Source organism: Aythya ferina (assembly GCF_964211825.1).
Source record: "Aythya ferina genome assembly, chromosome: 2".
NCBI classification, from domain to species: Eukaryota; Metazoa; Chordata; class Aves; order Anseriformes; family Anatidae; genus Aythya; species Aythya ferina.
In genome coordinates, this window is record NC_140297.1 from 3,616,342 (window position 1) to 3,904,699 (window position 288,358).

At 40.8% G+C, this 288,358-nt stretch overlaps 1 protein-coding gene and 3 long non-coding RNA genes across 4 annotated transcripts; 2 read left to right on the forward strand and 2 right to left on the reverse strand.

The window, feature by feature from the left end:
* Window positions 1-3,676: 3,676 nt before the first annotated feature.
* LOC311432764 lies at window positions 3,677-7,897 on the reverse strand. The gene is made up of 3 exons (XR_014690300.1): window positions 7,695-7,897; window positions 7,014-7,139; window positions 3,677-3,887 (listed from the first exon to the last, which is right to left on the reverse strand). It is a non-coding gene; the product is annotated as an uncharacterized lncRNA (long non-coding RNA).
* Window positions 7,898-13,755: 5,858 nt separating this feature from the next.
* Window positions 13,756-18,850, forward strand: LOC311431813. The gene is made up of 4 exons (XR_014689655.1): window positions 13,756-13,902; window positions 17,637-17,728; window positions 17,818-18,141; window positions 18,281-18,850. It is a non-coding gene; the product is annotated as an uncharacterized lncRNA (long non-coding RNA).
* A 6,281-nt stretch (window positions 18,851-25,131) lies between these two features.
* On the forward strand, window positions 25,132-25,888 carry LOC311431812. The gene is made up of 2 exons (XR_014689654.1): window positions 25,132-25,192; window positions 25,416-25,888. It is a non-coding gene; the product is annotated as an uncharacterized lncRNA (long non-coding RNA).
* Window positions 25,889-51,054: 25,166 nt separating this feature from the next.
* Window positions 51,055-166,795, reverse strand: VIPR1 (vasoactive intestinal peptide receptor 1). Its single transcript, XM_084508726.1, has 13 exons — window positions 166,626-166,795; window positions 128,321-128,417; window positions 111,012-111,119; window positions 96,840-96,940; window positions 91,768-91,868; window positions 90,024-90,156; window positions 72,983-73,136; window positions 70,853-70,913; window positions 68,365-68,434; window positions 65,293-65,384; window positions 60,427-60,556; window positions 58,968-59,009; window positions 51,055-57,475 (listed from the first exon to the last, which is right to left on the reverse strand). The coding sequence occupies exons 1-13, from the start codon at window positions 166,674-166,676 to the stop codon at window positions 57,284-57,286; spliced, it is 1,332 nt and encodes a 443-aa protein (XP_084364852.1). The 5' UTR covers window positions 166,677-166,795; the 3' UTR covers window positions 51,055-57,283.
* Between the last annotated feature and the right edge of the window lie 121,563 nt (window positions 166,796-288,358).

A 288,358-nucleotide genomic window follows, 5' to 3' on the forward strand; every position in this document is an offset into this window, starting at 1 on the left:
GGAGATCAATGTCTTGCTTGTTTTCCTTCTGTGTTCCTAACAAGCGTGGAGCAAATGCCCATGTCAGACACGACTGCACAGGGAAAAACTGCTCCTCCTCTGCCTGTGAAGTGCGGTGACTTGTAATTCAAAGCCTCTGTGAAAAGGCAACCAGAGCTGTGAAGCTGGCTGTTAGGAGAAAGCAAATTTTACCCTGTTTGTGGGAGGTGGAACAGACCCCGCTGCATTTACCAAGCGTGATGCAAGGCACCATAAGTATTTGTAATGAATAAGCAAGAGAGGATTTCTGCTGCTGGAGACAGAGGATGAATTAAAAACATGTGCCTTTCCTTGGAGGGGTGTCGAATGGAGCCAAATGTGCCCTAAACACTGCTGACTTTTCCTCCCCTAGCATCATCACCAGGACACCCTGCAGGGAGCAGCATAATGATGGGAGAGGATCGACCCCAGGTGCTAATGGTGCTGGTTACCCCATCTCACTTTCAGCAGGACCTTTCTACAGCCATGACCAACGCTGAGCATTTCAAGCAGGGGAAACTGAGGCATGGTCAAGAAGCCCCAGTCACAGGTTTTTGTGGTAGAGGGGATAAAAAGAGAAGCAACACTTCTGTTGGACAGGTCCTTGAGCTACGTAGCAGTCCAAATTTCCCCAGTCTGCCTTTACTCCCTCTGTAACGGAGCTGGGCTCTCGAGGATGGATGATTTCCCTCTTCGGAGACCTCGGATGAGGCTTAGCTAAAGCAAAGCACACTCTCTCCCTCTGTTTCGCCCTTCAAGGGACAAGACATCCCTGACATGCCACATACGCTGATTCTTTTCTGTACATTGCCAGCGGCTTTAAGCGCTGGCAGACCTGTCAGGGCCTCTCTTTATTGTGCTTGTCAGTGCCAAACAACGCTTTCTTTCTTAATCCAGAGGGATGCTTAAGCCTGGGTGATCTCCGGAGGGCAGATGCTGTAATTAACTGCTGTGCATGGTGGGGAGGAAGCCGGTGTTTTGTGAGCTCCCAAAAGAGCAAAGCTGAGCTCTCCTCAGGCCTGCCGGAGGACATTTTCTCTTCAGAGAGGCCGAGGAGTGAAACTCTGATGTCTGGTAGCAGCCTGGCCTCACAGGGGCTGTCACCCAAATGGGGCAGGCAACAGCCCCCTTTTGGGGCAGGGTGTGGGGTCGTGTGGGGTTCGAGGGAGCCAGCGGTCAGCAGAGCCCTGACTGTCTGCAGCTTTGAGGGATGGGTTTTGGTAAGGGACTGGGGGTCACTCCTGTGTTTGGATGAAGTTTCAATGTTAAAAAATGCATTATTATTTATTTATTTATTTTGGTGGTAGTGGTGGGAGAGAATGGGGAAGAGCCAAGGCTTTCTATTTCTCCATCTATATTTCTCTACAAGTACCGTCCCCTCTGGAGATACAACCCATAGTGTCATTTCTTGATTAGGATTTCATCGCTGGCCTGGGCACTTCCAATTAAATTTTTCATTAAAGAATAGCCTTGGAGCACTAAGCACCTCCTGGCACCACAAATTCCTGCTCGGGGTGCATTGATATGATGCACACTGGAGATCTTTCAAACCATACAGCATCACACCTATCTGCAGGAATATGTCAGCAAAATTATATTTTGGATGTATCTAGAGTGGGATATTTGCACGGCTAGAAGCATTGCAAAAAGGAGGAATATTTTTGGGGAAAAAAAGGCCCAAGAACTTGAGCTTAGATGCCTTGCTAAAAGGTGAATGAGGGCAGATAAGGTGACGGCTTGAGATTGTCCCCAGATGTACAAGGTGAAGACCTGTATAAGAAGAGGATCGTATGACTGGTGGCTTTGTCTTGGTTGAAGGAAGGAGTCAGAACATCCCAGTGCCATTAAACTTCTGTACAAATCCATCTGGAAGGGCCTGGCTGTGCTTCCCCTTGACCTAAACAGGTAGACACGCAGGTGAGTCCCACGGGTGCCTCCCTGGGAGCCTGCTCCAGCACACCGGTTGTACGCAATTACACGGGACCTAAATGCTGTTTTCTTGCGTGCCATTAGGTGGAGTTGGAGGAAGCAGGACACAGTTTCAAGCTGCAAAAAATTCTTTGAACTCGTGGAGGAAATATTCCTCTGTCAGCAGCTCAGGGAAACGAAAAACTGACATGGGAAGGTGATGCCATGTGTGTGCGAAAGAGGGAAAGGGGGAGGCAAACCAGTAAACCAAGACACTGCTCTCCAGCTCTTAAAGCGGGCAGTGAGGGTCTGCTGGGGAGCTCCACGCTCTTGGTGAGGGCCTCCAAGAGAGGAGAGGGAGCAGTGATAAGTCTTGTCTTCTCAGCCTCGTGCTGTCCCATCACCAGATGAGGAGAGAGGATGGGTACCGAGAGCATCCCGTGGGGACTGCATTTTGCAGCATGTAGCATTGGTGGCCTCAGTGCCAGCACTGAAGGACCAGAGCCTGAACACCCTCCTTTTAGCCACTAATTTCAGTACAGCAGCTAACATTTGTGTCATTTTTCAACTTTTTAAAATTTTATTTATTTATTTATTTATTTTTAAATCAGCACTGTGTACATATTTGCATTGGATTTCACTGTCTTGCTAAATGAAACGCACACAGGGATTTGCAGACATTTACAAGGAGTAGGAGCTCCCAAACCATGGCATTTAGGCATCTGTCCCTGAAACCCCCAGCCTCAAATAGAGATTTCAGTGCTGAGCAGGTGATGGGAGTTTTCACCTCAGTGGTGGGATCAAACCAGGGTAAGAAACCACGGCAGTCGATTTTGCCATAGCATGTCTCATGTCTTTGCCTGAGCCTTTACCAACTGGGAATTGAATTAAAGCCTGAAAAGTACAAATATGAAAAGCTTCTGGTGCTCCAGAGGAAAATCCTGGAAGGAAACATCCTTCCCTTTTCTGGAGCTGACCCTAAGTTTAACCCCATGGCTTCTCATGGTGTGTCTATGTGTCCTGGCTGCTGGCAAGCTGCATTTTTCCCTTTTTCCCTCTCTCAGAGCTTTTATTTTTGGGTGAGGCAGCAGCAGCCCCTCTGGGCTGGAGGAGCATGCCTGGCTTGGAGCCTGCAGCCTGTGTGGAGCTGCTCTGGTGCACCAGGCTGGGTCTTTCTTAGAGTTATAAAAGCCATTTGGAGAGTGACAGGAGCAACAGAGGCCACACCAAATTGCACCAGGCACTCATTGGATCTCGAGTACATTGTTGCTTCATTTTTAACACACTTTTCTCAAATTTCCCTGTGGAAAGAGCGGATGCTTTTAAGACACCTACCATGCCCAGAGCCAGACGTGTGTCGGTGTGTGTGTGTTTTCCTGTACACTTGTCTCAGCAGGCATTCAGCAGTGCCTTCATTTGCTGATCTCGAAGCTGACACCAAGCTGTGGCCACCACCCCGATTCCCTGATTACTTCCAGGAGTCTTCATGGGTCAGTGGGCAGAAATGGGGCAGCTGCGTGCTGCCAGCACGTATCATCAAGAAATACTGTCCCCGTGCTGCTCTGGAGAGACGGGTGGCAGGAAAAAGCTCAGGTGCTGCAAGTTTCACCAGTTGCCACTGGGTTAATTGGGATTTGTTTGCATCTTGGATGCTGAGGCCAGTTTCTGGTGCTTCCCATTGGAAATAAAAAGGACACAAGGACACGAGGCTCTTGCAACAATCTCTACAGGTTTTCTTCTTTTTTTTTTTTTTTTTTTTTTTTTTTTTTTTTCTGTTTTGTTGGCAATCTCTGCAGCATGATATTAACCTGGTTACTCTTGGAAGGAATGAAATGGGATGCAGGCTACCTGGAGTTGTTAAAAAGACGATTTTATCCTGTTACAGCATTAACAATGCTGCTCAGGCCCAATATGCGTCCTGCTGGAGGTGTTCCTCATGGCCAGGAACAAAGCTGCTGCACCTAAGGGTAGGTTGTTTAAAGAAGAGTAAATGCTCAGATACTCAAGTGCTGACACCCACATAAATATTTGGACAGACAGAAGCCTCCCATCTCAGGGGGATATGCGAGGAATGCCGAGTACTCAGAGAAGGATATAAATGGCTGGCAGAGCAGTTCACCAGGTTATTCCCGATGTAAACACAGAAACGTGTTTATAACCCAGCCACTGATTCTCAATATTTCAGGGAAGTTTTATCCCAACACTTTGGTGTCTCTTCTGTGAACCAAGGACAGGTCTGGGACAGCAGGAGGTCCTGGGGCAACGCCTGGGCTGTGTGAAGCACTCGCTGATTTTCACCTTGCTTCTGCTTCAACTCTATTTTGCTAACCCCTGACCTGTGCATGTTCTGCCAGAAGTCACCCGTCCTCGTTTGCAGCCATGAGAAAGGAAAAAACTTGCCATTTCACTAAACCCAGTCCCACTCCCCATATCTGTTGCTAGTTCCCAAATTAACTTTGTCCAGCTTCAGTTTCCACTCTGTTTTTCCTGCCAAGGTTCCCTCTGCAACCCAGGGTTACCATGAGGTCTTTATACACTTTGGTCAAGTCTCCTTTAATTCTCCTTTCTGGTAACTGAACAGATTCAGCCCTTAAATCTTGTTCTAAGGAATTTTCTGCTGCCTGTGAATCACTCTCAGGGTTATATTTATCTTCATTTTTTTTTGATCAGTCTTTTAAAAGCAAATGCATCTGCTTTTTCTTTTCTGTTTTCTTTTCTCTTCTGGCTGCAAATTGTGACCTTTGGGCCACATGAATGGCTTCTTAGTGAGATCTGTGACTTCGTTTGTCTCTGCTCATTGCACTTTTCCCTCTCTCAGTCAAAATGTAAAGTTGTCGAGACTGCCAGTCTGTCACTGAGGTTATCGGCATCATCCTGACCGAGCCAGGACCTTCCCGACTTAAATAGCCAACCTGTGACACTTCAGGCTGATTGGAAATGCCAAAGTGCTCTGAAGGTGCTCATTTTCCCTCTCTATTAGCTGGAAAGACATTCCTGGGATGCTGCTTTAGCTCCGCAGATCTGAGCCCCTCCTCTTAAGGACTTGGCAGAGTTGTTCCTGACCTTCCTGGGGGCTGCACTGAGTCCCTCCAAGTCTGCAGCTGCGATAATGAATGGCAATGTCTTCACCTAGGAGGAAACTCAGAAGCCTCTCTTGGTCTTTCTGGTGCTCTCTTTGGTGAAACCAGCCCCAAAGAAGAAATCCAGGGATTGGAAATGTCCATGTATTTATACTCTAAATGAAGAACAAGTGTACTTTTGCTTTTCTCTGTTACTATGGCTTGCGAAAACCCCTCTGATAGGGACTGGGAGATCAGAACGGTTTATTAATGGCATATTTCATGGCTTGGAGGCTATTATTTCTGGTAGAGAAAAAGCATTTGTCCTCAGCATTTGGTAGGACTGGAAATGATTTAGCCTGTTGGATGTCATTGGAAGCTGCACGGATCACTCTTGTGCTGAGGAGGATTTGCCTTGCTTTGTAGCCCTGGAGTGAAGCCTGGATTTAGGCTTTTGTGAGCAGGAATATCAGAAAAAGGCAAAAGGCTGACAAATGCCTCTCTGCATGCCTCTGCTAATGACATTAAATTGCTGTGGCTAAGATAGGAATCTTCATTTCTTTGCTTTCTGGAAAATCCCGTGACCTGTATCACAGCCAACAGCAACACAAAGGCTTGAGTCCTGCCCTGGGATGAAGGGACCCAGTGGTGTAGAGTCATTATCGGAAATTTCATCAGTCTCATTAGCTAAGCGTCATATCTCTGCCCTGTGGTTTTGGACGGTATCCTCTATATCTGCACTATGCAGAGAGCTTCAAAAAGTTGAGAGATTGTGGCTGTGTTGGATGGCAGCAAGACCAGAGGTTCAACTCTGACCACCTGCATCTTCAGAGTCTGCTCCATTCTCAGCTGCACTCTGTGCCAAAGTGAATATCCACAGCTCATTTAACTTGGGGTATCACTAATTATCCTCATATTAGACTGCATTTTCCAGGGATTACGGGTGGCCTGAGAGGACTGGTGGGGTGCTGGTGTCTCTCCTGAAGTGCACACTAATTCCTAGGGAATGCTGTCACTTGGATCCCAGCTGTATGGCTGCATGGGGAGATGGAGAAGATGCTCAGTGGTTCTCTGGCCTGTTGTTTGAAGCACAAAGGCCAGCCTGGCTCAAAGCAGGTGCCTTGGCCAAAACTTTTGGTGGATTTTGGGTCAAGGAATCTCTGGATTTTTGCCATGACCAAGCCAAAGCCATTCTGCTTCCACTGTAGGACAAGGAAGGAGAGAAGCAGTGTGTGGTGTGAAGCTGCCTGCTCCTTCTGCTCCCAGAGCCAGCCCTTGCTCTGGCCTTAGGGGAGAAATGTCCCTGTTGAGAAGCTCAGGAGGAGAACTGGGCACCATTTGGGTTTCTGCAGCAGGAAGGCGTGATGGAGAGAAGGTTTGCCATTTTCCCAGGACTCAGGACATGGTGACCCATGGCCCTGTGATGCCACAGGTTTCCTAAGCCAGAAGTCAAAACTGGATTGCTTTCCCCTCATTAGAAGCACAGGAAAAGGCAACTTTCTCTGGCAGCAGAAGGGGATGTCAACAAGGGGTGAACAAATGCTAAACTCAACTCTCACAGCCTATCCACGTAGTCCTTAGGCTGTGGGATGAAACCAAGGACATCCTTCCCAAGGAGTGCTGGGGAAGTGTCATTTCTGAGGGCAGGGCATAGCCAGCCCCTCAAGATAAGGGGCAGGCTGATGTCTGTGAGGCGTCTATCAGTCCGTGGGCAACGAGATGTGTGGGAGCCCTATCAGCACGGTCAGCATTTGCAGACATCTTTATATCTTAGGCTGCATCAACTGTGCCAGCTGCATTTTTTTTATTATAATTTTTTCTTTTATGGGGGTGGAGGGGAAATGCTATTTCTTTCCTCCCCCACCAAATCTTCACAGTTACAGTTGTCTTTGCAAGACAAGGTCTGCTTCCTATTTTAAACTTGTGGTCAGACAAGAAGGCTGGAGGAAGTGTTGGTTTAAAATCTGCTCTGAAGCAGCATGGTTATAACCTCAGCCTGCCATGCTTGGGTCTCAGTCACATATTTACCTCCAAAGTTCACCTCCTTGCAGCATTGCTTCCTCCTGGACATGCATCCTCCATCACCAGGTTGCTGCTCATTGCATGGCGCTGGCAGCTGACCCAAGAGGAACAGCAGTGATGCATATTGCTTACCTCAGAGACAGAAACAAAGCCATTAAGACAAACAGATACGTGTGTGTGTGTGGGTGTTCAAGCTTTTATTTCAGTCATGCACATGTGACTGTAAGCCACGATCCTGAAACACACAATATATCCTTGTGGTGAGCTTGCTCAGTGCTTTCAAAGATAACATCGTGCAGCAAGCTGATGAGTCTGAGAAAGACCAAGACCATCCTCCCTTTAATTTGTGAAAGCTCTCTGCTCTTCTCTCTCCACTTTGTTGTCCATCACTTCAATGGACATCTTCTTTGCTGCTCTCCTTCTTTTTGGTTTAGTCCAGGCCTATCCCTGCAGTGCCCCATGTGTCATAAAGTAGGCCCTGAAAGCCCCCCTACAGAGCAACAGACCAGGATGACATTGTGGATGGTCACTGGAGAGTGTCTGTGCCTCAGTGTTATTTGCTTACCAGTGTATAAACATCTTATTTCAACAGAGAGGTCATGTAACCTCAGGTTTTTAAACACCCACACACCCTCTTCTACTTCCTCCCAGGGCCTGGAGCACCTCCTGCCCTCCTGCTGCACTCACCTTTGGGGCTGCGGGGCTGCTTCTCTCACATTTCTCTCCCCTCTCTTCCAGCTGCTGTAGCACACCTGATTTTTTCCTTAAATCTGCTCTCCCAGAGGCCCAACCAGCATCACTCATGGCTTGGCAAGTCAATGCAAGTGGTGAAGGTAAATGCCTTCAATAAGAAAATATGTTTACAGAGAAGGGAAAAGTCATTTCTTTGTCATGACAACAGCAAGGTCAGGAAGGAAAACCCAGCTGGTGCAGGAAACCAAACCTGTGCATGTGCGTGGTGTGTGATGTTCTCACAAGAGTCAGATTTGATTTTGCAGGAAACAGACATACTCATAGAGACCACCAAACTGACACTTCTGTGAAAGGAGATTGTGAACAGGCATTTCTTCCAGGCTTCCCTGGGGCAAGTATAGAGTCACTCTCCTACCATCCCATCTTCTTGATGGAGAGTTGAGGCTGCTCCAGCTTAGCAGTGTTTTTCTTAAATTCCCTACTAAATCAGTTTAGCTGTGTTAATCTCTCTGATTTTGCTTTCTGTGATGTGAGGGGGCTCACACAAGAAGCCTGGCCGACCACCAGTGGCCTCACCCGAAGTGGAGGAGAAAGGCTGGTGGGGTGGTCATCTCACCAGCACAGCTACATCTGCTAGAGCACAGCTGCCTATAGCTTGAGGTCTTATGTTTAATCACCAGAGCTCAATGTAATCAGAAATGATGGAATTATAGCTCTGTAATTTTACCCACAATAGGGACAGTACTGGTACAATGGTCCAGGTGTAGTGAAAGACTACTGCATGACCAAAATAGGTATATCCAGTAGCAGAAATGGGTTGCCACAGATGTTTATACCACAACAACCCTTCCTGCAGCACCAAACTAACTGTGCTGGTCAAACTGGAACCATACTGGCCTTATATTACAACTTGGGGCTTCGAAGGACAAAATTTCATGACCATCTCCACCACTGGTTACACTGGTACAAACACTGTATTGTCCAGGCCTTATAATATGTTCCAAAAAATCATTTGCTTTCTAAGTCACATTTGAAAGAGAAGAGATTTTCATCTTTTTTGTTAACGATTTTCACAGACTGAACCACTCTCTTTGGTGCCCTTTGGACCTCTTTCCTTACTCTGCACACCCCCTATTAGTTACTGAGTCCAGCAATACAAAGAACTGCAAAAGGGATGAGGGATGAAGTGGATAAGTACTGCAAATCCTGATTTTTACATTGTTTGAATCTTTAATGGTTCCTGGCAATATTCCATTTATATAGCATCTTTTATCCCAAAGTGTATTACAGATTCCATAAATAAATGCAATACTGTGCTAATGAGGTCTAAGATCTGCCAAGAATGAAGCCTGAGGCTATGTAACTGTAGGTATTTCTCATCAAAATTACTTTGGTCTTTTTCTAACCCTCACTCTTTAACAAAGTGCTCGTTAGGCTGTCTTGAGCACAGGTAGACCTCTGGCTAGGACCAACAGGAAGGATGTTCACAGCGACACAGGGCAGGAGGAGGGAGGAAAAATGCTTAGCTGAACTGAGGGACCAAGGAAATATGTGGCAGTGACAAAGAAAGAAATGCCCCAGCCAACCCTCATGATTAAAAATGTGCTTCTCAGAGGTGGTGAAAAGAGAAGGGACCCACAAATCAGGGCTGGCTTCTTCCACCAGTGAGACAATGAGAGATCAGATCTGAGAAGATGGTGATTGTGAGTGGAGGGCTATGGGGACAGTTATGTGAGAGGTGGGCAGAAATGTTAAATTTTACTGTTTGGATGTGAACCTATTGACCCCAGAGCCAGAGAACAGGACCTAGAAAGCACCTATAGACATAAAGTCCTCAGGAAAGCAGACATTTCCCTCACTTACTGGGTCACCACAGGGATCAGTGCACTACAACCTATGGTCTACCACATACCTCAGTGGTGGGACCACCTGTGAGTTGCCGTAAGGTAAGAGATAATATGAAAAAGGACCAAGAGAGGCTGAGCTCTAGCTCTGAGAATTTCTCATTTCAAACAATGATGAATTAGAAATTGAAATGTTATTGCCTCCATAAAATCAGCTGAGATGGTATGACTCCCTTGCACTTTACTCCCTCCATTTAGAGGTGCTTTAACTTACATTCATAAAGGCTGTAGTTATATTAGCAGCAGCGTTTCAGTTATTAGGAGCTCTCGGAAGAATCTTTGTGTGCCAAGCAACCGTGCTTTTTATTAGCATTGATGGTATGTGTCAGTGGTTGGCCTCTGTTTATGCTGGCATTAACAAGCATTGGGAGGAAATTGTGTTGTCAAACGCAAGTCAAGCAGAAATAATGGTACTTGAATTTGTTCTCTGCATCCATGAACTGATGGCGTTTATGGTCTTTAGCATCTATTTTATGCATATGTGTGACAGCAGAAATCTTGCCTTACGATATTCCTGTTTCCCTAGGATGAGTTTAATTTCATCTTCTGTGAAGACGTTTCTGGGGTTAAGAGCAGATTATGTGCAACCTTCACCTCCTCTCTGAATGCAGTCTCTTTCTCAACATGTAAAATCTAGCCTCTGTCTGGACTGCAGAGCTCTGATGTGATCTTCTGCAATGCTGCTCTTTCAAAAAAGTCTCATTGTGTTAAGGAAATCTCTCTGAATGCTCAAGGGAAGCGATTGTTCCACTCTGCATGGGTGCTGTCTTACCTTGAGTACTGTGTACAGTTTGGGGCACCACAGTGTAAGAAGGACATAAAAACTATTAAAGAGTGTTCAAAGGAAGGCTATGAAGTTGGTAAAGGGTCTAGAATGGAAGACGTGAGGAGCAGATGAGGTCCCTTGTTTTGCTCAGCCCAGAGCAGAGCAGACTGAGTGGAGGCCTCATGGCGGCCTGCAGCTCCCTCACGAGGGGAGTGGAGGGGCAGGTGCTGAGCTCTGCTCTCTGGGGACAGCGACAGGACCCAAGGGAACGGCATGGAGCTGGGACAGGGAGGATCAGGCTGGGGGTTAGGGAAAGGCTCTGCACCCAGAGGTGGTCAGGCACTGGGACAGGCTGCCCAGGGACGTGGGCATGGCCCTGAGCCTGCAGGAGTTCAAGTAGTTTTTGGACAGTGCTCTCAGACACAGGGTCAGGTTTTGGGGTAGTCTTGTGTAAATCCAGGAGTTTGACTTAATGATCCTTGTGAGTCCCTCCCAACTCAGGATATTCCGTGATTCTGTGACTTCTCGCTTTATCAGGGAGTGTAGTGACAGGGCAAGGAGTAACGGCTTTAAACTAAAAGAGGGGAGATTTAGATTAGAAAAAAGGAAGAAATCCTTCACTCCGAGGGTGGTAAGGCCCTGGCGCAGGCTGCCCAGAGGAGCTGTGGCTGCCCCATCCCTGGCAGTGCCCAAGGCCAGGCTGGATGGGGCTGGGGGCAGCCTGGGCTGGTGGGAGGTGTTCCTGTCCATGGTAGGGTGTTGGAATTAGATGGGCTTTGAGGTCCCTTCCAACCCAAACCATTCTGTAATTCTATGATTCCATGATTCTATCTCAGCTGATGTGCAGCTGCATTTTCAAACCATAGATATCTGCCCTTATTACATGTCTGTGTCATGTCTGGAAAGGACGTATTCAAGGTTTCCATACCACAGCAGATTTCAGGAGATCCATATTTGTGCTGCTAAGGCAGCACATTGACAGAAGAGCTGTGAAGAGCCAGAGTCAATGATGTGAGGTTCCAGGGCAGCCACAAAACGCTCTGGGTAGATCTCTGAGGGTTTCTGCTGTGCATCCTCCCTGATGCCAGGTCATGATCAGTCTGTGCCAAGAGTCATGATAAATTATGTACTCTGGAGAAATGTACCCCAAGGCCCACAAAAATCAAAATCTGGATGTGGCTGTGTCTCCATATGCCTTCATGAAGGATCCATTGCATGCAAGTGCCAGAAATGCCCATAGTCAAATTATTGCCCTAATGAATAACCCAAGAACGTCATCATTTTAATTCTTTTAATTTTTCTTAGCTCTTTATTTAACCTGAAAGACTAACATATATCCAAAACTCTCTTTAGTTATTCACCCCTCTTCATTATTCTCTGGAGAATGAGCAGTGATATATCCCTCAATTCAGTTCTGAATATATGTTTAAAATCAATCATGAGCAAGTTCTGCTACCGCTTTTCACTTTTCCTCAGGTGCCTGCCTGTACAAATGCCCAGGCAGCATGTACCTACTAATGCATTTGCTCGATAAGTTTAAAGAACCTCAGTGTAATTGATTTTTCACTGCTAATATTAGAGCAGGAAATCAGAGCTCCTATCCGTCCTGCCAAATGAGGAGGATTTATGGTTAAGGCAGCCTGGTTTCAGGTCATTCCTGACTTTGGTTGTTTCTCTGCGGTAAAGTAAAGTAAAGTAAAGTAAAGTAAAGTAAAGTAAAGTAAAGTAAAGTAAAGTAAAGTAAAGTAAACTCTCAATTTCTTTGCTAGATCTGAGTGTGGAGCGTTGTGGTGTCCTGGTGGATGACTCCAGAGTGACAGAGGGGTGTGTTCAAATCAGGAGATGTGCTGAACCCTCTGGGGAGGGAGGCCAGGAACCTCTGCGTGCCTGGTCCTCCTCAGGAGGAAGAAATAGCATGTGTCCTTCACACGAAACTCTTTCCTCAGGGCTGGTCTCTGCACTGCAGGTGACATCCTGGTCCTACCAATGTCTGGTGGCACTGCCTTGAGAAGACCATCCCCTGGCACCATGTGGAGCTGTGCAGGGTATGCTCTTCCTCCATCCAGGAAGAGTGGGACGTGTGAACTTTGAACCAGGTCCTCAGGTAACATTTTACATGCCTTGAGTTGGTAGGCAGTGTTTTCTTAAGCATGACAGCTTTGAAACACCTGAAGCAAAAGCTAATGTGCTGTCAGAAAGACAACCTTTTCTTGCTCCTGCTCTATTTGTAGCCACAGTTTTTCCAAGCCATTGGATTTCTGTGGCCTGGCATTTAGCATAAACTCTCTCTTTTTTTTTTTTTTTTTTTTTTTTTTTTTTTTTTTTTTTTTTTAAGTGCTACCTCACTCACAGCCAGTGCCATGCTAACCTCCTAGGAGCATCCAGCCTCCAGGACAGCCAAGGATGGCCAAGGCAGATATTCATAGCAATGTCATTTATTCTACTTCTTCTACTGAATTTGGTCAAAAGCCTGCCTCAATCCATGGTGCCAGCTTTATTAAGACACATATATTTCCATTAATCAGGGTTGTGCAGTGGCACCATGTGTCCAGAATAACTTTTGGCCCTGTTTCTCACAGAATAGGTGAGCTATTTGCTCACACCTCAGCTGACAGTGTAAGGTGTAAGCGTGGCGAGACATTCAGATTTACACTTCTGGATTTAAATTGATTCATCTCAATAATGCTACCATTGTTTAAAGTTTATGAGAACGAGCTATTTTGCCACACTCATTCTTGCATTGTTATGCCCAAACTGGACTGAGGGGTGTTAAATAGCTTTAATTACAGTGATCTGAATCAGCACAACTTGCCCATGGACAAGTTGTTTATCAGCTGAGTGAAGGCGACTTCTCACAGGTGGGTTTTCAGCAGGGAGCAAATGTGGAGCAAGGAAACAGGTTAGGACAACTGTCGTTGTCAGGGTGGGAAAAACTTGATTTCCAGCCTCCTTTCGATCCTGTTTGTTGGGAAGCTCTTGGCAAAGAAGAGGAGCAGGGGGCTGCTGAAATACACCTGCTGTGGTGAAGAGTGGTTTCACCCGTCCCCTCTCATACAGACAGGTAGGAGAGGGAAGAGGTATCTGATTGATGGGTGAGGACTTATACCAAATGCAGAAACTGAAGCTGTTTCCCTGAGACTTTACTTTTTTATTACAACAAAAGCACAAAAACAGTTAGAAAATCAGCAAGGCACACATACTCCTAAGCTCAAGCAGTAGGTTCTATTTTACAGGCTCATCCTTTTCTCTGTGCAAGTGGTCATCCTATCTTTCTTTCTGAAACAAGAAGGAAAAGATACATTTCACCTGTGCTCTCAGATGGATAAAAGAGAGGTGATAATTTTAAATTATTCATCCAGGGTCTTTCTATTCCAGCCAAGAGAAGTAGATAATTCCAGAGGGTGGTTCATTCTCTGACGATGTCCTAGGCAGTTGGGTGGCATTCAGCTGTAAATCAGCAGGTTTAAGTCCTTCAGATAAAATTTAGAGGTTGGACTCACGGACTGCACATGTCTAACAGGTCTCGGGCCAGGTACTCTATAATCCTTATCATTTAGATTTCTCTCCCTCTCCTTTTTTTTTTTTTTTTCTTCTTTTTCTTTCCCAGGGCAGCAGTAACTTCTTGCACCTCTGTTCCTGAGATTGCTGGTTCAGTTCCCTTATTTGTCAGTCACGAGGACATTTGTCACCTGTACTCTGCTAAAATGCACTCTGATGTATTGCATGAGCTAATTCCTCTGACTTTGCCTCACAAATCTCTGTTTGTCTTGTTCATTAGCATAATTACTTCCCTGCATTAGCTGACGACTGTAATAAATGTCTCTGTTCCTCCTGCTGAAAGTGGTAGAGGTTGATAGCATGGTAATAAAAGCCAACAGTACGGGTGACTGAACAAATGACTTTCCCTTCAACTATTTGGCTGTTTGGCAGAGCTCCCTTCCCCCATGCCCTTGGCATCAAGGGAACTTGGTAGTTCACATGCTACCTTTTTTTTTTTTTTTTTTTTTTTTTCCTAGTTTTACTAGCAATTCCTTTAGAGAGCTCACCTTGATTGCTTACCCCATGGTAGCTAAGAGCAGGTTAGAGCTGAGATGAGGTTAGAGGAGACTATTCACATTGTATGGAGCAAGATTCATTCCTGAATGCAAGAGTGACATTCTGTGCTAGAAATGATGCTTTGAAGGGGCAGAAATTGGTTTTTAAGCAGACTTTATTGTATACTTGCAATTCCGAGTCCTGTGAACTACGTGCACTGACTGGGAATTAATTCCTTTTAAGAGCCAGTTTCCATTCAAAGATTATTTTTGCCCTACGCTGCCTATTGCTGCTACCCCTGGAAATGATCTCAGAACTGCAAAATAGATCTTACTACAAGACCTCACAAACTATCTACCCTGCTGCAGTCAATAGGGGGATTGATTGTGGTCTTTAAAAGTACATCACTGAGAGGAAAATATTGGATGCTAATGGGCTCTTTAATCTCGACAAGAGCACAACACAGCAAGGAGAAAAATATTAATGGTGAGGGTGATTCACTTACTGGAGCAAACTCCTGAGGGAGTTACTGTTTTCTCCATCTCTTGAAGTTTGTGATCAGCTCTGTTCAGTTGACTAAACATATATGTTTAGGGCCTTCTTACACGTTCTCAGGTCTGAGACATCTGTATGAGGCTGGCTGTACCTACAAGATACTCAGGGTCTTATGAAGGAGCAGTTAGGGGGGAGGTGGGAGAGCTCCATGGGTCTTAAATGCCACTTTAAGTCTGCTTTTAGGCAACTAAACTATGTCTCTAGCCAGGGATTACCGACTTAAGGGAGAGGCTGCTACTTTTACAGACTGAGATGTTTGACCTACTTATACATCCTCTTTAGGATGAGGTGAATTACCCCCTTGACTGATTTCATTTGGGACGAGGAGCTCAGAGAGAGGCAGCTAAGCCTACTAAGATGGATGCCACACAGGATGCCTAAGAAAGGAAATAGAATTGAGCCCTGACTCTCACGTCCATCTCCATTGTCTCTCTCACAAGACCAACCTTTACAGAAAATAAATTAAAAATAAAAAAAGAATACTGCTTTTATCCTACTCTGGACGTTGTGGTGACCTGTGTGCTTCAGCTCTGGCTCTAGGAGCAAAAAGGCCATTTGATACCTCCTGCTTTAGGTAGGCGAATTGCCCTTCCTCTGCAATTAGAGCAATTAGAGTAACAATGTTTTGAGCTACTAGCAACCAAGAATAAAACATTTCATTTGAATCAAAGTGCTCTGATCAAAGTTTGAGTACTCAGATAACAATAGAGCAATTAAGGAAAATTTGAAAATGAAAAGCTCGTGTGGGTGGAAATAGTTTCTTTCAAAAATGTCATCAAAACATCTGAACTCTTTAAGAATGCTCCTTTTCCTTTTGTTTTGGAATTGCTCATTTAGGAGAACAACATAGCAGCACGGCCGTATCATAGGCTGGTATCACCTGTTCTTCTCTTTTTTTTCCCCATTCCCCAGAACATTACACCACACTGTTTGTACTACCTGGGCAGGCCAGTTTCTCAGGCCTGAGACCAAGATTTAGCTGCTGAAATTTCCACCAGCCTATACACAGGAGTGCTTATGACACATCTGGGGGCAAGTTCAACAAGTTCAAACAAAATGTTGTCCAGCAAAGGTTATTCTATCGGACTCTTTAAAAAAAAATTAGTGGAAAGACTCACAGGGACTGAAAACTTATCTAATGGGCTCCAACAGTGTGTGAATTGTCCCAGTCTGCAGTGGTTTTGTGAAAGAAAACCTGAGGGTGGAAAACAAAGGAAACGATGCCTGGAAAATAGTGCAGATTGCACCTAGCTTCAGGCAGCAAGGTATTTACTGTAAGACATCCTGTCTGAGGCTGATCAAAAAGGTTCTGTCGTGCTGACAAGTGAAATGATTTCCTGGTACTGAGGAAAAAGATGAACTTTTAGAGAATGCCTCCAAGCGTAAATGAATGCAGAGCATGGGAGCTGCTCTGCCTCTGTAATGAGTCCAGCTCAGGCTGAAATCATCTCGCCGCACAGGTAAAAATTCAGGCGTGCCACCTTTGTCATTGTGCGGTATGAAGAAGCGCTCCCCTGACGGGGTGTGATTCAGCCGAGATCAGCCTCTTATGCAATTGCGATGATCTTATCAACCTATTCCCAAAGGAAAGTAGAAAGGAAGGCATTAAATAAACCAAACCAAGCTCTCTAGGAAATACAGGATTTCATCGTATGTTCTGTGAGTAAGGGCTTTGGATGTAACTTAAACGCAGGTAGCCTTCACTGGTGAAGCCTCATTTGCTTTAGTGGACTGATCCAGGGGGATTATTGGTCTCAGATTTACTCTTTTCTTCCCATTAACCTCTAGTTTGTGCTTCTCTTGCTGTGGCTGAACACCCACGTACTCTCACCACATTGCTGTGGGTTGCTTCCTGAACGCAAAACACAGAAAAGAGTCCACACCTGATGTTCTTCAGGTTCTCCTGAGGTTTCCAGTATCTGCCAGTGAGCCCTTCCAAAGGACCCTTTCCAGACAGACCTTAGACTTTTATTTTACAGTGAGACAATTTGCCCTCTGGATGTGCCCATTTCTCCATTTTGATTATAGGAGACGGGGGTGAGAAGTTCAGGCTCAAATATCTGCATTTTAGACTTATCAGGCCCAGAAGCAGGTTCCTATCTTCACTTTTGTTGCTGTCACCAGAGCTGCCCTCACCCCAGGTCTTCAGGAGAGCAATGGTTGGAGAGATTCTGGCCCATAGCCACATCAATGCATTCAAAACATCCATGGTATTTTAATCATTGCGAAGCTGTGTGTTCATGCATGTCTATACAGATCATGACAGCTTCTCACAGGGGAGAGATATGCTGACAAAAAGGTGCTGAATACCAGTTTAACTCCTAATCTACCTCTTTTAGGAATATGCTAAACTGGGTATATATGGACAAGCCCAGAATTACTGTGAATTGTGTTGGCATGTGAAGAGGTGTCATAAGCTGGAGATGGTCCCTCTGTGCTTATTCTGGAGGTGTTAAAGCTGTTCTGGACACATTCACTGCTTGATCTCTATTGCTATTTTATCTGCCAGAGTTTGGCATACCCAGCAGTCATGAGCAAAACTTTATCAGTTCAGGCTTGAATATGGAAAAAAGATCTATGTGTCAGTACTAAAGCAGTAAAAATATAATGAGGAGAGAACTTCACAGTTTATAATTTTGCAGATATTAAATGGAGAATAATTGAATAATTTTCCAGTGATTCAACCAAGGGGCTACTAGAAGTGACAGGTGAAAGCACCATGTGTGGAATCCTGAAGTCTGGGTGACAAAACCTGAACCCTACCAAAGGTAAGTAGCTTGTGGGAAGGGACTAAGAATCTGACTGGCTAAAGAGCCACATCCGAAAGGTTGATAAACTGCCTTAACCCTTGGTACAGGGAATGGGAAAGAGAATCTGTGATTCAGGAAAGAATGGCATTGGCAATGAGCTGAATTTTAGCATGTAAATGGAAAAGAACAAGGCGCATGCAAGTCCAGCACAGAAGACACCTGAGTGTCTCCCATCTCAGAGAAAATCAGCTGGTTCTCCCTTCCTAAATGAGACCTGGAGCTCACAAAGCCATCTGGGAAGCCTTCCTGCTCTTCTACTTTATTAAGCTGAGCCTGGTGACCAAAATGTCATCACAGAGCCTGCTATGAAGTATCATGTGCCTTGGGTCAGAGCTGATGGAAGTTACCCAGCCCAGCCAAGTAGACTGCAGGTGAGCTTATGCTGAGAAGATCAGCCTCCTGGCTGCTCATGTGAAATACCAAAAATTACATGAATTACAGCGAGAACATGAGGATTTTTTTTTTATCTTTTTATTTTTATTTTCTCTCTTCTTGAATTTTCAACTCCAGACATTTAACTTGGCAAAAGAAAGACCCTAGGCTAGACTCATCTAACAGGACAGACCCTGGCACCATGCTGAGGTCCACCCCTAGGCACACCGGCAGAGATCCATACCACAGTTCCTGGAGGTTAACCATGCCAGCCATGGAGCTCAGCCTGTCCTAAAGAAGGCATATAAAATAGATGAGAAGAAACACTCAATGAATGTGCCCATTTGCCTCCATCAGCTGAAGTCTGCAGTGCTTAGTTTAGCTGAAGATAATCTATGCCTAGCATTGCGTGAACTGAATCCCAATTTCCGTGGGCCCCTGTTTTTCCCAGCCAGGCCACACCTAGGGAGTAGGGCTGATGGTCTCAAATGCTGATGTTGTGATGTTTTGTGCTGTTAAAATTACATCAGAGGACTGGGATTAAATTACATCAGAGGACTGGGATTAGCTGCTGTCGCTTTCCCTCCTCTCAACAGTGAAATCTGAATTTTAGTGATCAAATTTGTGGTTCACTTTTGGGTTTGGGTTTCCTCCCCCTGCTTATTTCAAGCAATCTCAGTAGCACCTTAGCTAATATGGTCCACAGCTTACTGGGCAAGCAGGGTACTTTCCCTCTAGATCCAATAAATATTTTTTTGCATTAATTTTATATTTCAACTGTGTCACGACACAAGTCAATTCCTTTCAGAACTTGCACTGGCTGTTGCTAAAGCTCAATAAATTGCACTGGTTTACACCAGAAAAAACTTCAAAAGCTTAGTTGATATACACGCATTTTGGAGCACAATTTCAGACAAAGAAAGACCTTACTATTATCGTGCCTACTTAAATGTGGCACTTTGCTCAGGCTGGATTGTTACCCAGGTGCGGGAGAAGGGCAGCCTTTTGAACTTTCACATTTAGCTTGATAAAAAAAAGACACAGTGTTCCACAAATGGTGATAAGCGGTTCACGTGAAAAAGAGAATCTGTCTTGCTCACTCATTTTTCTTCCTCTCTGATTGCATACTTACACATTCAGTGTTCACAAAACATAAAAGTCAACCAAAGTCTAATGAATGCAACAATGAAAGTTGCCTGCACCTGCCCATCTGGGGTAGAGCTTCAGGATTCATCAGCCTTCTGCCCACTTCTCCCTCTTTCCTTATTTTCTCATTAGTGATAGTAAAACTGGCAAAGGAAAAAGAGAGCTGTGGAAGAGAGGAAACAAAATATTTGAAATGCTGAATAAGCAACAGCCTGTCCCCTCCTGAGACCTGCAATCAGAACTGGGTTTAAATAGACTCCAGCCCCCCTCCTTGCCAGCTGCGTGGCTCTGCTCAAAGTGCATTTGGTTACCTGGTGGAAATTGTGATTTTACTGCTGGAGGCACATCTAGCAGTGGTGCATATCAATCCTAAACTTGCCTTTCTCTGCTGGAAATATGAGATGGGCTTATCCATCTTAATCAAAATAAATCAAGAGCCTCTGTTAAAAAGATTTTCAGCCATAGGTCACCCAGTCACCTTGAAGCTGCAATTTGGGAAGAAAAATGTGATTAAATTTCTGGCAGTTTCATATATGGGGGTATGTGAAGGAAAAGTGTTTAAAGCCATGGAATTACACACGGCCTCAATAGGCCTTGAGGCACTTTTGTGTGTCCCCAGAGGAGAAACAGCAAAGCCGATTTTGTTACTCCCCTGTTAATTGCATTAGAATTTGGGCCTTGCTGCAACCGGTGTTATTAACAGTGATCAGAGACTTTTCAGCAGTGGTAGCCAGGAGCTAGGAAAACATACTGCGCTATTTCTTTGATTGCATCAGGCCGAGATGACAGGAGGCTTGGGCGAATACGGAGCTGAAGGGATGGTAGGCATCACAGCTCTGATACATTATTCAGACCTTAAGATACTGGAGTTGACGTTACACAGAGAAAACGAGACTTCTTCCTAGCAGGGCATCTGCTTCTAGCAGCTGTTTGAGCGCCACCAAGAGAAAAATAACAAGTTCCTGTAGGCGACTGTGAAGACCAAACAGGGGACAGGCCCATGATGTGCTTGCTGGGGAAGAGTCTGGCTACCAAATCTTCACTGAAGAAGTATCTGACTGACACCCATCAATCTAGTGATGGTGAGATGCTGCAAAACTGGGTATTCACTGGTTCTGAGAGTTTTCAGGAGATATTTGAGACTGAAGCTGAAGGAACACAAAGAACCAGCAGGGTTTGGGCCCTCTGTGTATAGTGGGGCAGATGGGGAGAGGCAGGGACTTGGTGAGGGCAGGCCTGACTGGGCTGAAGAGGAGGAGGAGAAGTCGCCCCCTTTGCTGAGCGTGGGTGTAACTGGGAGAGGTTTGATTTATAAGTTGTTTAAAGTTTTGGGGCCCTAGTGCTGGTGATGCAACCTTGGGTGGCAACTCCACAGCATCCTCTGGCAACAGGTTCCTTGCCTTTTGCTCTTTGTGGTTGGAGAACTCTGCTTAAAGCCTGATTTGAAACTGCCTCTGATCAAATTCTAAAACTTGGACAGCGCTATTGACTTAAGTCAGTTGTGCCTATCTTCAATGGATGATGGTTGTCTTCTTCTTCCTTCTATCATATATCTGAGCAAACAAGGATGAACTATGCTCCTCAATTTGCTCAAGGTAGAAGCCAAATACCTCCTTCTCCCTGACTTTGTCTTAGTGAAGGGAGTTTTGCATGTAGGTGCTGTCCCTCACTCAGACAGAAAGGGAAATGTTTCCTCATAAAAAGCTGGAGCTGCCTGCTCTGCCCCACCTGCTAAAGGAAGAGCAGATGGTTGGGAAAGCCCCATTAAGCCTCTGTGATGATATTTTAGGATCCTGTTGTGCAGGATTCACAAATTCATATTACTGGGGCTCAGGCTCCTCCATTTTCCTTGGTGCAGAAGCAGCCGCGGATTAGATGAGTATTTAGTCATAAACACTGGAGGGGTACACACAACATAATTTTGGATGGGTGTGGTTGGGAAGGACACAAAGGCCCCTGGAGAGCATCCCATCATGGAGGAAGGAGCAGTGCCATCTATCAGGGCATTCTTCCTCCTTCCAGCTCGTGGGTGCAGCACCAGGAATGATGGGGTCAGCTGATTTGCACCTTCTTGGACTAATACATTTGCACGTATTTTAATTCTAGGGCTGATTTGCCATTTGAATAGCTATTTTCTCCCACCCTCACTGTCCGGCGCTTCGGTTTCTGTTGAATAGTGCATTTATCTCTCTCATAGACAGGGTTGAGGATGATACATAGATACCAGGCTAAGAAGTGTACTGCAAACTCTGTAGACAGTTAGTATGATAAATGCATAATGTTTCCTCAGATGAAAAGTGCTGTCTGTAGAGATACTGTCACAGTGATAGATGGGTGCATTGGTTTATTCTCTTTCCCATCACTGTTAAGGGCAGGCCCAGAAAGAATTTCCCAGCACAGACAGAATATGCTTCTGATCTGATGCCTTTGGCTTTGCTAATACTTTTCCACATCAGCCACCCGTTTCTGTCCAGGTTAGCAACCCTGGAGTCCCTCTACTTCCACAGAGATTTCCAGGAGTCTTTCAAAACCAATAGTTCAGTCCCGTTCCACCTGTGATCTTGGGAGCTGCTGAAGAATGAAAGTAGCCATGAAAAATGAGTGTGTTTGCTGGCACCAGAGAGGTAACCTGGCGTCCTGTCCACCCCTCTGCAAGTTGGCTGTTCAAGAAAATAACCCCATATTAGCTATTTTACCATTGGGTCTGAGGAGAATTCAGCAGCTGGAGGAGGGTGGACTTTTTGCAGAAGCACAGGTAGCCCCTGCTGGGCCAGAAGACAGTCATGAGCCACCTTAGATGAAGGAGCAAACCATGGGCAGCAGAGCTAAGATCTCACCTCCCTCTCCTGGGGACAGAGTGCACACATTCATTTTGCATGGGATTGGCATGTGGCTTTGCAATGCATTTTTCTCCAGTTCTACCTGCATTCAGCATGTTGGAGCAACACGTTTACCCATGGATAGCACAGTTGATCACAATTACAGGTCTCTAGAGTCCACTATGAAATAGTTGAAGGTTGTGGCTTCTTGACTGCTCTGAGCTGATCTGTGTGGCTAATTTCGGACTGCACTACAATACACTTGAAAAAAAATAAAACTGCAGCCCAAGTACAACCATTCTCAGCTTCATCACTGTTGAAAAGACCAAGGCAGCAGCAGACATGGTTGTTTTTTAAGGCTTCTGAATCTTTCTGTATCCCCCAGCCTTGAACAGAGAGTTCAGGGACCCCCCCCCCAGGAAAACAGTCTCTCAAACAAATAGAATAGAAAGGAATATTTGCTTAAAATGTTAAACATATCCTAATTAGTAAATAAAGAGCAATTCAAATAAGGCATGAAGAATTCCTACATGGCAGCTTTATGCCACTTGTGAAATTCCTGTGTGCAGTAGAAGAGAAAAAAAAATAAAACAGATGCAAATAGGTGGCAAAGGAAATAAAGCTGTAGATTCAAGTCAGAGCTAGAGATTCCGATTTTTTATTGAAGATCACTTAAAATCAATGGACAATAAATCTTTCTGATTTTACCCAAATTCAAAGACTGAGTTTCCAAAGAGTTGAGCCTTTGCAGGCAGGAATCTAAGCATGGACACAGGTCCCATGCCACAGCAATGACACCTCAGGGTCCCTGTTCTGCTATCACAAAGATCACATCTTCATCTGCTAAAGACAATTGGATATTACAAACAGAAACCAACCTTCACCTCTGTGAAGTACATTCATATAACTCTTTATAGCACCAAGTTATCTTATTTTGTGTAAGTCAAACTGTTAATCATTGAATTGAGTCTGCTTTCTGACCTACGATCACAGAAAGTCCTTGGCTTGGTTTTTATTCCTGAACCTTTTGCTCCTGGCAGATGACTTTCTGTTGGCATAATTAAAGGCAGGGGAGGAACTTATTACCTCTTGTGTTAATTCATGCTCTCCTAAGTCACTAGTATAGCTGGGAAAGGCTGCTAGGTGTGACTTTGATCACCTCCTCTGCCTAGCGGGTCACTGATATCTCAGTGCTGGGTGCTTAGTGCTTCGTGCAGGTGGAAGGATGCTGTGGGAAAGGGGTGAAGGAAGGCAGAGCACTGAACAGGCAACAGGAGCTTCTGAATTATCTTCTCCCACATAATTTTTGGAGATTTTTTCCCACTGTTTCTGCCACTGAAAAAAACCTTTTCACTTTGGACTCCACATCTCATAGCTTTATTATTTATGAGTCTCTATCAGTTGAAGAGAAGCAGATTATGTTTTATTTATGTTCCTCTCTCAGATTAATCACAGGCTATCTGGCATTTGAAGCATTTCCATTCCTCCTCTTTGTCAGGTTTGTGAAAGCCCTCCCCATTGCAAAAAATGTTGAGATTTACAATGGTGTTTTGGTGGGAGATATTAAAATAATTTTCTTTTAAGAAAAAAGAGAAAAGGAATGAGGGAAGGAAGGAAGGAAGGAAGGACGGACGGAAGGACGGAAGGACGGAAGGAAGGAAGGAAGGAAGGAAGGAAGGAAGGAAGGAAGGAAGGAACTCCAACAAACAGCAGATTTTTTTTTCCCCTTTTCTGATAGTTATCATGATCTGGAACATACTCACACACCCCTATTAAAAAATAGTAAAGAGAGAGAGAAAAAAAAAAAAAAGAAAATAGAAAAGGAAAGGAAAATTAAAGGAGAAAGGAAAGGAAAAGTAAAGGAGAAGAGAGGAGAGGAGAGGAGAGGAGAGGAGAGGAGAGGAGAGGAGAGGAAAGGAAAGGAAAGGAAAGGAAAGGAAAGGAAAGGAAAGGAAAGGAAAGGAAAGGAAAGGAAAGGAAAGGAAAGGAAAGGAAAGGAAAGGAAAGGAAAGGAAAGGAAAGGAAAGGAAAGGAAAGGAAAGGAAAGGAAAGGAAAGGAAAGGAAAAAGAGAAAACTGTGTCAGAGATCCCTTTGCTCCATAGTGTATCTGCATGTGCTGCTCTCCTGCATGTGATCTTTAATTTTATTGATTTCTAATGGATACTCCTTTACCTTGAACCAAGTAAGAAGTTGGTAGAATCAGGTAAATACGGCTCTGGGAGGTGCCCTGAGGCATTTTGGGACTGAAGAACATTTTGTAAAAGCAGTCATAGATTCAGGCTTGCTTTGTACCTGGTCCATATAAAACTGGTGCTGCTGCCCTTGCTGTTAGGGAATAAATGGGGAAGAGTGCAAGAAATCACAGCTCTGTACTCAGACCACATCAGTTTCTTAGAGACTGCTGTGTGCCAAATACACTGAATTAATATGCATATTATATGCATATGTATTGTGCTTATTAATAGTCAGAAAGCAGCAGCTTATGCTTCTTTCTCTAGAGTTGTATTCTCAAAATAAAAAAAAAGGCCAAAACTTGTGTGACTGCAGCATGTAGCTCCAGGCGTGTGACTTGTACGGGCAAGAGCAGCAGGACGGGGTGGCACATGGGGTGTTCCCGTGCTGCTGCCAGGCACGGTCTGCAAGCCCACAAGTTTCTTTCTGCAATAAGAAAGAAAAAGGCCCATCTTATTTTCTTAAGAAGTTTGCAGCACCAGGAACTGCCTTTTTGATATTTCTTTGCAGGCTGACAGCAGAAGTTATGCACACAGATAATGATCCTGCAGCTGTCCTAGTTTCTGGCAGCGTCAGGGAAATGCAGGCAAGAGAGGGACAGCAGGGTGCTGTGCCTCATCTCCACCTTGCTTTTCACCCAGGAGAGGTGGATGGGGTTAAGGATGGGCTTGTTTAGCATCAGTCGGGCTGTACTGGGGGCTCCTGAGGTCTCTGCAGGTGTGTGGCTTGGGCAGGAAGTTTCTACTCCAGGTGACTCAGTGGGGAAGGTGTTAATTTATGGCAGGTTCTGCCAGCCTTTGGTGGGCTGCAGGACAGCACTGGAAGGGCTGGTGGTGCCTGCAGGGAGCCCAGGTGAGGTGGGGACCACCAGACATTGAAGCTCCTTGCTGAGGCTGACCTGAGGGCATCAGCTTTGACCATTGCTGCTGCAAAGCAGATGGAGGGTCTCCTCCCAGAGCCCAGCTGTGAGCTCTGGGGCACGGCTCCAGCAGAAGAAACCCATCCTGAGAGCTGTGAATATCTCTCAAGAGGACTGTTATATCTAATCCTAGGCTGCCTCTCTTTTCTCTTGTAGGACACAGCTTGTTGGCCACTTCTCCAGCTGGCAGCGCTGCCTGACAAGGCTCTCCAACACTCATCATTGATCCGTGCCAATCCTCTCAGGGCTGTCAAGTCTTATGAGCTGCTTGCAAGCTGAGCACACCCTAACCCACGGTGAGGACAGTGCCTGGTGCTGTGCAGAGGTGGCCTTGTCCCTGGTCCCTGACCTGTGAGCCAGAGGGGCTGGAGAAGGCAGGAGCAGAGCTGTGGCATGGTACAGCTCCTGCTGGGTCCTGTGCCCACCAGCACCTCTCCCTGTGCTTCATCCCACATAGAGCATTTGGAAGATACAGCCCATTAAAGCTGTCATCCAGGGGGCTTCACATTTCAGGGAAGAAGCAATGTGAGGAGTTTGGGGGCTTTTGGTGCTATTCATTGCCAAGAAACTAAGTCTGTCCAAACTGCCTGCTGGTCTGAGATATGAAAATAAACACCCTGAACAACTCCCAGGCTGTTTCTGTGCTTCCCCAGGCTCACGTGCCTTTGGGATGTTCCCTTGTAGATGAACTTCAGGGTTTTGACTCAGTGCTCCATCCACTCTGAGCTCAGCAAGCTTTTTTTCCCCAGCAGGGAGCCTGCCTTTGTGCAGGGCTAGGGGCAGCATCGCTGTGCATCCTTTACTCAGCTAACAGAGCGAGCGTGCGTGAAGTGAGCAGCACTCAGGGATTTTCCCATATGCACCCAGCACTTGCACTGACTTTTATCAGCGAAAAATAGTCATCTCAGGAGGGCGTTTATTTATTTCCTTTTGGACTAGGGCTGGAGTGCCTTTAGTGGGCATCTTCAAAAGCTGCGGTAGCCCCGACTGCTGTGCAGATAATGATGAGTCGTTCTTTGAAGCTGGGATCTGCATGCCTGGCATGTCAAGGCTTCATAGCACTGAAGATCCTTGCTTTGGGATCAAGGGCTGCTCTGCATCTGGTAAATTATATGCCAGGCACGAATCTGCATCCCTCTTAGAGTAGAAACAATACAGACTGCAACAGTCCTGCTGAGCAGCTTGGACAAGAAAAGTCTAAGAAAATGAAGAGGAACAGGCTATTATGTAGGTCACACTCATGTCTGGCCAAAGGTAGTAACTGGGCAGAGTAAAAAGGGGAACTTTGCAAATATCTTATTGCATGAGGTGCTTTGGTGCCTCCCTGGGATGGGATGAATGGCCAAACTTCCCGACTGAAAGATTTTAAGGTTATGTAGAGCTACAACCAGGAGGAGATGCCATCTGCTTCTTAAAATCTGCTTTCAAAAGACATCCTGTTCTACAAAGCCCTTTTTAAACTCACCTTTTTTTCTCCATAAATGGGGCTAGCTTGAGAAAAAAGCAACATATGGCAACGCTTTATTAATTCAAGGTCTTACAGACCAGCTCCTCCTTGAGGAACTCATCCAGTGCATCCTGCGGCAGTACTGCAGCAGGGTAGGTGGTTATACCATGTAGGATTTTGAACTGAGTTCTCCTTTGTGTCTGGAAAGAAAGACAAGCATCAACATTGTGTGACAAGCCAGGTTTTTAAGCATAGCCAGCAGAACTGCCCATCAGCCCAATTTGAAAATGCTCTAGTTCTAAATGTGCAAGCCCAAACCACTGCAGACATAAAGTAACACAACTCTACAGGCTTTGGTAAGGTAACACCAGCTCTCCTGGCTGATTTTCACTGGTTAGGATCTTTGCTTGGAAAAGAAATACATCCATTTATACCAGTGAGGAACCAACATTACTTCTATCTAGCTGCTTTGACACTCTGCCTTGACTTCGGTGGGTGCAGATCTGTTTTAGCTTGGGATCTGGCCTCTCACGGTGTTGTGCCTTTCATGTCATGGCCTTTCATGGTGTTGTGCCCTTCCAGCTTGTCACCACCATATAATTAACCAGTTGCAGGGCTCAGCTTCAGCTCGTAGCTGGTGAGAGGATTCACAACCTTCAGGCTGCCTAAGTGCTCGCACTGCAGCCAGCACATTGTCCACATGAACTGCCAGCACTGTTTGGATTTGCTGTGCTGGTTTTGATGGTCTCCCTGCTAAGTGCAAGCAACACTGCAACCACCTTACTGCAGATATGTGAAGATCTTAAAGATACCACCATATGTTCACCAAATGCCTTAATTTCTGTTTTGGAGAATACTAATGGTGTGAACAGTTGATGCACATGGTGGAGGGTAAGCATGATATCTGTATGAAGTTAATAACATATTTGTAATCCTTTATCTTTTTTTTTTTTTTTTTTTTTTTTTTTTTTTAAATAAAGTTGAAATGTTTTTTTTTCTACTAGTAGCTTTTGCAAAAAAATCTCATAAATCTTTAATGCTAGTAAAGAGCTCTAGTCAAGCATCCTTAAAGAAGTTGAGCTGCAAGTAACTGTGTTAGGTCCTCCTTTAATGTGAAATTCTCCGTTCTTCCTCCAACAGAGCTGCAGGCAAAAACACAATGCTTTGGTTATTCTGAGCATCTGTGCATTTGACCCAATTACTGTACGGTATCTGTCAGTTGAGAGCAGTGTATAATACAGAAATGCCTGATGCTGGAAGCTAATTACTATTTCTTTTGTAACTGATTTTGGAGGGGGATGAGGAGGAGGTGGGAAGAAGGCGATATGTTGAAAAAAGTATTTCAGGAACTTGCAGGAGTTTTCATTTCAAGTATGACTAAGGTCATTCCTGCCTGCAGTTGAATGCTGAATTTAATATATATATATATATATTTATATAAACACGTGTGTGCTTATAAAAAGAAAGAAATATAACTGGAAAATCTGTACAGTTTGGATTGACAGCATATAATTAAAGAAACAATCAATCCATAGCATAATAGGCTAAGCTGCCAGTGAAAAGAGAGATTTAACTTTTTCTGAACCAGAAAAGTGGCAGTGGCAGAAATCTTCCCTATGCAGCTGATTTCCACTGGTAAGGGAATTGCTTTGAACACCAGGCTAGAGAAAGCAGTTCTGGGAAGAGCCAAAGTGTGGAAGTTCCCATAATTTCGGCTGTAATGCTGTGGGAATCATGGGTTGCACCCCAACCCCCCTGGCTCTGTAGAACAGAAACGATTTGCATGCACCCAGCCAACACAGTGTGCCCTGAGGGTGCAGGTCTGATGGACCACGAGCTACAGGGTCCAGCATGGCCAGGATGTAGGGGACTTATCCTGCATATGGTATAGACACAGCCTATGTGTCCTAGAGGGCCATTTATCCAGGTTTTATCCAGGATTTTGGGGGTGACCTACGCTGGAGGAGCTGGTATTAAGTCTTAATTGATAGGTGGCTTCCCTGCAGCCATCCAAAAAAACCCAACCCAACACAATGGAGAGGCAAAGAGAAGGCAATAGTTACGTGAAGAGCTGCCTCTCAGACCAGACGTCAGCCCAAAGCTCTGATTTCTGAAGGCACTGGAATGGCAAAGTCCCTTCTCAGAAGGATAATGGCCATTTGGCGGAGTTCTGCATTAGGTAATTAATTACTTTAAGGACTTCTAGAGTCTTGACATGGACTGCTGGGTGCTGCTACACTTACTGCAGTAGTTCTGAAATTCTCTGTGCTAGACAGGGACTACATAGCGAATGGCTTTTCATGGCGTTGCCAAGGCATTAGTGTTGCTACTACAGGTTTCTCTGAAGTCAATTCATGCTCCAGTCCCAGCTCTGGAGCAAGCGTTCTGTTTGCTCAGCAAAGCTGAACTTCTGTACTTCTGGACGCTGTGCAGTTTGCAAATGGTGCCTTTTCTCAACGTCTTCCTAGGTAGGGAAAGGTGCAATGAAAAGCTGGACAACATTTCATGGCTAAACCTTTTTCTAGGGCAAACATCCAGATTTAGAGGTACCAGAAAGAATGCTGACTGCTGGAGTTGTCACTTTGATTGTGTGGAAAGCAGACAAGCATTAAATTTGAAAAGATCTTAAAATGTCCCTTTTCCTGCTTTTCAGAACTAAATCCTTGAGCTTTTTGATTTGATTGGAATTTTGTATTTTCACACTGACATTTAAATAAAAAGCCCTTTACTCAAGGATCTCCAAAAGAAAACATTTGAAGCTGAGACTGAAAGTGTTATTTACCTCCAAACAATGTTTTTGAACCATTGATAATTTTGAATTTTTGAAAAAAAATATTGAATTTGTTTTATCCTGAAATAATATATTTTTTTTCTTCTCTGAATTGTTAGCAAGCTGAGAAAGCAATGCTCTCTGAGCTCTATTAATAAATGTTATGAGAGGATGTGGGTTGCAGCTGATGAAAAGCTACTACCTAAGTAGGATTCTGTATTATTCTATATACATATGAAATCTAAGTATTTTTTCCCCTCTTTGATTTCTGCTATTTATATGGGAAGGTGGCATATTCTGCTCTAAGTACTAGAGCTGACTTTAAAAAAAAAAAAAAAAAAAAATTATTTATTTATTTATGCTTGCTAATTTGGATCTGTCTGGCTTGTCACAGATACGTGCAACCCCTTTTTGAGGTTTTGAGCTCCACGCTTCTATTTCCTGGAGTCTGAAGGGACACTAGACCTTCAAATGTAATTCTGCTGACATCACTGGCTGCATTAATAGGAAAAAAATTGAGCCTGCAATGGGTTTCTGGCCACGAAACAAACATGAACATAACTCTTTTTCATGCATCTGAGCATATTTATTCTCCAGATGAGCACAACGCATCCCTTAGAGCCATGGTGGCTCCTGATGGTGCCTGGACAATGACTGAGGGAGTGCTGTGTGGCGAGCTGTCCTGAGCCAAAAAGAGCTTTTATATGGGCTTAGCAGTATGGGGAGCCTGTGCTAGTGTTTGGCTACTGGTAGGGATCTTGCTGGAGTGTTTCTCCCGTTTTATTTTATTTTATTTTATTTTATTTTATTTTATTTTATTTTATTTTATTTTATTTTATTTTATTTTAATTTCACTTGAGTCATGTTTCTCCAGCACATCAACCTCCTCTGTAGGGTTTATTTCTGTAGCTGGACAGGAAAGTATCTTCTATCTTCTAGTAACAGCACAGGACATGAGCTGGAGACATTTGGTGTTAATACCTACACCATTCAGAGTCAACACTTAATTTGGCAGATTACATCATTTGTAATTCCTTCTTTTTCTCTGTGAGATCTATGGTATAGGTATCTGAGGGTGTCTGAAACATCCATAAGAAGGTGGCAGTTATGATGTGGAAGAGATGAGAAATTTGTGTCCTTCTGGAGCAATACTCAGAGCTTGGTGAGATACCCTGAAGCATCTCAAGTGATGCTGGACAATTCAGTGCAGACAGCAGGGCTAAGCTGTTTCCCAAAAGCTGTGGTCACGTCCATAAAGATGTAGCCAACAGGTGAGATTCATGTACAAATTAAGATATTTCAAAGCTTTCCAAGGCTTGATGGAAGGCTGGGCTGTGAAGCAATCACAAAAATCCATTAACTCAATGGATTCAAAATAATAATAATAATAATAATAATAATAATAATAAAATTACTGATTCATTGAGTACAAGAGGCAAGAGATTGCTCTATAACTTTTCTCTGACAAGAAAGTCACTTGCAAAATTCAGCTTAATTCCAGAGCAGCTCAGACTGATGATTTTATTACAAAACAGTCATGACAATGCATAATCATAGTCTTGAATATATTTACAAATGCACAAAAGATGAGACTTTTTCCATGGAATAATGGAGGGCCCAGATGTATTCAAAATGACTCTGCCTTTCTTTGAATGTGTATTTAAAAGAGTTATACTTATCCCAAATCCCTTAGGATTATTATTATTATTATTATTTCATAGGAGAATAAGGGTTTTGCTCAGGTTTCTTGAATAAAGGCTTTTTCCAACACTTGCATATCGATGCCCACAGCATTACAAATTTAATGTATGCACCTCATTTGTACGAACCATTTAAGAACACCACTCTGTAGGGGAATATCTGAAGATTAGCCTCTATGTTTGCTCCAAATCCTAATGAGGCCAATGGAGAGACTCTTGTCAGGCATTCCTCCTAGACCATTCCTGTCTTATAACTGGAGAGGTGATATGGGTTATTTCCTAGAGGTTACTGTGTTTGAATTGGGGTGCAGAAGGTGCAGTATTTATTCCTGTCTTTGACCACTGGGTAACCTTCAACCAGTTATGGTGCTTCTTCATGACTCCATCTTGTCTACCTGTAAAAAGAGGGAAATGTAGTGAATTCCTTGGAAAATGATTTGGGGTGGATCAGGTTGATTACCTTCTCCTTAAATGGAAGTCATAAAAATTAACACGCAGGCAGTGATGGACGTAGTCAGATGTTGATGCAACATAAAGCTGTCTCATTCAGAATTAGCTCTCTTACCTGTAGGATATGTTATTTTGCTGTAGAAACCTGCTCTGAATTCCATGAAGAAAGTCTTCAGAAAAGCACTTCTACTGATGGCAACATGTACGACCTCAGAAGGCAATGTAGCCCTTCTGGATTCAGTAAAGGAGGTATTTAATTATTTCCTATTCTTGCACAGCCTGATCAGTTTGGCCTGCTGGGAAACCATCTGTTGGCTTGGGCTACACACGAAAATGCACCCAGGAAAGAAGCTGTGCAGTGTCGCCATGGGTAAAGCTCTCTTTTAAGCCCTGTGAGACCAAAAGTTTGATCCCAGCCTAAAACTTTCAGGCCAGAGATCTGAATGCCCTCATGCCTCATGTGGCTTAGCTGCCAGGGTGGATGGTCGACAATCAGATTGAAGTTGATTTATTATTCTAAATATTGAAGGAAAAATATCAAGGGAGTTTTTTTTTGTTTGTTTGTTTGTTTTTCTTTTCTTTTTTTTTGAGTGAGAGAGCACTTTTATATGCTATGTCTTGCTGAGAACTCACTAACAGGAAAAAAAATACAAAAAAAAAAAAAAAAAAAGGCAAAAAAGCAAGTGCCATTGATTGAGTGAATGAAACCATAAATAGAGAGGGAAATGTCAGTGCTAAATTTGTTGTCTGTATTATCTTCTGAAGTGTGACTTCAGCTGATTGAGCTAGAGTTCTTGCTATCTGACGAGAGCAGCACTGAATATTTTTTTGTGGCCCAAATGACAAAATAAGAAAGACTCCGTACATGGCAAGATCCAAAGCTACAAGATTGGGGTCAGGAAGAGATACTGGAACTAGTGGGGACTCCACACCAGAAAGCTCACAAAGGACATTGCAGAACCATGTAGATTGACCAAGATATGCTCAATCACACTTTTGGCCAAACAGACATATTTGGCCAACATGTTTGAGAGAAGGAACTTGGACTGAGAGCTCACGTTAGGTGAGTTACATAGGTGAGTAGATCTATCTGTCTGGTGGGATCCATCTATTCAGATAGATCTGTGGTTGTTATTATGCAACCAGGATCCCTGTAGTAACCGTACACACATCAAAACAAAGCATAAGGAGCCTACTGAGAGCATTTAAGCTTCCACTTGGCCAAAATGCTCTTTTGAGGTGCCAGAGACATCACTGAAAAGTCCAGCCAGAGCTCCAATTAGTGCCATGCGTGCAGCCGACCCCCACAATCTGTCTCTTATGATTAAAAATCATCAAAGACAAGTGGTCTGGAAGGCTTAAAACAGGGAAATTACAGGAAAAAAATACAAAGTATGTAACTATGTAGCTCTCTAATACAGTATTGCTGTTGCTACTAAAAAACCATAAGCTTTGCACTGAGTTTGCAAAGCCTCCAGATTGAGGCTTCTCAGGCTTGTCTGAACTTTTCTTGACCTGCCTGCAGCTTTGATTTACTTTGTTTATCTGTGAGAGCAATTTCTCTGTCTATTGTAGTGTCTATGGCTAATATATTTTACCTTCTTAATTACAGTTTTATATAAATAACAGTAACAAGCAGAAAGCAAAAAGTCAATTAAAGATCCTTCTCAGAAAACCTGTGCCTTGCTTTCTGAAAGCTCGGGGCATATCTCAGATATAGGAGCTTGGGAAACAGCTCATAAAAGCGTCTTCATCTTCCTGAACTGTGTCCCACAGGGCTGAGTCCTCAGTCTGGGATGCAAATCAAATAGTGCTTTCTGGGGCTGGATGGAAGAAGGGTAACAGGTTGATTATTTTGGGTGGGTTTCATCTGTATCTGCTAGACACCTCATTGTCCAGCACAACCTAATCTTTTGGAGCTCTGTGCTCTTGCTAGGGTCAATGGAAGGAGGCAGATGCAGTGAATCACCCAGCTGAGGCTTGGTAGGGCTTAAAGCAAGTTGGCAAGTAGGCAGCTCTCTGCTCTGGTCCACAGGTAGCCTAAAAAGTTGGTAGACTTAACAACTGTCTTTTAGTCCCAATTTTAAGGAACTCAGCCTCTGGAACTGGACTTCTTGCTCGCTCTTTGCTTGTCCCTGAGGGTGTCATGGGTGGAGAACGAAACGCAACATTGGGGTAGGTCCCTTCAATAGCAAAACAAGCTTTGCTTTGAGCCTGCTGGAAGAGGTCTGGGACATGGCCACGCCATTTGGAGGGTGGAGACCCACAAGGGGAAGAGCTCCTCTGCTGGGGAACAAGTACATGGGCCAGACCTGGGGCTCTGAGCAGGCTGCCACCACTCTCAGCACATGTAGACATTCAGAGGTGTTGTATAAATTTACCAGTACAGCAAATGAAGAAACAGTTTTAACACAGTTACTGATGTCAAAGCATTTTACTGAAGCACCAAAATGCTTTGCAAGGTCTCGGCTCCGCACTGCATCAGGCCAGCGCTCAAAAAACCACCTGCTCTCCCTCGGGAGAGAGCACATTTGATTTCCCATTGTCTGTAAAAGCTGCCCTGTGGATAATCTCATTTACATCCCTGCCCTGCTCCTTTGCAAATGGTACTTCACAAGCCCCCCTTGCCTTGTGATGGATGCAGACGGCAGAGAGGCTGAAGGAGCAATAACCATTTCCTCTGCCTAAATGGAAGCAAAGAGGATTTCCAAACTCAGCAATAAAAGCACGATTACCTCAGCTTCAGGTTCGCCTGTGAATGACTGGCAAAGCTGCAGCTGCCTCGAAATTTTATCAACAGTGCAGAAAAGAGTTTGCAATGGCCTTTTTAATGTGCTCAGCAATAGTGGGGAAGAAGTGAATGGGCCAATCTGAGTGTGTCATAGTTCAGAGCAATGCAGGTATGTCAGAGCTGGGAGGTCTCCAGAATGGTCAGATGGGGTTTGGGGATGCTGATGTTGTGTCATATAGTGCAACATAATTAATCATAAGTCTTCCATGTATGCAGGGTTGAAGGAATATGCTGTATCAAAAAAAAAAAAAAAAAAAAAAAAAAAAAAAAAAAAAAAAGAAAAAGATCTGGCACAAAATAAAATTTCCTCTTTTGTTCAACATCACTTGGCCTTGCTTAGCATGAGGTAGATCTCATAGTCTGTTTGCCCATACCTTCTTTTCCAGGAGGGTTCTCAGTAGGAATCACAGGTGAGAAGCAGATCCCAAGTGGTGGAAATAAGCCAGACGACCCTGGATCTACTACCTATTTCCTGTGTAATATTGGGCAATTTTTACCTTTTACCAGATGTTCTTCCTTACCAAATAAAATGTCCTGAAATCTCTCAGGGTAGCTCAGACACTGAATATCAAACCTGGGAAGTAGCTCTGGCAGATGAGGAGGCAAGCACTGGGTGATTTCATTGCTCAGGTGGGCTACTTTCTCAGCTACCTTTTTGAACATGACACCTGAAGATTTTTTTGCCACCTAGACACAGCAAACACATTTCTGGCTTTGGTGCATGCTGCAGCTTTTCTTGGTTTTCTGCAGTGACAAGCCTGAATCGGAGCCTTTGGGCTCAGGGGGATTCACCCAGGTGAATCCTGGCAGGTGCATGGTAGGTCTCCCTGTGTGCACAACAGAGACAAAAAGCAAGTTGCAAGAGACATCTCAGCAGAGCCCGGCTGATCCAGCAGCTGTAGCATTCGCATTCAGAAGAGGCTGTTCTCTCCTTGCTGAAGAGGTGCAGTGCCTTGGCTGAGAGCCCACACCGAGGAGGAGGGCCCGGCAGCTGCAAGAGGCACTTGAGAGCTGACAGTATTAGAAAAAAAAAGAGATCAAAGTCTATTATTTCATTGTCCTTCTCTCCTTCGCTATTTCCACAGTGTCCCAGAATGAAGAAAAACTTTATTTTCCCCTCTGTGAACAAAGCAGTGAGCAGGTGTCCATAACTGCAGGAACGACCTTCTTTAGGGGGAGAGCTTTCACTCAGTCCTTTGTTGAGCCACAATGGAAACACGAGGTGATGAGCAGCTTCAGATGTGCTTTGGGTGACCTGAGGGGGCTCTTTCCTTGCTCTGTCACTTGTTTGTCACACGGTTTTTGCCATGTCTCTGCACAAGCCTCAGCTTCCCTCTGTGCAATAAAGGACTGCAGTCTTGGCCTCCTTCAAAGAGCCCTCTGAGATTTCTGCCTTGCAAGCCCCGTGCTGCCTCTCTGCATTAAACCTGATGAGTCCCTTAGACCATCAGGAAGAGAAGAAACAAAATGAATTGAGGTCTTGCACTGTAGCCCTACAACTCCTTCTCCAAAAAATGTTCTGCCATTTTGGCAAAAACAACATCTTTTTTTGTCCAACCCCCTTTTTTTGGATGTCTGTCTCTATTTGTCCAGACAGACACAATACAAAAATCACAGTGCATTGATGCATTGACATAAATCCCAGCTACAGTAAAACAGGTTTGCAGATAGTTAGCCACATAGATAATCTGGTGAATGTTTGAGGTTATGGCTACAAAATGCCTGTGAACATTCCCAGACATTGGAACTGATTATCCATATTGTGAAATTATTCTGATGCTCCTTGATGTGCCTTGTGCATGGGTTTGATTAATTCTTTCCCAAAGAATTTCTGGGAGTGGCTCTGGTTCACAATTAGTGTGTCCTGATTGCATGTTATGAACTGGAAGCTAGAAAAGATATTTCCTCTGTGTCAGGTTTGTAGAGATAACTGGAATGTTTGCCTCTTCTTGGGGTGTGGGGTACGGCTGGCTTCCTATCACCACCCATGAGTTTTCTAAAAAAATATATCTCTGCTATTGCAAAGACCTCCTACACTTTTCCTATACTAGTCTCTCATCTTTTAGTAGAAGCCTTAAGTTTGTGGTAGATTTTGAGAAGAGTCTCTAGTGTACAACACTTGAGGACCTGGTGGAAAAGGAGGTATATGGGTTGGCTGCCTATGGCTGAGGGAAACTAGACACCAAACTCCACATGCTCTCCACTGATTTTAAATTCCTGTCCTCAGGTGACCTTTCTGACTTCCTACAGAGCTGTGCAGATCTCAGGCACACCCCTGCTCTTTGTTTCCAGAGCTTTCTGAAGGTGAAAGCCCAGGCGACATGAAGTTAGGCAGGCTGATCTGCAGCTGATGGCAAGCTCGTGTAGGTACTCTATGAGCAAGTACCCATTAAATTCCCAACAAAGACAGCAGCCAATTAACTTTCAGCTGCTCATTTAAGTGATAGACGATCAGGATCAACCCATGGTCAATCCTGGAAGATTTTATGAGCTGCAAAGTGCACTGGGACTAACTAGGTCTTTAGACAATCAATATCAACTGAATAAAAACTGTGACAGTTGTGACAATGAATAATTATCACTCTCAAGATAATTTCACATTTATAATTAAACATGGAACTAGAGTCAGTAAGATAAGGTATAAAAGGATAGGTCAAGGACCCCACTGGCCCAGTACCTTCTCTGGGTATTAAATTCATCCTTGGGTGTAATTCCTGTGAAATTTAGTGGCATGACACTAATGACAATGAGGGAGACCTCACTGTAACTTTTCAGTACTTTTTTTTTCAAGAAGTCAAAGAGTGACTTCTTGCTTGGGCAGATAATGATAGGACAAGGGAGAATGGTTTTAAACTGAAAGAGGGGAGATTTTTGTCAGACTTTAGGAAGAAATTATTTGCTCAGAGGGTGGTGAGGCACTGGCACAGGATGCCCAGAGACATTGTGGGTGCCCCATCCCTGGAGGTGCTCAAGACCAGGTTGGATGAGGCTCTGGGCAACCTGACCTAGTGGGTGACATCCCTGCCCATGGAATCGGAGTTCGAACTGAGTGATCTTTAACGTCCCTTCCAATCCAAGCTAGTCTATGATTCTGTGAACCATCTGCCATTCACAAAGCATGGAAGGGAGATGAGGAAGAGCAGCTGAAAAATTACTGAATTCCATTCTGTTGTACATTTCTGGTGCAGATTGTAGGGTTGGGAATAAGCAGAACATTGACCCAGTTTAATCTCTTGTAATTGCAGGCAAATATCTACCAGGTGGGTAGTTTAGAAAAATGCCTGAATGAATTTAACTACTTTTTCCATAGTCCACAGCCAGAAAAGTACACTAGTGTCATGCAACACGTTTGACTTATTCTTACGCTACCTTACAATGCAGGGGATTGATATATTTTAAATCTGTATATCTGGAAATTTCAGTTATCCTTCTAGAGGAGTTCAGCTTCTTTCCTTTTTATTTTGTAGTAGAGGGATGTCTAAAATGAAATCTCCAGATCTGAGCCAGTTCTGTCCTCAACGATCCCAAACCTTGAGTATTAACAAATGTGTGTGAGGCTTTTCTTTGAGGCAGGAAGTTTTGTCCTGGGTAGGGGGCTAAGCATGATTTAAGGCTAACAGTAGAAGTGTTTAATTAGTTAATTATTTTAATTAATTTATTATTATTATTTTCCTGGGTCACTTGTGAAGACTTCTTTCAAATAAAGTAAAAAAGGCAGGGAGATTTTGTTGACCTTTGGTTAATGCTGTGGTCACCCCTGATGAAATCCAATTTCTACCACTGTGGGTGAAAGTACTGGGAAGGAGCAAGGGGATCTTGGAAAGACACCTTTTATAACCAGCTTGCTTTTTTAAAAACATATTTATTTCTTTTTCCCATCTCTGCTTTAACAGTCTACTTGTCTTTTAAGACTTTTAAGTTCCCCTTCTTTCTGTTAGGAAACAGGTAATGAGAGATAAACTATTTTTCCTGAAAGATTCAGGGTGATTTTTCATCTATGGTAATATTTTTCTTGTTGTCATTTTCTGTTAAGGAGCCAGTGCAAAACTTCTGATTGCTGTTGCATGTATTAGGGAAGGAGGAAACTACTTACAGGCAGAGGAAAGCTCAGATTTTAACAGTATTCAAACAAACAAAGAAACAAACCTGACAGACCTAAAATGCATGTATTATTATGGGTTTTTACAAATTTCATTCTCTTTTAAATGTGACAGTTTGTAAAATTTCTGTGCTATAGCTTATGAATCCTAAAGGATATTATAAAACTGCTCTAAGTTTGTTCTGCCACTAGCTATTCGGGTTGCAATTTGTCTCCCAAATGGAAGGTATCATAAATACAGGATGCTTCCTCTACAGCTGAAAGACTTGCTTGGGTAGCTGGTATCCAGGAATACCAATCCAAGGAGTTTGGCTCAAATTGACTGAATCTTGGATAAAATTAATGAAAGGAAAATATATAGATATATATTTTTCAACTGATATTTACTATTGTTGCTGGGTTTGAAAGTGAGGGAATGAATGGCTGCCTTTGAGACTATGTGAGAGTCAGGTGCCTAGTCCAGTAGAAAGCTACAGGCAGCATAAAAACCTGATAGACGTATAAAAAAGAAAATGTGTAAAAAATGCTTATTGTCCATTGTACATATTTACCTGACCAAAGATGAAAATTAACAAGAATGATGGATCTAGTTCTATTCGCATTTTCCTGAAGAAATAACACACTGATGGGGTGGTGCTAACACAAAGGACACCTCTCCATGCTCCAGCAAACTGGCTAAATAAAACTCATTCTGCCAGGACGAGAGACACTAAAGGAGGCCTAGAAGGGACATTCACGTGCAATAAACTTAAACAGAAAACAGGTAGAACTGGGAAATCCTTTTATAGGATAAGGTTTTCTTTTCAGGATTGATCTTAACTGTCGGATAAGTTAGACCAAAAGGAAAATTATGTAGAAGTGCATGAGAATAGCTCCTCTGCTGAGAAGAAACAGCTGAGTTTCAGTAATAGGATTTTTAGTGCCCAAAAGCTGCTCACAGAAGTGCAAAGTTTGTTACAAGGAAGTGAGGAAGGGGAGGAGGACCATGAAATCTCTCTTGACTTGTATGTTTCTAATGCCATTTTCTGGAAACTATAAGACATTGGTGAGTCTGCTTTCTCTGAGAAGGTAAATCTGGAGTGCATATTTTTCGAAAGTCAGGAATCAGTATGTCAATGTGTATGTGTCGCTTAATGTGAATGCTACAGCCTGACAGGTACCTCATGTACCCACATGTGGGGTGAAAACTTCATTTAATTAAGTACCAATTGGAGTGTTGGGACTCATTGCAACAGTTCTTATCCTCTGCTTATCAACATCTTCTTTCTCCAGCTTAATTCCCTTTCTACTAGAGAAAAATTCTAGTACAGAATGTTTTTCTTTCAATTAAACTTGTTCATTTAGTCCATTTCAGTGAACTACAAAAGGGTGCCCATAAAGGCCTATGTCATTCCAGCGTCTAAGGATCAGAAGGCTTCATTATTAATGGATGTAAAATGAATTAATAACAAAGCCTTCAAATGCACCTTTGCAACTGTCCAGGTGTAAGAATGCTGTGTTTCTCAACATAAGGCAGGTTTCACAGAATTCAGGGAAATTGAAAAAAAACAACAATCAACCTCATAAAAAGCTATCTGATAATCACAAATGTTTGCACATCAGGTCATGTTTAAGAACAAGCTGCTGTGACTTAGACAAATGGTGTCTCCTTTGTCCAGTTGTTTGCACAGAAAGCAAGGCTGGTTTGGCTGGTCGGCAGAATTGCTTCTTTACACTGGTGACCAGAACAGGACAAATCAAACTGTTTTTTTTGCTGCAAACATGGACCCACCTTGCTTATCTTGGATGTAAACAATGTTATGTGACCCTTGAAGTCTCTGTTCCTTTGTCTTTTTGTTTGGCAGGTGGACATCTCACATTCCCAAGCAGTGCTTTGAAATCCTGGGGTAAAAGGAGGATAAATGCAATGAGGGTCCAGGGCAGGGGGAAGATGAGTGAAAAGAGAGGGACAAAAAAGCAGAGAAATGTGACTGGCTTTTACAGCGTTGGTTGTGAGCTTGTCAGTGCCTGGGGCTGTCATTTCTTTATTTTTTTTTCAATCAGACTTCTAGCTTAGCACTACTAGAAGCCATTTTTCAGCCACTGTATGTTATCACCAGACCAAGACTTTAACAGAGACACTCTTTGAATGTCTGCATGATCAAGAAGCTGCTGGTGGCACCCATCACTGGGAAGCTGGGAAATATCTAAATCTCAAGTGGCTGACGTCTAACTGTTTATTTATTGGGAAGTCTTTGTGGACATGTTCGTGGAAGGCAATACGAAAATTTAACTTCTTCTGGAAAAAACAGAGTATTTATCTGTAAGAACACAGATTGTCCTAGGCCATTTTTCCTCAGTGGCAGAAAATGACACCTTGACCCTTTTATTTGGTAGCACGGCCACATAAGCATGCTGATGAGGGCACTGGTGACATTGCACAGTCATTCTCTTAATCAGTGGGAACAGCTTTCTCCATCTGTGCTTCCTCTTCAGCAGCCAGTAGTTTTGTAGACACTGTACAGTGACACCCTCTGATGTTTTCAGGAGGCCAGGACTACTCTGAAGAAGTGTCGTCAGCACTGACATAGGCTGCTGCAAGAGGGACTGGCAGGCAGTAGCAAAGCAGGCAGCAGGACTATGTCCGTTTTTGCTATCTAATAACATCTGCTGCCTAAAGTGACTGACCCTTTTGTATACTATCTTCCTAGATACCTTGAGAAATTGAGCTAGCAAAAAAACTCCCAGCAACAAACCCTTCTGTTACAAAACATCCTCATCTGGCTTTTGCTTCTGAGTGTGATGACTTGGCTGTGCAAGGTCATCACCTCCAGGAGCAGCCACTTCTCTTCCCCTCATGCGTCTCTTGTGGTTATGAGCAGTGATGTCATGTGCAAGAGTGTTTACATCCTCCTTAAGGCTAACAGGCTATGGAAAATAAAATATAGGGAAAAAACGATGCAATCCTAGCACTGTTGCTTTAGTTCTTTGATAACCATAAGTAAGGAAACGCAAGAAATACATTCCCAATACTCACCAGCTGCAGACACCACAGCTGAGATTGAACTGGGAATTGGAGTGCTCTGAAAACGATGCTGAAAATATAGGTGGCAGCAACTAACCATTCACCGTCCCACAAGGAGCAAGCAGCACTTGCGATTAGTTGTCTTTTCCAGAGAGTCATGCAGAAGTAGCAGGATCAAATGGTTTGAGTCTCAGTGAATTACTCCCAGAATAATCTCTGCAATTTTACCAGGCATTAAAATGAGACTGACAGGTCTGTAATGACCAGGGTCTTCTTTCTTACTGAGGGGTGCTATGGCAATGTTTCTCTCATAGTGGCAGCTTTGTCCAGAGTTTGAGCTATTTTATTATTACTATTTTATTTTATTTTTCTCTTCAGAAGCTTGGAAGCCTTAGCGTTGCCCTGGGCTGCACCCCAACCAGGAAATTCTGATAAATTCCATACCTATGGAAAAAGTCACCTTGTTATGTACACTTTGCAGTCACAATAAATCAAGATATGCATCTGAGGGTGAATTGGCCTGTCATAGCTTTAGACATCTCCAGTGTTGACACATGAACCTGAGGTAGTGCCAATAAACCCTTTATATTCAAGATGAGAGATGGGCACTCCAGGTGAGGTCCAGCTGCCTAAACACAGACTTGTAGAGTTGTTGTGGGGTTCCAGGAGTACCATTGCTCTTACAAAGCAGTGTGTGTCTGCTGCAAGTCTTGCGTTACATCTTTTGTTCCCATGTAGATGTCTGTAACACCTTGGGGGTCTCACATGGCATTAGACACAATGAAATGCTACCATCTAATGTGTAATTAATCTGATGTAATTTAGCTGTCTACTTGAGATGAAATGATTATATCATTGTTGCATTGCTTATATTAACCAAATCTCCAGTGACTATTAGGAGATCTCAGCTATAAAAGCGCAATCCAGAAAATCAAAATGACATGATTTCAGCTTCAATAGATTAATAGCAAAATTGAAATTTGGGCTTGGGAAGTTTGCTCTTCATAGCCAGTTTCACATAACTCGAGCTACATTACTTCAGCTTTTTGGTGGTCAGGAAATTCTTACATGAAAAATTGCCCCAGTATAACTCTACATTTGAGAGCAGAGAGAAGGAAGCAGAGAAACATGCATCTCTCATGCAGGAGTCAAAACAGAGCAAGCGAAGGTCTGATTTGTTGTTGCTCCTATCTGGAGGGTAAACCTGACATTTCTATCTGCCAATAGCAATTTGCTGTGAAGCAGCCCCACGGGAAAGCTTTCTTCATGCTAAATCAACCAGCAAATGAAATGAACCTTGTGTTGCAATCAAATAAGAAACTTAGTCACAATGTACATGGCTGGGTACATAAATAATTTAAATGTATGCAGCTGCAATTTCAATATATTGAACCAAAACCTCCCTAACAACCTTGTAAAAGACAAAAATTAAAACTCTGTTAGTAAAGAAGATGGATATAAATTAGTGCATTTTTGCTCTCATTTAATCTTTGTGGAGAGAAGTAAATTTTTATGACCTACAAGGAAAACTACTCTTTTAATGATCATCTTGTGGGTGTTCTATGCCAGCTAATATCTCTTTACTGGAGCTATAGTCAAATTCACTTCCTGATGAACCTAAGTTGCCCCCAAAATTGTTCTAAAGAGTACTGTCAATGAGCCGAGGTTAGAAGTGTAAACTAATGGAGGTAGCAAATGCTTTCTGTACTTTTATTGAAAAATTCTTGATTCCTATTTTACTTACAAATGGTAACCTTCACTTAGTGCTAGTATAGTGAGGGTAATAATGATCTTAGTGACAGCAATGTTCTTTTTGGTCATAAGTATATTTTTATAATACTCCCATATTTTTCGGTCACTAAAAGATTCTTATTACAATAATATTTATTGTTTATTAATGTTTATTAATAATGTTTATTAATGTTTATTAATAAATATTAATAATGTTTATTATTGTTTATTAATGTTAATATTTATTAACACAGAACATAAACAAATAACAATAATATGTTTTTTAAGGAAAGAATATTGAATGTACTCTGAGGCTTACAAGTGTGTATTTCAAGCAAAAATACAACTGTTGCCTCTTTTCTCCTCCAAGTTTGAAATGAAAAGAGTTTCTTATCATCTTCTTTTTCATCGTCCTGTCTTGACTGGCATTTCCCCCTAGTATATACATTTTTGTTCACAAGAGCTTGTTACTAATTTTTTTGTGTTCAATGACTTGACAGGAAACAGAGTAGTTGTATTTCATAGGGCCGAAGGGAGCTTTGGGTGCTGGTGATCTAAGCCATTCATTGAATGTCCAGATTCCCTTTGGCAGTGCCTCTGTAGCCATCACCTTAGACCCTTGCAGAGCAGTTCATATCCATCAAGCAGCTCTAAATCTCTTCTTGACAGTTTACGTGCAATGCACTCTGGAAGAGGAGGACTTTGGGTTGTGGACCTTTCCCCCCTTTCAAAGAGGAGAATTGGTAATTTCAATGTCTGCTTTGCCTTTTAGTGTCCAGAGTCCTAAGTCAGACAGCCTGGGGTTATTTGAGAGTATTACATCTCTCTGTTGCTACACCTGGACAGATGAATATCCCCCTAAACTGAATTAACTGGATTGACAAGAGCTCCCTAGAAATGAGTTCAATCTAGTAGCTCCAATATTAACAACTGCATAATGGATACAAACATTGAGTGAGAGGAATTCCACCCAGAAAGTCAATAGTACAGTAACAATTGCTCTTTGCGTTCTATTTACAAAGCTGACAATAATTTTTCACACTCTGACCCACTTCACAGTGAGAAAACAGATGTGCAATGCAATGTAGTTTTTCAACTTCTTGTCTCCACAGAGGGGCAATGACTTTCAAGAGCAATTGGGTGGAAGGTTTTTCCTCATTTGATGGCAAAACTCAAGTTGAGGTTGAATGGGGTCTATCAGATGGACTCTCCTAGCTGATGCTATGAATTTTTATCTGTCCTGATAAGATTAAATGAAGAAATCAAATCTATTTAAGTGAAATATTCGCATCTGAGAAGGTCATAATAGTGAGAATCTGTATTCCCCTCTCACTGAGATCCATTGTATTTTTTATTTGCTTTTCTTTTGGTTCAAGAAAGGAAAAAACTTTGGTAATGAGTTTCTTCAGCCAATTTCTCAGAACAATAATAAGGATTCTGTCATTTATCTTCAATGTTTCATACCTTTGTGTCACACTACACTTCTCCAGCACTTTGCAAATCTTTTGCCTTCTCAAGTACTTGTTTTTCTTCTGGCAAGAGATGTTTTCTAGTGTGACCCACTTACCCACTTGTAACTCCTCTTAAACGATCCCTACAAATTTCTCCCCTGCTGGAGTAACTATTACCTTGCTCACATCAAAAGATAAAAAGTGTTAAAGTTTTTTTTTTTTTTTTTTTTTTTTTTTTTTTTTTTTTTTACTGTGAACTGCCCATAGCACTCTTTGGACAATATTGAATCTGCAGAATTTCACCCTTGTTCAAGGCTTGGGCAAATTCCAGAACTGGAATATTACTATGGATCTGGGCAGCTCTCAAAACAATGATCTATTAATTTTTATTCTGCAATGTAATTTGATTGGCATTTGTATAATGGAAGTTGCTAAATTATATACAGCTATTGTTGATGTTATAAAAAGTAACCAACGACTCTTATCACTTCTTACCTCCACAGAGGTGACCTTTATGCTTCTAGTCTGTCACAAAAGTTGTATGTTAAAAATTACACACAAAATTAATAATTGTGTATGTAGAAATAGCGAGCTGCTGCAGTAGGATGTTGCAGCAACAAGAATTAATTTTGATCATTATTTTGGAAATACTACTTATGTAGAATGATTACTGTAAATAAATTAACTTTGCTAAGCCTTCAAACAAGTTTAATTTGACTTACATGTTGCCCCCCTAGACCATATAGGTTAGTAACCCAGCCCAGAAAATATTCTGATATGGTGGCCAGCTCTTTGGGTTTCAAATTGGAGAGATTTCATTTTTTTCTATTTGATAGCGGTTATTGCTCTCACCCTACCTGGTTTTCTGGTTATAAGGTGAGTTAATGGAAGGGATTTTTTTTTTTTTTTTGGGGGGGGGGGATATTTGATTTTTCCTTGACTTTTTCCTTTTTTTTTTTTTTTTTTAATAATTTCTAAAAGCAGAAATGAAAATGTCCCTTCTCACATTACTATTATTTTTTCAATTGGGATCTTAATGTTTTTCTTTTCACAAGAAATAAAAAAAAACCACACTCATAACATGTCTATTGTAATGTTTTGTTCAAAATAGACTACGTGGTTATTCTTTTTTTTTCCAAATAAATCATTTTTTTTTTTTTCTTCCCTTCCTTTCACTCTTCAACAGCCAAACAAATACAATCAGTTATTCACACAGGTCCTAATAAACATGACAAATGATGAAAGCCAAAGATTTCCTCTGACACTGGAGAGCTGGTGAAAGTCCAGCATTGAAGATTCTCTATAATTCTGATTCCAAGCTTTATCGTTGTTCAGCTCTGGCCACAGTGACAGCAATCCTCTCAGAAACGGCTGGTCCCTGGCCAGTAATGAAAGTAGGAAAGAAAAAACTGGCCAGTGTTCTTCTCCAGTTCTGATAAATGATGGTGATTTTAAATAACCTTTTAATTTACGAACAGATCCTTGGAAATGTAACCAGCATGACCCAAGAAAGGGGTGAGTTCAGACTCAGCCAAGAGGACAAGGCTGGACATGCTTTGGCAGTGGGAGGACCAGGCTGAGTAACGTGCACCCGTGCTTATTGCTGTCTCGGGGACATCTCTGGGAGCTGTGAAACCTGTGTGGACCTTCTCCCATCATAGGCCAAACCAGATGGCATTTTATCAAAAGCCAAAGTGCCTTGCTGGAATAACTCCAATGGAGCCCTCTGATTAGACTCCTATCTATGAATCAAATGGGACACAAGGAGACAGGGCTGGAGTTTAGCAGAGAACTAGATCATACAAGTACTTGGTGTGAAATTCATGATGGGATGCAGTGAAAAGCTGCACCTAGTCCAAACCAGACATCACATCGCATACAACAATATAATTTCCTCCAACACTGTGGACGGAAGCTACATTTCTATCAGATACCAATAATTATTATCTGGGAGCGGACAGGTTTTAATGAAATATTATGGCTTCTAGTTGTTTTATGTTGAAGAGCTTAGAGTTGGGCAGTTGATAAGAAATGATCATTGATAAGGCATCCCAGCAGCATAAGTCTGTAAGTGCTGGAGTAGGTAGATTCTTGGCTGCAGTGACCAACCCAGTATTGAACTCCTTTGTAAAGTAAGATTCACATAAAGGTTCGGGTAAAAGGTGATGATAATTGGGTGCCATCAGGACCTGCCAGAAGGCAGGGAAGGATATACAAACCTGTAGGTGTTGGTATGACACTGTTCCACCCTAGTTTTCTTCATATCACGCACATACAGGCATCACTGTGCTTTAAAAAACTCTGCCCATCTCCCACCCACACCTCTCAGTTTCTAAGGACTGGAAAAGTGCAGAACTCTCTATAGCTAATGAGATGCTTACCGTTGTCACTCTTGTCACATTTTGGCTGGAAACCCAGCTTTGAATCTCCTTCTTCCTTTATTTTGAGCTGATAAGCGGCAGGACTCCTGCTTGTCACCCAGGATTTCTAATGATCAAGGTACTGAAGTTCTGAGTTGAAGTAATTGTCCTGTTAACTGTTGGACAACTAAGAGTGCTGCAGAGTACATGTTTGGTCTTGGTTCCCCAATAAGCTTACTAGCCCTCAGGCTTACAAGTCAGATGTTGTTTTCCTTTCTTCCTCTCCCTCTGTCCTGGTTGACAAGCAATAGGGATGTCCTGTAGAGTTGCTCTGAAAACCTAGAGCAGGACTGATGATATCTGGTTTCAGCACACCACACTCCTGTACCCTTAGGCTGTGTGTGATAAGGGTGCAAGTCCTTGATCTGCAGTGGGCAGAGCAGAGATATCCCCAAAGATATCTCCCAAGGGGAGAGGTTCAAGTAGTATTAGGCAGGACTCTAGGAGAGGGTTCATCACTGAACATGCTAATGGGGAGATTTAGTACCATGTACACAAATCTCTTCCTTCTCTAGTCTTTGTTTGCAAGTCCAATCTGGTTCTTAGAATACTACTATGTAGGAAATGGCTATTTTTAGGTGATATTTCAACTTTTGTCCACATGATCCAACAAAACGTTAAGTGCATAGGGAGTTATGCTGGTAGGACTCAATCCTCTGTGAGCAGTGCTGGAGGAGGAGCTGGTAAGCCTTTGAATGCATATAGTATTATAGCAGTGACACAGTGCCTGGGCTTTCTGTGCCACACTCCCTTGTGATCTGCAGACAATCCAGAGTCTTTCTAAGCTTGTCTGAAAGCAACTGGACTCTTTCTATGGATCGCATTGAGTTGCAGTTCAAACTTTGTGTCCCCAGTGGGAGAGAATGAATGCAACCGGTTGCATGTAGAGGGAAGATAATTTAACAGCTAAAATTGATTCACTACACAGGAAATTGCTTTAATGTCGTGGAGATCACTAAAGTCCTCATCTTGGCATTTTGCCATGGAAACCACAGGGGATCAAAGGAAAAGAATGTCATTGCCCATTTTTAATCACGGCTCTTTTTTTTTTTTTTTTTTTTTTTTTTTTTATTGAGTGATGTTTTTGCAGCCATGAAAAGCCACTTCACCACTGAACTTACGCAATGAAGCTTTAAAAGCCAAGCTCATGAATTTCCAGGTATATGTGACCACATGTTCCATCAAATTCAGAAAGACTGTGAGGATCTAAGCAATGCTACACTCATTATTAACCAGGAAGGATGGCTCTTGCACAGAGGACACTGCAGGCATTTGGGATGGCTGGGTTTTAGTGATGATTTTTGCCTCAGACTTCTCAGGTGACCTTCATTAAAGCTACTTATGTTAATTAATTTCTGGGCAGTGATTGGAGTTCCTCACATGGAAAACAGTTTTTGGCAGCAAGTGATTATCCTTGCTTCCATAGATAATAAATGCAATTGGCTGAGCTTCCCTTTCCTCAGCATTTGTATCATGTTTTTATGATTTCTGAGTTCTGATTTAATCTGTAGAGGGATCCAGTGAAAGTCAGTATGCAATATCGTTGCTTCTCAGAAAGGCCTAGAGCATTAGACCCTTTGCTTTTAAATGAAAATGGTTAATTCACATGGAAAGGAGGGACAGATATAGCAAAGACTTGTCATCCTTAGTTGTAGATTTGGCCTCTACCAGTCATGTGAACTGGTGTAAATCAGCTTAAGAAGGGGGTGATCCGTGGAACTGGCCCCATGGACAAGGAAAAGCTCACTGATCTCTCACTGAGATCTATTTTTCTCTGCCTGATATTCAAGTGCATTATAAAAGACACATTATAAATGTGTCTTTTATACGAATAATTACTGTTCACTTGCAGTTGCCTGCTAGGCATTTCTCCAGCACAGAGGAAGCCTGATGCTTTGTTCTGAGCAATAAAGACCTGAAAAGACAGCACCACTGAGCTGGGCACACAGCAAGGATGAAACACACCCACGATGCAGGGGCAGATGAAGCACCCTCAGGAAAGCTGGGGGGAAGATGCATGGGTAAGGCCACCATGAGGCTCAGGAGGTACCTGGTCACCGGGCAGGGTGGGAAAGCAGCCAGGGATGAGCACAGAGTGCCTGCAGCCAGTGACCAGCACACAAGTTCATGGCATATCAAGGAGGCAGGCAGGCCAGGGCTTTGCATGCCTCTCCATGAAGGGACAGTAGAAATGGAAAGAAAGAGTGTTAAGTCTCATTAGCCCTACTGGGCAATTCTGTGCTTGAAAGAAATATTACTTTAAATGGCTTGCTAATGAATTTAAATCAATGAGCACAGATTTTGATGCCTTGCAAAATCCATGTTAAAAGACTGGTCCTTTTTTTTTTTTTTTTTTTTTTTTTTTTTTTCCCATGGAGGGTGTTATTTTCAACTCAAAGTGCATGTGAAGAGATTTAAGTGGACAGATTTGCACTAGACATCAAAAAGTTACCATGAACTCTGCATTTCCAGAAATCAAAGCATTTCTTTTGAGCTGGATAAACAACACATTTGGGAGATTCACTTAACCTAGCACTATATCCCAGTGCTGAACTAGAGTAGCAACCAAGCAGCAGGATGCTTAACCCCAGACCCAACTGATTTACACCAGCAAGTCATTAATTACCCACTCGTATAATTATTTCTACAGTCAGATCTATTGTGTTTGCATCTGCATGTGCAGGAATGGTGTGCTGAAGCGCTCTCTGTGGTACTTAGGTTGATGGATTGTGGGTGGATAGCTGCAAGAGTTGTGTGCAGGATACCATTGAATCATAGAGTCATCTAGGTTGGAAAAGACCTTCAAGATGAGCAAGTCCAACCGTCAACCCAACCTGATGAGTCTCATTATTAAACTATGCCTGTCAGTGCCACATCCACATGTCTCTGAAATACCTCCAGGCCTGGGGACTCCACCACTTCCCTGGGCAGTCCGTTCCCATCCTTGACCATCCTCTCTGTGAAGAAATTCTTCCTAATGTCCAATCTAAGCCTCCCCTGGCACAACTTGAGTCCATTTCCTCACATCCTATCACTTGTCACCTGACAAAAGAGACTGATGCCCTCCTTGCTGCAACCTCCTTTCAGGTAGTTGTAGAGCAATGAAGTCTCCCCTCAGCCTCCTCTTCTTCAGACTTAACCCAATTCCCTCAGTCACTCCTCATGCCTTGTTTTCTAGTCCTTTCACCAGCTTTGTTGCTCTTCTCTGCACATGCTTGAGCAATTCATCATCCTTGTAGTGAGAGGCCCAAAACCAAACACAATATTTGAGGTGCGGTCTCACCAGTGCCACATACAAGAGGACATATACTCATGATGCACAAATCTAATGAAATTTGTTCCCACCACTACTGCTGCAGTATCATCTGGTTGTGACAAGCCCAAGTCAAACCACTGCCCTGGGCTGGAAACTGCACTGGATGATGTCCTAGGCCATTATATGCCATTACATGTCTGGCATTGCCAGACAGTTGCAGGATACTCCAGCGCTCAACCCTACACTTGCAATAATATACTTACAATGCAGGAATCATTTAACAATTTTTTACCATGGCAAAAGAACTGTAATGTTTTAGTAGTTGCATGATTATTACCTCTATACATGAGTCTTACCTAAAAAATAAAAAACAAAAAACAAACAAAACAAAACCCACATCCAGCCATCTAATTCTTGCAGTGGTGTTGCCTTCACTGTGGTGGTTTTGGGGATCACATATGGTACTGATGCTTCTACTGGCACAGATGTTTTCAATGGTCTCTCATTTTGAGAGTGATGTGGTCTAATTTTGTATGAGGTTGTCATGCTTAATTTTAGGCGACCTCCTTACCAGCTCACTGCCTGTCTCAGCCTTTCTTCCTCCACTGCCTTTGTCTGTGTCTTCCTCAGGACCAAGGAAAATGAAGTAAAATATCAAGTGGAACATCTTAAGACATGATTTCTTCACAATGGTTTTATTGCTTGGTTTCAGCAGTGTCAACCACAGAGAAGAACCTCCTCTGAAGCAAGGAGATTAACCAATACAAAGGAAAAAAAATAGCCAATTCATTGCATATGTACAGAGTCAGAACAAAATAAATAACATCAGGCAAAAGGCCATGAAACAAGGCAGATTTCACCTGTGCTGAGCAAGCAGGCCTGGTCTCACTGGCATGGAGAATACATCACAAGCACCTAGATACATAACAATCCACAGAGATGTGGCTTAACAGTGATTCTCTGTTCACAGCCAGTTTTCATCACTCTTTGCTGTCAAAGCCTATTTACAGGAGGGCAGAGCAGAGGTGCTTACAGTTTGAGTGAGAAGAAAAGAGTCAGTTGGCACCAGCTACTGAGAAAGAACAGCCTGAGCTGCGTTTGAAACAGAGTATGAAAAATACACTCTTGAATTCAAAAGTGCCTTTTTAAACTTAATTTATCATCCACAGAGTATCAAAAGTGTTTTTTTTTTTTCTTTTTTTTTTTTTTTTTCTTTTTTTTTTCAAATCTGCTATTCAGATTTCCTCTACGTACAAGATTACAATATCCACAAAACTAGGGTATAAAACACCAAGTGCTCTGCTGATGCCAATCTGCATGTCCTAAAGGCTTGGCCTTCAGAACCAAAATGGGCATTATTTCCATTAGAGATCCGTTACAGACTTTCCAGTCCCAATGACTATCTTCTTCCCTGTGATTTCACAGTATGCTAGAAATAACTAGGGTTTCAAACCCAGGGCTCTTCAATACATAATGCAACACCATGCAAGCAAACAGGACTTGGGACTTTCAGACAGTAGGGGATGGAAGAGGCTGTCCATTGGCCCAGGAAAGACATGGTCTGTGACTTTACAGATCTCTGAGGGAAATAAGATCAGTCACTGTAATTATATCTCATCATGCTGGTATGTAAATAATGGATTTGGCAACTGGGTGAAAAGTTGACTGTCTGAAAGAAAATGGATAGAAATCTACTCTGCTCTGGATTCGGGGATGTCTGACTCCAAGTACTAGTCCCGGACTTTATTCTTTTTCCTGTTACACCAGTTTATATCCAGAATGATACCATCAGAGTCATTCCAGATTGATATGGGTATGTACGAGGCCAAGAGCTCGGCCTCCTACTCATCGAGGGTCATCTACAATCAGGAGGCGTCATGGTCCTGTAAGCACTGGTCTGTGAAAAGTGCAAAGTTGCATTGCAAGTTGGGGAGCTCAGGACTGTGGTCCTTGTCCCCAAGTCTGGCACATTCGTCCTGGTGCAGAGATGCCATGGGAGGCCAGAACACAGCAGAGAAAGGTCATGTTTTACACGGGCTGTGGTGGTAAACCTAGATTCCTCTTCCATATGGGAGCTTCTCAGGCTCCTTGATTCTGGTATGACATGCAGTCCCAGAGAGCACTAATCAAACCAGGTGCAAACATGACAGAATAAAATGAGCTTTGCTATGGCACATACTGGCACTTCCAAGTTTGAGGAACTTCCTTCTAGTCTGAAAATATCACATATTTCCTGCAGAAACCCAATGGTTTCTGCCTTGTTTGAACATTATGGTGATGGTAGAAGGAATGAGGGCAGAGGGATGCCACAAAAATCTGCTAACCCTTACAGAGCCAAGCAACATTCACTCCTGAGCTTTCTTTGTAACTTCATTTTGCTTTATAAAATCCAACAGGATTTTTTCTAATCAGAAAAAAATAATAAAATCAGATGTTTCATCTCATGGTCTTGCTTGGGATCCCCCCCCCCCCTTTTTTTTTTCAAAACTGCAGTAATGCTGCTGCTGCACATCTTTCTGTTTTTAAAACCTAATTTCAATTTAATGCTCTGAAATTCTGCCACAACCTAGAATTTCTTTACTGCTCTTTTTCAAGCCCTAAATGTGGTCATATTCTCATTTCTAGCTGCTTATGAGAGGGCCACCGAGCTACATAGGTCCCAGCTGAATAGAAACATCTAGTCTAATGTTAGCATTGAACTTTGTACGTCTAGACCTTAAGAAAATAAATTATTTTTTATAATTTAATTGTTCCATGCATATTAATAATTAAGAGTTTAATCACTGAAACCTTGAGTGACTAATTAATGGGATTGGATTTGATCTCTCACTGGTATAAAGAAGGGAGTAAACAGTTCCAGGCTGAAGATAAAGGAATTCTTCTAAAGTCAAATTCCAGTTACAAGCTTGTGTACATCAGGAGTCACTGCAGTGAACTGATAGATGCATGTGGGATCAGAATTTGGCCTGATTTCTGTAAAGTGTTTCAGAGTCCAACTTCAAGATCCTCAAACATGTCAAAAAGCTTAACACATCCAGTTATACCTCCTCAACTTCTTTTGTATTGAAGTAACTCAGTTGCATTCACCGGAGTTGTTCCTGTCTTACCATGAGTTAAAGAGGTCAGACTTGTGCTTTGTGACAAACTGCAGTAGCTCTGAGCACAGTGTTGTGTTTTCTGCATTGCTTTAGCACAACGCGGTTTGGGTTGCCATTTGGGGTTGCAGCAAGGTCCATGAACTCTATGTTATTGATGCGTTGGGTGAAAAAAGAAATCAGAGCAGAGAGGCCAAGTTATCCAGCCAAATTCCTGCACTAAGTCACCTAAACAAGGGCCTGATCCAAAAGCCAGAGCAGGCATGAGAAACATTTTTTCCATCAGTCGATTGTTCATATCCCCAGAGAGAAAAGCTCTGATTTCATCCCCGGCTCCTCTGTTCTCCTGAAATATGGGGCCATCACAGCTGGGCTGGCAGCTCTGCCCTGTCTGCATCCCTGGGATTGCCATGCCTGTCACAGCAGGTATTCACCACATCCATGTCAACCTTTCAGCACCCCTGACAGCATAATGGCAATGCCGTTGGATTTTCAGTGATTAAGTAATTGCAAGCAGGATGCCTGGGAGCACTGTTGCTGGCATGTTAATGTAGTTAATTTCTGAAGGAGCTCCTCAGTTTAGGCCATGGCCTATCTTCAGGCTGGTGGTGCAGCTCAGGGGATGCAGAGGGGCCTGTTGCATGGATAAACGGCCAATTTTTTCCCTGTTGTGTTTCTAAAAGGCAAGCCTCTTCCTGCTGCCTTTGGCATGTGGTTGATGCTGGTACAGCTAAGCACAGGGATGAAACTCACCCTGCTTGTGGCTCTCAGGCAGGGACCTTCTCCCACAGAGATGCTGCCTGAGACAGATGGGACACGTTTCCCTCACGTCTCAGGCAGGAGGCTGCTGCCAGTGGTGCTCCACTTGCACTCAACAGCTTTGGGCTTAAAGTCCCTGCTTTGCTTCTCTGGGACCTGGGATTCACGTTCACACCTTAGACACTGACAAGATTAGGCAGTTCTCCTCTGTAGCCCACCAAGTTTGCTGGGCATTGAGAGCTACCACCATGACAAATGATGAGGGCATGACTTTGTGGCCTGAGGACTCAGGTCTTTCCCAGACTGACACTGCTCCCAGACTCTGAAACAGTTTACAACACCAGGAAACATTTTACAGCAAGTGTGAAAACTTGGAAACCTAATGAGAACTTTCCCCCTCTTCTGCCGGGCATCCCAGCAGCTGGCCCTTCACGTGGTGAAGTGCAGAGCTTTGCAGTCCCTGCTTTGAATCACACATTGGAGAATTGGTTGTGCTTGTGGGACTTCTCCAGCAGGTTCTATGTGAGTCCTGGTCCAGGTCTGATTGCAGTCACCACAGCAGCACCAGCTCCAAACAAAAATTCCCTGCCTCTGAGATCCACAAGGGGACTTCAATGGGGACCTTGCTCCTCAGGGTGTCAGGCCATAAGGGCTTTGGTGCAAGCAACATGTGGGAATTTTAAACACCATATTGGTTTTTCTGGATTTGGGGAATTAGAGAACTGCTAAGAGGATTTTGAAGACCTCATGGCACATTGGTGTTGGATTCTGACTGCTCATGATATGGTTTCAGTGCAGCATAGCCATAGAAATGATAGTTTGTACCTGGCTAGCATTCAGTCTTATCAGCGGTTTAATTCCAGGAGCACGGAGCTCAGTGTGACTATCTTCCTCCACAAATATCTACCTATTCTCTTATTTTTTTTTTCAGGTTGGATAGCCATGGTTACACTGTGACAGCATCTGAGCTAGCTTGCTGGAAACCCATGAGTACACGTCCACCCCTCAGAACAGTTGTATCAGACTATCTGGTGCCCCTTACTGACTTCAGCCCTCTCTGCCATCCTCAGTCCTGCATGTGGAGAAATATTTTGGCAACATCCAGCTCAGATGATGACAAGTATGGCTCCAGAGAGGGGTATGCAGTGGAAAAACAGCTCCTCAGAACTGAGAAAGGAACGGGATGTCCTGGATATCCTGGTCTGCAGCCCTCCTCCTGGGCTCAGTGTGTTTTTCTGGCAGCGAATCAGAGACGCTTCAAGCAAGCAAGCAAACAAGCAAAACAAACAAAACAAACAAAACAAACAAACAAACAAAAACAATCCTCAAACCCATTAAATAAAGAAGTTTCCCTTCAAGGAACTACAACTTAATTTTGAAGAAAGTCCATTTGTTGTTAATACCTGGTGGAAAATTTGAGATCTTGGATTTTCCACCACTAGTGTATAACTGGTATAACCCCAAATCAAAAGCAATTGGGTGAGACACAACTGTGAGCATCTGCATCTTCGTGCTATTTTCTAAGTTTGGATTTGTGGAATTGCCTGTGAGTGTGCGCTGTGATGCCCTATGAGCTGCCAGCTCAGCATATTTGAACAGGATTTGGTTTCTCCTTTCTCCTTCTCCCCTCCATTGAGAAAAGAAAAGAAAACATAAACAAAAAACTCTCCACTATTCCCTTGATTTTAGCAGGCTCTATGTATATTCCTCAAATAGGGATTGCCCCAATATGGAAACTAATAGACCTTCAAAAAAAGATGTAAAATGCACATGCACATCTTAAAGATCTAACAGTGCCTTCATCACAGGATGAAAGCTCCCTGCAAAAGCTGAAGAAGAAATCAATTTAATAGCTCCTTTGCTCCTTCCTGACTCCTGGAGTGCCAGTTACGTGCTGAGCCAACCTTGTTTTGATGAAAGCAATTTTGCTTGCTGCTGTGAAGCTAATTTTTTTCATCTGGAGAGTGGCTCCTTATGGCAGGTCTGATTCAATTAAGGATTACAGGGTTCTACATCTCCCTTCCCTGGCAGTGTGTGCTAAGCAAGTGCAAACGAATTACAGACCAATTGCTTTCCCCTGATCCCTAATGATGCTGGGTGCAGTAATGCACCAAGATCGATGGGCGAACTTAAAAAGAATGAAAAACACAGCCGTTCTCCGCTTTTGGCATCTGTACCTGGTTTTTATACATGCAAATCGAGTTTCCTGTTCATTGAAAACAACCAAACAAGACACGATGCCACGAAGGCAGTGCAGAGAAGGACATTTGTGCTGCTCCTTCTCAGCAAACTGCATTTCCAGAGGGCACCCAATAATGCTCCGAAACCTTTTGCTAATGAAGGTGGTGAGCAATTAGCAGAATTCGCTCCAACATTGGGGCATCCTCCAAGGGGCATTCCTGGTGCCGCAGCTTCTTCTTCGCACGGGTAAAACACAGGGCAGGGGTCATGTGCTGGCCTCTCCCCTTCCTGCTCATGTTCCTCCTGTCCCTTCTTTCCATCTCCAACTCTCTTTGGTGCCTTATCACCACCTCTTAACTGGGCTTTTGGCACATTCAGAAGTTTGTTTTTTTTTTTTAATTTTAATTTTAATTTTAATTTTATTTTATTTTATTTTTTCCACTTCTTGCCTTCCTCTCTCCTTTACTGGCTCATTTCGTAATCTTTTAAAAAGTGCAATTTATCTGTTTCAGAGATGCCGGTTCTGGTAAAGCCACCAAGGACTCAGGCTCTCCCCTCCCTTTCCCCCCTTACTTCAGTATTTATAATAGGATCTCCCAGGCTCTCCTCAAGTGACAGGGACCTTTACTCATAGTTATCAGCCCCTGAGGGCACCAACTTAGAGCGAAAGGTCTGAAAAGAGGGAGAGGAACAGTATTTCTCTGCCTCTTAGCTTGTCTGATCTTGTTCTGGATGCCAGTGGCTTTTCCAGTACTTTGTCCTGTTGGCTCATGCAGAGCACATCATTTCACATGGGTTTGTCAATGTGTCACTGGTTCCTGGGGATCCTTCTCTCCCTTGGATGCTCAGTACTTGGAGAGCCTCTCCCCGTCACACCAGAGAGAATTCGGCCTGGAAGCTGGAGCACCGGCGTGTCTTTGGCGAGCACTTGGTCAGCATGGAGATCTGGGTGCTGAAATTGGTGCCGTTGCTGCCTAAGGAAGGGTGGTGATACTTCATGTCTGAGTCCAGGAACCGTTCCATGTGCCACCTTCGCCACTTTCGCTTGAGCTCAGCTTGGACCTAGGTGGTGGAAAGACAAATATGTCAGCAGAAGGCAGTTTTCTATTGCTCTTGTTTGTGTGAGCAGCAATGGGCAAGCCAAGTACTTGGGGGCCAAGAATTATTTTATACAGGTCACTAAACTCAACCTGGTAAGAACTGTTAGCCACTTAGAGGAGAGGTGACACTCCAGTCAATAAACTAACAGTGCAGAAATTCCTGAGCTTCAGCAGAAAGGCCAGCAGAAAGTTGATAATCTGACAAGGTGAAGGTGTCAGACTACTTAACTTCAACGGAAACATGTTCTATACTTTGTGTGCAATTAGGATTTCTTTTTACTGCCCTGTTTTTGCCCAGATACAACCGATTTAACTACAGCTTGTTTGTACAGCCATCAATACAGCTGCGCTTTTTTGACAGAAGCTCCTTGTTCCTGCTCAGAGAGTTTACACACATCATCCGGTCTGCACTGTTCAGATTCAAAACCTGAACAAATCTGGCCACCGTCCTGTCCCCTCATACAGGCTTCCAGTGCAAAGATTTGGATAATGGTATGAATTAGACAAAATAGCTGTGTCTGAGGGTCTCTGGGATCAGCAAGCACAGGAAGAGTACAACAACACAGATGCAAACCCCAGGACTGGAATTGTGAAAAAGTCAAGATCAATTTCTCTAAGGTAGAATCATATTCTCCTGGCATTGGCCTGTGCCTAACAAGTCACATCAATCCTATTTGGTTTTGGCATTGTTAATAGGTTTGTGTGGCATTGCCCTGCTCTGAGCAGGCTTACCAGCAAAGGTCTCTGCTGGAGCTGCATGCCACTGCGTGATGCACACATGGCATCAGCATGGCTGAGAGAAGAAGCAGAGCTGTAAGACAGCAAGTTGTGATTCTGGACACTCTTCCTCTCCCCAGGAAGCTGGAACACAACCCAGATCACAGCTGTTTCTTGTCAGTTTATTGAGCTGAACGTGCTCCAGCTGACAGCAGCAGCTCCAAGCTCTCAGCTGCTCACACCTACTTGGTAGACTTTGCAGTTTGGGTTTGCTCAGTCTCTGCTGAATTTCTTACAGGCAGATGGAGCATGGTACAAAAATATCAGTGGTAACAGGCCTCCATCCTGGCAGTGGGCCTGAGTCTGTGGAGGTTTCCTTGAGAGGGTAAGCATGAGTAGGACTCAGAAGATGGGCTTTATCACCTGCTGAAGGAGATCCCTTCAGATCAGGGTTTATACAAGGTTATATATGAGTTTTGCTCATGCTGTCTCAAGAGTAAAGGAAAGACTCAGTAGCAGAAATACTAAAGTGCACATTAAAGACCTAAAATGTTTATTAATTATACTGGAAACTGTCTGCCAAATGGCTGAGTTGTTTTTGTGGGGTGAACCATTTGACTTGGAAACGTTCCCCCAGTGTGGTAATATCAGAAAGGGGACACTCCTCAATCTGCTCTCTGCAAGCATTCAATTTGCCTCAGCTGCAAACATTAACCGGAGAACATTGTTGATCTTACCTCCCCATTGAGGAAACAGTACAGAACTGCCACCACAAATCCCTAGGGGAAAGGAGAGAACAGAGTTTTAGCACATCATAGCTTATACTCCTCAAGACCGCAACTCAACCTCACTCCAGCCCTGCAGAAAGGCACTACTGAGGTGCCCCTTAGAAACCACTTGGTTGCATCTTCCCTGTAAAAGCAGCAGGGGAAGATTGGTTAGGGGACACTGAAGCATGGCTATGAGTCCAAAGCTTGCTCCAGATTGATGTTTAAAGCCATCAGCAGTCAGCTCAGCTGTAAGTGGAGCACTTGGTCACTCTGACTTGGATGTTAAAGGCAACTGCATGGGATACCAGAGCCAGATTGTTTCTCACAGCTAAAACTGGGGAGATCTAGCCATGCTCACTAGTGTGTTGTCAAGGTCAGAAATATCTTAGGCACAGAATAGGGCTAAACTGTTCCTTTCCCATCACCCCTATATTTTGAGAATCTCACTTTTCATTGAAAAAAAACAAAATTCTCTCCAGCCCTTATGTTTGCAAACACTAAAGACAGGAACTGAGAACAGGTCCGTCTAACTCTCAGAGTTGCCAGATGTGAAGTGATGATGTAGGCAGGGATGTTAACAAATATACTGAGTTAACATCTAAGCACATCTCTGACATGTGTATGGTACACAGCGAGGGATTCTGCCTGGAGGCTGTGCCAAAGTGGCTAGAGCCAACCAATGGATGGGTACAAATGTACATTATTTTATTTTATTTTATTTTATTTTATTTTATTTTATTTTATTTTATTTTATTTTATTTTATTTTATTTTATTTTATTTTATTTTATTATTATTATTTTTTTCTCAATGCAACAGCAAGGCCAAGGTTAACAGCCCAGTTCTGGAAGTGACTGAAGTGAAGTGTGTGAGAGGTCTTCAAAGAAAACTCTGTCAGGGTTTCCTCAAGATTAATGCATCCTCCTGTGGAATCTGCCTCCTTCACCTGCCCCTTGCCTTGGGCAGGATCTAGAGGCAGGACTTTGCTAACAGAAGAGATGGTGCACAAAAGTCAGTTTGTTGAAAACAGAGTAGAATGCCATTAATGACCAGAAAAACACTCTTGCTGAAGGGTGTTTATCTCATCTTACTGTGTTAGTGATACATAAACTGAATGGAGGTGCTTGATTTTCTCTGTTAAGTAAAACAAACAAACAAACGATAAAACAAAAAACACCTAACAGGGGACTAGCTTATAAAGATATATTTTCTTTCCAACTGCCTAAAATGAGGAGAGAGAATCTCCTCCTGGAATTTCAGGAGGCAAAATATAACATTATCTTCCATCCCTGCTGAGCAGGAGTGAGGAGCTTTTTCCCCAAAGGCATAAGAACTGTATTGGGTACATCCAAGGAAAACCCAGCTCAGATGTTCATATATTCCCGTGACGGATGTGGTGACTAACTGGTGGTCCAAAGGGTGACTTACCTGGAACGACCCAACCACGAGCTCAAAGACCAGCTTAACTTCCGTTTTGAAATTGTCAGGGAAGAAAGCAAACATGATGTAGTGAATGCCAAAGAGAGGGATCAGCAGCAAGGTGGACTTGGCCAGTCTCCTGTTGGAAAGACAAACATGAGTCATAAGGGGAGAGGGAAGAGGAGCTAAAGGGTAAGCTGATGAGAAATCCTGCAGCTGAGCCTTACGCAACCCTGAAACTTTAATTTGCTGCTGTACATATTTGCCGATTGCCAGGATCACGATGTTGTCGCCCGCATCACGAACGTTAAATGTCTTTGTTTGTTGTTAGGCGATGTGATACGGGCCATTGACCCTGAGGTCCTGGGAACATCCAGGTTTTCAACAGCAGCCTCGAGCGAGCAATGTCAGGATGTTGCCCTCACCTACTGGGCAGAAATGTCTGGGATATAGCAAAGCGAGGGAGCTGAGATTAGCTCCTCACAGCTTAACGTCCCTAAGATCCCCCTGACAACTTGGGCTGGGATGCGATGAAATGTGGAACCAGACCCTCAGCTGGGCATGGTTACTCTATGCCTGATCACACGAGCCAAGGACCATTATGGGCACATTTCCACACGCTTACTTTCCTTCTCATTAACAGCTCTCAAAGAAATATACATCTTTGGCTGAAGCAGTGATCAGCCCTAGATCATTTCTCCTTGGCCTGCAGACTGCAGATGGCTGGTGGTTTCAGATGTGGTGACAAATTAAAATGTGATATCTTTATTCCCAGTAACTTCAATGGAGGTATTTCTTTCTCCCCTCCTCTCTTCTTCCCCTCCCACCAGAGATCTTTTTTCATCTCTACAAGCTAAATCATCATCTAGCGCTTTGTTTGCTTAGGATTTCTGAAAATTACAGCTTCTGGGAGAGAAATGGTATGTTTAGCTCAGAATAATGACAGGCTATCGCACAATGAATGTCTCCAAAGGAGGGGGATGAGCAGTATTAGTGCTTAATGGCATCAGGCTGGGTAATCAGTGGTCTAATTAGGAAGAGATGATAATTTATTAAATCTAATCATTATTAGAATCTAGCTGACAAAAAAATAAATAAGGATTTAAGAAATTAAGAATTTAAGGTTGCTTAAGGTGGTTTTGGCTCCCTTGGTCACCTACATCCTCCAGCTTCCTCCTCTCCCAGAGACTTCTGGAGGAATTGAAGGTAAGGCTAAGATGCTGGAAATACTTGTTCTTCCATACACAAACCCTTCACCTCCCAGATCCCATAAGGCTCAATCCCCTCAGATCATCTTCATTTGTTTTCCATCTGTATAAGCCCACCGGGAAGGCTGCTGTGCCAGCTTTATGCAGATGATGTTCATCACTGTATCTCCCAGAAGACATTTCCAGCTTTCCCTGGGCCTGGCCCAAAGACAGTTTGATGTTAAAGCTCTGGTTGGAGGCTGTGGTTCTCCAAGGAAATCCTGCTGGCTGCAGCTCATTCCAGGCAACATCAGTGCCTGCAGGAAGCTGAGGAACTTTCCAGGAATATGCCTTTTTCTCACCCCATCCCACACTAGCAGGCACATCTCTGCTCATAGTTAAAACTGACATAGTTAAATATGAACATATCCCATGCTCAAAGTTAAAACTGGACTCAAAATCTGAGTTTTCGTTCATGTCTTGCTCTGCCAGAGGATGTCCTGTCCCCAGGAAAGCAAGGACTGTCACTGTCATCAGTGACCATCAGAGTTCCATGTTACTTGCTGTAAGATGCAACTCCCTCCATTACCTACATTACTATGATCCACCCCTAATTACCCCCAGCTCCTGACAAATGAGAAAGCAAGTCATTTTCTGAGCAAATCTCATTTTTCTATCAACACTGGCTTTGCAGAGATCTCTCCTCTCCCGTCTTTCAGGAACAAGTCAAGCTAAAGGAATCTGAAGTGATGCCACTTTCATCTACCCTATTTGTAGGGGAGCTGTTTACAGCCTCCAGTGGATTAGAAAATTTTGTCTTATAATTTCAGACAATGTTGAGGTCTCAGGTACAGCTTTTTTTTTTTTTTTTTTTTTTTTTTGTTCCTCCTGGCTGAACTCTAGCAATGAGCAGTGCCTATATACCTGTACGCTTAGGAGCTCCCTCCTCCAGTTTGCACAGCACTTTAAACCAGTCTCTTGCTTCCAGCACTTAGCTTCCCCAAAATACCGCGTGATGTTTTGTCTCTTCTGTCATCTTCAAGGCAAGCTCCCTCTTGTCTGGCCTCATAATATTAAAAAGACCTCCCTGAAAACCACAACAAGGAAAACTGCTGTCCCTAGTCATGGTGTAATTTCTCCGATGAAGCTGACTGTGAAGGAGACAGAACTGCTTGAGAGGTTGTCTCAAGTTGGTTAATGTTACCTGCTGGAAGCCATGGCTTCTCAAAAAAATTAACTTCCACTCCTGGCACAGGTTACATGTCTTATACCTTTCCTTTCTGACAGATATACATGGTGACAGGTAATTTAGGAAAAACAAGTTTCCACTACCCTGCACCAAACCTACTCCTCCCAGTGGGAGTGGTAAGAGTGAACCAACATTTTAGTCATGTTCCTGAACGCATAATGGAAAGTTGCCCAGAAAACTTTGATGGTGATATTGATCTATGAACATGCACAGAATAGAGAGAGATGAATTTTGCTCAACCTTCCTTTTGCAGAAAACAAGATGTTTTCTTCTTCTATTTCCCTGAAATATTGCTGTCCTGTTCTTGCACAAGTCTCTGTCATTTGCAGAAAGCTGTTTTGGGAGACTTGTTTTCACAGTCTCTGATACATTAAAGCCTGGCTCAGTGTGTATGGCATTAATGAGTGAGTCAGTAGCATACCTGAATTTCCAGCCTGCAGCTAAAACCGAAACTGGTTGGAATTGAACAATACGATCAACATATCAAGATGTTATTTTTCAAAAATAAACAATATAAAATAAACAAGAGAAGGAGGGAGAAATTCAGATGAGATATCCCTGATCTTGTTAGTTTAAAACATATTCATCCCAGATTTGGCAGGAGGAACCAGCACTTATCATTAACAACACTTTTTGGTAAGCTCTCTTGGGTCGTGCAGGCCAAACCCCCTGAAGCAAGCAGCAGCATTTCAGATAATAGGGGTATGACATATAAAAGGACTGGAGATCACATGCTGGATGGCATTTATAAAAGGATCTGGACCCCAAATGTACCTAGCTGTCACTGTATAAAAGTACAAGTCTCCCGTAAGTCCTGTGTCCTAGATGCCAGGCGTAGGCAAGTATATCGTGTCCTACAGCATTTCATATGGACTGGACACCTATATGTGAGCAACTGCTTCATGCCCTAATGGAGCTGAGATGCTTTTCCAGGATGAGGAGGAAGGTGAGGAACTGAAGACATGAAGATCATTCATACTTCAGCAATTGGTTCCTGTCTGGCAGGCCAGTGAGGGGAAGTCTGAGTTACTTACTGCCATGTCATGCTAGGCTTGTTTACCAGGCAATGAGAGATTTACTGGCAGCTCACACTTCACTGGAAAATGTGTAGAAAAAAGCCCTGAACTCAAAGCTCAGCATGACCTGCTAGGTAATCTGGGCATAACCCTTCTGATGCTTGTTGGCAGCACTTCTACAGAGATGAATGGGAGCCAACTGCTCCAGGCTGCTGCATAGTGCTAGGACATATTTCAATATGCTGATTTAATCTATCTACCTGGCTAAAGCTGTTGTAGTCCTGAAGGCAGGATGATACAATGCCCAACTGGAAATACATAAAGAGACGTGATAGAAAGCAGGGGACCTGGTAATGTTGGCGTGTTATGATGATGGAAAAAGAAATAATTGGTTTTGGCAGCTGAAGGAAGAAGTTCAGGTGAAATACTGGAATTTCCTTTCATAAATCCGAGAATCTCTAGGAGATGAAATACATCATTTACCATCACTAGAGAGAAAGACTCAGTATTATGGTTGGTTGATATTTAAGAACCATACTGATATTAAGTCTTCCATCTTGCAGAAGGATGAACTGAATTCATATTCTTCAACGTACATAGCTCCCTCCAAAGACAAAGATTTTATGAGCCATGACCAGGTAGACACTGTACTTTTTTCCTTTTCAGTTATTTTCTAGAAATCCTTCAATAAATATCCAGGATATTTAAAATGCTAAGCCAGGACAGTGGCAGGAGACAAAAATGAGGTAAGTCTGAACTTTTATTTTGTTTACTTTGAAGTCATAAGAAATCCATACATATAGACTGATTCTTACAGTCTTAAAGTGCTGCACCTAAGACCAGTCTTGCACACAAAGGCAGATGCTGATCTCACTTGTTGTTCATTACAAAAAGTCCCATTAGGGTCAATTTTTATCCTAGGATAAAAGTGCTACACTAAGCAAAACTTTTAAGACAATGTTAATTATCAACAGTGAAGAGAAATGGGTATATTAGGGATGGATTAATTCAATCTGGTTCAGGGGTCTTCCTTAAGATAGGGAAAATTTGCCACAGGTTGTACTGAATGTATGAATTTTCTGGATCTTTCTTTGAAAAAAGTGTGCTGAGAGTAACTATTTCATTTTAAAAAGCACCTCTACTGTAGATTTTGCTACTTTTTGTTTTCCATCAGGATTTCTTGACCTTCTGAATCCAATATTGAATATACATTGAAAAAGGCCTTTTTGTTTCATGACCATTATTGTTGCTCTCGTGCCCAGCCATTTAGGCAAATGTCCCATTTCCTGATTTCTGATCATCTTTAGTCAATTAACAATTATGAGATTCTGGTGAGTAAAATGCAGACAGGTGCAATACTTCAACTAAGACCCAAACAGGTTTTGCAAAATCATACAATACAATTGAAAAGTCTAGGACTTACGAATATTGGCTGGTTTCATTGTGTCCAACGTCTGGGGAATGCAACTTCTGGACTAAGATACGGATGATGCAAATGAAGAGGATGAAGTTCACCTGTTGGGCCGGGGAGAAAGGAAACAGAAAAAGAAGTAAGAATTATGCTCCTGCAGTATTATTCTCCAGTGAAAAGAGATGATCATTAAAGGGGATTCCTTTCACAGCAATATTTTTGCCATGGAGCAAGCCGTTGTTAACAAGCCATGAGCAGAGAACCCCACTCTAGGAGCACATAGTTAACCGACATAGGATGGCAGCCATCTTGGGCCTGACATCAGCCTGCTTGGGACTTTGTGTCATATATCCCAAGTATGATGATGTCAAACCCATAGAGCACAGCTATGCACGACGTCCTGCTGCGCGGGGGAGAGCCGACGACAGGGTGGGAAAAGAGCCTTGGGAGTTAGCGGAGCGACGGACGTCAAAGCCCTCAGGAAACGGTGACATGGGACCGGCTGCTGAGCATGTCAAAGACTGAGGCGGAAAGCCAAAGAAACCAAAACAAAACACAAAGCAGGATCCACTTAAGCAGGCCTCTTCTCAATGCTACTGGGCATTTCTTCTCTGGAGAGAAGTCAGAGACCTTGTATAGCAACGGACATACCTCACCAACACAGTGGTGGAAAACGTTATCTTCTACAAGGTTAGACCCCACAAATCCAGCTAATACCTAGCTTTTAGATGGTGCTTTTCACTTAAAAATCTCAGAATGCTCCATTAACATACTCAAACAATCCTAATCTTACTTTATAAACAAGGTGTAGAGCTAATAGATGGCAAGAGTTGAAGGAAGATCTACTTGCTTCTAAAGTCCTATCCCTTGAACCATGCTGTTTTTCATGCAACATATACAACAGAAAAAAAGTGATTGTGGATTTCTGTGGACTTAGTTCAGTTTTAGTTTGGCAAACAACCTCTTTCTTTATCCTTTCATGTTTAGTGAAGGCACATATAATTCTGATTTTCAGAGATTTAAAGGCTGGTAGGTGTTGTGTTAACCAGCCAATTTCATTTTCTGCAAAAAAAACAAATTGTGACATTTCCCCTAGCAATTCCTACATTTATCTCAACAACAGGTGAATAAAGTAGATTAAAGTATCTCTCATTTAGACAATCATTCTTTTTTTAGAAGTTTATGAGTGATTGAAATTAATTGTATTTCTTTGTTATGATGCATTACTTAATGATTCTTTATCTACCCCATGCCATTTATTATAGTTTCTGTTCATATTTATTTGTTTATAAAATGGTTTGCATCTGACTTGATGGCAAGTAAAATTTATCAGTTCAAAACAGAATTACTTAGATCAATTACTCTAATGAACATTAATAGCACACAAGTTGCAGCACTGCAGGTAGGATTGGAACTGCTTCCCAGTTTCCTGTCATATATTAAATATTGACTGTGTTGGCTTGTTGTGGCTAAGAGTAAACATGGAGAAAGAAATAGGGCAGTTGTAAGCAGGTGGGGTGTGACTTAAAGGTTTAGTATGGCCTTAGCATTGCATGGTAGAAGATACAGCTGTCAGGCAACTGGAGAAGTTGTTCAGCATATTTTTCAACTTAGAATACAATTAAAGGCACTTGACCCCATTCCCAGTGCTTAATATCTTTAGGTTGGACAGATTTTTCTAACTTTTAACTTATACATATGTATTTCTCCCTTCAGTTGAGGTCTATGCTTTATTTCAGTTGACATGCAGAAAATGTTGCATTCCTCCCTGCAGAAACCTGCTATTCATCAGATAGCTGTTATCATGGCCTTCCTTTGTGACAGATTTATATGATATCTGCAAAAGTAAAATCAGAAATTGCTGGGTAGATTTTGTTTGGTAATGAGGAAATGATTTACTGACAAAAAGAAAACATAGAATCATTGATCCTAGGAGAATAGGGTGTGTTTCTTTACCAAAAGGTTATCTTGGGGAAGGGAAAACACTATTTTATCTTTCTATGGTGACATAAATATTTTGAGACATGTCATTAAGTATTTTATTTCTTTTCAGTAAGGTGAATAGAGTAAAAAGTAATTATTCAAACTACTTCAGTTTGGAATCTCTGTATGACAAATGCTACAGAAAAGGTCTCTGTGCAGTGCACGTAATATATGTGGAATAAGAAGAATGTAAGTCTAAGAAAAGATTTCAGTTTAAAAAGAGACACATTTAGTTTGATTTCTGTTGTACTCTTTTCCTTCCCTTCCCACACATTTTTCTTGATTTGAGAAAACTCAAAGATAAGTTTAACTCAAGTTCATTTGATTTCAAGTTTTGGCTCGATACCTAACATAAGAAACACATAATATTCAACAAGGATGGAAGTACTCAGAGTTCCTTAGAAGTGTCATGGTTTCTGTGGTCAGAATTGATCATATCCAGAGAAGCAGGGAGTGATGCTTTTTTGCTGATCTGTATGGAAATCAGCCAAGCTTCTCAAGAACTTTAAAAACACATAGCTGGAATCCAACTTTGTATTGGATGCTATTACAAAAGGCAAATACCTGGAGGATTTCATCTATCTTCTTTCTAGCTAGGTAGAAATTTAGGGTAGGACTCATCCCATATTACTTTATAGTGTCGACACCTACAACTGAACAAGTCACCCTGGGTTCTGCATATGGTGAGCTCAGAGAACAAAAACATTAATGGCAAAATTCATCTGATCTCATTTAGACATACATTGATTCATTACACAAAATGAGTCTTTCTGGGTTTTTAAGCACGTTCCTTGATCTCCTCTGGCTGCAAATTCCCATGGCTACTGCACCAGAATGCCCAGAGCAACCAGATGAGATGGAGCTGGTCTGAGTTAAGTGAGCTCCACTTTGGATGCCCCAACACTCAAGCTCTTCCTGCAGTCAATGGTTAATGGCAAAGATGTTTATCCAAAAGGTGAGCTTCCTTATCCCAAGACAGATATTCAATATACATCACAGTGTCAGTGCCTTTCTTTGGATTTTTACAGAACACTTCTCAACACGTTTCCACCCCCCGACTTAGTATTAAAGATTTCTTTGCAGAATGTGCTGATACTTTACCAAAATAGACACCAAAATAGGAGCTTTAATGATCCACCAGAAGGGGGATTCTATTATTTCCTCCCAGCACCTAAAAAGAAAAAGAAAAAAAAATCAGACTTAGAATGTCAGGAAAAGCAAACAAGCAGCTGTGTAACCTTCTCAGGTAATTTGTTTCCCTAAATGCTGAAGTTGGCTGTGACAGGTTATATGAAAAGCACTAAACCTGGCGTGCACGATCTGGGAAGGGCTGACAACTTCCTTTGTAGTGGCTTTGAGCACTGGTAGGTAGCATTTGCCCAGATATAATGCTGTGAGAACTTCACTCCTTGGTAATGGAATGGGCTGGAAGATGTTATGTTGGGGTGATAGTGGGGGAGGGCGGATATTTGCTTAATTTCGCCTGCACTGAGGTTTCCTCCAAGGAAGAGTTACCAAAATCACAGATTAGTAAGGCCTCTAATGCTATCCACAATCATGGATAGGGATTTCCTTAAGCACTGATTAGTCAGCACCATCAGGAAAAATAAAATAAAAATCCCCTTCTGAAAAAGATAACAGAAGGCATATGGTGGGATTTGTCTGACTAAATCTAGCTGGCTGCATCTGAGCTATGGATCTAGTCAGACATGTCCATAAGATCCAGGGTGCAATTTACCTCCTCCTGAATCAGAATGATCTGCAAACCACACCACTCACCTAGGTCATCTGGAACTGTATTTAAAGGCAACAAGGAAAAAACAAACTAGGAATAAATTAGAAATGACTAATGCAGCTAGGAACACATTTTTGTGCAGTCCTCAAAACAGTCAGGTGATTAAGGGAACATTTTCAGGAGAGCATTCATGAAAATTGGTCTGCATTCATGTTTGAAATAAATTGTTGGAACCCATTGTAGACAGTTTTGGCTGGATTCAGCTCATCTAACTCAAAATGCTGACAGAGCGAGTAATGGTAGATGGAGAGACTCACATTTAGGGCACAGTTCCTGAGACCTATTTTAAGCATCACCTTTAGGTTGAGAAAAATTACTGAAGAACTACCGTCCATGGACCACACTGGCTAAATCTCTACTGGCTATTAAAGGAGGCTAGAGTGAATTGCTCAGATACAGATATTTATACTTAGTCAGGTGCACACTGCCCTTTCATTTAGAATTAAAGTGGCCCTAATTATGTCTAGTGCACTTCATTTTTAAAATAAATTCAGGCAGTCTGAATGAAGGTCACTTTACTTTGGAGTTAGAATATCTCAATAGAGGCTTAATGCTGTTTAACAAATCTTACATAATTAGATTTTATTTAATCTAGGTTAATTTCTTGTAATTTTTCTCTGTAGGTCATTTTAATATAAAAATAAATAATCTATATTAGGTACTAAAATATCCTGTAAATTCACACTCTGTTTTACTTGGTGCAAAAATGTAGCACTTTAAAGCCTCCAGAAAATGCAAAGCAGTCTGTATTTTTATTAAAAATTGCTGGAGCTGAGTGGGAATATATAGTAAGAAGAATTGGTAGTCAGAGTGGTTAAATCCTTAGGTCTCTTTCTCATTTTAGAGGGTATTTATTAACACAGTAAATAAGGTCAGTTTTATGCATATAGAATGAAATCTTAAAAGAATTCAGTAGCCCTAAGGAAATGTGTTAGCATGACTATATATCAAAAAATGCAATGAGAAATCTGAGCTGCTTCTCTGACTGAAATAAGGACAAATCAGGACACATTTGGAGAGAGAGAATGCAAGGGAGAAAATGGAGTTAACCATATGCTGTAAATGCAAGATGCCAGTGTATGCACAGTGAGTACATAATGAGCACCTGATTCTGTAACTCTCCAGAGTGTTTTCTCATAAAAGCATTTCAAATTACTCTGGTTTGACTGCTTGAGTCAAAGCATGAGGGAGGGCTGCAAGATCAGATCCTGTTTACTTGCATGTCTCCTTGGGTAGCTCAAATATCTGTCTCATTTACTTATCTGTATTCTATCTATTTCATATATAAAGTATCAAAGGCAGTTGTTAGGTTAAAGAGGATGAAGAACAGATCCCAAGATTCGTCTGGAGAGAAAAAAAAAAAAAAAGAAGCAGAGATTTTAAAGCTGTTCTATGGGAGGAAAAAAGGTGTGTTTATTAAGTTTGTGCTGTGCTAGTGTATGTAGGGTCAGTTCTGCAGGATGTCAAGTGCTGCTCTGAGTGTGGGGGACCTGCTAAACTTGTGCACCAAACAGGACCCTTGGGGGCTGGCCACAAATTCTCTGCAAATATCCTCATCATCAGACTGGGAAACAAAGAGAGTAAGCCTAAGTTCATGTAACAGCGTGTCTTCATGGAGATCTGGGAGAATGTCCTGGTGTGTGGTGGCAGGGCAAAAAAAGCCTCTGTTCTGACTGCCTTTGGGGTTACAGAAGGATGGCTGGATTTCTACAACTTCAGGCATTTCATTGGCCTTCCTTGGAGATTAAGGAAGGAAGAATTATACAGAAAAGAGAATTGAGTCCACAGGCTTACCCAACGTTGAAAAAGTAAATCTTCACAATAGTCCAAGCAGTGATGAACACGGAGGGGGCACCTGGAGAGAGAAGAGATGACGCTACTGTTACAAATCATCGTTCACATTTTGAAGGCTGCTCTCCCCCACACTCCCTCTCTCCTGAGTGACTGATGTGATGCCTTCCCTTAACAGTGGGCAAATGTTTCATGCTATCCATGCTCACGTGCCTAGCACACAACATTCTGCCTTTCTCTCCCACTGGCCAGGTGACTTTCCTGTAAATTGCTCCCTACCTGATTTATCATCCCACTGTAAAGCCAAACACAATCAAATAAATAAACAAAAGCAACAAAAATGGCGATGGTGAAACACAAGGAGCACGAATCGTTTTAGACTTCCAGTGTGGACACCAGTAACTAAGCCGGTCACCACATTAGCATCAGTGGAGAGAAACATGCAGTTTTAAGACAGAGACCTTCTGAGCTACTTTAGATGTTTCCTTTAGGGCAAGGAGTATTACCTTGGACTCCCTGACTGTGTTGCCTGAATCTCCATTATCAAGGGAGCCTGCACTGACAAGTTCACATGGTAATGACAGCAGCTGGCCATATGAACCTGCCTTCTCTCCTCACTCCATAATCTTCTCCCTGACTAAGGTGGTCCTGTTCCATCCTTGCGGTCCCTCTTTCCTCTTTGATTAGATTTAGATTGGAAATATGCCAGGAAGGAACATCTCTGTTTTGTGTTAGTCACAGTATTGTACATTGTGTATTACTAGTGATTTCCAAATGCAAACAGAACTGCAATGAGTGTGTCCAAATCATTATTTCTTGCATGATCCATTTCAGACACATCACTGATGCTCTTGCAAATGATGGATGACTGAAAGGCCAAAAATCCTTCAAGCACCTGTCATTTCCTTGAATTCCCCTTCCTTACCCTAGCAACCTCTGAACACATTACCAATGCAAGACATTTCCTTTAAAATCATACATTTTTCCTTAAAATCTTTCAGCTGTACTGTTCCAAAAGGAAGAGTATCTATGTGCAAGGCAGGTTTAAAGAAGGTCTAACCTGATTAACTGCATCCGAAACAAGGCCTGCTAACATCACCTCTTCTTATGCTTATAGTGTGGAGATTCGTCTCCCTTCTGCAGTGTGAACCCAAGCGTAACTCCTGTCACTTTCAATGGAAGTTACTGTATGGCTAACTGCTCAAATCCTGAGTCCAGGCATACCCCCGTAGATGACAGAAATGATTTTTTTTTTTTTCATTTCTTTTCAAGATTACTCCCTGCTCTAATTATTTCCCAGTTTCAGCTATTGAGAACATGGAATAGAAAGCCATTTTTGCTTTATACATAAAACTTTATCTAAGTGGCTTATAATGGAAAAGAGATCTGTTTCCTCTTCAGAGAATGGAGTTGATCTAGTAAGATTAATTTGTGTAAGTTTGCAGTTCAGCTCTGGGCAACTTTGTAAGGAGTTTCACTTTGCCTTCCTCAGCATTTTATTTTTTATTTTATTTTATTTTATTTTATTTTATTTTATTTTATTTTATTTTATTTTATTTTATTTTATTTTATTTTATTTTATTTATTTTATTTTTGTGTGTGAGACTGGATTCACATTAAAGCTGGAGAAATCATGAATGCAGTGGGCAGAAGGTTATCAGCTTTAGCACACAGGTCATGGGATCTCAGGATAGCTACCTAGCTTGAATTCATTAAGACAAGGAGAGCAAGGGACTGCAGTCAGGTTCAGTCCAGGAGTCCTGTTTAGTTGAGACCCCCCTTTACAATCTGAGGTCAATGCATGATACAGCCTTGGGACCCCAGCCAGGATCAAGTGGGAACAACTCACTATAAAGGTGATGAGGAGTCAACAGTTGTGTAAGTTACTGAGGTGGCCAAGTCTCAATGAACCTAGCACAAACTGAGCTCTGAAATACCTTTGAAGATTTAGGCTAATACTGTTAAACTCCTCTAGTCACCCAATCTTGCTCCTGGTTGTACTGAATTCTAGCCTGCAATGTAACATATGGGACGTCTCTGTCCCCCATGAACCTCCAAGTCTGGGGATTAAAATGCTGTTAAAAATGCCTGCCCAGATCACCTCCTGGAATTCAGGTTTGAGAAGATGCGTACCCCAGCCAATCAAGATGTACCACCAGAAGTACTTCCTCTCCGAAAAGAAGGAGATGACCAGCAGGGTGTGAAGGTACAGCCCTTCCACCAGGAGCCAGAAGAAGTTGGCCATGACACAGTATTGGAAGAAAACCATCATGGCTTTGCAGCCTACCTGGAAGAGAAGAAAAAAAATGAGTGGTGAGCTGCAGCATGTTTCCATAGCAAAAAAAAAACAAATTAGCAGTAGACATCTGTATAGGGAGCACATCCTCCAGTGAGCCAGCATCTCTGGGCACTGTTTGACTGTGTGAACCTGGAGATAGAAGCACTCAAGCCTGGTAACCTTGTTAAGCTGTGACCATGATCCCTACCAGCATGGTCCTTCTCTCTGTAGGGTTTGGGTCTGGGGAGCTGGCTTAGTGGCAGAGTGGACACTGGAAGGTCTTGCCCTGATGTGCAGTTACCAGCCCCTCTGCTGGGCTGGGGAGGGCTTGTGGAGTCGAGCTGTGAGGCAAATCATTGCCCTAGTTCAGAAGAACCCTCCGAAAAGGTGTTACTTTGAACGGAGACCAACCCAGGGACTGGTTTATGGTGCAGCCTACAAACTCTTGATTCTGTGCAATGGAGGTGATCTGCACTGGAGAGGATTTTTTTTTTTTATGCTGCTTTTGCCACCAGAGTCAGTGTCCTGATGAACAACATCTTGAGTGATTTTGGCATCATGGTCCCCCCACCATTCTCAGTGGGACTGCTTGCTTAACTGCCTCCCTGAACCCAAAGAAGCAAAGGCTCTGAGTTGAACAAACTGACTGCCCAGGATAAAAATAAAAACAGCAACAAAAATAAACGAATTTGCCCTTGAAAGCAAAGTCCAATTATAATCACTCTGTGGCCTGGAAGATAATGCAAAAAACGAAGGGGTCTGAGACAGGGGTTTGAAGAAAGTCAAGTCTACAAAGAGCTGTGAATGCTCAGTAAAGAAAAGATCTGTGACACATCTTTTTTAAATAAATAAAAGGATAAGGAGACAAAAGAGGGTAAACACTAATGAGCATGGACAGATTTGATTGCATTGGAAGGGGAGAGTTGAAAAGGGAAAGAGGATTATTTTTCTTCGGAAAATGAATAATTAAACGCTGCAACTTGCTGCGAAGATTTCACTGCAGCACAGAAGTAGAATGATTTACAGGCAGTGGGAACAGTCAGCTTACAAATGAAAAAAAAAAAAAAAAGTGAATGGGAAATTTCTGTCTGGCACTCAGGGTGAAAACTGCTGCAAAACACCTGAAGGCAGAAGTCAGATGTCCCAAGAGGTATGGGAGCCCTGGCCATTGCCCCAGCACCTCATGGATGCAGGTCCACAGCTGGGTCCTTATTTCCTACAGATTTACAGAGAATCATTGGTTGCATCATTACACATATCCATGTTGTCTAAACATCCTTGAGATGCTGATTCAGCTGGCTTCAGTGAGTCTGCTTGGGTTATGCCCTGCTCTTGTTGGGACGAGGGCATGAGGACCAGGCTCACAGCACTCCCTGGTTAGCAGCCTGCCCTTGGTGCTCTGCGTGTGCACGATGGAGAATTTAGAGTAGTAATTGATTTGCACCAGTGACAAGCTCATACATCCTCCTGCTCACCTCTCCTGCTGAAAACAGTTGCTATGAAACCCACCAGCTAAAAAAGAAGTGTAGAAAGTGTTTTCTCGGTGCAACATGTTTTGGAGAAAGACTTTTCCCCGCTGATCACTCAAAATTAATTCAACCCTCTCCTAGCACCCGCCAGTATGTCACGCTGGGGGTTCCTCACGGGCTCCTGCTAATCAATTTATATGCACTTCAGCTCCCCTCTGTGAGGCAGATGGCATAAACAGAGACTTGCTGCAGGGTGGCAATGGGGGAAGGTGGAGGCAGAGCAGGCACTTCACTCGCAGGCAGTGAAGGTGACATGGAGCTGAGCTGACAAGGGCTCAGGATGTGGCATCCTCCCCCCTGTGGCATCCCTGTGCTCTTCGTTTCTCCCTGCCTCTGTGTGCATATGGCTGTGTGACACTGACACACCTCATTTCTTTTGCCTGAAGCCTTGGTGTGTCTGCAGCCAGTGGGGATTTGCTGGTGTGAGTGTGCTCAGCAGTGTTTGGCCCTAATTCAGCAGCTTGCAGGTGAGATGTGAGGTTTAAGGGAGCAAACTTCATGCATCTCAACCGCACGCTCCTCAAATATGAATTTGCTTTGGGGAATGAATTTTTGGGGGAATCCTTTCTGGATGATCGTGTTGGAGCTACAGCAGAGTCCTGTGACTGGAGCATGCCACAAGGGGCTGGGATGGTCTACAGAATCGGGAAAAACACCTCACAAAAAATGTGTGTGATTTTTTGTGTAAGAAAGGCTTTCTGACAGAAATCCCCAACTTGAGTTTCCAGAACTACTGCTGTCACAGAGAGGAAACTGCACTGAAATCTGGTTGCGGCAGCATTCGCCCCATGTAAGGGTGCCCAGACCCATCATCTCTTCCCCCATGAGCAATGGCAGCTAGTTTTGTGGTAGTCTCTGGCTTTCACCTCCTTCCCTAACACAGCACTGGTGCCTTGTTACAGCCTCGAGGCAAATTACAAACATGGGCAACAGCTGTTTTTTCTCAACTCCTTTCCTAAGGGGGCTGTAGCTTTGCAATTCTCTGATCTGTGTTGGGAGATATTGGGCTATTTGAGCAGTTGCTACTACACCAGGCATTTTTTACTTTACCTGGAGAAAAGATATTTTTATGCATCAATGCGAGCACATGGCAATAATGTTTTGCAGCCTGGAATCCCCTTTGACACAGGATTGTCCTGCCCCGGAACAGTTTTGGATGCACTGGCATGGACCAAGCTCATCTGGCTGCCTACAGTGAAGCTCTATCACTAAGTCATGGTACTCATGATACTTATGGTACTTCCTTGCTGCCTGGGTTTCTTGCTACCTTTACCTAATGGGTACGATTAAACCAGACCATCTATTTCGCAGAGAGATGCAGTTTCACTGTTGACTGCAGTGTTGCTCTTCCCTTGAATCCTCCTTGACAGCCAGCTCTGTGACACATTCAGAAATCAGTCCTTCCTGGCTTTTGAGAGACCTCTTCATTATTACATGCAGCACTTGGTAATGGGTCTCTGCCTTTCTCATCAGCTGTATTCAGCCTCAGAATGGCTGTTACAATGCTGGGAGACAAAATCCGTGTTTACCTAAGAGGCTTTACCCTTTAGATGACAGGCACTAGGCAGACATGAGCTATAACATCTCATAGATGATTTTTTTCATTAAAGATCAGACCTCACAACATGTCAGTGTTGAAAGACCAATACAGGTTATGTTTAGAAAAGGCATTTCAGCAGGAAAAGCAGCATTAGGAAGAACTTCTTCACTGAAAGGGTTGTGAGGCACTGGAACAGGCTGCCCAGGGAAGTGGTGGAGTCACCATCCCTGGAAGTCTTCAAAAGACGTTTAGATGTAGAGCTTAGGGAAATGGTTTAGTGGGGACTGTTAGCGTTAGGTCAGAGGTTGGACTCGATGATCTTGAGGTCTCTTCCAACCTAGAAAATTCTGTGATTCTGTGATTACAACACTTTTTTTTTTCTTCTATTTTTCCTTCCACTACCTCACTTGAAAAAACCTATTTCCCTGTCTTTCTCCAGGCAGCTTGTCCTGCTTGTGTCCATTCAAGATGTTGCAGTGAGATGATCTTCCCTGGCTTTGCTGGTGTGATATCTACCCAAGTGGCTCCTCTCTGCTTTCCTTCTTTGGGACTGCATTAGACATGAGATATTTGCTTTTCCCATGAAGGTCCCCTTCCTTTCCACATGTGCTACTAGCCACTATCTGTAGAGACTGATTCTGCCTCCAGCTAAGGAGAGATGGAAACCTCTTAACCCCAGACAAGCACATTTGTGCTTCTCTTTAAATTCATCATAGACAATAAGAAAATTTCATCTTAATTATTACAGAAGTTTACTTAAGGATGAGATGAGGCATGCCTTAGAGCTACTGCATGGGCCTCCCTTGCTTTATTGCGGCCAACCATCTATGTTGGACTCTTTAACTGAGGACTATCTGAAAAAGAGAAACTTTGCAATATTCGGCTGCTTATCAGTAAGCTGCTTATGACATCGTAGGCACTGTCACATATTTTGTTGGGCTTCCAGCTGCTGCTCCAGAAGGATGGAGAACTACAGGCTCTGTATCACTTTCCTGTGTGCTGTGTGATGGGACAGTGATATTATTTGGATATTCACAGGTATTCTAAAGGGTATGAGATTTCCATTGTCAGATGGCAGATGTCTGCCCATTATGGAGAATCCTTACAGGTGCTGAGCTAGCAAGTAATGGAAAAATCTTATTTATTGCAGTGCTGAATGTCCTGAAGTACACTAGAAAGAAAGGCTAGTCTTCTCAAATTTAAACACATCTTTGGTCACACCTTTTTCTATTATTATTATTATTATTATTATTATTATTATTATTATTATTTCTGTTATGAACACATCATTTTCTATTATTTTTCATGTTAGTTGTGCAAAACACATGCAAAATGCTGTCTTGCTGATCATGGAGTGTTTAGCATTTAGCTCATATATGGGTGTGAATGTCTGCTTTCTGGATAGGAAACAGGCTCATGGCTTTCAAAGCAATGAGTCCATGTCATGCTGGGCATTTATTGCCCTCCTAGACAGAGCTGCTCTGAGATAGTACTGATTTAGACACGGAGAAGTGTAATGGTCTAAAAGCTAAAAAAAGAATAGAGAAAGTAGAAGACATTACATTTGCTTTGAAAGAGAACATGTTACAGTCATTTTAAGGAAAATATTTAATGGGCTTTTGATACTTAGGGATGTAGCCTGTCCTTCCAAAAAGGAAGGGGTGAGGAGAGATGAAGCACATGAGTGTTTAGACTGCTGGTGTGACTCAAATAAATATATTTAGTTGAGAAGCTGGGCAAAAATTTTAGGATGTCAATAGTGGGTCAAATTCAAAGCTTACTGTAATGATGGTAAAACATCAGAGTTACTCACAGCCAGAACATGTGCTACAGTAACTGCAAAAACCACAGCCCACTTTGTCAAGTCACAGGAAAAAAACACTCAAGACACAACCAGGCTTTCTGAGAGAGGGGTAAAGAGAAAGGGCATAAGGGTGGAAAAAACAAGGCAGAGCAATGACCACAGGCTACCAGGCTCTGTACTACACCTAGCAGCTTTTTGCTTTAATGTTAGCCCTGAGACAAAAAAAAAAAAAAAAAAAAAAACACAAAACTTTTTTGTTGCAAAACTGATGTAATGACTAGCTGACCTACCTAGAGAAATGCAGTCCAGATAAAGGGGGCAGTGATTAACACGGATCTGAACCTGTTGCATTAAATACACAGATATCCTACTCACCAGACATAATAACTCTGCTCAGGGTATCTCTGATCATTATTAACTGCTAAGCACTGGCAGTCTTGACCAGCTGGTCAAGATTTCTGTAGCTCAGTACAAGTAGCTTAGTTGGACAGGAGTTAATCTGAGGTGGATGAGGTTTTGAAGGAGGTGTACACACAACATACACATATGCATGCAGCAGCCTCCCGTGAATGCAACAAAACTTTACAAAACAATAAGTCAGGTAACTAAAGATACGCTGCTGTGCACCAGAGATCATCACTGCACAAGCACAAGTCTCTCTTGGCTTCTGTTCTAGGGATATGGTGTGCTACAGGTTTAGGATTGAGGTTAGAGAAAGATCTAAATCCAATCAAGTGCAAAGGTGCACCACAATGATTGATCATTCTCCTACCCCACACGCTACAGATGGCCTGGGGTGATGTAAATGGTTTGCCTGAGTCTCATCACCCCAGGCACTGGCCTCCCCATCAGGAGACCTGACCTGACCTCCCCATGGTCATGCATGTATGACCATGTCCCCGCATGGATGTGACCCCTATGCATCCCCTGTGTCCTTGCACCTTCAAACTCTGCATCCTGATGCAGTGTGGAACACAGCTTGAGGGGTTTGTGGCAGGGCACCAAGATATATTTAAGTCACCTTAAAGATATATTTAAGTCACTATATGCAATCCTGGGCAATGCCGCGGCTCCCGGCATTATTTATGAAGTTGGAACATTGCCTTCAGCCCAGTCCCTAGTGCCTTTGGCAAAAGTATGGGCTCAGATTGATTGCTATTAATCATGAAATGTGGAAGCCTCTAAATCTCCTTTAAGGTACTTGGGTCCTTTTACCTGGGCTACCACCACTGAAGCAGAATTAAGAGATTTATACAGAGATTTCTGCTGGTCTCTTCAACAGGAGACAGATGAAAACTCATTTTCTCAGTGATAGATTTATCCAGCACTTTTCTTTTATGTTGCCCAGAAGACATGACCTGTCTGAAAGGCTAGTTGTTGAGTGACTCATGCTGAATTTGCCCACAGCAACAGCTGCTCTTCTCCCCAGCCTGGTCAAGGAGGCTTCCTCGATGTTATTTAAAAGCTTTTTATAGATCCCAATTGTGATCCTGTTTCAAAGGTATGGCTGGAAAATGGGGTAGCACAGAGCAACACCACCTGCTTTGTTGAAGCTGAATTTTGGGTCTCCAGGCACAGGAATGGCCTTGCCCTACATCTCCATAACTACAGTGCCATTTTAGTCGTAATCATAACTAAATGCAGGAGTCTTGAACTGATTCCCGCCCCATATGCCCAAATCAGACTGAATCCCATCCCAGCTCTTCTGTTGAGATGTCCACCTCAGCTAAGGCAATGTGTAATTTGTAACAAAGATGTAATAACCACATAGTTGCTCTGCTTGTTTGATTGTACAATATGATTAGTTCCTCATCTCACTATCATCTGGACACTGGAATTCATACAGCTATCCAATTACCAATTGTTTTACAACCTAAATATTTTATGCCACTATCTGTAGCTCTGCATGGCCCACTGAATTCTGTGCATGTTGCATGGAAATGGCAGGATAGACTTAGTTTCCAAATACATGCTTTTGTTTTTCACAGGGTACTTCTCTCTGTTTTAAATTTTCCTTTTATGAGGTTGGTTACTTTCCAAGACAAAAATGTGCTGATAGGAATAGATACACTTTACAAGTCTAGATATTACTGCCTCTGTTAAGAAAGGAAAGGTGAAGGTGATGTTCAGTGAGCTTTTCGTTTAGGAGGGTGGTTACTCCATAATGACTTGATCCTGGCTTAGACCTCTCATGAGGATTTGGCAAAGATGCAACGTTGTATCTTTAAAGCCTACACCTATTTCTTGTCTCATTTCCATGCGTAAGGCTACTGGCTTTTATATATTATCTTTTCACTACTTAGTTGGCTTTGACAGAAAAATGGAAGAGCATGCCTCATCCAAGGTCCTAAAGGAGGAACTGCAGTAGAGAAGACATTTCCAGAAGTTGATTTGGCAAACTGAAAATGTGAATACCAATTGTTATCTCAGCCTTCTGCTGCTGTGTCTAGTCTTCTTCAGAGACAATTAGGGTGATGGTTTGACCCTACAGAGGCCAATGGCAAAGCCCCTGCTGACTTCAACAGGGCTTTATGCTGGAGGCCTAATTTACAGAAATTCTGCGTGACGTCAATGGGAATTGTTGACAGAAATAAAACAGCTTCTTACTGGGTGATTCTGTTTCTCCGAAAATGAGCACCTAGGTCAAGCCAATTTGCTTAGCCACAAAAAATAAAAGGAAAAGAAATTGCTAACTTACCCCTGGCACGCTCCTGCTTTTGTGTAACAACAGAAAAATAAAACAAATTAAAAACACAAACAAACAAGACAGGCTGGCACAAAGCCGCTGCTTATTTCTTCCCTCACTTTAATTGCAGCTGCAGACTAAAATCAAACAGGTAATCAAATAAAAAAAGACCCGCAATGTTCGTGTTCTACCACGAAAGGGAAGCAAGATCTATTCAAAGAAGACTTCTAAGCCACTTGGGTGTATTTCACTCCTTTCTTCCTCCCCTGTCATGGAGTATGACAAGCAAGCAATCTTAAATGCTAAATTGCTACATTAGTGGGCGGCTCTGCAAGCTTTCGTGGGAGATGCATGGAAATTTTGGGTGTTGAGTCCTAGCACTGTCTATGTGTAAAGAAGTTTGATGAAGGAAATTCTTAAAATGTCATCTTGATAGAGATGATGTGGCTTCTGATTGGAGCTTGTAACCTTTAGTTTGTGAGGACCTAAACTGTCAAGTTTAAAGCCTTGGTTAAAGCAAATTTTCATCTTTCAGGAATTAAAATAAAGAAAAAAATGTCTTTAGAGACCTTCATTAGAATAATAATTTTACATCTTGATAACAGATTCTTCAGCTCTTGCTGCCCTAGCAGCTTCAATTGTAAGTCATCCCTACGCAATGTACAGCAGACAGATCAACGTATCTGAATTCAGAGAGGGCTCATGATAACCATCTATCTCAGACACAGGAATAGTAGACCTCAAACACGGATTTTCCCTGTTAACATGCTGCTTTGCAACACCGGTGCCCCAGAAACATTATGTGGGAGTGCTCTTAAGCCTTAGCAATAGCAAATTAATTCAATTTATCTTAACCTTCTTTCCTCTAGGTCACAATGCATTACATTTTCATGCACCCATCTTTGCCTAAGAGCACACACTGGAATACTTACCGAATGTCAGTTGTCACAGGGCAATTTATTAAGCCATTATAACCTGGATTTGTATGTAAGCTTGTTGATTTGTCACTGCCTTCACAAAACAGAAATGCTATTTCTAGACTGATGAGCTGTGCCACACAGCAATATGCATGCACACGCACACACTGCTTCAGCAAACTAAGTCTTCCTGGCTTCCAGTATGACAGTGGAAGGATGTTCATATCAGAAGGAAGGCATTGGGCTCAATCTCCATGTCTCTTTCCTCTGCCCCTACTTCCACTTGTGCTGGCTGGGCTGGGCCAGGACTGAGCCTGGGTAGGGTATTATTTCTCTGGATAGAGTATCATTGCTCTAGCAATAGCCAAATGCATATGGGCCCAAAAGTCCCCTAAGGTAACCTTGTCTTTTTGTGGTGCTTCACGTCTTTAATGCAAATTGAAAGCTAGTTGAAAATGGTAAGGTATTTAAAAGTCTCTCTCTGCTAATACAGAAGTTACATAAAACAACCTCTACTTTATGTGCTTCCAATCCAGCAAAGCACGGAGGGTCAGATCCTCAACTGGCAGAAACCTTGCAAACTCTGCTAAAACAAATGGTGCTATACTCATTTACTCCAACTAAAAAATGTGGTCCAAGTGACTACATTTTATGCCTAGCCCACTTCCCACGAAGGCCTCCTCAAACACAACACTATCTATTCAATTCCGTAGGCAGCTCTTATGTCTGCTGTACATCACATAAGAAGCAAGTTTAAGCCCCGTGACTGCAATCCTCATGGCTATTTAAGCATTTCTCTTCGGCTGACTTTAACAAGGGTTATGTAACTGACAGCCTTGAGGGCCTGGACCTTTCTATTTTGTCTCTTAGGAATATTGGTTTGATTTTTTTTTTTTTTTTTTTTTTTTTTTGGAGGGGAGGGGAAGTTGGTCTTGTGAATATTTGTAAGATGTTGATTAGTTCTAGATGGTCTAGCCTCTGTGTCAGATGACTCAGAGTTGAGCTTAAACATAAAAATAGAATTGTCTTGGTAAATGGGGTAACTGTCCTTATTTCACGCTCATCAGCTGAAGAATGATAACGGCACTTCTGAACGCATCTTCAATAATAAGGCAAGTGAACCACAAGTCAGCAACTAAAGGGAGAAGGTGGTCAGAGTTTTAATAATGTCCTTCTCCACATCTGCCCCATGTTCTCTTGTTGTTCTGCATTGCTCTAAAGTGCCTGCACGTGACTGGGGCATTGCAGTGTCAGGCGAGATAAAGTCACTTTTTCAAAGGAAGTTCCTGCTTCAGAGCTCTCCCACAGTCTAACTTGCTACCTTCACGCCTGGGTTATTTCCAGGAGCAAAGGAGAAAGGTAAGGGATAACTCATTCAAGTAAAACAATATAAAACCATGTTAGAGCTTGGTCTGCAAGGTCTAGACCCTCTCAAGGGTTGCATGACAACAGTCCAAGGAGCAGAAGGGGCATGACCCAGAATCTAATACTTTCTCCTTTAAAGAATGGATCATTGCATCCATGGACCTTCCTCACTTTCCTAGGCAGGCATGCCTCTGGTGCCACATGCCAAGCACCCAATTTTATCCCCCACTGCCATTCATTACCTCCCTGTCTCAAAATGATTGTTTTACCTCCAGCTTCCCTGACACTCAAGGTTTTCTTCATTCTCCAACACTGCACATTCTCTTCTTCCCAAACTCAGACATATGCTCCCTTCTTTTCCCACATCATTTTAGTGGATCTCCATCTCCAGACACCACAACCCTTCTTCCCAACCCATTTTATTCTTTACTTACTAGTGCCAGCCCTGATCAGAGTTGTGTCTTTGTGCAAAGATGGGGTTGCCAGAAACTGCTGTCTCACTAACAAAGAAGGAAGTTACTGTTTGCCAGCAGCTTCACAGCAATTATCTGTGTGCATGCCCTCTTCCTGTGGCATGTATGAGGTGGTTTATGTCTCCTTCATAAATATCAGAATGGTGGCTTGTACAGGTGGAGACCTCTTCTATTCTAGAAGAGATGGTAAGATATCACATTCCTGTGTGGAGTGTTTCTGGCTAATATTAAATTCCAAACAAGAACGTGAAAAAGATGAGGTAGATGGGTTGCCCATCTCTCATGCTGATGGCTGCTGCTGGCCATGGGCAGTACACATCCAAAACCTATTTATAGCTTCTTATAGCTTCTCATTGCTTCACACACCCTTCATCACTGAATTTGCCAGTAAAACCTCAGATTAACTCTGGCCCTGATTTTCAAAGTGTACTTGAAGGCATTATTTTTTATTTTTAGCTTTATTTGCGCATGGGTAATATTTTCACTGTTAGGCCTCTGTTAATTAAAGAATGTAGCTGTAGCCTCTTTGTCTCTCCTTCTCCCCCCACCTCCTCTCCATTTTCTGATCCTTTCTAGAAGTGCCTCAATACCTTTGGTGAAGTGAACCTTGAAATGCTGGTGTGAGATTTGAAAGAGATTTGGCAAACATAAAACAGCCCCATTTCTTTCTTTCTTCCTTTCTTCCTTTCTTCCTTTCTTCCTTTCTTCCTTTCTTCCTTTCTTCCTTTCTTCCTTTCTTCCTTTCTTCCTTTCTTCCTTTCTTCCTTTCTTCCTTTCTTTCTTTCTTTCTTTTCTTTCTTTCTTTCTTTCTTTCTTTCTTTCTTTCTTTCTTTCTTTCTTTCTTTCTTTCTTTCTTTCTTTCCTTCTTTCCTTCTTTCCTTCTTTCCTTCTTTCCTTCTTTCCTTCTTTCCTTCTTTCTTTCCTTCTTTCCTTCTTTCCTTCTTTCCTTCTTTCCTTCTTTCCTTCTTTCCTTCTTTCCTTCTCTCTCTCTCTCTCTCTCTCTCTCTTTCTTTCTTTCTTTCTTTTTCTTTCACTTTTTTTTTTTTTTTTTTTTTTTTTTTTTTTTGTATCACATACAGGAGCTTTCTCTAGTTATTTTTCTTTCTCTGTCATTTACTTTGCTGTAAAACTTCAAATGTAGCAGTGCTCAGCAGATACAGGGATAGCAGCAGCTATGGGGATATCAGATAATATAAAGATTATATTCCACTGCCAGGTACAAGCAAATCTCTCTATCTAACTTAGTGGTAAAAATGTAGACCAAGGAAATGGGTGTGTTAGGTTTGTGTTGTGACAGCAACACCACAGACATTCTCAGGAGATCATAAGTAGAAGCCAAATGCTGTCAAAAAGCTCAGAAAGAACTGAAGCCAGTGTATTTCAACACCTGTCCCTGAAGCCAACAGAAACTGTTTGGCTGTGTTTCACAAATTTTTTTTGGACAGGTAAAGTGGTTCAGGTAAGACTTGAGTGGAAGAGCAGAGTGAGAAATATTCCGCTAACAGTAATTTTTCTTTTTCTCCTTGTGCTGCTCCTTGGGATGAAAACCAAATGTGGCTGCTATCTATCAGGTGGGAAGGCTGAGGGTCTTCATCACCCTACACAGCTGAGCAAAAAGAGGCAGTCCTCACTTCATACCGGGTCTCATTTTCATGGCAGAAGAGACTTTAAAGCCTTTCCTTATCTCAGGCAGCATCTTTGTGCCTGATTTGTCCAACTGAATTCAGTGGATGGGGAGCAGTTCTGCAGCAATGAGCTGAACTACTGAAAGAGTGCCAGCTGATGAATTTACACATTTTGGGGCCTGACCCAACTCCAATTAAAGTCAAGGGAAAAATTCTCTTTGTCTGCAGACAGAGTAGTGCCAGAATCTCCCCCCAAGCCAGTCAGCCAAAGTTCATCAGACACCAGTCTGTGATGCTAAAATGAGCTTGCCCTCTTTTGTGTAGGTGAGAGTAGATGTCTATCACAGAGGATGTAACCCAATAAAAGGGCTGTGTCTCTAATTTCCAACTCTCCCTCCTTCTCAGACTCCTGCCAACTTTTTTCTATTTTTTTTTTTTCAGAGAGTAGAGCAGGGGACCTTCTGTCCTATAAAACACCACTAGATGAACCAGGGTCTGTGTATATGAAGGACTTAGAGTGCTGGGTAAACCACAAGAAAAATCCTTGCAGCAGAACCTGGCTCCGTTGCTCCCTAGTCTAGAGGTCAGATGCAGTCTCCAACCACTAGGTCAGAAACTCTTCATACCTATGGCCTTCTGAATATCAGCTTTATTTTTATACAAGTGCTTAAAAAGATACGTACTCTTCCAGTTTTCACAATAGCCTGCATATCAAAGCACTCTCCATGAAGTTGGATGGATTTGAATCCAGATGGGGATGTGGTGGAAAAGAAAATGTGTCTGTCTTCAACTTCCATATATAAAGTTTATGTAGGAGCCCGTAGCTTTTATCAATTTGGCCTGAGGCAGCTCATATTAAAAAACTAATTTTCTACTCTGAAAATATGAGACATATATATGCTCACTATTGCTAAAGGTCCTGCCCTCCTTTGCAAAAAAGAATTTCTCATTGGAATTTGATTGTCTTACTGGAATGCAAAAGGATAAAGAGAAATGATCCCTCCCTTGGCTGGATTCTCAGCAAAGGCAAATTTGCAGAGCTCAACAGAAGTCTGAATTCAATCTGTAGAACTGAATCTTTATTTATATCAAACTGTTGGCTTCTTTGTCTCCAGCTAGGCTGGAAAAATAAGTGGTTCATCTTTATGCTATCCAGATATTACATTCGTGAAACTAAATCAAAGCTTAGCCATTAAAACACACTCACACACAAAATCAAATGAAAAGACAAGCAAAGAGTTCAGTTCAATCCTTCTACCAGGTTTGCTATTTTGGCTACTGAGCTTCACCTGACATTTTCCAGAGAGAGGAGGAAAGAAGAAGACAAAGTGTGGGAATGCTTAAATGGAAGGTCACAAATCGTAGAGAAAACTAATATGAAAAAAACTAAAATTTAAGAGGGCTCTTCAGTCTGGCAACAACAAAAAAAAAAGAACACAGAAAAATGCAGTCAAATACAGACTGGAAAGTGATGCAAATTTTTGTGCATTATGAGTAACTGAAGCCACATGCCATAAGTTTTCCATCAGAAATGATTGACTAAGTGAAGACTAAATGATTGACTGAATGATTAAACTGAATGTATTCTGAATGAATTGTAACAAATAGTTATTGGAAAAATCGGTGTGGGCGATTTCACAGAACCCTCCTAACCTGATCGTCTCTACATCTGGGTGCTTAAAGCCCATATTCACTAACACATGAGCGTATGCCTATCTTAGAGTAATTTAAGCCAACGTGATGATTCAGTTTCACATAACTACAAACATTACGACTGAGGGCATGACAAAGAAAGTGAGGTTCGGTCTACTACTGACTGCTGGCACATTTGGCAATAAGCTGTGTGTATACATGGGCATGAGATTTCTCTACTGTTTCTACCTCTCCAAAATATTCAAAGTCTCTGGTGCTGCTTTGTTTCCCACTGGAAAATCCCAATGTGTTTTTAGAGCCTTCTCTAAGGGTCAGTCTACACGCTGCTATACGCCTAAAGACACACCTAATTCATTTGGGCAGCTGGGGAGAGATGAAGGAGTGAGGGACATTTGCAAAGCTGCTATTGGTGATCCTTATAGCAGCAGAAAGGGCCTGGGCCACTTTGTGTAGGACTTGGGATCAATGGTCATTTAAGCCTGCTACATTTGCTTATGCAAATGAGCCTTGCTTGTCAGCTCAGGGTTTCTGCCCCATGAAAGGCAGGGTACATTTTTCACTGAAGCAGGAAGACTTTTCTTTCCCTCAGGAGTGAATCTATCAAGGAAGATGAACCAAGGAATTTAAGCAGTTTACTAGTACCACACCCCAACACCAAGTGCACAGTGCATGTTCTGGCTCATGTGATAGCTCAGTGATTGGTGGCATTGGCCCTGAGTCCCTGAAATGCTTATGGCCACATTCTCTCTGGTCATAGAAATACCCAACACACTTTATTTTTCAGGGCATTCATGTTGATCTCAATGGTAATGGTTGGACTTAATGATCTTGAAGGTATTTTTCCAACCTAAATGGTTCTATGAACCTGTGATTCCATAACCCAAAACTACATGTATTTCAGTTTAAATTGCCATAGAATTAGCACTGTAACTGAGCTTTCCTATACTAGATAAAATGAAGTAAAAATGCTGCTGCAGCAAAGCCCATGAACATGTTTTTTCAATTACATATTCATCTATATTAAGTGGAATTCCTAACAGATTGGAGCATTGGCACATATGTTGGTTGTGAGCTTAAAATATTTTTAGGTGGCTAGTGCATAAAACATAATTTTATGTCTTTGTACTGCAACAGTTAAGGTTAAATTCGGGAAATAGATCCCTTCCTCAGTAATGCTGGGAGAGGTTGTAATTCATTTGGATTTTATATATCCCTGAATCTGTTTCAGAAGGGAGATGCTTTTGTCCTTTTTTCCTCAAAGGAACTAAGTGCAGTACTTTCTCTTCTAATAAAAAGACCTCTATTGCTTTGTTTCTCCCCTCTTCTGAAACAGCATAGTGGTGACAGCATTCAGTAAATTAAATTGTTTGTTCAAATCTCTCCTCAGACTGAATGAGCTCAAGGCCATATCTTGCATTATCAGTAGAAACATGAAACCTTCCATAAATCCTATAGTAGGCCCTGGATATATCAACTAGTTAGCACCCATGTGCCCCAAGCCAAAATCATATCCTGCAAGTTCAAAGCACAACAATACAATTATTTCACCTAGCTCAATCCAACCTAATGCAACCAAACCCGACATAAATTCAACAGATTTTATAACTGTTTGCAAGCAGATGAATATTAGGAGAGGCATTGTGATTGAATTCCATACAGGTATTTTTTCCTTATGGCCTAAAATATCGCCCATATTCTGCAAAGGGTAAGCTCAGTCCTGTGTAGTGAAGACATTTATTCCACATACTTTTGTAACCCTTCTGTAGGATCCAACCATTCACCATGAACTGGCATTTCCCATCAAAATCCTCTGATGAGGAGAAACACACAACGGTGGTAGCCGTGAGTCTGGCTTCCAGGAACGACAGATTCTGCAGGACAAAGCCCAGTATTTATACACAGAAGTGCTTCAGGATGGACTATTGCAGCAGACACTTCTCACAGAGCCTTCTGCAGTCATGCCTGAGTCACGTCCTGGTGAAAACTCCCGCAGGAGTGAGAGGTTAGGTCAAACTCCATGGTTCATTGGGTTCTTGGCTCCTCTGCCAATTAGCATTGACAATTATCTGTGGCAGCAGACACCAGCCAATTGTTCATCCATGTTTATATATCATTGTAACCATTCATGGGCCTACATAATAAAGTCCCATTGCTGAAGAATACACATCCCAGTGAACCACAGAGGAAAAAGAAAGAAAAGAAAAAGCAAAGGGTGGGTGGTATGTGGTCACTGCAATGGGGACATGGTGTAGACAGTTCTCAGGGAAATGATGGGAGTAGGCTGCTCTTTGATATTAACTGGGAAGTGCTCAAGCAGAAAAGCCATTACAGCAGCAGGGATGGGACTCAAAGTACGGATACAGAAAAGTCAAAAGACAAGGAAGAGATTGGGTGGTGAGATTGGGAAGAGAAAAGACAGTCTTTTCTGTTGCTTTATGATGCAGAGAAACACAGGTCTTGGAGAGATCTGTTGGACTGCTGTGTCCAGTCCCTTGCTATCGTCAGCAACACTGCCATTAGATAAACAGCTCTCCTTAATGTTTGCTCCTGTTGATTACACTGAGTCTGAAGGAGGAGAAAATACACCAACTCCTTTATTCTCCTCTTTTTTTCATCCCAGAGGAGAAATATCACAGTTCCACGTTAGTGTGGGATACAGATCCAGATGAAAAATAGACAGGGACGTCTATATATAGAATTCCTGCCTGAACTCGTGCAGAAATCTGGTCAATACAATCAGTGGAGCTCAGAGAGCCATCCACCTCACCAGATGTAGGTGCCTTCTTCAAAATGAGGGGGACAGCTGTCTGGACCCTAGCAGACATATTGGTTAGATATCAGCTGACTGTGATTGCACTTTACACATGGAGCTCATGTGTCGGTATTTAACCTGCGAAGTTACCTGAATCTGGATCTCCTACCACCACTGAGGGGAAAGGCTTTATTAAACCCTTAAGCAGAGGATGGCAAGTCTTTGGTCAGAATATCTAAGAAATTAGCACAGAATTGGGAGGTAGGCACAGGATTGACTGGAATCCCAAAATCTTGCAGTGACTAAGTTGTGGGTTTGACCTCAGAAGGGGCTAGAGGTCCACAAACCTTTCAACCTGGTAATTTATTTTATGCCCTTCCCACACAAATTAAGCTTGAACAATCAGCTTTTTGTTTCTTTTCAAATTTTTTTAAAAAATATTGAAGTCTTCCCAAGGTAGTGTCTTACATACATTTGCAAAGTTATTTTTGGTGCATTGTTTAAGAGAGGCAGCAGAACACGGCAGAAACTTCAATGTGCACAGCTACTTACTGAGCTCACAAAGCAGTGTTCAGATTCTCCACTTTCAAATAGGATAACATCTTTTATGAAGACTGCGATGGCTCTCATTATGAAGGACATGAAGAGGTGCATATGAATATAATTTCGAGTACAGTGTAGCTTTCTGTTGAGGAGAGATATAATAACATTTCTGAATAGTAAGGCTTCTCAAAAACATTATTTATCTATTTACATGTTTCTTCTGCCAAGATATAGAATTACAATCAAACATTAGAAACCCTGACACAGACAATGTTCTGATGTAAATCACTGCAAATTCACTTAAGTTTTTTAAAGCCACAAAAGATGTGGCATTCCATATATCTGTAGCACTGTTGCTTCTTTTCCACTTCTCAGAAAAAAAGGTCAAAAGATAGAATGATAGAAAACAGGTCCATCATACTGCTTTCCATTGGAAAAGAAATAGCTTTGACTCAGTAAACTGCACTTATGATAAAGGACTGTTTTCTACAGAATGTTTGTACTATAATAATTTTTTTAAAGGTAAAATATTTCCTCAGGGGGAGAAATAAATTAGCAGCAGCTGCCAAAATTAACACATATTGCAGGTTTTTTGGAGCAATGTGAATAATATATTCACTTAAAATGGCTAGTTATTAATTATATTAAGAACATCACAAGGGTTTTTCTTTCTTGCCCACCAATATTTTGAAGATGAATTTTCATCAAACAGGTCTGCTTTTCAAGTGTATTTTGTTCAGTCATCAGAACCACAACAGACCTCACTCAGCAACATGATCGAATTACCACTTTTTAATGAGTTACTGTGCATCGGCAAGTTTATACTCTTAATCTCTGACGATGAAAGGATAAAGGGACTGAGCTGAGTCCTCTGTTCTTGTGGCAAAACCAAGTCAAATTACACTGTTTCCCACAGATGAGGTGTGTGAACCCTGACAATTTCAACAGCTTTTCTGGCACCTTGTACCTTGTTGAGACAATGTAATTTGAATATGTCTGATTCACTGTTTGGGGAGCAGAGAGAGCATGCATGCTGAGAAGTGCAAAGGAAGCGTTTATCTCTGCTTAAGGATCATGAAGCGTGAGGCCAGTTGTGTACACAAATATACATGCCTGAATCTATTGCAAACAACAGGAACTGAGGATGAATTCAGATGCCATAACTTAGGCATTTCATGCCATTTAATTTGCTCTATCATGTCTACCTTTCAGTCCATAAGGGCCTGTGGCTCCTGAAGGTCCTACATTACACCTGTTCAGTTTGTGCATGACTCAAAGGCTCTAGCACGTCTAATATGGTTCTGGGTGACTCTGTTTTGACCTAGATCTCCATAGGCTACAATAGGAAGTATTTCTGAAATGCATTTCTGGAGGTAGATTTGGGGTGAGAATCATCTATCCCATTCTGAATGCCTACTTTAGCTGAAATTCATCATTAAATATACTCATCCATACTATTCTGACCCAGTCCCTGTATTTCAGATACAGAGATCCACCATGTAAAAGTGTACATTTAGTCAGATGAATCGCACCTTAAATAATTGGACTGGGGGTTGTAACTCTCATAAAAATGCCACAAATCACATATCATAAAACGCCGATACCAAAAAATGGAGGAACATCCCTCTCCTGTCTGTGTTTTACATTCAATCATGGTTTATAGACAAAACAGTTGACTTATTCATATTTAAACAGCCACTATTCCCTTTGAGTCATCCCCTTACCTCTGTCTTTTTTTTGCTCGTGCTCTTACCTGAAGAGACATAAAATGATCATAGCAGCTGTGAGAGCAATGAGCGATAAGGTATGTCCAATGGTGTAGCCGGTCTTGACTGTGCCATAGAATGACGTTTGCTAACATGAAGGAAAGAAGCAAAAAAAGACTTTCAAAGAGCTGCCAATATTTGCCTAAATACCCATGTCACTGATATTTTTCTGATTTTCTTGGTGAAATAAGGGAACCATCCTACTCCGTTATCTTACAAAAAACTTCCTTCACCCTTTAAAATCACATCAGCCAGGCTACATGATTCAAATACCACCAGTGTGAATAAGGGGAATGTGTCTGGTTCCAGCAGAGCTTGGATTGCACCAAAACCAGGTTAATGTTACACGAGGGAAAGATTCATAGAGGAAGGAGTCTGTTTTGACACTGGCAGAGACAGCTACATGGTTATAACCTTGTGAAACTAAACTGACTAATGTTCAGTTAAACAGTGCACGGACATGTCAGCTCTTAGGCAGTGAGCATGATCAGCTTCATTATAATAATGAATTTTGAGGACAGGACTGGTCTGGAAATTGGTTTTGCTTTTGTGGAAGCTAAGCATTGTGTTTTAGCAAGAAAAAAAAAAAAAGAAAAAGAAAAACAACAAACAACTAAAATATCCTCACTGAACACACAGAAATATATGTTAAGTTGGAAATTAGTCCACAGTTTTCTCTCTGATTGCATACAGAGGGAGTCTCTGAACATGGAGCACCATGGGTTTTAAATCCAACAGGGAATCCTGGTCTAAATAATATTGGGGAATAAGGCAAAAAAAAAACCAAAAAAAACCAACACCTCTCCTAAGGCTCACTAGCAACACTAAATCAATATATTTTGATCCTCAGCTTAAAAAGAAAAGATCAGTTGGTATTCAGACATCTGTTTTATCAATGAAAAATCAAAATTTTAATGAGAATCCAACTCAGCTTGTAGAAAGCCTTATTTTTCTAGCCCTTGATTGACCCTTCTCTGCCCTCCTTGCCACCATTTTCTGTAAAACAACCAACCAGCTGTAGTGGGTTTACGTGGCAAGGTTTTGGTAGCAGGGAGCCATAGGGGTGGTTTCTGTGAGAAAGATCTAGAAGCTGCCCCATGTTTGGGAAGGGCCCCATTGTTTTCCAGATCCGAGCCAATAAGCGATGTTGTTTTGCGCCTCTGTGAGAGCATATTTAAGACAGGGAAAAAACGCTGCGCCACACAGCAGCCGGGAGAGTCAAGGGAGTGGGAGAACAGCCTTGCACCAAGGTCAGTGTAGAAGGAGGGGGAGAGGTGCTCCAGGCGCCGGAGCAGAAGTCCCCTGCGGCCTGTGGTGAGGACCATGGTGAAGCAGGATGTCCCCCTGCAGCCCATGGAGTACCACGGTGGAGCAGGGTTCCACGCTGCAGCCCGTGGAGGAGACCACGGTGGAGCAGGTGGCCCTGCACCGACGGAGGCTGCCGCCTGTGGAAGACCCCTGCCGGAGCAGATTCCGGGCCGGACCTGTAGCCCGTGGAGAGGAGCCCACGCAGGAGCAGGTGACCCGGCAGGAGCTGCTACCCGTAGGGGAGCCAGGTTGGAGCAGTTTTCTCCTGAGGGATGGACCCCGTGGTACGGACCCATATCTGGAGCAGTTCTGAAAGAGCTGCTGCCTGTGGGAAGCCCACGCCGGATCAGTTCATCAAGGACTGCATCCCGTGGGTGGGACCCCACAGCACAGGGGACGAGAGTGACCGAGAAGGAGCGGCAGAGAAGAAGTGCTGTAGACTGACCATAACCCCCATTCCCCGTTCCCCTGCGCCGCTCGGGGGGAGGAGGTGGAAGAGGGTGGATGGGGGGGAAGGTGCTTTTGTTTTTTTTTCCTTTGTTTTCTCACTTCTCTCGCTTGTTAGTTGTAGGTAATAAATCTTACTATCTCCTTATGCCGAGTCTGTTTTGCCCGTTACAATAATTATTGCGTGATTTCCTCATCCTTATCTCAATCCTTGAGCACTTTTCACATATTTTCTCCCCATTCCTCTTTGAGGAGGGGGAGTGAGAGAGCGGCTGTGGTGGAGCTCGGCTGCCCACTCGAGCGGAACCACGACAAGCCAAAACCACAAAAAGCAGTTTTGACAGAAAATCTAAACCCAACCTTATCTGGGAAAACACTCTTTAATAACAGTAAGAGCTGAAATTTTTTATAGGTTATTTTCATGGGCCTTGATAAGCACTAGGTGCTGTTCAGGACCAGTGAGGCTGAGATGAGAGGTAATCCTCTAGAATTTACACAACCCAGCTTATAGGGGTGTTAAGACAGAAATTTCAGAGAATGCAGAGGCTACACTGGTCATGTCTATACTGCTCCTTGGACCACAGAGCTCAGAGAAGATAAAAGCACAGTGTCTTTGTAGCCTCATTCAATGAATCCACATCACTAAGCACTTTGTGTCATGATTCATAGCAAGGGCTTCTTTTCTAATTTATTTACCTGATAGACTGATGGAGTCTACAGAATATGGCCATACCTATGCTCGCCCACCTGCAGAGCATGGAGGGACTTGCACTGCATTAAGGAACAGTTGAGGTTCCACCTTGCTGTACTTGCTAATGACAATCACCTCCTGTTTTACAGATATCAAAGGAGATAATTTTATTCAAGATCATAAATGGAACTGAAATTTCACTGTTAATGTTCAGATTACTAAAATACTAATCCTAGAAAGAACAGGGATTTAGAGAAGTGAAGGAAATGTACGTCAGGATGCCTGTGTTCTGTTTCTAGACCTATAGTGATTTACTGAATAAAATTAGACAATTTTATCATTCCCTCTCTGACATCTAAAAGCCTGTCCTTAATTTCACTAGAATGTGATATGAACGATTAGTTAAGGTAGATGCTAAACTCAGATTAACTGAGAACTAGCTTCTTTCACTTCTGTTCAGTAGCCTCTACATTTGTCCCTTGATGAATGGAATTAGAATGTGAAACATTTACATCTGTAAGTGCAAAATAACAGAAACGCTGATATCAAGTCTTCAAGCAGCCCTGCATGCAAACTTGTTTTGTGTTTACATCACCTGTGCTAAAGCCTTCTGTGTTTCCCCTGGTAAATGCAAAGAGGCCCCTCTGGAGAGAACTGTGGGGTGAAATGATCTGTTTTCTTCATTGCCTCAGAGAGAGCCTACAGGGACAGTTGGGTGGCTCCTATCTGAGCAGGTGGGGGAACGGAGTGGGGAAGCTATGCGTCATGCCTAATAATGGGACAGTAAAACAACACCCCATTAGCTAACATATGGGTTTTCAAGGTCAGATTGGAGAAGGAAACGTTACCGTTTCAGACATCATAAATGCACTACTTTGGTGGCTATGTCTTCTATTTCATAAGGACTGACAGAATTTATAATTGAAATCATAGTCACAGCTCTTATTTATTTTTCAAAAATATTTTGCTGTTTCTGACTTGAGACCAGTAGATGTTTAAAGTTCACGAAGTGTTTTAGGCATGGATAGTTATCAGTCTGCTCTGGACCTCATGTTCCATACAGCCTGCAGTTCTCCTTTTTTTCTTATTCCCTTTATTTCTTCCTCCACAAACTGACAGTCAATTCAACAACAACAGAAATCTATTCTTCACAGGCTAGGACTGCATGTTCACCCCCCTCAGCCACCTTTCACACAAATTAGACTTAAACGGCATGACAAAACTGTGCAAATCAAGAGAAAATAATTAAGAAAGAATTAAAAGAGCACAATGCATGTTCTCTTGGTAACGCAGCACTCTGGCAGCGCTGCAATCCATTGGGTTGCCAAAGCATGTCCTAGGAATTCCCAAATCCCTTTGCAGCTGGAACATAAGCTAGAGGTCTTGGTGGAGGGTCTTCCCAGAACAGACCCGTAACGATGGCTTTTGCAATGTGCAACTGGTGCCACAAAACTCCATCTTAGGAATGGGACAGGAGGATATGAAAAGGTGGCTGACCTCGAAGGCAAACTAAAGCTCTCTCTTCAGTAGATCCCTGAAATTCTTTGTGTATCTTTCCCTTTGGTATTTTCCAAATTCTTTTACTCTTAAGGCTGGTAAAGTTCAGCTCAGATTTTCTGTTAACTCTTCGAGTGCCTTTGTAATGTGTGACAATACACAGACCACACACACTAGATATATATTCATTATTAAGTTTCCTATGTCCAGCATTCACAAACACTGGGAAATGTCATACAGCAGAAACAAACAAACAAACAAACAAACAAACAAAAAAACACACATGGACCTAGGTTTAATATAAATATATGGTTGCAGCAAAAGATAATATTTTTTCTAGCATGAGCTTTTTCTGGTTGACTATAGGAGAGCTATAGGTGACTAGTTTAGACTGACTAGATGTTGAACTTTTAGTTGCTTGAGGTGAATACCGCTTCTAACAAGTTTGGTTATCTTCTTTAGACTTTACCCTTCGTGCCTAAGCATGCAGCAAAGCAGTAACAAATTCCTTTCTGTGCAATGACAATACTCTATAATATTTGAAAGCTAATTATATCTAGTTCAGTGATTACTAATTTACCTGCAAGTAATATGCCAGAGAGTTTGTGGATTTTCTTTCAAAATTCAATAACATGGCCTGAAAATGTGTGTGTTGCCTACCTTTCTAGAGTTTATCTGGTTAAGATCAGCACAGCTGCACTGATGACAAATGAGTTATATTGGTTTATCCCTTCTGATCTTTTGATGATTGTGTTTGGCCTACAAATACTGGAATTACCATACCTACTCAAGGCTAAATATAAATAACTCAAGGAAGGCCTTGTTTCAAATTTGAACGTGGAACATGAAGCACCTGAAGTTACACTTGGGCATCACAGAGACACTGGTCTCATTTTCTCAGGTGCTGAGTTCCTGCCACCCCCTTGGAGATCAAGGGGAGGATCATCTATTTGACCAGACACTGATCTCTGCTTCCAGAGATCTTCCAGGTGATCCTTCATTTTCAGGGAATTAGAATAGGAATGGAAAAAATAAAGGATCAGAATACCACATGATTCTGCTATCTATCTACTAATGATAGTAAGTCATGATATACACTTATCCAGCTCTACAAACCTCTTCTGGAGTGCTGTTGGAATCAAATCCACAAGCTACAGCATATGGTGCAGGGTACACATCTGTCCAGCCCTGACTTGTGCAATTCCTGGTCACATTTCCTAAAAAAAAATAAATAGAAAGGTATGATTAACAGAAGAAGCATTGGGCTTGCTCTTAAACATATGTTTGCCTTTTCTTAATTTAAATGTCAGATCACATTTCTTGTAACACAGTAAAAGTCTCATACATTTTCTCTGTTAAGAAGTAAGCATCTTACACATAACACATAGAGTGGGGAGACCAATTTGGTCATATATTCAGTCTTCATATACAAATAGCTTTTAATATTGAGGTGCCCACAAAGCATCTCTTCTAATGGTACCATAATACCACCTGGACTCAGTCTCTTGGATGCGGGCAATGCAAGGATATTGTCTGAGAGTGTTATTGTCTCCGTTCCTGGAAATTTCTTCATCTAACCAGAGCAGTGAAGTATTTACAGCTTTCATTTTGCTTGTGAGAAGCCAAGGCAGGGATAGATAAAGTGATTTTGTGTTAAGGTGGGAGAGCTGGGAACTGAACCCAGTCCTCAAAACCCAGACCTTGCCTATAAAACGAGTCCTGAACTTTATTCAATGCGATTCCCATGAAATCTACTGCACTGGTGCTTGAGAAAAAAAATACTTCAAAAATTGTCTAAGAGGGAAGAAAAAACAGATACTCACCATCTGTATTGCCTGTTCTAACATATGTACAAGACAGATGTTTGTCAGACAGAAACAACAAAGAACCAAACCATCAAAAGTAAATTGCATATTCCCCCAGCACCTTCTCTGACCACTGATCCCTAACCAGTCCATCTCAAATGAATCACATGATTGTGTTATCAACTAATAAAATTTCACAAATTGAATGCTTGGCATTCCTTTGGTGTCTTTTATCACATAAAACATCCTGCCATCCCTGACCGGAAAGCTGGTACAATAAACCAGTATACGCAAATGGTAAACAGTCAAAACTTGCTTACGGCTTTTTAGTTGAAGAATTACATCAGTGAAACTCAAGAGCTTTGCAAACATTTCCAGCAATATGGACCTTTGCACACAAGAATAATAAAACTGCACACAGGAGAAAATCAATTCTGCTGCTATGAGTCATGAAAATATCCAAGCATCACCTACAGGAATTTCTGACTGTTGAGTCATCTGAACATCTTCCTAACTATATAGACCTATCTTGCACTGAAATCATCATCAGCTTATCACCTTACTTAATCCACTTCTTGAATCCCTGTGATAGGTGGATTTTGACACCGAAACTTGCCTCTGTGATTCTGCCTTCTGATTGATCTGAATACAACAAAGGCTCTGGTGCCTTTGCTCCTTTCAGCAGCTGCTCCAAACGCAGTTAACTTGAGCAGTTTGGTGGGCTGTTGTTCCCCAGGCTTTTCCTGCATGGCCACTGTTTACATTTCTTTTTCCAGGGTTCATATCAAGATCATAAGAGATCATGTGCAAACAAAGCAAGGACATGACTGTTCACTATTTATTTATTTTTTAAGGTGTTATGTAATTTCTTCATTACAATGGATCCCATTATCTGAATTTTTCTGCTTCCTATTTCCTGCTCAAGACTTCTCCCTCTGTCTGGAGATGTCTTTAGTTTTCATGGTGGTTTTGCTTATTCTCAGTGAATTAAGGAGTGCCAGTTTCAGTTTCATTCATTTCCTTGTAGTTCTTCTTTTCAAGCGCACTTCCTAAAACCATTTGATACTTTGTAATTCTTGTCCTCCCTGTTCACATGAGTACTTTTCAAAATTGTCTTAATGGTTTAGCAGATATGTAAACTACGGCAGAGGGAAACAAAATAATGTAGCATCACTGAGATTAAAAAAAACAAACAAACAATAATCTGCCTAATTTTAGGAATTCTCACCTCCCTGATAAGTTTTTCTACCACCCTTTGCTGCTCATTTTATTTTTTGATGCACAGATTCGAACACATGGTCTGATACAACACATCTTTATAACTCTCATGTTCTGTGCTAGATGCCTGGGAGGTGCAAAAAGTACAAGGTTAGAAGATATAGATTTTACCTCACTACCATTTTGGGTCAAGTGCTGGATGATATCTCCCCTCAGAGCAAACAACATTTCTAATTACTACTTGACATTAGGTTGATTACTTTCTACTGAAGATGTGCACAAAACTTGGAAAAATGCCTCACAAGCTTAGTACTTACTCTGAGGTTTACCTAATAAACAGGCTGTGAACTTTAGACTAAAGTATTAAGCTGAGATTTTTATGCTACAGGCTCAAAGCTCAGCTCTATCACACACTTCCAGTGAAACTGCAGCCAGTTCATTTGTCCTCCTTAGATTTCCATTTCCTCACCAACAGCAGGGCTTTAGAAATAAAGTCTGCTCTTCTGTCAATGGGAAAGCAAGTGTTTGAAGTGTCAAGATGTTTCTAGGCTATTTTCCATAACAGTTTCTTAAACTCTCTCCAGAATGGTGCACTAATGAAGTACATTGAAGATGCAAAATGTGGCAGTAGTGGAAAAGGCAGAGCTTCTGGACTTGGTATCTTCAATCTGTGAAAGTTCACATTTTTTCCCAATCTTTCCTATTTCCTATCAGACTGAAGCTAAATCTTTTCAAACCGTTTTTCCAGAGAATTAATGAGAAAGGGGATTGGGGCTTACACCTCAGTATCACGTAATTAGCAATGTACAGTGGAGGAGATCCATTGTGAGAGCTGGAAAGCATCCTAATACTGGCTGGAAAGTGAGGTGTTTTGTGTGCCAGGCTCTCCTCCTGAGTTGTGGAAAAAGGAGGTTCAAGTTCCTCGTGCGAGCAGAGTTTATTTTTTTAGAAATTTTTTTAAGAAGGAAAGAGGGTATACTCGTTAATAGCTTTTTCCCTGTCCCTGTCATGAAATTAAGATTTTGTAGGTTTTGTATTTCATTTTTGTCAGAAGCATTACAACTGTCAAACTGGTGCACCTAGTCCTAAAAGCCACAACCATTTCAAAGAGATGAGGTTTTCTATTTAAAGGGGAAAATAAAAAGAAAAAAGAAAAAGCCGCAACTAACTTTCATCTATGATAACAGTAACCTCACAACATGTTTTGCCAGAACTCAGCTTCCTGATTTCAGAGAATCACAGACTGGCTGAGGTTGGAAGGGACCTCTGGAGGCTATCTGGTTCCCTCCTGCTCAATCAGGGCCACTTAGAGCTGCTTGCCCAGGACCATGTCCAATGGCTTTTGGATATCCTCAGATATCTCCTCTCCAAGGAGGGAGACTCCACATGCTCTCTGGGCAACTTGCTCTAGTGCTTGGTCACCCTTACTGTAAAAAAAAGCATTTCCTTAGGTTGCAAGGAAATCTTCTGTGTTTCAGTTTGGTCATGTTTAGAAAATGCAAATGCAATTAGAAAGTGCAAGAAGGGTCTCATTACTTCAGAAGCTCACTATGCATGGGAGCCTTGCATGTAACTGAAGTCCTTTGCTAGGTTCTGCCTTTTCTCTTTGCAGATATCAGGACAAATGTTTTTTAAAGGCAACAAGATGATGACCTTTTCATACGGCTCCCTGCCAGGTAGGAGGGGATGGATGTAGAAAGAAAGGAAAATAACAGTGCAGAAATCTCGGGAAAAAAAAAAAAAAAAACAAAGTTCTCAAGCTGGCAAATATAATGTGCAGAGGTAATCCTTACACAAGCTAAAGGAATTATAGCTATTGCTGGAGAACCGGTAACATAAAAAGCTACTGATTATAGAAGAGAATGACAAGTGTAAATATGAGGCTAGACCTTTGGCTCGTTTATATCAGTGTTTATGACAATCAAGGCATAAAGCACTATTGAAAGGCAAGGGGTAAAGCCGCAGGCCTGAATAACCAGTTTTCACAAAGTTTTACAGCAGCAGCGCCTTAAAGACTCATGTGTAGCATGATGGGCCGTAAATGTTTAATCAAACCACCATATCCCTTGATCCAGCCCCAGATACCAGTAGATGTAGTGTATGAAAGTGCAAACATGTCAGTGGCTTCAGGCTGAGCCCCAGCAGGATCAGCAGGGTCTCTCTCAAGACTTACACAAGCACGTTACACGTTACCCAACCGCAAATTTAATCTTCTGTGGTGGCAGGAAGGGTTATCCAAGCCTACATAAACTGCTGGGCTCCTCCTCATGTGCTCCATACATGGCTCTTCCTCATGTGCTACCTCTGCCTATATTCCTTGAAAATCTGCTTGCAGTGTGCCACGGCAATTAACAATCATCTACATGAAGCACGAGGAGCAACTGCATTTCCTCCGTACACTTCTCGTCTTTCTGGTAGTACGTCTGCTATAGGACAGGACTTTGCCATCTGGCCCAGCAGCTGCTCCTGGTCTAAGCAAATGCTTCCTTAGAGTTCACAATCCCCTCACTAATTTGCTAATCTGCACAGTCTGATGGTATGCCTATTATGAAAATGGAATTGATGGTTGTAAGCAATTAGCAGAATGCTTCAATCTTTCCTTCTGATTAGCTTGTACTAAATCTGGCACATGCCGCACACCTATCCTGAGTAGCTTTGCCTTGCTTGCAGGGTGATTCAGAAGCTCTCTGCTCTGGGAAACAAAGAGAGAGGGAAGGAAAGCCCTCTCACTGAAAACAAGCAGGACTGGCTGAATTCAGAGACACTTTTTGCCTTATGTTTGTTAAAAAAACAAAGCAAAACAATCACAGAATCACAGAATCACAGAATTTTCTAGGTTGGAAGAGACCTCAAGATCATCGAGTCCAACCTCTGACCTAACGCTAACAGTCCCCACTAAACCATTTCCCTAAGCTTTACATCTAAACGTCTTTTGAAGACTTCCAGGGATGGTGACTCCACCACTTCCCTGGGCAGCCTGTTCCAGTGCCTCACAACCCTTTCAGTGAAGAAGTTCTTCCTAACATCTAACCTAAAACTCCCCTGGCTCAACTTAAGCCCATTCCCCCTCGTCCTGTCACCAGGCACGTGGGAGAACAGGCCAACCCCCACCTCGCTACAGCCTCCCTTGAGGTACCCATAGAGAGCGATAACAAACATATTTCTTTTTAGCATTAAAGAAGCAGTAAAAGAAAAAAGACCCAAACCTGTATACTAATGAAAAGATTGTCCAAATATTCCTGTTTTTAATTAAGTTTTTGCATATTCATATTTTGTTAGTTGTTTTAATTCAATTTCTTCTATGGAAAAAAAGCATTCTTCTTGCCTCTTTCTCTCTGACACTACTTTTATCCTTTTTCATTGGATCTACAAATAACAATGAATAGACATTATTGATACTGATCTGGAGACAAGGAGGACTTCTTTTTATCTTTTTCTTCCCCTTGTTTTATCCCAGTTTGGGTGAAGAGCTGTTAAAGATCCCTATGAAGAAAGACAAGTTAAGCAGCAAAATAATTTTACAATTTTTTTGCTTTATGAAGCAAACATCTTCTCAGCTCCCTCAAATAGAGGTTGGGTACAGGCTAGTGTTCCATACATCTAATCACCAAATTTATTCCTATACTCTGAATATATCTTACCTCTTTCTAGTGATTCTGATAGTGCTTTCTACTTCTGGCTTCCACTTGTACTTTCCAGGTCTATCAGCCTTACAAGTTTTTTATATGTTGTGTGAAAACATACCCCTCTATCCTTATTTTAGACCTGCTGATGGACAGTTTCATTTTGTACCTCTTCTCTTGTACACCATGAAACAATCATTCCTCACCTACTTTCTCCACAATGTTATGACTTACATCCTTTGAATCCACATTTTTCTAGTCTGAAGAGTATTAATCTGGATAATCCTTTCTTGGAGAGAACACAGTAAGGTAAAACTTTTAATTCAATTTCCTGATGTATAAACGTATTTGGAGATGATGTGGAAGAAACACGAATCAAAAGAACCTTTCAGATTGTGTTATACCCACCAGTAAAGAGTCTTGTAGAGGAACGACATGATTAATTCATGGCATAGTGAAGGAGGAGTGAACAGTCAGTGCAACTGAGATAGAAACAGAAGATTTTCTTTATAATTTAAAAATAATAGTTAATATATTAATTAATAAAAATATTAATATAAATTAATAATAGTTTGATCTGTGTAGAAGTTAAATACTGAATAAATGAATGGAATAAATACAAAGAGATAACTGTATTATAAGAAATTTGTTGCATATGTCCCACTCTCATAAGGTTTTTCTCTTTCTTAATTATTTTTCTCTCTCATCTGTTTCAAATACACTCCTCAGACTCAAATATATCTGAAAGTTTGTGTCACAGGTGAGATTTTAACACTTTGATCTTAGTGGGAGAAAACTTCTTATTGGCTTTTAATGGGAGCTTAAGTTCGTTCAAAGAGATCTGAGGCCAGTCATTGCTAAAGGATGTTCTCTTTAGTCTTCCTCTTGCTTCTCTTGCCCTCTGTGTAATAGCTTCTAAAGGAGAGGGAAGGTCTGCTCTAAGTAGCTATCTGTCCTGCTGGTCTGCCATTATCTTGTGGTCAGAAATTGATTTTTTCAAGCAGAAGCTATTAAAGCAATAGCAGATCTTATCACTTTTCTTGAGATGTTGCTGAGCCCATTGGAACATGTGTAGTTCCATTTTTATTATCGATCTGCCCTATTGTTGTTGGGAAACACCTGAGACTTCCAGACAGAGCTACAGCTTGTTTTTAACTGGACACAGAAGTGGTTAGATCTGGGAGAAATTTGCGATTTGTCAGACATAGAAAAAATATTTTCCAAACTCGCTTTATGTGTCTCAGCCATGATTTTGTAAAATCCTTCTTTCAGCACAATTTCTGCCAACATGGTGTATCGAACAGACAAACAAACTGTGGCATAGTGTCAGCACATCACGTAACAGTCACAGCCTTTGGTTTCTTCATTTGTTCTTTTTCATATCGCTTGGTCTGCAGCTTGGTCTTACTGTCACAATTCTGCTGCCCTAAAGCTTGCCGCACCTGTGATTTCAGGAAATCTCCCATTTTCCTCTCTCCTCCTTTCCCTTTCCTGCATGTCACATTTCTCAGTGTGAAGATCTCGATCCTTAATAAACACAGATAATTCCTCTCTTCTTAACAGCACATGTTCCCCTTAATTAGGCACCTTTTGCAAACTCCATTTGTTCCCTCACAATAAAAGCAGAGCTGTCAAACTCTAGGACAAATTTCTCATTAGCTCTTTAGACATTGCAAGTACAGTACACCAGGAAGTATTTACAAGAATAAAATGAACAGTTCTGGCTAAGTGGAGGTATTAACTCCACAAGCCATGGGCTGACAGCAGGCTTTCCATCTGAGGATCTCACAGCACTGCTATCCCTGGGTGTACATGACCTTCTCAGCACCAGACCTTCAGAGGAGCAGGGCAACCGTGTCATGACACCTCAGCTGCAAACAAATCTCAAAGGTCTGAAGCAAAACTAAGCTTTAAATAAGCTGCACATCCAGATAGCCACCTGTTTCTTCAGTCAGTTACACCACTGCACGTAGCTGGAGCCAGCTGAAGTGAAGGGTGCACTCTTAAATGCAGATAAAAGATCAACACTGATCTATGGAAACAGAGTAATCCAGCACTGAATTCTGAGCTGGGCCTCCAGTTGTCCATGACAAATGAGCAAAATGGATGTTAAGGAGTGCCGGGAGGCTGCCCTGACAAGCATGGGCAGCAGCAGCATTGGCTGTCCTGTCCCCTTTTCTGTGACTTTCAGGGTGGACTATACAAATAACAGCCACAATTCCATGTGAAAGAGGACGTTTCCTGGCAATTTTATCTTTGTGACATGAAGGCACATTTGGACTGGGGCTGCTTGGCACCTGAGGACATTGACAGATCTCAGTGAACAAACCTGCAAAACAGATAGACTCAACATTTTTTTTTTTTTCTCCTTTCAAATGAACATTGTAGTAAATAAAGAGTGGTTTTGGTTCACTCATTTGGTCATCCCTCTCTCTGTTTTGATCTGTTTTCTTTTCAGTTTCAAACACAAGATAGAAAAAAAAGGAGGAAAGAAAATGAAGAAAATAACCCTGGTTCAAGAGAAGGAAATTAAAATGTTTTGCAAGTAAATGGTAATCATTTTTTGAAGCTGGGGAAATGAGTATCATTCTGCATTTTTGTTTGTTTTTGTCTACTCATAGACCTCCTTTGCATGAGAAAAAGATTGGGGTTCATCTCACTGAACTTTTGCCATTGAAATGTAAGGACGGTAGACTCAGTTTTCATGTGGAGGTTATATCAGACCTCCAAAGGTCATCTCATCCCTTTCTATGACATGTTGTGGGATAACTCATGCCCTGTAAGTGCATCTCTTTCCCACTGGCTAGAGGACAAATTAGACAAGGAGTTAAGATTGGATGCCTAACTGTTAGGTACCCATGCTGTGATGGAAGGAATTTGACTGTTCATTTAACCAACTGCAAAGAAAGACAGCAGAATATCAGATCTCTGTGCCTGTATCCATGTCCTTCTTAGGAATTTCATTTGATTCTCCCAGGACATGGCTACACTTGCCCCAAGATCCACCTTGAGAGACTCAGGTGTTTTTGAAGGACTCCTTGTGGGTCATGCAAAGACTCCACAAGATTGCAGGTGACATCAAGGAGTTAACCCCAGCAGTCTGTTCAACCACATGCTTAAATATCTTCAGGTGGCTCATTCTCATGTTATTTCATGGGCAGCTCTTCCCTTTTCTCTGTGCAGTTGTGTCAGTGTGTGTGCATGCCACAACTGGAGGGGTGGGAAGCTCTGACAGTTGGGAATTGCTTCAGCCTGCACCACTAAGACCTGGATGTTACCAGTGAATTACATACATTGAAAGGATTTGACTTGATTGCCTCTGCACTAATGAGATTAGATAATGCTACAAGGGATTAGTTCATGTCTTTCAAGGTGGAGGTATGGAGAGGGGATGCCATTTCCAAAACTCTCTGCAGATGAATCAGGAAGAAAAATGAGATGACAGAGTTAAATCTTTGCTGTCCATCATACTGAATTTGTTAAAAGGCCATCAGTAAGATGGCAGAAATGAAATGAACCATGTCTTGTGTATAAGTGCTCACATTAACTCGTACCTAGGATCAAACAGTAGTTAAAATAACTTTGGGCACAATACCAAAAAGCAGAATGACAAAAGATAACCAAAAAAAGCTTTTGATTGATATTTGTTGAATTGAAAAGTGCCACAGAGAGAAAGACGCCTTTTAAATTCAAAAGGAAAAGCTATCTGACAGATGATTATGAATGTGCAAGTTTAAAATGATGGAAGACATGCAAAAATCAAAAACCAAATGAAGACTTAATCTTCATGATGGATTATGATTTAAAACATCTACAATAACATAATAAGATCCATAATTTCTCAGGCAATTACTGGGGCTCTGCTTAAGCAGGAAAGGGCTTGTTTAAGGACTTTAAGTCAGATTCTGAATGCTAATGCTGTCATGAACTTTAGTTACTCCAAGTTTAAAAGACTAAACCCAGAGAAGATTTTGTCACACAGTTCTTTAAATATATGCCAATATTCTTATAACTTGCAATAATATTTAACACAAACACTATTTAGCTAAATCTGAAAATTTTACCTATTAGTCTGTGGATGAGCAGATTTGGTCTCCCTATAGCTGACATTTTAAGTGTCTATTCTGAATTACTCCATAGAGCAGTGAGGAAATCAGAGGCTGATTCAAACCACAGAGAATCACCTCCAAGATAAACTGGAGATGTTTCTCTGTTGACTTCAGGAGAAAGTTCACACATCTGGGATTAAATGATGAAATGTCAACCTTTCATATAGCTGACATTAGGTGAGATTATTCTGACCATGACTATACAATATAGACAGAAAAGAGCAAGGCTGAATAGGCAGAAAACACATTTTTATTAACATACACTTTTGTTTAAATTCAGGAATTTATAAATCCCATGACCAGATTGAATCATCTTTCTCAAGCAGCCTGGAACTTTTAGATCCCAGTCATCATGTAGAAGAATAACAACTTGCTATTTTCATTAATCGATGCTGATAAATACCCTTGTCATTTCCAAATTTCTGTTTTAGAGAAAAGACTGCAAACCTAAACACTGTGCACAAATGTGGACCTTAGAGATGCTGCACAATACAACTGCCAATTTTTGTAGTTGGTGTCAGCCACATGAGTATGGTGACATGACTCTCATCCCACTCTAATTCTTGCCTGGAAAACTGCGTGAAACCTTCTGAATGAGCTCCATGGAAATCAGCCTAGCAAACTGTGAGTGCATGTAAAAGCTGTCAGTGATAAGCACAGACAGCTTTATGCTTATTCTAAGACTACAGGTAGCCAGTAAATGCATCACCTCCTTGGACAGCCAAAGCCAAATATGACTTGGAGAATTTGCTTCACAGCATGCAGCATTTGGGATTGCTAAACAGGACGGAGAGAAGCAGCTTGAAGCCAGGAAATTGCCTGAGCCAGATGGTCAGCATTCTTAGTAATGACATTCAGAGGAAGGGACATAATTTCACTGAGACAACAACTCAGGATTCACCTGAGACTAATATGAACCAAGTCTTGGCTTGTTTTATAGTTCATAATGCAGAAATCATAGCCGAGTATTTGGTGAACAGGTGCGGAACTGAGTCCCTCACTGTGCTGGCAGTCAGCAAGCTACACGGTCCCATCTCTTTCTCTCTCTATCTCTTAGGCTCACTGCACATGAAATGTGTTGGGTCCATCAGAAGATCTTATAGAAAGAGTACTAGGGATGTCCCAGATCTTTAACATCATTTAACCACTTTAAAACGCCATCAAGCAATATCTCCAAATCAGTCTTTAATTTCCCCACAAGTCCCCATTGGAGCCTTCTTCCAATTTTCAATCTGACAGTTTCATGGCAGATTGCAGATCGTTTTTCAGCCAGTGTTGGATTTGGCCTTCAAGTACTCCTTTCCCTTGATTTTGCTCTTGCAATGAGAACTCCCACTGTTTGTTTTACTAACCTAAGCAGGTGTCACTGAGCCATGCCACAGTTTCTATTGGAATGACAGACCAGAAGATCTATCTTGTACAGCTTTAGTTTATCTTTGTCACTTACATGCAAGAGGGAGAGACTAAAAAGCATCAGTAAGATTTTTGGAAAGCCATTTCCTATCCTCTTGTATGCTGGAGGAACACAAGGAGCATTGGAGCACCTATCCTGCTGTAGTGGATGGCAGCTTATCTCAGGAGCCTACCAGGTACTAAACTTGGTCCAAGAATCAGACCAGTATGGGGCACAAGATTGAGGAATGATGATTTCCAAGAGGAAATCATTGGCTAAAACCAGTGAGGTTGTGCCCTCTCCGCTCAAAAGTATTTGGAAAAAAATTAAATTCAAGTTATGGGATCCATCAATGCCTACAAATTCTTTTTCCCATTATCATCTGTGCCCAATGTTTGGCAGCACATTTTTAACGTTGTTAAAGAGTTGGTGTTTGGTGTAAAAGTGATGAGGATGAACAAAACAAACAATGAGATGGTGATGTTTTTTACTGGATATCAGGGAATCGGGAAATCAGGAATTCTTGGAACAGAGGAGGGATGATACAGGTAAAGCTATGATGATACCTCATACCTGTGGTGGCATTGCTTCAAGGTATTTGACCAATATTGAAGGATTTGTTGAGCTGAATTGTGAAAATGCATGCATGTATTTAAGTGCACAGGGAAACTACCATGCCTTGGTAACTCTAGAAGTAGGCACTGCTCGCCTGCAGAAATGCAGGATTCAGACAAGTCAGTTTGAGATTACTTGAATATACAAATAAGTAGAATTAACGATGAACTGCAGTTCATCAGGATCTCTTCCTTGCTGAGTGCAGCAATCCTGGCTATTCCCACCCCCACCCCCTTAAGCAATTCATCTCATAGCTGAAGCTTAAAAAATGTCAGTGCTAGTTTTTACTGTTTAACTTGTGCAGAATGGACAATTTGCTCTTGGAGAAACTGTGGGAAACAAATCTCTATTACAAATGTCACATTCCATGTATTGAAAGAAACCTGGAACACTCTGGTGAAGAGATAGCAAGTAGTGCACTTTAATAATAAAAGGTGCCAAAAATATTTTCATCTATCTCCTTCACACGGTACTGACGAATGTCATAAAATAATGAAAATCTTCTGTATTTGTGAATGGCAGAAAAATTTAATGTCAAATGACGTCAGGACTATGCTAGGGATTTTAGGTTTTCTAAATGCCACATGATATTTTATCCTTTATTTACCATGAGATAGCATATTAGTCATTTGAAGAGTATATTCTCCATTAAATGGAAAAATCACATTAACTCTTTTTTTTTTTTTTTCCCAATATCTCACCCTTTTCTTGCTTTAAGTATAGAGAAAATCTTTTATTGCTCAGAACTTTGGTATAAGCTTTCATGATTCTGCAAAGGGATCAAAGCATAAGACATAAACATTTGCTTGATGATTGATTTCCTTGAAAGCTATTTGATGATACTACTACAAAGCAAGAACTGCTTTACAAACTTCAATGACATTAATTTTGCAAGAAATCTTGTAAAACAAGAGGCACTCTTATCCTGCCTTTATTTATGATCATATCTGCTTTACACATTTGTATATGATTGTCCAAAGCACAACGATTGCACATTGCCAGCTGCAAGGCCAGATGACATCTGCCGAGCTCACTGCTCACAGGACAGCTCAAAAGGCAGCAACATGGGTATGCAGAGAAAGGGCACAGGTTGGCTTTTCTTTGAGGCTTGCTCCTGGCCTGGCACATTGCAGTAGGTGCACAGAGAGCCCAGGTGATGTCCTGGTTTATCCTGGTGGAATCTGGGCTTCTCCCAGAATAGGGAGATAGGATACTTGTGTTAAAACAGGTCTTTTGAGATGCCCTTAAGTGCCTGAGATATTCAGAGATATGGGAGAGCTGCACCCTTCTTCAGGGAGCCTGGAGACTAGATGAGATGCCCTAAAACTCTCAGAGAGCAGCAGATGCTTCTGAGTAGGCAACTTGATTGTGTCTCATAAGCCTGTGCTAGTACTCTATTAAAAGCATTACCCTTAGCTTAAGTTCAACACAATCCCAATGACACATATATGTATATATGTATGTATCATACATATGTACACATACCTCATTGTTCTGCTGTGGTGGAATGAAGTATTACAAACTCTTCTCAGGGAGATTTTTTTCTTCCTCTTTAACTAACTGCTGGGTCCCTAAAAACCAGCAAGTGCATGTTTTGCTCAGAAGAGGAGGGTACTAAGCACCGACTACAGGCAATTCTTCCACATGTCTGGGCCAAGGCACAGGGGTTTTGCCCAGTTTTGGATTTCCCTTCTGGCTCTACCAAGGCTTTTGGTGTGGCTCTGGGCAAATCATGTAATCAGTTTGTGCTGGTTAATCAATATAGTGTCCTGCTCTGCTAAGCAGGGACAATATTGTATCCTTACTCCCGTTCATAACCTATCCTGTGTGTTTGTTTATAATTCTGTAAAAGTGAAGACTTGGTGCATAATGTCCACTGAAAAAAAAAAGGCTTCTTTCGCTGTGGAGGCCTGCAGGACTACTATAATAAAAATAGAAAGTAATGACTATAATCTAGAAGGAGACAAAGAGTCCTGTTGCTGCATTGCCCTTGAGACCTGAGTTTTAAATTAAAGCTTCCCAGAACATGCCAACCGGTGTATTAAGCTGCTTTCTCCATTAACCTTCCCTGCCCATTATTTGTCAGCTTAATTTCTTGGCTGGTGGCCAAATTAGTCATTTCTGTGGAAAAATACTTTATTACACACAGTTTCGGCTTGTTTATTTTATGTCAGAGACTTAATTAATTGCAGTGCTAAACTGTCCATTTTGTACAGCAAACATACTATTACACATGTTGATTAAACTTTTGCTGCAAAACACCCATATTATTGGATTTCACCAGGAGCCTCATTTGCATCCCTATGATACCAAGTAGTATGTTGTGCTGGAAGAAGACAGGAAGGATGATTTAATGGTTTGGGCATCCCTGTATGGCTTGGGAACCTTCTTTACCTTGTGCAAATCCTTAGTCCTTCTGAATTTGTTCTCCCTCTGATTACGCCAGAAGCTTTACCCGCAATATGATGTGAAACCCTCCAGGCAATTAAGCCATAAAACCATTCCAGCGAGATGAGCTGTCTTACCAACGAAAGTGGTGAGGAATCTGAAGTACTTTGGGCATGGCTTCACCACAACTGCTCCCACCTGCGCTTCAGGCCAGCATGTGATGTTGTCCCATTGCCTCCTGCAACCTGGGGAAAAGAGAAAAGCTGATGATAGAACAAAAACAAGCAACTCTCTGCTGTCTCTTGTATGGAGCAGAGGAAACCAGCTCTGCAAAGGTGCGTTGAGCATTGGTGCGAGCACCTTTTGTAAGGAGAGTTACAGAAATATCTTGTTTAAACATAGAGTTTTCAGCTACCCCAGTCCCTGAATTGCAGCACTGGTGATACCTGTAATTTTCCCAGAAATTGACACAGAAGGAAGAGAACCAGACAAATCAGAGTTAACAGTTAGCAGTGCCTTTTTAGATGAAAAAGGCAGAAATGCTTAATTAAATCTCTCTCTTCCCTGCCCTTATCTCTCCTTGTTGCATTAAGACACCTCTCCTGAACATACTGAGATGCACAAGCCATACTCCCACTCCTTTTCCTCTCTCCCCAAAGTTTTGTCACCAGTATTTCTTCCCATTGCAATGAGATGGTTCTGCATGGGGTGAGCTCAGTTGGATGGGGACACGGATGACAATCAAGGGATCAGAAGTCAAATTCCTTCTCAAGAAGCAATTTTTCTCTTTAAAAAGGGAGAAGGCACAAAACCATCCTGGAGGCAGAGGAGGGACAGGGCTGTCACCAGGAGTGGTTCTCTATGGGAGGGTGGAGCAAGGTCGTATAAAGCCCTATCTAAGCCAGGAGGGATGGCATAACCAATGGAGCTAACTTTAGAGAGAAATGATGGTGTTTTATTAAAATGAAACATTTTACAAGTTTTTTTGAATTGAATAAATACTTTCTGGGAGAAACAATGGCCAGGCATGCCCTTTCTGCAGAGCTGCAATATGCTCTTATTTTGTCCTTTTATTTCTGCTTTTTCAAAAGACATTAAGGATATCACACATGTACCAGAGTAATGAATAATGTAATATTAGCACTGAAGACAAAAGGAGTCTGCAGACAGGAATTAATAAAATTTCAGATGTGTTTTTGCCAACGTGTTACACATTTTAGAGTTCTTACTAAAATTTTGAAGATTTTTCTTCTTCTTCTTTCCAACAGAAACATTTATGGCTGCCTGGGTTAGACAGATGGGTTGTCAACAGATCTCCCTGAGTTCCTTCGTCATAGCACCTCTGCTCTGGGTTACTCTTTGTGTCCCATTACGTTGTGACACTTCCCCAAACGTGACTAAAGTGTTGCTGTTAAGGTCAACTGCCTAACAAAAAAAATGGAATATGAAGAAAAAAGCCTTGAGAAAATGCTTTCCACATGCAAGTAAAGTGAACTGTGAAAACCACTCTCAAGCTGCAGTGCTTGGTGATGACATCCTGATCAGAATTTCCCCCTTTAAATAATCTTTTAGGCCTTCTGCTCAGGAAAAGGCTGGTGTCATCGTCAGTCTGTTCAGAGTGAGGCAGCTTGCTGTCTCAGATCAATAAAGAGAGCACACAAAAATACTCCAAAGCTGAAAAAGAACCCTCAGCTCTCTTTCAAATTTATTTTACAAGTTTTTCCTTAATTCTTTCATGAGCAAACAGAACTTTTCAAATGAAGTCCTGAGGTGGGTTTATCACAGCCTGAAAAAGGGAATAACTGACGGTATCTTCTTCATGCAAGCTCTTCTGTAGCATTCATTAAAATTCAATTTTCAGATTTCTAATATCAGTTGCAAAGCTCACTTTTCACAATGTCTTACTTATCTGCTACCAAACAGCCAGCAGCTCCAAAAGTATTAAGATATTACATATTCTGCCCCTGGAAAATAGATGATTTCTTGACAAGACCTTTCATGTTCTACAATCTCCATCAGCATCAATAAATTATAATGGGCCCATTACCCCAGGACAGGTTATAATGCAAAATAAAATAAAAGGTGATAGTATCAGATGGCTTTTTAAATGTTCTGTATTAGGCACTTTGAGAATTTTTCTGATCCTCATCTTTTTCCATTATAGCATTTTTCACCACCACCTGTGGTGCATGAAAAAAGCTTTTAGTTGTTTTTGTAACACAAACTCTGACTAAAATAAGGTGAGGACACACAAGACTGATTTTGCAAGACACACAGAGGGGACCTTTAATAATTATTGCTTCTGCAAAGACCTCTCATATCTGCCCATCAGCTCTGCCAGTGCCATTCTTCCTCGTTGCCTCCCCGTATTTGCTGATGCTATTAGTGTAGCTGCCTGGAAGGGTTCAGGTTTCAATTATGGGGTTAATATCCCTGCTTTTACGTGTGAAGAAGCTGGAGGTGTGGACTTGAAGAAGTCAATGGATACCGGAGTTCCAGAAACTTGACTTTAGCTAATTTTGAAGCATTTGAAGTTCAGTGAGATACAATTTACTCGTACTAGGTCTAAGGCAGGAGAAGAGCTTAATGTCTAACACATTATAATAACTTTGTTTGAATAATTTATAATAATAATTTAAAGTAATTTTGTTTGAAATGTGAGGCGGAAAGAACAGGCCTTCACATTTTTAATGAATTGGAACGGTTTGAAGATCTGAGGCAAAATGCTTTGCAGTTGGAGTTTAGCACTCACCGCTTGCCCTGCAGTCAGCCCACTACAACTTCAGGCACAAGTTTGTGCCTGTCCATCCAAATTGTGACACAGACAGCCATTATCAAATAGCCTTGGAGAAATTTGTCTTCTCTCTCCAAAGCTTACCTTGGCAGACTGCTGAGAACACAGGGTTGGTGGGCAATACTCAGCTGTGTCACTGTGACAGATCAGTATCCAAGAAAACTATTTGAGGGTAGAAACAGCTGCACTGGGACTTGGAGAAGGGAAACCTGTCTTCCCTGTGACATCACTTGGCCCTCACAGATGTAAGAAAGACGACAATTTGTTTTGCATGATCAAATCATGTTTGGTGATTGCTAAGTGCTTCCCCATTAATTAATTACAAATGTTTTCTCTGTTGCACTGAGTACCTGCAGGAGGGATGCAAATGTATTTATCTTTCCTTATCCAAGGCAGCAGGTGGAAATGACCCATGGATGCACCTTTCATAAATACTGTGATCCTGAAAACAGTTGGGCAAACCCTTCAATACCATTTCATTCAATGTGACTGTGCTGCTCATTTGCTTGTTACTGCAAACCAAGGAATGCACACTGCTAAGGATTATCCTCTGCTTTGGAAATGATCACTAGTGAGTTGTAAGAAGCCCTGTGTGAAAACAAGTGTGTGACTTTTTCAAAGATGGTGGCATTCACAAATTCTCTGGATAATCAGGCAAACTCTTTAAACTCTTGGTATTATAAGTATGCTCATATATGTAAGAATCTTTCCCTTTTCAAATTTTTGACTGTGACTTCCAGACCTTCAGCTTTGTCCTGATGTTACCTGGTAAATCAGGAAGTGCTCTCTGGAGCCAAGTAACTTCTTCTGGAGGGCTGCGGGGAGAAATCCTTCACAACTTTAATGAAGCTGGCTTTTAACCTTTCTTCCTTCAGCTCAGCACATCAAACTGCTCATCCTCTCACTATAAGGCATGCAATTAGTGTAATTACTAGCAGCCAACTCTCTCCCTCTTTAAACAGGCTCCTGAAGCACTGCTCAAGTACTGTGTTCAGTACTCAAGTACTGAGTTCAGTACTACTACTCGAGTACTGTGTTCAGTTTTGGGCCCCTCGCTACAAGAAGGACATCGAGGTGCTTGAGCGGGTGCAGAGAAGGGCGACGAAGCTGGTGAGGGGCCTGGAGAACAAGTCCTACGAGGAGCGGCTGAGGGAGCTGGGCTTGTTCAGCCTGGAGAAGAGGAGGCTCAGGGGTGACCTTATTGCTCTTTACAGATACCTTAAAGGAGGCTGTAGAGAGGTGGGGGTTGGCCTGTTCTCCCACGTGCCTGGTGACAGGACGAGGGGGAATGGGCTTAAGTTGAGCCAGGGGAGTTTTAGGTTAGATGTTAGGAAGAACTTCTTTACAGAAAGGGTTGTGAGGCATTGGAACAGGCTGCCCAGGGAAGTGGTGGAGTCACCATCCCTGGAAGTCTTCAAAAGACGCTTAGATGTACAGCTTAGGGATATGGTTTAGTGGAGGGCTGTTAGCGTTAGGTTGGAGGTTGGACTCGATGACCTTGAGGTCTCTTCCAACCTAGAAAATTCTGTGATTCTGTGATTCTGTGATTCAAGGAGTGCCATCAATGAATGGGCCGGAGGCTGTCAGCCACGTGCTGAAGCTCAGGTCTTTACATCCAAGAGCTCGGACTCCCTCTTTGCAAGCCAAGCAACTAGGCTGCACCAACCACAGCTGCCTGGGCTTTGGAGAGCCCACCTCTAAGAGGTTCTTACTCAGAAGTCTGTCTTGGGGTGGTCTCCACCCTGGTAGGACATGCCTTTTCTTCCACCCTGGTAGGACATGCCTGTTCCCTGGCTGCCACCACAACAGTGGCTAAAGGCACTGGCAGAGTCCCAGCTGCAGTGATTTAGGAGACCCCACCACAGCTACAGAAGGTGGTAACCTTTTCCACTGTCACTGCTAAATGTGAATCAAAGCTTGGGCTCTCATTTTCTCTCCCTTTAAAAGGTTAATAAACACAAAACATGTCAATTTGCATGAGGCACAGGTATACGGTGCTTTGCAGAAGTGGCAAAGCAGAGCACGAAGAACATTTATTTGAGTTATATCTACACTTACAGAAAATATACAGTCAAAGCTTATCAGGGAAGCAGCAGAGAATAAGTTCCCTTCATGAATAAACATGAATCTGCAGAGCTCTGGCGTGGCTCTGAGACGTGACTGGGTTTGTCTGATGAAAGAACTGAATGGCAGTAGGCTGGTGCCAAGGCATGGTCTTAACCCAGCTGAACTCCCAAGTCAGAGAAAAAGCCTTTCAGCACATCTGTCATTCCCACCGAACACTTCCCAATGAATGGGGTCACTCCTGGCCTCTCCTGGAGGACATGGGCACAGTTTTGCTCTTTGAATCTATGTTCAGATGCAAAGATACCATTTTTTTGCCTGGGACATGTCGGGATCTCTACATGCCTCTTGCTACCCACAAGCAGAAAACAGCAAGCCAAAGGTACAGCTACATTAAACCATGCTGAGATATCACCCAGTACCATCAGAGGCAGCGATGACCTGGTGTGTTTTCAATGGAAACTGATTTTCACTCCAATCTAGTATCAGTAGGCAGTTTCCATCCTCTCTGGAGTTAGGGCTGTAAAGAGCTACCAGGTGACATTTACTCTCCCACTGACATCTTCTGTAGAAGTTATTATACCCAAAGATGCTCTCCCCTGTTTGCCAGTTTGATTTCCTTACAACCAATTATCTTTCTGCTGACTTTCTTGTCCAAGTTGGGTATTATATTCTTTACCTTACTGAAGAAAACAGACCCCAAAAGATGGTCCCTGCAAGGATTTGTTAATAGTGCCTCAGTTCCAGACAGGCAGCTTTAGTTCAGTCTTGGTAGAGAGTGAGAGAGCCCACCATGAACCTCACAGCTATTACTACTGCCCCAGCCTCCAGTGAGCCCAGTCTTCCTGAATCAGGGACGGTTTTCTATTTAAATTTTAAAAATTGTGCGTAATAATAACAAAATTCTGGAAAGATTCTTTTCCTTACATAAATCATTTACATTAAATGTGATTCGATTTTGCTTTTGAACTCATGGAAATTTTTCACATTCACAACCTCCTGGGCCAAGGAATTGCACAGTTCAAGTGTCTGCTGAAAGAACATCCTTTTCTGAATTTGCTTTGAACCTGCTCGTTGCTGGTTTCATTAGGAACCTAGTTCCTTTATGAATACAGAAATATTTATAACCTAGTCACAATCTCCCTTTCCCTGGGGAGGAAAACCATAAAATCCTCTTTTATATCCCTCCTCAAGCATCTCTTTTTCAAGCTGAAGTGTCCTAGCTTATTTAATTACTTTTTGCATGGAAGCAGTTTCCTATCATTTCTCCCTTGTGTCTTTTCTGTTTCTAATTCTACCCCATCTTACCCTGCCTGGACTTACAGAATAGGGCTTTACCTTATTTTTCTGTGACAGATTGGTTTTGACCAGGGCTTGCTTGGCTCAAAAGTTTAACTGCAATCCTCCCACTCTTGTCTGTAAAATTCAACCCTTCTGTCCTGTGTTCACTGCTGTGCCCTCCGTCCCCCAGCCCCACTCCTGCATCCTGTGTGCATTTCTCCTCTGCCGCCTCCACCTCTTGTGGTTTTATTTTTATCAACACTGATGATCTCTTCCAAAGCAAACCTGTCCCCTCAGAGTTTCCCTTTCAACTTTTCATAGCTTTGCATTCAATTTGGATATTTTTTGCCTATCGCTGCATGCTATCACCTCAGCGCCGTGGGCAGGATGTGACAGAGAAACCACTTAGCTGAAGGAAAACCACATTACTGCCAGAGCAGGCAAACCCCTGGCACTGTTGCATTTTCTTCCCACCACTGCTTTGCTCTTTGTGGCACACGTATGCTCCTTTATTCTCCCCTCAATGAGGGGTTTGCAGTACCAATTCAGGAGAAAATGGACTTGGGAAATCACAGAAGGCAAAACAGATCCCCTGTGAGGATAAATAACAAGAGTTTATTGTGGACTTTGTCTCTGTATGTGTGGCAAGACAGAGAGATCAATTTGATTTTTCCCACTCTGTGTACAAGCTGGACAGAACACTGCTTCTTGCTATAAAAATTGATTTGCACTTCTGCAGGGGCTTCCCGTAGAAACTGTCCAGGAACTCAACAGGAAAAGTAAAAAGATATCTTTTACAGAATATTTGCAGAAATTTGACTCAAAGACATATGAAGGAAAACTCACCTTAAGCCCCCAGACTGAGTCATTCTAAATAAACAGCATGAAAGAAATCACCAGAGAGTATTTCTGAAGGATTATTTTTAAGCATGAAAATCCTACGAGTTTTTCCATCATCAACATCAACTAGGAAACAAATTAAAAAAAAAAAAAGTTTCTAATCTTTCAGCTTTTCTTTAAACAACAAACTAAATAAACACTTGACTTTTTTTTTTCATCCCTCCAGATCACTTGTTTCATAAATCAAACTTGTGAACTGAGCCTTTCTGCTTAATTCCGGAATCCATAAACTGAAACAAAAAATGCCAAGACATGACGAAGATTTATAAAGTGGGTTGCCTCAAATATCACTTATGTCCTCACCAACATCTAAACAAGAAACAGTTCTTTAGTGCTCTGACATGGAGGATGCTTAAAGGATTGATCCAGGGCTTCCTCGTTCACTGCTCATTGCAAATGCCGCTGCATTTGCAGAAGTTATGAGAAGTTAAACTGTACCTGCTGTCTTTGAATTTAGGTCGCTGAAGATGAGTAGGCTCAACCTCAAGAAATGCTTTCTTGATCATTAAGAAGGCAACAGTAAGTGCAGTGATAATGTGAGATCTCACATGGGACTGACTGATGCTGAGCTCCTCCATCCCTCACCATCTCACTGACCAAAAAGAGACATGAATGTTCTGAGGAGAACATCAGAGATTTGGTGGGGTTTCATAATTAAACAAGTTCAGGAAAGACAGGACACAAATGCAGCAGCTTTCACTGATGGTTCAAATCCTGTGAAAGCCAGGAGACTTTTCCTCAGCCTTACAACGTTGACCTTGATCTTTGTAAATTCCTCGCCATTCTGGAAACATAGGTGGCAACTCGAATGGTAGCACCAAGAAGAGAGCTCAGAAGACCTGGCCACTTGAATGAAGTGCCAGCCATTCCAGTGACCAGCTCATTTGACTTGCTCATTGAAGGCAAACAAGCAAGCAACAGCCCATTTTATCTTGCTCTTCTTCAGGTAAATGTTAAATATGGTAAATGTGGGTAAATATGAAACCCCACTAAAAAAGGAAGGGGAAAAGGGAAGTTACCTCAACAAATCACAAGCCACAGATTGCATGTCCTGCTACTAAAAAGCTACTGCTGTTGTTGCACAAGCTGGAGTGTGCTTTATCAAGTAAATTCTTCCTGAATTGGTTCTTGCTTATTGAACATGCTGGGAGTGTGCTTCTTGCCCATAGCGCTTGGGAGCATCTGCAGAAGAAGAGAAGTTTTGTAGGTAGGTAGGGGCAAGAGGGACAGCAATGCATTTTCACCTGGCCTTTGGTTTTACTTGGAGGCATATTTAATGGTCAGAAGGGAAGAAAAAAAAAGAAAAAAGAAAAGTTTGTGAGACACCAGTAATTAGAAAAAAAAAAAATCACAATAGAAGCCCTGCTTAGACCTTGTATAGCACTTCAGACTTCAGCTTCTGTTCTCCACAATTTCATTTTCCTAGGTTAGAAGCTCAGGCTATCAAGAAATAAAAGCACCTAAGTTACAGAAAGTCCAGTGCACAGTAAAATCATAGAAAAACATCCACTAGTTGCAGCAGGTTTTGGATCTTAGCCATATACTGTAACAGGAGCTTGACATAACTTATGGAATATGCAACATTTTCCAGTATACTTATTGTACATAAAAAGGCTGGATACCATCAATAAAGTGCCCTGACACAGTCAGTAAGAAAAATAAAATTAAAAAAAAAAAAAACGAAACAGCAGGAAGGAGATATTTCCTAACCAGAAATCTGATGGGATGTGAGGTCAACAAATACACTGTCAGAAATAAATTTAGAGCTCTGTATAGATGGATTTCATCTGAACAATTAGCCAAAGCTTTGAAGATGTTTTGGATTTGCTTTCCATTGGTCTATAGTGATGGCATTTTTCCTTATTTCTATATCCCTTGCATAACTAATGCTATGTGCATTTATATATTATAGCATTCTAAAAGAAAAATAACCTAAGAGTCCAATGGTATTTCCAAATGTCACTTATTCTCCAAGCTAAAATGTCTTTTCCAGTACAAGATTTATGCCACTAAATGGTTGTTAATCCCAAAAAGCTACAGGACAGCTGTTCCCGAGTCAAATAAACACGGCTGTTTGTTAGAAAGCTTGCAGCCAGGACATGTCAGCAACAGGCAAAACAAAAGCAAAGCCTCCACCCCTACAGCATATTAAGGCAGAAAACAGATGTGCTAACATCTTATCTCATGACTGTGTGTCTAGAAAGATGAGGTCAAGGGAAAAAAAAAAAACAAACACAAAAGCAAAAACAGAAAAAACAGCTTTTAGCCGTACATGGAAGATTGGTTGGGTGCTGTGTAGATCTGTGCTTGAATTTCATCTCTACAGAGGGCATCCTGAGAAGGCACTGCACCTCCGCTGGGAATTGCCAGCCCTTGGCAGAGAGCTTGAGCTGGGGGTTACCATGCACAGCCAAGTAACAGTTTTGTAGGGAAACCACCTGTGCTCATCATTTCTTGAGGAAGAGCCTCCTTGTGTGGGAAAACAGCCAACAGCTTTAGGCTGTGTTTGAGCAGCCAATAGGAAAGTTGTGTGGGCTGATCACATCTGAGGGTTGAAGCTGGGTTTACCTCTGTGGTGACAACATGCTTCCTTCTCGTGTTTCAGTACCGAGTTTCCTAGTATGGCAAAGGGTAGATGATCCTCCAAGAAATACAGGGCTTTTTAGGTTTCCAAGAAATACCGGGCTTTTAAAATTTCCACAGAGCAGACGCCACTGCTGTAAGAGCTGCAGCACGATGTGTTGGTGGCAGGGAAGAGTCCCAGAGCAGACAAAAAAAGCGTTAATGAAGGAAGACCATTTGGAGGTACCACAGAGTGGCCCATCCCAAGTGAATATCATGGCTTACATCCGGTAACTGAAAGAAAATTTTCCATTACATAGAAGGCTCCTTGACTCTTCTACTGATCCTTTAAGACAGACAAGTGAGAGTTTAAGGTCTTGATGACACACGGCTGAATATTCTGCTCTTGTAGGAGAGCCACGTTTCCAGGAGTGGTAAGGACTGATATCCAATCTGGCAGCTGGACCAACACTGCTGCTTGTACCAAGACTGAAATGAAGGAGCTCTCCTTATCCCCTGGACTGGTGTTAGAGACTACAGTAAACAAAGAAATTAGGAAAGACAAGATAGAAGGAAGTCTTGCAGGTCCTTTTGTCTTTCAAGAGATTGTTAAGGACAAATGACTATTTTAACAGACTGAATTGGTTTGCCCTCCAGTCTTCATTGAATATGTTGACTAGATCCTCAGGGCTTGATTTAGCTCTCCAGAAGGCAGCAGTCATTCCTGGTGTCCCAGGATATATGGGATTTTTGGAGATGCTAGTAGATATGAGATAGGACTTAGGGGAGCCCTTCCCACTTCTGAAACAACAACTGGACAACTGGAGGCCACATTACTTATTCAAGAGCATCTGTTAACATTTTTGATGTGCGGCTAATGGCTTGCAAGAGTCAGCCACTGTCCAAGGGCTTTCTTTTCTTATTTTCTGTAACTGCTCTGAACCACCAGCACAAGCTTGTCTGCTTCTCTCTGCAGACATCCTCAGCCTAGGGGCAGGTCTGTCCTCTGGCTGCACTAGTGCCATCTGACAATATTACCCTGACCACCCCTTGCATGTCTGCCAAGGTGTATATTCCCCCTGAAAGCTACCAGCCTTCAAACCTGCCAGCTCGCTGGCTTGTCTGAACATTTCCTCCACTACTGAGCTTCAAGCAGTGGCCTTTTGCTGACAAAACCATCCATCCAATGCATGTGAAGGGGTAAGAAACACCTACAGGAGCACTTGGCAGGTCTCAGGGATGCACCACCACTCAACGCAGCCAAAATACGTGACACATACAGCCTTGGGTGAGTGGTCCCCCTGCTGTGTTCACTGCCTCGTGTGCTTGTGCTGCAAGCAGCCACCTAGTGCCTGCTCTAGCCACGGTGCACCTGGAGAGAGGCTGCCACACAAACCTGACCTACACATCATCTGTCCCAGGAGGTCTTATGCAACCGGGAAGGTGAGAATTCGCTTGAACTTTTGCAAGCAAGGAACTATTAATTATTTCTTATCTTACTGCTCTATAAACAGATGGTGATGAATAAACAGACTCCTCATTTAAACTTCATTAACGTTTTTCCAGCTTGACTTTTAATTTCCATATGTTCGCTGCTTCTTCTCTCGTCAAACATGCCTTGACTTCTTCAACGGAGACTGCAAGAGAACCCCAAGCTCCAAATTTGGCTTTTCAAGCCAGCCTCTACTGCAGGTCTGTGGAACAGCAAATACATTATATAAAGAATAAACAACATGGGCCATCCTTCACCTGGGTTCATTTGCATGTGGCAGTGATGGTGATGGGATCATAGGACTCACTTTTATTGCCCAAAGCAAGCTGAAGCACGTACAACTTAATTGTACGTGAAGCGTGGCTGGGAGGGTGATTGGGACTATTTTTTTTCATGTAATCCACTTTTCTGATTTTTTATTGAGTTTCAAATCATGCTTGTAAGACAGATAGGTCTAGATTTCAACTACAAAGTGCAGTGCTGAAGTACCTAAGGTATCAGAAGCATCTCAACTGTAGCAGCTCCTTGATGGCTACTGGCAATACTCAACGACACTTAAAAAATCACCTCAGCTATCTCTTCACTACTGAACTGTGGCAAACAGACAGACAAAATGTTGATCTGACTGCCTCCAGCTGAGCTGTTCTGAGTTCCTTTCACTTCCTCTTAACTTCTACAGGATTTTAGGATCCAAATTGAGCAGAAGATCTTCCCTTTTGGAGGAAACCAAACAAACTGAAAAACCATAAAGAAAAGGAAGTTCAGCAAAGGGAATGCAAAGACTTTTACATGGGGAGCAGTAATGCCAAGTACCTATATAGGCTGGAAAGTGGCCTGGCAGAGAAGAACCAGGTGGATTCTGAGGTGACCACAAGCCAGTAACGTGCCCATGCCTTAAAGGCCAATGGTGTCTTGGGCTGCATTAGTCAAAAGTATCACCAGCAGGTCAAGGAGGGGATCCTTTCTCTACACTCAACTGGTGAGGCCGCACCTGGAGCACTGGTCCAGTTCTGGGTTCCCCAGTACAAGAAGAGAAGTTGCTCCACAAAGACCATTTAATGTATCACGTTGTGCTTTCCTGCATAGAAGCACTGTCACCAGAGCTGCTCATCCCATCCAACCATGAGTCACACAGTACCTCATTGAACTGTCATCCCCAAATTACTCTCCCCCTTCCAAAAGGATATCTGATTGCCGAGGGAATTGATTAGCAGTAATGGGATTAAAAGAGAATGAGTGCGGTCAACTCACCTAGACCTGATTGCTTTTGTTGACTTAAGAAAGACAGCCAAAAAAGTCAGGATTTTTAATTATTTATTATTTTATTTGGGTGCTTCAAATTAAACCCAACTATTTCTAAACTGCATCCATGGAGGGAGAAGCTTTCATAAAAAAAAAAATAAAGGCAGCAACAAACAACAACAACAAAAAAGGTCACTCTCTGTGCTCAGGGATAAAAAAAAGCAAGTGGAAGTCAGCAAGCAGCCATGTGGCAGTGAGACCTGCCTTGCAGCAAGCCTTTAGGGGTTCTGACACACTTCACATGGAGAGAGATTTGCCACCATCTGTGGGCCTGGAAAGCAAAATCCCCTTCAGCTATACTCTCCTCCTAACCCTACTGCTGCTAAGTGTATTATTAGCTGAGCAGTCTCCGCATTGCATACAGATGTCTTGGCTGAAAAAGTATCTGGAGTAAAAGCCTGGTTTTCAGTGGGGCTGGGATTGCATTCTTTGCTTTTGAAATTTGCTTGTAAGCATTTTCAAAGTAATGCAGAGGACTGAGGAACTCTATTCATCATTAGCTCCTACAACAAGAAAGTGCCTTGGAGAACCCCAGGCTATGGAATTGCCTCATTTATTTATATTGTAGTGGTGGGAGATGCCACCAGAGAAGCAGCCCCACACAGCTGGAGAGCAAAGAGAAAGGAAAAGACAACAGCCCAAGGCAGCTACCGCGCATCCTCCTATTGCAGCAGCTTCTGGCTGTGTGGGAACAGTTCTGTTTGCAGAACTGTTCTCAAAACTTCTTGTTGTGCTCATCCAGTGGGGAAGCAATCACTGAAGGCATTCAAATCTTTGGGTCGAACTGATCCAGTCCAGGCAGGACTTGCCCAGCACTGGCTGACGAACATTTGGGATGACCTGGGAGCCCCATGAACTCTGCACCTGAACTCCCAGAGCTGACGTGCTACCCGTTACATATAGTGCACCCACGGTGTAGAAATGATGTGGCTTTTCTCTTTGGGAGTGTTATTTCTCCTCAGATACATAATTAATTCTTGTGAATTTTAATTGCGGGTGCTGCCAAAATACTGCCTTTCCTCTTCTATCTACCTACAGTGCTTCCAGAAGCCCAAATCATAAAATACCTGGATCCTTTTCAGTGTGTTTGTCCTCAACTTACCCCTTCTGGATAGGAAAATATTATTTTTATTTTAAAGGAGAAAAGCTAAAACCAAGAAAACCTAGGAGCCACTTTAACTTCAGCAACAGTGCTACTGTACTTGCATCAGTCTGTGGACATCAAGTGAGGCAAAGTTTGCAGGGAGAACTGCTGTGACACCAGCAGGGAGCGAGGTTGAAACATGCTTAGGGTAGGAAATTAAGGAATTAACAGAGAATGATTCACTAATCCAGCACTCAGGTACATCTATGTGTGATGCAACCCAGCAGCACTTTTTCCTTGACTGTGTGATAAAAGAAAGAATAACCAAAACTCATTTTCCAACATGTTAATACCCAGCAATTGTCTCCTATATCACATTATAGGAAAGGTACAGGCTGATTAAAAAAATTACTGATTTTTTAGGTCTTTCAGGACCATACTCTGCACTGGGATTGAGAGGAGGCATTTTGTGCATCATCTCCTGCACTGAGCAGGGGAGAGTCCTGCCGCTTGCACAGTAACAAGTTCTTCAGAATACTTTTTAAAATAATGCTACAAATTATATTTTAAACACTCTTTGGGGAAAAAGAGGCTGGCAAGATCATTTAACTAATACTTAAATGAAGGTTTTGTTTCCCAAAATGTTTTTTTTTTTTTTATGTGAATGTACAGATTCATCACTCCTAATTGTGGAATTACGATGTCAGCTCATTTGGCCAACCCCTCTCCAAGCCCTTGAACACCAGGACAGGATTCATCTGGGAGCTCTGGTTATTTCCAACACGAGCTCCCTAAGCCTCAAGTCAAGACAACCTGAACGTGATTCATCTTATCCTAAAAGAGATGCCCACATTCAGCCAGAATACATCAGAGCTACCTAAAATCAGGTGAAAAAATCTCTCACCAAGTCATTCTCAACCAATATCTATTTGAAACGTGAATCCAAAAGATCTTTCTACCTCTCTGGATTTTAATATTAAAGAATCCCTTTCTGTTATGGAATCACAATTATCATGTTACAAGTTACACAAGTTGTACAAGATTTGTAGTTATTTTAGCATCGAGGTAACAGAATAACAGGGCAGGGGATTGCAAGGGCAGACCTGCTCATGAAACCCAGTCCTGTGTTGCAATACTCAACTGCATCGTCCATGCCCTTTCATAAACGACGCAAGCTCCATCACAAAGTCAATAAAACACACCTTCCTGCAGCTCTCCTGAAAGGCTGTTCAGTGTCCTCTGATGGTTACAAACTTCCTCTAAAGCCCAAATTTCAATCTCACAGATATTTTACTCTTTGCCAGCTCAAACCAACCCTCCCTGATGTTTTTTTCCTAGTTGCACCTTCTGCAGCCCTTCCTGGTCTCAACAAGCTAAGATCTTCTCATCGGACGTGGTCACCCTTTTGTGACCTCCATACCTCTCCTGTGGCCCTAACACACTCTCCTCAAATGTGGGTAACTTCACAGGTACTGAATCACACTCCGAGTGGGGAACAGACAGGCTCTGGTCTGGCCCATAATGAATATCTGTGGTCCAGGTTTGCTGCTGGTAGGAATAGCAACTGATACCTACTACCTAGACCAAAACCACAGAGATATAATTTAGAAAGAAAGCATTGATTTAACATGTGCCCATACACCCACCATAATGAATAGGTGTTCAAAGACAAAACAGTGTTAAGACAGATGCTATTGTTTATCAGCGGAAATCTACCTGCTTACCCTGAGCTGGTCATCAATCTCAGTACTACCATAAGGTGTTCTTAATAAATGACTAATCTATCTGACACATCAAATTACATCTGTGATTAAGCCCCTCTGATCAATACAATTGATAATAGCTTCTAAACAAAGCTTTATTTCCAGACTGTATTGAAACCATGTGTTTCCTTAATTCCACTCATTTAATTAGAAAGGATAATAGATCGGTTGTTAAATCTCAAGTGATTTTCTTTTTGCTAACGGGATGTTGAATGCAGAGAAGGCAATACGCATACCTGGTGATAAATCAAGGTATTACATTACAGATGGCAGGGAGTCTTGATTGCTTTCCATTCTACTCCTTTGTGGGACTCAACCATGTTAAAATTATATTTTCCTTGGGAGCCTTTAGCTAGGAGATTTTATGCAGTGATTTTTTTTTTTTTTTTTTTTAATCTATTTCTGACAACACTAAGTTGCAACAATCTTCACGTCCCTGCTGCCTCCACCCCACAAAGTTCAAAGTTTTATTTTGCAGCTGTGCTCAGTTACATTTGTCAAGTTATGTCCCACTACAGAAAAACAGATTTTTTCTACCTATTTGAGCTCACATGCTGTGCCTTGGACACTCCAAGGGGGAAATGCATGCCACTTAGACATTTTGAAGCTGCCTGTCCTCATCACTTTCATAGTCTCCCATTTGAGAGCCAGAGCAATTGCATGTGAGAGATTCTGGCTTCTTTCTGTTGATTGCAAGGGCAGTCATGAGTGCTTTCCTATGGGGCAGGTACTGAGCTCTTAAATGCCTACAGATGTGTCTAGGCAAATGGGCGGCAAACATTTTCCACAAAGTTTGCATTGTAAAACTTGGTTAGACATGCTGTTTGTGTCCCTTTGCACGCTTGTTCCACGTTCATACCATTGATGACTATTTCCACACAGGACAAACAGACACATGCAAATGACATCTAACATTGACTCAGGAGTAGCAGGTATTGTCCCATGGACAAGACTATTTCATAAAGCTCACAACTATGATTTCTGAATCAGTCCTGTATAATGACTATGGGAATGATGGGTGAAATGTAGAATTACCCCAACCAGTTTTTCACCATTCCACTACGAAACCCAAACTCCAAAATATTCTTAGATGTTTTCTACAGCTTAGACATTAATGGCTTGCAATATGACTGAACATGTTTTACATCAGAATCTGCAAGAATACACTCAGCAGTTTACTTCAGTGGAGAAAAAATACATATATTTTGGATTAAACTTTTCATTGAGGAAATCAGAAAAAATATTAATGCTTAAGTATTTATTTTTCCATTTTGAATGTACTGTATTTAATTGAATTTATCTAGATGTCCATGTAAATGAACATTTTGTCCATGAAATAAAGCATTTACCTCGCTTTCAAGTGAAGGTTTTAAACTACCCTGACGACTCCCTTCTTTACTGGATTCTAGGAGAACATTTCTTCAAACAGCTCCATTTAACTGTACAGGGATGCTTGAAATAGTTTCAAAATCAAAGGAAAATATATCTCAGTAGATTAAAGCAGGGGCCAAAAGCCATACTTGCATTCAGTAAAGCTCCCCTAGGGACCAGCTTGGCACAAGGATGCTGTTCTATCATTAATAAGCATTGTGCACAACAGCCCTTCAGTCTGCAGCCTATTTAAAAACAATGCCAAGTGAAAGAGGATGAGAAGACATCCTCTTTCAATTCTTCCTCTTCAAGATGTGGGATGCAAATTTCAAGCAGAATATGCATCTTCCCATCCCTTTCCCTGATCTGATCACTCATGTTCAGAACCTGACAGTCTTCCATGGGTCCCTACACTTCCATTAAACACAAAACCAGGACCTGGCATGTGAACGAGGAGAGGACCTGCAGCTACTTGGCCAGACCTCAGAGTCCCCTTTCAGCCATGGAGCACACCCTTCCTTCTTCTGCTCTGCCCCCAGGACAGAAGTGATTTTGACTGATGTATGGGAGGAAACTACAGTGGCAGGGCTCACTCAGCTGGGAGACTGGGGGTGACTCTCATCAAGCTATTCAAACACTTGGTTGATGGAATTATGCTTTGGAAATACCTTTTTCTCTTTATATACTAACATAAGAACTCAACACCAGCTGGAGAGAATCCAGTCACTGCCCTGCTCCTGCAGAAGAAGGGGTGAGAAATGGCAGTGGTAAGGTAGATGTGAGGCCAGGGATGTCAGCCTGCAGGCCACGGAGAGAAGAGGGTGGTCCCTTACCTGAGGTCTGATTATCCATAGCGATCTCTGCCAAGCACTGGCTGCGTTCCTCTTCAATCTCCAGGATGATGCTGCACTCTGGACGCGTGCTGGACACCTACAGAAAGGGCAGAGAAAAGGAGAGTGAGCAAAACCCATCTGTACTCAGGGACGTGTTCCTAGGGATTCACGGCCAGCCAAGCTCTCCTGAGCCACAGCACAATGGGGATATGCATCCAGTCTCATTTTATGTTTGTTTAAGAGAAGGGGGTGTAAACCAGTGCCTACTGAAAAAAATGCATTTCCCTCCATGCCTTCTTTAAAAAAAATCTAAATGTTATTTTTTATTTTTTATTTTTTATTTATTTTTTATTTTTTTATTTTTTTTTAAATTTTTTATTTATTTTTATTTTTTATTTATTTTTTGATTATCAGGAGGAATTCCATTTCTTTATGCTCCAGGAGCTCTGCCTGACTAGCCTAACACTGACAGCTATCTAGGGCAGGAAGATGGCAGCTTTAAAATTCATGCCAAGAGCAGTGGGATCTGTGCTTACATAGTTTATTTCCTCCATTCTCACATGGCCTGCCTCCTGGCTTATGCTAATTCAAAGCAAAACAAAACCCAAATCAAATAAGAACAAAATCTCAGATGCAGACTGGGAGATCAAGGAGCTAAAACACAGAAAATTCCCAGTAACATGACTTTTTTTTTCCCCCAAGTGGTTTCTGCTAAGTCGGATCTAATTACATTGTTTTTGTAATAAAGCCATGTCTATAGATGCACAGGTAATTAATCGTGGCCTCCTTACATCATGAATTTCATGAACTGCTTCAATCACACAGTATGTATCATGACAATTTGCTTCCAAAAAATGGAACCAGGAGCCGGAGAGGGGACCCACAGCACAACCCTGCTAATATCCCCAACATGCTCCCAGTTTGGAGAGAGCACCCCACTTCATTGCTTTGGCAAAGGCAAGCTGAAATCCAGGTCCCATTATGCAAGGCACCACAGAAAACCAAACACAAAGCCCAGTCTCTTTCAAAGAGATGGCAAACTGCATTGAGCTGGAAGAAACCTATTGAGCTGCAGAGAGATGGTGAGGGGGAAATGATGTGGAGAGAGCAGAAGTCTTGGCCTGAGTCTGTGCAGTCACTGCTAAATACAGAAAAGACCCTGAGTTGGTAACAGATTTGAGAGGCAGGGTTAGAGCCTGTCCCCATTAAAACTCATTGATTCAGTGTTCACTGTTGGTGATTATCTTTATTTATTTATTTTTATTTTTTTCTGAAAATAAGCAGAGAAAGGAAGGAAAGAACTTTTCACGTCTCATTTCAAAACATGAGCTACTTCCCTACTCATCCTCTAGCCAAGGCTAGAAACCAGAAGATTCAGAAACCCTCTGAAGGAACAATTATTTGATGTAATTTGCCCCTTGGATTGAAATTATAAGAAAATTGAATGTATTACTTTTTATTCTCACCATCTCTTATTAATCCAACCAGCTCTCTTCCCTCTTCCACCTCATCTCTTGCTCAGACTGTAGTTTCCTTTTGGTGGGGAACGGGCCTTGATTAGTAGTGTATAGACAATTAATTATGTGGTTTTCCAATCAAATTAAAACAACAGCAACAAAAACAACATGGCGTGGGAGACTTATTTGGAGTTGTCTTGGTACTCAAATATTTATTTTTTTTTCCAAGGGAAAACAGCACTTTGGAATTTTTATCCTGTCTCATTTAAAATATTGTAGGTTCTTTTTGTTTTAATTTACAGCACTTCTTGCCTTTTTATTTTAACTGTAAATAAAATGCACAAGGGGTTTGCTGTAAAAAACAAAGATTGAGATGTTCTGCTCTCAGAACATTCTGACTTTTTCAAGGGAAACTTAAAACTCTCTGGACTTAACCTATTGCCAAATTCATCTCACATTTATAAATAATTTGAGTTTTCACTTTATAAATTAATTCATCCATCTCTAACTTTGATCAGGGTTGGCAAAGTGTTATGTACTCTTACAACACATTTTTCTAATTTTTTATGCAGCGAATTTTCTACTGAGCCCATTAGCAAGTACTTCACCATCTTTCCTGCACTAAAAATGCATGCCTAAATTGGTTGATTGCATATTTACTCCCACTACCTGATATTTACTTTTGAGCAAATGTTCCATCACCTTTCAAAAAAAGCAGAGCCAATACATTGTTAGTAGTTTCAGAAGTGGGCTTATGATAGATTCAGGGAAATTTGTCTACAGATATATTTTTTAAAATCTCATCTTTTTCCATCCAGTCCTAGAGGAAATAAATCTATGTTAATCAAGACACAGTTGATCTGGCTTACATAGTGCTGGTGTGAGCTTTTAAGCAAGGTGGATGGCTCTAATGACTGGAGGAGTACTTAGGTGCCTGGTCCCCACTGGTTTTAAGCAGAGCAGGGCACTGCTCTGGCACTGAGGTAGGATTTATATGATGATGCCCCAGGGTAGCCCTCCTTGCCAACATCCTTCCCTCCAGGAGTGTGTGGCCCCTCGTAGAACATATATTGGATCAACACCACCCAGATGCCACATAGATACAATAAGCTTCCTAAAATAGCACAAGATACCTTTTATTTTTAGAGTATTTCACCTTCTTTCTCATTGGGACACATCTTCCCTTCTCTTAGTTGGGTAAAAGCAATGTGTTTAGTATGAACTGATTTTTACTATTCCTTCTAGTCCACAGAGAGCTTGTGAGCATCAGCCCTGAAGGTTTTCATGTCTCTTTGATGACTGGAGTTGGACCAGTTCAGACTAAAATACCTACTATTTAGCTGGAGAAGGCCAGTGATGTGTGAATTTAGTGTCTAAAAGACCTTAAACTGAATCATCAAGGTCAAACAGACTCACGTTTGAAGCCTTCTAGTTTACGGCTCACTCTCTACATTCACTAAATAAGGAAATAAATAATTGCAGCAATCCTACTTCTACCTCCCCAATGATAACACAGCCCTCACATATCACAGCTGTCATTGCTATGGGCTAACAAAGACTGCAGAAGAAGAAGAAAAAATGGTTTTGGACACCAATAGGAAAGAGAAAAGCATTTATTTATTTATTTATTTTTATTATTTTAGTAGGTCATCAGTTCATCTGGCCTGGTGGTGAACAGGGTGACAAGTTCAGTTGCCTGAATTCGTTTCCCAGTTGACAAACTGCTTATGACTGCAAAGATCCCACAAGAGCTGGGAGTCTTGCCTGCTAAAATGTACCTTCCCTGAGACCAGAGTTTAAATAACTCTCCTTTCTTGGTGTACTGCTCCCAGAAGGGAATGAAGTAGACTTTATAGATAGCTTGGTATGAACTCACTTCATTGCTTCCACAGCTTGGTCTTTTTTTTTTTTTTTCTTTTTTTTTTTTTCTCCCTGTGGAGAAGGCAGAGATTTGGGATTTTGGCATCTTTCACAGCAGAGGGGAACTGGCCAACTGGCCACACAGACACAGGGCTAAGGGCTGCACCAATTCACATTTCCCACACAAAAAGTGTAGAGAAAGGGAAAGCATGACCATAGCTTTGGTTAGATCACATTAAAATTAGCCAGTGAACAATAATCCTTTTTCCCTGGCATGTCCATCATGGATGTGTAGCTAGCTCAAGCCCAGTACACCCTCCCTTCCTAAATGCCCTCATGGAGAGGATGAGTTACCATGTAAAAATCGTGGTGGATTTGTCGGGGCCATTTTCCCAGTACACACACTGAAGCCCTGAGCAGAATGATGAAGGGAAGTTGGTTTTTTTTTTTTTTTTTTTTTTTTTCTGGATGTGATTTACTTTAGCTCTGAATTGTGCAGCAACTCCCATGTGGAATTATCCCCAAAGTCTTTATTAATGAGAGCTTTCCTTCCCGTGGGATCTCAACAATTGTTAGAGGATTAGTGAGCAGTCTGGTAATGCTAAGAAAGCCATTGTGTACACTCTTTTAATTAAATACAATCTAAAGGATTGTCATTGACTGAAGGAGCCACAGAAATATTCAGTTTCATCTATGTTGTCATTGGCAGGGCCAGGCTAGCCATGCGGCAACTCCTCAAAGGCAGGTAGGATTCACAGCAAAGCCACAGCTACAGGTAAACAGGAATAGGAGCTCACAAGAAGTAACATGGGACCCAGCACCTCCTTTTCTCCTGATCTCAGAGTGTCACCTGGAGAATCCAGCAGAGACGGTGACTGTAGTGACCACAGTGACAACAGCATTTCAAGGCAAACAAGGGAGGGGTAGAACAGGAAAGCTTACAGAAGATGAAACCACATCCCTCACCCATTTCCGTTCAGTTCCCAGAGGCTGTACAATAGTGACACATTTTTCTGAGTGGTCTGAATGAAGAGACCTTCACAGAAGCTATGGGGAGGCAGTAAATGTATTAGACAAGAGCCTCAGCTGCCTGTAACACAACTTCACAGTCACTGCTTGAGGCAGTGTTGAGGTTTCTCAAGTTTTTTTTTTATGCGGACAGCAAAGGAAATGAAAGATTTTAGCAGGTAAGTCTTATTCTAAGCCTCAGCAGCATAGCCCTAGAGAGCTCGAGCTATGCCAGAAGAGCTTACCGCTAGCTTCAGTCCAGAGACTTTCATTTACGCTTATTATTTGTAGGAACACAAGACTGAGGGAATTTCTTATGCAACAGTCTTGGCTCTGATTTCTTCCATAACTTCATTCAGCTCTGTCTTAAAACTAGATTTGCAGTTTCTTCCTTTTGAACATCCTCAGGAAAATAGAGTTTTATTCATAACAACCTTTTCAGTTAGCCAAAAAAATACTGTGTGTAGTTCAAGTGCAAGAATGAGCAAAGAGAGTGGACCCACAGAACATACTAACAAAGGTTTTCTATCTGTAGTGATGGATAACACATTTTTGAACACTGTCAAACCTAAGAGCTTCATAAGCTCTGGTGGTCTTGAGGGAAAAAAAAAGTTATAAATTATTTATGAAGTATTACCACTGTTTGCTCTTCTGAACTTTGTCTAAGAATCAAATGCACAGTACAAATGTCATGTCAGCAAGGGGAAGTAAGCGTTACATACCAGCACTATAGACAAAAAGAGAGATAAGACCATGCTCAAAACATACAAAGCACTCTGTGTGGCCTTCATAGGGTCAATAAGGAAACTACAGTTTCAGAACTTGCAAAAACAATTAAATGTTTTTAAGGAGAGCCAAGCTATACTCTGCTATGATCTCAGCTCTTGTAAGTACACTACTCTGCAACCAGCCCTCGGCAAGGGACTCTCAGACTAAGGGTAGTTGCATGTGTCCTCAGGAAATGATCCCAAATAAAAGAGGTCCAGGCAAATACCCAAGTATCCTTACTCTGGGTTTGCTCACTCAATTTTATGCTTCTGCCAAATATAATCATGCCAATAACAGATCTATCATTTGACAAGGAAAGCAGATGTTTTTCTTCCAGCTCATTTAAGCAGGCCGTGTTAAACAAAGACAACTTGGCCTAATCAATCTAGGAGCTTGGAGGCATGGAGACTTCATTTAGTCTCATTGTCCCCTCTGTGTGTGAGGGCTTGGGAGATCAAAGAAACATGTGCAGTGTTTTGCAAAGAGCCTGAAGAACCAGAAGGAAAGGGAAGCTGAGCAGCTGTGTTGTTTAACTCCTTACTGACAAGCTTGTATATCCCTCTGTTGGAAAGCTGAATTAGGTTCTCAAGCAAGAAGCTCTGCCCTGGCACTGGAGTAATGACACAGAGAGATTAAACGAGAGGCAGCGATTCAGAAAATTCCCACTACTGTGTAGGAGACAGCTCTGATGACTGGGTAAAAAAATTTAGCTCCTTACTTAAAATTATCATCTGGAGTAGCTAAGCATGAATTTCCTTTCCAGGAAGCTCAGATGAAGGACTTCAATGTAGGTTATTGCAGAAAGAGAGAGCAGCTTCAAGACTGAGATCAGTGGTGTTTAGATCTATTATTTAGGGCACAGAAGAGCAAAGGGCTGTAATATCTCTCCTATGGTTGTGAAAAAAAACAAGCAATGAATGACAGTGATTATCCCAAGGGGCAGCAAAGGAAGGAAAAAGGGGGACTCCACTACCTGACATCTCTAGAAATTGGAGTGCAGCAAAGTAACCTGCAGGTTGCCCTGAAATACAGGTCACCGACTGCTTCTAATTTCCTTTTACTTTTGGGTTTAAGGAACAGAGCCTGGTTGAAGAAAATTCTTCTTTTCTTAAAGGTTGTTCCAAGTATTAATTACTGAACTGATCAAACCTTCTGGAGGAATTTCACCTCCAAAGCTTCTGCTCAGGGAGTTACAGGAACAAAAGAAATACAGATCCAGAACTGCTTGAGCCCCAGGACCCAGACACATGATTTTTGGATCCAACAGGCAAAAAGCACACATCTCTAATGTAGATACCTACATCTGCCTGTTTCACATCAATTATCCTTCCTTGCCTGCAGACAGAAGCAGGCATTTTCAGGGCATGAGTCACCTCAAGCTACAGGAACTGTCTAAAATAGGTTAGAGGAAACATAACCTATACTGCTTCATCCAGGGAGCCTTAGGCAACTATTTGAGAGGTGGATGTCTACATTCCAAATACCTGAAGTTGAATGAGAAAACCCACAGACCTGGGCTCATTTCTAAGTCGAATGATTACACTTTAGGTAGCCCCATCATTCCCCAGTGTACTCCAAGAGTAGAAGAGAGATGGTACCTGTCAGGAGAAGTTGAGTGAAAGACTAGTAAGCATGCTAATAAGTTTATAGGTTGTATTGTTTTCAAGATCCATTGAATTTGAAAGGCTGTTATTCAAAAAAAGATACTTGTCTTCATGAGAATGTGCAGGTACCTATTAATCCTTTCCTGAATTGCCACCCACCCAGCACTGAGTCATCCAATGAGTAGCCACCTCTTGACTGCTGTGCACAGGAGAAGTAGTCCCCAACTCAACTCAGAAGAGACTTTAAAGCCCCAAGTGGGCAAAATCCACTTGTTGCTTATGCTCATTCCTGTCACCTTAGTCCTGGGCAAGACCCTAACTCCTGACAAAGCCTCCATCCATCCAGGTCTGATTCTCGCCCTGGCCAAGCCCTGGGGCCCCCACCCAGTCCTGCCTTTTCCTTGCTGTATCCATCTATTGATGCTTAATTTCACTCCAACTGTGGCACCAGAATCTTGTTTTCCTTCTAGATCCAACCCAGACATGACCATCCAACAGGTACACCTGCCACAGTATTGAAGAAGAGTTGGATTCATTTGCTCAGATGGCTCCAGAAAGTTGTAAGACTTTGGGTAGGGGTGAAGAGCAGAAGGGATTCCCAGATCTGGAGCAATGGAGAGTGGCAGTTTGAGCAACCCCCTGGGGAGCTCATGGGCTTGTAAGTGTGGAGACTGTGGCAAAAGAGCTTGATCAAAATCACAGTAAAGCTCCTGCAGTCTCTTCCCTGCACTTCATGTTCTCAGTCAGGCCCCACTGCCTGGGAGCTATGTACAGCTGTCAACACACAGAACTCCACAAGCCTCCCAGAAGGCTGGTTATTGGATATTATTTATAACTGGGGAGCAGGATGAACAAATCTGGATGTTCTCAGGAATTCTGCAGTGGTCTGGTTTGAGGAACCATAGTTTGGGTTAGAAACGTGCAATGTTTTTTAACTTTAGGGAACTGAAAGCTTTAAGAATGTCTAGAAATGGCACTAATCCAGAGTTACTGCACCACCAATATAGCATAGGCTGGAGTATGCTTGTCTTTGAAAGTTCAGGCTTTTTGTCTTTCCTATGCATTTGGGAAACAACTGTGAAGAAGCAAGGTGGCAATGTTATAGGGCAGCCCAGCAGCCAGTGTCCTAGGCATGGCCTTTTCTAGGCAGAGGTGGCATTCTGAAGCTCAGTGGCATCCAGCAGGGTGGGCTTGCTGGCATTTATTATGGCACAGCCTTAACATCTCCAGCTGAACAGTCAAAAGTGGGGACATTCAGCATTTGCAGCACTTGGCTGCATTTTTCCTGAGCTCACTGAACAGTCAGTGACTTCAGGGCATGGATCTTCCAAACTTCCCAGCAAACATAAGAAACGGCAAACTGTGTGTTTTTTAATTGAGCACAGGTTTGTTAAGGTCAGCATCAATTTCCAAAGAGCAACTAGGAGGAAATAAAGAAGCAAAAAAACACAGAACACATAATAAAAAAGACATGTATATAAGAATTCCTCTTACAATATATGTCATCCTCCCAGCAGTAACCACAGTATCTTTATACAATACAGTTGGTGATAAGGTTTTAGCCTCCTTGGTTGTCAATATTTTCAACATTTTTAATTAAACCAGCATTAGGACAAATATCGTTGGATTTTACTATTCATATACTACTTCCCATCCTGAAAATGCACCTCTAAGAGGGCTTGTTTGTGCTACCATTCAAACTTCATATTGAACTCCATGTATATCTGGAACAATCTATATAGGCATTTTATTTCAAAGACTGGTTATATCCAAGGGGGAGTCCAGAAAAAAAAAATACAAAAATATTGGCAAAAGATGTGTTTGGCTCATTCAGAGATGAGGAAAAAAAGAATCTCTCCTTTTTCAAAGGAAGCAAAAGGGATTTAATCAGCAAGGCTCTGTGTGAGGACATCACCTGTAGATTTGTAAGGTATCCTTTATAAAGCATCAGAGCTCTCTATAAAAAGATTTCTCACAGACAGCCTAAAGGATCCAGCAGCAGCTTCCAAGAAGAGCCTACCAAGACAAGATCCCTACTGAGGCTGTATTTGAGAACAAAGGATTGAGTCACTACTCCTAATAATGAGGGATTCAAGAGCACCCCAGTGATTTGGAGACACACCAAGAACAAGAGCTGCCATCTTTGATAAATCAGCACAGGGCCACTCCTCTCTTCTTTAGCTGAGGATAGAACCAAAGGGTAAATCACCTTGCTAGAAACATGTGAGGGAGTGCAAGGTTAGGACAACCACAGGGAGTATTGCTGCAGTGAAGAAAAAAAATTACAATAATGGAGAAAACCATTCAGAGGGCAACTGAAGAGAACCTTACCTAAGATAGTGCAGGACAGATACGCAGAGGCAGCCTTGATTTAGAAGAATAAAACTTGCTGGAGATCACTGTCTGGTTTTGCAGAGCTCTCCTAGAGAAATGCTTTTAATTGCATTTACATTTGGGAGCTTTGGATTCAGGTATTTTTGATGCCCCTCACCCTGCCCAACGGCTGGTCTATATAGAGAACACAGTGTATGTAAGCAATTGATAAAGAAACACATCTTCTCATCAGCACTTAATAGACTGACTGATGATGGAGATTTTAGGAAGGATTTACATTCCTGGAGGAGACAATCAACAAGAGCTGAAACTATCAGAATCCATTCTGAACAGTTTTCAAAGTGTGAATGGTCAATAAGGAAACCACTTCTATTTAAACATGGGAATAACTCAGAAATCTGGTTCCACTCTTTCTGGCTGAGAAGGATTTAAATCTACAGGTTAAGCAGGTTGTAACATGAGCCTAAGAGCCTTAGACACACATGGAAATATAACAAACATGAGATGACATATACACACACACTGTCTAAACCAGGCATACAAACATTTCCACTTGAAGAGAGCACTGATGTCTTTGCAGAAGCCTAAGGGCCACACCTAATACCTCTGCCAGACCCAACCACCTTCCACTTAATCACTCTCAGAAAAGACTCAAGATCCCCAGATGCAAGGCTGCTATGACAAGGCTGCATCTCAATTATTGTCACTTTTGCTGAGTACACAGCTGAGTGGCAAGTGAAACAGATGACCAAAGTGAAGCGTCAGGTACTAGAAATATCTGTATTACAAATCAAAGCACCCACACTGGCAATTTCCACAATATGGACATAGCTATACTTGGCCAGAAGAAGGCTTATCAATGGCTTTAAAGAAGCAAGGACTTCAGCCCCTCATTTATTTCATGGTCTCACTATGCCAGCTTGGCTGTTAGTTATAGCTTTGCTTCCCATCAGTCCCTGATGCAAAGTCAACTCGCAGATGTTTTCCACCATGCAAATAAATTGTGATGAACTGGCTACTCAGGCAGATAATTAATTCTACTTTATTACACCGGGCATTTCCTTTCATCATTCCTTACCAGATAACAACACAGTGGGGGAAAAAAAGCTCAAGGGGAAAATGTTTCTGCTTTGTTTATTTAAAAGGGGAAGTGTACCAGGACACAAGTGACATACAAAGAGATGTAAGTGTTCGGACGGCAAAACTGAATCTTAGCAGTACAGCACCACCAGACCTCTCACAGGTGATGCCAAAGGCTGTAAATCTCAAAAAGTTTTTACAAAGGGAGTATCTCTAGCCTCTTTTGACGGGTGGAGAAACTGAGGCAGGGAGCCTAGGATAAACCATCAAGTCAACAGATAAAACAACAACAACAAAAAAACATACCCACAAACAAAAATATCAGATGACTACATTCAGACGAGATTTGTCATATGCCATTTTATGCTGATGTCCACCTTTGTCTGAGGAGAGGTCCTGCTTTGTGTGGAATGCTTAAATGTTTTAGTGATAGGACAAAGAGTAATGGTTTTAAACTAAAAGAGGGTAGGTTTAGATTAGATATAAGGAGGAAATTATTTACTATGAGGATGGTGAGGCACTGGCACAGGTTGCCCAGAGAATTTGTGGGTGCCCCATCCCTGGAGGTGTTTAAGGCCAAGTTGGATGGAATTTGAGCAACTTGGTGTGGTTGGAGGTGTCCCTATCCATAGCAGGGGGGTTGTACCACCTTTAAGGACCCTTCCAGCACAAACCATTCCATAATTCTGTGACTCTGTGTTCTCCTCAACATATCCCAGTCAGCTAGCAAAGAGCTAACAGAGAAAACGAGAAATTGGTTAGAAAAAACATTGGGAAATGAGTCAGCCCTTGCCCAGTGGGAACAGGAGAAAGACATAAATCTCATGTTTTGAATATTAGATATGAGGAAAATAATAAATTAAATAATTAAGAACATAAAAGCTGAGGTAGACATGAGGAATAATCAGGAAACCTGGGCAGCATGGCTGATGGCTCTTGGAAGAAAAATGTTCAGAGAAACACAAAAGGCAAAAAAAGATGAGATTTATGCTAGAAATTTGGTCTTTGTTGTTAGGACCAACATAGTTAAGCAGGGAATGTCTTTCAGTCATATGAATATATAGAGAAAAACAACAGGAGGGGAAATGAAATTACTATGAAAAGTGCTGAAATTGAAGATAAAACTAAATATAGCCCAGAAAACAAGAAGTCACATGCAGTTTATTCTGTTCCTCCTTGCTCCCCCCATCCTCAGCCTTCTGTTCAGTGGCTTCCTCCAACAATTCTGAAGTGAAAATGTAATTTTACTAATAGAAAGTGGAAAGATTGCACATGGGGAAGACAGCTTAACTTGAACAATGAAGAACAACAGGACTGACTGAAGGCAAATAAGGCTACACAAAGTGTTACACATGAGTTGAAAGCCACTACAAAGAGAACAACGTAGAAAAATTGAATGGTTTGGGCCAGAAGGGACATTTGAGACCATCCAGTTCCAACTGGGCAGGAACATCTCCCACCACACCAGGTTGCCCAAAGCCCCATCCAGCCTGGCCTTGAACACTTCCAGGGATGGGGCATCCACAGTTTCTCTGGGCAACGTGTACCGGTGCCTCACCACCCTCTGAATGAAGAATTTCTTCCTTATAGCTAATCTAAATCTCCCTTCTTTCAGTTTAAGGCCATTACTACTTGTCCTGTCACTACATTCCCTGATAAAGTCCCTCCCCAGCTCTACTGTAGACCCTCTTTAGGTACGGGAAGGCTGTCTAATTTAGGGAGAAGGATAAAATGGGGGACATTTTCAAATGTTTTGCACAAGTCCATGTAGATGATATCAGTTGCTCTCTCATCCACCAATCTGTAACCCTGTTGTAGAAGGCCACCAGATTTGTCAGGCATTACTTGCCTGTAGTGAAGCCACACTGGCTGTCACCAATCACCTCCTTATTTTCTGTGTGCCTTAGCACAGTTTCCAGGAGGATCTGCTCCATGATCTTGCCAGGCATACAGGTGAAACTGACTCAGATTGGATAGTGGGAGTGGTAGCATCTGGCTGAAAGTCAACATATGTAATTTTTTTTTTTTTTATACATATATATATACATATATATATATATGAAAGAAGGAGGGAAAAAAGATCCAGACACCTATTAGCAAGTTAATCTGAGCACATAAGTATACATTCTTTTGAACACCACTTGAAGGAAAGAACAATTGAAAACATCATAACAAATGGAGTTATGGATAAAATACAACCTATGGTTTATCAAAAATAAATCATGGTATTGTAATTAATAGCTTTTTTTTTTTTTTTTTTTTTAATAAGGTCCCTGTTTTGTTTGTTTGTTTGTTTTTGACAGAGGAAAATTGATGGATCTGATCTTTTCTATCTTCAGTAAATAGTCTAATTGCATGCCAGAAGGAAATGACTGCCCTAACTATTGATATGGGGATTAACATAAGAGCTGTGAGGAAACCAAGAAAGTTGCAAGTGTGAACAACATTCTCTTCACATAGTCTCTGTCTCAAGCAAATACTTCCTGTGGCATTTTCTGAACATCCTCAGAGGGCAATGCTTGGTTGCTTCAGTGAGCAGGGGGGTTCAGAATCTGTCACACAATTATACATGCCTTCAAATGACCAATATGGCCAATGCAGTTTTGCCTACAACTGGAGATGAAAGCAAGGACCCTTACACAAAGGGATGGAGAAAGATAATTTAAAGGATGATGATGGTGCTTCTAGTAAATGCCCAGCCAACCTGGGAAATTCCCCCTCAGGGAATGAATACTAACAACTGAACCACAGAAACACAGTTTAAAAATAGGGATGAGTGTGAACACAGTAAATTATAACAAAGAGATCCTTGCAACGTAGATTCAAGATAGCAATGATGAGACAGACAGGATTAATCAGCCCTTCACAGTCAGAAAGCCAATAAACCCGGATTTTCATTCCTCCTCCATGCCTTGGCAGCACCTGTCTGCTCTGCAATTTCTCATCCAGAACCTGATATTTCCTGGCTTCTTTCCAGCCTCCTTTGATGCTGAATGCTTGGTCACATAAATTCAAGTGACAGCAGTGATACCAGACAGGTGTTCCAGAATCTGCAGTCCTGCAGGTTAACTACACTAATGTTGGAAAGACAGGGGAGAAGAAGGAGAGGGCAAGAAAAAAAAAAAAAGAAAAAAAAAAGGAGAGAGAGAGAGAGAGAGAGAGAGAGAAATAGTCACTGAAACCAACCTTAGTTTTGGGGAAGAAAGTATGAGAACATGCCATTTTTTTCCCCTTCAAGGGCAAAAAATTCAATTTTTTTTTTTTTTCCCTTTAAGCATTTAAGCTGAAGTAGATGAGGGAGAAGCAGTAGCATGCTGAGTAACAGCAATGTTGAGTACTCTCAGTAAGCCACCAGTTTTTCTATCCAAGTCTTAAAAACGTCCAAGAATGGAGACTTCACAATCTTTCTAGATGACCTGTATCATTGCTGCACAACCCTCATAGTGCAGAAATTTGTCCTCTGTAAAATTTCTGTAGATATATTTTGGATAACCCCCTGGGGAAAACTTGAACTCAAAGAGTAGTCATACTATTACAACTTATGCAGCAAAAGGTCAGGTATATAGTTATGTGCCCCCTTTCTCGTCTTCAAAAATAATAACCAGTAAATCTGCACTGGGAGGGTTGGTTGTAAAACACAAACTTCAGCCAAAGAGATTTCTATTGGCTTCAAAACAGCCAGGATTTCACCTAAATTCCAGGTAGCTGGCACAATATAGATCCTGGCTAACTTGCTCAGCAACACAAGAATGGTATTCTAAGAATGATTCAAGGTCTGGAAAAACTGCCTGCAAGTGCGAAAACAAAACATCTCAGCTAAACTTACCTAGTCAAAAAAAAAAAAAAAAAGAAAAAAAAAGTCTAATCAATCACAACCAGTAAGTGCCTAAAACATAAGACGATTTCCTACAGAGGATAACTACGCTGAAAAAAGGCTTAACAAATTCCTGTGACTGAACTCTCTAACGAGACAAATGTGGATTAGAAATAAAGCACTGCTTGGGAATGGCTTAACACTGACTGGCATGACTTAGTGGAAGAGCCTTTCCAGACTGACCCTTCAAACCAGTTGGGTTTGCATGTCCAAAACAGATGCTGTTGGTCAGGGCTATGCAAATGGTCAAGACCAGATTTCTCTCAGTCTTTTGATTGTATTTTACTGTATTTTTGCTCAGATATTTTTAACTCAGATATTAGTTACAAGTTATGTCAATGCACAAGTTTAAATGGAAGAGACGGACAATTTAGAAAAATCTCTGTCTGCACCTACAAATACATACAAATACACACATTTATGTCAGATATGTCCCCTTTGTGAAAGAAGCAGGGTAGTTTTGTTCCTTGTTTCAAAAGCTCTAAGTCAGGTCCCTGGTTCCATAGAACAGAGGATAACTGAAGATTTGTGGAGTTTTATTTGGAAACTGTGGTTACAAGATGATTTCAAGCTGGCCAAGAGAAAAAGGAGCAGGTGCAATCGCTGGGATTTTTTTTTTAACCATTTAGCTAACACTTTCACAGACTTCAGATTAAAAAAAAAAATAAATTAGGATGGTTCTTAAGGGATGAACTATTTTATCCCCATGTGATATAGAAATAGTCCCAGCAGTGGCTTCTGGTAACCTTTTGTCCCATCTTCTCCCAGAGACAGAGACTCCACAGAGCCCTTATTGTCCCTAATCAATTCCTGGATTTCTCTACAATCTACCATCACACAGATTTTGGCTATCCGTGACTGCAGTTTATGGAGTGAATTCCTAGTTCTATCCAGACTGGTTATGGAGAACAGATACTATTTTTTTATTATTATTATTATTACCTGCATCAGCCTTTTCACATGCTTAGAATCATGCATAGAATATCCTGAGTTGGAAAGGACCCACAAGGATCATCAAGTCCAACACCTGGCTCCACACAGGAGCACTCAAAAACCAGACCCTATGTCTGAGAGTGGTGTCTAAATGCTTCTTGTACTTGGCAGTCTCTGTGCCTGGGGAGCCCTGGGGAGTCTGTCCCCTCCCACTGCCCTGGGCAGCCTGTCCCAGTGCCCAACCACCCTCTGGGTGCAAAAACCTTCTCTAACACCCAGCCTGACCCTCCCCTGTCCCAGCTCCATGCCATTCCCTCGGGTCCTGTCACTGTCCCCAGAGAGCAGAGCTCAGCACCTGCCCCTCTGCTCCCCTTGTTAGGGAGCTGCAGGCCACCATCCCTCAGCCTGCTCTGCTGAGGGACCAAACCAAGGGACCTCAGACCCTCCTCATATGTCTTGCCCTCCAGACCATTTATCATATTTGTAGCCCTCCTTCGGACACTCTCTAATAGTTTTATGTCCTTCTTATATTGTGATGTCCAGAACTGCACACAATACAAATCGGGGCAGTGCAACCACTTCCCTCATCTGGCTAGCAGCGCTGTGCCTGATGCACCCCTGGGTATGGTTGCCTTGTTGGCTGCAAGGGCACATTGCTCACTCATATTCAACTTGCTGCTTACTAGAACCCCGAGATCCTTTTCCACAGGGCTGCTCTCTAGCCCCTCATCCCCTGTCTGTACCTATATCCAGGACAGTCCCATCCCAAGTGCAGAATCTGTCACTTTCTTGTGTTAAAATTCATGTGGTTGGTAACTGCCCAGCCCTCTAATTTGTCAAGATCCCTCTTGCAAGGCCTCTCTACCCTTGACGAATTCAACAGCTCCTCCTAATTTAGTATCATCCACAAACGTATTTAGAATGCATTTGAGTTCTGCGTCCAGATCATTTATAAAAACATTAAAGACAACTGGCCCTAAAATGGAGCCCTGGGGAACCCCAGTAATGACTGGCCATCAGCCTGATGTAACCCCATTTATTATAACTCTTTGAGCCTAACCTGTCAGCCAATTCTTCACCCATTGTATTATGCATTTATCTTGCTCTACGCTGAACATTTCACCCAGAAGGATATTGTGAAAAACAGTATCAAAAGCTTTGCTGAAATACAAAAAGATTACATCAACTGGCTTCCCTTGGTCAACTAGCTGGGTAACATCGTAAAAGGAAATTAAGCTCTACAAACAGGACTCTCCCCTCATGAACCTGTACTTAAAGACAAGTTGTGATTTCACCCCTCAGTGTTTTGTTTTCCAGAATAAACATCCCAAGTTCTTTCACTTCCCCCCCCCCCCCACCATTCAGACCTTGCATCATTCTTCTGACCCTGCCTGGATTCTCTCCAGCTTGGTCCAGGGCTTTTACCCAAAAATGGACATATGTTCTCCAGTTAAAAGTCTATGAGGGATGACTTGCCACTTCTTTTTACCATAACAAAAGTTCATTTGCAGCTTGTTATTATTTATGTTACTTACAGCCTAATATAATAAAGAGACAAATGAAAGTGGGGCTGCCTACATGTTTAGCACCCGCTCTGAATGCTTCATTTTGAAAATAAATTAAAACAGGCCCAAAAGATGGAGAAATTTGGATATTGTAAGTGGTGAAAAGAAGCTAACCAAGTTGGGGAGTACAAGATGTTTCATCAGGAGCCGGAACCAAATACAACTCTTTCAGATCCCTTATCAAAGTTTTAATAACAAAGTCAACTTTGAGCAAATTCTGGTAACGTCATTGTGACAGGTGAATGCCCTACTCCAATGAACTTTATGTTACACTAGGTCACTTACAAATGAATAGGAAAATACCAGCAATAACACCACCTCAGAGGAGCAGCAGAAAGGCTATCAGAACAGGGCATCCCCTCTCATACATTCCAAGTCCCTAACTGCCATGACAGGTTCCAATATCTCCTGGACATATATGCTCATTTTGAAAAAAAGAAGGGCAAAAATCCAACCTTGCCCTGCAAAAGCAACAGCTGTTGACAAAAAAAAAAAAAAAAAAAAAAAAACCATTTGGAAAGCCAACATTTCCTCATTTTAGTTCCTCTCTATTTATAAACCCCAGCAGCTCACATGCACACACATGAACCTCACTCAGAGCTCCCCAGCCAGGCAGGTAGGTTTCACGGCATGCCTAGGACTTTCCTTATTATAAATAAGGATTGAATTGCATTCAAGCTAACATTCAAAGTAACATTGAAGGAATGTAGGTAACCAGGGGAATGATTCTGCAGAGAAGGTATCTCTGTCTGCTGTGGTTTTACCTTCTTTCCACCGTTCATATGCCTGGCCAGGAACATGCATCCTACGGATCTTTGTTACCCCTGAAGCACAATCACCCTCGACATCTGAACCTCTCTGTCCCTTGAGATAAGCAGACTGGAATGCATCATCTGGCCAAGCAGGACACTTAGTACATTAATGCTCTCATAAATGCTCTTTTCCACCCTGACCTGTCTCTGAGATTTCAGCATCACTAAGTATCGATGCAAGTGGTACAGGTTCCAGGGAGTCATCAACAAAGCTGGACAAGACCTCCTTGGAGCATCCACAGTGCACCTACGGTTCTGACGTATTCCACTCCTTGTTCAAACATAGGTGCTCACTGGGTCGGTGATAGCTCCAGCTGACACACGCAGATGCAAAACTTGCTCCTCTTCCCAGATTGTTGATAACCCCTCCAAGCCTCTGACTCCACTTGAGATGGGTATAGCTTCATACTCTCTGTCCTCATTAAAACACAACCGTCTGCTGAGGCCCTTTTAGATCATTTGTGATCCATGATATTCCTTCACCTTTTTTCCTGTGACAATTTCACGTTAGCAATGTTTTGCTGGGTAACTTCACAACAATCAGTGTGAGCCTGTAATCCTCAGCCTACACCAGTGTCTTGTTAGGGTATTCATTCAGGACACAACTGGAAAGATGTCATCTGCTAACCCATCCGTATCCACTTTCCGTTTCTCTAATGAGTTCAGTCAAGTGTGTTCATCCACGGAAGATAAATCTATGGCTTCAAGAAGCTCTGTATGTATGTAAAGATGAAACTGTATAAACAGGTTTAAAAGAGCCCTGTTAAAAATCCCTCTGTGATAGCTCAAGCTGCTGTCAATGTTTCTAGACACAAAACACCTCATGGGAAATAAATGCAAGCCATCTTAAAGCATTTAAGGTGTACCACTAAAAAAAAAACAAATAAATCCACTCCCTTTTCCTTCTGAAGTTTTGGAGGAGACTTTTTAATCAGAGGTTTCTTTTCCACCTTACAAATTCTTGGAAGTCACAGGTTTCCTGCAGAAGGCATTCAACACAGTAGCAATTCAGGTACGGACTCAAAACAAACATATTCCAAGAATTTTCTGAAAACATTAACACAGAAAACCCAGCCAAGTTATTAAGTTTGCTATCCAAGTCATATGAACATGAATATGTTCTATAAACACAGACATATCTCTAGAAATAATGACACATAGCAGGAGATCCCCTTTTGTATGTATTCTACCTACTGAAAGCTGAGTTTAAAGCATGGCATGCTTTTTTTTTCTTTTTTTTTCTTTTCTTTCTTCTCTGGTAGTACTAATTATACTAGCCATAAAATTGTTAATGAAACTACATTTACATTGTTCATAACAATATCAAAACTATCTCTCTGTGGAATGAATGAAGTGCCTTTCTTACATCTTCTCTGAACTCTGGGAAATTTCATTGAACAAATAACATTTATCAAAACCTGAATTTTGAATGAACAGTTTTGGCAAATGGATCATTGAATTTATGTGCTCTTCTCTGACAGTTCTTCATACCTTTCCATGGGACCTTGTGTCTACACTTTTAGAAGGATCCCGTTAGAATGTTGTTATCTTTTTCCCACCTCCAACTTCTGATCTGCTTTACCAGAAAGCAACTTCAGCATATTGTGGTATTCAATTAAAATGTCTCCATCCTTTCCTGAATTATGCTTCTGTAATAAAACCTGCCATTTCTCCTTTTGTGACCTGTGTGTCCTACCTACCACATAGCCACCTTCTTCTCCTGGTGGCCAGGCACCAGCCTGATCATGCGGTACCTCCTTAACCTGGCTGCCCTATTTGCACTCAGTGCTGCAAGATAGATCATGGTTCTTCTGGCGATACAAACCAGGTGGCCAAAATATAATGATCCAAGCCAAGCATAATTTCCCAATCCAAATGACTAACTTTGAGTAAAACCTAATCTCAGTTCAACTAGGAAGTAGTAAGGGGCAATTGGAAGTGAAAATACATAAACAAACAAACAAACAGCCCAAACCCAGCAATATTTACTAAATGGAAGGAAAATAAAGATAAAGAAATTGGAATGCTGTGTCATGAAGCTTAGAAGAACCTTAACACACTGGGAAAAGTATGCAGCTATTAGGAATAAGAGATTAACGAGATGTTATTACTTTCAGGTTCCCGCTCTCTCTACATGAATTACAACAAACAAAATTTTACAGATGGTACGGTCTAGTAGAGGAAAGTTCATTGTGTGATTTTGATCTGTATTTGGAAAGCAGCAGGGCAATGTGCGTGTATCTGATTATGATGAAGAAGCTTTTTCCAGTCCATTAGTAACAAAGACGGATATTAAACAACATCTACGAGGGATAAACATTCAAAATCTGCAGGCCTGGATAACTTGCACCTAAGAGCACTTCGGCCTGTTGAACACAGCCAAAGGCCTATTTGAACACAGCCAAATGCAAAAGCTGTGCTCCAGAAAAAGTGAATTCAGTGCAGACCTCCAGTATGGCAACTTGAATTGTGGAAAAGTAGTTCTGTGGCAGAGGATTTGGGGATTAGAAGAGGTAAATAATTCAGCATGAACTCCCAGTATGTGCTGCTGAGAAAGGGCTAATACAACTGTTCACTGTATAAACTGAACAGCAAGGAAGAGCAGAAAGATAATATTCCTTTCCCACACTGTCTTGGGAAGCCTGATGCACATCAGGCATTTTAAAAGGGCAATGAAGACCAAGAAAGGGTGTGGAAAGGAGCCATAAAAGCAATTATAGGAGCTTTACATCTTTCTGGAGCAACATCTGGATGCCCTTACTGTAAGGTTATCTCAGTAGACTCTGAGCACCAATATTTAGGTGATGGAATCAAGTGCTAAATATCTTCAGAGGTGCACTCTACCACAAGACAGTTCAATCTAGCAGAGAAAGACACAAGGAGATACAAAGTGGAAACTTATGTAAATTTTGAACTCTCTCCAGAGTGTCTGGATTAATACCTGGGGCAAGGGGCAATGGATGTGCTGAGTTGTCCATCTCAGCTCCTGTAAAGGAGAGTCCAAAGTGCGAGTTATGCTTTTATCAGAAACAGGTTATTTAGATTCAATTTGCTGGAGGTAACTAATGAAAATTAGTTGTTTTTAATAACTAGCCAAATAAAATAATCTACCCTTCCATCAGGAATTACTCTAATCTAAATATAGTTACAACTACACAGACTTCCCAGGCTTCTGATGTCTGATCTTGGCCCCATGCACTGAGACATTAAATTCCAGTTGGATTTTCTCAAACAACTGCTGGCCTCTAATCATGGAAGTCCTCTTGCTCTCACTGCTGGACAATTGGAAACAAACACATTCATATAATGGAACTTCTGTCTCAGTAACGTTCTGGACTTCAAGAGGAGGAAATGCTGCACAGAAATCCTTGTGAACTCCACTTTACAGCCACTCAGTTTTGACTAATGCCCTTTTGTTAGAAAAAAGCTTGAAGATACTTAAATATCCAGATCAGGAAACAAGAAGAGACAAAGCGAAGTTACACTGATGCTGCTGGAGCCATTGGGTGCTGCCAATCCCAGGGTTTCACCAGGAGCCTTGTAGTATTTGGTCTTCATCGTGGTATGGTGAGTGCATTGCAGCCAACATACAAGCAGCAGCAGCAGGCTTCTAGTCATCATGAGTGTACAGAAAGGAAATATACTGACAGTTTGCAAGCCAGGAGACAAATAAATGAGAAATTAAACTCTCGTCACTTCTTCAGAATCATTTCATTATTTTTAATGTTTTTGCTTTTTTATTTTTTATTTTTTTATTTTTCTCGTATTTGCCAAAAGTGACTAGCAGCTATTGTTATTTCACTAGTGCAGACTGGTGATGCTAAGCTGGGCTCGGTATACACAGAGGCATATCCAGAAACCCAAGGTAGAATTAATTTGCCTGAAGTTTGTTGCCCAATGCAGCACAGCTGGCTACGTTGGCTAGCCAGTATGATGAAGGGCATAAGAGACCTATGCTCTCTACACAGGCAGCTGGGGACCCTAGACTACCTCAGCTGACTAAAGACTGTACCTGGCTCTGGGAAAAAGGAGCTGCCCCCTGTTCCAGAGAAGAAGAAACATTATTTACACTTTTGTTTGCTATCTTTTGGTCTGCAAAGGAGGGATATCCATGTCATTAGTTCTGGCTTTGCAGAACTCCACAGCCCAGGCTCGGAGTACTTGACCGAGGACACAGTGAACTCTGGCTGCGACTGCCAATTACAAAGTACTTGGATGTACTTCACCTAATGACAACAAACGGATTGTGCAATTACACTTACAGATATGTGGGACAGTGTTTCAACCCTCTTGCTATCTTAGGGCGCCCTATCTGTGTAAAGGAGAGGTGCACGGTACATCGCTTATCAGCCTCATCTGGGTGCTAATCTGAGAACGTGGACCCAGAACACATCTGCAGTTCTGGGATTTCACAACCCAATTGCTTTTTGCTTCCTATGAAGAAAGTAACCTTTTCCCCAAGGCTCAGCTAAAGGCAGAGCTAAAAATGCACCTTGGTTGCACAAGGTCATTACAGACATGGCATAGGTTGTTCCACTGAAGGAATCACTTCCAGAGAAGGTAACAGAGGCTACTGGGAACAGATGCCATGCTTGAGAAGGACAGAAGACCTTTAGAATCTCTTTCCAGCTCCACCACCTACCAGCAAGTAAAAAAGAGGGATATTCTGTTGAGCAGCCCTGCCTGCTCATTGCAATGACAAATTACGTTCACGGCTATCTGATTATTGCAGTAACTTCACTTAACTGGGTTTCCTGCCCCAGTGGATTGCTTCCTGCCCAGAACATCCCATCCCCAGTGCTGCATATATCACCAAGGACTGCTTTTTGTAGATGAGAATTTATTCCAATTTGACATAGCACAAAGCTGGAGTGCTTTGAAATCATGGCAAAACTGGCACCAAGATGTGGCTGTGCCTTGTGCATCCCTCAGGTTTATTAAGCTGTGAGTATTTCTAAGAGAAAGTGGCTTCTCCAAGTGTGGAAATGTGGCTTTATATCTTCATTTGATTCCCGTGTTCCCAGGCTGAGGATCAAGGGATTCACAATGAAGACACATCAGTGGGAAGGTGTGAAGAAAGAAAAGAAGATGCAACAAAGCCTAAAATTAAATGCTAGCAATTTATTACAAGGCATTTATTTTAATATAAAGCCTACCATTTAAGTGGTAAAAGCCACATTTACTGTCACTTGTAACTGATGTACTTTACAGGATCATAAGACTTCGGCCGAAGAGAGAGCTCTCTTTTTACACAGCTTTCCTTCTTGGGCAAGGAGCCATGCACTGCCACATGCTCCCAGCAGGCCTGTCCAGCTAAACATCCAAAACCGAGGCTTGCAAAGTGCTTTAGGAAAATGAAACTCAGCAATCCTGCCCCATTTATTTACAGCAGCACTCCAGACTGTAATTGTGATTATATGGACTGGAAATACTGTTGTGGATGAATATAAGAAATAAGAAACTTAAAAAAAAAACACATAAATTGGAGAGATCCTTGGGAATTCTGGGTGGTATTTCTAGGTTCTATCTCATCCCATTTCTGGTCCAGCCTCTCTTTTTCCCTCGACGGACATGAAAGTACATCAGTTTTTGGTAAAAATGTCATTCATATTCTTAATAATACAAGTTTCTATCAGACAGCTGATTATTAGAATTATCTGGCAAACAACATCTCATTCAACAGCTTAACATCATCACCAGAGTTGCGGTCAATGGCTCAATATCAAAGTGAAGAGTGTTGTTCCTCAGGCGTCACTATTGGGATTGGCACTGTTGAACATCTTTGGTGTTGACCTAGACAGTGGGACTGAGTGTACCTTCAGCATGTTTGCTGATGACACCATGCTGTGTGGTATGGTCACCACGTCAGATGGACCTGGACAGGCCTCAGAGGTGTGCCTGTGAGATCCTCATGAGGTTCAACAAGTCCAAGTTCAAGGTCCTGCACCTGGGCCGGGGGCAATCCCATGCACAAATACAGGCTGGACAGAGAATGTATTGAGATCAGCCCTGAGGAGAAGGACCTAGGGGTGCTGGTGGATGAGAAGCTCGACATGAGTCAGCAATGTGTGCTTGCAGCCCAGAAAGCCAACCGTGTCCTGGGCTGCACCAAAAGCAGCGTGGGCATCAGGGCGAGGGAGGAAATCATCCCCCTCTGCTCTGCTCTTGTGAGACAAATTAATGCAGCATATGTAAAGGATAGCAAATAGAGTTAGTTAAGTGCTTTCCTTAGCACTTTGAGGCATTTAGTACCTTGAAACTCACAGCTTTGCTCTGAAAAGCCCTTAGAAAGGCAACAAAGGTCAAGGGTGGCTCCAAGAGCAGCAGCCCCCTTGGATGGCACAATTAAATTTATGCCTTAACTGCCTCCTGTTTCTCCACCCAGGAAGCTCAAGGAGAGAGATTATTTTTCCCTCTATTCCATCCCTTAGAGTCCTGTGAAACTTAGAAGTGGATAAAACAAGCTGGATCATCTGCTTTTCTTTGCTTCCATTGACAATGGGATTGTTCATTCCTGAGGCTGGAGCAACAAACAGCAGCTACACAGCCCTGTCCCAGTAGAATTAAACCTGGTTGTCAAAACCTGTCTGTCTGTACCTGCATTTGTCGTGGACTTCTTAACCTGACTTACAGGTCTTCAGCGAGCTGTTACATACATCCCTGAGGAATTGCCAACTCTGCATGAAAAGTACCTGGAGTCAAAGCAAGGATACCTTATTGCTCCTTTCTGCAGAGGAGATGTAAGTAAAAAAATCCCAACACTTCTTCCAAGGAGTAGGAAAACAACCCCTGACTTAGGATCCAAGCCCCTCTGGATTTATATTCACTGCAATGAGAAGCTCATCACACTTTTTTCTCTTTATAGTCACAGTAATTTGCCTTTTCAGTGGCATACAAATTAAATCCATCTGGAATGGCTTTTTAATTAAAATCATGCTTTGCTTATCAGAGTGAGAACACTTAACTGATTACAAAAGAAACATGCAAACCTCTGGCATCGTATTCCTCCTTTTCCAGCCAGGTTGTGCAGCAAACACACTCTGCTAAACCATGTGTAACGCTTTGGAGACTATCCCACATAAGCTCTCCTCACCCCAATTTTGGATCAGAAAATGTCATATAGGGCATGGAGTCTATACAAGAAGGTATGTAGAAAACCTCTGTATCTCTGGCTGAACCCGGTGGAGTTCACTCTTGTTTGGATTTGCTGACTTGTAGAAATGCCCTACAGAAGCAAAAAATCTCTATACTTTTAATTTCAGCTCCTTGGCTTCTATGCTGTTATTTATCTTTGTAGGCAACTGAAAAGTTTCCCGCTGTCTCAAAAGCACCTTCAGCCTGGTTGAAGCCATGCATCTGACCCATTCCTAGAAGTAAAAGTAATGCCACAGTATCCCACTCCATTGGTTATGTTTTTTTTTTTTTGTTTTTTTTTTTTTTTTTTTTATTCTGGCTGAGGATGGTAACTGTAGGGCAGGATTTTCCCAAGCACAACCATTAGTTAAATTCCTGGGGCTGGATGAATAAATGACCGAGCTCCTGCATGCTGTTATCTTTCTATTCTCAGTGCCAGCTTCCACTAGGGAAAGGGACGTTGAGGCAGATGTTAAAACCGAGGTCTTGAACTCATGGTGTTTGCAATGATCCGATGGGACTTTCTATCAGAAAGGCACCATCAGAGGAACTCAGCAGCATTTTCCTGATTGACAGAAGATCGCACGGTACTTTATTTGGGGAAGTTACTCTTATTTTTAGTTCCAGTAAGACCAATGCAGCCACATAGTGCTGGATTCCAGAGGCTGAAATAACCATCTCCCAGAGGAACCCAAGGACAGACACGTTGATCTCCAAATGTCTCTTTAATGCAGTTTATTGCATTAAATTTAATGCAGAAAATGCAGTTTAGCCTTGGTAACTCCTCCTGCCCTCTCCCTGCTGACCCCCCGATGTGCCACATCACTGAAATGCTACCCATTTGCAGGGACAGCATAACTTGGGGGTACCCAGTAACATACTCCATAGGAGACACCAAAAGCCTGATCTCATGGGTCTTGACTGTTATGTTCTTAAATACCTTTAGAATCAAGACTTAGCCCAATATTTCCAAGCCTATTCAGCCTATTCTTCCCCCTCCCCCCCCCACCCCCCCGATTAAATCAGTTTCTGTTGAAGTGAGTTAGAAATCCCCAAACTAATACTGAATATGCCTCAAACTAATAGTTACTGAACGACTTTCAATACTGAAACTCTTCCACTCACGGTATCTGGTCTATGATTTACAATGCAGGTCATTATTCCTTATCTGTATGTGTCAATCTTCCAACCTGCAAACTAGCAAAGTGACATTTCCCTCCTTCCCAGAAATGGCTGTGCCATCATTTAAAGGCGTGACAGTATTTAGCACATTCTGGTCATTTTCTAGCCTGAAAAAGAAGGTTTAAGAACAATCCATAAAAAGCAAGTTTTGTCTCTATTCACTCTTCTGTCAAGAAAAATATCTCAGAACTCATGAAGCTTTCCAGTTCTGTGATGAGAAGACAAAATGGTAAAAACTACTTCATTTTTCTCCCCAATAAATGAAGAACTGACATGCCCAAGGATAAATATTCCTCTCACCCCAAAAACTTTACAAGCAAAAAAAAAAATACACCTTTCCAAAAATATTCCTCAAGGTGGTATTTTTATTATTATTTTTATTTTTTAAAGGGAAACACATTTGGAAGGTAACACTCAGCAAGGACTAATGCGAAGCTATCTGTTGAGTTTCTTTAGATTTTATCCTTTAGATTCATGAAATCTCATTTCACAGTAACCACATGCCCTACACCCAGAGGTCAGCTGCAGCTACTAATTGGGTGACCTGTGCAGAAATATACTGGTTTCCGCACTAATAGACCTCAGTATCAGAATAAAATGTGAGCTTTAAGCTCTCCCCATCGCCCAACTGCCTACCCCTTGTAAGCAGCTCATGTCTCTCTGCACATGCAGCTGGAGGCAACTGATTGTGTCATTTTTGGAGAGTAGGGCCATTTTTAAACTTATTTTAGTACGGTGTGAAGAATCTGGGAGAGATTTCCTATGGCTCATAGGAGAGCAATCAGAAATATGAATTCCCGTCTCTCTTCTCCTGAAACAAAATGTTTACAAGACACAGACCTCATCGGCTCCATGAAACACCATGCTGCGACTGTCAACCCAATCCCTTGGCTGAACGCTAAGCATATGGCCAGCGTCATTATTCTGATGAAAAAACTGTTCCCTGCCTCTGTTCCCTAACAAAACCCTTTTCCCTTCATGGCAATGACTCCCATGACGGCCTGAATGACGACACTGCTGGCTGGTACAGGAAGGCCTGAGTCAATAGTGGATGGATTCCTCGAAACAAGTGGTAGCAGGGACAGGGAGTAATGACCCCTGTCACATGCAGAGCAAAGCCTTCCAGGTCACTCTGGGTTTCTTGCAACAGGAACATGTCCCGCAACAGGCCCAAATACACTCACAAGCATATTTTAGAAAAGAAAGAAAAATAAAGAGGCCAGTATGTTTGCCAAGAGAGGCCTCATCAGTGGGAAGCTTCCAGTGGAAAACAGGCAAAGCTGTAATATTGGGGGGGACTATATGACACCCTAGAAAGATCCTGCCCTCCCTAACAAACCAGTAACTCTCCAAGTTCATGTCTGAACCTCCAGTTCTCTCCGATATCCAAGCCAAGCCTGGGTGCATCTCCAAGCTCAGCCACCCTTCCGTTCCTGCACTGCAATGATGTCTTGCTCCTGGCTCTGCTTTGCAGGGTTTTTTCTTAAGCAGGAGGGCCAGTACTTCATCATGAACAGTACCACACCAATTTCTTTCCCTGCATGGCAGCTGCATAATGTACACATCACATGGGAAAGCTCCCCTGGGACAGATACCACATCCTTTTCAGAGATGGACTGATCTCCATCGCACAAGAAGTTGACTTTCTGGCTCTTAGCACTGCTCCTATAGCCAGCCAAATTCAATCCCATCGAGTGTGCAAACACTCTTGTGCCAGCGCTAGCCTTCTACTTCTGGAGATGCTTTCAATCCCAGACATTATCACGAATGCACGTACAGGAGGTAATTGCACCATCCCCTGGTATCGATTTGCTAGGCTAATCTAACCACATACAAACTGCTTCATCTTCATTAAGTTGGTTTAGGCAGACAAAAGTGAAAAGAAATAAGCAGATAGTATATTTTTCTTATTTCCAGAGTGAGTTTTAGGCTCACCCTTAGCAGAAAGTCCATTTGCAGAACCTGGAACCAACCTAAGGACTTTCCAGCCTCATCCTATGCCTGAACCGCTGCCGCTCACCAGCTGCAGCTCAATTTACTGGTTCATCTTCTACTCACAGTTACCCTAGCGGATGCTGTTCCTTGTCTGCACTTCTCCCCAGGCTACTCTGCAGGGTAGCAAGCATTTATCTTTAGGTTTGTTATACTCTGCCCGGTTGGACTCCCTTCCCAGGGCTGCAATATATATTTAATACTTATTTCAAGAGTTGACAGCCTGGGAGGCTTGAGTGGTGAACTGGCAGAGAAGAAATAATTACTAAGTAGAGGGGCACCAACCTGCCAAGCATTTTAATACCCCTCATAGAAATAGAGATGTGACTTTTCAGCAGTCCCGTGGTGGAGAAGAAAGCAAGCCCAAATCAAAGACACCGCTGCCCTTTTATTATGATGATGATTTCAGTTGTGCAATAACAAATCCTGTCAGATCTTCAAGAGAGAGGAACAGGGGAAGAAAAACATTGGAGCAATACGCAGAGAAAAAACAGTGTGGAAAGAGGCAGCACAGGGGAGAGAAGTGCGCCCAGGCTGCTTCATACTGCCAGCAAGGGCTGTCCCTAGGGAATGCTGCAGCTCCAGGATGCTTCTAGGTGGCACCAACCCAGGCGTGACCAGCAGACCCTGTGATCAACCCGCACAAGAGGTTTATCCCAAACGTGCAGTGTAGTAACAAGGAGATTTTCAGGCTGGCCTTGGAACAGAGAGCAGCTGGGGTTTGTGACTGCTGCTTTTGTGTTTCTCATGCCCATTGCTTGCAGCAGTGCTTCCACATTGTATTTTAACCACCTCCTCTCTCTCGTCTCACATCCTCACCAACTCCTCGTGCAAACATCATACTGGGATCACAGGTCCTGGCTGGCCCCAAAAAACTGACATCTCCATCATAACTTGCAGGAGCTATGTGGACTCTTTTCCCTTCTACATCTGTTTTTCCAAAGCATAAATACAGTTCTGATGAGCACACAAGGTGTCTTTCCTCTAACAAAAACTGCAACCTATCAGCCCTTTACTTCGCTACTCTTCCACAAGTGAATCAAGTGTTTCTGGAACATGCCTCCTCAATAAATCCTGGTTTTATCTGCCTGTAACAATAATGTAGTAGTAAAATAGCTGAACAGACAACCAAAGCTTCAGCTTTATAGTTAGCTTTATAAATATTTTCAAATGCTTATTGGTCCCTTAAGACATTTTTGAGGCTCAGGTCAAGTAGACCCAAGGCAGCAAGCTCTGATTTTTAATTTCCTTTCTATCTACAAAACTGTCTGGGCTTGGCCAAGGAGGTTAAACCACGAGAGCTGTCTGGCTCTGGAAGAGCTTCCCAGTGAAAGGACCATTGTGAAAAAGGGAACTTTAATAGGTTAAAGGGGAATAACCATACAAATACAATCTCTAAAACTAACTCATGTCACAGTTTTATTAAGTACTGCTATAGCTATGATTGCCTAATGATATACAGAATGTAATGTTTTCACTAAACTAATAGAGATAAAGGAAAAAAAGCTTTTAAAGCTCTAACTCTGAAACAGTCAGGAAATTTCAGGCTATGCGTAGGCCGGAAATAACTGTTCTGAGTTTAGTCAAGTTTGTTAATTACAGAGAAAAGAGTAATTAGCACCTGTAGAGCAGACGAACTGTGCTGGCAGGGAGGAGCTGGTAGGACCACCAGCCCTTGTAGGGCTGCAGGGTGGGCGAGAGCTCTCAGCTCTGAGACAACAAGAACCAAGATGAGAGAAAAACAGCAGCGTGTCATAAAAACCAACATCTCCACCGAGTCTGTGGTTTGTAATGCCCAACAGAACCATGGATGGTGATTTGTGGGCTTGGCTTCTGGAGATATTTCATAGGTCTGTAACACAGAATAATGGTAGCAATAGCTTTGCAAAAACCATGCTCTCTGAGCAGCACATTTCTCTTGCAGATTGTCCCACTGACAAATGTCTTCAGGATGAACCCAGCCGAATTGCTACCAGGCTTTATGTCTTTCAGCACTCCGGAAGCACTGCTCTGTCTGAAAGCATATCTATGTTTTTAATGTAATCTATTTCATTTGTTCCAATATAAGCTGTTACTTTCCTTGACAAACATTGCTTCATCTGCATTGTACACAAACAGCCTGAAGATAAGCCCCTGACATACTGTTTGCTGAAACACATACGGCTTTCCAGGGAAGGGTAAAAGGAGTGAGGCAGGGGGGAACACGGTTGATTTTTCTGCAAATGGTGCTTCAAAACAAATGGGGTAGAGAGGGTGAGTGAGCAAGAATTCCTGCACCCAAAAACACATCTCATGCCCCAAAGGCAAAGCTACAGAAGGCAAAAAAGCTTTGCACAGAGAAATTGTCCAAAAAGAAAACCGCATAACACAAGTCAGTGAGTGGAGAAATAAGGAAGCTGGGGGGAACTTCTTCAAGAGGAATCATTACAGCACAGGAATTAAGAGCACGGCATAGCTAAGACCCACAGAGCTCTGCAGTCGTGTTTAATGTCAGTCCCCCAAAAAATGCGGGCAGCCTAGCAGTTGACACTTGAGCATGTCAGTAATTCTCCACGTAACGCTTGGCCTCCTTTCGGTGCCCTGTGAAGCTGGGAACTGTCTCAACAGCAGCATTTTTCTGCCTTTGAATATGCTGAGCAGAAAGAAAAGCTGCTTCTATTGTGGGGAAAAAAAAAAAAAAAGAAAAGAAAAAAAAAAGTGGGGAGGAAATCCTGATTATGGTTAAAAGCTAGGGTGGAAATGATGGGTGCAGTCATTTCAGGAAACAAGTAGCTTGTTTCAGGGCAGGCTCCTCCATGCTTGCACTCTGCTTTGAGATGACCCCTGAGCAACAGCAGCCCCCAGAGAGCTCCCCAGGGAGGGAATCCCAGCGGGGTCCCCAGCTTGAGCAAAACACCCAGACAGACTCAGAAAGGGGAAGAGAGCAGCATCATCCCTTGGCTTTCCTTGCTGAACTGCCATTGCTACCCACAAACTACAAGGATTTCACTCCCTCCCTCCCTCAACAAAACCCACTGCCAGGACAGTGGGTTTTAATCTGCTCAGCAGGCTCCTGAGGGCTAAGAAAGGTGACTTAAAGAAAAAGCAAGGGAATACATCCCACATGGCCACAAGGGGATGAAACCCTCCCCTGATAAATAGCTGGGGGTCTCTAGTGGGAAAGAGGATGGAAAAAATAAATCACTGCAGTCATTTAAATTAGGAGTTGAATTTGGCTACAGCTAAATAATGGCAGAAGAGGTAGAACCTGCAGCAGGATTTGGATTCTGGCTGCTTCCAAGCTGAGTGCATAAACATGCTAAGAGTCAGGTCTGAAGCAGCTTTTCATTTCACTGCAACTGCATAGAGTTGTGAGGGGTTTAGGGTGGGGATGGCAGGGGGCATCACATTCAGTATATTTTGTTTCTTTTTTGCTTTGCAAAGGCATATGTTCCTTAAGTTTGAACAGCAGCAGCCTGGCCACTTCAGAAAAATTAGATAAAAGCAGCTTTTGAGTAGCGAATAAAGCAGGCTGCAGGGAAAAATTCAGCGTGAGCTTTTTTTTTTTTTTTTTTTTCTCCCCATTCTTATACAACACGTGGGAAACCTGGGGAGGGATTTGGCTGGCAGCCTAAGACTTCTAAACGTAGGTGTCTACACGGGGTTTGAGTGAGCTGCGACTACAGTCAATGAGGGCTCAAAAAAGGTGCACAATGTAGGCATGTGGCGCCTACTGAGCCCAACCACATCAGGATCTCAAATCACCTGGGTCATGTGTAGACACCTACGCAGAAATGCCAAAACGTAGGTGTCCTGATCTGCAAGGTGATTCCCATCCCGAGGTCACCTGCAAGGAAGCTCATGGGCTGATTAGTTGTGATAGACGGTGACATTTATAAGGGCCCTGGAGACACTCGCTGCTCAGATCTTAATTGTGATGTTACGGATCACCAGGTATTAATTGAAACATCTGTTAAAACACAAAATCAAGGTTGGAGCCTTGAATAAACATCTTTTTAAAAGATACCCTATAGATTTCAGATTTACAAAGGAGACACAAAGTATTGATGTTTTCCCTTCTGGAAAAGAATTGTATTTAAATTGATTTTTTTCCCCTTCCTTCTTGATGAGGTGCAATTTCACAGGGATGAACCCCTGGGGAGCTCATATTCAGCTTCACAACTCAAGTAGGAACAGCCCTGAGACAACTGTAAAAGGGAAAAGAGGATCATGAGGATAGCAGCTCAGCAAACACGGAGCTGGGGCCTCCTGACCTCCTCTGGTTTCCTGACTTTAAATCAATGCAAATCAATGAAGCCAAGTTGTGAAGTCCTGAAGAGTTTATCCAACCAGCACCACCAAGTCCATTGCCCATCCCACTAGTGAAATGCATCAGAAAGTGATCCTGAATTAGAAAACTCCCCCGATTAATTTCTAATACCTGAATTTGAACTGAAACAACAGAAGTGTAAATCTGCCAGCTCAAACACTGAAATGGATGGTTAGTGATTGCCCTGGGGGTAAGAAATCCACCTAATGTGATTGCCCTGGGGGTACGAAATCCACCTAATGTGACTAATGGAGGAGTTGAAGGCTGTTAACATCCACGGTTTCAGTTGACTGGAAGAGTGACTTTGTTAATGTAAACCATATCAGGATCTCCAGAATTCAAGCACAGCTCAGAAGCTAAAATAGGTCTTTAAGTCCAGGAAATACTCCGTACATATATAAGTTAGTGCTGTAGATAAAATCTAGCACAATAAAACGCCAGCAAAGCAGCACTAATGTGTGCTTTCCAGCCATGAGCAGCCCACAGCACACATCCCAGTGTCCCTGAATTCACTTTACAAACCAACCACCTAAGAATTGCTGGACTTAATCCTGATGTCACCTACGCTAACTTTGTAGCAGGGCTGTGCTCGCTCCAAGACATCGCATCTGCACAGCTGACGGAGGAGTGGGGGATGAATGTTGGAGGCAAGAACCGTAACAGCAAAAAATATCGCACTTGCTTCCGCCTCTTAACCCTACCTGCTGCCTTCCTGCAGGTCAAGCTGTGCTCACACAGGCTATTTATATTTGTGTGGATAGGCAATTATTAATCATAATTGCTCGTGCTATTATATCTCTTTCCTCATCAGGGTTTGTGCATGAGCCTAAGTAGTTTAAAAGTGATTTGTAGCAAAGCTAATAGCCAGCAGATGCTTCTAGTCAAGCTGAAGTTTGGGGACAGAACATCTTGGCACTGTTAACAATATCCTTATCAGAAGGAAACTTTACATCTCCAGATGCCTTTAAGAGATCTAAAAACACAAAGCTGGAGAAGTCTGGTATTGCCCCATTCAACAAACAGAAGGGCTGTGTAAGGATTTTAGGAACATCCAGCCACTGGCGGCTGCAGGGAGCAACACCTGCATCTCAGACCTTCCCCAAGGCACTTGCCAGTGAATGAACTTTTCCTGCGTTACGGGTCTGGTAATGTGAAAGGTAAAGCTCGTGCCTGGAGAGATGAATCATCCCAGAGAGATCCCTGGTGGTCAGGCACAAGGCCAAGCAAGCTGCAGGTTGCTCCAAAAAAAGGGAACGGTGACAAGAAGAGCGCTCAGCTGGTGAACGGCCTTCCCGAGCCACGCACGAGACCTCCCTGACGTGGTGTTGGCTGGGTTAGCTCTGGATGGAGGCCAATCTGATAGCCGGCATTGCTTCCCTTCTTCTCCCAGACAGAGAAACCGAGGGTCCGGTCCTGCTTCCACTGCAGCCCTCTGGGATCTCATTTCCAGAGGCACAGACGCTCCCCACCTTGGCTGGGTTCCCACCCGAGCGGAGCTCGTGATTTCTGGAGAACGTCTGGGAGCCCGGAGGGGAGGGAGCAGCGAAACACCGAGTGCTCAGCACTCCCTGTGGGAAATCCTGCCTCAAAAAGGGACAAACCAGTGCCATGGCATGGGAAGGCTCAGAAAGCCTCACAGAGGGGGCTGGAGCATCTGTCTGTCCATCTTTCTGTCTGCCCAGCCACGCTCTCCAACCCACCTGTTGGCCCAGAGCTCCAGGCCTTCTCCTGCTTCTCCAGGCGTCTCTGACCCATGCATTTGGATCACAGCTGGGGATTTTTCCTGGCTGTGTTTCCTAGATTTTGGTCCTCTCGTGGGATTTTTCTCTTCTTTCTAATACCAAAGGCGGAAAGTCGATGAGACCAGAGAGCAGGGTTGTGTTCATCACACATCCCTTTGAGGCACCAGCACACACCTACATCCCCTGCGCCACCACACCACGGCAGTGACCTTACTGTGCCATAAGGAGAACAGGACAGGACCTGCCATGCTCATAAAACCAAGCTAAGTCCTGCTCCTCATCCAAACTGGAGTAACAACATTTTTCTTCATGTAGATAATTAGACTCCTTTCCTGCGTCTGACCCACTGATTGCATGCAGGTGTGACAAACCACCTCCAAGTGCACGCAGATCTGGCTGTACAGGGACAATTGATGCTGAGCAGGACAATTGATCCTGACCCTTTTCTTCTTCTACAACAAGGATTTGTGGCTGGTAAATACCTGGTAACCTCCCAGTCCTACACAGTCAGCAGATGATGTGGCAAGCAGAAGACTGATTTTCACCAGATACCAGTATTTCCAGTTGCTTCTGCTGGAGACCATCTGGTAAAGGGGAAATGCTATTTTTTTTTTTCCTGAAAATTGTACAAGCTATCCCTTAAGGAGACAAGGTACAGTACAGCCCATGCAGTGACACATGCAGCGACACACCAAGGACATGGCTGAGTCACAGGCTGAGCAGACGTAGCCTGAAGGGCTTTGGGGCAGCTACACCACACCGCAGAGCAGCATTGCCTGGCTTGGCATCCCAAACCTTCCCAAATCCATTTTTCTTTAGGTCTCATTCTTTCCTCTTTCCCAAGACTCAGGAAAGCTGAAACACTTCCTTCATAACCAGTCCCATCCCCTACTCGTATGCCAGTTGTCCATCCGTAAAACTGCCAGCAGACCTCACTGCTCTGCATCTACTGAGTACTGTGACCGCCACCCTTGGGGTGAGAAGAGACATCCACTGCTCAGCTGCACCACTACAAAAGGGCAAAACCAAGACCAGAAAATAGCAGCAGCATCCCAAGCCCTCCCCAACCAGACTTTCCACGAAGCAGAACAGACCCTGCCCTGCATTTGTATTCGGCACGGCCCTCTGGCTGTCACACCAGCTGACAGTGCAGTGGGGAGGAGTTTGAACCAGAATATTTTTAGAGCACTTAAAAAAAGGATAAAAATGAAGCAGCATATACATCGACACCCGAATTAACAAGCCAGACAGCTTTCTCTGTCCATGGTCCCATCTGCTTTCTGATGCTGGATATTTGGCAACTATCCTTTCTCTTTAAAAAACACCAGGAAGGACTTATCTCCTTTTACAACACATCGTGGTCCCCCTCGTGTCTGCTCCTCCAGAGTGTCCCTGCTGGGGACCGACCCCGGCTGCAGAATGGTGTGAAGATTGTGGTGTGAACCCCCCTGCGGGTGGGCTGCAGCACCACGCTGCTTAAACAGCCTTAAATATTCCACATAGCCTCCTCCCCACCCCACATCAGACACTGTAGTTTTGCCTATTTTGCTCTTTTGCCTCATTATGCCCTAAATGAAGGCTTCTTAAAAATATGCACTGCTGAAAATTTGTACTCTGAAAGCTTTTAGTCTTACACAGAGACAATGAAACTTTTGGAGTTACCCAGAAGTAACTGGGCACCTGGTGCTCTTAGGTGGCTTTGAATGAATAAATAAATGCAATTATACATAGATAAATGTTAATAAATCATAAAACTTAGATATATTACTGGGTTTGTGACAAGGCCTTTTTCAAACACATAATTTCATTGCTAAATGAACTTTGTGTTGGATGCAGGAGTTAGGTTACAGGATTCTAGTAAGTACCTTGCCTCTTCACCAAAACATGGATTATTTTGGTTTAAGTGTATTTATCTCAATTCTCAGATTCCCAGTCAATGGCAGATGAAAGAGATGCAGATATGGCTGAAGCGGTTGTCCCATGAACTTAAATTTAACTGTGTTTTTTTTTTTTTTTTTTTTTTTTTTTTTAAATGATCCTGTTTCCAGCATTTACATTTAAGCTGTTGAAGGACCAGATCTGAGTTTTTTTATTCCTTCACGTACACCTCATGGCAGCAGCAGAATAAAACTCTGAAGAAAAGCACAAATTACCCAGCGGGGCAGACTTGGCTACTCCAATATCTTGCAGTCTGAAGGCACGTGGAACCCACCAAGTCCTTCAGATTATTCACTTCCCATTTACTAGACACAAACATCTCCAATTCATTGCTCTCTGGGCCAGCAACCCAACAGAACCCCATAGGGATTATTCTGGATTTACTCTGCATCGCACACCCGGCATCCCAAATTTAGCACTTTTCGCCCAAGTGTTAAACTTGACCATTGCAGGAAGCAGGAGTCTGGTGAGCATGGCTTGAACCACAGTAAGTAAAATTTACCCAATTTCCTTTTTCCACATCTGTAAATCATGAGAGGCCAAGGTGAAAGTTTATGACAGCAATTAGAAGTCACAGTGCCACCACAGTTTTATAGCAGTGAACTTCTCAATCAGCCAATTGTTCTTGTACAAAGTTTTTCCAATGACACACCAATAAAAGTTATCACAATAAACTGCGCGAGAAGACTTTGCTGAGTGATCGTTGATCCCAGAGACTTGTTACAATCACAGAACTGCTTTTGCTTTAAAAATGCACACCGATTCCCAGTCTCAAGCTGAGAAACAAAAACAACAGGGATTTTCTCTGGCATCAGACACCTCAGCATTAGTCACCTCGCAGATCAGCGGAGATAAGGAGCTTGTAAAACCTCTCTAACCCACTAGCACAAACCAGGTGCCAGGAATGTTCAAAAGAACGACAAAGCCACCGCAACCAACGGTTCCACTAAACCGAGGCAAGGAAGTGAGATAAAGTACAAAACAAGAAAATCCTACAAAGGTGGAAAAGGGACCAGAGCTGGCCTTTGGGCTGCATGGATGCTGCAGTTCGCCGTCGTCCCAAAGCTTCGTGGGTCTGCGCTCATTGATAGGACCAAATGCACTGCCATACAGGCCTGATCCTACCAACACTTGCGTGTCAAACTTCAGCAGACTGCATGACTGATCTGCAGGATCTGGCCCCAAAGGACCTCTTCATGCCAACAGCGTTTAAAGAAATGGGATTTTTGCCATGGGCTTCAGTGGAAGCAGGAGCTGGAGCAGCTCCAGCAGCTGGTGGGAGCGCTACCCCCTTCTCACTTCCCCAGCTTGAGCCCCGGCCGTGAACTATTTTGGATTTTCCCTAAGGCAAAATCTGTAGAATTCCTGGAACTAATTGCCTAGCCATTATTTATTTATTTATTTTTATACTTTAATCCATTTTCCCAGCCTGTTCTTCTACAAAGAAGAGTCTTTAGTGATGCAGGTGGTTGGGTAGCTCGTGCTGACAGCCAAAAAAATAATAAAATTAGTCCATTTGTCTTGTTTCCTATGGGGCAAGGGGAGAAGAAAAGGGACACAAGTGATGCAGTCCCAAAGCTGGGTAACTTCCCACTCTCTGGGTTGCTCTGCCTCTGCCTGCTGGGGACCAGAGCAGCTTTGGGCAAACCGCTGTCACCAGCCGAGCGAAGAGAAGCAACCTGCTGCCAAGTACCAAAAGCAAAACTCAGCTCCTGGGGGCAACCTCACCCAACCCAACAGCGTTCTGGGGAGACAATCACACCCTTCAAGGAATGAAACGTGCAGGAGAGGATTAGAAGTAAGAGGGAAACTCAGCCACAACCAGCTCCCCATCTCCTCCCCCTGCAGCTCGCTGAATTAAAATGAATGGTCTCGTTAAAAATCAGACACTGCGAGGAGTAAGGTGACAGATGAGAGCTTCGGTGAAATGTTCAGCATCCGACCCCGTGCCTGCACTGTTTGCACAGACAATTAGCTTTTGCGTGCACATGTGTGTGTGTGTGTGAGTGCCAGGCACAGGAGAAACAAGCCCGTTTGCTAATTCTCAGCGTGCTACCAGCCGGATGCAGCGGGGATGGAAACAGCAGTGCCCCACTCAGGGACCTGCAAACGTGGGAATTGTAAGCAGGGGACACAACAGCCAGAAAAGCCATCCTTTGCTCCCACATTCTGCTCATCTCAAACATTGCATCCACATGAGGTTTGGGTGGCAAAGAGTGGTGCTTCACTCAACTTCTCCCGGTGGCTGATCTCTGTGCCGGAGCGCCCTGCCCTGCTGCTCCCTGTTCCCCCTGAATGTCAGCCCGCTGCTCCCAGGGTCAGGGGAGCTCCCCTGAGAAGAGTACAGAAGGGTGCAGGAAGCTCCCGGACGGGAACCAAACTGAAAGCCAGGCTGCAAAGGCTGGATGGCAACGAAACCGAGAGTCAGTCCTGATAGAAAACACTGAGAACCCAAAGTGAATCCCTCCGGCTCCCGCGATCCTCTCACTCTTGAAGAGGAAGCAGAGCTCGAAAAGCAATTAATTAATTAACCGATTCCTATTGCACGGACTATGCAGGGAAAGGGAAACCCAGCGGAGACGCACCTTTAACCACCACCGCTTCCAAAGTTGCCCAAAGTTTGCCCAAAGCAAAACCCTTTCGCCAAACCCCTTCCGAAGGAGCAGACACCGGGGAACTGCCGGCCCCGTGGCTCCGAGCCGGGGACACTCACCGCGGAGAGGAGGCAGCTGAGCACCACGACGCGCAGCCCCGCGCACCCCATCCTGCCCGGCTCCGGGCGGTGCGCGCAAGGCGCTGCGCTGCGCTCCCGGCGCTCACCCGGCAGCCTCGCATCCAGGGAGGGACGGGAGCAGGAGGAGGAGGAGGAGGAGGAGGAGGAGGAGGAGGAGGAGGAGGCGGCACCGGCCGCCGCGCCCCCTCCGCGCCTCTCCGCCCCCCGCCCGCCCCAGGTGCCCGCGGCCCCTCTGCGCTTCCCACGGTGTCCCCTCCCTCCTCCTCCTGTTACCCCCTTCTTCTCTCTTTTTTCCCCGTCTCCCTTCAATTTTACTCCCTTCTGCCTTCTTCCTTTTATTCTTTTTCCCTTCTTTTGCCTGCTTATTTTTTTTTATCACGCTTTTCTTTTCCTCATGTTTTTCTTTCTTTCTCATTCCTTTCACCGTTTCCCTTTCCTTTTTACCCCCACTTCGTCCCTTTTGCTTTTCTCCTCTGGTTCTTTCGTTCTTTCTCTCTCCGTTCGTTCACTTTTCCTCTTTTCTCCTTTTACATGTTTCATTTCCTCCCCCCCTTTTTTTTTCTACTTTTCACTGTTTCCTCTTTTCCCCCTTTTTTTTTTTCTTTTTTCCCCCACTGTCCCTATATTTCATTCTCCCTTTTCCATTTTATCTCTTTCTTCTCTCTTTTCCCCCCATTTTCCCATTTCCACCCCTCTTCTAATTTTAAAACTTCTTCGCCCTTCTCCTCCCTTTTTTGCTCCCCTCCCCCACCCTTTTTTTGTCTTTTCTCTTTCTCTTCTTCTTTCCTTTTTAATTCCTTTCAATTCTTCCCTTTTCACCGTTGGTTTTTTTTTTTTTTTTTTTTTTAATATATATATATATGTATATATATATATATATATTTTTTTTTTTTTCCCTTAACCCATTACAGTGGGATGGAGAGAAGCGGAGGTAGAGGAGATCATCAGAGCTTGAATTTTACTTTTTACCCACCAGCTGGTGCAGTCACTATGGGATTCCTCCAGCCCTGGAGCAAGAATCTTGTACATCCATGACTGGCTGTGCCAAAGCATCTCCCTCTTCAGGGAGCCAGGAGCCCTTGTAGATTAACCTTGCAGGCAGCAAAGTGCTGTGTTCAACAGCTTGCTGGGGTCTGTCCTGAAGGCACAGAGGAGAGTGCTGAGGCATGGCCTTGGCACAGGGACAGGGGTTAGAGCTGGTGGGGCTGTAGGTGGTGCAGATGTCACCATGAGGTCTGCAAGGGGGTCGAGTGGTGCTGGGGGAGCAACCCAACACTGCTGGGAAGGGATAGTCAGGAGCATTTGGCTTTCTCTGAAGCAGCTTCTGGATTGGGAGGGCTGCGTGGACAGCCAAAGAGTGCAAATCCCAGCCCAATGCAGTCAATCCTTATGCCCGCTCTCTGCCCTTCTACCCATAAAAAGAGAAAGAAGTTCCTGGATGTCTGTCAGTGGCACGATGTTTCTGGAGTTGTGATTCTGAAAGACAGCTCAAGGCCAAATTTACCTGTATTTTAGATGTAAATGTAGAAAACCGTCCCCTCTCCCATACAGTGTGGAAGGTTTCATTTCAAACCAAGGGCAATGCTCTTTTTAACTTGAAATAAAACACAGGTATAGGCTTGCTTTAGCATGAAAACCCAAACAAGTCCCATAAATAAAGGTGACAGCAAGAAAAATAATATTCTTCTTTCTCTTCTCTCTCCTGCACTGCTAGATTTTCAAGCTCAGATGGGCAGATTTATTGTCTTGCTATATGCAGTCTCTAGCTCTCGTTAGCAAATCGTTAAAGCACTCCCTTCTTGGAGTTAACGTGTAAAAGATACCTTTTCCCCTTTTACTCTCTTTGGAGAGACCTGTGCATTTATGGATATTTGGAGGACATTTTTTCCCCATTCTTTTGCATTTGATACGAATAAAAACAGGCCTGTATCTTGTTTGCCTTCATAGGACTGATGGTGGCTTATAATTGCCAGTGTAAAAAGAGGGACGAGATGCTAATTGCATCAATTAGTTGTACAACGATTTGAACACACAACAAAGCTATTTAAAACTCCATTCTGATTGTAAAATGACAAGGGAACAGCCGATTAGCTGGTCATTGCATCTCGCAGCTAATAATAGCCACTTTATATTTGCTTCTTTCAGTTATTATGTGGCCTGAATGCATTCAAGTAGCTTGCTGGAGGCAGATTTCCCTGGGGGGGTGGGTAGATAAAAAGTAGTGGTAGATGTTGGTCTTCAGCTCCTTTGCAGAGAGGGAGCCTGAATGTTCCGAGTCTTGTGACAGTGGTTTTACCAAGAGAAATCTTGACCGTTTTTCAGCATCCTGTTTTGGACATTTAACATACGTTTGGCACCCCATTTTCTCTCTTCTGTACCCATTCTTGTTTCCACATGTCCTCTCTGGGACAGAGGTGGAAGCCAAAACCATTCAAAGTCTAGGTGCACAGTGATTTTACGCAACAACATAGTAATGGCCAAGGTTTAAACCTTTATTTTTTTTTGCCTTGGGTGGGGACAGGAACATGTCTAAGTATTAAACTGATGATTTTCCTGATCTATTATGATATGAAGATGCATTTCCCCCATGATGTTATTCTGTTATGAGGTCATCTCCATGTAAATCTCCATGTAAATCAAATTAGGTCGATGCTTGCTCCACGGTGTTTGCATTTAACATATTTCTGTGGAAGGTTTTACAAGGCTTTAGGACTGTGTTATGAGTTCTTTTTGGAAATAGTTTGATGTAGCAGTCTAGAAGGCTTTTTTTTTTTTTTTTCTAACAAACAAACAAACAAATAAACAAAACAATTCAGGAAAGTCTTGATCCAACTCCTCCTCACACCAGCAGCAGCACAGTTAACTTCTGTGACCACCGGATTGGGCTAGTGCATCTTCTCTGTGGCTGCCTTACCTCATTTCTGTTATTTAGTCCCCTTCCGAAAATGCAATTAACATCTGAGCTGAGGCATCATTCATAAAAAGACTTATCTTTCTGGACATTGCTTGGGAAAATGCCATACAAATGTAAGAGATATTGGTGGAGGCTAATAGCAGTGATAAATAAATGCAACCGGGGTTTTTCCTGTCTGTATATTTTTCCTTTCTGCCCCTGGCAATCAACAATACAAAGACTATTAACAGTAGTGTCTGAAAGGACAACATTTTAGAGCTGATTCATGCAGCAGTTTGCTGAAGGCTGGATTTGCTGTTCTGTGCCCTTGGGGTTACGCTCCCCATTTAGCTTTCTCTCCAAACCCAACACAGTGCATCTGTTCTGCTTTCCACTTTGTGAATTTGTTTAAATAAAGTAATAGCATCGCATTCCATAAACGAACTGCAAGATATATTTCTATTATTTGCATTGGGATTAGAGACAGGAAAATATTCAGCGTGTTGTTATTCAAACACAACAATTATATCCACCTTTATTATTTGCAAAATGAAGCTTTAACTATTGGTGGCTTCCTGTGTTTTAAGGCTCCTGATCTCTCAGTCAGTAGGGGAAAGCTTTCAGGCTTGGTGGATCTAATTTTTTTATTTTTTTTGTATTCAAGTTTCTATTCTTTTGTAGGCCTTCCCTGATTCGTTATTAATGCATTATACCAGGCCACCAGTTGATCTAACCAACATCACTCCATTGCTATGCAGAGAGATCTCCCAATTTACTCCAAATATTTATTTGGTTCAGTCTCCTACTCCAATATTATAATGAATATATGCATTTAGCAGCCTGTTTTTGAAATTCATTTCTAGTCTGTGCACCCATTTCTGCCAAGAAATGCAGGTGTCCATGGAGGGACTGATCAGCTCCAGTAGGACATCTTGTCTGCAAACCTGCTGGAACATTTAGCCAATGTTCCTTTCCAAGTCTTCAGCTGCAACAAGAGAGGTCTTAATACCCTTCTTACATCAGAGCAAAATCCAGTCCACAGAGCAACACCATGAATGAAGAATGTGAAATATTTCATTCCTCAATTTCTTAATGAAATTTGGCAGGGATTTTATTTAAATTTAAGCAGCTTCAGGGAAAAGGTGTAGGATATTAAATGACACTTCAGGAGAAAAGAAAAAAAAAAAAAAGCAGCCTGAGCCAATGGCTGTTAGTTGAAAACAACAAAATTTGAAAGAGGAATGACACCTCCCAACCACACCCCAAAATAACAATAATGGTAATAATTACAGCAAGCTCCACTCAGTTTAGTGTTCTTCATCTCTTTGTGTTTCTGCATCAGGATATGGTTTAGTGGGTGACATTGGTGGTAGGGAGATGGTTGGACCAGATGATCTTGAAGATGATCTTCCAACCTTAATGATTCTGTGATTTTATGATTCTTTGCCTTTTGGGGAAGACGGCCCCAGGACAGGGCAACTGAATGAAGTGCGATGACCTGAGGGGTACACAAGTGTGAGTTTTATCAATCCCTTCTAAGCATAGCTGATGGATTCAATTTATTTAACTGTGGATTTTTAGAATTAAAATATTGCCACCTGAGCACGTTATCTGATCTATTTTGCATAGTTTGGGGTGAGGTGACTTGTGTCCTGGACTTTATTGACTGTATTGACTAGATCTCTACCAACTCTAAAAGGATTTCATGTGACAAGCTGGAAATAAAAATGTTTATATGTAATCATCTAGTCACCATCTGAAGCCAGCCTATATCCCTAAAGTCTCTTTGCTGAATGATTTTCTTGGCAGATTTAAACAGCTGATGAAGTGTCATTCAGTGTAGCTAGAGCTTCAAACATCCATGCAAACCTGAATTATTCCTGTTTGTTCTCACTATTCACAATTAATCTTATTCTCTATCAAACCCAGAGTTCAGAATCAAAGCCCTTTAAAGCACTTTAGTAAAAAATATTTCATGTGTGTACAGGGAGTTGCTATTATGGTGAAAAATCTCTCAAAAGTGAAGAAAGATAAACAAGGTGCTAAAACTGAAATGAGTTTAATATTGTTTTACACAGTTGTCAGCTTTATGAACAGTCCATAAATATGTATTGTGAGTGCCTTTTATAACTTACATATAACTATCAAACTCACAAGTAAAATACTAATCAGATGTTTAAGTGATGAAACAGAATATATTAAAACAAAAATGAAAACAAAACCAAAAACCAGAAACAAAACGGATTTGATGATTCCCCAAGAATAATTGCACAAACCAAAATTATGGGAGGGGGCAGATTTTCAGCTGTTGTGAATCAGTCATATCATAATATCATACCATATGCATATAATTTTTATTTATTTTCTTACTTTTTTTTTTTTTTTTTTTTTTTTTTTTTTACCATCTGGAGGTCTAATCCTCTGAATATACATCATACTTACCATTTACTCAAGAGGTATTGTCCAATGAAATTATTAACAATTAATACAATTTTTTAAAAATCTGTATTTTTTTCAGTGCCTGCAGCTTCCAGTTGTGGGTCAGGATCACCCGGTGCTGTATAAGCATTGAAAAAAAATGTTTTGCTCTGTCAAGCTTATGGCATTAGTACTGTGAGTGTGATAAGTTATAGGTGCAACACTTTTCCTGGCCCATTTTCAGTTCTCTCTCTCTCTCTCTGTCTCTGGTTCCACCCCCTCCCCTACCCCCCTTCTGGTTAGAGTATATACAAAAAACGTATTGTCCTGTTAAGTTATGAGGTTTGAGTGGTGTTAACCACACTTCAGCTAGGAGCACTGTGGGCATAGGTGCAGCTAAAACCTCTAATGTGTTGTATAAATGTTTATCGAGGTTTTGCGTTGCTGCAATTTATGTTTTTTTTTTTTTTATTATTATTTTTATTTTATTTTTTGAGGGAGCAAAGTAAAAGAGATAACCCTTAGGATTTTGGTAAATGAGATCACTAAGGAAAGGGACACAGAAAAAAGTTAAAAGCTTTGATTAAGGCAGAGGAATCTAATTATCACGTTGCATATGTTTTATGCATTTAGTTTATGCACAAATCCATCAAACCCCATTTTTGCCATGCCTGAGTTCAAACCTCAGGAAAAGCTGTGGATTTCATTTGTTTGTTTATTTGTTTTTCCCAAAGAAAGTGCTCTCCCCATTCCCCTACTTCAATTCTGATCCTAATTCTAAATACCTCCCCTGTGAAGCATCTTTCCTCCACTTACCATCTGCTTTGATTTTGATTTCTCTCTGAGTATCAACCTTGTGCTCCTAAAGTGGATGTCACCCACAAGGGGTCCTGAAAGGAGAACCGTTGGCCATGCAGGCTGCTGCCCTTGGAACAGAGCTGTCCTTCCTGGCAGGGAGGCCAGTCACCCAGGAGCAATGCAAGGCCATCACAAATGGTTCAGATAAGAGCCATGAGAGAAAAGAAGTGTTAGAATGTGATGAAAGACTTGGTGAGCTCCATAGGCTTGTTCTTATATCCAGGAGGTGAATGGAGCCTCAGGAGAGATTCAGCAAACCAAAGGTTTGTGCAGCATGAGCAGAATTTTTACCAGCCTCTTGGACTGACCTGCTCTGCACTGGTGCTACGGGACTTTAGACAGCTCCATGTTGACACCAAGGTTCAGGTGCCTGGTTTTGGAGCTGAATCCCACCCAAGGAGTTCAGTGAATTTGTCGCTCTCAGAGTCAGAGGAGCAGCTCTGGATGGTCCCTGTTCCCTGTGTCTCTGCTGTTTAGAGACATCTGGACTAGCTGTCTGGCTGGCACAGCAGCACAGTTTGGCTCTGTGCAGATACCAGACACCCTTGAGCAATCTAAAAGCAAGCTGACCACCGTCCAGCAGGGTTCAGGAATTCTGCTTCCATTTCTAGAGCAGTTTCAGTTCCCAGCAGCAATCCAGTGGCAAAGTTCTAGAAACCTCCTGGGGTTCACTGACACAACCTCATCAAGCTAGGAAAGCATCAGAGGTGGATACATCAGAGCAGAATGTGAAACATCTGAAGAGCATGAGCGTAATATTTCAATTAAAAAGATCTACTTGATACAAGCAGACTATGATCTTGCCCTTGGTCCCTGGGGTAAGGACAAATTATCCAGCTCCTGTTGTTCACCTCAGTCTGTGAGATAAAGATAGTCATAACCAGCTCCCAAAGTCCCAGGAGAGATAAGGATTAATTGCTTCATAGTATTCAACATTTATTTTCACACAATCAATGCCACTGGGAGCAGAAAAATAAGCTTTGCAATTACTGTTACATATCCACAGGGGACCATTCACTCATGAAGTATTTGGATAAAACAGATTTTTTAAAAAAATCATTAAAAAAAAAGTCTTATTTATTTTTGGGCAGATAAACTCTTCAGGGCTCAGGAAGAACAAGTCAAAAAAAAAAAAAAAAAGAAAGAAAAAAAGCTGTGCAAACAAACAAACAAGCAACAACTTTGTCTGAACTCAAGATGGCAGTCTGCTGGAAATAGAATGGGTTAAGGTGGGTAGAATACCATGTATTATTAAAATGGCTCTATTTACACTGGGAACATGTTAAAATTGCTCCAGGGTACATGACGTGCTGGAGACACAGAGGAAATAGGGTGCCTGACTGTCTCTCTCTCCTTTCTTCTCAGAGCTTTGCAGAGCAACGGAAGAGAGAGGAGGCAGCAAGAGCAGTGTTATGTGTGCAGGAAGCTGATAAGCAGAATACCTAGCATCACTGTGATGATATTTTTTTAAAGATAAACTTGTCCTGGGTGTTTTCCTCCTACGTGGGAGCCACCACAAGGAAACATTTTGTTCTTGCAGAGAAGACTCTGGCAGCAGAAACCACTTGTGGAAGGATACCCACCTTCCTGATCGACATCAGATAGTATGCAAGCAGGACTCCTGGGCTAAAAGCATAATGCTCTAGAGATTGAGATAAGGGCTCCACCTTATCAATAGAGGATGTGACACAGCTGATGTCTTTGTGGAGGTGGCAGGAAACGGAACATTTTGCACAGCCTGGTCAAATGCATAATAGAGCTGCAATGCACAAAGCACCCTTGCTGGTGGTGTCCATAGATCAGCCCCCAGACAGTCTCTGTTTGGGTGATGAGAAACCACGGTGGGTAACATCGTGAGCTGTGTTTAAGACATTAAGAGACAAAGCCAGCAGTTTCTATACTGTAATGAATTTAGTCTGCATTGTAAGTGTTGTAAGTCATGGTGTAAGCTGGGAAAGTGAAATACACACTGAATAATACCAAGTTACACCAGGGCTCTTCCAAACTGTCTGCCAGTTCACCACTGGTTGTCTCCACTTGTCCACTGGTTGTCCCTGATCCAAGTTTTCATCCACCTCTAGTTCTACCAGCTGTGTACACAATCTCCAAAACCTGTGAGGATGGGCATGCCTGAGTTTGCTGGAGCCTGAGACCAAAGTTCTGAGAAGGCAAAAATGCCACATTTATCTCAGAAGGACCAAAAGCAGAAAAAGATGACATTTTGGATGCCAGCATTGTTCATTGCCTTCATGTTATAAATGAAGACCTGCTCAGTCCACCCAGCTGGTTTGGGGACCACAAGTTTTGGAGCCCGGAAAGGTCTGGCAGAGCCCTGGGGGTCAGTGGACTCTGATTTATGGACAGAAAAACCCCAGGAAGGAAGTGAAAAGAGTGAATCAGTGCCCATCAGAACATTTATGGCCACGCTGCAGAGCACTATCCCATTTATTTATTGTTTTTTACACCTGCTGGGCTGAGCTTCCTTTTTCTCTTTTTCTGAATTGAACTCCAACATAAGGAAAAAGTCCAGCTGACATCCAAAGCACTTAGCATGCAGCAGGACTCTCGCTGGGATTTATCTGTTGCAGGAGATGCCCAGTTGTGCGGGACGCCTGGGCTATGTGGGCTTTTCCCCCCACCATCAGGCTACCTACAAGCTTCAGTCAGGCTCAGAGATCGCAGGGTCTCACTTGAGCTTGAGCCTTGTACATGGCAAATGAAAATAAGGAGAAGGGAACACATCTTTCCCTCTGGAACTGAGTTCTTTTGGCAGTCGGTGAACACCCTTTGTAAGACTATTGATTTTTCTTCTGTTTGTTTACCTGGGATATCCCTTATTTCTGCCTCAAACCTGCTATTCAAAATCCTTCTTGCAACAAAGAACTGGGAACAGAGCTGCTTATCCACTGTCCCTCAGTGTTATACTTTCTCAGAAAGGAAGAATCCAGCCAGGTATCACAGCTGGGAGCCCTTCCTCCACCCTTTCTTAAGGAAATACCTCCTGTTTGTTGCAGTTCAGGTCTCTAGCTACAGAATATCAGTTTAGAGTTCATGCTGCTTGCTTGATTCCCTCATCTGATGCATTTCTTACATAACTGCTGCCTCCAGGATATCTCTGTGCAAGCAAATTAGGTATCCTTACTATATGTTAGCAAAACATTACATCTATTGATGAAGTGTTAAGATCTAAGTCCCTTCAATGCACATAAAAAATAAAATTCAGTCTCTGGGGGGGGAATAAGAAATGACAGTTCATTCTCTTGAATGAATGCTGTCTGGGAAGAATTTGTCTGATATAAATGTCATTTTTGAGATGATTTTTTTTTTTTTCAGACTTCATTTCTTTCCTTGTAACCATGAAAAAAGGTTTTGTGCACAAAACCTGTTAGACTGACTGTACAAAACAGGGAAGCCCTCTTCTCATTCAGGGGTATTTGCAGACTAAATCATATTAGATTTAACTGGATTGACAGAAAAGGATTTTCTACTGTTCCTATCATTTTTGCCATAAATGACAATAACATAATGACATTCCAGAAGCAATCATTTCCCCAGAGATGACCAGGTCTCAGTTTCTGTATCCAGACATGAATGACAGCAAAAGAGCTAAAGTGTATGGCATTACTTTGATGCCTGTGAATTGCCACCATCTCCAGGAGGTTTGGCAATGGCCTTTTCAGGGAGAGATTTTAAAAGTGTGGATGTTGCTGTAGCCATCTAGAAAAATATCAGGCTTATAAAGACATGCTGCCCATAGAAAGCTAAACATTATCCAAGCAGATGACACAGTATATGTCAAGGGACCTGAAGCATCAGGCTCCAGTGCTTCTGAGTTAAGATAATGGCATTTAATCATAGAATCATAGAATCATAGAATATCCTGAGTTGGAAGGGACCCTTAAGGATCATCAAGTCCAACTGGATTAAACTTTCCTGATGTTTTGACTCTGAAAGGGATTTCACAGAGAGGTGACAAGAATTTCTCAAGAAATGAAGAGCTTGGCACTGTATCTTGCCTCTGAGATGCTACATTGCCATGCCTTTTACTGGCTCCCAATGTATTAGAGGCCTAATTCTTCTCTGGCATATCCCCAGTGAGTTTCACCAGGGTTCATTGAGGTTTTTATATTTGCTTCAAAAAGAAATATGACCCTTGGCATTTATAACATCACTCTTCTCCCTAAACACTAACTTATCTCTCTACACTCAGTCTCATGTGTTTTTCACAGTGTCTCCTTTCCTGTGTCCACTTCTTGGTCTGCAGGCCCATTGGAGTAGAGCTGTTTTTCATACTTGTGCTGCACGCTGTGCCAGGCACATTTTGGTCAGCAAACAAGAGCTCCGGCTCGCAGTAGCAAAGAGCAATCACTCCTGCTCCACAATTTCATGCAGAGTGGGAGTGGCATCTGTGTACTGATTCATCCCAGGCTGCAGATAGCCTGAAAGCTGGGCAGTGTGTGGTTGGCAAAGGAACAAATATTCTAACGCAAACACTGAGGACAGAGTCAAGCATTCATGGATATGCTTATGGGAAACTTTTGTTCTCAAGCACCCAAGTTTTCTGTCACAGGTAACACAGGGGACAGAGCTTTTTAATCAAGTGCCTCTGCTGGCCCCACTGAGATCCTGCCATTTCAGGCATTCGTAGTGAGAATCCCAGGAGAAACTGGAGGTGACGGATGTGTTTTGCACATAAAAAGACCCATTGACAAGAGCAGCTGGGCTAGAAAACTTACAGTATCTTTTCCCTCTTTAATGCCACTAGTTCTCTGAGGGTGAATTCAAAGGCAGCTGTGCCATATCTCGTACTGTTTGGGGAGGTGAGTGGGTTGTACTCACTCTGCAGTGAGTCATCCTCATCTTGTTTAACTGCAGCTTACCAATTTTCATTTGTTTATGTGTGTGTTCCAGGCATATCTGATTGATGATGCATGTGTCTCTGGAAACTTACTGCGTGAAGTCTGCACACTTTCCATCAGTTTTTCAACAGCATGTGAGGAGGCTACAGGACAGAGCATCAGATATGCGGATAAAATTTGCAGAGTGAAAGATGTTCTCATTTACCCACTCATCCATGCCCAGGTCAAACCAAGATTCTCTCCTATCCTGTATATGTAGGATAACTTGTAACATAAGTACATAATCAACTCCAAGGTGAAATGCAGTCTCCCAGTTTGCTGAAAAGGGAGGAATTCACAATTTTAAACATGTAAAGCTAACAAGGAATCTCTTAATTGTGGTTTATAGTCAGCTAAGGCTTCATTGTAAGATATCATCCACAGTTAGTGAAAAACAAAAACAAAAACATTGACCTGTTCTAAATTGCAGTTACTTGAATCCTCTTGAAGCTGATGGGGTAATACTATGTGCTTAAAGCCCAATTGCTCCCTGTTTGGGGACTTACTCAGGCTGTCTTGAGCTGGGCTGAAAGTGTCCCAGATTAGGTTAAGTAAAATCAGAATAACTAGTGAGGCCCAAACAAGAGCCAAACATCACATAGAGTTAGCAAGAGTAACTGCCTGCCATCTTCTTGCTGCTGCAACTCATGATCCACAGGTTGCAAAACACTCTGCAAAGGAGGTGGCTGGTTTTTAACTCTTTGGTGCAAGCAGGGTGAAGCCTGTTTTACCTCAAGGAGATGTGATGGCATTAAAACCTCCTCTGATAACTTCTCCTCACAGGAACTGTCCTTGTCAAGGCCACAGAGCTGAGCTTTGTGGAGGCATTCCGCAACAGGATGAGTGTCACTGCAGGGAAGTCTCAGTGGAACCACTTTCATTTCCTGGAGGTCTTCCCCAGTGGAGATCCTCTGGGATGGTCAGGATAGCAAAACTCAACATTGTGCATGCTCCACACCACTGCTACTTTTCATGCTGTGCAAGCCTAGGTCTATTCCTGGACAATAAAAGTCCATGAATAAGTCCTTGTATTAAAAGTCAGTATTTGCATGTTTTTCTTTAATTATGGCCAATAAAACAAGCACACTGTCAATAGCCAAACTATAAATAGTGAAGTTTTATTGCAGTGCATCCTAGTTTGCATCTTTAGATAACCTTCCGGCTTACTGTATCATACATTAAAATATCATCACTCCCTCATACAGACTCTTTGTTGTGCTTTCTGGGTGGAATTTGTTTGTTTAAGCACAGGCGATGTCATTTAGGGTGCCCCATGTGAGTGTGGTATACATGGTACAGGATCTATAGGGTCTACAATACTTCACTGCTTCTTTGGACAGGCAGCTCAGGCAAGGTGCAAGTACTGTGTTAGAAAAAGTTTTCTGTCAAACCGTGGTAGTCTTGAGCTATGGAGTATCTTGTTGCAGGTGTTTCTGTGTCTCCCCAGACTTCTAACAATTTCTGGGAGTTTCATCTCTTGAGTCCAGGGAAAGGTGTAGCTCAGTCCGACATAGATATCTGAAACAATGAAACCCATTCAAAACATATTTATCCCTGTCCTTTGACAGTAATGCAGCTCAGAGATGACTTGTTCAAGTATAGAAGCCTATACGGCCAAAACTACGTGACATAGATTGCACTGGGATTTTTGTCTTTGTTGTCCCCAGCTGTGATGAAGTTAACTAAAAGCACTTGTGTGACCCACTCTTTTTGACTACAGCCTAGACCTTTCTCCTTGGCTAGGCTCTCATCTAGGAGCACTTGGTGACAGCTAGTGATATCTCATCCAGATGTGCCCTGTACTCTGTTTTTTATCATGTATTTTGCCACTTTGGACATAAAAATGGCTGACTGAATGGAAATCTTGGTGCTGATATGCTCCCAGACGCTGTCTTATGAAGGGTTTAATTCAGAGAGACAGTAGAGGCTGTGAATCAGGACCCTCCATTCAAACCTGATGCAGTTCTTTTCTTCAGCTGTTCTGGCAAACCAAGATTTCTCCTTTTTTATCTGTTTCATGTGTTTAAATTTTAGACTTACTTGCTCAATCCATAAGGCCAGTAAATGTGATGGTTATAGAAACAATAGCAATCAGAGCTGAAATTATGTGCTTAGACTGACCTCTGCTTTGAGCTGGGAAAAAAGGAACAAATCACATGTGGGCTTGTTCAAAGGATGATCATCAGTGTGAGATACAGACAACTTAAGAAATAAATGCAAAGTTATCTCAGCTTTTATGCCCCCTATAGGTCCCTCTTGTAAATTGTTGTGGTTGTGCAACCTACAGAAAAAAAAAAGAAAAAAAAGAGAAGGGAAGGGAAGGGAAGGGAAGGGAAGGGAAGGGAAGGGAAGGGAAGGGAAGGGAAGGGAAGGGAAGGGAAGGGAAGGGAAGGGAAGGGAAGGGAAGGGAAGGGAAGGGAAGGGAAGGGAAGGGAAGGGAAGGGAAGGGAAGGGAAGGGAAAAAAGAAAAGGAAAAGAAAAGAAAAGAAAAGAAAAGAAAAGAAAAGAAAAGAAAAGAAAAGAAAAGAAAAGAAAAGAAAAGAAAAGAAAAGAAAAGAAAAGAAAAGAAAAGAAAAGAAAAGAAAAGAAAAGAAAAGAAAAAAAGATCTCTTGTAACTCACTGGAAGCTTGTAAAAGTACACTAAAGGAAGGATAATGATTTGTATTTAAATAGTGAAATCTAATGTGCTGTGAAAGGATGAAATGTAACAAGCTGGGAAGCTGGGGAGATTACCATACTTTTCAGTCTCTTTCAGCTATAGCAAATGCTTCATGTTACTTGAAATAATTTCCTGTGTAAATATTTCTGAGCATCAGTAATTTTTGAAGTTGTCTTTATAGTTTTACCATCTGACTCTGTTGGCAGTGTCTTCTGCCTGACATACTTTTATTAACCTGATACTTGGCTTTTGGTACATAAGTAAACATAACAAATTATCTTAAAATCTGCAGATGTATTAGTGCCACTCAATATTCCATTCATTTCAAAGCTTGTTGAGACTTTTCCATTTTTCTGTATATTGAAAAGAGCGAAAAATAGAGGCAGATAGCTAAAAAATCCACAATTTTCACTAGTAGAATTTTCAAATGTTTCTTTACTTACCTAGCCAGGAATGGATTCATATTCCCCTTGTGGAAGCAATCAAAAACTTTTTATAGAAGCTATGCCATAAAACCTTGACATACTAGGAACTTACGGTCCTCTATCCCACCTATCTCATAACAGCGAAATTATTTACTTAGATATTCCACGGACATCATGAGATAACTTATATTTTCAAGCACACAAACTTTGCATGTGCTGCAGTCAGCTGTGCATGGCAAAATAATTTGAATATGCCTGTGTGACTTCCAGGTCTGCCACCTAACATTGTGACAAGGTGTGTCTGCTCAAGGCTCGATTCCTGGCTATGGGACTGATTCATGTGGCATGCAAGGAGTGCCAGGACTCGGTGCTCCTGTGCTGGCCAGGCGATCCCACCCAGCTGTGTTGCAGTGCTGCAGTCATGTTACCAATCCCTTGTATTTGCACAGAAAGTGGTTTAGGGAAAACATTATTTGGAGTTCAAGAGGTGGCTAAGCTGTCATGTAGACATATCAAACATTCAAATGCTTGATCTAATCAGCATGCTATTTATATCCTTAGGCAATTATTAATGAGTATGCCACATTGATAAGCTAGATCAACAGACAAAAAGATTGATTTTAGTAGAGGTACCAGGGAAACCTAACACCAGCATGATGAAGAACGAACCCAAAGCACAAATGAACTTGCAAATATGGACAGACTTTAGTGAACAAAAGCTGCATCCTCAGAAGTGGATGCATTTTTACACAATGATCTGAATCTGCTCATGAAAGATGATTCTGTTTTGATATGAGCACAGTACAACATGATCTCCTTTAACTGAGAAATACACACAAGGTAGGTATCTCCTAGGAAGTGCAGCATATGTTCTTCAAAGCTACTTTTCTGGGAAGTAGATTGGTAGTTCAGGCCTTTACAGTGAAATGAAAACATGAAGGAAGCATGATGCTCCTGATAATTAATTAATAAATAAATGAATTTGCTGATTAACTTGGGCACATCACTAGGATGATGTGATTAGTTTACTTTTTATGTCACTGCTAACATATGCCAGTATTTTGGATATCACTGTTCAGGTCTGAGGTGTGATTTGGTGCCATTTCAAATCAGCTACAATAACTGTCTCATAGCTGTGAGCAGAGGAGCCATCTGCAAAGTCAGCTCTGTAATGGCATGTCAGTAGCTATTACCCTTTAATAGTAATCTGTCATGCTGTGATATCTTTACTTGTAGATACATCCAAAGCAATAGGTCTTAACTACGTAGAACCATTTATCATATGGGTATCTGAAAATTTATGAGGCACCGCCATCATATTTAATTCACATCAATCTTCAGTGAAGTCATTGGAATCATAAGAGGGATGAGTCTCATTCAGACATGGTACAGAAATGGAATCAACTCCAAAAATATAACCAGTTTTTCAACAAAACCCCTAAAAATCAATCTTCCACTTCAGAATATAGCCCAAAGGCTTGAAAGTCACTGAAATCACTGAAATGCAAAAGGAATGTTTAATTACTTGCTCATTTGGGAAGAGAAATGTAAGACTGTGTCCCCAGATTCATTTCAGGCTTATTTAGTAGTCTTTGTATTCAATGTTCTCTTTTGATGCTGAATTTTAAAATATTCAACATGGAAATTTGCTTTGTGGGGAAGGCTCCATTTCGATTGCAGTTGTCTAAAGAAAAAATTAAGTAAGACATTGCTATCCTGGATCATTTCATGGTCTTTGATCGTACAGGCTGGTTTTGATAGTGACAAGCATGTGGCAAACCTTTCAAATTACTGGAAAACTGATATGAGGTATACACTGCTCATGTCAGGAGTGTAGACTTCCATATAATCATGTGATGGACATGGTTTCAGGTCACACAGTAATGATAAATCCCATAACACTAGGCTGTTGCTGGGGAATGAGCTGCATAATGTCAAATTCTTTGCAATGCAGCAAACCACCACGGTCTCTTTCTTCCATTGGCACCTCAAATGCAAGGGATGGTTGTCTGATCTGCCGATATCAGTGCCTGATGCATGGGATACTACAGTAGAAGCAGAGAAGTGTTGCCACAATGCAAACCATGACATCCTGGGACAAAGTGAGTGAACAGAACAGAACAGAACAAAATAGTTCCAGCTGGAAGGGACCTACAAAGATCATAAGGTGGGTTAAAGACAGGAAATTTAAAGAGTGAGTTTTACATTTATAGGATACAATATGACAGGTCTGGTTTGGTTGCAGCTCTGGGATAATTTAGCCACAGAATAGTTTTTTTTTCCTGTTTCTCACTTGCTTTATCTCTGAAGCAGAAAATGTAAATTTGACTCAGCATATTTTTTTTTTTAAGTCTTGGCTTCAGTTCTATCTTGCAGAGTTTGGTTAAGCTTGGATGGCTGTGTCCCTTGAATCAGCAAGTATTTCAGTGATTTTTGTTTGTTTAGAGGCTAAATGGGATCATCAGCTGATCTGTCCTGATCTCTTACATAGTATGTGGGATGGGTTTCACCTCACCATTTTTAAAGAGTGAATTTAGACTACCTCTTCTCAAATTAGCTCTTTTCCTTCTGCTCCTTTTATAGTAAATGGAAAAGGATTATTTCCTGCACAGGAGGATTCATTCTTCTCTGCAATACCTTTTGAGTCTAGGACGTGTAAATTCCTGGACTGTGGACTTTGTATAGTGGGCTCAGTCTTTGGGTGAAGCACAGCTTCTAGCAAGGTGAACAGTTTGTGCCTGAAAGTGTCAAGAGATGGTGAATTCACCACTTTGATATCTTTTGCTACTGTTTTCTCACCCTCACTATTAGAACTCCAAAAACTGGATTGACTGTGACTATAAAGTGAACCTTGTCTAAGTCAAAGGGAAATGCCTACCTTCTGGTATGCTGAATCTATCCCCATTCCCTGTTTCTGGCCATCTCATCTCTCAAAACATTTAGTAGACAGTTAAAGATCTTCAGAGATAAGTGATAGCAATGACTGTTGACAGGGAAAGATTTCCTCAAAGGCAGAGGGAAAGCAGGGAACTGTGAGATGAATATGATGGGATGTGGTAGAAGAATAGAAAATGTGTGCTGAGAAAAAATCAGTCACGCTGGTACTAAAACAAGGAGACTGATAAAAGTGAATGGTGACTAATTTAAAGTTAGTAAGAGGACACTTGTTTAATTATAGAGACTACAAATAACATAGGGAATTACTTAACACAATAAAAACTTACAGCCAAATACAAGGTTAAGAGGGAGAAGACACAACTGTAGGTGGCATTTATGGATGACCATGTTCCACTGAAAGTCAGTGGGTAGTAGGATACATCTGCAGCATCATTAAACAGAAAAAATAGTCATGGTTCAGAGTACCAACTAATAGCAATGACAGGATACAGAACAACAAAAATGTAGCAGGATTTGTACTTTTACAGGTAGCTTCTTCTGAAATACGCAATACCAGTCAGTACTGGAGACAGACCTATCTGTGAGACTGATATTCTTCTCTGTCATATTACCTGGGCATATCACAGTGTGGATGAATGGATGTTTCATTATGACACACTTTTGGAATAGTAGATAACTACTTGGATGGGGAAAAAACATGGAAGAGGTAAGGAAAAAACTCACAAGTCCTGACACAGATTAATTCAGATACCAGACCTAACTCTTCTTGTTGACTATTTAGGCAAATGAAAATAGCAGCCCTAAACTTTGAGTCATCTGTTTTGCTCTCTTGAACAAAAAGACCGGGGGATTTGTAATTAAGACATTGAGTACCAGTAACAGATGGCCTACTTAGAGCCTTTAAGGATTTTTCTAAGATAGTTCAAGTGGTTTTTAAAGGCAGATACATTTGAACCCGTGTACATAGCCCCAGTCAGTGGTCCAGCTGCCTTTCTGGATTTGTAAGGAGAGATAATACCCAGTCCAGCCTGTGGACTCCTAAGTCCCCTTCAATTAACTCTGATGTTGATATGTTCTTGTCTATAGCTGAGCAGCTGCCCTGCTGTACAGGGCATGTTTGTTACCGTGCATACCAGACAATATAAACCAATAGTGTACTCAGCTCAGATTAAGGCAAAGCCCATATAAGCATTCATTAGGGTCAGTGTGATCTGCAGATCAAGTGAAGCTGTTGTCCTTCCCCTGTTCCGTGTTGATGAGGCCACTCCTGATGCCCTGTAAGCAGTTTTGTTGTCCCACACCCTTCCTAGCTCAAGAGGAATATGAAGAAAATAAAATAAATTGAATAAAGGGCTATGAAAATGGTTAGGGGATATTTGCACATACCACACAAACATGATGAGGGAGACAGTGTGACAACTGTGCCTCATTCTGCAGGATGGCTACCAACCAGAAAGTTCCCAGCCTGTACTGATTATTACACATCCACCTACAGGGAAAAAAAAAAAGTGTGGGGGAAAGAGACTGTTGTTATATGTCCTATTAGGTTGCATTGGTTGTGTGGCTATATTGAGTTATATGAGTCATGTTCAGTATCCTTAGAGTGTGGAAAGGTGATCTATGCACAGGTTAAAGAAATGTTCATCAGATATGGCCTTGGCAAATGTGGAGAGGGAATAGATTAAATCACTTCTTGAGGTCCCTTCTAGGCTTGTTGTGTATGCTTCTGCATCCAGAGCACTTGTCTTGACATTTTTGATTTAGCTTGGGTATACAGGCAGCAATCCTCCAGCTGTCACAGCATGCACTATTGATTTGCTAAGCTAAAGTAAATACAATTGAAACACAAAGATTCATTAAGACTGACTGTTTCTGCCTGTGTAGTCAATATGTTTTCAAAATGATGCTCTACAACCTCATTAGGGTCTTGTTCCCATTCATGGATTCACCTGTCAAATGGCAAGAGAAGAAACAAAGAGTGCACAAAATCGATTTTCAGCACTGATATCTGATTCCTTGGGAATTCAGCATTTACTTCATCATTCTCGGATGCCAGTTTGACACAGGTAAATTCAGTGACTGTAGGGAAGCTCTAAAGTAGAATTATTGATGGATTAAACCCAGAGAAAGAAGGTTAAAAGAAAAAGTATTCCTCCAGTCCCTTTCTTAAAAGTACTGTTGTTGACTATGGGTCTTTCCTCATGGGCTGTAATGTGGTTAAAAAAAAAAACAAAAAAAAAAAACCAACACATTTTCTGATTATTTGTAATAGTGTTCTGGTCTTTTATGATCTATTGAATAACCTACTGGGAATTATCTAATAGGTAGTCATAAAGAGATTTTTATTCCTTTTTAAGGAATGAATTTGCTTCTGGATACATGAGTAATCCTCTCTGATGTTGTCTGTCTTAGATCTCTGTTAGTGCTGCAACATGGCAAAAAAGGTAAATTAAATATATCCAGTTGGATGCTTTTAATTGGCAACAAACGTCAACAGTTTCAGTGAGAAAATTTGAACTGAATTTTACCAAAGGGAATTGCTAAAATGTTTATGGAGATAATTGGTATTTTTATTTAAAAGTCTTCTTTCTGTTCCTTTCCTGGACAGTGGTTGTAAGAGGCTGGTCAGTCATTTCCATGTCCACAGCTGCTCTCACAATGATGAAAGTCTTTGCCTCTTCCCTGTGTGTAGTGATCTGCCTGTGATCTCCCTCAAATGCTTTAACTACACTTTCCCCAGGACTGAGGTTTTCATTGTTTAGGGGAAGAATGTTCAAATGTGATTAAAGATGTTTTGAGCAAAACACCTCTGGGAATTGGTGCCCCCAAACCACCAGGCACCTGTGGGAGCTGACTCCTCTACATAACAGGCAGCAATGCACACACTACCAGGAATTAAACAGGCATTTTTATGCTTATCATAGTCAGAATGAAGTGTTGATGAAACAATAGTGGTGCCACAGAGAAGATAAAATGCAGAAACAGCCAGCCTAAAAATGAGATTCATTCCACATAGTTCTAGACACCAACGTCTGTCTTGGTTTCCCTGGGGACCCCCTGAGGCTGTGGCTCAATTAATCCTGAAATATGCCAGATGAGTCACACTCCAGTAACGTCACACCTTATCTGGCATGAAGGATTTCTCTTGATGTTGGTCTCAGATACAAAGTGAATGGGAGACTAAGAGAGTCTAAAGGATTTTCAGTAGTCTGCCCACAAGTTAGGGCCACGGTAAATAACTGAGCTGTATCATGTCAAATGGCTCACAACATTTTCAGCAGTGCTCACCACATTTTAGGTTTTTGAAGGCAGACAGTGCAATGCTGTATTTACACAGCAATTACCTGTGTATGGTGAATGGATAGATGTGGCCTTGTTGCCACAAGTCATGTGGGTTTCCAGGACACTGTGAAAAGGGCAAGCAGCAAGCCCTTTGATCTCTTTTGACCACTCCACCTCCAGGGTCAGGTCTATCTCTGCCCCCTTAGTGTCATTTACATCCTGCACAGCAGAACAACATCTCTGCATATGCCTGAGATGCCCAAGTGTTGAAAAAGGTTTATGCTCATCTCCTGAACTTCAGCCTGAAATGATTCAGAAGAGATCATCCACTCATTTCCACCAGCTCTGCTGTGAAGATAATACACAGGAGAGTGACAGAGCAGGCATCTGGCTGGTAACTGCCTGGACCTCAGATTGGAGTTTGGCTGAACTGGCAACTCAGGTTTTCCCATCTGCAGAACATTGCTGATAGTCTTCTCACTTTTGCAAAGCATTTTGTGCTCTCCAGAGGAAAGAGCAGGGTAGGAGCTAATAGTGGTGATGACCAGAATGAGCTGATTTACAGACATATATTAATATCAGTGGTGAGGGCTGGTTTCTTGCAAAATGCAGTAATAAATGCTGTTTGAAGTTTGTGCTGCTTCCCCACTGGGAAGAAGAAGGATAATTCATGTCAGTGAGAGTCCTCTTTACTGAAAAATGAATCCAAAAAGAGAAGTCCATAGGGCAGAGACACTTCCAAAGAAGAAATTCTCATTCTCAACCAGTTGGATGTGAAAACAAGTCCTTTAATAACCATTTGGAGAAACATACCAAAGAAAGAACCAACCAACCAACCAACCTAAAAAAAAATCCCAAACCGAACAACTAGGCTATCAAGAAGCTGTGGCAGAGAGCTACCTGCTTTTGTTAGCTCCAGTGTGTTTTGACTGTGAATGGAAATTTAACCCACACCTAAAAACAAACAAACAAACAAAAAAAAACAACTCTAGGCAGTGTAATTGCAGGGACACAATACTGGTGAGCTTTAACAAGGGAGCTAGTCATAAAAAATAATGTGTTGCAGGAAGAAGCTCAGGGCTCAGCAACTGAAGATACCTAGCAGATGGGCACAAATATTGTAATCCTCAATGAAATTTTCTGTAACCAGGGATTCCAGTAGAGTAGCTAGCCTGAAAGTGTAAATGGAAGTAATATTACGATTGTGGGAGAGAGATGAGATGAGAAAACCTTGGGAGCTACTGAGTTAGGGATTTGGGATGATAGGTGAGAACCATTGTTATAGTTGCTGTAAAAACTAAAATCCTGAGGCTAGCCCTAGTACAACATCTATCCAGACAAGCAAAACAGATACAGGAAGAGCTGAATGGTGAAAAGATGAGGGTCTTTGAGTTATATTTTGGGAACAGTAACCATTGGGCCATGGAGAGTGACATCTGACAACTGCCCCTCAGCTAATAATCTTCAACTCCCTTTCTGGACAAGAGAAATCCAGTGAGTATGGTTTGTGGAGTTCAGTTTATGATCTGTTTCTTTCTAAAGCAGCTGTCTGGATGGATGGACTTCAAATACCTCAAAATACCTATTTTTTTTTTTCTTCATGAACTGTGAAGAAAAGCAGGATACCTCCTGCAGAAAGTGCCCTTACTGTGGATATGTAACCTTAGCCAAGATGCAAGACGGAGCCTAGAGACTCCTGTGTTTTTAGGGGGAGCAGATCTACCTTAGGATTGGGGATCTTTTAGAAATCAACTGAGTTGATTCATACAATCTAAAGATGATGTGTAGGCTGAGATTTCTAAAAGGCTGCCAGAAAGATAATTTCAATTGAAATTAGGTGCAGAAGTGCCGTTAACATGTTTGTTTTATGTGATGAGATCTTTAGGAAGTTAGAGGAATCCCACTTTTAGTGTACTAGGAATTTTAAAGGATGTTGAATGCATGAAACAAGAAGCCTCTTGTTTATGCTCCTAGTCCTGTTTTGTTTTGAGACCTGCAGCTTCTTGACTGGAATCGCCCTCCAAGCTGTAATTTTTTTTAATAACTTTGGCTTTACATATGCTGAAATATACTGACTTTAGATACAAGCTAATTTACATATAGTTTAGTCTAACACTGTACATAATACACAGTTGATATCAATAGAGTTCAGTAGAAGGACAACATCAAATTCAGAGGCAGAGGGACCTTTTTATTTGCCTCTTGAAGCCATCTGGGTGAAAGAAATCATCTACTAAGCAGCTATTGAAACTCTGAAAGGCCATGGAGACACCATGGATGAAGATATGTAGTTTCTCCCACTCACATTGAGGCAGTATACTTAGTCCAACCAACATAGCTGTGGTTAGCATGCAACACACATATGTTTCTTAATAATGAGGATGATATTTTTGGATTATCATGCCCAGCTATGAAATGTCTGCATTTGTTTCAAAGAAATCTGAGGAGAACATAAGCCATGGTGAACATTTGAGGGAAAAATGGAATGTAAGCTGTATGAAAGCTTTGTTATTGTGCAGCTGCTTTTTTCCATCAAATTATACTTGTTTAAGAAAGTTTGCAATCCCACAACATGCACAGACTGGACAAAACATATAAACACAAATCCAGGATAACAGGAAAAATGGCTTAGTACTCTAAAGGCAGAAAACTTGGTAAATAGAGAACCTTGGTTAATGGTTATCTTCTGTGTAAAGATCATCAGGGTGAGGTTTAAAGGCTGAATATTTTTCCCTGCTTTTTTATGTCTGGAGTGTGAGGTCTAGGTTTTTGGATAGAGCTCAAATCTGATATAAATAAATGGTTTTGGAAAGCGAGATGTGAAATCTCAACCTATTCAAGCCAGTTTCTTTCAGCTGTACAGTTTCAAAATTTTACTCCATGTTAAAATCCAGCCAATGGTGGAGGTCAAAATACTTGGCGGGTGTATAGTACAACCCACCTTTGTTTCCTTGCATTTTCTGTACTTTCTGAGTCTTGTACCAGCTGTTAGGGCAAGCAGAAAATATGAAAAGATGGGTAGGTTTAGGTTATTTTTATCTCTGCAGCTGTTGTATCAGAATCTCATTTAGCATCTCAGTTCTGTGGATAATCTGAATGTAATTAAAGGTTAGGTAAGATTCAAATATGCACTTAAAAGTTTGGTTATTGCTATTCTAGAATTAGCACAAGTTGCAAGCACACAGTTAGGCTAGGTGTTTTACAATCTCATTATGGGACTTGGACTCCTGATTTAAATAGTTTGCAATGGAGTTGATAAAAATCTTTTTGCACAAACCCTCTTTCACAAGAACAACAACAAATCTGTCAATTAAAACACTGAGGGAGTTCATGCCCAGTTAACAGTGTAAAAAATAAATAATACAGTGTTGAGATTTTTGAGCAGACTTTTCTCAAAATAACTGTTTAATTCCTAATTTTGAATATGGTGTAATTAAGAAAATACTCTCCATAATAGCTAAAATAAAAGGATTGCTTTGAATTAATGGTTTGATTGGCACAAGATGATTTCCCCCTTTTTTTCTTTCACTAAGAAATTAAAATCTTTAACCCAGACCATTTCTACTCTTTTTTTTATTATTATTATTATTATTATTATTATTATTTTTTTTTTATTTATTTTTTCTTCCCTGTCACTGCAATAAACTGAAATCTTGGTTACTTGTACAGCTGCAGTCAACAGAGATTATAGCAAAAGGGACTGACAGGAAAAATCCTCAATAACCAGAAGAAGAAGACAGGACCCTGATGGCTTCCAGAACTGTAGTCCACCCACCAGCTCACCCTGCCTCCATTAGACCTCTTGTACATCCTAATAAATATGTCTGTGGTTTGAAAGGCAGATATCTTTCAGACAACAGAAATATCTTTTTAGGTAAAATAACCATCCCTGCAAAAGCTTTGCATCTCACTCTGTTGTGCTCTGCTTCATGTGAGTGTGAAACTTCTGATATATTTATGTTTTATTCCGGTTTACACTCTGAGAGAGAGTGTAATAACAAAACAAAGGGGGGGGGGGGGGGGGGGAGGGGAAGAGGGTGGTGGAGGGAGAGAGGGGGAAAGGTGTTCAAGTATTTTTTTTCCCTCTCATTATTTATTTGGAGTGACATAGATCTTACGTGGAATTCTCACATACCAGATTTAGTCAGATAGCACAACGTCATTCAAAGAATATTAATATGCTGTTTTCCCCCACTCTTTAATCTTATATATTTAACCCATCAAACATGTTCATGTACTCACTTCCCACACTAATGCTGCTCTGTGCAGCAATCAAACATTAAAAGTAGGTGCATCAAGAAGGTAAAAACAGTGACAATGTCCTTATGTGGCCAATCCCCAAATCCAGCTATTGGAATCCTGCCTTCAGTATAGAATCACAGAATCAAAGAAAGCTTTGAGGTAGAATGGACCTTAAAGATCATATAATTCCAATCCCCCTGCCATGGGCAGGGACCCCTCCCACCATCCCAGGCTGCCCCATGTTCCATCAAGACTGGCCTTGGGCACTGCCAGGAATTGGGTACCCATAGCTCCTTGGGGCACCCTGGGCCAGGGCCTCACCACCCTGAATCAAATATTTCCTCTTTATATCTACCCTCTTTTGGTTTAAAGCCATTCCCCCTTGTCCTATCCCTAAACCCCCATCACATAGCCCCACCCCATCTATCCTGCAGCCCCCTTTAGGCCCTGGCAGGCTGCTGTGAGGTGTCCCCAGAGCGTTCTCCTCTTCAGGCTGAACAACCCCAACTCCCTCAGCCTGGCTCCACAGCAGAAGTGCTCTAGCCTCTGAGCATCCTCGTGGCCTCCTCTGGACTCACTCCAACAGGTCCCTGTCCTGGTGCTGGGGCCCCAGAGCTGAGCACAGGGCTCCAGGTGGGGTCTCATGAGAGCAGAGCAGAGGGGAAAAATCCCCTCCTCACCCTTCTGCCCATGCTACTTTTGGTGCAGACCAGGACACGGTTGGCTTTCCAGGCTGCTGGCGCATGTTGCCAGTTCAAGTCAAGCTTCTCATCCACCAGCACCCCTAGTTCCTTCTCCTCAGGGCTGCTCTCAAACCATTCCCTGCCAAGCCTGTATTTGTGCTTGGGATTGCCCCTGGCCCAGATGCAGGACATTGCACTTGGCCTTGTTGAACCTCATGAGTTCTCACAGACACACCTCTCAGGCCTGTCCAGGTCCATCTGGATGGCATCCCTTCCCTCCAGTGTGGTGACCGAACCACCCAACTTGGTGTCATCAGGAAACTTGCTGAGGGTGCATTCAATTGCGCTGTCTATGTTACAGACAAAGATGTTAAAGAACACTGGTATGAGCACTGACCCCTGAGGAATACCAGTCACTGGTCATCTTTTCCAGTCAGTGGGAAAATTGCTGGTTTGAAGTTAAGTGAATATGAATATAGTGAAATGAAGGGAATATATCCGAAACAGTTGCCTAGGAACTGTTGCATGCTCTCTAAACCTACCGCATCATGAGAGATGGACATGTCTTGGAGAAACTTTCAAGATTCCTGGAGGTGGAGAATTTGTGTGTTTTCTGGGTTTTCCTTTTCTGAATGTCTTCAATAGCTTTTCAACCTCTTGCAACATTTATCTGAAACCTGCTTCAGAAAGTTTCACAGTTTAATATCAATTGTGCTTAACATTTCCCTTTCATTTATTTATTTATTCATTTTATCTTGCCACGTACTAGTTTATGCGAAAAAATTAGTAACCCAAAAAGCAGGAAACATCTTTTCTTCTTTGCCAATGCTCACATCGCTTATAAGTGTCTATCATGCTGTTTTCAGTCATTTCATTACCAGCTATGTACCAACCTATTCAGCTGCTCCACATTGAGATACCATCCCTCAGTGATGGATCAGCCCTTCAGTGATGGCTCTTCTTTATAGCTTTTATAGAGTTACTACAAGGTGACCAGAAATACACAAAATTTTCAAGATACAAGTGCGTTATTACCATTAGTGTCATAGCAATGATATATATTTTTTTTCCTTTATTGCTTTCCTGATGATTCCTAACATTTCATTTGTTATTTTGGTTTCTACTTACTGCTGAAATGACATTTCCATAAAAGTATTTCTACCCCAAGAGCTCAGTTGAGTAATAACAGCCATATGAGAGTCTGCCATCATATAAAAATACCTTCTGGTCTTCAACTTGTTGACTTCTCCTTCTTGCTAAGGACTCACGATAAGAAAAAGTCACCATGGCTTCCATCATGCTTGTTTAACTGAGTATGTAAGAGGCAAACAATCCTTCATCTGTGACAGAGATGTGGAAAAACAGTACCTCATTTTCTTAGTTAAAGATCATCTTTGCACCCACCAGTACCATTCAAATAGTGTGAAAGTCCAAACCTGTCTTTGTGATCCCCTGCCATGGTTAATGCTATGAATAAACTTGTGTAAATGCAGGTCTCAGGGACCTCCAAACTTACAGCAGGACCCACTACACTACGTGCTGTGCAGATGCAAAGCAGAGACCAGTTCTCAATAAGGGCTTTTACAACAGAAGTCACAGATTCTGCAGCTTTCTGTGTATTTGATATTAGGAGATGTGGGTGAGATGTGCACACTGCCAAGTGCAGAAAGTAGATGGGATATTTCTTTGGAGCTGGAGGATGATTATTTAAGAGACCAGTGTTGCTGCAATGGTAAATATAGTTGCTACACGGAATTGTTTCTCCCTTATGACTCCTTTGATCCATTTGTCATTCCAAAGCACAGAGAAAAGTACTGGGGAAGGTACAGGTGGAAGAAGTACAGCAAGTGTTCTGGAAGGAAAAATGAATATTTAAACCAGCAGCAAAATAAGCAGACCTTCAGTATAAAAAGTGTACATCTCACCCAAATACCTTAAAATGTATAACTCTGTTATAGAGGCTGTAGAGTAGAGCCAGTAGTGTCAATAACAGTTAGTTTTCTTATGTGGAATCCACTGTGGGTTGAACAGAGTTAATGTTTTAAAATATTTTCTCATTAAAAAGATCATATATTGTGATAAAATTTTTAAAATTGTCCTTAGATCTTTTACTTTTTAAAAATAAGCTTTATTTGTCTTGTATGTACTGGAAGAACGTGAAGATAAGCAGAAATCCCCCTTTTTACTAGGATTTCAAAACTTGCCCTGACTCATGACAAGGAGTAAATGCAAAATTCGGTGGAAATCTTTCTTCCTCCCTTAGCCAATTTACGTCACAGATGTTATATGAGACTTCTCTGTTGCCTGCTGATGGCTCAGATTTAGCAGGAGGGACAGTCTCAGCAGGGACAGCTGTGTAGAGACATTGACAGTGGTGCTGTTGCAGAGGACAGATGCTCTATGTGGGCAAGCAGCCAGAGTTTTTCCCCAGTCCCTGGGGTGGGAGAGGATTCAGATGAACCCCAGCTTCTGGTTATTTCTGATACACCTACAAAGGCAGCTGGAAAACTGGCACTGATGGAAGGGGTGGAACTACAATGTCCAGCAGTAAATGTTCAGATTTTGAAGCCAGAAGTCCTAAGTTTAATACCAAACACTGGAAAATTAGTGTTTTGTTTCATAATCTAAACACTTTTATCCTAATTGCAAAACCAACCAAAGAAAACCAAAGCTACCAAACTAAAAAAAAATAAATGGTGCATGCTAAAAATACATGCAACCCTCAGACTTGTACAATGTGGTTATTAAATTTCTGTCCACGCAATCAGCACTGTTTATATCACTAAATCACATAAACAAAATCTCAACAATAAACACTAAGCCAAACACAAATCATTGGCTTGTTGGCAAGAGGCTGGAATGTGAGCGATGTCTTTGTTCAACACAGAGGCTACTGAATAACTCCGTGCTGGGAAAAAAACAATTCTATTGTGAAATAGAATTGAGGCTGTATTACCAAAATGAACATCATACACACTGTGCTGTATAGATGTATTCAATAATAATGTTGTAAGGGAAATTATTTTTCTCCTGTGTAACACTGATTTAATGCTCTGTTGTTTTGATGCTCAGTTAATATCCTTAAATCATCACGGAAGTCAATGGAGGAATGCTGATTACTTCCAGCCCTGGTTCTGGCCTCAGTATTCTTTACAGGTCCATTTGTTTTTTATTAAACAGATGGATAGCCTAGTAATCTGATAGGCATGAGGGTTTTACCCTCAGAAGACAGGCTTCAAAGCCTCCAGTACATCATAGGGAATATGACCTGAAGCACTGCCCATGGTAATGGAAAGCTTTGAATTTTACCCAGAAATGGTGATTTCATCTCCCTTATTCATTTATCCCACCAAAAGGCAATGGGTATAAAGACTGTAGTACACACACAGAGGAGTGAAAAAAAGACATTTTAAGATGGATGACCACTGGCAGAGCTGTTAGGAAACTGACAGTAAAGTAAGAGATATTGAAGTTCACGATTCAAGTGAATTCACTGTCTCATTTGGGAATCAGGACTAGAAGAGCAGAACAGGTATATTGCAGGACTAAGACTTCAATGGGTCAGGTGGTAGAGCAGATGAAAAGGAAGTGAAATACTCATTTTAATCATGCCAGGTTCAATTTCATCCAATATCAGCATGTAACATCCTTTCTTTTTCCCAGCAATGTTACCAGATTTGAGTTTATGATGCAATTCTTAAATCCGTCATTTCGTCTGTCAGGTTTAGCATGAATATGTTAACAACAAATTCATAATTTTAATCCCTCTACCATTAATGCCTGTGGTTTTGAGTCTGGGGATCGAGAGAAACGATGAATAGAGTTTTGAGCAGCTTTACCTATCTGCCAGCTTCAGAGAAGACAGAAGGAAAAAAACCTTGATGCTCTAAGGAAGTCAGAAGCATTACCCACTGTAGTTTAAGTAAGAAGATGGATTAGCTGAAGTGAGAAGAAGTAGTAATTGAATTCCTGTTGTCATGGTTAATTGTGTTACATTGATATTGTCCACCACTAAGTGTTGCATGTTTCCTCTTCTCTTGGTTCCTGATCAGTGGAAAATGGGAGTAGCTACATTATTAAAGGGATTTCAACTCATGTTTTCAGCATGGGAGATTCCTGCTTCATTTCCAAATGTGTCAGTCAAAATGACTGGCAGCAGATTATGGTCCCACATAAATTAAAGTCCTGAACTCTTAGGGTAATGACTTTGTGAGGTGGAGTAAAGTGTCAGAACAAAGACACACAGATTCTGATATTACAAAACAGCTGTCTAAATATAAGTGAGGTGTCACCCTTACTCCCCACCTTATAGACAATGGTAAGTATTTCATTTTGCCCACACTTTGCTGTGTAGTGTGGTTGGAGAAGCTCTGTGGTATCCCAGCTACATCCAAATCCTGCTGCAGAAGAGCTCTGGTCTTCTATCAATCCCTTGGACGTCAATGGCTGTAATGGGAGTTTAGGCACTTCATTCAGTTGTAGACCTGTAAAATACATCCCAAAATTTTGCCCTCTGTGAACTGTGTCCCACACCAATATTTCTTTCTCTAAGGAGGCTTCAGTTCCTCATTTTACTGTGAACTTTCAGAGCTCTTTTGGTGAAGCTATGTCAGGCCACATCACCAGAGATGTGTAGGTTCTTCTAAAATATTCTAACATCTTCAGAACTTCCCCTTAGGCAGCCCTTGTCACTCCCAAAGCCAACTTTTTCAGGAAGCCTCTAAATTGGAAATCCAGCCTCTGAACTGAAAATGTGTTCATACAATGTGTGAACATAAAAAATACTGAAAAAATAGGAATAATGAAAAAAAGTCCTGGTGCAGGCAGGATCATTTGTCTCAGTTTGTTTCCAGACTTAATTAGCGGTCCCTACAGGTGAAAGTAGGGACTTTACTATTGGAAAGTATTGAACCCCAGTCATTACATGGTTGAGGCAGACGGTTAATGTCTGCCACCAAATTACCACCAAAAATTACCACCAAAGTCTCTACAAAATCTTTATGAAAGCTTTCAACATTACAGAAAGCTTTCAACATTACAGAAAATACTGTCAAGAGGTGAACAATGGGAAAATCAGTATTATCAATCTGAAATATTAAACTGGAAATGGTTTTAAAAGGGATTATCCAGATATTAAATTCACAGAAGATTTGATATGATCTGTCAGTCCAAGATTAAAATGTCAGTCCTATTTTGAGAGTTACTGAATTTCCACAATGCCCTAGCTGCTTTGTTCTGAAAGTCATAAATCTCTCTAAATAGTGTATTAAGAAAGACAAAAAGATTTTCAGGGTTTTCCTGACTGTGAGATTGCCTCTGGGGAAAATGTTATTTACATGGAAGAAGGCAGAGGCTTCAAACAATCATTGTTCCAGTTTTGTTTCAAGTTCTACAACGTATTTTCATATCGTAGAAAAATCATATAGTAATAGAATTTCTTAGCTCAGAAAAGACCTCTAAGATCATTTGGTCCAATCTTTAACCTAGCACTGCCAAGTGCACTATTAAACAATGTCTCTAAACTTTAGATCTGCATTTCTTTTCAATACCTCCAGGGATGGTGACTCAGCTACTCCCCTGGGTATCCTGTTCCAATGCTTCACAACCCTTTCAGTGAAGAAATTTTTTCTTCATATCCAACCTAAGTCCCCTCCCCCCCCACCCCAGTGCAACTTAAGGCCATTTCCTCTTGCCTTATTACCTGGTGCTCAGGAGGCTGATTCCCACCTTGCTGTAGTCTCTTTTATGGTAATTGTATAGCATGATAAAGCCTCCCTGGACCTTCCTTTTCTCCAGGCTAAAATGATACTATTGAGGCTGTTCTAAATCCATACATAAAACATTTGAGTGCAATTTCACTGGAAAACTTCAGATAGCTTGTATGATTGGCATACAGATCTAGGAAAGAAAGAAAGTACAAAAAAAAAAAAAAGAATTGAGGGCAATTCAAATACACATGCTTGCTTTTATTTATTTTTTATTTTTTATTTTTTTTATTTTTACTTTTTTTAATTTTTATTTTTTATTTTTTATTAAAAAAAAAAAGGCAGAGTTGTCGCCATTGTCAAATATATGAAATGTATAAGCAGAATCCATTAGCTACTAAAGTGAAGCAGAACAAGGAATCATTTATGACATCCAAAAACTGCAACTGCAACGTTCACTTTCACAAAGACCTTGAGTTCAGGAAATGTGTATATTAACTCCCCTCACTATGCTAGCCAAGAAAGATAAATGAGAATGATATGCTTGAAACAGCATCAGAAGTGAGATGGGAAAATCCTCCTGAAAACTAAGAGAGAAAGAGCAAAACCATCTATAAAGGATCAAATGATTTGGAACAGGAGGACTGGCAGAAACACAGAAGTTCATCATCAGGACAACGGGGAAAAGTCAAAGTGCACAAAACCACCTAGGAGCCATTGAGAAGTACTCTCATTTATATCCCTCAAACATGGAATTTCCAAGTTCAGATGGCTATATTAGTGAATTTAATAATTGTTTGATGTACCTCCACACCCAGCTAAAATAGTAAATTCCCACTGAGGTAACTATTTAGATTATCTTGTATGAAAACTGATAAAAATTGTTTTAGAGCTTTTGGATTATTTTGGGTACTGGGAAACTGACTATAGATTAATTATTGATTTTGAAAATCTTCTGCATATAAAAAGCTACATGGAAAGCTACCTATGAATATATGCCTAAATTCACCTCAAAGTTTGAAAACCCCAAATCATGTGGAATCATTTTCAGAAATTATGGCAAATCTGTAAGCAGGTAAATGTAAATAATTGAACTCCAACAGGATAGAAAACAATACAGACACATTCTAAAATTATCAGAGAAATCTGCAGTTGGAAAGCTCACAAAGTTAATGAGAAGAGAACAGAAATTGGGCTGGAAGAAAAAAGGAATGATCCAGACCACAGGGACAGGATTTGATAAGGTCTGAAATAAGATTTTGAGATGCAAGGCAATCTCTGTGTTTAAACTAGCTTAAACTGCTAGTTCAGTAAACAAGCCCATTGCATAAACAGTTGCATAAATATAGTCTGGAAATAGAACAAAGTAATTCCAGCTGAAGGCAGGTTCTTTACGTATGAAACACAAGAGATCACAGAAGTCTATAACACAAATATTTGTAGATAGATGAAGCAACACAGACAAATATTGTTATTAGAACACCTACTGAAAGTATTCTCTTTTAAAGTCAGTCGAAGTCACTTGACTAATGTAATTAGTCACTTGACTAATTTGTACACTCAAATATAAGGGAAGGTTCTAGAATAAACACATAATTGTGATTTTCTCAAAAATATGGAAGGAAGGTTTCCAAATAATCCGTCTTCAAAAAGCTAAACCTTACAGTTCAGACATTTCAGAAAGTAACATGAAGAGCAATAGTAACTGTTAGACAAGTAGACAAGTAACCATATATTTCTCTGTTTATTTTGTGCTCTGTTAGTCCTAATGATTTCCTCTGGTAGAACCAATGCGTGTACTCAGGCAGGATCTTATCAGGGAGCTAAATTGAGGTGTTTAAGTTTATCCGATCAAACAAATGTACTATAAATACAGTTGAAGTCAAAGTGAAGGGAAGGGAAAGAAAGGAGTAATTTTAGACATCAGCTTTCCATGCATGTTTAATTGTTAACATGAATAGAACATTATTAGTTATCCAAATTCTAATATCACTATAGTGGGCTACATTGTTTCTGCAGGAAGACACGGTGGGGCACTTGATGTTTAAGATACCAAGGGAAAAGCAGCAAAGAATGTTAATTAGAAGAAAGGTTTTTGAAATAGGATTTTATTCTGTTTATTAACAGCCTGCCTAGAGGCTTAGAGGAAGAATATGCAGCAGACCCTTAATTAATCTGTATACTTTTAAATAGAATTTGGAAGAATTCATCATGGTCGGGTACGTGTTACTGAGACAATAAAGTGGTAAAAATGGCAAGTGTCTGCTTTGTTGAGATTCAAAGAAGAAAAAAAATGTAATCCTTGTTGTAATATGATTTGGGGATTTGCATTTGACAACACAATGTCTGGAAAACTACTTCAGAGTCAAGAAAGAGCAACAAGAGACATTCATGTAGAGATACAAGAAGTTAAGTAAATGAATGTTTAAGAAGAAAGTACAAGATGGACCAAGCCTGGCAGGTGAGTAGCTTGCACAGGCATACGGCTTGATGCTAAAGTCATCTGGAGTCATCCAAAGAAGACACAGAAATGAACAACAGCACTACTAAGAAAAGCAGCAACCTTCTCCAATATTGCTCAGCTAATTGACCAGATCATTTGAGTAAGAGTGGGGGTGATTCATCACACTTATATACACTAGGTGAGATGAATAGTCAACTATTTTAGGATTACCCTCTGGATATGCCCATCAAAAGGAGCCTGAAATAATGCAGGTCTGAGTAGATATCTGACTTACAGTTTCAGTGCTGGAGAACATGAATCCCGTTTTGAATGACACAGATTACTGTAATTTTGATTGCTTTAATGTGGGCTGATTTTGAACAGAATAGAATTATTTTTATGTAACTATAGATAACTCCAGAGTAAACAGTTGCGTTGATGACAGACGGCTTGTTTTATAGACTATAAAAAGAAACAATTATTTTGAAGTCACTACTTATCTGAACTATTCAGACATCCTCTTTAGCACTAAATTAATTCTGTCCTGGATTCTACCAACTAGATCTCTGCTGATTGTAAAGTGAACCTTCCTGACTGTAGACATTCAGGTTAGATCAGAAAGATTCCTCCCTGTTGTGACTGAAGAAAATCTCACACTCACAACCATACTGGATGCATGGGATTTTGATGTTTAAAAACATTTAAGAATGAGTGCTGTCAAAAAGAAAAAAAAAAAAGACAGTTATCAGTCACTTGTGTTGGCACTGATGTTAATAAAAATTCATCAAAAATCTGCCGAAACCTTTTTTTTTTTTTTTTTTTTTTTTTTTTTTTTTTTTTTTCCCCTGTATATTGCCAGAGGTCCCAGGAAGAAACCAGCACCATGGACAGAAGCAGCTGCTTTCTTCCCGAGGCGAAGCTTTCCTGCCAGCAGAGACTGGCTGCCTTTCCTTGCCAGCTTCTGTGTGCAATTAAGATGCAAATGTTGCCTGACTTTAGAGTCAAGGGATCCTCTGTATTTATTTCGTATTTTTATTGGAAATTCTCAGTGACAGTTAGAAATATTGGTTGTAACGTATTCATTTTCTTACCTGGAAAGAAGATATAATCCCTGTTTTACACAAGAAGAAGAAGACACACAAAGAGTGCATTTTTCAGAAAGCAAGTGACAATAGGGCATAATTAATCAGTATCACACAGGAGAATTAGAAAAGTCATCCTTCATATATTTTATCTTACATGTTCCATGATATATGCCTCATCCTGCTGATTTTACAATATGAGTAAAGTCAGGAAATAAAATTTTGGGCGCATGTCCTAGGCTGTTTGCGTCATGACACCATTAATTCAGAAGGCAAGAGAGTGAAGCTAATCTGGTGAACAACCTCAGGTAACAAAACAAGAGGTAACTGAATTGTTTCATTATTTTGACTAATAAATGCCTCAGGAGACATAGAGTATTTAAAGAGAAAATGAGAAAATGAGAAAATGTTATTGTCACCTGCTTGTTTTGAGAACTTCCTGTCCCTATCTTGACAACTAGATTATTATGACTTTTTTTCCTCATGTTAGTCGAAAATTTGCTCAACTTTAGTTTCAAAATAAGAGTAAGCTCATTTTTCCAAGCAGCAACGACAAGCAAATGGAAATGTTTGCCTATTTCTGTTTTCTCAACAGAGTAAATAATTTCTGTACCTCTGTGTACACACCTCTGAGCACTACCAGGACAATGAGTCCCTTATCTCTGGATCAGTGGTGTTTTTTTCCACCCCCCCCCATAATGCATCCAAATTCTTTACAAAGATCCACATGCACAAATTCACTTCTCTTAATGCTAATGACATTCATTTATGTGAAGACTAGTCTAAATAACTTTAGGCTATTTAAGATAATGTAGGTTTCATAGGCTTGATAGATGATAAAATTTCATTATTATTGCAAAGTTTATTGCCTTCTCATTTTCTCCTGACATTTTAAGAGAAAAAGGGTGAATTTTAGAGGGTACTCTGAGAGCTTTCACAGGTGATTACATTTCCAAGACTTCATGAGTCACCATTGATTGCCTTTTAGCCTATGGCAAACATGAGGTAAAACACTGGGTCTTTAAATCCCCAGAACCTCTGCAAGGCCAGAAGGGAGTGATTCCCTCAGAGTAATAGGGCAATCAGTGCTGCTTTCAATCAGTGCTGGGTCTAACATCCCAGAAACAAGGATGTGAAAACAGACATGCTCCTTGCAGGCACATGGTGCATAGATACCACATAGATACCTCCAGATGCTTCCACTGCACCTTTTCTCTGTCCTCAGACTGCGAAGGATGCAATGCATCTTTTCTTGTGGACAGAATAACTGTTAAAGTTGCTCTCAGTATCTGAATCCTGAGGTTGTGGATGTGCTTGCAGGAGAAATGTGTGATGCAAGCGCCACCACTTAAAAAAGATTTTAGATTATGAAAATAATAGAGGCCTAGTGGTCCTGTTCATAGTAATTTCTTGGGTGAGGTGTTGCTTCCCAGGCCAGTCAGCACATAGGGCACCACTGTGACTACCCTACTTACCAGCCACTTCCCAAGGAGGTGTAGGACCATGAGGACCTCCTGACTCATGAGAGAAACCTTGCAATTCATCATCAGGCTCTTATCTTGCAGGTGATGCTCCAGGAGAGGATGTTAGATGGCATAAATCATGTCAGAAGAGTGTTTAGCAGACCACTGCCCAGCAGGCCTTGTGGTGGGACACTAAGGTGTAGCAATATGGACACACAGATGACAGGATTTGGTTGGAGGGAGCAGGGAACCTGCGGTATGAAGCCACACACCTTATAGAGTGCTCTGGGAATCAGTTTGTCTCCTTTATATTCATAACCTGGTGTGTTGTGAGGTAGGCTCATGGACTGCTATTGGCCTGTTGGTGGATAGCTCTCCCCTGTCCCCATGAATTTGCTATCTTTATTGTGACAAGATTACCTCATCAGTCACGTATTTTCTCCCTCTTCCTCCTCATCTGTGCTTTGATTGTTAGAGCAATCTCTTGTCAGGGGGGTGATACAGGCTTAAAATGTCTCAGACTGTGCTATGAACAGCAGGCTATTACATCAGAAGCAGGTCTAACACCCCTACTGTGGTCAGGAGGAAAGTAATTACCTGTGCCTGTTGCAGGGTACCAGTCAGGGGTCCACGGGGGTCAGCTTGGCTTTGAGCTAACCCAGCAGATTGGGCTCAATCTGCTGCTCCAGCTCATGTTAGAACTCCGGTGGTGTGTGGGCATGAGTGTGTCTCTTAGTTAATCAGCCCAGTGCTGTTCAAGGCATGAGGGGCACTGCGGGTGTCTGTAAAGCTTTGAAAAGGTGAAAGGGGATAGTGCTGTGGCAGCTTGTGTTTAGATGGGTAGATCTGGGTTTAGATGACTTCTGATAGAGCTTTTTTTGGATGTCAACATTGCCACCTGTTTGGATTCCCAGATTAAGTACAATTTGGATCATGTAGAAGGGCTCAGTGTCTCTTTATGCCAACAACAGTTCCAAAAAAGAGGAGACCACACGGAAAGTATTTTATAACATCATCTCTTCTGGCATCCCCTCTTTTGGAAAGTCTTTTAATGAGTACACAACCTGTTTTTTATACAACAGCAAGCAGCTTGTCACTGCATTGCCTAGTATCTTCCTTCTTAAATGTGGGGACTGTACTTTGTGTTTTCCTGCATAAATTACATAAAACACAGAGGTACAGATTCAAATATTATTCTTCTATTTCTGAATACCTTAAAGTTCTTCTCAGTTCTGTGACTCTTGTACACTATGCCATATATAAAACTTCTAGCTGCTAACACAGAACATTTAAATGTCCCTTTAGGCTATATGAACCTCTTGAGCTCAGGTCAGCTGTGATATTAATCATTAATAACAGCACATTGACTCATTTCATAGTCCAACTGTGACATTAATTACTGTTAAGGTAATGGGTCAGGCTCAGACTCCAGCTGCTAACCTAAAGTAATTGACCCTTCTTTTGATAAAGCTCAACGACTTCTCCCTATTGACTCAGTTAACATTAAGTTCAACTGCTCACCTCTTTAGCTGGACCCTTCTCCTCTGCATAATAAAGGATGACAAAATATAGCACAGTGCTATAGGAGCAGAACAAGACATATTTTAAATTTTGCAGGTGAGAAGCCAAATAAGCAGAAATGTTAAAAACCAACCAACCAACCAAAACCACAAAACCACAATGAACCTAAAAAATATGAGATATAGCCAAAAAATCTCATTTATTGAAGAGTCATGTACTCCATGCTCCTTCCAAAATCAATAATTTTTCATGATTTTCATCATTTCTCTTATGGTTGAGCTCAAAATGGGTAAATGTAGTTTGGAGAGGGGCTGGACACACAGTGCTGTTGGGTAAAGATCTGTGTACACGAGTAAGAGCGTGAGAAAGGGAGATTGTATGCTGCAATGTGTTTCCCCAGATCTCCACATTTTCAAAAATCTCTGTCAATGAAATAGACATTTACTTTTCCAGGTGCAAGTACACAGAATCAACTGTTTCTCTCACGACCTTTTTCATCCCATTTTTCGCCAGCAATATAAGAGCATCTGGGAGAAGATGAGAGAGGAAGAGAGAGTTTACAGATAGTTTGCATACTAAAAAAATGCTGTACTTTACCAAACTAACTTTGGAATACGTCTGTCTGTATGTACATAACTTTATATACATATACACATGTATATATATATACATGTATATATGTATTGTATAGATATAGTTAATCTTGTGTTTTCCTTTATAAATACCACTTTCAACTCTATAAAACATTTTTTGCAAAGGTATTAACTCACTAAGTCTACCCCTAATCCAGTGCTAAAGAGTAACCTTGAACTGTAGGGTGAGTGGGCTATAGACTGGTCCACATGCTCCTGAAAAAGATGTAAGAAACACAGGGAGTTTTGCTCTGATAGCCTACATTTATTTCTGTTGTAGGATTAGCTAGACAAGTTTTTGTTTTGTTTTGTTTTATTATTTTATTTATTTATTTTATTTATGTGTGTGTTTGTGTGTGTCTGGGGGTCTGCTGTCCCATTCAACACATCTCCCTAAACTGCTGAAAGAGTGATTATATGTTGCTGGAATGAATTATCATTTCCTAATTCTGTCATTTTCTGCTACATAGCCTGCAGTTTGTATTCATGAGAGCATCCAGTTTAAACAGGAACATATTACTTCTGCAACAGGTTCCATACAGTATTTCAGTTTTTCTTCTCTTCCTGCTTCAGAATATATCTTCAGAAGGCTTAGAAACTCATCTGGGTTATTACTGCTAAAAGGAGTGCCCTTAATGCTATTTTATAGGTAGCAACGCAAAGGCTGTCAAAGGGGAAATAGTTTCTTTGGCGTCACTCAGTGCGTCATGTTTTTTTCAAAAACTCTCTCACTCTCCAACTACAATGATCCTAAATTGCATCAACATAGTGTTTCACAAACAGCTGAAGCAATGTGAGTCAGGAAGATCTGTATGCCATAGCCTTTACAGAGATGAGAAACCCCTCTCTCAAGTTTACGCCTGCCTTTGCTATCATGCGCAGACATAAACTGTGGTAATGGAGCTGGAGAAGCTTTTGGATTTGGGATGCAAACAATGCTCAGGAGGAAGAAAAAGAAGATGTTTTTAAAATGCTTCATACCTGCAGTTACAGAAAATTGTAAGAGCTTGAATGCCAGATGCTCATATAGACTTTTAACATAACAGTAAGTAAACAATCATTCTGAGCTCAGTCCCTGCTCTGAATACATAGTCCCAAACATTTTCAAGGCCATTAGCAGCTGCAATAAAATGATGTTCGTTCTTAATAGGAGGCATGTAAATTGAATCACTGAAAAAAAAACAAACACAACAAACAACCTAACAAAAAACTTCACCCACCCACTCCCTGACCCAATTGAAAACAAAGAAAATCAGCAACAAATACATAAAAATTGTTAAAACAATAGGCAATTATATTTCAGTTGCTACATTCCTGAATACAGAAGGGGCAATACATACTATTCAGTGTACGTTTTTATGTCCAAGAGGTTTTTTTTTTTTAATATTTTTGATTTTTCTCAGGCTTCTGTATAATAAAGTCCAGGATTTTTTTTTTTTTTTTTCTTAAAGAAAGACAAAATCCACATACTATCAAACACTATTTAGCAGTGCTGACTGTCTTGTTTCCTTTATTATTCCTCCCCCTCTATTTCAAGAGCTCCTAACAATGTAAAAACTTGAAATAAAGAAAGAGAAGTTGGGGACTAAGTACAGTTCCGTTTATTCTTACTGCAGGGTACTTTTCATGTCAAATTCCATTATCCCCATGCTGTCACACAAGGTTCTCTTCACTTTTATTTCATAGTGCTGTTACTGGCCAGCTGTTATACATCTTGTATTCCTATGTAATGGCTCTGAACAAGTCTGAGATGTCTACAAAGACAGCCTGAAATCCATTTTTAAATCACAACTGTAAAATGCTAGGGTACATTTGGTAGTCTGAAAAGAGAAACAGTAGAAAAACATCTGGACTCCTGAGAAGATTTGTTTTGGTGAAGAACACCAAAGAAGACTCTCTAATTTTGATTGGCATGGTTTAACAAAGCCAGCGTGCCATACAGAACACTGTTCTGTAGATTCATATTTTAGATGAATTAAGGAGGGCTTGCTTGTAGTGCCATGGGTATCTGTCTGCATATGTGTTTGCCAAGAGACTTGTGTTTGTGTATGTCTCTTGTGGACTCAGTTAATACTGATAAGGACTAAAAGGGTGCAGATGTACTTCTGTGTAAAAAAAACTCACAATTATTATTTGTGTTAATCACTTGAGCAAAAGGCTTGATTGGAATTAGATTTAAAGGCAGTGCTCTAGAATTTCACAGTCTCAATGTAAAGCCTCCTATCAACATAATTTGCAGGATAACTATTTACCACCTCTAAGAGCAATCAAAGCTTTACTATTCACACATGAGAGAGGTCTGTGGTGGGGTGGCTCAGGCTAACACCCAAAGACCCATCCATCCTCTCACTCACTCCCCTCTCCTGGAGGATGGGAAGAAAGGTACAAAGACGGTGAGAAGTCTCATGGATCAAGACAGTGACAGCTTAATAGGGAAAGCAAAAACTACATGCATAAGCAAAGCAAAAAGATGATGTTGTTCATTACTTCCCATTGGCATGTCCATCCACTTCCTGGAGAGCAGGGCCTCAGTATGTGCAACAGTTACTTGAAAAGACAAATGCCACAACCATGAATTCCTCTTTTCACAGTTTTTTATTGGTAAGTACAGTATCATTTGGCATGTGAATGAATATTACAATAATAGATATATTGGCTAGGAAGCCATATTATAGGTCTCTTTGCTGTCATGGTATTTAACCAAATGGCTGACTGCAGCTGAAGTAAAAGTTATAAAATCAGATATAGTAAAGGCAGGACGGAGAAAGTGTAGTGGAAAGCATAGAAGTTACCAAAAAAGGAAAATGCACAGACACAAATATACTTCAGAAATACACCCTTGTTAATGCCCTGAGGCATTAACCTAAATTTGTTATAATCATACTGACAACTTCTGATTTAACTTGAGTGAGAATAATTATGCTATAAAACCAGTACAGGATTGGGAGGTCAGAGCTGCCACACTATGCATTTCATAAAGTGCTTGAACTGTAACTCAAGGAGTTGCTCCTAATTACCTCCAGAGGTCCTTTCCAACCCAGATTATTCCATGATTCAAATTTTCCTCTAAGCCATGCCAGTTTGTGTTTAAAATAGAGCCTTATGCCTTGCAAGAGATGGATTCTGGGCAAGTTATAGTTCTAACACTGGTCAAGATGATTCCTGGAAGCCAAGCAATACAGATGGATTTTCCATCCAAGATTCCCATCGTGTTGACCTCCACTATGGTTCACCTGGATAACCACCTTCTGGCAGCAGTAGGTCTGCTGAAGGACACCAGGACTGTAATGCCTCATGAGCTAAGGAAGAAACAACCAGTGAGTCTGACTGGGAATATCACATGTGCTGGGTGTAGGAGGCTGTTTGAGCATTTGCTATCAGTTGACAACAGCAAAGTGTGACTCTCTTCTAGCTGCTTCTTGTTTAATCCTAACCCTTGGTTCCTGCTACTCATCAGTTCATATGTCATGTACTAAACTTGGCCATATGCTTAATTCTTGAATTTCATCTTGACCTCTTTTCTCTTAGCTTTTAATCTTATTTCTGTGCTTAACTGAGGTCTATCTCCTGACATTTTCATGCCTTAACAACAGGGTATTGCACCATGCTCAGGAGTCTGTTCTGATAACAATTGAATATGGTTGCTCAAAGACTCATATCTTGCTTGTCTCCCTGACAGAATAACTGGGTTAAAACATAACAGCAGGCATGTTCCCCTTCCTTACCATTCACAGGCAACTCTTTTCTATTTTTTTTTTTCTTCTGAATATTACTGAATATATGTGTATGGCTACATCAATGACAACAACTTAACAGAAAGATATGCTCATTAATTGCTGCAGGAACTGTATCCTTTTCACCATTAGTTTTGCTAAACTCTTTAGAAAATGCTATCTGTAAAGACTTTTCAATATATGCTTGAGATTCAATGGATTAACTGCAAATGAAAATCTCACAAACATAAGATTTGTCTCACTAACATTTGACGCAAACCCCCTAATTCCAGTGGAAAGCTGGCTTTCCAGCTGGGTAAAATTCTGTTTCTGTATCTAACAGGTTGAGAGGAAAAGAAGCTGTATTCAAGCATAGTGCGTATTCTGAAACCCTTTCCAAATCCCATGTTAATGCCTGTTTCTGTTAATTTAATTATTTATTGAAAACCTTGCAAAGTTGCCTTTTAAAATGACATAGGGAAGCAACAATCTTAAATATCTGCTGGGATCAATTCAGGACATTTTTATTGTTTCAGCTCATCTATCCTCATTCAGCCTCCTTGGATCAATTTCAAAAAGATTTTTCTTCTTCATTCCACAAGGGCAAAAATTTTATAGCTTAAAAAGCTCAAATCAAATTAAAATTTTATCCAAACCAAACCAAAAAAGATGACTTTATTCTTGTATTTAAAATAACAGTAAGATACTGGTCGTGTGGAAATATTCAAGTCTATATAAAGTCCTAGCATAAAAGCAAGTCTTGGTCACTAATGTGATACCATAGTATCTTTTTATTCTGTACTAAACTTTGTAATTTCATCTGATCTCCCACTTTCCAGAAAATGCTGCCCTAACCTGACACTGATCATTTTTAGAAAAAGCAGAGCAAAGTGGACATGGCGGCCTGCAGCTCCCTCACGAGGGGAGTGGAGGGGACAGGTGCTGATCTCTGCTCTCTGAGGACAGCGACAGGACCCGAGGGGATGGCATTGAGCTGGGACAGGGGAGGGTCAGGCTGGGCGTCATGAAAACTTTCTTCACTGTAAGGGTGGTTAGGCACTGGAACAGGCTCCTCAGGACAATGGGCACAGCACCGAGCCTGCTGGAGTTTAAGAAGTGTTTGGACAATGACCCAGACATAGGGTTTGATTTTTGGGTAGTCCTGTGTGGAGCCAAGAGTTGGAGTCAAAGATCCTTGTGGGTCCCTTCCAACTTGGGATATTCTGTGATTCTACGATCCTATGAAATATATAAGAAACTGATCAGGTTGATGAGAATTAGGGTAGTTGTGGCCTAGACTTGAATGAGTGCTGCTGTGGTCCATCCAACAACTTGTTCACTCAATAATCATTCTGCAGGAAGAATAAACATATTTCTCGGCAGAGATTAGAGAGAACGGAATGGTGGAGACCTTTTCAAATAATGATTCCAGTCTTCTGGAATCTGTGATAAACACATATACATAAACACATCCCTTTCATAATTTATTAAACTCCATCCTAAAAGTAGTTTACACTTTCCCTGAAACTACTACTTTTATCAATGTGCTGTCCCAGAACTTTATCGCTTAAGATCAGTTTGACCTTGACTGAAAAACAGCCATAAAGTAGAAAACAAAACAAAACGAAACACCATGGCAAAGTTCATTTCCATTGGAAAAATGTGGATTTAAAACGGCAACTTAAATGAATGTTTTATTAGTTACTCACATTTTGGAGTGGTTGTCCTTTACTTCAAAGGATTGAGTGGGGTGCTTTGGTATCCATCTTACATCCTAAAGATTTAAGTGTGGGGGAGTTGTTTGTCTTGTTTTATAGGAAAGCACTGATTATAAGTGCCAGCATTCTCTTTCTGTTGTGTTCATTTTTTTTTTTTCTAATGAAGAAGGAAACAGTGGAACAAGCTGCATATTAAGACAGACTTTCTTATGCAGAATGTAGTTCAAGTGTGGGGAGCTGTAATGCAAAACCCAATACAAATCACAGCATTTCCTAATTTTAGCTTGATGATACATCCTATAAATTATCATGCTTAATTTTGTTTATTAGGATAGTGAACTTTTAAAGTGAAATGTTTCATAATAGCACCTCAATGTTTTTTATTGTAATATGAGCATTGTGAGTACATCATAAATCAGGCTCATGCCTTTCATACTGTAGTACGCATGGCATACTAAAACTGAAGGCTAAAGTTATCTTTGTTGAACATAAAATATATAAGCCAGACCATGAGTAGGAAAAGTAATGTAACAACCTTCACCCTCTTTCAGCTTCAAACCATCCAGCTAAAACTCAGATATATAAAAATGAGTTAAGTTTGATGGGTTCAGTCTTTATGAAAGTATTATTTCCAAAGCAAAGGAAAGGAGCCTTTCAGACTTCTCTACTTAATCTGTGGAAGGCATCCTGGCACCAGAAAGTATGTGGCTGTCAAAAAGGAGACAGAAGACCAACACCACCAAGCCCATTAGTGTCTATTTGCAAGGTCAAGCAGCAATAGTGGAACTAATCCTACTCTCCCCAAAGCTGCAGTAAGCATTCTAGTATGCTTCGAATCAGTAATCAGTGCCCTGCAGAATGTGTCCCTTAAGCCTTAGCCTGCTTTCTGTGTGATAAATAGAAAACAATTCCACACTTGTAATTTTGAGGAACGCAATGCTCACAAGGCTCTGCCACTGTGAATGTAGTTTGATTTTCTAGCTGAATATATGTAGATGTATGTGAAAACATTTCCAGTTTCCTTCTCTATATCATATTTTCATTTTCTTTTTCACTTTGAATATGCTGTGGCCTGTGATGTTTTCTAAAAATTTCCTTTTTCTTTCTCTGAAAAAAAAAAAAAAAAAAGAAGCTCTCTGGAGTCTTCCCCAGACATCTGTAAAGCATTTGCTTCCTGTTGGTGTCCTTTGTAGCTGAGGCTTTATTTCACAGAGAAGAAGCTAGTTAGCATAGTTGAACTTTCCCATTGAATTTTACTCCTTTGTTGATTTTGGCCAGGATGCCAGAAGAAAAATGAAAGAGGAAGAAGCGACCTTTGAATTACGGTAGTCAAATCTGAGATCAGTTGAGACCTGTATGCATAGTAGCCCTTCAGCTCAAAACAAGGATGCAATATCAAGCTTCCAATTGTGGAATATAGTAAGGATAAAATAGCTTTGGAGCTGAATGATCTCAGTGCTTGTTCTCACCTCCAAAAAATTCTTTCCAAATGGTGTTTGGAGCATCACTAATGCTTCAATGCTTAGATTTGTCATCCAGATCCATATTTATATGGTCAAGATATTTATCTTGGAGAATTAAGTTACCAGCAGAACTTGAGGTCAGCATGCTGTGATTTATTTAGCTAAAAATTGGGATTGAGTGTTTACCAAATGCAGTGAAAGCAGTTCCCCAAAATTGGGATTTACAAAGAAAACGGAATGAAAAAAAATGATGCTCTGCAGCCTGGGTTGCTGTGTTCAAGTTTTTCTGCTTTCTGCTGTATTCTCAAGGCAAAGTAGCTACAGTTTAGACTCAGGGCTACAGCTAGGTCCTGTGTAGCAGTGTAATATACAGACAAATTACAGATAATAGAGGGAATAAAAACTATATCTAATAATGGTATTGTTCTTTGAGAAAATAAACAGCTGAAATAATTTACTATTCAAATACACCCAGCTTTACCTAATACTAGTTGAAGTTTGTTTTGAGGAGGAGGAGAACGTCTTTTATTGGTTTGGTGTTTCTTATCATGATGATGGGATATTTCTCTGTAAAGTCTTTTTGGTGGTTTACACTGTGGATTCACGCAGTGTCATTTTAAAAGGTGGTTTTACAGAAATGACAAGAAAAATACAAGGTTTGCAAGTTAAAGACATTCTTAATCAAAAGACCATAACATTTCCATTTCTTGTGTTTCTCCATTGTGTTACCTCATTATTATCTTCTTGCTTGGCTCAGCTGACTTCAGGTCATCAATCTCTGTTATGAAAAAAGAAATTTTAAATCTGGGGTTATTCGCTAGGTAATATTTTTTCACAAGAACTCTTTCTGACCACAAATGTCATTCTGAATGTTAGGATAAAAATCAGCCAAAACTGCTTTTCTGTCAAGCTTCATTTCTCAGTGTTGCTCCTCATTATTTAGACTTTGCTAAGGTCACATAAATATTAGCATGTTGGCTAACATAGCCAAGGGAGACAAGTGTTGTCCTATTGCTTTTCCTGCTGCTCTGTGGAGTTCGGAGTAAAACCGGACACAGCCCAGAAAGGAACTGCTTTTCAGGGACAACAGCAATGCTGCCTTTATAACTAAGATGTCATCCCTTAAATAGCATCCAAGGCAGTTTAGAAAGTTGAGTATGGGAATCCTGGGTGATCTGTGACTGTACATGTATTTCCACAGCAGATCCCCAGGCTAGGGACACAAATATCTGCATGCACTAATGGACATTTCCCTTATCACCACACTTGCTCTTGAGACCACACTGACCACCAACAAGAGGAGGATTTCTGTTTAGTGCAAGTGTGAAAAACTCATGAATACCCTGAAAATTGGATGGAGAACAGAGTTCAAAGATGCTAGGTCTCTAAAGCAAGGACAGTCTTTATTCTGTGCCTGGTCTCCCAAATTACTTTGTAGGTCTCCTTTTCCTTCATCCTCATTCAATGAGAGACTGTGAATTTGTCCTTTCTTCCACTCTGCAGACAAAGCTCCAAGCTATCCTTTAGAGACTACAGTTTGGTCTCTTGCGTATGCATTTGGCAGTGCTGGTCACTCTGTCCTGAAAAGGATTTGCAGAACCCGAATGATACAGGAAGGATGCAAACAGTGCTCAAAGATCAGTGGAGTGGGAAGCGGGGGGAATCTAACAACAAAAAAAGCAAAAGCAAAAACAAAACCAAAAAACAAACAAACAAACAAAAACAAAAAGAGCAGTGGCTTCACAAAGAGAAAGGGAATAAATGGTAAGTAGTAAAGTAGTAAAAGTAAGTAGTAAAGTAAGTAGTAAAGAGTGACAGGATAGAATCAGAAATAGATAAAGATTGTTTTCTTTCTCATAAAGCCAGATACAGAAAGGAACTGGAAAAAAAAAAAAAAAAGGACATTCTTTTATTCATTCAACCCATTATTGTACAAATGACCTCACTAGTTACATCTTATTGGTAGATTAAATAGCTCCTTGAAACTTTTGGTGTCACTGAAATACTAGAATCTTCTGCATTGTTAAATTGTGGTCCATGTAGCTGTCTCTGGCACAGCTTAAATCCAAGTACAGGTCAGGGACCATTTCAATAGACATTTAATAGAAGATAATATTATTTTGGTGCTGAGAGAGTTTATTATTACACATGGGTAATCCTGTGGCAGCTGGACTCAGCACCTGGGAGCATTCCTGGGCATACTTAGTATCCTCATACAGATGTAGTTATGACAGAAGGGAATTTTCAAGGTTAAAATATTTAACAAGTTTCCTGAAAGGACTGAACTATATGCTGCCAAGAATGAGAGAAAAATGACTTTCATGACAAAAGATTCCAGTTTCAGAGGTTATAACTACAACGATCAGAGATGAGGAAATCTCCTATTGGAGTAAAATGCAGCCACAGAGTGGCATTTCTGAGTCTCTCATTAGCATCTGGCTAAGGTTGATTTCTCAGTGCAGTAGATACTTGATCCTGTCTGGCAAGTGGTTTGACCTTGTACTGCTCCATGAAGAATTAAAATGAGATGATATGAAAAAGGAGAATATGGTTAAGAATAAATAAAAAAAGAAGATAAAACAGCCAAACTATTTTAATGCAACTGATTTGATTTTCCTTTGCATTGCCATAGGTTTTCCATGAAGGAGGAGGTAGGAACTAACAAAATGTCTCCCTGGAAGAGCCATCCTTTATGTTTGAAATGAAAATTGGCTTAATGATAACAAGATTTGAGGAATTTATCCAGCCACAAATATGCATGGATCAGATTTGAAGGCCTCTGATGGTTTTTTCTGTAGATGATTTTGCCTCATGCTAGTTATCTTTGACAGCATTTACTTTGATTGAGTTTATTCCCCTTGATGTGATTACACATATAATATATGCATTGGGTGAAAGGACATCATTAATGCCACTGCGTTTAAATCTTGTTGCCCTTGCATCATGCAAAATCCCTGTTGCATCTCAAAGCCATATAAATTTATTGGCTTTAATCAATCAGAACCACATTTAATGCAGTCACTAAGAAATAATACTGGTGGCCTCACTTCTCTAGCCAGTGAAAATTTAATGCAGACAGACTGTTATCAAGCATGGACTAGGCAGCCCTGCAGCACAGCCTGTAGTGAGATTTTGGGTGGCATTCTTCTGTGTTGGACTCCAAAAACAGGAAAATCTGTGTTAGCTGCTATGAATTCTCTTCAGATTAACATCCATGCAGTAAAGACCTTTGATCCCTGTGAGGACTTTGCTTCACTTGGGACAGCACTTTGTAAAGTCCTTCTTGCTCTTCTTACAATGCTTACAGCATCACAACCAAACCAAACCAAACCAAACCGAACCAAACCAAACCAAACCAAACCAAACCAAACAAAAAACAAACAAACAAACAAAAAAAAACCACTACTACCACAACAACAACTAAACAAGAAAAACCCTGCCTTTCTGAAAGAGAACTATCACCAAATTTAGTTTCCTTTTACCAAAGCCCTGCAGACTTCCACAGTTCAACTGTTGATTTTCAATGGATGTGACCATATGTGACTGAGGTCCATGCAGACTTCTGGAGGCAGTGACAACTTTTCTGTGCTCTTTCTTCCCTACTGTGACCCATATCCCTGAGAACATGGTTTGGATACAAGTCTCTAAGCTGTGGAATTGTTTTCCAAAATGTTTATTGCTATCTTATTACTTTAAAGAAGTTGTATTAGCAGGAAGACTTGGTTTCAGTCATCCATACGGACATGGAGTTTATGTGTGTGTGAGGTTTTGAGCTCAGCAAGACAAATAGACTTCCTTCACCTGTGGATTCTCTTTAGTCCAGATTGGCAGATCTGTTTAACTTAGTTCTCATTTGGAGGAAACTTCAATTAATTTGTCTATGTAGTACATAATTTATTTCTTCTAAAAATGAAGCAAGTTGCCTTGCGGTCTCTTTTAGTATGAATTAAATATGTGCCAGCAGGGATTGGTCCAAAATAACCAGTGTACACATATTTTCATCTTTCTTTATCTTTCTTTATCTCATATCAAGTCCCTAATTGGAGGTTTTTCTTTAACAGTTTAAAACTGTTCTTCAACAGTTTTTCTTTTAGGTCCCAAGCTCTCTTTTCAGGAATTATTGACATTCACAAAACTTCTGCTGAGTTGACAGCTAATACCACCAATATCTAAGGATCCCAATGGTAAATAAAATCACTAAGTATTTCTGGGCCTGTTGTGGATATCTGGCCTTTTAAGGCTCAGGCTGAAATGTGGTACCACTGAAACATCCCGATTCAGAGAGGCTTTTTTATGTAGCTGGGCAAATACTAAAGACAAAAATGAAAGATATCCTGGTTGCATCTCTTTTTGCTCCCTAACCTGTTTCCTTGCATAGTTGTTATGTACTTTTAAAGATAAAGACTATTATTTATATGGTCCTATATGCTTTCCAAGTGAAAGATGATAACACAAGACTATGAATGCAAACGTTAAAATTCCAGTACATCCCATCAATTTGGCTTCCTTCCCAAGGAGCACGGAGGAAGGCAGCTCTCTGAGCCTCAAGTCCTGCCTCCAGGTACATCTTTTCTCTCCAGAGCAACAGAATAACCTGGACTACATCCTGATGTTGAGCTTCAACTAAATGAAATGAATCTTTTTTATTTATTTATTTATTTATTTATTTATTTATTTATTTATTTTTAATCCACTCCACACATCATCTTCTTTCCTGAAGTTACATGAAACTCCAAATTTCACACCTGCAGTGAGCAATAAGAGAGCTGAAGAGATCTCAGCATTGTAGTGACCTACTATCAAATAATTTATTTGTGGTGGATGTTGAAATAGATTTTTTGCCTTTTTTAGAAACCCTTTGCATGAACCTAGCTCTGTCCAGACCTTGTGTAGGAAAACCTGTACCCAGACTGATGGTGGTGAACACTAACCTAATGTTTAAATGTGATGAGAAAGGACGTTTGATGCCTAAGCACTCTTTATGAAGAAGCTCACTATCTAAGCAATCTGGGGTATTTTTCTTGCTGCCATCTTTATTTTTGGTTCTGTGTTGTTTGGTTTGTTAATTGTTTGTAAAACCATATTAAATATATTGTCTTATTGTACAGCACACCACCATACACACACACTGCACAGTATTTTATGACATTTGTTATGGCTTGTCAGGAAAAAAAATGACAATGTAATGCAAGAATTTCTAAAGCCTCTTTGACTGGAAGTCCTGTGTCATTTGTAAACATTGCCCATCTTCAAGATAGTGAACAGAGGCATATAGCAGAAATCGTTCCTCAGACAACTGTGATCCTATGTCACTCAATCCACAGAAATTCTAGCACACTTCTCCTTGAAGCTGCTATTTGTTTTACAGAGCTCCCATATACACTGTTCTTCTTCCTCTTCTCAATTAAAATGAATGTAAATGAGTTTTGTACTAGCCAGGTTTCATTACCTTGTTTATCCTTTCAGCATACTTGTGTGGCTTAAATTCAGAAAACATATTGTGATTTTGTTTGCAGATGATTTTTACCTCCCACAAAATAATGAAGAGAACATTCAGTTTGATTGCATTCATTTATTTGCCTATTAGTATGTTTGTAGCTATAATAAGAAAGTAAATGATTCCACTGTATATTTATGTGATTTGTCTGTATAGTAAACTGTAGAGCTTTTAAACACTAAAAAATTACAGATTCATGGCATTCAGAGTCCTAATTGGAAGCATTATACAAAGGACTTGCAAGCTACAGAGCTTGCATGGAGAATCAGAAGCAGAATTTAGGAATTTCATTCCTTCCCCTGCTCTTGTTGCATTCAAAGTGCAAGGTCACAAAGATCCATATAGAACACCCTTATCTGAGTACTATCAAAAGTTTATCAACCCTAAAGTAGTTACAGTCAGTCAGAAATGAGGTATCTTCATGCTGTTCGCTGACGTTTCTGAGTGCTTAATTTTTAAATTTGCAGTGAGTTGTGGTCACCTTATAGCACAGGTTTGTAAACCACGTCTGTAGTACATAGTCTGAAGTAGACAGTATTGGCACAACGTCTCCAACTTAAAAATTGTCTGAAGATAATCAGGTACTTACTTATATTGTGTTAATCTTATTACACTGCATCAGTTTCAGGAGCAGCTTTTCTCTCCTTGGAGGCATTCAGAACTCTGAGTAAAGTGCAACTAAATTTCTCCATTTATTATGATTAATAGCATGTAGCAGGTCTGAGAATTATTTTACTTCTAGTATTTTTGAAGTGGAAAGGCCAGGCTTCCCATCCTGAGCTATAGGATTGTAATGCACATGACTATTACATTTGTTGCCTATGTCATGGGAATACTATAGAGGAGTCTTTAGGAACAGGTTTCATCCTACCAGAGATGAAAAAAAAAAGGAAAAAAAAAAAAAAAAAAGAGAGAGAGAGAGAGAGCGAGCGAGCCTTGGTTGCTATTTTTGAAGTACTTTTCTTTTTATGAGTGTTCCCAAGGATGGGGACATCAGATCCATTTCATAATTGTTTCTGTGTCCTGCAGCATGCAAGGCGCTGTAAAAGGTAGTTTATTAGTATAAATGAGGGGAAAATCCTGGCTCATAGTTCACTAAAAACTCTGTCTTGATGAATCAGTATATTTCTACTTCTTTCCACCTCAAAGCAATTACTCTGATCTATGGATGAATCAGATGACTTTTATTAGTTGCATAGATATAATTTGCAAAGTTTTAATGGAAGAAAAATGACTTAGATATATTTTTTTTTATTAAATAAATATATATGTACATATATACCAGGACAAATATCTAAAATGTGAATCTTGACAAAGTAGAAATAAAGCAGTTCTTAAAGTGAGGGACTTAGTATGTGACACAGCTTGTCAGATTGCTAAGCAGTGTATGATTTGAGGTGCTCAGACCCAAATGAGATATTTTTATTTCACTCTCCAAACCTATCTTGCCCACTGAAGTTAAATCAAAGTTAATGCAAACGAAACTTGGAAGTAAACTACAGATCTGTGTTTTCGATGCCAAAGTAAAAACAAATACTTAATATCAATGTCAAAAAAACATCAAATAAATTAAATTGTTTCCTGGGAGAAATTGTAAGGATCTCAGCTTTGGATTAAACTGTTAGCATTATTATTATGTTTAGGATCAGAACATGTTTGCCTTGTACACACATATTAACAGCCTGTATAAGAAGCTGAGCGCAAATATTTGGGGTCTCATTTCTCCTGGAAATTACTTTTTTTTTTTCACTCCGTGTTTTCAGAGTCAGACATATGCTTGTGCTTCTGTTGGTGGAATTGCTCTAAGTTTAGACACCTCTGAGATGGAGGTGCACTTCCTTATGAAGCAAGTGCATTTTAAAAAAAACAAACACCTCCCATGGCACAGTTCATTCAATCTATTTTAGACACCTATTTTAGAACTTGAAATGTCTTGAACTGCTTCAGTATCCTGATTAGATTTCCTCTACCCAAAAGGCAGCCCAAGAGACAATCTACATTTATTTTTAATCAGATCAATCCTGTGTACAAACCCTTTTGGTTCTGTTGGTTCTTCTTTTCTATACTCTTTTATTTGTTATTAACTGTTATATCTATAATTATCCGTTTTGATGAGTTCTGAGGTGGGAAACAACTTTTTGGTTCTGGGTGCACACAGCACTTCAGTAGTAAAATAGTAATCACAGCAAACCTCCGAGTCTGGAGTCCATAGCTTGGAGACAGTTGTGCCTCTTTGGAATAAGACTGGTTAAATAAGAGTAAGGTTTCATCTTGGTTAGTTTTGGCTATGCATCAGTGACAGCTTTAACTAAAGGTCACACAGACAGCAGTGCTGAGCTCCATGTTGCTGAGACCATGCCATTACTGGTACCATCTTGTATCTTGGACTGTTGAAAGATGAAACTTTCAATATGAGGCACTTTGCTGTGTCTTGGCATTCAGAGAGAAGTGAATAGAGGAACCTGCTGTGTGCATCATTCACCCCTAGCATATGTCATTAAGCACCTGCATTTTGCACAGGATAAACCATGCACTCTCATGGTAAGAACAGCACAATGTAGAATGAACAGAGAAGACTGTCCCTGCTCTCCTACACTTTCCTACTTCCCCAGAATAGCCACAAAAGTGTGTCAGAGAAGAAAATTGCTGCATCATTTTCCAGGCAGATGATGCTATTCTAAAAATTCACTTTCCCAGATGTAATTTGCTGCTGACAAAGATCCACATTAAGAATAAACAAACAAATAAATAAATAAATGCTGATTTATTTCTTTATTTATTTATTTTCCTGTGTGATTCTGCATGATTGCAGTTGCTTCTTGTACAATCAGAGGGTAATTAGCCATTTTGTTTGCCAGCAGGTTTATAACTTGTCTTCCGGACAGCCCTATGTGTTGTAGCCCAGTGCTCCACCAGTGACATCTACTGGCTAACACCCTTGGCATCGCACACAGTGGAGAGTCTGGACATGGTCCAAGTGGTGGCATGGAAAGGCAGAAGTAGCGTCCCTGGAGAACTATCATTACTGACAAAATGGGCCATGTGAAGGGTTTGCTCAGTTATGCAACCCTCAAAATGCCTTTGATCAGTGCCATCCCTGGATCATGGTCAAGTTATGAGTCTTTTCATTACTGATTAATATTCAAAAGGGCATGAAAAACTCACCTGTGGTTACAGCTGGTTTGATGAATATCCTTTATGTCTGATTTCTTGCTCTAGTGCCTCTTGAGTAAGTGAAGTTTTGGAATCTGCCCCAGGTGCTCAGGTAAATGATTTAGTGGGTGACATTGGTAGTAGGGTAATGACCAGATGATCTTGGAGGTCTTTTCCAACCTTAATGATTCTATGATTCTATTATCTTTAGACCCATTGTTTTGCTCTTACCTATTCTCTGAGGAAAAATATTGTGGATGTTAGTATTATCATGTGACTCTTATAAAATGGAAAACTTTTGCCCACTGGTTTCAGATAACCATGTGACAACAGAATCACAAAATGCCAGCTATTCAATCTGTTGTAATGCAGTTTCCAAATAGATTTCCATTGCCTAACCTCCAGAGAGTGAATTTTAAACCATAGCTATGGGATTGGTAAACACCTACAGAAAAATAAATAAATAAATAAATAAATAAATCAATCAAAGAATTACCTTGAAAGGTTGATTTTCTGAAAGTTTGCATACAGTGATGTTATATATATGATCTCCGATACATACACCTGTGAGTTAAAGTTGTCATTCCTAAACTGAAATACCATCATTAGTGTTCAGTTGAATACCTCCTTCAAAACAAATAAAAAATGAATGGCAAACATTAAGATGAATTCTAAAGTTCAACCATGTCTGTACGCTTTAATATTCACTATTTGCAAACATTACTCAACATCCAGTCCCTGTTAGAGATGAACTGCTGGTTGTTTGTCTGAAGCCATTGAACCATGTAAGGCAGGCAACACTTTGTAGCCTAGCAGCAAGCCAAAAATAAACCATGCTGTGTAAAACACTGACAAGCAATGGTGTTTCTATCTTTTATTTTATAACACACTGTGTCTTGGTCAAAGAGAAGTGATGTTTAAGCAACCAGTGAAAGACACCCTTTTGCAGAATACTCTCTTGTAAAACTATTCCAGTACCCAAATTCTGGAGTTATGGAGTTATGCTGCTGTATTACTTTTTTTTTTTTTTTTTTTTCCTTCCTCTTAAATAGAACTTATTACACAGCTTTCTAAATGAGGTTGCTGTCTTTCTACTTACATTGAAAAGACACATTTTTGTGACCTTTTGCTACGAAAAAACAAAGGAACAGACTTCAGATGTTTCTACTTTGGGAGACCTTCCTGCTATTGTTGTTTCACCTTAGTGATTTCATTAGCAAAAAGTCACTGTTAAAAGCTATTAGATAAGGTATACTTCTGTTAGATAGCAAATATCACTGTGGTCACAACAATGAGCAAACAACTGCCTGTCTCATTCCTGGACATGCAATGCATGTCCTTAGTCTCATGTTATAAAAGCATTTGCTGTGTGGGCTGTAACACAGCTTCCACATTATATCTGACACTTTTAATTGGAAAAATATCCAAATGCTTTTTAAAATTAATATTTATTTTCTAGAGCCACAGAAGCCTTTCCAATCAAAACCATTCTCTGATTCTATTAATTGCAGGTTGTAAACAAAATCATAGGGCAGGGACACCTTCCACTAGACTAGGTTGCTCCATGCCTTATCCAACTTGGCCTTGAACACTTCCAGGTATGGGACATACAGAACTGGGCAACCTACTCCAGTGCCTCACCACACTCTGAGTAAAGAATTCCTTCTTTATATCTAATCTAAATCTACCCTCTTTTTGTTTAAAGCCATTGTCCTATCCCTAATCCCCCTGACAAAGAGTCCCTCCTCAGCTCTCCTGCAGCCCCCGTTAGGCACTGGCAGGCTGTTGTGAGGTCTCCCCAGCACCTTCTCTTCTCCAGGCTGAACAACTCCAACTCCCCCAGCCTCTGAGCATCCTTGTGGCCTCCCCTGGACTCATCCTAATAGGTATAGGGGGTCCCCAGAACTGAGTGCAGGCTTCAGGTGGGGTCTCACAAGAGCAGAGCAGAGGGGGACAATCCCCTCCCTCACCCTGCTGGCCATGCTGCTTTTTTTTAAGCATGTCCAGCACAACACAGTTGGCTTTCTGGGCTGGAAGTGCACATTTGCAGCTCACATTGATTTTCATTTCCACATTATGAGATCCTCAAGGAGGAGGTTAATCCCCTCAGAACAACATGCACAGACAGCTCCTTTAAGTAAGGACAGAATTTCTAGCCTACTCTTATGTACATTTTTATATTGCAAAAATCTTGGTAGCATGCTTCTTTCCTTACCTCTTTTGGCTTTATTACATTTGAGTCTGTTTCAGCCAATTTAATGTTTCCTATTTTGGTGGATCATGCAAAATATGGCATTGGCTAGAATGTAAAACACAAGGTAAAACTGAGCAGATGCAAATCCCAGTTCAATTAAAGCCAAAGAAGATGGATACTATCTGATAAGATATTTTAGAAGGAGCTCCCATGGCTTATATGTACAGTTTAATTGGAAGAGGCAGATAATATTTCCTTTTGTACTTGATTCTGATCTTTCTACTTAATGGTTATTCTAGAGAACATAAAACAACAAAAACAAACTTACCTTAGAATAGTGGAAATCTTAGCTGAATCGGGAGCCATGGAAAAGCTCCTTTCCATTCTACTTTTATTTGAAAACCTTGGAGATTTCAGGAAAATGTTCAAAATCTTTGAAATTCCATGCCAAAGGCAGTGTTTGGTTATACACAACTAAGACACATTCTTTCTCCAAATTGTAGTTTTCAATACCCATGTACTTGACTGAGAAGTAAGAACTTAAAAACTGAATGTAAAACTTTCCTTATTCAAAGCTCAAGGACACTGAGGGTAGATTCTGGTAATATTTCAAACATGGTCCAGTGGATCTAGTTTCCTTTTACATCGGCCTATAAACACCCTTAGGCTTTTTCTTAAAACGTTCCTCTCATCTGCTGAAAACATTAAAAATTTGCTATAGAATCAGGTTGACAGCAGAAAGATGAATTACATTCCTGATGTGCGAAGGGTAACTATCACACTACCAGTTGTATTAGAGTAAGAGAAAAAGGTTCATGGCTCTCTAGGGTGGAAATAATATTTACGAGTAAAAATAAAAGATGAAACCTAGATATATGGGGTCTATTAAACAGCCCTATAAATAAAGAAGAACACATCAGAAGAACTAAACAGGTTTAGAAACCACCATAAATTGTACCTTGAAGTCTGTAACTTGTAATGATAGAACATTAAGATCATCATTCAAATGAGCTGTCTCTAAAAGGTGTTTCTTTTTGTCTCCCTTATTGCATGCTAACCTCCTGCTTGATGAATGGTTAAGGAAAAAAGGCACAATTCCTTCAAATAAGGAATCTCTGCCCATAAGATCCAATGTTTAGGAGGATTACATTAGTATATGATTATGGTTACATTTATGACCAGTGAACAGTCTCTCAGTTCACAAAATAAAAAGAGTGGGGTTCAGGCAACAAAAGTGGTGATTCATATCTCATGATTTTAGACATCTAAACAGTAGGATCATAGAATCATAGAATGACTTCGTTTGGAAGGTACCTTAAAAATTATCTAGTTGCAACTCCCCTGCCATGGGCAGGGATGCCATCCACTAGATCATGTTGTCCAGGGCCTTGTCTAACCTGGTCCTGAACACCTCCAGTGATGACGCATCCACAACCTCTCTGGGAAACCTGTTGCAGTGCCTCACCACCCTCTGAGTGAAGAATTTCTTCTTTATAGCTAATCAAAATCTCCCCTCTTTTAGTTTAAAACTACCCCCCCCCCCCAGGTCCTATTATTATCTGACCAAGCAAAAAGTCACTCTCCATCTTTTTTATAAGCCTTCTTTAAGCACTGAAATGTTGCAATAAGGTCGTATTGGAGACTTCCCCAGGCTGAACATCCCCAGCTCTCTCAGCCTTTCTTCATAGGAGAGGTGCTCCAGCCCTTTGTCCAACTTCATGGCCCTGCTCTGGACCCACTCTAATAGATAGACATCCTTCTTGTATTGGGGGCCCTGGAGCTGGATGCAGCAATTGGGCCTCGCAAGGGCAGAGTAGAGGGGGACAATCACCTCCTTCCACCTGCTGCCCACTTCTCTGTTGATGCAGCCCAGGATGCAGTTGGCCTTCTGGGCTGCAAGAACACACTGCTGGCTCATGTCATGCTTTTAGTCCACCAGAACCCCCAAGTCTGCAGAGTTGTGCTCCGTGAGTCCTCCACACAGTCCGTACTCATGTCTGGGATTGCCCTAGGTGCAGCACCTTGCACTTAGACTTGTTGAATCTCATTATATTCACACGGGCTCATTTTTCTAGCTTGTCCAGGTCCCTTTGGATGGCATCCCTTCCTTCTGTTGTATTGACTGCACCAATCAGCTTAATGTCATCTGCTAACTTGCTGAGGGTGCACTTGATCCCACTGTCTATGTTATTGATAAAGATAGTAAATGGTTCTGATCCCAAGACAGACCCCTGAGGGACACCACTTGTCACCAGCCTCCACCTGGACATAGAACTATTGACCACCACGCTCTGGATGAGGCCTTCAAGCCAATTCCTTATCCACTGAATGGTCTACTCTCCTAATCCATTTCTCTCCAGTTTGGATATTAGGATGTCATGTGGGACTGTGTCAAAGGCCTTGCAGAAGTCCAAGTAGATGACATTGGTCGGTCTTCCCTTGTCAACAGATGCAGTCACTCCATTATAGAAAGCCACCAGAGTTGTCAGGCACAATTTACCTTTGGTAAAGCCATGCTGGCTGTCTCAGATCACCTCCTTATCTTGCATGTGCTTTGACATTGCTTCTAGGAGGATCTGTTCCATGATCTTCCCAGGCACAGAGGTGAGGCCTTTCTACCCTTTTTAAAAATGGGAATGATTCCCATTTTCCTGTCACCAGACACTTCACCTGACTGCCAGTACTTTTCAAATAGGATGGAGAGAGGCTTGTTGACTCCATGAGCCAGTTCCCTCAGGACCCTGGGATGCATGGCATTAGGCCCCATTGGCTTGTGCCTGTTCCATTTCATCAGGTGGTCTCAAACCTGCTCTTTATTTACAGTGGGGAGACTTTGATCCCCCAGCCATCACCTACTGGTTCAGGGAAACAAGAAACATGGGAAACTTGACTGGCAGTGAAGACTGAGGCAAAGAAATTGTTGGCAACCTCATCCTTCTCCATGTCTGTTCTCTCGTCTCCACTTCTCTTTTCATTTATCAGAGGAGGTACACTCTCCTTGACCTTTCTTTTCTGGCCAATGTGCATATAGAATTCCTTCTAAATGTTAAGTGTATAACTCTAAGTTGGTCATCCTAAGCTTTCTTTAGAGAAAACAGAAAGAAAAAGTTGCCTTCAGAAACTAATTTTTTCTGTTGACCACTATATGCCTGTGCTAGACAGAGATGAATTGCCCTCTGGCAGTATTAATTTCTCTCCATTATTTCTAAAGGGAATCCATACTGATCAGTTCATATCTAGGCATCTAAAAATTAGATTTTGATGTCAGGTTATATGAATCATATTGAAGTGATGATGTTATGTTCCAAATTTACTTAGTAGGCCAGAGAATTGTTAAGCTGTGGAAAAGATGGAATTACCAAATTTATCAAAGTAGCAGTTATATCACCACCATTTAAAGCAGATTTTCTTTTAACTCATTAAAATAAACACATGGAAGTAGGAAGATAATTTCTTAAGCTAAGGATTTCCAAAGTTTTCATAATTACTCAGTTCTGGAGTTATAACTCAGATGATTCCTAATTTCAGAAGTTAATCTCTTTTTTCTTTTTTTTTTTTCCTCTCATTGCTTTCTTTCACATCTATCAGTGATCAGCCTACTGTTGTGATGTCCAGGGTTGTTCTTGTCAGCCACTTTTGTCTAATATTACTACATATGTTATTGGCCTTTTTGTGATTATTTAAGTCATTGAGCCTGATATGAACCTGAAAAAATTAATGTCCCATATTGTCTCCTGGATCTCAGTCAGTTCACGCTGGGATTTAAACCATATATATAAGGCATTGCTATTCCAGAAAGGTATGTGTAAGTTTTTCTGCCATCTTTTCTGAGTGAAACTAGTTCTGTTGCAATGAAAAGAGTCTTGCTAGGAAATCACAAAAGATTTATATATATATATATATTTAAGCTGTGATAACAACAGCAACAACAAAAAACCAACAACAATAATAATAATAACAATAATAAAATCACAAAAAAAAAAAACAAACACAAATCTATCAGCTTTAATACACTTACTTACACATGTCCAGTAAGTTAGAAACTTATGGATAACAATGTATGCATTTTTCTTCGCACAAGACAAAAACATTGCATTGGTATTAACTCCTTTTGCTCTGAACCTCTCATGCAAAAATGTTTGACAGGAATGATTAAGCAGCCATAAAATAGGTAATATGCCAGAACAAGAAAGTTGTTTGGAATAACACTCAAATACAGGTAGAACACAATATCTAAGGACCTGGGTACCATTCTTAGTCCTCACCCAGGGAACTGTCAATATGCATATGATGCATTCTCTCAAGCCTGAAAAGTTTACTGACTCCAGTCTTATTCCTCTAGTGAGTGCAGGAGGGAGGAAGGTGAGGCAAGAGGTGGTTGTGCCTATATCACCTCTGTAGTCCTCTGCATTTTCTCTGAGAAGAGAAAAGGTCAAAACCAACATGTTCTTCTCAGCCTTAGGCCCCATCACACACAGTAAGGTCTAGCAGAGAAGGAAGATTGATATGTTCCTCCATTTCAATTGACAGTGAAGCTAATTTAGAGTTGGCTATCACCTCACTCACAGCTTGAGCTTTGACACCATGAGGTTGTATAACAAGCCTGGCTGATAAATAGTCTTTCTTTGCAAGACTGGGCAGAAAAATATATCTATTTTCCATTCTGTGGACAAAAAGGAGTATAATCTGCCTCAACAGCCCTGAGGATTCATTAAATGAATGCATTGAACATGAAGTTTCAGTGTCAGCAGGCAATGTAGTCCATGCCCTTTTAAATAAAGGTAAAATTTCCTATGGTCCTGCTCAAGAAGTTAGCATGACACATATGATGAGGTGGGGTCTTTCTGGCATCAAGACTAGTGACCAAAACCTAGCACATGATTCTTTGAGGGTGGAAAGTCAATGGAGATGAGCACAGCTTCTGATGGCTACTCTGGTAGATCAGCCCCAAGACTCAAAAACCACAAGAGCACCCACCACTACAAGCAGAGAACACCAGTTTTTTTTTTTTTTCTAAGCCACTCAATATATTTAAATTCCCAGTGAAAAGCCATATCTGCCTAGTTGCATGTTTCTGCCTTTAGGAAAGTTTTCTTTCAGCTTAATTTTCTTTATCAAAGTGAAATGCACACACATGCATACATACGAAGGTAACTCATATGAAACTGAATCAAAATTTCTTCTTCCATATGCATTTGCATTGAAAGGACATCTCTACTTTGAAAGCTAATATAAAATTAACAAGTTCTTCTACAGGATATTTGCAGTATATATCTATAGAGTTTGTATTTGTCTACAACATAAATAATCTGGACTTTTTAATGTTCTTATTGGTATTATAGTACTAAAAAAAAAAATAAATAAAAAAGTCCAGATTACTTGGTTATCATGTTTAATGCATTTCAAAATCTAGAATCAGAAAGATTTGATTAAAAAATGTAAAATCAAATATTTATTTTTCCATATTTTTAAAATGAACAATTCAACAGAGACTAAGCAAATTAATGAGGACATCTGTTATTACCATGTCTGTATTTTTCACATTAAAAAATATCAAGCTACCATAATCCAGGTTGTAGAATAATCAAAATGCAAACTGAAAAATCTGTCTTCATCTTCTCTGGCTCAACACAGGATAATTCCTGTATGATGATTCCTATATAGCCCTTAAAAAGTACCTGACTAATTTGTCTTTACAACAATGTATTGATGGATACTCCATATTGTATTGTATTGATATATGATTATATGTATGATATATATATGATTATATATCAATATATATATTGTATTGATATGTGATTGTATTGTATATGATACTCCACATTGTATTGACAGTCTCTCCTAGACAGCCTCAATATTTTCATCATAGGAAAAATCTTAAATTCTGAATTTGCAATGCTCTGATTTATGACAGTCAATTATGACAGTGGACCCAAGATTTGGACCCAATGAGCCTGGTGAGTCCCTTCCAATTTAGTATATTCTGTTATTTTATGATACTATGATTCTATATTTCTTCCTAGTTTCTTGTTCCTTAGGGTAGATAACACCGGTTCCTGCCACTTTTTTTTTTTCACTATTTATTCCTTAGCACTGAATATTTAAATTTATGCCTTTTGAATTTTGAGTGAATGTTCCTTTCTTTTGGAGTGTGGAGTCCAATACTTGACATCAGTCTCCTGCCAAGTTTTTAGCACTGGTGACTATTTTGGCATGACAATTCAGGCAATTTTTCCTACATCTACATCTGGTTCTGAGTATAATTCAGCAGGCCTCATCTCTCTAGTACCAACACAAGCCTCCCCTTTGTCAGCATCTCTGAGTCACGATGATTCCATTTGAGACAGCTCGCTATACAGCTTAATGGTATAGAAGCATATAATTATTTTTCCATGTGTATATTTATGCTAACATCATATTTTTGGATTGCAGATTACATGTAGCCTGACTAACAATTTTCCCCATCTTCAAATCATCACTGACACTTGTTCATTGATTTTAACCCCTTTTCTTGAAAAATTGTTGTCTAACTTGCCTATTCCCATCCTGTCCATGTAAAGTCAGTTACATGTATTACTGATAAAGTGCACTATATTACACTTTTTCCTATCACATTTCCATCTTTTCAGATACTTTTTTCTTTGCTGTGTTCTGATCTTTTTGAATGTACACTGTTTATAGTTTTCTTGAAGTTCCTCTCAATGTTTTGCTTGTCCATTTAATGCATGTACATTCTCTTTTGGATGATTCAGGCCATCAAAGATGAATCAAATGCAGAACAGAACCCTGTTGTGACGTATATGTGTATATGTCACCTATGTGACATATGCTTGCATTTGATATTGTAATCCTGATAACTGCTCCTTTGGAATGGTATAGAGTGACCTTATTGCCAGTCTATAATAATTTGACCAGGACCAGCATGTCCTGAATATCTCATGAAACTGTCATGAACAACTGTTAGAAGTCCTGAGGATGCCGTTGTATAGTTCATCAACTTTTTTCTTTCCTATTCATGAAGTGCACAAGAAAATTAGACTGTTTTAACATAATTTCCGCTTGACAAATCAACACTGGTTGTTACTCATCTTTTTGCAATTATGATGAGAGAGGTTTAATTGTCATGTTTTATTCCAAGGGGATCCAAGCCCCCAAGGAGTACACACTGAATTTTCAAAAGCTTCTTAAGGATGGAAATCTTTTTGATTTTCAGTGAGACATGAGACATGAAGAAAGGGGTGTGCAGATGAATTCTGAATGAATGTCAGGAGTGGGAAGGTGTGGGATGTATATGTGAGTGGGGACAATCTTAAGCCATGGAATTCATTTTATTCATTAAGTAATTGCTACTTTTAGGTCCTGCTGCTTTGTTTGGTTATCTAGGCATTAATAAATTTAAGTGCCCAATTATTCTGGAAAAGAGGACTAAAGCTATCTTAACACTGCAATTCAAAGGTGACCTTTCAGCTTGTGCATATAATTCCAAGGGAACATTAAAATAGTTGTCTGGGATATCTATGTAGGAGAAGAGATCTATATTGTTCAGGACTTTTGGGAGGGCTTTGCAAGTTCTAATGAAAACTATTGACCTGTAATGACAAGACAAGGGAGAATGGTTTTAATTAAAATAGAAGAGATTTAGATTAGGTGTTAGGAGGAAATTCTTCACTCAGAGGGTGGTGAGGCACTGCAACAGGTTGCCCAGAGAAGCTGTGGATGCCCCTTCACTGGAGGTGCTCAAGACCAGGTTGGACAAGGCCTCAGGATACCTATCTAGTAGGTGGCATCCCTGCCCATGGTAGGAGGGTTGCAACTAGATGAGTTTTAAGGTCCTTTCCAACAAAAGTCATTCTATGATTCTATGATTCTATGACCAAGCATTAGAGCAAGCTGATTTAATATTACACTGGATTGTTTACAGGAGTTATTATCATGACTTTGGACTGCAGCGTAGACATAAACTAAATCAATACTCTTCACTTGTGTCCTTCCTAATTTACACGGAAAGGCCAAGGGTTTTCCCTCCATACTCTTTCAGATAAAAAATAGAAATCTTTAGCAGTCTTCATCCCAGTTACCTTGTCATGCCCCCAGTCTAGTAAGGTAGGCTATACTGAATGATATCTAAACCCAGATTGACTATAACAAAATAACTGTCCTCAAATATCCTCTGCCTTTAATCCAACTATTTTTTCAGCTTTCTTAGCTCTGTACTTCTTCTGTAAGCCCAGTATTATGTTGTCTTTTTTGTTTAGGATTATCTTGAGTCTGTTCTCTTGTCTAATATCAGCACATGGAGATTTTACTCCAATCCTGTCTGTGTTTTTTTTCTGCTCTAATTACTGAGCATAACAGTGCTAATTGATAACCTGATTAAATCAGCCATTGGATGAATGGGAGGGTTTCCTTACATGACACATAAAATTTATCTATTCTTTCATTACCTTGGATATATGACCAAAAGGTTCAGCAGAAGTGTAGAAAAGAGTTCTGGTTTCTCTTTCATCTCTTTTATAGGGGTGTAGGCTATGTAGCCTGTTGATTTTCTGTGGTCCTTAGCTGCGGACACAATATTATTCAGTCTTTTTGCTTGCTTATCTTAGTACTGCATATGTTCCTCTCACTCTTTTCCTTCCCTGCACTCTCTCTCCTTCTCTTCCTTCTTGACTACTGCCTTCCCACCTTCCTTCTTCCTTTTTTTTTTCTTTTTTTTTTTTTTTTTCCCCCGAGTCCTTAAGGCTGAAGAGAATGTTCGAATCAGAAGCAAAATAGCTAGTATCAGACTCAAGCAATGCTTTGAAAAATTCCTAAACACAGTCTAGAATCATGATGCATCCCCATGCAAAATGAGAGAAAAAGAGCCAGGTGAGTTTGCTATCCAGGACTGTGTGACCAAAGTGGAGTTGGGCACCATATGACAGGTTGGAACATTTACTGGCTTGTCAGTGTTGTTACATGACAACTTTTAGCTATCCACATGTTTAATGTCTAGGCTAAGGGTAGCTTTCTCTGATTCATGTGAAACCATCTGAGAGAAATGGGCATGTATGGAAGACAGTTCACACCACCCTATATAAGATCTAAAGTATTTCTTTATATTGATTACTGAGAAATTCTCATTCCATGTCTAGTCTTTTGCCACTGAACCAACTGCTTCCGTTGGCTAATCAAACTTTCTTAAAATTTACTATTCTGGTTGCCTCCCCAAACTACTTACTTACATATTGGTCTGAAATCTAACTTGTCTGTGGTTAAAATTACATTACAATATGTAGTATATATTTATTGTTGGCCAGTTTAAGTCAATTTCTTCTTATACCAGAAGTGTCATTCTTGTCTCTTTCCCAATAATTAGGAAAAACTACAAGCTAAGTCAACCATTCCCAAGGTGAGAGACGTGTTCCCCTCTCCCCCTCCGCCAATGAAAAACTAACAAAAAAGTCCACAAATTGTGTGTGTGTGTGACAGAAAAGTCAATTTATTGCCATGAGATTTTATTTTTTGATGCAGTTAACAATAAAAGCATGAAAGACAATTATCTTCCCTTCTCCTTTTTTTTTTTTTTTTTTTTTTTTTTTCCTATGGGAGGTTTTTCAGATGCTATGACTTAATTTTATTCCTTTAGCTCAAATCTGAATATTTATTGTTCCACAAATGAAATAGTTTATTCTGTGAATTGCACAGATTCACAATGGCTACTTTAAGAACACTTACAGAAATCTGTTATAAAGACACAAAGGAAGCAAGTGCCTTGTTCTTTCCTTATTCTGAAGCTTCCACATTACTACAGTGAGAGGAAAAGTTAATTAAAATGGAGAAATGGATGTATATATTACATGTTGCCACACTGAACAATTTATGGAGCTTGATTTTCAGCTGATTTAAACTGCTGTAGCTCTCCTAAAGAGGGAGATATGATAATGAGGGTCAGCAGGACTCTAGGGACAGAATCTACTTTTCAACTTGTTGCAGAATGTACCATAATTACTGTCTATGAGAAATGAAAAAATATATGTGCAAAGAATAATAACATCTGATAACAAGTCATTATTTCTTAACTTTCCATTTTTAGAGTAATGTGCTGAAATTACATCGAAACACTATAATTTCTTATATATATTAGGGTAAAGAGGAGAAAAGTCAGCATAGAAATGAAAACCTTTAAGCAGTGATGTTCACAAAGTCACATGCATTCAAAATTAAGATATACTCTATGCTTGATATATTTCATAATTTGCAGGCAAAGAGTTGGTCTAAGATGACCACTGGAAAAGAGAACTGCAAGGTATATGAGACAAGCAAAAAGGTATTAATCCATTTTAGATCACTTCATTTACATTTAAATATAACCCATTAAACTTTCTTTTCTTTAGGAGCCTATTATTTTGAAAGTTTCCATCAGAAACTGATTAGCGAGTGTCGATCTTTCAGACTCCTGGAAGAATCCAAACAAGAGGAAAGAAATAGAGTCTTTCAAAAATAAATGTACATGGCTTGAACTCTCGAAGCATTTCATGCAGTGTGGTGCAATGGAACTTAACTTCGCCCAGCATTCCTTCCAGAAGATTTGCCAGCTGACATTTCAGTTAGGTGGCATTTACTTCTGGGAATACATGACATGTTTGGTGTCATGTATTCTTTGCAGTGACTCTTTTCTGTTGGCATGTAAAGGTCACTTCAGTAGAGAAGTGCATTTGGAAACTTCCCATGAAAGAGATTCTAGGCATGAAGCATTCACTGAATAGTTAAGTAGGTGTCTTGTCTAGAAACTGGTTTTCTTCTTTCTTTTCTTTTCTTTTCTTTTCTTTTCTTTTCTTTTCTTTTCTTTTCTTTTCTTTTCTTTTCTTTTCTTTTCTTTTCTTTTCTTTTCTTTTCTTTTCTTTTCTTTTCTTTTCTTTTCTTTTCTTTTCTTTTCTTTTCTTTTCTTTTCTTTTCTTTTCTTTTCTTTTCTTTTCTTTTCTTTTTCTTTTCTTTTTTCTTTTCTTTTCTTTTCTTTTCTTTTCTTTTCTTTTCTTTTCTTTTCTTTTCTTTTCTTTTCTTTTCTTTTCTTTTCTTTTCTTTTCTTTTCTCTTCTCTTCTCTTCTCTTCTCTTCTCTTCTCTTCTCTTCTCTTCTCTTCTCTTCTCTTCTCTTCTCTTCTCTTCTCTTCTCTTCTCTTCTCTTCTCTTCTCTTCTCTTCTCTTCTCTTCTCTTCTCTTCTCTTCTCTTCTCTTCTCTTCTCTTCTCTTCTCTTCTCTTCTCTTCTCTTCTCTTCTCTTCTCTTCTCTTCTCTTCTCTTCTTTTTCGTTTCTTCCCCTTCCCCTTCCCCTTCCCCTTCCCCTTCCCCTTCCCCTTCCCCTTCCCCTTCCCCTTCCCCTTCCCCTTCCCCTTCCCCTTCCCCTTCCCCTTCCCCTTCCCCTTCCCCTTCCCCTTCCCCTTCCCCTTCCCCTTCCCCTTCCCCTTCCCCTTCCCCTTCCCCTTCCCCTTCCCCTTCCCCTTCTCCTTCCCCTTCTCCTTCTCCTTCCTCTTCTCCTTCCTCTTCTCCTTCCTCTTCTCCTTCCTCTTCTCCTTCCCCTCCCCTCCCTTCCCCCCCCCTTTTTTAAGAGATCTATTTCTATGAAACCAGCAGGAGTAAGATGATACCAAAGAATGTGTTTCTGTATTGTTTTACTACAGTGTTTCTTAAAAACCAAACAAATAGCTCTTAACTGAAAAAGGGTAAGTTCATTTTAGCTGTGAAAAGCCTGTTTTGACAGTTCGATTACTTCCATGACCCATGAGGCCCTCAGCCTTCATAAAGCTGTGTTTCCTAGCACACAGTGCAAATGTTCAGTGATATGTGTTAGCCGAGGTTGAAATGAATGGGTCAATCCTGCTTTCTAAAGATATTTTCCCATAATAAGAAATTGGATCTGAACCTTAGGCTTTAACTCTGCAGGTGAACTGGACAGTCACAGCTATATTTATATCCAAATACACTAGGAGGCAGGATCTAACACTCACAAATGAGCCCTAGCTGCAACATCCTCAGTTCTTTGAAGCAAGCATAAATGTTCAAATCTCTCCTATTACAAGAATGAGGAATAGAGGGAGAAAGCACACAGAGAGAAAGATTTTAAGACAAAATTGATTTACTTGCCTTATATAGACACCCAGTGTCATTATAGATGACCCTGACCTTCCCATGTGAGTCTAGCTGTTAGTCTAAAAGTTTGCATGTCCTCTGTTACGCCTGTCAATTTATCTGGATATTTCAGCATTTGAAATGGCTCTATGAAACCTTGTATTATAGACAACTCAGTTGATTGCTTTATTTATGCTTTTTAACTTGGGTTGTCTTTTATATGAGGCAAGTATATAAAATCATGTTGATATCAATAGACTATATAATAATTAGTTAACATAGAAGGTCACTAGAGTCAAGGGATCGTGGAAGGTTATTTAGCTCATTAGAAAGTATCGATTTGTTTGTGAACTGAATCATACTGTAAACTTTACTGATTATATTGACTCAGTTCTTAATGACTGTCATGGGAGTTTAAATGTCTGTTTTATCTGTGTGGATATCTGCATCTTCTTGCCTAAATTTAGATATCTTAATCTTGAACTGATGCCACAAAATATCTTCTCCTTTTTCCTGGACAGTGGAATAACCTGAGCCTTGGCAGCTACTTGATTAAATTCACATTGCAAGGTAACCTCTCATAAAGTTTTCCTTTATTATTTAGGAGGCATCAGAACTTAATTATGGAAGGGTATGTAGAAGGAGTGTTTGCTCCTATCTGGTTATCTGGTAAAGGAGTTTTTCCGAGGCAACAAGGGTAATAAGAAAGGGAGGTAGTGATAGGAATGAAGTCTAATTAGTCATGCTACTTTATGAGAGCATGTGGGAATGTTTCTTGCACCAGAGTTATCTGATGGAGGACTTCTAAGTTGGGAGACAGTGACCAGATGAAAATCAGCTAGTCACACTAGCTTTACGAGCTATCTGCAGGTGCCACATCCAGGAAGAACAACTTGGGTTTTGCAGCTAAGATGTGAACCGGGGAGGGGGGAAGGGGCAGAAACTGCAGAGCTTTGCAAATCTATGGTGGGGAAAGGTGGAGGAGGAGGAATGAAGAGGGAGGATAGTTAGAAAAGGGTATAAAATGTCCAGTCACATGTAAAACAGGGTTGGTCAGTACACTTGTCTGGCAAGCTCTGAGCCTGATCACTGCAGTCTTTTCTATCTTTTTACATTTCCTCATTAATTCTTTTCTTAACTCTAATTTATTTGCACTCTTTCCCATGTGTACAGGTGATGCAAAGACTATCTGCCAGCTACTGGCAAGATTGGTGTGCATGTAAGTGAAACCGGTACCAGCTATTGGAGTCAGGCCAGAGCTGCAGGCCCTGTTGGCTATGGTGCCAGATGCTAGAGAAAATGGGGGGTCCTAGCATCAGTAGTTGGAGGGTCCATATCTCTCTGGATTTGAAAAGGGCCGATGGATGTTTTGTGAGTGGGGGTCTTCTGCTCCCAGTCACTGGGTGGGAATGCTGTGTGTTCCCAAATCTGCTACTAAGGGAGGGACTGGTGTGACTATGGGCTTGTAGTTGTGTCTGCAAGTGACTTGAAAGGATTAAATGCCAGCTATTAGAGTCAGACAGGGGCGTATGCCCCTGGCCTGTGGTCCCAGCTACTGTAGTGATTGAGGGTTTCTAGTGTCAGTAGTTGGAGGGGCCTCTCTAGATCTAAGGAAGGCTCCATTTACTACCCAGTAAGCTGCACTACTCAGCATGCAAGTGACCTCTGAATTGGGTAAGAAGGCCTGGGATCCAGGCATGGGCGCTGGGTGAACAGAGGGACTGTGAATATGTGTGTGCTTGTGAACCTGAAGAGTGCTGTGTGTGTGCCCCTAGTGAACTTCTACCTCTACCAGCCCAAAGGGAGGAAGGGGACTCTGCTGCCTTTGTTTTTGGTTTATGTGAGTCCTGTTGAAAGCAGACCTTGGCTGCAACAGCCTGTGAGGACACTCTTGTCAGTGTCATGTCCACGTGTCTGTGTGTGTCTCTGGATAAGTGTTCAGCTTTGACACGTGCCCCAGCCCCCAGCACAGATACTGGGTCCCTGGACACCAGACTGGGTGCCAGTGGCCAGGCAGAAGTGGCCCTAGGGCAGAGCAACCTGGGGAGGTGGCCATGCTCATTACCTCATTTCCTCATTTAACATCTCAAACCATGGTTAATATAAAAACATTTTTTTTTTTTTTTTTGAGCAGATGAACAGAATAAGAGAAGTGAGCAGGAGAACCATGTGATGAATTTAGATTCATTTATGCAATAAAATACAAACAGGCTGCATGAGTGGGAAGGAGGGCCATTTAAAGGGCTTAAATGTGAAATCTGTCCATGGTTAGACTGAGCTATTCTCAACTCGGTTTCTGAGCATTAGTCAATTTTGTTAAGCCGTAAAAGAAAATAAAATTTGAAACCTCCCAACAACAACTTCTGCAAATTATTTCTGTTATTGCTGCCTTGGAAACATCATTACAGATACCCTAATCTTGTAAGATATCTATTGGGAAATATATATATATTTTCATGTTTTTCATCATGAAGCCAGAAAGATAGAGCCAGAAGAGATGTTAAAGCTACAGCAAGTAATCAAAGATGCCAAAAAGTGCTTTTAGAAAGTGGATTAAATTGGTTATAATATGTGAACATCCCCCAAAGTTGTATTTATTATAGTGAAAAATGTCAATTCTCTAAAATTAGGTCATTATGAAAAATGAGTCGTCTCCAATTCTCTTTTCCCTCCAAGATAATGAAATGGTACTCCTTAGTAAAAAGAATCTTCTCTACCTAGACCCTAAGGACAATATTATCCTCCCACATATTGGGGCATATATTATTGCAAGTCTCAAAAGCAACTGTGCTGCACTTTCTAAGCACATGCTCCTGGGGTGAGGGGAGTCACCTATCTAGAGAACAGCTGTCATCTCCAAATGAGAACCCTCTGAAATCTTAGTTGGGAAATTTTCATGGAAAAAAAACCTTTATAATCACTTGGCACAGCAGACAATGAATGTTTTTCACTGCTCTGCTCCATTCAGGTTTATCTCCCACGGCCTTGGTTGCTGTGCTATCTCAATGTTGATTTACAGCAGAGTAACCAAAGCATGTGAAATATGTCTAGGTAAAGTCAGGTAAATACCTTCTGTTGTGGATACAGGGGAAGGACACAAGTGCTGCTTAATTACATCTATTAGCTGAGTGACTATAGCTGAATACATTCAATTTAAAATGCTACTGCTCTTAGTTGCTTTCTCTGTTCCATTGGTGAGCAACACTGAAGCCACAAAGCATCACCAGACGAGAATGTTCCATATGCTCCAGCACAAGGTCTGGTACTGTTTTTTGTTCCTTTTCATTAGTTTACATGTTCCTTTTCCCCAACTACTCTGCAGTGGTGATGGCCTCTGACAGAAGAGGAGCAACACCTGGAAATACTCCAATCGTTGGTTGAAGTCACATGGATCAACACCCAAGAAGTGTTCACACTGTTAATGTGCTTCAGCTGACAGATGGTAACTGACTACACTGCTGGCTCTTGATCATGGGTTTTGCTTTGAAACAAAAATGTGTGGTGGCTGGGGCAGATGAATGCTATTCAAATATACAACATACACAAATGCTACATATGAGGAGGTCTGAAGTTGGAAATAATGAAGGGCTTGAGACTCTCATGAACAGAGATGCTAATTGGGATTGCATTGAAATGTGAAACTAAAGCAGAATACATATTTGTGATGAATACTGCACAGCAATTCTGCCTTTCCATATAGCCTCGAAAAATTGTCCTTCTGCTTTTCATGTTTTTAATATTTTCACATTAAAATTTCCCATTAAATTACTGTGAATGTTCACTTCTAAATTTATGCTTCAGCAAAACAGGAGCAGTTATCAATGCAACTCGCTCACACTGCATACATGGCATGTCAAATTCATATACATCAGGTATGGCTGAGACCAGTTTATACAAATTTTGCATGCAGGCATGAGTCTAACAGAGATGGAAAGAACAATTTTCCCACAGCTGCTAGCTGTTGATCTATGCCACAGTTTCTCAGACTAAGCTGCAGAGACCCTTTCTCTGGGATTGGTGCTTATTTTCCTCTATAAACTGAGTATCTAATTGCACAATGAGGATATTGATTGTATTCTGGAAAAAAATCACAGAAGGCCCCAGAAGCTCTCAGATGAGAGTGAGAGACAGCTCCTGAGTGAGCACGCTTGCACCATAGGCAATTAGCAGAAGGAAGGTTTATGACACTTTCCCACAGCATTCTCCTGCAGATGCTGGCTGCTCATGGCTTGGACAGGTATGTGCTTTGCTGGGTTAAAAGCTGGCTGGGTGGCCGGGCACAAGGAGTTGTGGTGAATGGAGTTAAATCCATTTGGAGGCCAGTTACTAGTGGTGTGATGATTCTGTGAAATGACGTAGTGATATTGAACTATGCATAAGAGTAGAAACCAAGCTCGTGTATTATCAGCTACCTTTGGGGATTAACCTGAAATCTCTTGACCTATCTGTGGGACTATGCTGTGTCTCAAAATTCAGGCTTTCTTGATATAGCCAATGAATCTTCCCAGGGAGACTGACAGTGGTTATAGCAGTTAATAAGGAGGTAAAATAACCTGAAGAGATAGGAGGTGTGACAAGAGATGTTATTTGGCTGTCATGTGATATCAGCAGGATTTTTGCCCTCAACCTCAGTAGGTGTAAGAATTAGCCCAGATCCCATTAAATGATTTACACTGCATCTATGGACCTCTAACATGCCTGTTACCACAAAGAGTTGAAGGAAAAATAAATGAAGCTAGTGGAATGTAATGGAAGAAAAAGGATGAGATTATACACTGTAATTTTGTAAACTGGAAGAATGGAGATTTTATTATAGCAAAAAGTTTTATCTTGTTTATTATTTCAGAAATGATGTTTGTACATCTAAGTCATTGATCTATCAGACCACCAAAATTAAACTTGTTTCCCTAGAGGAGAGCTGGTCTCACTGCTGAAATAATATATACACTGTTTATTATATCCTATGAATCTCTGTATAGATCTATTATATTATATAGATATATTATATTATTATATATTATAAATATATTATATTTACCCTGCATGTTGAGTAAAATGTAGGTATACTGCAAAAAATGTCATGGGTGCCCCAAAATATTAGCTGTGTTAAATTCTAGATTTTTGTGACAGCAGCTTCATAAAGTTACACCCACTACTGCTCAAAATGATGCTTAAAAACATAATATAAAAAAGCCACAATATAAGCCAGATTTTCTGTTTTTTGTTTGTTGGTTTTGCTTGCAGGGCTTTCCAGGAAGCCTGGTTTTGGAAAGGCTTACCTCCCTTCTTGTTTTTCATTTAGTAATAGGAGGAGTTTGTGGTTCATAATCTGTTGATTATGAGTGTCATTGCTTTCATAATCCTTTTCTCTTGCTAAGATAATTATACAAGAAAGTCACTTACAGGTTTCACAGTGGAGCCAATTGGAGGCTTGAGAAAAGATATCTGTAAACTGCTTCCATATGAATAAGATCTTAAATGCCCTTGAACAAGAGAGAGCATCAAGAGAAAGCATTGGCTCACATATCTTCTGTTGTTTCTGTCTTTGCTCTCACGATTTTTGCCGTATACGTTTTTCAAATCTTTCTCAGAACACAATTGCACTTAAGCAGTGTAATATTATTTATTTATTTACTTATTTATTTTTTACAACTTCATTCCTTTCTTTTTTTTTTCCTCTAAGTTTCCTTGTTTCTTTCCTTCCATTTTCTTCTATATCATTCTTTCAGAGGGCTAGATTAAGATGTAATTTTTATTTACAGTCTTATTTATGCCCAGTAATTTCCTTATTTTACTGTCTTTTCCACAAGGACTGCAAGGGAGCATTTGCTATTGTTTAATGTCAGCTAATTTGAACATGTCAACGGCTCTGTTTACCTTTAGGCACAGAATTTTCAATATTTACCGCAGCTGCAGCAGTTCATTCTTGGGAAACATGGGAGGAAAAAGCACAGAAGCAAAAAAAAAAGCACAGAAGGAAAATCGTAACAATATCAAGAAGGAAAGTGAACACGATGTCAAAAACCAACTATCACCAAAGCCAAAATTAATAGGATGTGTAAGGAAAGGCAGTTAAAATTTATTACGACAAAGATTTCCAAAACTCTGTATGGTATATGCTGTAGAAATATTTTCTATCCATGAATTTGTTTCCCCAAGCTTTATATCTTTAAAATTTAATTTCTCTCTCTCCTTTTTTTTTTTTTTTTTTTTTTTTTTTTTTTTCTTCCTACTTATGACTTTGCTTTCCAGTTTCAAAACCACATTTTTAAAATGAATTTCACCTTACCCTTGTGGTCAAGGTTGTCTATAACTTTCCCTATGGTCATTTGGGAGAAATAGGTGTCTTTAGCCACTGCCATTTTACCTCTCCTGCCATTTCAGCTACAGCATATCAGATCTGCTTCACTCAATAAAAATAAACTATTTTTAAGTTCAGCCTTGGTTAAACTTTGAAAATAGCTGATCTGAACAGAGTCTCTTCATACAAAATATGAAACATGCTTTCAGAAAGAAAGAAAATAATATCCCATCAGAATGACTCTCATATCCACCAAAGCAAACAACCTGAAGAAAACAACTCAACACATAGGAATAGAACAGAGCAAGGAGATAAAGATGTTCCCACCCCATTATGTAAAATGTGGGTAATCTGGTAAGGCTGTCTTCCCAGGGAGAAGAATATGTCATTAAGTCTTTTTATTGGGCAGACATGTTCTTTATGGAAAAAATAACAATGGTATACAGAAAATGAATGGTTAGATGCAAAGGAAGGAGAAACAAAGACATTTTAAGACAGGAAAATTGAACAACAGGTTTGCTTTTTATTTTTATTTTTTATTTTTTTTTTCTCTCAATTTTACTTTTCAGCATTTTAAGACTTTAAATGGAAACACGTTAAAATGAGCTATAAGTGTAAGGATGTAGCAAACAATTTCAGTTAGCAGTTTTGAACAGAGGGAAAGCAAGCTAGGAGGGAATCAGCTGGGCTGAGAATTGAGACCTATTGTTTCTCTCCTGCAAACTTGCAGAATGCTTTATAGGACATTACCAAAATATGATGACTACATACACCAGCAATTGCTCATCTTTCTACATGTATAGGTTGACCAAAATCAGTATTTCAAACTGTGCTTAAGTGGTTACTAAAGTACAATTTAAAAGATTTGCAAAATATGACCTTTCAATAGTCTTACACTATGTTGTGGTGCAGTCAAAGCTTTTGTCAAAGAAGCTGTCAAAGAAGCACCATGCTGTCAAAGAAGCACCATGAGGTGCAGATAGGTTACTTCAAGAGAAATTTTTCAAGACCATAGCAACTTTAGTTCAAACTTCCCAAACTTTGAAATAAGGATTGGAAACCTGACGTCGAATCAATCAGTCATTTTATATATTTTCTGATGTGAATAGTAATCTCTAAAGAAAACATTTAAATGGAAAAATGAAACCTATATTACAAACGATGATCTAGCTGTCATAGAAAGAAGACCAATGGAATTGAAGAGCTTGCAATTTGGATAAAATTGACTATGACTCTTTTTGTCCCCAAGACTTCAGTTGTCTTAGGACTAAGATATGTGGTTATCTGTCTATACAGCTATCAAGGTGTGGAAATTCAATAGCTAGCAGAATGAAATTGAATTAGCTCATGTAAACAACATCAAAATATCAGATTTTTATTAATATGACAGAAGGGAGAAAAGAAAGATAAAGTAACAGCCAGTTCCTAAAAGTAATAGTAGATATTTACTCTGATGTTGCACTCTTGTAATATTTGGTGATTGTTTTAAAAAATATTTTATCTGCTGAAAATTAATAAAAATCAGCAAATTTTCAGTTTCATTGTCCTCAGTTTACAGTAGAAACCATGAAACAGAATACAAAAGATGAAAACAAGTCAAGCCATTTTTAGTTGGCACAGCTACAATGAAAGACTCAAAAATATGATCAGAGCACACTTTTAAAGAACGTGGCAAAAAGATATTGCTAGTTTGGCATAGCAGAGGAAGGATGTGGGAGGCAGTCCATTAACATCACAAGGTTAGGAACAACAGGAAGAAGACTGCTTTGACCAGAGTGCAATAGCAGCAGCAAAACATATGGATATTAACTGCAATTTAGAGGAAAACTTCTAGTTATCAAAACACTGATTTCCTAAGAGGACCTATGTGGGAGCCATGCAGGTACAAAAAGTTTTGTTGCTTTGAAGAAGGGAGATATCTGAGAACAGCTTCACAGCAAAGTGCTTCCTGATGGTGACCACTGCATTAACAGAGAGCACACTGCTGTGCTCCAGGCCAGTGATCCTAAGGCAAATACATAAATAAATAAATAATTTATTTCTCACATTTTATCTCTGGATACTTATATCAGTGACACAGGTGGTCTTCCTTCCTTCCTTCCTTCCTTCCTTCCTTCCTTCCTTCCTTCCTTCCTTCCTTCCTTCCTTCCTTCCTTCCTTCCTTCCTTCCTTCCTTCCTTCCTTCCTTCCTTCCTTCCTTCCTTCCTTTCCTTTCCTTTCTTTCTCTCTCTCTCTTTCATCTGTCTAGATTGGCAAAACTGAATGGATGATTAGTCAGTGGGATTAAAGCTGCTCATACCGTTTTTCTTAGCTGAACAAAGACTCTATTCAGATATGAAAATTCAGAGTACAGAACTCTCAGTAGCAACCACTTGTACTTTTAAGGACGCACACCCTCTTCCCGTATGCTTAAATTCTCTTACTGACTCCAGTATGGGATGGGGGACATGGAGAACTCAGAGGCAGGATCTACTCACAGACCCACAATGACAAGATGAAAGGCAACACACAGAAATTGTGACAAAGGATAACTGTTTATACTCTGGGAAAAAAAGAGGTTTTACTATGAAGACAGTCGGATAACTGAGGATCAGAGAGGTTATCAGGTACTTGATTGTAGCTTGAAGTACAAGCTGCTCGTGGCCTCAAGCAGTCTGGACTAAACTGACCTTGCTTTGAGCAGAGCGTTGAAACAGGTCATTTCCAGAGGTTTATGATGATTATATATATAAAAATTTGATGAGCAGTTTAAGCTCTTAATTAGAACTCAAAGGGTCTTTGGGCCCTTTTTTGAAACTTGCGGAAGTCTGGAAAAAATATGTAAAATGCTACACAATGACAGTCTCACACAAATGCTGCATAGCTACTCCTAAAGCCGGTGCACCTTAATAATTGCTTTAATTTCTAGCACTGAGACAAGGTTACCTGTCAGGCGACATCAGTACAAATCCAAGACCAAGGAGACTGTTTCCTCCAGAAAACTTTCCTATTGCTAACAAATATTTGTTCAGTGTCTGTACGTCTAATCTTTGTACTGTGCTGTAAACGTCAGAGATCATGTAGCTTAGAAGTTCATGACGTAGATGAGTCTCTTCATCCCATGTAATTCCTCTCTATCACATTTGCCTGATAAATTGGTGGGAACATAGAAGCTTTTTGGTCTAATGGCCTTTAATTTGGCAGAATTCCATGCTGTGAAAAAGAACAAAAGAATGACTAAAACATGTTTTTCCTCACTAAAGCAAAAATAACGATTGCTAGTCTCAGTCAATAAATCTTGACTATTTTTTCCTTTTTTTTTTTTTTTTTTTTTTTTTTTTTTTTTCTGATTTTGTTTTCAAGCTCTTATGGGGAAAATTTGGTGGTGAGCTAAACTGCAGCATAAGGAATATGGAAGATTTTGTCTGTGTAACCAGGCATATTGGTAATTTAGTACCATAAAGCACTGTGCTTGTTCCTTCTCCCTAGCTCCTTGCAATCCTATTCCATAGGATCTATAGTTTACCACTTTTGAGCAGTAGCAGCTTCAGGGCTTGTTTCAGAGTCTGACTGAACTTAACAAAACCTCAATGAATTAAGCCACTTCCAGTTGATTGATATGTTATGTAATTAAAAAATAAATGAAAATAATAAAACCTGCTTGTTATCTTAAGTAGAATTATACTTGATAATACTAGATATATTTTTTTAAAGAAGATACTTATATAGCCCTTGAAAACATTAAAACTTGATGATAAATTAAAATTATTGAAAAAATAATTAAAAAAAAAATGAAAAAATGGAAAATAAATTTGGACATACTTATCCTCAGGCAGGAAATCAAGATGGTTTATCCCAAATTCCCCAGAAACTCTGAAGCAGTGGCTTCAACACCAGGTCTCTGAGAGCATTAAATATACATGTAAATTTTCTTGCAAAAGCCTATATGCTATCCAGGTCTGAGCATTGGTTGCCTAATTCAAACGTGGAATGTGCTTATTTTCAGGAGACCTCATTAATCAGTAGGATTTGCCACATGTGTAGACAATGGAACGTGATTGTCATTAGCTTTGTCCATGACAGGTTGTGATGATCCACATGGTGTGTGCTCCAAACACTGTTTTCTCCTTGGCGTGGGTACAAGAAAACAGTGGTTAGTCATACAAAGTCTTTTGGAACAGTTTTAGTTAGAATTGTGTGAAAGTTATCCAATACAATCTGTTTGATTTAAAAGAAATATTGATTTACCAAAAAGGAAATTATTTTAAACAAAATGTCAAGCATGGAAAATATCAACCTTCAAAAAGTTTCACACTTTTGAAATTTTTCAGAAGGGCCACCTGATATTTTCCAACACAAAATAATAATAATAAAAAAGGTCATTTGAAATTATATTTGTCTTCAAAATGTTTACAGTTACAGAGTTTACAATGCTTAAAAAGTTGGACCCTATAGATACCCCCCCAAAAAATACTATAAAGAAAAACTTTGAATGATACATAGCAAATGATTTTTAGTGTCCAGGTGAAGCTGGTAGTATAAATCATTTCAATTAAAATGTTCTTAAAACTCAAAACAAATCACATCATTTTGGGGGGAAACATACCGTACGGGCCAATCTGTGATAAATTAGTGGGGGGTTTGTTCATTGTCTTTGAGGAATTTGGAGAAACTGCTGAAGAGATAAGGTTGTACAAATTAACGGCCTTGGTAAAGGGGAGGATTAAAGCAAGCAGATAACAGGAGGGAGTATTGGATACACATCCTTGAGTGAAACCAGACATCCTGTCTGCCGCTTCATTACCCCCACCTGAATACGAGCACAACGTGTGAACACCAGCAGAGGAACAACGACCCCCCCTCTCAACAATAAACTGCGCAGCCTCAGCCAGTTCAATAGGTCTCGATAAGCTGGAACTCGACTGCTATAAAATAGCTACCCTGGAAAGGGAAGGTGCGTGCTGTTGCGGAGCGGAGACTCCCCAGCCGCCCAGCGCTGTTTTGCTTGTGTCTGCTTACTTGATTAATAAAATAATTACAATAGACCTGTAAATTGTGTGGTCTAATTTATAACAATTTGGTGCCGTGACTCGGATGAAGGCAATCTGATTGAAAGACCTTCGGAGGGGGCGCCCCGCTGATTTCAGCGGCCTTCGCTAGGACTACTTTCAATCAAACCCTTCACCGACGAACCCAAAATTAGACACAAGCAAATAAAACCGGTAAACCCCAGGCAACCTTTGTGCACGAAGCCCGAACGAAGACCCACGGGGTGGGTAAGTATAGGCCGGTGTTCCGTTCGGTTGGGGTTGGGTATCCCGGAGCACGACATTTGAGACGTCCAAGTGCGGACGAAGCGAGTGCGGACCCCTCGGTAGTGCGGTTCCCACCTCCCGCGAGGGACTGGGCCACGAAAAGGGGGAAGCGTTGTGTGTGTGTGTGTGAAGGTGCTCCGGAAGATGGGACAGAAGAAAAGTAAGCCTTCTGGCCCCATGAGGGAGGGATCCAATGCTGTAGGGATACCCTCTGTTCCTTCTGATAGTCCGTTAGGACAAATGATTAAGAATTGGGATGATTCCCCTTCTAGGCGGGGAAAGAGTAAAGTTAAAAATGATTTATTATTGTATAGAAGTGTGGGGCAACAAGCCCATCAAAGGGGACAGCGTTTTCTGGCCCCCGTTCGGCTCCTTTGAGGATTGGGTATGCCAAGCCCTCAATATTTATGTTAACTCTAAGGAGCCCTTTAGTTTGGAAGAAAGTGAATATGCGCACCTCTGGATAAATTCAGATACGAGGACGCATCTATATCCTCTAAAAGAAAAAGGAGGGCGGGATAAAAAGAGAAAGGACTTAGAAGTCCCGACATCGCCCCCGCCCTATATTCCACTGCCCGCACCAACGGCTCCTGTCCTTAATGGACTCCCCGAATTAGCAAATTCAGGAGAAACGGAATCGGATCATGAAACACAGGGGCCGGTAACCAGAAGCAGGGCAAGAAATCAGAAATCTGCTTTAAGGGAGGGATTATATCCTCTACGAGAAATAGCGATGGGGGGACCCCAGCCAGGAATGGAATATGTGGCCATCCCCATTAACTCCGGGGATGTCCGAGATTTTAAGAAAAGGACAGGAGGACGGTAAGCAAGCTTTAATGGCAACTGGCATAGTGTTTGCAGCTGCTGAGGAATAATTCTAACTGGAATAATAACTGCACATTGTATATTGTATATATAAAAGCCCGGGCATTTTTGTTAAAGTATTCTTTTATTCATATGTTAATATGTAAATATGTAAATATAAGAACTGCCATAGAGGTGTATGTCTAAGGGAACAAAATTTGCCCAGGCATATTATCGGCTCATCAGGTTTAAATGTCCTCAGTGTAATTGTCAACAGGCAGTTAATTTACAGTGGTTTGATTTTATTTGTGTATCTATATATTGTGGATTTTGGAGGGATTGGGATTGACTAGTAAAGAGCTTCTAGGAAAACAGTGGAATATTAACCACTGTAGATTACAATAGGAAATGTTCAAAGCAAAGAAACCTCGAGGAAAAGCCCCCTAGGGTGTATACTAACACATTGGAGGGATATAGTGGGGTGAGAGTGTACAGAAAGTAAAAGAACTCTTATCAAATATTGTAATCAATGGTGGCCACTTTATAAACTAGAGGATGGAGCGGAGTGGCCCCTAAATGGAACTATTAATTATAACACCATATTACAGTTAATGTTGTTTTTTTGTGGAAAGAAGGAAAATGGGATGAAATATGGTATATTGATTGATATGTTGTTTCAGTATCTTGGAGGGAAAAGGTATGGAATTAAGTTGGACTCTGACTGAGCCTTTGGTGTTGGTATTAGAAAAGTACGGGCTTGAGAAAGATAAAGGAAGTGTTAAAAGGGTTGCTGAAGGTGTTAAAGGTGTGGCATGTAGTATTTAACAGAGCTGTTTGAAATTGAATGAGCAGGGAAAGGTGATGTAGGCATTATCTAAGTAACAGTCTAGAAGTTTTGGTATATTTGCATATTTGCTGTGATGTTTGTTCAGTTTCCCAAGCATCGGGGAGGGGGGGAACAGCCTGCTCCACCAGGGGCCTCTCCAGCAGCCGCAGGGGGGCTTCAGCTCCAGCGCCTGGAGCGCCTCCTCCCCCTCCTTCTGCACTTACTTTGGTGTCTGCGGGGGGGTTTCTCGCTCTCCCAACTGCTGTTGAGCAGCAGGGTTTTGTTCGTTTGTTTGTCTGTTTGTTTTCGTGGATGTGCTCTCACAGAGGCACGGACTGTGTTGCTCATGGCTTGGCTCTGGGCAGCAGTGGGCCCCTTTGGGGCCAGATGAAATTGTCCCTTACCTACCACGGGGAGGTTTCTGGGTTTTTCTCACGGGGGCTGCCACTGCAGTTTCCCACCCCCCCCCCCCCCCCCCCCCCCCCGAACCTTGCCAGCAAACCCAATACACTGGGGCAGCTAAGTCATTACTGACTTGTAAAGCTTCAGGGATTAAATTAACTAATGAAACCCTAAATGTGATGGGGGTAGAAGGTACTGGGATAACAGTGCCACTTTTGGGGAATACTAAGCTGAGACCAGGGGATAAAATGATCACTGGGCAATTATTGTATGTATCCAAGGCGGAAACTAACTTGTTGGGAAGGGATTTGATGATTAAATTGGGCATTCAACTAGTAAATTGTTAGACTGGAATAACAGTGTTATTAATGGAGTGCTCTCAGGCCCTGAGAGCAAACGTATATTCACCTCTGACTGGAAAGACTCTGAAATGGGGGTGGAAGCAACAATATAGGTGGACAATTTTACCTCAGGGGTTTACAGGGCCACCTATCTATTTGGGTAAATTCTAAAAAAGGTTTTGGAGCAATTACAACCTCCCAAGGAGGTATTAATGTTACAAATATGTGGATCATTTTAAGGAAAATCGATACTCCCCAATGGGAGAGAAATGCTGAATAAAGTGATAATGAGGCAAATATTAACTGTTTTACATCAGAAGAGTCATTGGGAGGTGCAAGCAATGTGTGATGTTGTTCTAAGAAAGCATGTCTGTGTAGAAATATATACTTTAGGGAAGCACACATGCAGAGGATGTACTATATGTCAAAAGGTAAATAAAAAAGGTCTTCTGTAACCTATCTAGAGGGGGACAGGAGCCAGGGCTTTGACCTTTCCAAAGTATACAGGTAGACTTTACTGAGTTACTTGTTTGTCCTAATTGACCATGTGACTGAATGAGTGTAAAGTTTTACTGCAAGGATTAAAGCAGGCCTTAGAGATTGAGTGGGATTTTCACAGCCCCTGGCACCCCTCCTCTTCTGGAAAGGTAGAGCGAATGAATGGTGAAATTAAGAAACAACTAACAAAACTTATGCTGGAAATTAAGGCTTCTTGGGTAAAATGCTTACCCCTTGCACTGTTAAACATATGGATGCAGCCCAGAACTGATGTAGGAATTTCTCCTTTTGAAATGCTATATGGTATGCCCTATGACTTGGAATTGCCACTTGATCACCCTCAATTCTAATTAAGACTTTGAAAGAGACTCTTTTTAACACCACGATGGGGAAGGCCCCTATGTTGTTTTGCTTACTACAGAAACATCCGTTTGGACTGCGGAGAAAGGATGGACACATGCCAGCCGTGTTAAAGGACCCATCTGTGATGAGAAGTGGGAGATCGCTCCAGGGAACAAAGACCTGAAGCTCACATTGCGACGAACCCGATAGGTACCGTGGGTTAAGGTAAAGGCTCTCCCCTGAAGAACACTACTGCTGCCGAGAAGAACTAAAACCCTCGTAGTTGGCTGCAACCCAACTGACGAGTGAGGCAGAGGAGTGAATAAGTGGGGAAAGAAAATGAGCCTCAGCCATTCCTATTGGTATTTGGGGGTTCTCGCAGTGATTTCATCCTGCATAGCGACTCAACACCACCCTCACCAACCTTTTAAATGGACTTTAAGTCGATTCGAAGATCAACAGGTTATTGCAACCCAGATAACATCAGGGGGGCCAAGTTTTACTTCTACACTGTGTCAGCTGGTCCCGAGGCCTCGATGCTGGGAATATATGGGATTTTATATGTGCCCAAGTTCGAATCCTGGAAAGGGGTACTGCAACTCCCCTAATCAATATTACTGCAGCTATTGGGGCTGTGAGACTATAGCCCCTAGTTGGATACCGGGATACGGTAGAGATAAATACCTAAGGGTCCAATGGGGTCCATATGGGTGCATTCCACCGCAAGGGTGGGGAGGACGTGGAAACTGTAAATATCTCTTTTTAAATGTTACCCAACCCACGGATAGAGGGTGGAACATGGGAAGAGTGTGGGGAATAAGGTATACGGAACCTGGAACTGACAGGGGAGGACTCATATTAATAAAGAAGGAAAAACCCGAGATATCCAAGGTAGTAGGGCCTAATAAAGAGTTATTAGGGGAAGGTTTGGTTGCCCAGACTGTAAAGATACCTGGGACTGCACAACCTACTACAGTGTTTTCTAATAAGATGACAAAGTTATCCTTTCCCACACTGCTTCCTAGCATTGTAAAAAGGAAAGGGGTTGTACCCGAGAGTAGTATGTGGAAAGTTATAAATGCTAGTTTCCAGGTACTAAATCAAACTAATCCTGAGATAACTGAAGGATGCTGGCTATGTGTAAGTGTTAAGCCCCCATATTATGAAGCTATAGGAGATATGGGGAGGCCTGAATATTCAAATGAGTCAAATCCTTCCAAGTGCAGTTGGGGTCAGGAAATCGGGATAACTCTGACTCAAGTTACGGGAAAAGGTAGATGTATCGGCACAGTTCCAAGAGATAAAAATGATCTATGCCATGCCACTGAAAAAATGGACCAAACACACAAATGGTTAATTCCTGCAAATAATACTAGGTGGGTATGTTCATTGTTGGGAGTCACTCCTTGCCTATCTTTAAAATTGTTTAGCATATCTCATGATTTTTGTGTACAGGTGGTCATTATACCAAGGATTCTATACCACACTGAAGAGTATATGTATACCTATCACACAGTGGCTGAATACCATCTGGTAAAGAGGGAGCCTATTACAGCTGTCACCTTAGCCACTTTAATGGCCCTTGGGGCTGCAGGTGCAGGAACTGGAATTGCTTCCCTGATAAAACAAAGCCAGGAATTTACTTCTCTACGCATTGCCGTAGATGAGGATCTGGCCCGTATAGAGCAATCAATAACAGCTCTGGAAAAATCGGTTAGGTCATTATCCGAAGTGGTACTCCAAAACCGTAGAGGGTTGGATTTGATTTTCTTACAACAAGGAGGACTGTGTGCAGCCCTACGTGAAGAATGTTGTGTATATGCAGATCATACTGGGGTGGTAAGAGATACAATGACTAAATTGAGGGAAGGATTAGAAAAACGCAAAAAGGAAAATGAAGCTCGTCAGAATTGGTATGAATCCTGGTTTAATTACTCACCTTGGCTTACTACCCTGCTATCAACCATAGCGGGGCCCTTGTTGTTACTTATATTAACACTGACTTTTGGGCCATGTATATTCAATCGAGTAATCGCGATTGTGAAAAGCCGATTAGAGGCAGCTCATCTTATGCTCGTGCGTGCTGAGTATGAATTTCTTGAGCAGGAGAAGGAAGACACAGAAACTTTAATGCTCAGCAAGCAAATATTGCAAAAATTCAATGAACAAAATATGTTAGAAAAAGAAAAAGGAGGGATTGTGATAAATTAGTGGGGGGTTTGTTCATTGTCTTTGAGGAATTTGGAGAAACTGCTGAAGAGATAAGGTTGTACAAATTAACGGCCTTGGTAAAGGGGAGGATTAAAGCAAGCAGATAACAGGAGGGAGTATTGGATACACATCCTTGAGTGAAACCAGACATCCTGTCTGCCGCTTCATTACCCCCACCTGAATACGAGCACAACGTGTGAACACCAGCAGAGGAACAACGACCCCCCCTCTCAACAATAAACTGCGCAGCCTCAGCCAGTTCAATAGGTCTCGATAAGCTGGAACTCGACTGCTATAAAATAGCTACCCTGGAAAGGGAAGGTGCGTGCTGTTGCGGAGCGGAGACTCCCCAGCCGCCCAGCGCTGTTTTGCTTGTGTCTGCTTACTTGATTAATAAAATAATTACAATAGACCTGTAAATTGTGTGGTCTAATTTATAACAAATCTGGCTTTGCACTTTATTCCCACTCCAAAAGCACAGAAAATATCCCTGGCTGAGAAACTGCATCCCTTCCTTTACAATTCCAAGCATGGCCATCTGATTGCAACAGAGCATAAGGAGATATATTTTAATGATACCATATCTAGGAAACATACTAGCAAAATGGACTGTTTGCATGCACTGAAATCTGAAACAGTGGAGTAATATTTATTCTTTTCTTTGTTATGATTTTAGAGTTGAATATAACAGACACTTCCCTTTTCTTTCTCCCTATTTCCTTGTCTACTTTGGTTGTTTAGACTACAAACTTTCAAACAGAAGATTGCCTTTTACAGACTACTTCTACAATAATTGGTCCCTCATTGCTGTTGGGACATCATATCAGTTATCACCATCATGTTATTTATTAATGCCAAAAATTGAAGGAATGCTCTGTTAGTTAATAGGATTTCATCTGTAGCTATGAATCAGAAAGGATAAAAATGTCTGCACATGAAATTTGCAGATATTTGGAAAATATACATATATATTTCACTGAATGATCTTGAGCCAGGTTCCCCAAAATACTCCATAGGAACTTGCATTTTCAAAGGTTTTTGCACATAGTCTTTACTTTTTTTTTTTTTTTTTTTTTTTTTCTTTTGCTTCCTTCACTGTCAGATTTTTAATTTCTAAAATGAGCAATGATCTCTGAGCATGAAAATTTTGTGCTACGACCCCAAGATCTTTCTTCACAACAAGATGCCTCATTTTTTTTATTTTTTCATTTTTTTAATTTTCTACCCAGTTCAAGGTCTTCACCTACACCTTATTCATAACAGATCATCATTTTTTTTTTAATCTTACTTCGTCGAGCTAGGACTGTGAACATTTTTCATCTCCAAAGCTATTGTACTGACTACTCATGCCCCAATTAATAATTATTTTTTTTGGAGGAGCAATAGTAAATAGTAACATTGCCTTGTGCTCTGAAAGGTACTAAACACCCCTATAATTGCAGTTGAGGATAGAATCTGTACGATAACTGTATTTATGCAAGTTTCCATTTACATTTTTCAAAATTATTATAAAAAACTTTTTTTTAAAAAAAAAGGTTTTATCTATGTAGGTATTACATTTATATATGTGATTTACACAGAAAGAATATTATGCCAAAAAGACTCTTAATTGGTTTCAGTATTTTCTATAATGTGTTTAGAACATGATGGTTCCTCAGTAAATGAAGACATTAAAAACAGATGGTCAAGAACATAGCAGTTCCATGAAGAGGCTGAAATTAACCCACTTACCCATTCTTTTACAAGACCTAGTAATTACTGCACAAAGGCTGCTTTTGCAGCTACTCAGCACATAAAACTACTGGCTAATGTTTGTGGAGTTTTCAGAAGTGGATACTTCTGTAAGTCCTGATGGAGAAAAAGGTGTCATTTGAACACAGCTTACATTTCAATGAAGAAGCACACTGATCACCTCACCTTAGCCTTTTGGAGTAGGATTTATCTGAAGAGCTAAAGAGCTCTCATTCAGGATCATCATCATGGTGTTAATATTCTCCTGAAAACACATGTTCAAAATAGGTTAGAATTTCAAGGCAAAGAGGCATTTTTTTTTTTTTTTTAAACATCTAGTATGGCTTCAGTTGTACCACTCCACTGTTTCATATAAACTTGCATAGAAGATAAATTGCTCATGAAGGATATAGATAGTCCCAAGTTTTCAGCCCTGCTCCCACAGTGTATAAGATGCATGTTGGGGTAGACACTAATTCCTAGGAAGGGACCCCTAACCATGAAGAGAAGGCATCACCCAGCCATGTTAATCATTCTTGCTGGTCCAAGACTTCTTGTGTTCACTGTCTGTTGGAAGGCACAGCCTGAGCAGAAAGCTCAGAAAGGGTAGGGTTTCCATCCTTATCGTGGGATTTTTTTTGTTGTTGTTTTTTTTTTTTTTTTTTTTTTTTTTTTTTTTTCCCAAAGATGAGCAATGTCTATTTTGAGAACAAAGACTGAGCTGATGTGGGACAATGATGCAATTTCACTCAAGTAGCAATGGTGTCAGGAAAACAGAGGGTGGTAAATCACGGGATTTACGAGATTTGAAATTTTGGAGCTTAGGACTCTTCAGATTTATGTGACAGCAGAGATTGTGGTTTATTTTGATTGTGGTTTGGATAGGGGCTATATAGGGGCTTTGGATATATTTCATATACCTTTGTTCTACGTGGTCAGCCTAATGACACAGAAGAAACTTGAGATCAGGAATTTTAATTTCAGTTCATCTTTACCAGGCAGGATATTCTTCCATCATACATTTCACCTATTCCTGGATTAAAGCATCATAAGTATTTGGCATAAAAATACAGTTTATGTAACACCCAATTAGTACCTATGCAATTGAAGTGAAAGTCCCATGAAAAGAGAAAAAAGCCAATTTTCCTGAGCAGAGTTCTGACTCATTAATAAGCAACAACATACTATTACTCACCTACTGTGTAGAATGGGTAAAAGAGGTTAGAGGAATAAAAAGAACATCAGGTGAGATTGGGACCCACCACAGACTTTTTCTCAGCGTATAACAGTTACTAAAGAATAAACAATACACACTTATTCAGATATGAGAATTACACATGTTTATGTAAAGAAAGAAAGTTTATAAAGTATATAAACAACCTTTATAGCTTGAATTCAGTTTTATCATGAGAGTAATGTAACTTCATGCCTACCACTGGGACTTGCTATGGCCTGAAGTAGAATAATTTTTACATCAGGAAAATGAATTCTTAAAGCTTCTCATAAATCTCCAAACTCAATCTGTTGCCAGTCTCAGGGACCTTGACATTTAATGGCAATCTATTTTTTGGTTATCAAGAGGAGAGTCTGAGGGAATGATTCAGACTGACAGTTACTTTTCTGTTGCTTAACTAGTTATTCTACGTCAGATGAGCTGTAGTACAAGACTATGTACAAGCTTGTAGCTGCAGAAAATTCTTTTTCCTCCTGTTAAGGCTGAGCAATCTCATACCTTTCTGTCTTTTGAGAACTAGAGTTTACTACTTTTTGTTTGACAAAGTAACCTTTAAAATTGCAAAAGCCTTCACAAAAGAAATTCGCTCACTATTTCTAGCCTGTTTTCCAGACTGGCAGAAGTTTTATACTACATGGACCTCATCTCTTCCCATCATTTGCATGCCATACATGTCATTGCTTTGCACTTTGCAATGATGTAGGGCATTTGGGGAAGCAGTTTGCAAAGCAGATGTTACAGAGATAGGTGTTACTTTGTTTTATCCCAACACTAGTCCCAACATAGCTCCAAACAACATAATTAGGTTTTATACGATTTTGAAGAACAAACAGGAATAACACAGATGAGTGGATTTTACTGTTGCTAGTGACAGTAGTTCCTTATTTTTCCAGATCACTTTCCCAAACATAAAATGAACTGTCCTACTGTCCTTAACTGTCCTGAATGTCACTGGAGAATTACTTTACTGCTACAGATATAGCGAGAATATCAGATGGTCAATACAGAGGAAATAGAAAAATTCTTATCATTGGGAGAAAAAGGAAAGTTATTACTTGAAATGGCCCAAATTCATTCTTGCAGAAGCTATCAACAATTTTCATGAATATCTACAGCCCAGCAGGTTCTATTTTTTCTGCAAGCCTGTGCAAGGTCTAGCTGTCTAGTTGTCCAGGCACTCCCATGTTTGTTGTGCTTCATTAAAGTGATGTTACAGCCACTTTGGCACTTCTCCTTCCCCCACTTAATATACTTTTAAGACATTATGATGACTGTGTAGTAGTTGCAGGCAGAAGTTGCTGAAACTGTTATAACAGATATTTGAACTTCACCACTCTCTTCTGGGATAGAATCCCCCAGAAATACAGTTAGGTGCCTGAAGAAGTATTACTGAATTCATCAGGGAAAACAAGCAGCCCTGAAACCTGCAGAATGTGAAATGTTTATTCAAAACAAAGCTATATTCAGTTCTCAGGGCAAAAAGGCTTTCCATTTTGGAATTTAATGTATTTTTGTAAAACCACAAAAGACTTGAAAAAAATCAGTATTTTATTTTCAGTTCAAACAAAATATATTATTTAATTTCGAGAGCTCTTGCAAGTTTTTGGTTAGTTAGAAGATGTGGATAATTTTTTTTTATTATTATTATTATTTTTATTTATTTCAAATGGAGTGGAGAAAAGTTATTTAATCACTCGACTTTAGTTTTGGCACATATATAGATCAATTACTTCCTAGCAATTTGCAGGCTTTATGGACAGGTAGGTCTTCAGAAAGATCTGAAAGAAAATGATGGTGAAGTGTAGCCGCAGAATCCTATAGGTAAAACCTTTGTACAAAATGTGAAAGAAAATGCAGGGGTTGTTTCTTCATTTTGCATACTCCTTAATATAGTGGTTTGCAGGTCCTAGCCCATCACAACAATATTAATAGTATTATTACAACATGAAAACTTGCAGTGAATATGGTGGGCCTGATATAAAATGTTCTCTATTGGAAACAAAAGAGATGCGGGGCCACAGTGAACTTTACAGGATCTAACTTAGAGTATTTTAGGAAGTTACCAATCCCATATGTAAACTCCTGTAGCAGAGTCAGCACAGTAATAATGTGAACATTCTGAATTCAATTCGGTCCAAAGTCCTGTAGCTTAGCTCCACTCCACCTTCGTCAGCAGCTTTAAAACTAATCTCTAGATTTTCAGCTATCTACTGATATAAGGAGCAGAAAGCTTTGGTTACAGTTCCCACGTCACAAATGTTTGGGCAAAGGAGGGCAGACACATCCTGAACAGCTGTAGCTATTTCTGGCTTGAATACCTGTTCATAACTGTATTTTAAAACCACACAGAGGACTTAGGAGTGGAACACGAAATGGCTTTGTTTCACATCCAGAGTGTGAAAGGCAGTGTTTCACCATAGGCAGTGCTTCTAGACCTCTGTGGACACTTAGCATGCTAAGGCCTTAGTAAAACTCACACATATGCCTAAGTGACTATGTAGAGTTGATTTTTGGTGTGCCAAAACACAGAGGAGAGAGACTTCAGATAGGCATGGCACTTCCATTTAGACAGGTGACCCTCCCTACACGATTTGTAAGTGTCTTTAAACCTGACCCTGAAGAGGCTTCTGTTCCGTGTGGTATAAATGTTGCCTAGTGATAGGCTTTGTATTCCTCTACATACAGGAGCTAGTCTTTATTCTGTCTTCTTCCTTTTTCTTTGACATCTAAATTACAGGTAGATATCTTGGAATAAGTCAATTGCTCATATGTATAACTAGTTTTATTTGTTCTAAGGTACTCACTATGGATACTGGAGAACAGCAAGTATCATATGGGACCTATGAGAGATCCACACACTTTGGGGAGGGGGAAAGCCAGATACTAGGTGAAATACCCCATTATGTCCAGAGTAACTAATTGTTTCCCAAATTGAACAATCCTGTCCTAGGTCTCCACAGGCTAAGACAGGACTATAGACACCTCCATGACCTATCCTTATCTATCATCTGACATTTCCGTTATCTGGACCTGAAGCCACCTTAAGGTGTTTCTGAATTGTGACCTTCAACCTAATTTTCAGTTCTTCAAAACATAAACAAATGTATTGTTTTCAGTTTATCAGCAGTTTCAGTGATAGCCGTAAGGTTTCTTTTATCATAAATTATTAAATACTTGCTATATGCATCAAGACTTAATGCAATGTGACTTTGATTTTGAATTACTTTTAATAATGTTGCAATTGTTTTCATTTAATTCCTTTGTTTGTATCAACCACGCATTGCCCTGTTTAGATTAGCAATAGCTTTGGGCATAAATTTCCTGAATATATTTTGAACTGGGATTGGGAAGTTAAGTGCTACTTCCTTTCTTGTCTCTGTGCCCAAGACTGAAAGCAGCACTTAAATGCCACGTAATGTCTAGCCAAGGACTTTTAAAACAGAGTCACACATTGATTTATGTAAATTTCATTTACAGGAGCATAGAAATTATGTGGGCTAGAACAGAAGGAAGCAGTTACCCAGAAGAATTTAAAACTTATTCTTTGATCTTACAGTTGTTTAAGCACCATTTCTTCTACAGAGCAACACTTCGAAAGTAGGATGAAAAAAGTATTCTTATAGGAAGAGGATAAAGAAAGCTATCACAAATGGATCATTTAGTCTCTCCAACATGACATAAATTTCTGATGATAAATGGTGGGTGTCTACCTTCATATGTAAAGATTATGGGTACCAAAACCATTTTTACATTTTTACCATTTACATTTTTACCATTTTTACCATTTTAAGAGGGCTCAAACACTGCAGGAACAAATGTCTGAGAGTGAAAAAAAAAAAAAGTAACCAAGAATTCACCACTCCCCCAAGCAAAATGTACCTGAGGACTGTTAGAACAAACTACCAGAAAATAAGCTGCATTTACCACCCTGAGATGTTTATAAAAGCAAGATAAGGAACACTCCTAGAAGTTATGATTTAGTCAAACAAGAAGTAGACTTTAATCAGGCCAGTGTTACTGCCTCATTTCAGTGGCTGGAAAGCAGCAGGACTTGAAAGGTAATGCCTTTAAAGGTAGTGCAGCTCCTGCTCCTGCCTGGAGGGTCAGGGTGCTTCAAACAACCTAGGAATGTACCATGCATTGGTGGCATTCAAGGATGACCTGGAAAGTTTTTATCAACCCATTAATATTTTTCACCATCTTTACAGAAACAGCATGGGGCACTTGAAAGAGTTATACCAGTGTATTTACAGCTGCACCAGTGTATTTACAGCTGGATGCCCATTGCTACATTTCCTTGAGCAGCACTCTGGTTGTGACCATTACACAGTCCCAGGGAACCGCAAACACCAGGCAATCATTGTAGCTGAAAGCGAGCATGAGTATTCAAGGCTTACTGTTTATACATAATATTCAAATAGTGAATATTAATCAGTTTCCTCAAAAAGTAAATGTTGTGGTCTGGAGCAGACTCAGTGCCATAGGTTATTTTCTATTCTGTGGCGGCACCTCCTGCCCACAGCTGGCAACAAATAAGAAGAGTGCACAGTGGTAGGATTAGAAGGGGCTGAGGCAGATCGGAAAGCTGCAAAACTGAAAAACTAGCAAGGGAAGTGCTTGGAAAATATATATATATTTCCCCCCTCCAAATTCAAGTAAAAATAAAGTTTCTGTCATTAAGACTTCATAAATCATGAAGCTTGAAAAACGTTGAGCAGGTAGGACAGATGGAGGGGTTCTGTCTCCATAGAATGACAATTGACAGCAGTCCATCACATGTTCTGTTTGATCTTCTCCTTTTTCAAGCTCTGAAATAAGCTGACCTCAGCTTTTCAAAGACCAAGGACCTTTACAGCAAAACCTTTCCAGGAGCACGGTCATTCACACTTGGCATCGAGGCAACTGGCAATTGCTATACCTTTCTCCCACTCAAATACACTCAGACTGCTTCACACCACTCACACCTCATGAACATGAACCCCTCCTCCAGACTGCTTTCCACAGGGCTGACTACTGGCCTTGACACTTCCATGGGGCACTGATGTGCAAGGAGAAAAGGATGGGCCACAAGCCAAAACTTATGAAGGGATGCAGTAAAATTTAAGTTGTAGGAAACAGTGAGATGCAAGAACTACCTGTAAACCCTTACAAAATGTCCAGGATAGCTTCTCCTGATATAGTTTTGACATGTAACAAGATTAGTTTTGTGCACAAAACACTTTTTCTTCAGGTGTTCAAGTGCTCTGAGATGACAAGAGAAGTCATGGCTGTGGGCTCCTGAGCAGCCCTTACAAGTAGCCCTTTACAGCCCTGAATTATGGCTTAAGCTCTTCTGCAAATAATCCCCTATGAAAACTGAGTGATTGTGAACAACCTGAAAATGTCAAGATCACTTAGTTTAGTAAAATCACAATCAGTTCCCTTTGAAATAAGGGGTATGTTTCACCACAGCTCTTCCTAAGCCAGAGTTTTCAGCTTTCAGCATCTACCTCTTTTAGCAATTGAGCCTATAAAAGGTCACAATGAATTTGATTTGGGTTTGTTTTGTGTGCTCTACAAAAGCCAACAAAGAAAGGAAAAAGCTTTATTTTGTTCAAGCTTACATGAAACAAACACGTGAACAAAAGGGAATATGAAAGCAACAGAAAATAAAATCAAGTTTGTATTGGATCCTAGAGTCTGAATCAGAAGCAAAATTTGGTAAAGGTAGGAACAGGAATAGCTAAAAATAGAAAGTTACAATGGAAAATTTTCTTCAAGTTTCTATAAAGACTTATCTTCCTTGCATGGAGTGTGAGTTTATTAAGCAATAAGTTGGGTGAAATGAATGTAGTTTTGTAGGGAAAATCTGCAATGTTTCATACAGGCATACAGGGCTATACATAACAGATTAGCTTTTTATTATTATTATTATTATTATTCTTTTTTCCTTTCTGTCTTGTTTAGAGTTAAATTTAATTCTTAAAGGTTAACCTCAATCAAATGGCAGGTTTCTAATAGACTTCTGTGGGATTTGGAGCAATTCTTGGAAGGTTACACAACCCCATTCAATGACTTATTTTCAGTCTTCTTTTCATTTTAATCTCTTCAGTTCTAGAAAGACTTCTGTTCCATTCCCCCACTCCAAGTAGTTAATAAGATTACATTCTGGTATAGTTAAACAAAAATAGGAGAATGATGTGATAACATTTCACCCTCACTGTGTTTAAAAAGCAGTTCCATGAATACAAAATGAATGAAAACTGGGTTAAGACTGTCCATCTGCCAAAGACAGGGAGCAATAGATGTGTAATCACAGTAATTGCTCATGTATGAGCAGAGAACTCTCTCTTGGTAGAGAATCTCAGCTACAGTAAGTCATCACAGTTCTCTGCTACTTCAGCTATTTCGTATACACTCTAGAGGCATGTGGTAGGTTCTAACTAGGGAACGGGAGTCCCTAGGGACTCCATGTGTCATTCTTTACAAAAGGAGACCCAAGTAGGAGCTCCTATTGTAGTATTAGGATGTAACAAATTTACTTTTGCAAGGTAATTTTTGCAAGGCAGCATGGCAACATTATTAATTCCTTGTCTTTATCTTCGTGATACTGGAACAAGTTCCTCACAGTAAATGTTGATGAAAGAAGGTGTTAAGGGTGCTTAAAAAAGATTCTCTGAGTAAGTGAAACTGAATAGTAAAATTCATGGTACTTAAAAGACACTCAAAGCCTCACAGCACATAGAAATGAGGCAGTGCTACAAGGGAAACTGAGGAAGAATGGGAAAGAATTTCTCAGTATCTTTTATAATATGTTGAACTTTCTGAGAGAACTCTTGAATACCATTTGAGGACTGCAAATGAAGGGCCAGAAATGATGATACAAAACTCATATTATAGAATAATTGTAAACCTGCTTAAATAACTGAGATTTTGTTACTCTTTTAAATTGCTCAGATATACTGGAAAAACTTAGAAGTATGTGCTGCCAGCTTGCTCTTCAGGGAATTTGTAGTTCATGATAATGCCCCTTCTGAATTTCTTTCTCTGTAGCTGTATATGGAGATGGCACTGTTATTTCATGACACCATTTCGTATGGTGTGGAAGATAAACTGTGAAGTGCTTCAGGGATAAGACTAGAGCAATATATACACAAAACATTTTATCTGTCAGGTAGATGAATAAGAACTTGAAACTGAAAAGTGTTAATTTCCCTTCCACAGGCAAACTGGTATTTCCAAAAGAATATCTTTTATTGACATTTTCACAGCACACAAAACTCCTATGCACTAGGGCCATGCCTTGTGAGACTCTGTATACTTACAGTGTGAAACAGCCTTCCCAGATCATGTTTTGGGCTCTCTCACTGAGAGCACAGTTTATCTACAATACCACAGAAAGTGGTAACATGAAATAACAGTGCCATGAAATTCAAAGTTGTGAGGTTGAAAAAAATAAGATTCACACACAGTATAACCTTATAAAATGTGTTTCAAATCACAGATTTGACACAAATTTAGATGTCAATGTGTGAGGCTCTGCCTGAGATCTGGGTGTCTGAGATTACATTACGTTTAGTGGAAAATGAGGCAGTGGAGGCAGAGGAGCCCACAGACTGTGTTGTAAGTATGTACTCCAGACTTCATGGTTAGTAATATGCTAAAAATAAATTAGGCTAAGAAATGAGTTTCTTTGTCTACCTCTTCCTCCTCCGTCTTCATCATGCCTTCCCCCCACCCCCAAGAAAAAAAAAAGAAAAAGAAACTGGGCTAACAAATACAGACACACCCCCAGAAAGAAGAGCAGAATCTGGTACAGTCCTCCACAGGAGACAAATAACACTTATATTCAGTCAGGAGTGCAGCTGACAGTCATGTATATGAGTGCATCACCCAGTCTGGTTTTCTTCTCAGTGAAATGGGCTGTGAGTGCTTACCTACTCAGTTCCTGTACCTCTTAGGGTGCTGGTTGCTCAAGTCTCTGTTCCTGTTTTGCAAGGAAAGCTTCAATTACATGTATATGCACATCCAATTTGATATATTTTGCATGGCTAAAACAAGTGTACTTGTTATTTACACTTTACAAATCTAAAAGAAGTCCTCCTGAACTCTTGCACCCAAAAAGGCCTCTTGGATTTAGGGAAGACACCACAACTGCATACAGATTTATTTTACTTTATTTTCTTTCTCAGCATCTTTTGATTTCGTATTTGTATCTTGCTTACATGGCAAGTGCACAGAGATACTTCTGTAAACTGCTTCCTTTCCTAATGTCTGAAGACATTTTGAGAGCAGCAGTCAGAGTATATCCAGTGACTCAGAAGGGTGAGGATCATGAATTTCACCTTCTGAGATACACCTGTTAGCCTGTTCCAGACAACCACCAGCCTGACAGCCCTGAAACAAGTGATGCAAGAGGCTGGAAATGACATCTCTGAAGACTAAGATACACAAAATAATTCAGTGTCCATATTTTATGTCCGGGTTTCTAATTTTTCAGTTGGGTAAAACAGTTGGCTTGCTCAGATGGGTAAAACAGTTGGCTGGCAATCAAGGGAATCGGTTTCCAGATTACTGCTTTGAGACAATTTCCTTTTGAGCTAGCAAACAAATTATTTTATCCTTTTAGTTTCTTTGAACTACCTCCCAATTATATCTTGGGGGTATTTTGAACATCCATCAGTTGGTTCAGTTTAGTCATCAAGTGTAATTCACCATAACTTCTCACTAGGGAAATGTTGGCCTTTTGTTTCTGAGGCACCCCAGGAACCTTCCTAAATATGTTTCAAAATGCTAAATAAATAATGAATCCCCCATCTAATCGTGACAAAACTGATAATCCACTGAATCTGCTTTCATCTGAGAGAGCTCATGTTGAAAAATGTATTGTATCTGTATTTATTATGACCTCTGCCAAAGTATTTTAAACCAAAATTATCAGAAAATTTATAATGAAATGAAGTAGGTTTAGGATTATTACAACTGTGAGATTATTACAATGAAAATATTACAATGTTGATAGTTGTTTATATTAAAAATGCTGTATATATTTTGTAAAAGTCTAATTTTTACTTTGATATATCCTAAGAAACAAACCTGGAAACATAATATGGGACAGCACAGAAAGAAATAGTTTCCCTTTCAGGTACACATGAACATTGTTAGAGATAAGAATTCTCTATCAGCAATATTCCTCTCTTCTCCCTCTCTTTGTTGTCAATATCATGTATAATGAGGAGAATCCAGGGGAGATTAAAGTGTGGTTTCCATAGTGTGTATGGGACTCTATACATTTTTTGTTTGGGTTGTTTTTAGTCCAAGACAGTTTTCTTGTATTTCTAGAACTCAGATCTGCTTCTTAGTTTAAAAACAGTGTGACAGACCTGAATGGAGTATCAAATATAAGTGTATTCTAAACTCTGCATTATTAGAATCATTTTAAAGCATTGTTAAGCCAGCCTCTATTAAATATGTATTCACTACAAATTGATGAGGCCAAAAGAATTGTTGGAGTTAACATAGGATAGACTAAGCCACCTCATTTTGCACACATGCTTTTGTTTTATTGGATCATCACCTAATACATATCAATCACGATCAGTGAACAGGAACATTTAGGTCTGTAGTGCTCACAAAAAAAGATGACTCTTCGAACAAGGTTTTCAACTTTCAGCAGCAGGAATCAGTTACCTGTAAAACAAATAGTGAATCCAGACTAATATGATTTTTGGCTTGTATCTTCATTAATCACAGCAGCTGGAGATTTTAATTTGTTCCTGCATCAACCAGGATGGCACAATATGTTCAACAGTGTTGTCACTCATAGAGATTCCAATGGTCTCCACTGATAAGTTGTGTTTTCCATGCATTTTCAATCACCTAAAGGAAAAATACCCAACATAATGTCTCTGTTTGGAAAGCTCCACTAATTTTTACAACCTAAGGAGATAGCCTTGAATCTGCTCATTCTACTTTACTATGCTAGTGTTTTTTCTTGAAAGTGAGTCAGTGGGAATAGGATGATGATTTTACACAAAAGGTGATGTACAATACTTGAGAAAATACATTTTTAATCAGCCTCATGTTCCAACAATTTATTTCTCTGCTTACTTTGTGCACGAGTAATATTCAATATGGTCACAGATATCTGGAAAACCCTGATTATCTTCAAACCTCAGTTAGACAGGTGTGACAAACAACTGGAGGATTTTCAGTGAAAATGACTGTAATCCACCAAGTTTCAGGATGGCTTGGTTGCCTCTGAATTGCTGTCAGAGCACTAACCTCAGTGATAACATGATTGCACATTTATGATACCGGAGGTCTGCGTTTATGATGTGATTCAGTTGTTATGGTAATCCTTCACCAAGTTTATCTTTCATAGCCTCTCTTCTTTCTACTGAGAGACAGATATGAATATGTGGCCGATGAGAAAAGTCCATGATCATTTTTTTGTTTGTTTGTTTGTTTGTTTGTTTTTGATTTTTACCTCCTTGGCACCTGTTCCTTATTTCTAATATAGTGACATGGATGGGGAAAAAATGTAGTTCTTTTGTGACAAGCCCACTAAGACCAACGCAACATTACCTGTGGAAAACAATGTAAGACCAACTGGCTTTGATCTGTGATACTTCTGCTGATTTAATCTGGGTCATTGTTTTCTGCTTTTCATTTTATTTTCTACTACTTACTATGCCTTCAGGATGTTAATATTCCATCTCTGCCACAGGGTGCTGGTCAGATATTCTCCTTCCTTCCTAGCAAGGCCTCTAACATATCCTTAGTGACCACGGTAGTGGAAACAATAAAACCCTAGATAGATTTAGTAAACCAAAGCTAACTGAGGTCAAGGTTGGCCATACCAGGCCCAACAGTTAAAGGCCTGATATCAGTTTCTTCAAACACACTTCAGATTAATGCAATTTAAGTTTATAGCATTACATTTTCTATAGAGTTCCCCAAAAGTCTTAAAAGCCTGTTCTGAGCATATGAATGACCTAAACTGCCTTAATAAGAGTGCTGAAAAACCTGTTTGTGAATTGTCAAGGACAATAAAAAGTGATTACACTTCCAGACATTTACTCTATCTTTTCCTGTTTATATTGTAAAATATATATTGCCCATTAATATTTTTGTGTTTTGTTACTCTTTCATTTATGAAATTTAGTAACAAATGGAAGCTATTTATACATCAATAAAACTTAAACATTCAACCCCCCAAAGCAATGAATGTTCATCAGTTCTTTATGTGCTATTATTAACAAATATTTTTTTTAGGGAATGTAAACTTTGACATTTTTGAATTCATTAAAGTTTATGAGACTCAAGTTGACCTATTATATCCATGTTTTCACACAGAATATTGTTGAATACTCAATAAGAGAAGATCTTTAAGGTGTCTGTAGGTAATTTTATTTTATTTTATTTTATTTTATTTTATTTTATTTTATTTTATTTTATTTTATTTTATTTATTTTATTTTATTTTATTTTATTTTATTTTATTTTATTTTATTTTATTTTATTTTATGTTGTTGATGTCTATAGTTATAGTAGAAAATTGCTAGCAATAGAATTGGTGGTCATATTTATTATATAAAATAGAACATACATTTAAGTGTTTGGTCCCATAAGATTGTGGAAAGATCTCTCTAAAAACACTCCAGGGTCATTCTTAAAACCCTTGTAATAGATTTGAATCCTGCTGAGAAAGTATTCTTCTTTTATGTTCCCAAAAGGTTAGTAATGTAAAGATGGTACTGAGAACTCTGTCCATCTTTATGTCCAGTGTGGGCTCTTCTGTTCCTTTTTTAACTACTTTGTATCTCTCTTGCACATAGGGTTAAGCTTCTAGAAGAAAGATTTGTCTTTTGCTCTTTTCTCATCATATTTAGCACAAAAGGGTCATATGTGAATCAGCAATGACACTTTTCATTATATTAAGCTTAGGAAAAAATCCAGAGAGGAAATAGCACAATTAGAGTGATAGAGAGACCACAATGACTTGGAATGCATTGTGTTAGGAAGAACTTCTTCACTGAAAGGGTTGTGAGGCACTGGAACAGGCTGCCCAGGGAAGTGGTGGAGTCACCATCCTTGGAAGTCTTCAAAAGACGTTTAGATGTAGAACTTAGGGATATGGTTTAGTGGAGGGCTGTTAGCGTTAGGTTGGAGGTTGGACTCGATGACCTTGAGGTCTCTTCCAACCTAGAAAATTCTGTGATTCTGTGATTCTGTGATTCTGTTTTGAGCTGGCAGGAAAAGTCTGCTGTGATGAAATTGTGAAATGCATCAGCCATGACAGTACCAGTGAAGTGAGTGACAATCGTGTTGTTATTGTGATAGGATTAAGAAAGAAGTAAAAACACCGAGGAGAAATGAGAAAGAGACATCCTAAGGGACATTTAAACTGCCCTGAAAAGAGAGAACAATTTCTGTGATGGGGAGTATGGCGGCATTACCAGTAATGTGTGGAGAGGCAGTAAGCCTTCCCAAAGAATATATCCCACTTGGCCTCCAGAAATGCATAGACTGTTACACAGTGTATGAACATTGCACTATATTGAATGGAGTGAGGAGCAGCACTAGTGTGGATCTCTGAGGCTTCAGGAAGGGTTTAAAAATGACGATCTTGGGCCCAGGTGGAGCACTGTAACCATCCTAAGGTCCAAGTGGAAAGTTGGAGATCCCAAAGGACCTGTTCTCCATATGAATTGATGAAAAGTCTATCAGCAGATCTCCTGGGAAGTGAGGAAGGAAAGTTTCTACACAATTTCTTGTTTTCTCTTCTGTTTCCGAGAGTGTTTTGATAGCTTTGAAAATGGATGGATCCTCAGAGATCCTGGGGCCAACAAGAGCTGCCTGGGCAGTGAGACCTGATGCCTGGATGGATATGGGAGCTGTCCGAATCGGTCTCAAGAATTTTCATCCCAGTCCTTCCTGAACCCCATAACTCATCTACTGCTTCAAAAGACAGGTTCTGATATCTTTAACGTATTGTATTGTGCTCAGTGCTGTGAATATGAGCTATTATTTTACACACTATTACCAAGTAATTGTCATAAAATAATTGGCTATGTGCAAGCTGTTTTCTTTCTGCCAAATAGAAATAGAAGAAGATGAGAGTTGGACAGACTTGGCCACTAATGCTTAGGGAGATGAAATGCTTCTTTAGTATATGATTCAGATTGCAGATTAAGACTCTGAAATTTTGGTGTGGGCGTGTGAGACAGATGCCTAAGCCCCTATTATAATCAATCTAGCCAATAGATGTTTCCACATGAGCAGATGTGTAATTTCCCATTATTGTCTACTCAAAACTAGTCAATGCAGTTAGTGGAGCCTGGAGTGCTATTTAGCTCATCTTGAGTAGATACCTAGGGCTTGATTCAGTTGCCTGAAGAAAAACATCTGGTGACATTTGGGGATCTTGGGGCTATTTCACCTGGCCTCCAGCTGTTCCAGGGGAGTTCTCGTAAATTTTGGGTAATGTCTGCCAGCCTTGTGCAGTCTTGGTTATCCTAGATAATTCAGATGGTGCTGTATATCTGTATTTAGGTAATTGAATCCCATCCCTGCATTTTGTCAGCAAAATAGGTCTCTACACTGCTTAGATGTTTATTGAACATAACAAAACTTTAAATACTCAACTCACATGAAAATACCTATATTAAACATATATTCACCTCAAACTGTATCACTGGCAAGATGTCTGGCACTTTAGGGGAATTCAATAGCACTTTATATGTCTTCTTTGCTTGTTGCTACTGAAACAATTGGGAGAGGGGGACATAAGGAGAGACAGGAAAAAACAAAGCACCTGTCGTGTTGAAAATTGAGACAATTCAGGTGTCAGGCTAGTATTTGTGAATTTTAAGAGCTTTCATAATTAGTCTTACGTTAAAAGACAGTAATTAGCATGTGGGTAAAAGTGAGTACTAGTCACTTCATCAAAAATCTGGATTAAATTAGATTTGCACATTTATCATTTTTCTAAATCAAAAAGTATTTGAAGCTGTGGGTGGGCCTTCTTATCACTAAATTACAAGCCGGGGAATGTATGCATAGACCTATGGCCTTAGTCTCTCTTGGGCTAAGAGAGGGTAACAAGATGATGCTGCAAATGCCAAGGAACTTAAAGCAAAAGACTAACAGACTGGGGAAAAAACAAGCAAGCTTCCACACTTTCTTTGTGCTGAGAGAATCAAAGAGGCTTCAGAAGTCATTATTTAAAAAAATACCAACACGAAACCAACTTCTGTTTGTTGTGTGAATCACTAGACATTCCAAGCATGATGAATTTTGTCTTTATTCAAAGGGCCTGTAAGGGCCAGTTTTCTGGAAGAGTCACAGCAAACAACATTAATTTTGTCAAGTATTAATTTGGAAACAGCGAGAAGAGAACAACATCAATTAAGGCTAAAAAATCATATCAGTCAATGCAATACAATGAAAAAACAGCACTGAAGAATATGTCTCATCACCACTGAGATTTATGGATAAGGTGATGATAGATTTTCCCCTCAAACTCAAATTATGACATGAACCAGTGTATCAGAAGGTGCAGGATAATACTAAGATACACTAAATGAATAGAAAAATATGTATTTATTTATTTATTTTGGTACAATGTAGGCCATCCCCCCCCCCCCCCCCCAGCCCCAGCAGGACTGCCCCAAGCTGGTGGACAGCACCATGTCCAGGTGGCTTTGGGAGATCCCCAAGGAGGAACCCTCAGAACCTCTCTGGGCAGCTTGTGCCAGGCCTCTGGCACTCTCCCAGCACAGCTGGGCTTTCTGGGGGTCAGAGGAATATCCTGAGCTCCACTTTGTGCCCATTTTTTCTTGTCCTGGCACTGGGCGCAACTGAAAGCCAATCTGCAGGTGCACCATCCTTTCATTGCTCTTAACCAAAAGACTCTAGCATTTCTCTGCTCTGTATTTGTAACTAGCTTGGCACAGGCTGTCACAGGGGTGTTCATGGTAATCTGTAAAATCAGGAAAAAATAGTAAAATAACACTTCCTACCAGCACAAGGATAAATCCTTTGACAACCATGGAGCTTTGTGTGGGTTACACGTGCAAGGAGAGAGGAGAGGTGGGTGGGAAGAGTAAGCTCCCCAGCCAGGTGCCATATCTTTCACTTGTAGCAAGGGCATGTTTAGGAGGAATCAGCATTTGTTCTGTGTCTCCATCAAAGGCCACACCACTGAACTGCTTTCAAGCAACAATGGACCTAAAGCATTAAAAGAGTGGTTAATGATAAGGGGGCAGGCAATGGTTCCCTTAACAAAATGGTGAAACAAGAGGGGAATAACACTTTCTATTAGTTCTTGTTAGAGTTCATTTCTGTAGCTGCAATAATCAGAACATGAAACCTCGTCTGTATTCAGCACAGCCTTAAAGCTTGTAAAAAAAATGCTCATGACATTCTCCTGTGGCTAGGTTCTCACTGCCCTGTTTTCTGGTTAATTATAACTGTTATAACTGTTGCTACTCTAGTCCACACCTCTTACCAGGCAGCCCCCAGAATGGGAAATAACCTTTAATATAATGTCACACATCAACAGTTTTCCAGAGGGAGGTCTCTATTTTGAGGTTGTAAATCGAGCTGAACCTAATGGCCCTGTGTTTGCTTAACATAGCTGTTACCAATATGATCATTAGGGACAAGGTAGCAGATGACTAGCTCACGGCATTCAGCAGGTGATGAAATGGAGACATGATGTGCTGAAGAATGGTTTCTCAAAACAGAGTTTTAACAAGCTGCATGTTCGTATGATGAAATGGGGAAAGTGCTTACTTTTGAGATTTCCTGAAGAAGAGTAAACATGAAAATGAGGAAGAGTAAACATGGGCTTATTTAAAGGAACTGGCTGCTCTGGGCTTCTTAGATGGTGGATTGTTTTTGTGGGGCAGCTTGTTTTACTTTAAGCTTAAACACTGGCTTTGCTAAAGTCCAATTGTGATTTTATGGCTTTCATTAACAATAGAGACCTGATGGTATAAGTCCAAGTTGGACTTATACAACCATCTTAACAAAATAAAATTAGATATTTCTAGAATATGTATAATAATGAGAGCAAGAAGTTGTTGAAGTATTGTACTGGAGTATAGTTCAACTGTGGAAACATAGATATCTGTGATCAAGGAGGTATATTTGACGTGTTTTGCTGGGGCTCCCTTGCAGTTCTGTGAATGGGATCTAAAGCACAATTTATCTCATCCTAAAATGAACATCCAAAATAGCCCCTCTGAGCTGCACCCTAGAAGTTTATATTTCTTTCCACTGTCTGACTACAAGTGAAGCTGAGATGACTGCATCATGGGTAAATGTGAATTACGAGTGGAGATCAATACATGAGTTGAATCTCATCACCGTAATCAGGGGTGGTTTAAGTAATCAAGGGAGATGAATAGGCACGTCATCTGACTAGATTATCTGGATACAGCCTTTACTTCTCTCCATTCAATGTACAATAAAATACAGGCTCAGACAGGCATGCTTAGCAGGCAGGTTAAAAGACTCATTGCTGTCTTGAACTTTGATGTCACTACAAGTGTGTGGGTACCTCTTGGGTGTCACAGTAAGAGGTGTGATTAGTGACTGTTGATCTGGTGACTGCAAGGAGAATGTTTATTTTGGTTCAGACTGTGTAAGTTTACTGGGGAAAAGGAGTATTGCAGAGAATATCATTATTATCTATGGCTCTATAACTGAAGTTCATGAGATGTTGCTAAAGGGACATATTTTTATGGTCCTGAAAACAAAGTAATACTGGGAACATCATAAAATATGTACCTTCAGTAACTTCTTGCTAACATGAATGACTGATCAGTCAAACTGGACAGTCATGTCTTCAATCAAAGGCCATTAAAAGCCTGCGCTCTGCTTTGTAATCAACCCCTCCCCCAAAGAGTAATTCAAAGTTTAAGTGAAATCCTTCCTATTTCAAGACAAATACTAAGTTGAGGAATGAGTACCCTGCAGAAATTGTTTTTAATTAAATGACTTGCCTTCTCTCTCTTTTCTTTGTTTTCTCTCTCTCTCTCTTTTTTTTTTTTTTTTTTTTTTTTTTTTTTTTCCTTTCTTTTAAATTAGTGAACATCTTGAATAAGTCTGGTCTGACAAGAATAGAGCCTGCTGAAATGACAGAGGTATAGTGTGTGGCAATGGAGGGGAAAAAAAATCACCCACCCTGGTTTTAATGAAGCAAAACATTCCTTTAACGCCAACTGGCTAATTAGTAACAGGGACAATTTCTCCTGTGCAGCATAATTATCAGAAAAAAGGCCAGAGGGCAGCTCACATATCTGATAAATGTAAATATTCTCTCCATATCACAGAAGAGCTTGCCAGGTAGAAAGACAAGAAGAATATTCCCAATTGTCAGCTCTTGTGTGGCTCTGTGCTGAAGTCCATGTTTTTCATGCTCTGGGACAATATCTCCCAGGGCAGGACTTCAACAGCAGCAAGAAGTTTCTAAAGCTGGTCCTGGAGCAGCACATCCATGAACATCGCAACATGCACTGGGTGCTCAGTCTCCAAATTACTGCCACTTCTACCAACACCAGTCACTCAAACAGACTGAGCTGTCAGCCTGGAGTTGCCAACATAAACGGTCAATGAAGCACATATCTGCTATATGTCATCGTTAACTCCCAGCCATCACCAGGGTGCATCATCAGGAACTTTCAGAATAAACATTTCATGTGATAAACCTGCTTCTTCTCTATGCACTGAGAGTACAGAACCTGCCAAAATATTTGATTGTATGGTACAAAATTACTTTGGCCTCAACTTTTGAGGTTTCCTGCTGAGCTTCCGTGTGGCAGATTGGGCTCAAAATCACTGTAAAAAATCTTTCTCATCTGTTATGATTCAGCTGTACTTTCACTGATAGCTTTATCAAAAGAAGAATATATTTTATCAAGTATTTGTACAGTAGCACATGATCAGTCAAAAAAAAAAAAAAAAAAGCTTTTACTAAAATGATGCAAAACATAACTGGGAGTATATATCCCAAATATATTGGGATATATTTTGATCCAACTTAATCAAAAGTCTTTTTCGAATGCCTTCAAAGGGAGATGGAAAAGCTTGAACTCATTAAAAAAATGTACTTTGCAATTAAATGAAGATGGACAACAGTAACACTGAATAGATATGTATATATATATTCCCAGCATTTATTTTTGAAGAATTAACATATGCAATGGCTAGTTTTATTATCATTATTTTTTAAATAAACTGTAAGTTTGGGTATCTTTATGTACCCCAGTACCAATCTCAAATTTCCCTCCATTTGTAAAGAGCTTAAAAAGCTTCATTATATATTTATATAGTTATTTATTTATTTTTAAGAAGCTGGAGTTCAAACTACATACTTGAATGCTGAACTAAAGCTGTTTTTCACATTTTCTGATTCACTGCAAATGTTGAAAATTTGTGTTCTGACTTTAAATTAGAAAACAGTTTTCAAAATTTTCAGTGTAACAAGTAAATCTGTTTTTCATCTGTTAACATAGTGATGCCTTTGCTTGGAATATTATGTGGAATACAATATCATGTAATTTGTATCATGTATAAGTCTAAAAACATTTTAAGTAATTTGTATCATGTATAAGTCTAAAAACATTTTAAGTATTTACATGTATAAGCTTAGCTTCCCTTTCTATCTGATGAAATAAAATTCAACTATATTTTTTGTCTGTATTAGTACTTATTTATTTATTTATTTCCAGAAGACAGTGCTGTTATTCAGTGCATTGATACTATTTCACTTGGGCAGTCCATCAATATGCGTTATCGTCTTATTTTTGCTATAATCTCTTGTCTTATATACTGAACATTTCTCATCCCCCCATGGTCTGAAGACAATGATTTATATTCTTGCAGATTCTTATCACTACAGTAACTGAAAACTGCACAGATATGATTTATTTTTCACAACCAAGATGAGGTGAAGCGCTATGCTGATCTCCTCTTTCAGGTGGGAAACTGAGGAACAGAAAAATTAAGATAAGTAGACTGACTATTGGTAGTTGTAGATGGTGATGCTATAGGCATTTTAGCTGAGATACTCAGCCTTGGACTCCTATCTTTTGCTGGACAGGTGTAGGCATTGTAAAAGGTAACTCTTCTGGCATATTGTAAATGTTGACTTTTGGACAACCTGACTTGCAATATGTTTCCTTTTGTCTTTATGCAGTACATCTCTACTGTAAAAATTATTTTGGAATGTTCACTTTTTTGGATGTACAGATTTATAGAGAAGATGCTCACATCAGTTCAGATAAATCCAGTTCAATGGATGAAAAAAAAAATCCCAAAGAAGGGTTTACTTGCCTATACAGTCCTGATTTACCCTTAGTGTGGTCTACTGTGAACATTGAATGACTCAGAGCAGTAGGCTGGTATTAACTCTTCATTTGAGGACTCAACTGAGTCAAATACTATTATTCCTCTCTCTCTCTCTCTCTTTCCACCCTCCCCCCACCCCCCCCAGATTAATTTAGTCTTTGTTAAATGGGGAAGATTGCTTGTCCCCAATTCAGACACTAATTACTGTCTAGTGGCTATAGATCTTTTTATGAAAATATGCATTTGAGGCCCTGGAAACGAGAAAGAGCTGGGAATACAGTGCCTTACTTTGTAGATGCATGCTCTCATATGAAACTATTGTGTATTATGTGGACTCCAGAACAGTCATCTCAATCTTTCTTGATGTGATTGCCACTGTTTCTTCTGAGAAAGGATTCCAAGCTCTGGAGACCATAGAGCTAAAATAACTTGCTTACAGCATTGTGTGAGAAGTGGGATAAAAATTTTAACTCTGCCTTTCTCCCCACCTCCTGTCTATCTTTTCTTGTTAACTGGCTTGCTGCAGCTCTTAATGTGCACAGCAACATTTTGGATTCCATTTCGAGTTGCTTAAATTTCCTAATGTATATGGAACTTTCATGTCCAATAGCAAATATGGAATGTGTTATAGGAAGCAGTGGCTTGGGTCTGTATAGAGATTTAGGCAGGACAGGATCTAGTTACATTGGTTGAAATGTTCTCTCTGCAGCCAGACATGATAAGAAGGGAGCTTTGTCTTAGTCTTTTCTACTAATTCTGTGGATTTAGACCTTCTGATGTTGCATAGATTGCTTGGACCAAATTCAAAAGATTATCCTGGGAAGTGAATTAATTGTTTCACATTTGGATCCAAAATATGTAAAAATTGTGACGTTTCAAACATCCAACAGGGCATAGGAAAGGGCAACTGTTCTTACATGTAGGTTCTGACATGCACCCTGAGACGAGTGCTTCTGAAAGGATGTCTAAGAAGCACCTCTTTATGTTTGGTGGCCCTGAGGTGAGTCTACAGCAAGAGTTTTATCCCAAGAATCTCCTTCACCCATTCCCCACCACTGGATCTATTTTACTCCCAGCTTCCCTTTACTTCAGATTACACATCCCATGCTGGTGCAAAATATCTTCTGGCTATTTGTCTTGTTTGTTCTTCCATGTTTGTCTCTGCCTATGGGCAGTGAAGATGGACAATAAATTGCAGAAGACATGGAAGTCAAGGACAGGAAATTGTGGGACTGCTGAAGATTTGCAATGCTGAAGTCCCTCTGGCTTAGATATGACCGGGGTGGCTGCCAGAAGCAAGTGAAATGAAACTACTGTGCATGTGCTATGTAGATTGAGGTTTGATGTTTAGGTTTATTTGAGCTTTTTGTATAAATTCAGACTATTTATATAAAAAAATATATAAATTCATTATGGCTGGTGCTATAGTGACTTTCTGGTTAAAGAATTCTGGTTAGGGCTCTCCCCTGGATGAGAGATTTAGCTTCCAGTCTCAGCTCCAGCAATTTCTTTTTAGTATGTGCTAAAAATCCATTTGAAAACACATATAAATTTATTGCCCCCTAGAGCTACTCTCTTCTTTCCTGTTTGGTGCAGAAACAAGCTTCTCCTTGCATGTTTTCACTCTGGGTTCCTGACCCTTGCATTTATGTCTGCACAGTGTCTACTCTGTCCACATCACACTTGCAAATTGGTGTTAGAAATGCCACCCTGAACCCATCTGGGAGAATGTGTATCCAAACTCCTGGATGAGAGCACTGAACCTAGGCTATTTCACAGAAGTTAGCCATCACTGCGTTTCCAACAAAAACAAAAACAAACAAACAAAAACTTTGTGTGGTTAAATTAATCCCTTTTTCTTGACTTTTAACTGCATGAGAATTACTATTCTGCTTTGTCACTGCCATGCCTGAGACTTATACCCCATGGACTGGTTTATGGCATTTCCTTGACCTCTGGCTTCTTATAGTAACACTATATTATACCATCAGTTGATCTCCTTGGATTACTGGGTTATGGAGCCAGCGTATTCATCACGCTCATTTTCCATGCCTGAGGTCAGATGGAACCTTATAATTACATGATATTTACCTGATAAACATTTACAGCCTCAAACATTAGTTATTAACACAGGAGGTGGTTGGTATTTGTACTAGAGCACTAATTAAATGCTCATTTCCAGTACAGTCATGTGTATTACCCAGAGCACAGAATGAATTATGGAACTGACAGATTTCAGAGAGCAGAAATATTTGCTGGAGGAATATTTCTTCTGAGACTTCTTCTTTCTACTCCCTTTATGGCAAAACATCCTTGGTTTTTATTAGAGAATCATATTTATTGCTCTATGTTTAAAAACACACAAAAAAGTATTTGTTTCTGAAATGTAATTGCTTGGAACAAAAAAAGGCCATTTCAAGGTAGAATGATTTTATTTGGGTGGGGTATATATATATATGTATATATATTTATAATGTAAGTAGGATCTAAAAATGTGCCAAGGGAGGAAAAAATAAAAGAGAGAAAATCTGTAATGGAATGGAAACAAGGGCACACATGATTTTATTTTATTTTTTTCTACTAGAAGTTGTGGAAAAGCAAATATTCAGCACAGCAGGAGAGAAGACACAAGAGTCTGCTCCATTGTCTAGTTACCCAGGCCTGTGCTGTATGATTACTCATGGAATAAATCTAGATCACACTTTCCAGTCATTATTTGATTTCCCTGCTCCCTTTCCAAATGCAGCATGCCCCATTTCCTAGAAAACAGACTTCTGAATAGGGGAATGCAGTAAGCATACCTGCCGATTCTACCACATCTGAATATCATGGAGATAATATTTATAGATTTATTTTAGCTATTTAGACATCCTGCAGCCCTTTTTGACCACAGACAGATGCATGAGATGCATGTATGTTATGGAGACTGGTCAGCCTCTGTCTGATCAGCAGATGTCATATCAACTCCTTCTATTAGTAGGGAGCCAGACCTGTGGCCTTATATATCCATGGGTCCTTATATATATATCCTTATATGTAAGGACATATATGTATATATCTTTTTATATTTCCTTATACGTATATCCATGGGTCTGTTCTATCCTGTGCAAACTGATCTACTGCTCTGTATGCATATCTGGAAAAAATGCAGATTGAAATATTTTGGGTATGTGTGGATTTATTATATGTGTTATGTTGACTCTTAGGAGAATTGCTCTGAAAAAGCTTTAATGCTCTATCTCCTAGGAGATATCTGGAGGATGAACTCTGCTGGGCATGCATCTGGTCCAAACAGCAGGGAATGCAAACTTCCCACCATTAGTTAGTTTCCATGGGCACTCACAGAGCCTCAGGAGCTATTGTGGCTTAGTTAGGCATCTTGGAAAAGTACTGTATGATGTCAAGAGGTCTAATTCATATCTGTCCTGGAAGCTGAATCAATCCTTGCAGGCTGATGAAATATTTCTGAAGAGGTGCACTATGGGTTACTGGTCATGTTGAATTCTGCTTTGTTTGCATTGTCAACATCCATAAGATCCTTTTTTGGCAGGACTACAATGTATGTTTTCACTGACTTCCTATTTCTAAACAAAAGGCATGGCTTACTCCACACCTCTTGCAGTACTTGCAAGAACATTTGAGTGTTTTTTTTTTTTGTTTTGTTTTTTTTTTTTTTTTTAGAGCATTCAAGAGCGCAGCTTGCAAACTAGAAAGCTGTCTTTATGTTAGAAATATACTTTCAAATACACAGCACCAAACTACAAGGGTGCCAACCTTTGGAGTTAAAAACTAGTGCTATATTAGGCATTCAAAACACCAGAAGTAGGCACCAGATTTCAGCTTTTTGAGGATAATATTGTAAGTATCCTGAATATTTAATGATTACATTCAAAAAGTGAAAAATGTTGTATCGACTTGAAAAAAAAATCAATGATTAAAAAAATCAAGTTGTAGTCATTTATTTTAGAGTCCAACCAGAGTCTTTGGTTCTTGCTCTTATTCATGCAAAAAATGTCCTGAACATTTTTTACTCTAAAAAGAGTGGAGGCTATCCATATTATTCCCATGCACAGATAAAGGTGTTTCAGACAGATATCGTTTCCAGGATGAGATTCAAATCCTGATTCATTTTATTTTTCTGAGAGAGTGATTTGACTTTTCATAAATGAGTTAAATGTTTCCCTACATTAGCAGTTAGTAAGTATCCAACAGGTGGAGAAAACACTTATCAATGTGTGTGCTGGCACCATTTAAGGACAGTGGCAGGAAATACAGCAGTACCAGGCTGTGAATTCTGACCTGCTCCTGAAAAGCCTATTCAAGAAGAGCAGTCTTTTCATGGCTGGTGGAGCTCTGTACAAATATGATAGTCTGCTCAAAGGTTTCCAGAGGGGCCTATTGAAATTAGCAGCTCAGTAGGAACCATCCATAGCAAAACTCCTGCACACAGTGCCAGAGAGAAACTTATTGTATGAATTGCCCTCTGCCACTATTCCTCAGTGCAGTTACATACAGCCTATCTTATAAAACAGAGAGAATAATTACTGGTCTTCATCACTTAGATATAATCTCTAAAAGGAACATTTTATATATATCAGCTCTAGTAAAAAACAAGTTCTGTTTTCAATAAGCATAGACAAATTAAGACATATTGTTTACTTAGGAGCAGGTTATGACATTGGATTGTATTTCTTAATTGTGTATAGCTGAAAGAACACCTAACTTTTGATTGAGACAAAACAGGAACAATTTTTTATATCATGGTTGTTCAAAGTGTTAGTGCAAGGAAAGAAAAAGTAGGGGAGATGAAATTATTTAGTATGAGTAAATAAAAAGGTGCTGGTTTTTATGCCTCATTTTATTTTATATTTCAGTATCACAAATGAGATACTGAAAGCTTGAAGCCAAGTTTATATTTTGTCTTGCTTCAAAACTGTGGGAATAGGTCTGTTAATTTTGGTTTTTCATTTACATATATTTTACAAGAGATTCACAGGTCTCTCTATAGATAGTAGAACAGGGAGCTGTGAAATACTGAGGAAGACAGATTGTGATGATGAGATCTGTAGGTCTTTCCAAGGAGTTAAATTTTTCCTCAGTATGGAGAAAGTTGGAAGAAAGGCATTTGGTTTTACAAAGTCTGGCTAGTGGATGATGATAAAGATGAGGCCATATCAGTATAATCAGCACAGAAATTCTAATTTCTTAAGCATGTTAGGGTTGCTCTTCATCGTTGAAATATGATCCCTTTTTCCTTGCAACATTCATGTAGATTTCTTAATTTATTTCTTCACACTTTTATTTTTTTATCCTTTCTTCTCACTTCATTAAGATAGAGTATCTCCCCATCTCTGCTGACTCAGCAACACAACAGACTTCCTGAGATGCTGAACTGGATTGAAATCATTACCAAAACCAAGATTTTTAAGACTGAGCAACTGCCTGCTCAGTCATCACATTAAAAGCACCGAGCCATGGAGCAATCACTGTTTGGAAGTAAGTGAGTCCGTAATAATGTCATGGACCATTCATTAGACTGCATGGAGCATAAGAAAATAGGCCCAGAGGACTGTGCAATAAACATTATTATAAGCAAATGCCAGCTGCCAGGAAGAGGGAACCAGCACTGCTGTGGAAAATGGTTAAATTGCAAATGTCATTTTAAGAACTGCAAACCTGACAGAAGGACAAATCATGCCAAAAAAGTAATAAACTTTAGACAATTTATTATTTATGTCTGCTGGAAGGGAATATGCTGAATGTCCTTAAAGAAATATAAAAGCCTGCTTGTTCTCATTACGCTATTTCCATAATAAACACCCCTCCAGGGCTCTGTGCAACCATATTTTTATGAAACTATTAATAAGGCTTATTCATCTTTCTTATTGTTATTTTTTTTCTTACTTATTAATTTTGCTGTAACAGTCAACACCTGGGACAATCCAATCCTTATCTCCCTGTTTCCACTAAGGCAAGAAGAATTATTTCCCATGATTCCGCCAGGCAATCTGTATCAATTATTATTATTATTATTTTTTCCCCAGTTGTATCAGTTAATGGAAAAATTCTTATTAACCTTTACATTAACTGGATTCAGGCCTGAAATAGATAAGAGTCTCTTCCTCACCATGGAAGAAATTTGCACTGAGCTAACAACACTTATCTTACCCAACTGCAATGATTGCTATTGCGATAACATGAGACTTGCTGGCCATAGTCCCTACTATTCCTCAAGTTCATATATCACAGACTTGGCTTGAGTTGCTGGTAGTTTGTAACTGTAAAAGAAATCCTTTCAGTCTTTGCCATATCTGTTCACAGTATTTCATGCCAAAAAATTATACATATTAAATCTGTGGCCTGTATACATAGACCAATAATGAAAATGAGATCAAACCATTTAGACTGCTTATAATAACAACAATAGAAATTAATGCTTTATTTATTTATTTATTTATTTATATTGCAATTTGTAGGCTCGACTGTTGATGTTGCCATGGAGGGTATCTTGACCTTATTTCCCTAGCAGCAATTAACTTCTCTTGAATATGATGGGCGAATTCAGTTGTTGCACCTCAATCAAGCACAGCAAGAACTTGATTAACTCAGAGCATTGGTGATCTGCATTGAACAACCCATCATCTGGAAGTCAGTCACAATAAGACAAATATCTAATCATCCCCATCACTTCTCAAACTCTTAATGAAAATATGTAGGCTTATGGAAGAATTATTTCTAGTAAAATGTACCTTAACATTTTCACTTCCAGTCTGAGCAATGCCGGCTTTTATTCTTGTTATTAGTCTTCTGAATGAGCTGTAAATAAAAATTGATCGATCACTCACTCAATGACAAAAAGTTTGAGGGTGTTCAGGGCTTTCATTGCTTAGATTTTAATGTTAATCTTGCAAGGAGTTGAAGATTTTTTAAGAAATAGTCATACAAATGAGAAACTCATCTTGATGTCTCACATGCCTGTTTTATCTGAAGAAAGTCCCTGGGATCTCTTGGTCACAGTCCAAAACACAACAGGGATGGATGTATTGTGAGTCCTGAACACCAGAAAGTAAACAAAATAAATGAAAATATACTTTTTTTTTTTTCCAAAATATCCTTAATTTGTCCTAATCATTTTGAAGACCTGACTTCAGTGCTTAGATCTAGTATTAATGCATATTTTTAATTCAAAGATTAGAACTAAATAAAGGGATCCTAACCCACCGTTGGCAGACTTTTTTTCTTTCCTTGTAGTGTGCAACATTCAAAAGTCCTAAATCTCTACAACAATCTGTGTAGTTCATTCGGTTTTCCTCCAGGTCATTTTTAAGGTTTTCTTGTGTAAGTTGTCTAAATAAAAATAAAAAGGCAGAGAGAGTGAAACTAGAGGTAAATATAGGATTTTCTTCCTCTCATCCTTACTTTCCTTTCATTTCCTTGTCTTTTCCTCTCCTTGTTCCTTTTTTTTTTTTTTTTTTTTTTTTTTCCTCCCATTTTCCTTTCTCCCTTCCCAATTTCCTACTCAGTGTTATCCCTGTATATCCTTGTTTTGGTATTTCCCTTTGCACTGCAGATAGCTGCAGATAGTTCTTATATGTCAAGTTTCATATAACTTAATAGTGAAATAAAATGAATGAATGACTAAATAAATTTCAAGAGAGAAAAAAAAAGCTTGTAAAAACATCATTCTGATTTAAGTTACATTTGGCTCAGAGAAAAATAAAGCTTCAAAAGGGCTTGAAAAGTTTTGATGCACTTTTTGAGTATAAGAGATGAAGCACTTCACATTTCTGCTGAACTAGATTACTCCTCTGTTATAAGGGGCAGGAGGAAACACCTAGGAAACAGTTTTTCTAGGAGAAACTATTTGCAGTACACATAATTGGGCCCACTGAAGAAACATTCATGCTTGCTGCCTTTCTCTTAATAGAACATTACATAATCCAGGTTATCAAATAGATTGAAACGTTTTTTCTTGGCACTGGCCTTTGCAGATGGGAACAGAAAAAAGTCTACTTGAGCATTATTACTACAACATTAAATACTATAAACTTAATCTTCTCTGAGCTGACATTCCTGTGGGTCTGGCAAAAAGAGAAGGAAGGAAATTCAGGCATGAATTGTGGAATAATATCTCTAAGATACAGCACAGTTTTGTGGTTAGTAGCAGAATCCCTCCAACCTATATGCAGCCCTCTGAAAGCCAGAAATTTATTATAAGACAGTTTAAGGTCAGAGTTTAGTCTGAAGTTAAGAATTCTATATTTGCACATGTACATGCAGATGGCTAGATATGAACTGAATGACTACTTCCCACTATATCCAGTTGTATTCACATCTGAAACAACACAGCAGCATGGGGCAAGCAGGTATTAAACTATCTATGAAATCTTTCCCCACCTTTCTGGTACAGTAGCTGGAGTCCAGGTGGGTACCTCACAGTGCCTAAAATTACAGTACATGTTTCTGTTTGGCAATTGAATCCCATCCTTACTGGTTGATGACCTTCACCAACAACGTTGATCTCCATTGGGTGTACATGAAGCTTAGACACCCATCTCACATGGAGAAACACGTATTTTGACTCTGAAGTTTGGATGCCTTAATCTTGAGTTAGTCTCTTCCTTGAGGCATAGAGATATGATGCAGGACCTGTGGAAGATGTATGCATCAGATGAAAGCCAAAAATGCCTATGGCATCTCAGATTGCACAAGACTATATGAGGCATCTGAGTTGAGCACTAAATCTTCTGCAATTAAAGAAGGGAGATGTGCTTTTCCATAGGACAAAACCTGTTCTAAAGCACACTTGTAACATAGGTTTGTTTACATTCTGTTACCTATGGATACACCTCCGTCTCCCCAGTGATCCTTTACACAGCTCAGATGATTTGGTTTTGGCTAGCTTGCGTGTAACAAAGGTGGCAATAAGGAACATGGTTTAGGGATGGGACTCAGTAGGCCAGGTTTACAGTTAGACTTGATAATCTCAAAGGTCTTTTTCAACCTAGATCACAGAATCCCATAATCATCTAGGTTGGAAGAGACCTCAAGATCATCGAGTCCAACCTCTGACCTAACACTAACAAATCCTCCACTAAACCATATCACTAAGCTCTACATCTAAATGTCTTTTAAAGACCTCCAGGGATGGTGACACAACCACTTCCCTGGGCAGCCTATTCCAAAGCCTAACAACCCTTTCAGTAAAGAAGTTCTTTCTAATATCCAAACTAAATTTCCCCTGGTGCAACTTTAGCACATTCCCCCTCGTCCTGTTGCCAGGCATGTGGGAGAATAGACCAACCCCCACCTTGCTACAGCCTCCTTTAAGGTGCCTGTAGAGTGCGAAAAGATTGCCCCTGAGTCTTCTCCAGACTGAAAAATCCCAGCTCCCTTAGCTGCTCCTTGTAAGACTTGTTCTGCAGACCCCTCATGATTCTAACTTGTTAGAGGAGATAAATTCCATTGTTGTGACTTCCTGCCACGGGCTCAGGCCATCTGGCTTCTTCTCCTGTTCCTCCACTGTGCAGCTGTGGAATCATCATACATTCACCATATGACTCTATTTTCTCTTCTTGCAGAATCTTTGTGGTATAGGCTTCCAATGGTAATAGTTGAAAAATTCAGGCCAACTTTATTGTTGTATTTAGGTAGAAGTTAGCATGATCTTAAACACAATCTTAATAGTAGATTTGGTTTAAATATAGTAGAAATAAGGGACCTTTTCACAACAAGCAGTTTGAAAACCTTTAATCAAAAATGGTTTTGTAATATAAATAATGGGAGGCTATATAGATTTTCCACTTAATATGGCTGCTTTTCTCTTTTTCTTATTACTATTTACTTATTACTATTCACAAAAACAAGCAGACAAACAAACTTCACTAAAATATCTAAAATATTATTAACCAGATACATCACAAATCTAATCTGAATTTGCCTAAGAGGATTTGAGGTCTTTGTTTTGGCACAGTTTGACAGTTTTTATTTCATGTCTCCATTAGGCTCTATGAGCAAGATTCCATATTTGTGTGCAGAGCTCTCTCAGAAATTCTACATTTCTTTACAACAGAAAAGATGCTTTTCAGGAACGCTTTGTGTCCAGAAGCAATAAAACAGTATGACAATGATACCTAAGGTTAAATTGGATACACATCCCCTGCTTTTTCTCCTATGTCCATTGCCATGATGCACAGTCAACCCTTACTAAAATGAAAAAATGTCTCATCAGGAATGTGTATCACTTCTATAGTCCTTTTTTTCTCTCTGCCACTCTTGCAGGCAGTCTCCTTTCTGCTTTTCTGTCTGATAACACACATTTTGGAGAAAAACAAAAGGGTGCTGAGCATTAATTAAGGACGTTCAGAAGTAGTGGGGAAAAAAACCATTCAACAGATGGAAGCTGAAGTGGGTGGAAACTCACTCTGTTTTGGAAAACAAACAAATGAACAACCTAAAATCCCCTCTCATTTACTATAATATGTTTTCTGAACTGTTGGCAGTCTTCAAGATTTCTTACAGAAGCCAAATTAATTTACCTTAATCTTGCACAATGTTCTAGTAGGAATAAGTACAGTTTCAGGCAGGCAATTAAGAACTGTACCTTTCAGAGCCTGGCTAACGCTGTGAATATTTTGTAGAGTTACAGACAGAAAGCTGTCTGGTTGCATTGCAAGCATAAACAACAGTTAGATGAGACTCAACCACAGTGAAATTCCAGCATACAAATGACAAAGCCCTGAATATCAAATAGATTTGACATGTTTGCTGCTGTTGTAGCCCAACTGGTTTCTTATCACAACAGACATGCCCATTTTTTAAAAGGACTGTTACTGTTTTCTGATTTAAACCATCAACTTACAAAATAATGAGGTTTATCGTAATGTGATTTAAGGTATTGCAGATCCCAGGTGTCTGCTTCATGCCTGTAGCAGATGGTTTTGTCCCCAAGGTGGAGGAAGCATGATGGCATACATCTCTAAAATTAATGTGGATTTCTGTTTATGTGCTGGACTATGCAATCGAGTGGCTATAGGAACACACCTGCCTTCCATTCTGCAATGTCTCTCTGGGGGCTCTAGGAGAAGGACAGGGGGAACATGGACCTCTGGGATTTGTAGACTCTGCAGTAAACCTTTCCCAAATAATCAGAGATGTTGGGTAGCCTTGTTCTAACTGATACAGGAAGATATCATGCACACAGTGAAGCAGATACTTTGCCCAAATTTCTTAACATTGAGAAACACCAAGTATGTAACTCTTGTGATCAAACAGTGATCAGAGGAGAGCTGTGAAGCTGTCAATATTTATCTTTACTTCTTCTTGTAGAAGTGTAGAGTCAGAAAATGTCATTAAGAATTAGGAAATACTGGTTTGTTTATTACCATCTTCTTGTGTGTCTTTCCATTGCCACAGAACATATAATACTACATCTACCTCTAGTCTTTTCTGATATCTCCTCTTTTTCTAATATTCAATAGTTTGTCATTTCATTTTGATATTTTTCACTCTTTCTTGCTTTGATTTTTAAAGAAGCAAGCCCAAAATTTTCAAGACAAAACATTTCATGCCATAGCTCCAAATAGAGCTTGTTACATGTTTCTTTTCCCTTTTCCAGTCAAATGTACTTTTAATGTTATCACTTACCAACATTGTTTACTAGATTTATCCCTAAAGGATGATATTTTTATTATTATTATTATTATTATTTTTAGATAAGATCATAGACTCATAGAATCACAGAATGGTTTGGATTCGAAGGGACCAGATAAGGCACACTTTTCAACATCCCCACTCTCACTATGCACTCTCCTCCCATGCCAACTGCTGTGCCATGCTCTGGTCCTTCCCACTCCCTAGGGCAGCTTTTGTATGTGCTACCTATGTAGCACATACCCTTGTCAGCCACTCTTGTGAAGACTCCTGGCTGCTGGATGCTCCCTCTGCTCCCTGGAGTTGCTTCAATGCAGAAACCCCTTTGCACATGGCTATTCCTTGTTTCACTGCAGAATGGGCCTGGAGCTGTTTGCCTTAATGAATAACTGTTAATGGCAGTTATGTCACTTTTAAATGTTCCACCACCACTGCTGCTGGCCCCAACCAAGCCTTGATCATCTAATTCCACCTCCTTGCCTTGAGCATGGACACCTCCTTGTAGATCAGGTGGCCCAAAGCCCCATCCAGCCTGGCCTTAAGCATGTCAGGGATGAAGCATCCACAGCTTCACTGGGCAACCTGTGCCTCACCACACTCTGAGTGAAATTTCTTCCTTATGTCTAATTTAAATCTACCTTCTTTTACTTTAAAACCATTACCCTAGTCCTATCATTACACCCCCTGACAGAGTCCCTCCCCAGCTATCCTGCAGCCCTCTTTAGGCCCTGGCAGGCCACTATAAGGTCTCCACAGAGCCTTCTCCTCTCCAGGCTGCACAACCCCAAATCCCTCAGCCTGTCTCCAGAGCAGAGATGCCCTCTTTCAGTCAGCTGGATCTTCACCTGACTGCCACTGCTTCTCAAATATGATGGACAGTGGTTTAGCAACTTCATCTGCCAGTTCTTTTGGATATATTTTGTCGTTTGTCTTGATGTCCCTGACCAAATTTAATTTTAACAGGGCTTTAGCTTTCCTAACCAGATCCCTGGCTACTCAGACAATTTCTCTGAATTCCTCCCAGGCTACTTGTACTTGCTCCCACTCTTTGTAGGCCTCTTTTTTCTCTTTGAGTTTGGCCAGAATCTCCTTGTTTATCAATGCAAGTCTCCTGGTGCCTTTGCCTGAATTCCTCTTTGTTGGGATGCAACATTCCTGAGCTTGATGAAGATGGAAGAAGTACATTTCAAGGTTAAGGTGCTCTGATCACATGCTGTGATTAATCTCAGACAGGGTCTGTTCTCTAAGAGTTGGAGTTCAACACAAATTACATGCTGAATTTCTCCTACAGTTAGTGATAGCTACGAATCCTCACGAAGTTGATTCCACATCCAAAAAGATGGGCATTACAGATCAAACTCTTTCTCCCCTCGTTAATTTACAGGATTGGATACATCTGATGAACTATCTGGACTGTGCACCCCCATTTCACACTTTGAGAGAAATGGGTAATTTTAGACGGCTAGCCTGGATTTTATGTCTGAAGTTTTAAAAGACTAAAATCTGCAAAGATTAATTTCCTCCTTAGTTGCCCTGGTTCATATTTGTCTCATGAATATAAACAAATATCCTTCCATTATTCTCAATTAAGCAATCTGTGAGATCTGAGCAACTTAGGACAGAGAAACTGTGTTCTTATTTTAGTTTAAGGCATAAATCTATTCTGAAGTTTAAAGTTCACTTGCTTTGACACTTGAGAACAGTAGTGAAATAAACTAATTAAAAACCTGATATAATTGACAGGTCCCTTTTAATTCAGCCCTATCTATTCAAACCTATGCAAGAACAATTACAATATGCAAATGCTGATGATCCACCTTCATGCTATTGCCTATTAAATGTCACAGAATGAAAAATGCATTGGATTACCATAGTTTCCTTATTTGTAGCATGATAATGCTCTAAAGATATATCAAAATGTCACTTACCTGAACTGGATTACGGACAAAGGAGTTGACCCATTTCATTATTACAGGTAAAACACAGTCTGTTAAACAGAGTCTGCTTCATGTCAGCCATAGAGAAGGAAAGTATTTGATTAATTTACCACTATGCATTTCAGAAATTTTCTGAAATTTGCTCATCACTTACTATTATAATGACAGGCATAACAATTTCAAACCTTTGAAATACTTAAAATTTGAGCATTTTTCATTTTACTATGAACCGAGATTTGCCTCAGTTTTGTAAAGGCCAGAATGTATTAATATTTTTATACCATAAGAGTACAAATTGCTTTTCTAGGCAACTAGCTTGTTAGGGGAGAGAGAGTGGGTAGCTACTGTCAGTATCCTACAGGAAGAGGAAGGCATAAATATTCTGCAGTGTTTTTATAGCTAAAAAGAACTACCAGAAAACATTGCACAAATATGATGTTCTGGTGTCCACAGGAATGGCAAAAATCAAATCCCCAAATCAAAAATCAAAATCCCAAAAGCTGACATAGTAGAAAATTATCCAGAAGTCATATACATTAGTTTGAAGTGAGAATAAGAAACTCAATAAATGACAAATAAAACAAAAACTGTGGTCTCCTCCAGCTTTATGAAATCTGTAACAATGAATGTCTTTCCAGAGGTCTGAGCTCCTGTCAAACAGATCTGATCTCACTTTTTCTTTTCTTTGAAAACAAAACCTAAATGAACTGAATTTCTTTTGCCTCCTCTAAAAGCTCAAAAAACATGTTAAAAAAAAAGGATATATTTTATTTGTTCAGTTCTAAAGTTTGTTCCAATACCTTTTTTTTTTTTTTTTTTTTTTTTTTTTTTATTTGACACAGATAAATATTAA

Bases quoted from the DNA above. Each gene is read 5' to 3' on its own strand.
- VIPR1 (XM_084508726.1), bottom strand. From the start codon at position 166,676: ATGGGGTGCGCGGGGCTGCGCGTCGTGGTGCTCAGCTGCCTCCTCTCC. The intron at 111,120-128,320 runs GTAAGGGACCAC...TCTTTTCCCCAG, and splicing joins TATGGATAATCAGACCTCAG to GTTGCAGGAGGCAATGGGAC. The intron at 60,557-65,292 runs GTAAGTCCTAGA...TCTTTCCAACAG, and splicing joins AATGAAACCAGCCAATATTC to GAGACTGGCCAAGTCCACCT.